Here is a 275,436-nt window from a genome sequence, read left to right on the forward strand (position 1 = left end):
CTCTCTCTCTGTCTCTCTCTCTGTCTCTCCCTCCCTCCCTCCCTCCCTCTGTCTCTCCTTCCCTCTTTTCTTCCTTCTTTCCTTCCTTTTCTTAACATTTTTTTTTTTTTTTGCAACGAGGCTATCCTTTTCTTAACAGCAGAAAGCCCGGGCTGAGTGGGAAGAGTGGTTCTGGCTGTCTCTCCAGTGCTGAGCTCTCATCCGTCACAACTCACCTCCAAACTGCTTTCCTCACGCCCGAAGGCACAGTTATTATTATTATTATTTTTTAATACTAACAGGAAAGTGGTCTTCTTGGAAGTTTGTTTTTCCAGAAAACACTCTGTGGATGGGGAGAGATAATGGAAATATTACTCATAGTTGGGTTTGGCCATAGAAGGTCTACCCATTTTTCCAGGGCCCGAAGATAGGCTACACTTGGACGTAATAAGTCCTGTGTGATTCTGGGGTTATGAAGGACAGCGGGGGTGAGGGGAAGGAGGAGAGATTGGCTAGGAGGAGGCATGCATAAGGACTGGCAGCACAGGAAGGTCTTTTGCTTGTCCACACTGAGAAAGGGCAGCAAAGCAGCTGGGAGTTCAGAAGGCTCGAAACAGAAGCCACCCCTGCCAAGGGCCCTGGATTATAAGCACAAGGACATGTCATCTAGCACTCCTCAGATGCCTAGGGGAACTCGCTCCAGACCTCTCCAGTCCTCATCCAAGACAAGTAACCTTCCCTTTCTCTGTCACTTCTCCTCTCTCCAAGGAAAACAGCCATCCTTTTCTTTCTTCAAAGACTGGCATCATAGGACAATTTTAAAGAATAATAGGTGGATTCATTCTGGGTCTAAGACAAAGAGGATGCTCCCACCAGGTTCTAAGGAGGCTCTCTGGTGGCAGGAGAGTTTCTGGGGACTCAGGGACACAGCTCTGCAGACACTGGGAGTCCCCTAACTAATAGGCCAGAGAGTATGTCCAGGGATCCTGGATTTGTGGCTGGACCCTTTACTTGTTCAGCTCAAGAAGAGTTGGTTCTCTGCAGAAACAAGTGAGCCTGTGGCATGGTACTCCCTGCACAGCTTAGATGTTAGAAGACACACTTGGCTCTTAGCATGCGTTGGGAAGGGAAGAGCTTAATGCACATGGAAAAGCAAATGAGAAGTTTAAACAGGCTTTGTCCTTTGCAAGGTCTTTTATACGAGATTTGAAAATCTCCTCCCCCACCACCACTAAAATGCAAAAGCGCACAAGACAGTTGCACATTTTGTTTTCTGGCAAAGACCCTCGTCTTTGGAAGCCAAGATTTTCCAGCAAACAGAGTACCAGACTTTCCGGGGAAATGTACAAACCAAAAAGTACCAAGCTGTTCCAGGATGGCCAAGGGGACTCACTCTCTGTGTCTAAAGAGAGAGGAGGGCCTGCTGCCACACTGAGCCCAGGAGGAATCATTGAAGTAACAGAACCCAAAACAGTAAGTGCTGGTCCCAGGGTGCACGAGCTCATCCCTGCCTTCCTCTCCCTACAAGCGGAGGAAGCATCTCAGGAACACCTTCTCTGACCGAAGCCAGAAGGCAGAAAGCACCACTTTTCAAATCCTCTGAAGGGAGAGTGCCCTTTCTGCGAGCAGAACGATAATATAGCCCCACACTGAGACAACTCCATCATCCTAGTCTGTTATTGATTTAAAATATTCTTAAATGAGAGTGAATAAGGAATTAGCCCGTGATTCTTTTTTTTTTTCCTACATAGAGCATGGCACCTTGTACCCAGTCAGTGCTCCGTTAGTGCTGAGCAAAGGCATTAAACACAGAGCACACCTGGTAACCATAACACTGTTATCCTTAAAGTGCGCTACCAAACCTTACACTGCTTTATCCTCACAACACCCCTGTGAGGTAGGTAAGCAATATTCTCATGGCACAGAAAGAGAAATTGGCCCCAGAGTGACTTGACTTGGGTACACTGGCAAAAGGGCAGAGTCCTGCAGGTCTCATCACCAAAGACACAATCTGTCCATGAGAAAGCACCATGCTTGTATTTAAACGCTTTCTCTGACCCTTTTGTTAAAACAAGGAAAATGCTTAAAGACGTCACTCTGTAACATCAGTTTCCTGTGTTTGGGAAGAATACACTTAATGCTGTTTCTGCCCTAGGGAACTGGAAGCACTGACCAGCTGGACACAGTTTCCTCCAGTTTGCTTCCAGAATCCTGCCTCTTCCTTATCTCTCGCCTACCATCCACTGAGGCTCTCCGAGGCGCCAAGCATCCATCTTTGAGTTGCTGTTCACAAACGCCGCAGGATCCTTTCATGAGTCAGAATGAGCATGGTGAGCACACAGGCACAGCAGGGGGGTCCTCTGTGTTCCTTCCTTTTGGTCGCCATCTGAAATACCTTGTGGGAATAAGGCCAGCAGGGTTGGCCTTGCTACACACCCAGACAAACTCGAAGGAGCTATTAACTGACTTTCAGAGTGGGGCTGGTTTATCCTCTGCATCGAATATAGCATTAACCTTGCAGACCAGACTCAGAGCAGGTGGGAATGGAGTCAGACCAGGGCTCCATGGTCAGGGGCAGAAGAATTTGGCAGCGGTACCCAAGACCTGCCCTTGAGAACACTCTGTTCCTCTGGGGCCGTCTCAGAAAGTGACTTTTCTTGCTTTTTTGTAATTTTTGGTGAGCATTTCTATAGCAGAGTAGACCCGGCCAGGACCAGGTGGACTGATCCATGGGAATTGGAACTTCTATAGCTTTGTTTTACAAGACAGTTTTGGGAACCAATTTAGAATTAGTTTCATGGCAGCACTCCTGAGTGCTAACATCCTCCATGGCTCCCACCTGCTCCCACTCTGGGTTAGGTCCTAAGAACAGTTAGGTTCTTAGGATGGGTCTGTTTGCTTGTTCCAAGTATATCTTGGTATTTGAAACTATAACAGTCAAACCATAGTAACACAAAACAAAAAAAACCATGGGTGGGGGGACGGGAAAAGAAATTGAACTTAACTTTTTCAATTCCAATTGTGATGGGGAAAAAAAATCCCAATTTAGAAAAAGATAAAGAAAGGCAAAACCAACTGCATGCTCCTCTCCAGCCCCACGTATCCCTCTGAATCTCGGCCTGCAGGCTCCAAGCACAGCGCACCAGGGAGTGGTGAAGACCCACCATGTGCCCAAGCATTTGTAGCTGGCAAGACAGGTGTTGGAAAAGCACAGCTGAGCTTTCCATCCTCTGCAGGGGAGCTGGAGGGGAATGAGTCCATTTGAGAAGGGAAACCCCAAGGCTTTGAGATACTTCCCAAAGAGCTTCCGGCCACCCCCCACACCATCTCCAGACTTGCTCTGCTCATCCCACCTCATGCCTGTCAGGTCCTCAGTGAACATCCATTCCCAGAAGCAGACTCCCCTGTGTCTTCCTTGGTCTTTCAGGAAAAACTAACATCGTGGGAGGTAAGGATTGACAGATGCCTAGCAGGAGTCAGGTGACCGGATGTCCCTGGCCAGCTGCTACTGTACCGAGTTAGCAATGCTGCGATGTAGCTGACTACTCCAGGGCTCTCTTCCTGCTCGCATGTCCATCTTGCTCACCTCCTGGGCTTCTGGGTACCAAGTGTACCTGAAAACCTCCTCTTTTTACATACTTCTAGTCCCCAAGAAGTGGGGTCACCCTTCTTCCTATGAGATGCCTTCATTACAGACAGCACTGACTGAATCTTCAGAGCATCCCTGAGCAGGCGGGAAAGCAGAGGTGGCCTGATCTGCTCTTCATCCACTTTATGATGGAGAAACCAAGGCACCAAGAGGCGAAGTGGCACCCATGACGGCAGTGGAGCCCTGTATCGGCCTGTGGCCCTTCATGGTCTTTCTGGCTTTAGGGAGAGCACCTAGGAAGTGTGAAGCTAAAGCAAGTGTCTAAGCCTGAGGGCCCCAGGGCTACATCGAGGATGGACTGCTCGACTGTATCCGCAGTGACAGATGGCCAAAGGTTACTTAGAGACAGGTGCTCTCACGGTTACCAGCCAGCACTGTACCAAGAGAGAAGTCATAAATATCCTTTCTCCTTTGGCGTGGAGGGTGATGTTCCAGAAGCTAGCCTCCCTGAAAGCTGGAACACTGATGGCTGACTGACTTCAGTGTGAGGAGGGGGTGAGGGATTCCTGCTGGGGACCAGCACAGGACAGCATCTCCTACTTGGGCAGTCACATTTTTCTTCACGCAATGGGCATCCCAGGGCAGGTGTCCCTAGGTCCCACCTGCTCCCGTCCCTGTGGTCTATTCTTAGCCCCTGGCACAGGTGCTGGCCTGGAGAAGGAGCATCCCCTGCGGAGGCAGTCTGTCTGCTGCACTGGAGCCATCATTAATAGCACTCATGACCTTTGGCTCCAGAACATTCCTGCTGTGTCCTGCCAGTCACTGCAAAGAAAGGTACCGAGAGAAAGAAGATGATGCCTGGGAGCTGAACAAGGCAGAAAGAGCTGGGTAAGCAGAGGAGAAAGCCAGGACTAGGTCAAGTCAGTGTCTTCTGGCATTCAGCCAGTAGCAACAGCTACAGCATTTGGAGTATGAACCAGAAACCTTTAGACCATCCAGAGATGGGAAAGGCGAGGCAGACTTTGTCACTACATCTTCCTTTCCCTCAAGGAAAGGCTTAGAGAAAACCCATAAGAAAACGGGCTTGCCTTTGACATTGTCATACATTTCAAAGTCGAGACAGGCACATGTTGACTTAGGATGCGCTGAAGAGCTAATAAGGCTGTAGCTGGATAATCATCACCAATGCCACATTCCAGAGGCTGGGCTGTAGATGAGAAAGGAAAGCTGCTCAAACCGGGACAGAGCTGTTTGAGGAGAGGAGATAGTGGAAGGACATACTTGAACCCGGAGGAGGCTCCCATAATGCCCCCTCATGTCCTTGATGAAAGGAACAAAGGATAAGCCTAGCTTCCTTCCTGCAGGAAGGGATTTTGGGTCTTGAGAAGACCGGAGCCCAGGAATCGGTGGGTGTTTGATATGCAGTGCTTAAAACTGCTCCCTGGGAGACTGGCTGGGCACTGGAAGAGCTTGACTCCTTAGAGTCCTCTCCTTCTCCTCTGTATTGTCTTTCCCAGGATTCCCTGGAGCATGCTTAGATTTCCCTGTCAGTTTTTCAATTGCCACTTGGGCCCTTGGATTTACACCGACCTCTCTTCCCTTTTCATGCCAAATTTGTATCCCATGCCTCAAACCAGACCTGGTGCGGTTATTTTAGTATTTGCCAATTGCTGTGCAAGTAGGTGCAAGATGACCATACACAACCACCTGGATCAAGACTTCTTAGCACCGCCGGGTATTGGTCACACCCTAACCTTATTCTCATCTAGACTCCTCTACATACACCAGGGGCCCAAACCTGCATACGGCAGCCATCTTGCTCTGCTTCAAGGTAGAGAATTTTTCACAGGTCCAGAAGCATCAAGACTTAGGGCTCATGAGAGACCCAGTTAGTGAGGCATGGAATAGACAAGGGGAAATGAAATCACTAATTCTTTTGGGAGAACATGGGGCACTCATGCAAGTGAACTCAGATGCAAGTGAAGAAGGGGCACCCGACCTTCCCAGAGCTGCTCAGAGGGAGACAAACATCTGGCGGTGACAACAGGTCAGGCTGCAGGAGGAATGGAGAAAGGAATATGATTTGGTGCTTTAAAAAAAAAAAACCCGTATGCTTTTCTGAGAATTGGGTTTGTACTGGGTCGGAAGCCAGTAGCATGAAAGGTCACATGACCAGGACAGTTGTCCTTGGGACCAGAGAGGATCCGCCCTCATTTAGTCACCATGGGACCCTAGGAGTCACTGCTGCTGAGAGGCCACAGGGGCGACAAAGAATTGGGTGATTCGGACAGTTGGGAAGACAGAGCCTGCTGTCTTCCAGCTCCCAATCTACTTGGGCCTTGTGGATTCGTCCTGACATCCCTGGTTCCAGTTATGGGACAAGTCTGACCTTAAAGAGCAGAGAAACACTTTATAGAGACCGACTGTGTTTGGGAAATCAGAAATTCTGGGGCGAATGGAGTCAATGGGAGCAGGTTTGATGGGCTTAGATCCTCTTAACTTTCCTCATTATGTCCTTAAGGGACCTGAAGAGTCCCAAGGCAGGGCCATCCAAGCTTGAGGGGTGGAGGGGAGGCTTGCGGAAACAAACCCAGCAAAACCAGTTCTTGTTCCACTGATTGGACCATATTTCTTAGAAATATAAAAAAGACAACTGTTCTGTATGTGCTTAGAGAAATGAAATACGGAGGTCTTTTGGCATAATCTATGTGTGTGGGGGGGTGGGGACAAAATGAAAAGAAAGAACGAGGTACCAACAGGCTTACCTACCAAAGCTAAATACTTGGAATTGGTTGTTTGCCATCAAGAGGTCCAGTGAAAAAAACAGGTGCAGAGATTTCGCTTGCAAGCACTATAGGTTACAGCTGGGGAAAACTTAGATGGATTTGTTAACTCGTGAAAGGGAAAGTTGTCGGGGGGGGGGGAGCAGATACTCTGCTAGGTGCAGTGGTCCTGCTGTGGGGTGCCAAGGTCATCTGGGAGGAAGACACTGAGGATGTGTGAAGTCCACTGGTGACACCTGGGAATCAGCCAGCCACCAATAGCCTCTGAAGGAGAAGGACACTAGAAGATTCCACGGGAAGCAATGCCTAAGAACAAAGGAGACAGGAAATGGGGCTCTGTATGATGATGGGGGCCATGCCGCCAGAGGAACCAGATCGTTCCGTCTTTGCTCCCTTCTGCTTTGCTCTCTGCTTCTTGGCTCACTTTTCACCCCTCTTCTTGTCTCTGTGGTCGTCCAGGCTACTGCCCAAAGATGTACATTTTCTACTGCATTACTGGGAAAGGTAAGGCATGACGGAGGAGTCTAGAGAGAGGGACAGGAATGCTACTAAAGAAGGAAAGGAGTCCAGACTCACCAAGGCTACACCATTGGGCTGGTGAGACATCATGACCTCCTCCTCCCTCACTTCCCCTGGCTAAGGCTTCCCTAGGCTGGAACCTGTTTTCCCGACGTTGGATGCTCCCAGTCAACACCCGCAGTTTCTTAGCTTTGTGTAAACATGGACACGTGTGCTTGTGCATGCGCGCTAGAGATGGAGCAGTCACGCCGAGGGGGCAGGCTAAAGCCAATGGTGGGATCAAAGAGCAAGAGATAGAATGGAAGCATGCCTAAGGCTGGACAAGTAAGGTGGCAGGGGTCCAGAGGGCTCATGCGGCATTGAAGCTATTCCAGTGCCACACAGAGCCCCAAACCTGGGAAGAACAAGAGTCGGGATCAGAGCTGGCCAGAGGATTGCCCAGCCACCCCACAGATGACCTCTTCAGTTCCCCAGTCTGAGCAGAGCATGGGCTGGAGCTTGGGGACAGAGCCCCAGCAGGTGCTGAAGACAGACTGAACAAGTCTTGTGGGAGCTCCCTCTGTTCACTGCTTTCATGCACAGATCCAAGCTGTCCCTCTCTCCCTGGCTTGCTCCCACCTGGCAGAGGCAGCCCAGTTTGTCTTCACCTCAGCCCAAGTGTGCTCGCTTGTATCCTGCTTCCCAGAGCAGGGACCAGGTAGGACCCTCTGAGACCCCATATTAGGGGTCCTGCAAAGTTGCAGTAATGCATGAGATACGGGGGTGGGTGGGACAAAGGAGGGAGCAGTTAGTTTCACAACTAATACATGTTTTAAGGTTTAAGGGAGAAAAAAAAAAAGATTTGAATAAACCATGAAGGAGTAACAAGGAGGGGCTTTTTTGAATAGTTATTTAAAATAAAATATAAAAAATTCATCAAACATAAAAAATTCCTCAGTTTTTGAACTTCTCTTAAGTATAGCTCAGTGTGAGGTCTTGCACCCTGAACAGTTACATCCAGAATTAAAAAAATAATCACAACCACAGACAATAAAGACTAACAGTATGTACTTAAAAATACTGTGCATGTATATATAGATATATATATATTTACACATATATATCTTTTGCAGAGATATTTTTCTTTTTATGATTAATTTTCTTTTTTTCTTTTCTTTCATTTTTCCTAATGTGTGCCCAAGTGAGATAGAATGGTATCAAAATAATACCCTAAAACAGAAATACTCTTTAAAGGAACAGTACCTTCCAAAAACAAATTAAAAATTTTACAAATGGTCAACCATACTTGTGACACCTCCAGAAATTCACCTTGGTATAGTGAGAAAAATAAACAGTTGTCTCAAATCCTCACCAAAGCCACAGGGCCTGGAGGAACAGTTTCTGCTGCTGGGTAGGGACTTGCTCTCCAGGTGGATGGCACACTCAGATGCCACTTTGCCCACCTTTCCATCCAGCCCCTTACATTTCCCTTTCCCAGCTACCACAGTATCTGCCTCATTTCAACTTTGTTATTTCTGGCAAGACCTTACAGCAGGTGTACACACACACACACACTCTCTCTCTCTCTCTCTCTCTCTCTCTCTCACACACACACACAGTCCACTCACCCCAAATGCACCAGGCTGAATGAGTCTCAGCCAACCACATTGACAGAAGCACCAGTCTGTGAAATGGGTTGGTTAATACGATTTGACTTTTTGATATAGAGATCGATAGTCTAGTGTTCCTCTTTATGTTATTTTTCAAAAGCACAAATGAAAAATGAAAAAAGAAAAACTCTTTACGGATCAGTTTAAGGCTCCCTACCAAAAATGGAAAGAGAAGAGGCCTTCCACACTGTCACACGTGACACACACGCGCCCTTCTCAGCCCTAAAACGACGGAAGAGATCATTGTCACCAGTCAGGGACTAAGTATTGTGCCTTTAAATTGAAGTCATCCTTTTTGCTACCATGCTGAGTTGTATCATTAATGATTCTCTTTGATGGTGTTTGTGGACATTTCCTTTGATCTGCTTTTAGAATTTACCAAATTGGGTGTCTGGGGGGTTTCATTCTTGTTTTTGTTTTGCCTTTTTTTTGTTTGTTTTTCTTGTTTTGCACAGGAAAAACAATGCAATTCTTGCTAGGCAAATGTTTAAATGGCACATAGTCAGCCTTCCAGTAGCTTTTCCGGCCAGTGGAGATCCAAGTAGCTTCTAGAAGGCTTTGCAAAATGGGAAAGGGGCAAGAGAAACTGAATAAAGAGAGGGGTTTCTATGCCTTTGCTTTTGGTCAGTTTGTTTGTTGTTTGTTTGTTTGTTTTTCAATACAAATCATCAGATAGGAAGGATCGTTTTTGGTGTGGTATCTGTTTGTTGTTTTAATTTGTTTGTTTTGTTGGTAGATTTTGTTTCGTTTGATTATTTAATTTTTTTTTCTCTCCTGGTGTGAAAGTCACCAGAGAGTTTTGTGTGAGAAAACAAGACAGTACCTAAAGAAACTCAGCACCTAAGGGCATAAGGCAGTTGAAGGTTTCTGTTTGTTTGTTTAGTTTAGTTTTGTTTTGTTCTCTCAATCAGCACCAATCCCATCAATGATCTACACTTGGTGTAAAGTAGAAAACTTTTTTGTTTCTTTTGGAGAGGAGAGAGCTCCTCCTTCTCCACCCTAGGAACTGTAGTGTGGGATTAATTTTTTTTTCAATACTGTTTCTTATGTGTAAAAAACAAAAGAAAGCTTTTCTTTGTTTTTACTTACAAAACATAGAGAATATCTTTGTATACATATAGTGACTGGAAAGAAAGCTTATCTGAAGGGGATGTGACTCATTGATCTGTTTGTAGTGTTGGTGGTGGCGGTGTGGTGGTGGTGGCGGTGGTGGTGGTGGTTCTGTGTATTGGGGGAAGGGAGGGTTATATTTCTTGCAGGCGGCATTGACCGCAACCAGACTTAAGGTCCCCTTCTCAATCTGGGTCAAGGTGTTCTAGAGTGAAGACTCATACTGCAGCAGCTCATAAAGCAGAGGCCCATCTCGGTAGCGAATGCCCACTGCGGTGGGGGTGACGTACTGCAGAATGTTAATAGTCCTCCGCAGCCTCCTGTCTACAAAGTGCGCATCCCAGGCCGGGTACCTCTTTCTTGGCATGTCAATCTTAATCAGGGGCCCTTCTGGGTGGTAAGGACGCCCTGACGGGGTGGAGGGCCCCATGGGTCTCACTTGGAATACAGGCAGGCAAGTATCAGCCGTGAGGTCCTCCTGCTGTTCCGTCACGGCTCTGGTGGGAGTGACCTGGGTCCCCCGGTACCCAGGGGTCTGAGGTGCCATGGGCTCAACATCGGGGGGCAAAGGGATGCCCCAGAGCAGCTCGGCACAACAGGAGCTGGCAAAGACCTTAGCCCGCGGCCCCATGGGATGCAACACGCCATAGTATAAGAGCATGAGCGCGATCCCAGCCACAAAGCTAACGAAGACACAGCACAGTGCTGGCACGGCGTAGGAGTCAGTGTTCTCCGGGTTTCTGTAGAAATACCAAAGGAACGTCAAGGCAGCGTTCTCGGTCAAGACTATCGTATAGTATGCGAACATTCGGTATCGAGTCCGCCCTTCCTTGACGTTAAACCAGCAGAAAATGTACACGATCCCTACCACCATGTTGAAGAGGATCTCCTCCCACTTGGACATGCAGAAGTCTGTCCCTCCATGGATGACCCAGAAGGCCATGGCGCACCAATGCACCACCACGAAGATCCCGAAATACAGCTGGAAGATGGAAGCGAACAGGGCGAAAGAGATAACCCGGGAGGAGATGGTGAAAAGGCGCCAGAAGAGGTGGATGAGGGCCCCTCGGTAACTCATGCTCTTCTTGTCGTCCCTCGAGTCCCGCAGCAGCTTGTGATAGGAGGCTAGCACCCAAGCCAGGGACATCAGGGACGTCACAGAGGAGACACCTGCCAAAAGGACACAAACCCACACAGTTAACACCTCGGATATCTACTGCCGACCCCGTGGAGGATGGAACTCCTGGCTGAGGAGCCGCCCCCACACACAATCTAGAGGAGGAAGGAGAGAGAGGAAAAACAAAATCGGGCACTGGACCAGAGTCCCGGCTGTTTCGCACACCGAGAACTGTGGGTGTCTGAAGTCGGTTTCAGAGACCCCGTTGCCGTTTGAGAGTCTGGAGGCTCAGGAGCAGAGTGAAGGGGCCCTGCCTGGCCTGGCGTTGGGAACTAGGGAGCATCTGCAACGAGTAGGGACCACTCTGCTGTCTACCTTAAGGGTCCTTGTTGCAGAAGTCATCTTGGGTTTGTGGAGGCCCACCCTAGCGAAAGCTCCTCCCTCAATCATTCTTTCCGTGAGAGTGCTGGGCGGCTCGCTCTCGGTCCCAAATACCCTTCTCTGGACCTTTTCCTACTCAGCCTTCCTCCTTAACCAGACATCCAAAGCCGCAGTGGGATGTCCGTCCCCTCGCTGGCATCTGCGGCACTGTCCTGACCTCTACACACACTCTTCCTGCTCACCCAGCAGCCCCCTTGAGGTCTTCCCTCGCCATTGTCCTCTCTCCTCTGGTCTCCCAGGTTAGAATTACTACCCCCTGATTCAGAAGTGCTCCTTTCCCTCGTGGGTTTGGTGATGTTTTCTGGGGGCCTCTGTGGTTCATTCCCCCAGGAAATCCTCCAACGCTCAAGGAGTCTAGGAGCTTGGATGTCTCTGAGCCCTGGAACCACGCCAATTTCTCTAAAGTATTTTTCGTTCTGACTTTGCTTAATTGATGTTTGTGAACAAATCAAGCGAAATGGCAATGATCGCTTCTGGTTATGATCCAATCCACCCATGAACAGGTAGTCATCCACCAAGCATGGCTGCCTAACGCCCTCTCTACCCAGGATTCCCCCATCATCCCTGAATCCTCACGCGTAGCCCAAGTGAGCGTCTAGCGCCCCCTTGTGTAATCCTTCCTAAAATTCAGAACTAAATGCAACTGGAGGCCCGGCTACCATCTCACTGACGGTCTCCTTAACAAACTGTCTATTCTCACAAGCACGGCTCTCTTGTTATGTCACGTCCTCCAGGCCCAAATCAGCTCTGTGCTACCCACTAGTGTTAAAGTCAGATTCAGGTACTCAAGGGACCAAGAAAGATGCCTCAGAGCCTCGCTTGGGTCCCTGCACACTACCTTATAAGGATTCAGATTTCAAGGAGGAAACAAAGTCCTTCTGCTTGCCGCTTCCAGAATTATGATCCTGCCCGGCTCGCGAATCTCCCTCCTCCCCTCCTCTCTGGGTCTCAGACTGTGAAATAGTGTGTCAGGAGCCACAGCACACCCAGCACGTGGGCAGCACACAGAGCATTGAACGTCTAGATGTTTGACTGCCACCAGGAGCATGTGCGCTGCTCATATCAACGAAGACGCAAAACAAACAGGGGCGATGAGGCACAAACCATTTGAAAAAATATCTTTAGAGCAGTGACGGTGGATTTTCATCCAACCTCTCTGGAAAGTTCTATAATGGATACTTGAATACCCTGCCTGCTTGTCCTACACGCAGGGCATCTATCTGGTCTGTTTCTCAGAGACCATACATGGTTTGTGGTACAAATATTAAGAGACAGGTTGTGTTCTAGCTGCTAGGTTGAAGTAGGGATGGCCGGTCCTCATAGGATTCATTTGACTTGGGTGTGGGTTTCCAGAGGGAAGAGAACAGGAAGTCACACCATGGAATCTTGTGTCAGACGTAATCCCTGGGACACTCTCAGGAAATTCCTTTCAAACATTCTTGTGACTCCATTGCCACCTGACTAACCAGTCTTCCTTCCTTCCTTCCTTCCTTCCTTCCTTCCTTCCTTCCTTCCTTCCCTTTTTCCCTTGAATTGGGGTGTTTCTAAGTAGCCTAGGTTGGTCTCAAACTCACTACTGTAGCACAGGTTAGCCTGGAACTCCCAATCATCCTGCCTCAATCTCCAGAATTCTAACAACTGAATTCACTTATTTTTGTTTGTGTGCATGCACAGGTGTGTGTGTGTGTGTATACATGTATTCATGTCTCTCTGTGTATAGGCATGCATAGACATATGCACAAGCATGTAAAGACCAGAAGTCAATGTCGGGTGACATTTCTTAAGAGCTATACACTTTATGTTTTGAGACAGGGCCTCTCATTGGGACCTGAGGTTACTTAGAAGGCTAGGCTGGCTAGCTAGTGACCTTCAGGGATGCCCTTGTCTCTACACCCCAATACCGAGATTACAAGGCTTTTTATGTGATGCTGAGGATCATTGATGTCCTCATGCTTGCATGATAAACACTTGATTGGCTTAACCATCTTCCCAGCTCCAACTCACCCCCCCTCTCTCTTTCTCTCCCTCTCCCTCCCTTCCTTTCTTTTTGTTTGTTTGTTTGTTTTTTCAAGACAAAGTTTCTTTGTGTAACAGTCCTGGCTGTCCTTGAATTTGTTTTTGTTTTGTAGACCAGCTTGGCCTCAGACTCACAGAGATCCACTGTCTCCTAAGTGCTGAGATTAAAGAAATGTGTCACCATGCCCAGCTTTGAACTCATTCATTCTCATTCTCTCTCTCTCTCTCTCTCTCTCTCTCTCTCTCTCTCTCTCTCTCTCTCTCGTTTCTCTGTGTTTCCTAGCTGTCTTGGAACTTGCTCTGTAGACCAGGCTGGCCTCAAACTCACAGAGATCCGCCTGACTCTGCCTCCTGAGTTCTGGGATTAAAGGGGTGTACCACCACCACCAAGCCAGAATTCATTTCTTGGTGCTAATCTTTAAGCACCTACTGGGATTGTCATGACTTGGCTGTCAGAAAGGAGTTTTATGCAAGTGAAATAGGAGGAAGGCTTGATCTGGGATTCCTCCTAACACAATGGGAACGATCACTGCCCTATTATTTTCCACTCGGGAGACCAAGAGTGCTGAGCTTGTACAGCAGGAAATAAACTTGTGGCCCACATGGAATTTGTCCTCACAGACATTCCAGAATAGCCAGTGGCCACTCCCCAGAGACCTACAGCCCACAGGCAGCAAGGAGAAACAAATCATAGGTCCTTGAAGCCATGGAATTGCTTAGGCTTCCAAACCACTACATGGTTAGCCTGCTCCCTCCAGTACAGCTATGGCCCTTAGATGCTGCTATGACTGATGGGCCACATCCCTCCAGTACAGCTGTGGTCCTTAGATGCTGCTGTGACTGATGGGCCACATCCTTCCAGTACAGCTGTGGTCCTTAGATGCTGCTGTGACTGATGGGCCACATCCTTCCAGTACAGCTGTGGTCCTTAGATGGACCTTCAAGGCTCCATTCAATCTAGGCTGTCTCAAGAGTTACACATGCACCTGCCAGCCCCCTGCCTGCACCTCTCAGTGGTCCATCTCCAGAAGGTTCAGATAGAGGTCCTGATGGTAGGGAATCCTCCGTAAGCCCCTCTGTCCTTTCAGGGGTCCACCCATGCCAACCCCTCCAGGATCACTTCACCCCTAGAAATTGTCTCCGCTTGAGGGTCTCCTCGCCAGTATTCACACGTGTGTAGCCAAATATCACGTCACTGAGACCTTTATCAGAGATCAGCTTCTTGGCCCACAATCACCGCATTCAGAACACAACCTTCACTGCCCCCCCCCATGCCTTCCTCTTTTCCCATTTATTCTCTATCCCTCCATACACAGATGCTGAATCTCCTTTGCTGCTTTGTTTTGGGGTAAAGGTTAGCTCCCAAGGGCAGGGCCGAACCTTGAGAGATTTCTCTAGGATTACGAACAAAACCTGTCTGGGTGCTTTTTTACATGCAAGGGTCCCCAGCTAGCTTCAGATTCTGTAGTATATGCCCTGGAAAAGGACTTTTATCCACTCAGCCTTCACAATCTCCTCCTTGTCTTAACTGTGGGAAGGGGTGCTCCCAGGAAGCCCCAACCTGTGTCTTCGTATTTCAGAAAGAACGGCTTGGAAACAGAAGAAAGAGTAAGGGTACCACCGATACTGAAGGCTTCCAGAGCGTCGGGTGCTATGCCAAACCCTGCGTTATTTCACCCATTCTGAACAATAAACCCTAACTGCCTGTTAGTGTCTCCATTTCACAGACTATCGCATGCTCAGAGAGGTAAAGGAACTGCTCATGGTTTCTGGGCTCGGCAGACCTTTGATCTGATGCTTTGACATTTGTGGCCTTGCTGCCCCTGGAGAAGTCAGGGTAATTCCTAGAGAGAGCAGACTTTGCCTATGAGCAATGCTTTCAAATCTCAGCATAAAAGCCCGCCTCTTCCAGGAGCTGCCACCCTCTGGTCCATCTGCCACCTGCTCTTATCACCCCAGGCCAGGGATAAACATCGCCCTCTGGCTAGGGGAACACACATGATTCCTATGGTTCACAGCAGCTATCCCTGAACTGTTCTGCCTGCCTACCTGCCTGCTGTTCCTGTGGAAGCCACAGTAACAACCTTGACAACCTTCTCCCTTCCTGCCTCCCTCAGTCTCTGCCTCCTGTTTGGCACAAGGCTGCCTGTACTACAAGCCCCTGGGTACAATGAGTTTCTCTTTCTGGATCTTGGAATTACAAACCCTTTTGTTGTGAGTATGTGTGTTCAGAAGTGTACATGTGTGTGGGTCCATATGTGTGTGGGTCCTTATGTGTGTGGGACCGTGTGTGGGTCCATGTGGTGGGGGTCCATATGTGTGTGGGTCCATGTGGGGGGTCCATATGTGTATGTGTGTTCATGTGTATGTGTGTTCATGAATGTACATGTGTGTGGGTCCTTATGTGTGGGGGACCATGTGTGTGGGAGTCCATATGCATGGGGGTCCATATGTGTGTGCACACCATAGGCTCCTTTCAGGTGTCTTCCTCAATCGCTTATTTATTGTTGTTGTTGTTTTTTGTTTGTTTGTTTGTTTTTTTTTAAATCTCTCACTCAACCCGGAGCATACCAATTGGTGAGGCTGGCTGACAAGCAAGCCCTGGGGGTCCTCCTATCTGTTTCCCCAGTTCTGGGAGCACAGGCATGAGCCACCATGTGAGACTTTGACCCATGAGTGCCAGGTAAACTCAAGTCCTCAAGCTTGCAGGACAGGCATTTTACCAGCCGAGCCAGCTCCCCAGCCCCAGTAACGGTTTTCAGTTGCCATTCTCTCCTGATGCCATATTTGGATCATAATAAAATAGATCCCTTAAGATCCCTATCAGTCGGTCAGACAGCTAGACTAGTAAGCTATTGGGTAGGAGGATGCAAGTCTGGGACACTTAACTCCCAAGTCCCAGTTGCCTTTGGGCTACAATCCAAAGAACATTCAGTAGTTTTCATCCCCAATGGGCCGGGCTCAGAACTTGGTGAGCCAAGCTGCTCTCTGAGGCAGGAAGGCAGCATGCTTCTGACATGAGCCCCAGAGTCAGCCAAGAGCTGCCTCTACTGTCCAAAGAGATGCTGGGCTCAAGCCCACCCCCTCAACTGTGAGAAGTCCATGGTGACTGACAGCTCTCCTTGAGGGCACTGCTTTAAGAGCGGAAGGAAAACGGCAGTAACAGGGCTGGGCTTAGCAGCCAGCACAGAGAAAAGCTGGATGCCCACGAGTGCATTCAAACAGACACATAAGCTGCATGAATGTGCCATTCTGTCTTGAGGTCTCGCTGCTGCCTCGGCCTAGATAGATTCTTCCCTGCTTTCTCTGCTGGCCCACCTCCTGCTTATTCTCAGAGCTCAGCCCGGGCATTGCTTCCTCCTTGAACACCCTACACATGCCCTGGGATGCACAGTGGGAAATACATCTGGCCTTGCCACAGCACTCCAAACATTTGCTCCTCCATTGCTTCTACTTCAAAACCACTTTCTGCAGACTGTCGGCCCCAGTCCATCCCTGAACTGTGATTTCCCTTCTGAAAGAACTGACTTATGATCTCCATGTGCCTCTGTGTGTGTGTGTGTGTGTGTGTATGGTCATGTGTGCATGTATACATATATGAATACACATGCATGGGTGTATATATGCATGTGGCAGTTTGGAGTTGAAACCTGAGCATCATTTTCAGTCACTTTCCACCTTAGTTTTTAACACAGGATCTGTCATTGAGCCTGAGCTCTTCATTCAGCCAGACCTGCTGGTCAGTGAGCTCCAGGGATCTTCCCATTTCTGCCTCCCCAGTACTGCGGTTTACAGGCAGGTACTACTGTGCCTGGAATTTTTTTTAAATATAGGTTCTAGAGCTCAGATATGACTTGCTGGGCCATCCCACCAACTCCTGACTTTTACATCATCATCATTATGTGCACTGGTGTTTTGCCATGGGTGTCAGGTCCCCTGGAACTGGGGTTACAGACAGTTGTGAGCTGCCATGTGGACGCTGGGAATTGAACCTGGGTCCTCTGGAAGAGTAATCAGTGTTCTTAACCACTGAGCCATCTCCCCAGCCCCTAAATTTTACTCTGGAGTGGAGAAAAGCTGTCTTCTCTACTCCTACAGACTCTGTGTCAGCAGAGTAGTTGCCCAACACGATTCTTGAGCAAATGCCTCACACATGCTGTTCCGTAAGCGATGCCAGAAATGCAAGTTCTGATAACAAAGCCACTGATTCCCTGGCTAAAGCAAGGCTGTGAACGGGCACCTGGAATTCTCCCAGGCCAGTGGGCACAGTTGTCTTAATTGCTCATCTAAATCCACCTTCCCCATGATTTCAGTTTCCTGTGACTGACCGAACAAAGGACCACATGTGCACTGGCGGAAAACAGGCACATTTCTCTCGGCGCAGTTCTGGAGGTCAGGCTCTGATTTCTGAAGCATTGGCAGGGCTGAGAGCCAGCTGGAGGCTCCAGGGAGAATCTGCTTCCTTGCCTCTCAACTTCTGGAGCTGCCCATATCCCTTGGCTGGTGGCTTCTTTTTCTGTCTTCGGTGTCGCCTTCGAGACTTTCATATTTCACAGACACATTACCCTCTGTCCAGTTGGTCTGCCTCCCTCCTATCAGGTACAACCGGGTGGTCAGCTTCATCTTTTCAGTTCAGAGCTCTTCATGGAATCAGCAAAGCCCATATTCTGCATGAAATGTGACAACTCTAGGTTCAAGATTAGGTGGCAGACCCCATGGTACATAATATGCAGCCAGCATTTAGCATCACCCTGTAATAGCCAGTGGGGTGGTTCTGTCCCATACTGTGTGTCAGGTAGTGTCTGGGAGGAGACTTTTGGGTCTTATAACTCAGGATACAGGTAGATGGAGGCTGGGGAGGCTGCCAAACACCTTGCAGTGAAGAAAGCAACCGCGATGAAGAATCGTGTGTTCCTCGATCTAATCACACTGAGGTTCCGCTCCTTTCATGGCTCCTGACACCAGAGATTGGTGTCATCCTGTAAAAGGCCCATGAGTATGGATATAGGAACACCAGGACACTAGACACCGTCTCTTGGTGCTGATAAAGAACGCAGACTCCTCTGAGGGTAATTTGGTTCTGTTTTGGTTTTTGAGACAGGGTTTCTCTATGTAGCTCTGGCTGTCCTGGAACTCATTATGTAGACCAGACTGACTTTGAAATGAGAGATCCACCTGCCTCTGACTCCCCAGTGCTGGGATTAAAGGCATGGACCACCATGCCTAGTGATGTTTCTTTTTCCTTTGATAGTAATATTGGTTACCAACTTGATGGGACTTATAACCAGCACTAAAGCAGGTCACTGTGTGTGTCTGTGAGAGAGTTTCTAGATGCAGCTAATTGAAATGGGAAGGCCTATCCTCAGTAAGCAGCAGCGTGTTATAGGCTGGGGTCCCAGACTGAATGAGAAGGAGAAAATGGGTTGAGCATCAGTATTCCTCTCTCTGAACCTGGCAGCAGATGCAACGACTCAACACCTCTGCCACCCCGCCTTCCCCACCATGATGGACTCTACCCTCACACTGAGAGACAGAGTCATCCCTTCCTTCCTCAAGCCGCCTTCGTCAGGTGTTTTGTCACAGCAAACAGGCCAACAACTAGGAAAGAGCCATTGCCCCGTCTCAGGCATGGACCCTCCATTGCATTTCTCCTATGGCTAAACTAGAGGAGGTGGGAACCCCTATGAAGCTCTTCTGGCCATTGGGGCTCATTGAGTTGCCCCAAAGGCCACTCTGGGAACATGGTGCAGCCCAGGGAGGAAGCAGTTCTCCTCTCAAGGAGCTTGAAGGTCAAATAACAGCATTTGAAGCATCCAGCGGAAGAGCTAGCTGCACCTTATGTTTCCCTGGGCTCTCCCTCCTAAGACATTGTCAGAAATATCAAAATACCGTCTCCACAGCCAGCGGATGAGGGCGAGCCTCCGGGACTCTAGAACAAATGTCAGCTACTCAGCTGCACGGTCAGGGCTTGTGGGAGCCTGGATCTGCTTGGCTGGAACTCAGGAAGTAGGCCCTCTTCTTCTGCCCTCCCTGAGGAGTCTAGCAAACCCCTTCTCACTGGGCAAAGAACAACTAGACCACACCCAGTCCCCTGTGGCTACCAAACATGATGGCTTTTGAATGGAGTCTGAGAGAAGTCCTGGAAGGAACTGGGGTTCTGCCACAAGATATCTAGCGTGGGTATAGCCCATTCCTTGAGTAAAGAAGCAACTAAGACTTAATTTATCTTCTGCGAGCCAGGGGTAAAAATACAGACTTTGAATATGCAATGAGTAATGACTCTTTCCTTTTATATAACTGTGCATATATATACACATACTATTTCTATATACATACACACGCACATGTATATATAGCATGCATAAATATATGAACCAAATATATGTAGAATGCTTATTAAGAGTACAAGCATATGTTGTCTTCATATGTGTATATATATATCTTCCATATGTTCTTGAAGTTATATTCATGTACCTATTTATTTTTGTCTGTATCCAACAAAATGTGAGCCCTTAGAGAGAAGAGACCTCTGCTTTGCCCATCGCAGTACCCTGAGCCCAGTACTGAGAAGTCTTAATTCCCTGGGTGTCCTCTGCAAGTGCCTGCAGAGAACATTACTCCTGATACAGAAAGGCAGGAGCATGACTTAGAAGGAGGCTGCATGCTGAGAACCGTTTTTTGCTCTGGGCCCTAAGTCCTTGACACCAGGGGCCCCGGAAGAACCAGTGTGCCTTTGATGGCGTAGTACCAACATCAGCCATTGCATTGGGTGCTTCTATGGTATCAAGAGTAGAAGTGGGGATAGAAGGGGTTAGCTGTGTTTGCAAAGGACCACTGAGAGGGAGTGACAGAAGGACCCCCTGAGGGACACAGATCCACAAGTACAGGCAAACCAAGGCCAATGCTTGGTGCTCACAGGGACAGCACATTTCCTCTAGGTGATGGTCTCCAGACCACCCAGGGAGCAAGCAGGGAAGCCCTTCCCCAGGGCATGGCAGTGCTTCTGTGGAATCTTCAAAGTGGGATGACTCTGCAGAGGCTCACTGTGCTGCAGTCTCCTGGACTGTGTCACGAGGCTCAGAATTCCTGCTTCTGGTGTGTGCATCTATCTGGCCTCACAGTGAGGAGCACCACAGCCCCCATCTTGAAGACCTTCCCCCCTTCCTCCTCCTCAGCATAAGAGATGGCCAGAGTACAGGGACACTCTGGGAATCCCCACTGCCCTCAATTTCATTTCACGTACTGGAAGCCCCCTTGACCTTGAGCCTCGACCCTGGATCCTTCTAAACTCCTCAACACGTTTTCCCCATGTTTACTGAAGCTCTGTCTCTTGCACTTCTTGGCTGCAAGGTGACCTGGTGACCTCATGGAGCTTCCCTCACCACCCCACTAAGAGCCGCATGAAGTTCTGCTGCCTTTCCTAGCTTTCTTCCTGGCTTTGTTGCTCTCTTTCAGGCTCCTATCACTCCCTAAGAGAAAATAAAGTATTTGCTTTATCACTCATTTACATGACCCTCTGGCTTCATGAAGGAACGGGGGGGGGGCGGCTGAGTTTGTTCTGATTCTTAATGCATCTGTCCCCAGCGCCCACACTATGCCAGGCATACAGTAGGTAGTTAATAACTGCACCCCCAGAGAAAGTCATGAAATTCCAGTTGCAGTTGCCACTCAGGTTTCTGAACTTGCTGCCCTCTACACTTTCTCCCAGAATCCACCTTGGCTCCTGACCTGGATCAGGGAGGTTAGGCCAGTGAGACTCCATCCCAGTATCCAACACAAAAACACACCGAAATGGCCAAAGACCATTTTATCTGTGTGGATCAACAAGATAAATTTAGTTTGCTTTTCTTGTGATCTTTTTCTTTGAGTCTCTCCCCTCTCCTCAGCTGTCAAGAGTAACCAGAGGTAAAAGAGCAACCCCAAGGTGGGGGGGGGCACAGGAGATCTCTGTCAAATGGCTACATGTTCCATCTAACAGCACAGAGACCTGCTTAATTGTGACTTTAGACAACAAGGTGTTTGGAGCTAGAAGGGTGGAGAACTGGAGCTTCAGGGCCAGCAGATCCTATGTGTAGACACCAAACAGAACCTTCATGTCAAGGCCTCAAAAAGAGACTGGGAAGGGAGTTGGAGAGAGGCTATCCAGGGGACACAACAGTGGCCATGTCTGGCTAGAGGCATCCCCTTGCCATGCCCCTCCATCCCAGTGATGCATTAAGAGGTGGCCAGAGGGGCCAACAGAACCTTACATCTCTTTCTTTAGCAGAAGCCAAGACAGGACTCAGTCAGGGCATTAAGATTCTCCATGGAAGACCTGTGTGACACTGTCTATGATCCCACTGTTCCCCAGGAATGGTGGACCAGGGCTAATGAGCTGAGAGGAGGGTTTCCTTCCACTGGAGGTCTGCCCGTCAGCACTAGCACAGGAACAACCATGACTCAGCATGGAGAGTGCCGGTTCACTTGTTGTGTGCAATGAGATGGTTGTTGCAGTAACAGATTTTACTTATTGTTCCCAAGGAGCCAAAGCAGGAAGCTCATAGAGCTGGTCCATAGCATACACCTGTGACCTTCAGCGCCCATGGCCAAGTTATGGTCACTTTCCAGCTTTACTCTATGTTAACCAAGGGGGATGGGCAAATGGTTGAATACAGAAAATTCATATTGGAAAGTTAATCTTCACTTGTATATATTAATAACATTGGGAAGCGGAGCCTTTGGGGTTGGATGAGGTCATGCTGCTGGGGCCCCCACGACAGTAATGAGTGGATTTATAAAGAGGACTATCCTGTGCTGTAATATGATGTCATAAGAAGACCTTCACTAAATAACAAAAGAGATGTCTTGATGGAAGGGGCATTTGGGGGTTACAGAGAAACCTGGTGCTAGGGAAATTCCCAGGAATCCACAAGGGTGACCCCAGCTAAGACTCCTAGCATTAGTAGATAGGGTGCCTGAACTGGCTGTCTCCTATAACCAGATTGGCGACTACCATAATTGTCTTCAGAGAGACTTCCTCCAATGGAACAGAGGTCCACAGCCCAGCACTGGGCCAAGCTCCGGTATCTTGTTGAAGACGAGGAGGAATGATTGCAAGAGCCAGTGGGGTCAAAGCAACCCACAGAAACAACTAACCTGGGTTCATAGGGGCTCACAGACTCTGGACCAACAGTCAGGGAGCCTGCAAGAGATCAGCCTAGGCCTTCGACATATGTGTGACAATTGTGTAGCTTGGCCTATCTGTGGGACTCCTAGCGGTGGGATCAGAATCTGTCCCTAAGGCTTGAGCTGGCTTTTGGGAACCTATTCCTCATCCTGGGTGGCCTTATCCAGCCTTAATACAAAGGGAGGCGCTTATTCCTACCCCAACTTGCTATGCCATGCTTTGTTGACACTCATGGGAGGCCTGGCCCTTTCTGAACAGAAACAGAAAAGGAGTGGATGGGGGTAGGGGAGGTGGTAGGAGGGAATGGGGGAGAGGAGAGAGAAGAAACTTCAGCTGAGATATAAAATAAATGAAAAATTTAATAGATAGATGATAGATACACAGATAGATAGACAGACACATAGATGATAGATAGATGATAGATAGATAGATAGATAGATAGATAGATAGATAGATAGATAGATAGATGTACATAGATAGATGATACATAGATAGATGATAGATAGACAGACAGACAGATAGATGGTAGATAGATAGATGATAGATACACAGATAGATAGACAGACACATAGATGATAGATAGATGATAGATAGATAGATAGATGTACATAGATAGATAGATGATACATAGATAGATAGATGATAGATAGACAGACAGATAGATGGTAGATAGATAGATGATAGATAGATGATAGATGATACATAGATAGATGATAGATAGACAGACAGATAGATGATAGATATAGATAGATAGATAAATGATAGAGATAGATAGATAGATAGATAGATAGATAGATAGATAGATAGATAGATAGATCATGTATTAGCACCATGTTCTGGACACCAAGCCTCCAGAAATAAATCTCTATTGTAAATTTCCAGCCTCGGGTGTTTTGTTATAGCAACACATGTTTTTTTGTCCTGAACCTAAAAAGGATTTGAGCTAGCACCTATATGAACCAGACGAGAAAGAGTCTAGAAGCATCTTCTTCCCGAGGAAGAAAGAACTAGAGGAGGAAGGAACTGAAGTGTTCCATGGGTGTTGCAGCCAAGAGCCAGGCCCCAGCCTTTCTCCCCCTATAGACCAGTACAGGAGCTTCAACCTCTAGGAGGAGAAGTTTGCCTGGGAAGACAGAGAAGGGGAAGCTGAGTTTTCTTGTGTGGCACTCTTTGTCCCCACCAGAGGAAGAAAGGCTCATCTCAGCGGGATGGTGGGAAGGGATGGGCTCTTGCCTTTCTGGGTGGTTCAGATGCTCGCTATATGTTAAGCCAAGGTGAAGCTAAGGTTCAAGTGTCTGCAGTGTGCATTCATATGTGATGTGTGCACACAGAGAGTGGAGGAGGACACTCTGCTGTGTGAACCACCAGAGGATGCTTGGCTTCATCACTGTGCCTCTCATTCACTTGAGACAGTCTCTCATTCCACCCGAAGCTAGGCTGGAGGCCACTAAGCTCAGTGATCCTCTTGTCCCCACCCTGCAGGGCACCGATGTCACCAGCGCATGTGGCATGCCCCAGCTTTTTCTTGAGTGCTAGAGATGGAGTTCAGGTCCTCGTGCCTGCACAGCAAGCCCTGTGACCCACTGTGCCATCTCCCCAGGGCTGGATGTGAGCAGAGCCCACAACTGAGGGAGACTGGAAGAAGAAGCTAGCAGGAAGCTGTGACAGTTGAGATAGAAAGGCATCCAACAACTGTATCTGAGACTAAATGTTTGTTTAAAGGAAAATCAATGCTTCAGCACGTCTCCTACTTCTTAGATTCCTTTATCTTTCTTAACTCATTCTGTCATACATTAGTCTGGAGTTATCCGTGTTTATTTATTTGTGTGGGTTGCAGGGGGCACATGCTTTCCACGGCACACTGATGTAGAACAAAGGACAATGTGTGGAGTCCCTTTAGGTGGGTCTGGAGGATTGAACTCGGGCCACCAGGCTTGCACATCAAGCACCTTCACCTGCTGAACCATCTTCCCTGGCACAAAATGTGGAATTGGGAGGGGAGGGTGGAAACTCCACGGACAAGGCATGGTGTGTGGAGGTCTCTGCGTGCCATGACAGTTATCTCAGGGCAGCAAGAAGAATAAAAGTCCTTTGTGTGCATGCTGGTTGCTGTGACCTTCGGCAGCTTCCTTTCCTGTGCTTCATCTTCCTGTGTGAAAAACAAGGGGACCGGACCCCATGGCTTCTGTGCCTGGCATCTCCCACCCATGTACAGAGTGTAGAGCCCCAGCACTCCTGCTAAGTGCTATAGCATGGCACTTAAGATAGCAAAGTAATGGTGTGGGCTGTCCTTCTGTATATGTGTTGCTTTTATTGGTTAACGAATAAAGCTGTTTCAGCCAGTGGCTCAGCAGAATAGAGCTGGGCGGGAAAACTGAACTGAATGCTGGAAGAAAGAAGGCAGAGTCAGTGAGATGCCATACTGTAGCCTCCAGAGGAGACAGGCACCGGACAGAACTTTAACCAGTAAGCCACAGCCCATGTGGCAAAACACAGATGAATAGAAACGGGTTAATTTGAGACGTAAGAGCTAGCTAAAAATACTCTTAAGTTATTGGCCAAGCAGTATTGCAATGGGTGGACGAGAAATGAACAAGCAGCCTCCTACTACAGTCTACTGGACATGCTGTCATACGCCTGGTGTCCCAGAACTGAGGCAGAGTAGAAACAAGAGAATGGCGACAAGCTCAAGGTCAGACTGAACTAGCTAGTGAGTTTCAGGTCAGCCAGTGCTACAGAGAGAGACCCTGTCTCAACAAAACACAAATAAACAAAATCTGTCTGCCCGAGTCACCTCAGAAGATTCCTGGGAAGACACATGCCTCTGAGGTGCTCCCTGAGCACAGCTGGTCCGTGGTGTTCCATCTAGTTCCATTCTGGGGTCATAGGTCACTCACCCTTCAGGTACCAACTCCATTTCAAGCACCCACTCCATCCAGGGACTTCTATTCTTGCCCACTAACTGACGGACAGAGTGGAGGGCACACAGCTCAGACCCAAGGGATTTGCACCACACTGGACATGGGCAGCAGCCCACTCACCCCTCACTAATTGGTGGGACTCCTAGGACAGGTCCGTCTTCTTCATCTCTGCCTGGAAATGCTCAGCTACGTAACTGCTGCGATTACGGCTTCTAGCCCACAACGTCTGTGAATTTCTGTGGGGCCTACTAGGCTCTTCCTCTGAACGCTGCCTTCCACCCCACCCCCTGCTCCACTGCCAAGTTCTAGCCGTGCTGAATGTTTTCACTTTCAGGTCAGCGCCACCGTGGTCTTCCACAGGGGGAGGCTTTTCCTACCTCAGGGCCTTTGGGCATGCCGTTCCCGAATGACGGAAGGTCATTCGGTGCCTCTCTCTTTGTTGTTGACACCCAGCCTAAAGGAGAGCCCCCCCCCTCACTAAAGGCTTTCTCTGACTCCTGCCTCTAAGAGGCTCCCGCCAGCCCCGCAGCTAGTTCAGGCCTCAGCAATGTGTTTACACGTGACAAATTTCTTCTAGAATCATGCCCAAGTCTCCGATGCTAGGCTGTGTGCTGTGTGTGTGTGTGTGTGTGTGCAACCCAATAGACTTTCACAACGCCCCAAAGCAACTCTTATTTCCATCTTACATATAAAGAAACCCGGCTGGAAAGGAACCTTCCCACATCCTAAGTCTCCATGGCTGAGCTCGAGTTGTATGTGGCTCCCTGCCTTCCCCAGTAGCCCAGGCTGCTTTCCAAGCCCGCCCTAAGCCAGCACCCCTGCCAAGATGGCAGGAACCTGAACCAGCGAGGAGATGGTAGCAGCCTTAGCGTATGCCTAAGTACCCTCAGCATGAATGGCACAGAGAGGGGCGGAGCTATCCCACAGCCAACCAGTCAGGGCTCAGGAGCTCCATCAGCAAAGGGATCTACAGTGGAAACAGCCAAATGCCAAGGCACAGCTTACGGACTGCAGGGTCGGAAGGTATCGCAGCCGTCCAGGAGACCAGAGACCCCCTGGCCAGAGAGAGAAAGAGAGAAGGCAAGTAGGGTGGGCCCTCTTCCCCAGCTGTCCTGCTATCCCAGACCACGGATACTCTTGCAAGCCTCAGCAGTCAGGGCCTCTGGGTCTGGTTCCTTCAGCGGTGTCTCTGCTTTAATACAACTAGCAACACGGCACTTACTACTCTAGAGAGAGTCTTCCCATGGCGGGATGGAAGGTTTCTCATTTCCTACCCACTGAAGGTAGAACAGTTCCCCCAGAGTGTACATTGGCATCTATGGTATTTCTTCTTCCCCATTTCTCCAAACGTTAGGATTCACACATCCCAAGTCCCCCTCTGCTAAACATCCCATTTCTCCCTCCGTGTGCCACCTCGGGTCCCTTCTCAATCTAGAGCCTGTTCTGGCGCATCCCTGACTCCCTGGTATGTGCTCTGCGACACTGTAGGCTAGGCTAGCCATCAGCTATAAATAAGGCCACTGCGGTCTAACCTTGGCATCCCTAACAGCCAAGAGCCTTTCTACCCCAGAGCTTGCATGTCTGGACAACGCTCTGTGGCTTCTGAGGGCCCTATGGAGACGACGTGATGCCACAGTGGGGAGCACAGGGCCCCTTTGTGTGCTCACTGGAGCACCCACCACTTCAGTCTGTTGCTACTAATGAGCTGCGACATCGACATGCGTCGGAAGCAAGATCCTGACGTTTGCAATGTCAAGACCTGCCATGCCTCAGAGTGATTGGCACATGCTGTCATTAGACCTGGTTACCCCATTCCACGGATGTGGAAATACCAGGGCCCAGGGCGAGGCAAAACCAAAGGGGCCCCACACCGGATTACATCACCAGGCCCCTGCTCTGCTCTTCTGAACAAAGTACCTTGGGAACAGGGGTGCTGAGGAAAAGGCCAAGGAGACAAATGAGGCCGTTGCAGCGGGGGTGGGGGGTGGGGGGAGGAGGTAGGGGAGGTGATGGCGGTGGTGCGGGGGAGAGGCCGACGGGCACTCACAGGGCAGCGTCTCTGCGCTATTCTTCTGGATCATAATGCAGAGCTGTAGCACCAGTTGGGGCGCGCTCTCCAGAAAGGTCTCCAGGAGGCGCAGCATGTTGACATCTGCGTATTCGTACATCATAGCCCAGTAGAAGCGTCGCTGGTGTTCCTTCTGCCGCTGGCTCTGAATCCCCAGGTACATGGTGCGGATATACCTGCGGGGAGACATGGGACAGAGCACACGTGTGGGTGGGGCTTGCAGAAGGACAGCGACCCGCCTGTGGTGGCATTTCCCGACTTCCTGCTGAGGTCCCCAGGAGCTCGAGTGGGATTCAGATTCAAAAGGATAAAGAGGTGAGGCGTGGGGTCCAGTCATGGGGGGAGCTGGCCCTACGAGGGACCCCAGGCCAGGCCTCTCCATCCTGCCCTCCACTTACACATACGGGAAATGGAAGCATTGACCAGATGATGCCCCAGGCCCATCAGCTGAGTATTTCAGATGAGCTCAGAGGTAGGTGGGTTTCTTGGGGTACAGGATCAGGGTGGAAGTGGGAAACATTCCACTAGGGTTGGCATTTTTGTTACTCCAGACAGGAAAAGAACTAACTTGTGATGCTCCTAAGAGCCACTCTCTGACTGGCCATACCCACATGTGGAGGAGGTGGGTATAACCCCATAGAGACCAGTTGGACCTCTGAAAGGTTACACCCCCCCCCCCCATACCCCGCATGGTCTCAGTCGGCTGAATGGAGGCTCAAGCAGAAATTGGCCCAAGGTTATTGGCCTCCAAGGCCTGTTGGGAGCCTCCGGGTCTGGACAGTCACAAATCTGTGAGGAGCCACAAAAGCGCTAGGAAGCGGGTCTAGCTGGAGAGCCAGACCCTCCTCTTCAGTGAGGAGGCTTCACAGGGTGGGTAGCGAGCACATGTATGGAGGTCCCCCTTCCTGTGTTAGCCTCACCATCACCAGAATTTTCTGGAGCTTTGTCTCTAAGGATTTGGTGGCTCTACTCAGCCCAGCCCTCAGCCTGGGAGGCCACTCAGCCTATGGGTGAGGGCCAGGGCGGAGGAAGAGCCCAGGATATGGTGGACCTGTCTGGGTGGGGTCCTGTCCAAACACAAGGGTCAAAAAAGTAGAGCTTCCGAATGGTTCAAGAATGGAACCATACACACAGAGACACATTCCTCAGCTGGAACCACACAGACGGCGCACAGGGTTGACAGCCCCCTCAGGCTCCCTGGCCCTCGGGCACGACCCACTTGAGCCTGCTGGATAGCCCTCTCTGTCCTCTCCATGCAGTGACACCGGCACGTGCTGTCCACTCCGGCTCCGTAAGAACCCCTCTTCACGAGGCGCCCAGAGTGCTCTCAGAAGATTCTGGAGTGCAGGCAGGGAGACCCCTCTACCATCTGGTTTCCCAGTGCTCAGAATAACCCCCAGCACTCCTGGGGGCTTAAGGCCTCACCTCACCTCCAACATCTCACCAGCTCTCCTCTCCTGCTCCCTCAGACCTCTCTCTCTCTCTCTTATCTGTCGTTCTTGCCCCCCCCCCCGCCACCCGGAGCGCAGAAGCCCTGCGTGAGTAGGGACTTGCTGATGGCACCCTGGTACATCTCACTGCCTAGAACGGCACCCACGGAAGAAGCAAGTGCATGCTGGGAATGCCTCTTCTCTGGGGCTGGGGACTCCGAGCAGGACCAGAATCTCACAACATCCTCATGGCAGACCCTAAGCCTGCTGGAGAAAGAGGCACGAGAGACAAGAGAAAGGCTGTCCTCACGGCCGCGTAGGGGTGTCACCCGAAGAGTGCGCAGGTGGGAAACCATGCTCAAAGTCCAGACTGGAAAGCACACATTCGCAACACACGTTTAAAACTGAAAGTGCTGCGACCTCTGGTTGCAAAATGGGGGGGGGGGGGGGGGCTTCACTCCAAAACAACAGTTGTGTGCTCAACCCGGAAGGATGGAAGCCCAGTCACCTGTGAGCAGGCCTGATGATCGCCATTTCAAAAGTGGGGAAACTGAGGCTGAGCACCAAACTCTGGCTCTATCGTGAGCTTGCGCTTCCTGCATATTGCTGCTCTGGATACAGAAGTTCTAGGTCCTTCTGTATGCCATCGAGGAACCAGGGAAGGGCTTGAGAAGGGAAGCGCACTGAAATAAGGGAATGAGCTGCGGGTGATGAGACACCACATCTCTTTTCTGAGCCCTTAGAGCTGGTCCAAGCCCTGTGAGGTCGCCCTGCAGCTCATTGGACGGCCTATCGTATATGTGGGCTGCTTCCTCATGTGGCCACACGGTGGCGCCGGATCCTAAGTTTCGCAAAAAGGAGGCGCCACACCGGTGATCTCATACCTTAGGGCTGGCGCCCTCCTATGCGACAGTGCTTGATGCAGGGGCCACCTGCGAGCGGCGGCGCATGTTGGTCAGTATGCACCAGGGTCACAACTAAAGGTATGGTTGGTGCCAAGGTCTCCCCTTCCTCTGAAGGTTCTAGAAAGCTGCCTCGAACAGGAAGGCAGTCTTGGGGAGAACTCACCCACCTTGCTGCTGCTGGATTGACTACCTCATCATCTCCTGTTACATCCTGTCACACTGTCTCTCCTTTAGGAGCACCGGATCTTGCAGTGATCAGTATAAGAGCCAGGAGGTCGCCTGTCGGCTGCACACTGCAGGACCGTGTGACCCCAGGTTGCAGCCTCACCCTAACCCCTCCCCTCATCCATCCCCCGACCCCAGGTTTACCCGCCAGAGAAGGGCAGTCTGAGGCACTCTGGACTCCTGCCAGCATTTTCCATCATCCCCTTTTAAGTGTGTGGCTTCACAGTGTACAAAAGCGCGGCACGCACTTTACACACAGTAATCTGCATTTGAGTGCAAGGCATGGTTCTGAGCAATTGTGTTGAGTTAATGAGCTGAGAGCATTAACTGGCGTAATCCTCACGACCGGTTACAAGGAACCCGCAGCATCACCTCGCTTCACAGATGGCCGACTGAAGCTCTGAGGCAAAGACCTGGTCCTCAGTTTACCTAGCTGCACACAGAGCTAGGCAGAGCATCACCCTTAGGCAGTCTGGCTTTGGTTTATCACAGCAGTACAGATGAGACTGGCGAGCACGTCAAATCCAATCATACGTAGGAAAAAAATGGTGCAACAAAGCCAGATGGGGTTTATCTTGAGCACGGAAGACTGGTTCAAGTTTCCAAATTCAATGACGGCAGACTCCTTCATTAGCAAAACCCACACAGCACATCAACCCAGGCAGGAAATGTCTCTGACAGAATTCAACAACTATCCTTAATGAAAACACTCAACAAGCAAAGCCTAGGACGAAACTCCCCAGAAGCTTATGAAGACGCAGGACACCAGTGAACCCGCACGGTTAACTTCACACGTCACACACACAGGCTGACCGCTTTTGTCTGAAGACCGGGCACAAAGCAACGAGTTCTCCTCTTGCCCTCCTTCAACCTTGTGCCGGAAGGAGCAGCCGGTTCATTGGCTCACAATAAAGAATTGTGTACAGGCGACACAAGCAGGCTGCAGAGGGAGGGAGCCCAGCTCTGTCTGTTAGAGGCTTAGACGGGAAGCGCTAACATGCTTGCGCAAACGCATTCCCGGGACCTACGAGGAACTATCCCACAGAACAAAGGGAGACACAAGCCAACTACTTCTGTAGATTACTTATAGACAGCTGAAATTGAAATTTTAAAACGTTCCATTTAAATATTCCAAAAAGAAATTCTTAGATATAAGTCAAGAAGGCATGAAAGGTGTGTATAATGAAGGTAAATCACGTTAGACGTCAAAGACAGACCATTTTCATGGATATAATTTAGATGGCAACTGCCCACTGAAAGCTTAAAGTAATTTTTAAAGATTTATTTTTTTTTAGTGTGTGTGTGTGTGTGTGTGTGTGTGTCATGGGTAAGTGTACATGGAGGGTAACTATGGAGACCAGAAGATGGTATCAGATCCCCTTGGTACAGGCTGTTGTGAGTGACCCAACTTGGGATTTAAAAGTAGACCTCCACAGGAGTGGCAAGTGCTCTCACCCCTTGCCACCTCTGGAAACTAGGTTGAATGTAATTCTAAGAAAGATCCTGGCAGCTTTCGTCTGTGCAGGTGAGTCTAGATCAGCGTGTTCTAAAGCGTATGTGGAAGACAAAGGAACCAAAATCGCGGAACCAACTTTGGAACCAACTTGAAGCACTCACAATATCTGATTTCTAGGACTGAAAGGTACAATAATTGAGACGGTGTTGGCAAAGAGAAAGACATTGGCCAGAGTCTCAAATCAGACCCACATGAATGAAGCCAGCTGGTTGCCTAGGAAGGCGCACAGAGAATTTAATAGCAAAATGGAATTCTTCCTCGATGATGTGGGGATGACGAGTTGATCACATGGGACAACTGACTTAACAATGTATCACAGGCTGCAATATAAAACCAGAAAACCTTTAGAGAAAAGACAGTCTGCATTAACTGAGGAGTTCAACATGCCCGCAGGAGTCAACCCAGTAAGCTTCAACACTTCAAACTTGTTCTGTGCGAGGCATTAAGGGAATGAAAGGCAAACTAAAGACGGGATAAAACATCCCTGAATCCCATAGCTGACAGAGAAATTGAGCCCATGTTTTCTTCAGTGCTGTAACCACTGGCAAGTTACCCTTGTTCTAGGAACGGACCGCACACCCACACTCACGCAAGCAACGCTATTTCACACACACACACATACACACACACACACACACACACACACACACACACACACACACACCAGCACCAGCACCAAAGCCATGAAAGTGAGATATTCATCAGGAAGAGGTTTAGCCAGTGGTGGTGAAAGAGGGTAACAGAGAGGGTGTCAAATGTCATTTTCTTAAAATGTAACGAAATTCACTTCAAAGTTAAAGAAAATTAAAAAAAAAAGACACACAAATATCTCTTTTAGTAAGATACGGAGCTCTCTGAGTATGTTCCCAGGAGAGGAATGTCTGGGCCATAGGGTAGCACTGCTTTGAACTTTTTGAGGAGTCTCCTAATGGATTTCCATAATGAGTGTGTTAATTTGCACACCCACAGTGTGAAGGGGTTATTTTTTCCCCCCGTAGCCTCTCCATTTGTGTCAGAGTTGGTGATAGCCCTTCTGATGGGGGTCTCAGAGTAATTTCCCAATGACCAGTGATATAGAACACTTTAAAAATAGTTATTGGCCATTTGTGTTTCTTCTTTTGAAAATGGTTCATCTTATTAGCCCATTCATAGCTTAGCAGTTTTTCCCTCGGGGTTTAATTTCTTCGTGAAATTTAGACATTCGACCCATTGGAGGTGTAGCAGGGATATCTTCTCTCACTCTGTGGACTGTCTGTGGACTGTCTGTCTGTGGACTCTGGCCCCCTGTCTGAGGTGTAGCAGTGAAATCTTCTCGCACTCTGTGGACTGTCTGTGGACTCTGCTAATGGCTTCTTTTGCACAAACATCCTTGTTTGTTGCTGCTCCGTATAAGGGAGCAATGAAACGGAACCAACCGAGATGGGCATCAGGAAGTGAATGGATAATGAAAATGTGGTCCACGCCCGAACTGGAATAAAATTCAGCTGTGGGAAAGGAAGCAGAAAACTGCAGGAAAATGAGTGTGCTTGGGAAGCGTAAGACTATGTGAGGTGACCTAAACTCAGGGGAACCCCACAAGTGCTCACTCTCCTTCCCACGCAGACCCTAGACTACAATACAGACACACGTAGATGTAAGCAGGCCTAACCGTGGGCATGGCAAAACGTTTAGAAAGAAGACCAAAAGAGGACAATAGTAGGTCATGGAGAAGGCCGGGATGGAGGCAGAGGGACACACGAGCCCTGGAAAAGGATATAAAACTCTTGTTTAGTTTCACCTCTGCCATAATTTGCCTTCCTTCATGGCGGGCAAGTAAATAAAAGATATGATTGCCGGGCGGTGGTGGCGCACGCCTTTAATCCCAGCACTCGGGAGGCAGAGGCAGGCGGATCTCTGTGAGTTCGAGACCAGCCTGGTCTACAGAGCTAGTTCTAGGACAGGCTCCAAAGCCACAGAGAAACCCTGTCTTGAAAAAAAAAAAAAAAAAGATATGATTGACGGAGAAAGTCTAAAACCCTAAGCAAAGCCCCATGGCCTCGGGGTGGCCATTCTAGCTTCATTGAGGTCAACTGGGATCCATAGGGCTGGAACTGGAGAGATGTTTGAGCGACTTCTGTACACTGCCTTAGGTTTTTATCTGTTGGTTAATCCTGGAAACAGAATGTTGACATGGGCTCCCAAGAAGACCTAGCTACTTGGGAAACTGAGGCAGGATTTCTTAAGCCCAGGAGTCCAGGGTGAACCCAGGCAACACCGAGAGACCATTTCTCAATAAAAATTCAAATTATCAATATAAAATAAACAAGGGTTGTCTGGGAGTGAGGACATAAAGCTCATGTTTTAGTGACAATGCATGGTCTGTCCCCAAGTGCCAGTTAGTTGGAGTCCCACTTTCCCCAGGAGCAAGTCCATAATCCCCTGCCTACCGCACAGACCTAGAGCCTGAGAACTCAGAAGGCCATGCCTATGGACATCAAAGGGCCCGACAGGCAAGGAGATACTAGGAGGGGTCGGGCAAGTGAGATTTACCGCCTCTATCCTGCCCTTGCTCCTCTCACTCTTGAACAAAATCTTTGGGCTTAATCCTGGACACCAGCCTGGAAGATGACTTCACATGGCTTAGAGCAAGATTTCTATGGGTATACTGACACCTCTGGGCCTCTGGGTAGGGACTATTGGGGCATCATGAATTAGCCCAATGACCTCATTCTAAAGTACATGTCCCTTTGGACCAAAGCAGCTCTGGAGAGCTATCTATGTGGACAGTGATGCAAGGTGAGTGGCCTTAGCAACCATTCACCCTCCCATTCACTTAGCAATGGCTTTTCTCAGGAGCCCACCCACCTCTTGGGTCCCATCTGGCTCAGAGGGAGCCTGAGACCCCAGCCTGGTCTTAGTCCTTTAGTCTCCTCTAAGTCCTCAGGGTCCCAATCCAGGTTCCTACTCCAATCCAGGGCTTGGCCAGCTTTCTCTTTCTGGCTCTGGAGACCAGGAAGGCCTTTGGATAACATCTCCTCTTTGCCTGGGGTTGGGGCTCTGCTCTGCCTGCAAGTCATACAGTTGGCCCTCACTGCTTGACGCTTGCTTTTTTTTTTCCTGGACTTTAGGGGCCAAGCAGGGGGGTCCCTGGCTAGGTGCAACCCTACATGTAGCTACACTAAGGAAGATCTGGAACATGTGTGTAATTCCTAGTGAGCTTAACTTACAGCTAGAAGCTCAGGGAAGTGTGCGCTTCCATGTGCATCTTGTTCAGGAGGGCCTGACCCTGGAGGGACCAGAGTCCTGGTGCCTGGCAGACCCTGGTGCCATAGCAGATACACATTACAAAGTAACAATGCTAGTCCATCTGTCTCTGAACACAAAAGTCAAAAAGACGTCGGATATACCTGACCTTGAACTTGCAGCCTAGCGACACAGTGCATTGTGGGAGGTGGGTTGTTTCCTCTGGTGTCTATGGTTGACTGAATGCTGCGGTTCCCTGCCCGCTGCCCAGCATGAAGAGAGTGGGTGGAACTACACTCGGCCAGGTCAGGGAAAAGACCAAACTCAAAGTTCCATCTCCGGTTCTGTGCGTGGAATGATTTTCCACAGCTCTGCTGCAGTGCTAAAGCATTGCGACCTGAGTTGTTGCAACATCACACTGTAGCGGAGAGGAAACGGAGGGGAGGAGAGGAGAAAGGAGAATGGGAGAAGATAGAGCAGGGGTGGGGAGGCTGAGACAGAGACAGGAAGGGAAGAGAAGATGGGAGCACAGGAGAGGGGAGGAGAGAGCTGGAGCCCCCCAGGTTTGCCTCTCTCCTCTGCCAACAAGGGCATGCGTGCCAGTCTCCTGACTGACTCCAACCCCACGGGGTTACCGTGACTTTTCTTCTAGAGACCGCAGGTCAATCAGGGGGCCATGGAGCCCCTGAAAGTCACTGGAAATCTGCTGAACGACTGAGCGGAGACTATGGAAGGCCCTGAATTCCACCTGTGACCCTAAGTGACAGAGTAGGCCACCTGGGTGCAGACTGAGACCCCTTTTCTCCTCAGAGCATCTGCAGACAGCTATTCTGGAAGCAGAGCGGGCACAAAGCCAAATGCTCGTCAAGGAGCTCTAAGGTTTTACCAGACCCTGGGACACCTCTTGCCAACTTGCAGAACCACCTGCCCAGGGCACAGGTGTCTTGCACACAGTGACTGCGACCTTAGATGCCAACCACTTTCCTTTTGCAATAGGCTACTGAGCACTTCGCCGGCAAGCCGCACCATCCCTTGCTGGCTGGTGTCACAGAAACAGGCCGTTGCCCCAACTTCAAGGCAAAAGGAGGGAATCAGAGAATCCACTCCGTGCCACCATTTCTGGCTGTCCTCTTGGGGTCTGGATCACCATGCAATCTACTCCTGAAGGGTGGTGTATCAGAACTGCAGTCAGGTGAGGTGACGATCATGATCCCCCATGCTATATTGGCTGGGCCACACAGACCAGGCCTCTCACACACCAAGAAAGACTTGATGGCTCCTGGAACAGTACTCAGCTTTAGAAGGCAGAGAGTGGACCTCTCCTCTTGCCTCAGGCTATTCTGGGGCTTTCTATGAGAACATCTGCTTTGACTGAAAGTCTGAGATCATCAGGCCAGTAGGCATAGCATGACCTATGACCCACCACCCCTTGCTTGAATCCCGGGAGGTGGTCTTCAAGGCCCAAGGCTACAGTAATGTCTCCACCAGCAACAGCACATATATGAACAACCTGTGGGACAGCGGGCTGACCTTTTCATGGCAAAGAGTTGTTTAGTCTTTTTCTGGAAAGACCTAGCAAGACAACCTCAAAGGCAGAACAGGGCTTTTTCTCTGAAGTTAATAATAAGCAGCCACCTGCAGGACTCCTTGCTGCTTTGAAAATACCTTTGTGCGGTGTTCCACCTGGACACATGCCGCCGTGCCTGTGGGGCTACCCGATGAGGCTCTGCCCTTGTCCCATGTGGGTGCTACAAACATATCATATTCCCTCGCACACATATGCACAGCTGAACCTGCCCACTCCTCACAAGACACACAGCACACGGTGTTCACAATACCGTACACTCCACATATATGCTGCCCTGTTCCAAACGCACATGTCCCCACCTCACACACTACATGGACTGTCCACAGAGTGTGCACATGTGTACACACACCCCAACACATGCCACACAACACACACTTGAGTCCGATTTGCACAGACACTGTAGACACCGTCGCGCCGACACGGCTGTATATCCACAGCCCATCTGGATTGCTGAGCGGGAGATCTGCCTGGCTCTGCTGCCCTGCAAAGAATCTTCTCCTGGTTATTCATTGCCATCATGGCCTTCAGAAGGAAAGGGACAGACTCAGAGAAAAGCCAACCCATGCTGAGCTATGGGGCCCCTCTAAGAAACCAGACCATCTCACAGAGATAAGCACCCCCCCCCTTATTTAGGAGTCAAGTGAGAAAGGAGGAGAAAGGGTCCCCAGATTACATGATACCCTGTCCTCGTTCTTTTTTAGATCAGGCTGGCCTTGAACTCACAGAGCCACCTGCTTCTGCCTCTCAAATGCTGGGATTAAAGACGTGCGCTACCATGCCTGGCCAACATCCACATTCTTGAAGACAGCTGAGCTAATGGTCACCAAACCATTTGAGCTCACTGGGGGCTCAGTTTGCCAGGTCTTGCCTCCAGCCGGCCTCGTCCATGCCACTGTACTTCCTCCCTCCCCCGGACAGGCTGATTTGGGAAGCCTGACCCATCACAGTGACATGGAAGTGTGATGTTCTCAGATCTGCCTCTTCAAAGTGGAAGGGGTGCGGAATCTCCTTCCTGTGTATTCTGTCTGTTTCCGGACACATCTCAAGATCAAAGGACCAGAGTCAGTGGCTTATGTGACAGCTGTGGAATAAAGTACCCAGAGGAGGGGACAGCAGTGCGGAGACAGCGGCTGCCTGGCTTGTGTAGGCCTTTTGTTTATCTAGGGCTCTTCATCACTTCCATTTTACAGAGAAAACAGGCCAGTCTGGATGTCATCACCCAAGTGCCTGTCCCTATGTCTTTAGTAGCTACATCCCATGATTGACACATACCTGCATGCGCCTCTCACCTGATGGCTCTCCACCCATAGGCTCATAATGGTGGTTAGGTTCAGTCATTACCTGGTGTGGGAGGTCTTTCTGTAAATGTGTTGCTTTTACTGGTTAATGAATAAAGAAGCTGCTCTAGGCCAATGGCTTAACAGAACATAGCCAGGCTGGAAGAGATCTATAGAGAGAGAGAGGAGGTGGAGTCAAAGAGATGCCATGTAGCCCCCAGAGGGGAAAGATGTGAACTATCAGCTAAAACCTTGCCGGTTGGCCATAAGCCTTGTGGTAAAATATAAAATAATGGAAATGGGTTAATTCTAGATGTAAGAGCTAGCTAACAATATGCTTAAGCTACTGGCCAAACAGTATTGCAAATAATATAGTTTCTGTGTGATTATTTGGGGAGTCTGGGCAGCCAGGAAACAAACAAGAGGCCTCACACAACAATTACCCTCTGCCCACGATCCTCCCAGGGCAGACTGGGCTCCCTCTAGATGACTAATCCCATGCCAGGGTTATTTCTTGTCCCTTGTCCTCGTGTCTTAATAAGACAGGGGCCTCGAGCGTGGGAGCCTCAATGTGGTAACAGCTTCCTTTCACTGGAGGAAATGAGTCTCCTCCATCTTGAGTGCATGTCCTAATATGCATGCTCTTCTGGATGCTTTAGGATGAAGAAGCCAAGGCAAGAGGACGCAGCAGGATGTACACTGCGGACTGACCTGGATGTCTCTGCCTCTCTGTCCCTCCCTTCCTCATTTACTCCTTTGAACAATGCTATGACTTAGATGACCTATTAGCTCCAAAGTGAAGAGATGTAAGTTCAGAGAGTAGAATGGCCGTGCCATACAGTCAGATCCAAGCCTCTCTCTGCACGATTGTGTGGCATGTCCATGCCCACCACGCAAGTCTCTCTCCACGTGGTCACAGTTCTCCTTCCTTTCATTGCACACTCACCCCGTGCTGGAGTCACCTGTACACACAGATGCTTCTCTTGACACATTTTAACCCTCAAGATGGCATCTAGAAGCTCAGGGCACATGTGCAGTCGGTGTGCCAGGGCGAGCCTTGCGTCTGTTCTGGTGGAAAGCTGCTTCGGCCATCAGATGCCAGCAATCTTGGATTTGAGCACGGGCGGCCCAACGTTTCCAGAGATGGACATCTGGAGTGGGCCCAGAGCTGAGTCAGAGCCAGCAGAGATGGGGGTGAGCACTAGGAAGCACTTAGCAACTGGAGCCAGGAGGGCAGTGTAAGGGAGCGGGAGCGGGAGCGGGTCCAGATCCTTCAGCTCCAAGGGCAGGGCTGCAGCTGCTGACCTCCAGAGCTCTCCCAGCTTTAGTGCTTATCATGTGCTCAGAAGAACCACGCACAAGTCTCATCTCTCAGCCCCCTCAAAACCATGCCAAAGACTGGATGGGTCCAGGTGCTGCCAGGAGGAGTCACCAACACAGACCCATAAAGGCCACAGGACTCAGAGGCCACGGGCTCTCTCCTGAGTATGAGGGTGGATTCTAGAACCTTTAATAGGCAGGCTGGAGTACACCTCTCTCTCTCTCTCTCTCTCTCTCTCTCTCTCTCTCTCTCTCTCTCTCTCTCTCTCTCTCACACACACACACCAGCTGAGAAGCTATTGACATGGAGAGAGGTGGAGGGACCAGCTGCCAGCTCAGCCCCTGTGTGCAATGCATCAAATCAGAGCTATTTTTAGCCCTTTTCTCCCAGTGTCGATATCAGCCGAGCTCTAGTAGGGGGGCTTAGAGAGAACAAACCAGAGAGCAGGCATGAGATGGCGCGGGTGAGGAAGAGCCCCGTGCAACCTCTGGAAACAGGCAACTGCAGTAAACATGCCCATGGTCTCCCGGACTCCAGGAAAGGCCGCATTCCCTGAGTCCTCCGTTTCTCCGTCCCTCATCCGCCAAGAGCACCCACTGCTCAGCAGCCGGGGCAACCTCATCAACACTGTAGAGCCACAAGGGTTGGAGTGGGATCAGCCAACATAGGAGGCTGAGCAAGGGGGTCTAGCTCAACTCAACTGCTCACCTTCCTATGGTGGGAGTCCACTCAATCTGGGTTTGGGAAAAGTCAATTTTGGCATGGAAATCAGAAGTTCAAGGTTATCCTCAACTATAAGAGACCCCGTCTCAAAATAAAGTGAGAAACGAAACGAGAAAATGTGCCCGCTCAGCGATTTCCATTTTCCCCAGTGTTCTCTCCTCTGGTTTCCTGGAACACCTCCACATAGCTGTGTCCTCCCCACCATCCATAGTATTTGACTCTCTCCTACAAAAGGGAAGGAGCGCCCCAGCAGCAGACTGTGGGCTGTAGTCTAGGCTCTTCTCCATGGATCCAGCCACCTGTCTCTACATCCAGGGGGACATAATTGCTCATGGACACTCCCTAAATGGAAAGCAGCCAGGGCCCCCCTATGCCGTGTGTGGAGCCAGGGCTTGCCCAGTCATGAAGGAGTTAAAGTCAGCAGGAGACGCTGGTGATCTTCCAAGAGGATGCCTGTCCTCCATGTAGCACATCCACAGCGGTCCCCGTTTTACAGATGTGAGAAATAGAAGCAAATGGTCTCAGCTCATCCAAGTGCACAGGCCAGAACGCATAGACTGTGCTGTCTGCAAGCAGCAGCTTCCGGGAGTAAGGATGCCAGGAGGAGGTAGAGCCCAGCAGGGGTTCAGACCTCAGCCTTGTCCCTGCCTGAGGCTCCACTGCATCCTCTTCCTGCCTCTTTCCTTAGTACAAAGCAGGACTGGACAGATGGGCGGGGACCAGAGGTGGAATCTCCCCACTGCCCGCCCGCAGACCTCACTTCTAGATTGTCTTAGCCTGGCCAATGGGTCACACAGGGGTTCCCCAGAGCTCTGGATCCACAGGCTGCCCAAAAGTCCCCCTGAAGGTATTGTGGTAGGGCTCCTTTCTTCCAGACCAGGTGCAGGGATCCCCCCTCTCTCCAGGGACCCCGTGCAGATGGCAGCACCCATTCCTTCTGGGAACCAGCAGGAGCTGAGAGCCCCTCCTGAGCCTGCAGCCCCAGGTAGAGGAGTGGGCTATGTGAGGACCATGCACCTGCCTTCTCTGTCATCCCCACCTTGGGCCTCAGTCACCGCTGATGTGAATGGGGACTGTGAGGCTCCAGGATTCACTAGCAGAACTGACTGACACAGTCCTGCCATGGTCAGAGTCTAAACTTTGTGGCAGGCTCAGGACAGAAGGGCCAGGCTCTTCCTCAGACAGAGATATGAATTATTCACCAATTTGCCCTTCAGCACATCGGGAAATAACCCAAGCCAGCAACCACATATGATACTGCTGGCAAGCAGGGAACTCTCTGCTCTCTGGCAAAGCTCCTCCCTCCCAAGGTCACCCAGGAGCACTTCCTGAGGCAGCTGGCTTGCTAGACATTTTACACAATCCATCCTGTCCGACCCCCACATCTGCCCCACCAGGCCGTTTCTCTTGTCTACCCATTCCGCACAGGAGAAAGCAGATGCACAGAGATGGTGAGTCACTTGTCCAGTCACACAGCTGGGTGGGTGTCGGGTGTGTGTGTGTGTGTGTGTGTGTGTGTGTGTGTGTGCTAGGGTTCACTGAATTACACAGAGTCACATCCGCCTTCCTGAGCTAGTCCTGACCCAGCTACCTGAAGTCAAGAGCACACAGCATCCCAGGTCCCCATCCGTGGAAGTCAGCTTCCACCTGGAGCACACAGCAAGCAAAGGAGTAAATAGTGATATGATGTCATGCCAGGATGGGAAAGGGAGGGGAATTGGGGACAGAAGTGACATGGGACACAGAGCCCCTGGAGCGAGTTGCTGCGCTCAGCCCAGGGAACAGCCAGCTCACAGTTCAGAGAAGCAGACGGTTGGAGGGACAGCTAAAGCAACTCTGGGCAGACAGCAGCACGGAAGATTTCTTCTCCAGTAACAGTCACGGCCCCTGGCACGCAGCACCCAGATGCCTTAGCTTTTACTCCCAAGTGTCCCTACTCTCATGTAGGAGTCCCCAACTTCCGAGCCTCAGTGTTCTCCCAGTCAAACAGAAACACTGCTTTACACGGCCTTATGGCCTCGCCCCACATCCCACCTTAATGCTGATGATGGACACGTGGGACCATAACTAATCTGCCCCTTAAGCAGGAGGGGTAATGTTTCCTAGGGTCCCCTGCTCCTCTGCTCACTTGGCCCCACCTCTACGACCCCTTCCTTGCCAGTCGCTAACCAGCACCGGGACCACACAGGGTCCATCCAGAGAACCCCTCACATGGCGTCCCTGGTGGGTTGGAGGAGTAATGTTTTCTTCTTGCCTGGTCTGAGTTGGGCATGGGGATTCTGAGCCTGGTCGGGCTGTTGACATCAGGAAGGAAAGGTATGGCGGGGCAGGGGGCAGGAGATTTATTTCCCTACCCTTCCTTCAAGGAACTAGGGGAAGCTGGCAGCTAAAGGTATTTCTGGGCCAGGTGAGGAGGGCAAGAAGGAAAAGGAGCCTCAGCACAGGTGTCTAGTGCCCTAGGTGCAGTCCAAGTTCTGCCAAATGGCCTCCCCTACACCCCTCTCTTCCCAGAGTCCTCCATGTGTTTCAGCCCACCCCACACAGAAGGGACCTGGACTCATCTGGAGGGCCCATTAAGGACATTCCTCCTTGTAGGGTGGCCGGGGCCTGTATATTTTATAGTCTAGCACACATGGTCATGCACACTATACCCAGCAACGGGAAAGAAATGTCAGAACCTCTTGTTTGGGGCATGCGCCTGCCAGTCTAAGATCACTCCATCATGATGGCTGCGAGGCTCCCATAACCTTGTGCACTTTTGTGTATCTTGTAAAGGGGTGGGGGAAATGCTGGATGGCCTGCCTCGTTCCTCCATCTCTCACACAGCTTCATTCACAGGAGCTCCGGGTGTGCCATGCAGCAGCTTCAGCACGTCCTCAGAGTCCTGCACCGTCACCATAGCCTCCTTCCAAAACCTCAGCACACACCCAAGATCCTGCACCCGTTAGCTCCCTGTTCACCAATGTGTTTTGGTCAGCATATCCGAGACGCATCAACCAAAGGACTCGTGGGAAGCACGGCACAGCCTGGTGTCTGCACGGTCCACTGCTGGGCAGCGGGTATCAGCGCCACACTCCTTTGCATCCCTGAGTCACTTCACACTGTGAGTTTGTGACAGTTAGTACACCAATCCGATGGATGCTGTGAGGAAACACAAACCTACGCATACCATGTGCCATGTACAGACTTCTTTACGGGTGTATGTTTTTGCCTCTCTTGGGTATTTCTCTAACTGGGATTTTTGGGTCATAGGTTAACTCTACGTTTAACTGTCGGAAAAGCTTCTAGGCATCTATAGAGTCGTCCCGTCATTTTACACACCATCAACAATGTGTGCAGATTCCAATTCTCCACATCTTCACCCAAGTTGCTAAGATCGTGTTTTGAGCTCATTTCGGCTCTACTGGCGCTGTTAGGTGATATCTCACCATGGTCTCCACGCATCCTTTTCTAATTCCCAGTGATGCTCAGCTTCTTTTTACTTGCTCACTGTTAGTATGTCTCAGAGGAATATGTATCTGAAGAAAGGTTTATTGGGGTCATTTGTTTACTTGTAAAGTAGACATTTTCTCTGTTATTAAGAGTTTTTGAGGGCTGGAGAAATGGCTCAGCAGTTAAGAGCACTGACTGCTCTGCAGAGGACCTGGGTTCAGTTTCCAGTGTGGCACATACCAATTCCCAGGGAAATCTGATACTCTCTTGTGGTACACACACACACATAGGCAAAACACTCATACATAAAATAAAATAATAAATATATCCTGAAGAGAAGTATTGAGTCCATTCATTTAAAAAACATTCTCTATTCTGTACAGTCATCAAAAGTCCCCCCCCCCAAAAAATCCCAGGGCCAGATGGTTTCAGTGCAGAATTCTATAAGATTCTTACAGAAGAATGAATACCAATACTCCTCAAATTGTTCCACACATTAGAAACAGAAGGAACATTGCCAAACTCTTTTTATGAGGCTACAATTACCCTGATAGCCAAACCACACAAAGACATTACTAAGAAAGAGAATTACAGGCCAGTCTCACTCATGAACATTGATGCAAAAATACTCAATAAAATACTGGCAAACCAAATCCAAGAACACATCAGAAAAAAACATCCCAGAGATGAATAGATGGTTCAACATATAAAAATCTGTCAATGTAATCCACCATATAAACAAACTGAAAAAAAAAAAAACCCACATGATCATCTCATTAGATACTGAAAAAGCCTTCAACAAAATACAACATCCCCATATGATAAAGGTCTTGGAGAGAGCAGGGATACAAGAAACATACCTAAACATAATAAAGGCGATACACAGCAAGCCAACAGCCAACATCAACCTAAATGGAGAGAAACTCAGAGCGATCCCACCGAAATCTGTGTTTGTTGTCATGCCTAAGATTTGCCTGACTTAAGGTCATGAAGATTTTCTCCTACAAGTCTTATACTTTTCACTTTTGCATCTGTGTCTATATCCACTATGAGACAGTGTGTGTGTGTGTGTGTGTGTGTGTGTGTGTGTTGTTGCATTTGGATATCCAGTGGTCTTAGCAACATTCGTTCAAAAAGTGGTTTTGCCCAGTTTAATAGTCTTGGCACCTTTGTCAGACATCTATTACCCAGGCATGCTGCAGAATTTAGCTCTGGGGTGCGAAGAGGGCTCAGCAGATGGGAGTGCTGGCTGTGCAAGGACAAGGGCCTGAGTTTGGGTGGGCCCTGGCACCCATGTAATTAGCTAGGCCTGTAGCCCCAGGCAGTAAAAGGTGGAGACATAAGGATCACTGGGGCTGGTTCAGTGAGCGACTCTGTGTCTGAGTCACTGTTCTGTTGTGCAGGGACACCATGACCAAAGCGACTCTTATAAAAGAAAACATGTAATTGGGGTCTTGCTTACAGTTTCACAGGTTTAGTCCATTATTATCAAGGAGGGGAAACGTGCTGGCACACATGGTTCTGGAGAAGTAGTTGAGAGCTATAGCCCGATGCACAGATAGATGTATGGAAAGACAGACAGATGACAGATAGACAGATAGATGATAAATAGATAGACAGATAGATGATAGATAGATAGATAGATAGATAGATAGATGATAGATAGATAGATAGATAGATAGATAGATAGATAGACAGACAGACAGACAGACAGATTGGGCCTGCATGAGCTTTTGAAACCTCAAAGCCCACCCCCAATGAGCACCTCCTCCAACAAGGCCACCCCCTAATCCTCAAATGGTACTTACTCCCTTGGGGGCCATGATTATTCAACCCAATACTCTGCCTCAGAGTAGTAAGGCAGACAGTACTATACCAAGGAACCTATGTCCTCCTCTAGTTCATGTGCATGCACACAGCACATGAATCACACATAGAACACACTCATACACACACAACACACACGTAAAACATACACTACCACACACAATACAACACACCATTCCATACACACATGCAATACATACCACAACACACACATTCGCACACAACATACTTAGACAACACACAAACATACACATATAAGACATAGACAAAGTTTACCTCTGACTTCTGTTCTGTTGGTGTATGGAAAAGGGACACATAATTTCTTTAGCTTTGGTATTCTTTCCCAAGATTATCTCCTGCTTTTATATTTTTTGGGGGAGACAGTCCACAAATGACCCCAAGGCTGAGTAGGATCAAGCGCATGCTGAGATCCTATGCAGCAACCAGATGGCTTTCCTGGAATGTCCAAGGCCACCCTCTGCCAGGTGGCCTTGTCCCCTGATCCTACCTGCTCCCTGCTCTGCTTCACTCCTTGTTATTGGGGTCATCCAGCTCACAGGGAAGTCACCCCTTAAAATATCTGTCCCGGACTCCATCAGCCTGTCTAATCCTTCATCCTCCATATCAGTACAACAAAGCCCTAAGCAAGAGTCTCAAAAAGTAGCTACATCTTGATACAGAAGGATCTGAATCCTCCCTACCCTTGGGCTTTCAGAGTTTGTGGGAGCCTTGAGGAGTCACTCAGTACATGGTGTCCCTTCCCCACTATGGGAGGCTCCAGGTGGCTGAGGAGGTCCACCTCCCAACCTCTTGCAGCCTTTGTGGACAGACACGCAACTCTAGAATGCGGATGGCTTTGCTCCCACCAGGAAGGAATGTATATGGTTGGCGGGACAGATGGAGAGGACACCTGCTGTGAGGTATGCCACCCTACCTGTCCCCCAGCGGCACAGTTGGCTCCAGTGCTCTTGGCCATCCATTATCACAGTGGGGGAAGCATTTAGTAGGGCTCTGGTGTCCCTCTACTCATAGGTCACACCAGACTAGTGGCCAGGAATGTTCACACGGATTAGAAACACTTATTTATGTCCCAAGAACTTGAGCCAACAAATACATCAAAGCTAAAATGGCCACTTGTGTTATTAAAGTTTTAAAAACCTGAACCAAAGCATTATGAAAAAGAGAACAGTGATTAAACTCTGATATTTACTAAATTAAAGCAAGGAGAAGAAGCGTGTGGAGATTTGGAGTGTGTAGGGGCCTCGCTGTGTGCTGTGTGCTCTGGAGAAGTCGCTTGCTCTCCCTGAGCCTTCGCCTGAGTCAGGCTGAGGCATCCAAAGAGCCTGTGGTGCTGTTTACCTCACCTTCTAGTCTCAAAATAGCCCGAGTCAGGCTCTGCAGGCCATTTCATGAGATGGCAGTCCCATTTGGATGATGCCCAAGCCAAGTCATCTGGAAAAGGAATGTTCTGTCTGAGCCATCTGTGAGCAGCCTTGGGGGGACAGAGGTCTGAAGCCTGGGATTCAGATTTGAATCTGGCCCTCTGGCATAGGCATTAAACTAATAAAATTAGGAGATTAGAAGCGTCCTACTGGTTGCTTGGTGCTGAGTTATCTTTGGTTAAATCAAACAGGAAGATGAACCTCCTGGGGCAGCATTGCCCCCAGGAGACCAGGGCTAGGTTTCTCTGGGCAGGGTCATCTTGAAGCCTGGACATCTACAGCTGAGTACAAATAAATGGCTGGAGGAAGCAGTAACCTGGCAACCATCAAGGTTGTGGTTCAGGCAGTGGGGACTGAATGCTAGTGATGTTCCTTGAACCAGCATCTCCTTTGCTTGGGACAGACTCAGGCTGTTGGCTGGGCCTCAGGGTGGCCACCAGAGTCTACTACAAGTAGTGTTCCAGTGTGCCTATATTTCTCATCTTGGTTCTTCCTGCTTTCCAGCCCAAAGTGGGGATAAACCAGTTCCTTGACAAGAAATGGTATGCAGCCGAGGGCTCTGGAGAATGCAGTTAGGGGGTGCCCTCCCTGGGACGGGGACAAAGATGTAGTAAGGCCAGTAGACAAAGGTCTTCACTTTTGTGCAAAGTCACCCCTACATTTCTGCCTTAAGCTGAGTGCAGAGCCTCGTCCCTCTTATGAACGGAGACCACACTTCAGGCTGCCAGTAACAAGACAGGGTTCTCTACACCCTGCATAGTGTCTCTGCTCATGGATCTCCATGAGCTCCAACTGTTCTGTGGTCCCCAGATAGGAGACTTCACAGAGACGATGACAGTTCATGCAGTTTCCCTGGCTGCGAGGTCCCTCGCTGCCTCTCCTCATTCCACTCAGCAAAGGGAGGAGTCCAGGATTAACAGGCTGGTGCACAGAGGACCTTTGTCCTCTGCGGCCCAAGTGGAGGAGGTAAGAACATTCTAGGGGACCCCTAGATCAGTATGGGTTGCCACCACTAAGTACCATTGTGGCAACAGCTTGAACAAGATATTTGGTTCTCACACTAGGGTAGGAATATCCAAGATTAAAGGTTAGCTCCTGGTGAACACCACTTTCTGCCAGCTGGCAGTCCTATAGGTGGCCATTTCCTGCCTGTAGATGAACACCTTCTTGCTCTGCCCTTATATACAGAGACAGAGAAAAAAATCTCTACATCTTCCACTCTTCTGTAAGGATGCTGATGCCATCAAGGGCTCCATCCTTATGACCTCATCTGAGCCTCACCACCTCCAGCGCAGAGTATCCCATGACTGGGCATCAGCAGGAAGGCAGGAAGACCCATGTGCAGGACAGCCTTGCCTTGGGGCCTTTTCCTCTGCATTTCTGTGTGAAAAAAGAATGGCTCCCATAGGCTAAAATATCTGAATGCTTAGTCATCAGTACTCCTGAGACAGATTAGGGGGTGTGGCCTTGTTGGAGGAAGTGTGTCACTGAGGGTAGGCTTTGTTTTTTTTTCTTTTTTTTTTAATTTTTTAAATTTATTTATTTATTAAAGATTTCTGTCTCTTCCCCACTGCCGCCTCCCATTTCCCTCCCCCTCCCCCAACCAAGTCCCCCTCCCTCGTCAGCCCAAAGAGCAAACAGGGTTCCCTGGCCTGAAGTTTCAAAGGGCCAACCCAGGCCTGTTTCTCTTTCTTCCGGCTGCCTATGGACTTGGATATGGAACTTGCAGCTGTTTCTCCAGCACCCTGCCCGCCTGCACATCACTATGCTCCCTACCCTGATGATAATGGACTAAACCTCTGAAGCTATAAGCCAGCCTCAGTTAAACACTTTCCTCTGTAAGAGTCACCGTGGCCATGGTGTCTCTTCACAGCAACAGAACAGTGACTAAGACAGTTCCCATAGCAGGGATATTCTGAAAGGAATCCAAGAATAAGCAGATGGGGCCATCAATGACTTTCCAAACACAAGTTTCTGTGGTCAGGACTGATAAAGGGATCCAGGGTGCAATATTTAAGGCGGCACTCACTGTCATAGATGGCTGTGTATATACATGTCTAAAAATGAGCATCTTAAAATAGACACGTGGGACCCTTCTTACCTCATCCTATGCCTGACTTGTCCTGACTCTCTTCAGATTGCCCCAATCCCCCACAGGGCCCCCATGGGTCACTCCAGGGGCCACAGGCAGAAGCAGATTTATCTTCAAGGAAACCCTCAAGTCTGCCAACCAACATCTAGTGGGCATCCTGTTGGCTTTCCCCTTGGCAGAGGACTTGCTTAGTGTCTGAGGGCAGCAGGCAGAGGTTCCCACAGATAGGAGAGGGCAGAGAGCAGGGAACTGAGGTAGTGAGCACCAGGCCTTCCCTCTGGTCAAGGAGCCAGCTCGTCTCCACAGAGGATAAAAAGGGAAACCTTTGGAATTCCCACTAGGTGTTGGGCTGGCTGTCACTTTTGTACAACCAACTCGTTTGATCCTGTGCACACTCCACTGAAGGTGGAGGTGTGATCCTCAAGTTACAGATAAGGAGCAAAGATCCCAGGGTGTTAAATGATATGTTCAAGGTCACAGAGAACCTGTTCCTTGTCTAACACCCAAGACCAGTCGTCTCAAATCCAGACATTTCTCTCCTTCCCTTGTCTCCTCAAATGCTCCTTCCTTCAAGGCGAGGGATGCTGGGTCTGGGATAGAATGAGAACTCCAGGCAGAAGCTATGGGTGAGCAGGGACAGCGTATGTCACTGTCTAAAGTCTCAGGGAACGCAGAGTGAGTAGACAGAACACAGCCTAAGAAGTCAGGCTTTTTCTAAGCACAAAGGGAAAGCCACTGATAAGATTTCAACAGTGAAGCAGCAAGAGCCAATTGACCAATTAAGAAGATCACTGTGGCATTGGTGTGCCGACCAGCTGGGAATCTGGTGGCCATGTGGTAGGCAATTGGCCACTGGCAACATTCCAAGCATGGGGTACTGGGAACTTGAATGAGGCAGTATGAGAACCTCGAGCTGGTTTAAAGACTTTAGAACACAAGCTGCCTTCTTCACAGAGCTGGGGTGTGACCAGCAGACCCACTAGCTGTGCTAGTGGAGGAAGCAGGAGTAGCCATGGGCTTGGAAGCCAGAGCTGGATGCAGCCTTAGGATGGGGAGGCAATGCCCAGCAAATACTCAGCGATGGTAAAGACCCCCAAATACAAGGTAATGGTGACCAGGGAGGTGACTCAGTTAAAGTGGACACCACACAAGAATGAAGAGCTGAGTTCAGAACCCCAGAGCCCATACAAAAGCCAGGGGCTGTGCCTTACATCTATCTATAAGCACTAGGAAGAGGCAGAGACAAGAGGATCCCTCAAGCCCATTGGCCAGCCAGCCTAGCAGAATGGCTGCTGAATTCCAGGTTGAGCCAGAGGCCCTGTTCCTAAGGGGAAGGTGATGGATGAATGAGAAACAGACAACTGACAGCAACCTCTGGTGCACATGCACACACATGCACGAATGTCTGCCACCATGCATGCTCGTACAAACCTACACGAACACATTTATGTACCATACGCACAAATACAAAACAATACTAAATGTTTTCAAGACTACCCTCTCAGACCCGTATACACGGAACCTACCCGACAGGCTCAGCAAACCACCAGCCTCCTCTTCGTCAAATTTTGCCTGGGTCTCAAGGGAGTCAGCCACAGCCCAGGGCGTGGAGAAGACAGCACAGGCCCTCTGTTGTGGTCCTTTATAGTTTTTCTCCTAGAGTGCTGGCCTGCATTTACCTGCAACCTCTTTGCTTTTCTCCTGGGCAGCAGCAACCCTTGCTTCCTTGGTTGCTGTCGCCAGCTCAAAGAGAAGCCAGGCAGTGAGGCCGGGGCCTTTAATCACACTGAAGACCCCTGAGAAACATCATTCCCTGACAGCAAAATGGAGCATTCTGTATGCGCTGGGCACAAGGAGTGCCTAATTGCACCTTGTATTTTTCAGCATCAGTGCCGTCCCTGGTTTGAGGGAGGGTGTTTGCATCTTGAGCACTCGGAACGCCCATCCTATCCCATGCAGTTTTCTGGAGCATAATGCAAGACCCTTGGCCTAATCATGGCTTTGGGAGGTGCAGGAGTTAGGAGGAGGCGGCTCCCCTGGAGCACACGGAGGGGCCTGATTTCCCCCTTTTTAGAGAAGCAAATGTAGGCACTAAGCAGGCTTAAAGGCTTTTTTCGGAAGCATAATATTATACAATAGAGAGGTTATTAAGTCACATACTACAAGTTGTTCCATAATCAGCTTTACGCTGCCTTCCCTCCCCCCCCCCCATCTGGGAGGCAGAGTCACTATGTAGGAATAGTAGCTACCATGAATCCCCCAGGAGAGCCCCCCCCACTGGAGATGCCAGTACACTTCCGTACAGCTTGTAGTGCTGGCAATGGGGTTTCACAGGGAAGGAGGCCTCAGGTTCCCTTTGATTTCTCATTCCTTCTTGGCTCTGTTTTCACACAGAGCTTCCAATTCTTCTATTTTGGGAGCTACACAGAATCACAACTTTGGATCTTGCCTGCATTCCCAGGATATGACTGTCCTTTGAACCTGGGCCTTTTACTGGGTCCCCTAAGTCACCCTAGCTTCTTACAATAGGCTGAACACGCTCCTTCCTCCCTTTTCCTCGTGACACCCGCACTTTTACCTGACTCCCACCATTTGAGCAGCCCTGGGACCGTTTCGCTAGCTTTCCCGTCAGCAGACAGTACTGTCCCCAGAGACGCGTGCATGGCTTTCCCCTTCAGGATCCTGTTGAAATGCCACCTTGCCTGGGCACCCTGCTGAGGGCTCCTTGTCCCTGGTCCACCTTCTTTGTGTCTATAGACAGGTTTCCAGCTGTACCTGCAGACTCAGTTAGCTGGGGATTTCAAGGTGTGGTTTGTCAGCCCTTGCTGGTATGGCCACACCATGTGGGATGGGATTTCTTATCTGAATCCAGTGGCTACAATGGAGTGCAGCATTGAGTCCCCCAAGGAATTACTTCCCAAGTGTGTGAAGCACACACGGCATGAACGTTGGGATCCTGGATCTGAAATGAAACTCATGGTCATGCCCCTTGATCTCCATTTCTGTAACATGGGTGTCAAGTCTCCATCAGAGAGTAGAGGCTGAATGTAGGTTGTCAGCACAGAGTCAACAGCCAGCAGACACCAGCATCCTATGTCCTCTCGCTCCAGTCCTGCCCTCTTGTTGCAGCCACACCCTCCAACATTTCTGTAGTTGTGAGGGCTAAGACACCAGAAGGTACCGGAAGTTGATGGGAGTTCTGTCAGTCATGCAGACACAGGAAACTGTGTCTAACCCAGAATCCACAACAAGTGCACCGACTTGGCCTGCTCTTCGCCTCTTCTTCCCTTTCCTGTTTCTTGGAGGGATTACCAAGAGCTACTGACAGGCTGGGGAGCCCAACGAGGATACCCACAGAGCTCTTGGCTGTCCACTCAGGAAGACACATGGTCAAGGCTCTGAGGACCCATTCATTAGCCAGGAAGCTCTACGCCAAGCAGGTGGCAGATCTCTGGATCCTGTGGACAGATGTCCATTGTGATGGCTCTCCGTCAACTTGACACAACCTAGAATTACTCAAGTAGACAATCAGGGATTGTCTACATTGAGTCGATCCATGGGTGTGTCTCTCTGTACGTGTAGGGGCTGTCTTAGGTGACCTGACGCATTAAGACTTAGTGGGTGGCACCATTCCCTGGGCAGTTCTAACCGTGTGACAGTGGAGAGGTCAAGCTGAGGAAAGGAAGTGAACACGCACACATTCATTTCTCTCTGCTCAACTTGGATTGGTGTGACTAGAGGTCTCAAGCCCCTGCTGCCGTGATTCCCCCCCCCTCCCCAGTGATGGAGACAATACCCAGAATTCTGAGCTATAATGGGTCCTTTCTTCCATAAGTTGGTTGTCATCAGAGCATTTTATCACAGCAACAGAGATGAAATCAGAACATCCATTTTAAGCCTCCTTTCTCAGTTCTGGGGAGCCCAGGGGGTTCCCTGTGTTCTGACAAGGGTGCCAGCCTATTGAGTGTGGCTCTAGGTTTTGCATATTGTCAATCCTCCACCTGTGGAGAGGATGGAGCTGTAGAGGTCACAGATTACCCAGCCTGGGGTACAGCCTCGGGGCAGCCATTTCGCTGTGGTCACGGATGCCTATCACAGTGCTGGGCACACACATAGCCATGTTGAACCTCAGACAGGGACCAGGCTGGTTTTGGTCATCCTACACCATAAGTTTGGGCAAGCGAGGCCTATGGAATCAGCTCTCCATCCCTCTTTCCAGGAGGAAAAGGTAGATGACAAACACCTCACTTGAGACTTAGGGAATGGGGCCTGGTGCCTGGAAGCTCAGGTTTCCTTCTTTTGGCAGCTGCAGGGTGTTACCGGGGCAACAGCCGGCTGTCTGACAGCTTTACTCTTAACTCTTCCTCTGCACTGAATGCAAAGGTGAGAACTCCTGAGCAGATGTTCCTGCTTCCATCACCACCAAAAGATGCCGGGGATGCAACTGATCTGTGCTCAGGCAAAGTACTTCCAGCTTCCTCACCGTTTCTGCCTCACACAAGCTTGGGACACCAGGTTCCCCAGGAAACAGACAAAGGTCTCAGCATCCCCAGGTACCAAGCTCCTGTTGGTTCCCAACTCACTCCCAGCCCTCGTTGCGGGGAGTTCTGGGATCTTGTCAAACTTGGGGTACATCTAAGTCACTAAGGTGCAAGAAGGGTTGCAAAAGAGATGGCTAGGCTCCACTCCCAGAGTGTCTGATTCAGTGTGTCTGTGGTGAAGCCCACGGTTTTTGCATTTAAAATGAGCTCCCAAATGATACTCATGGAACCCCTGCTATAGCCTCACCACTCTGTGCACTGTGTTGGTACCAGCTGCATCAGTACCACCTAGAAGATGAATTAGAGATAGCAGTTCTGAGGTTCTATTCTCAGCCCTTCAGGGCCAACTCTGTGGGGTGGGATCAAAGGACGCTGGTTTCTGTGAGCACTCTGGGATATTCTGGTACACACCTCACTAGAGAAAGCCTTAACAGCTCTTGGAGTCCCCTGGGGGAGCGCTCAGGATGCTGAGATAGTCTTCAACCATGGAGACTGAGAACAAAGCTTGGCTCCCCAGGTGCTAAGTATGTGTATGCACACCAGTGGACTCCCGTCCCGACGTCTGGCCTAGCTGCAATGCTTGAGGAAGGCAGGCTCAAGTGAACCAAGCTGAGAAATGTATGCCCACCTTGATCTTCCAGTGACCAGATGAGGCTCCCCCAACCCTGGCCTATGCTGTGGGTTGTGAGGAGGGAAATGTCAGCTTCACTCAGCCCACACATGGACCCGAACTGCTTGTGGGGTGGAACAAGAGGGAAAAACATTTGTCCCAGCAAAACCTGAGGTGAAGGAGGAAGTGAAGCCATTAGCTCTCCTGTGGGAGAATAGGCCACAGGGTGCCGGAATGCCAGAGTTCAATTTCACCGAAGTGCCTTGGTGGCTTCCTTATTTTGAAGCCAGCTCTTGGCCCATTTTCCTACTCTTTGTCTCTCTGTGTGTTCAGACTACGAAGAGGTTTGATTTTGTGTCTCTAAGCTGAAGTAGGACTGGGGTAACAGCTCTGTTGGCAAAGTACAAGCATGAAGATCTAAGCTGGGGGCTCTGCACCCACATCAAAGCTGGGCATTGAGGCGTTCTCTTGTACTCCCGATGCTGGGAAGGTGGAGACAGGCAAATTCAGGGCATGCTTGCCAGCCAGCCTAGCCAAATGGGTGAGTCCCAAGCAGTGAGAGACATAGTCTCAAAAAATAAGGCAGACAACAAATGAAGACACTGAGGTTGTTTCACATATATCCTCACTCAGATGAACATAATACCTGCACATGCCACATACACACATAACAACGATAGCGTTAACTTAAATATTTACTATTATTAAACAATAAACACGTATTTAATAACAATTGATTATTATTTAATAATTAATTTGTTGTTATTAAATAATAAGTACTCAGTATTTAAGAATGGTTTCTTTTAAATGCAACACTCTGACCAAATACCTGAGCAGAACAACTCACAGGCACAGATGCTTCATGTCTGGTGTGAGGACTGCCATTGTTAAGGGTTTGTTGACTTAAATATAATTATAATAAACATACATTATAAGTATGATATATATAACTTTTTACACTTTTTATTATTTAATAATATATTTACTATTATTTAATAATAAATGCTTAAAATTGTTATTATTTCTCCAGAACTGATGTGGTCTGCTTGAGAACGGAAGGCATAGGCCCCCCCATACAGCAGAGGGTTGAGGTGGCCCAAGCGATATGGGTGCAACAGGGGCTCGCTCCACAGAAGTGGCCATTCTGAACCCAATGATTTTATTCAATCACTCTAATGCCCCATAAAAGGTGGCATGGCCACTAATCTTTGTTCCCCAAACGATCAATCATACTCCAGATCAGAGAACTAATGAGGTGTTTCTGACGTCAAAGATGGGCTTTTTCATCCTCAGGAGCTTCCGCCCGGCTCTGACTCTCTACGGAGCAGGCCACAGTTATGCTGCCTAAGCAGGCCACAGTTACTCAGGCGAGCACACCCTTTCACAATCAGAGAACCCAGAAAAGAACTCAGTAGCAACGTCTAGAAGCCATGGCAGCCTTGGGAACCCCAGGACCACTCTGCAATATCGTGGGCAGCTGGAGAACACCTGTGGAGGACAGCCTGGGATTCTCTTAACTCCAAGACAGCCATCCATCCAGGAATGTAACCAGCCTGACAGCAGGCCATGGAGGGGCTGTGTTCTCCATTACTGGACAATCTGGGATGAGATGAAATTACATCCTTGGTGTGATTCAGAATGGGTGACAGCTGACATTGCCCCTGCACCAGCAGATCGGCCGGAAGTCTCCAACAACCTACAGCTGAGCCCTGCGCGGTTGGCTGAGTGGGGTTTTGCCGCCACACTCACTGGGTGTGGGAGTGCCAAAGTTCCTCATTCTCAGGGGCAGTAACTGAGCCAATTCTAATCTGAAGACAGTGTTGGCCATACAGAAGCAAAGCCCATCACATGAGAGAATTACTGAGCTGCAGTGACTGTGGCTAAGAGCTCCTGCCTCCCATAATCAGATGGTTAATTTTGGGTGAATGGCAGGTGTTTTTTTTTTTTTTTTTTTGGCAGCCAGTTGTGGCAATATAGGCAGAGATTGCAGAAAATAGTGTATTGCTCCATCACATGGCTCGCCAACCTTTGAATTTTCACCCTTTGATAGCTATCACAAATCAAAATGGTCTACCTGGTTATCCCCTTTCATCCCATAGCAGGGATGATGACCGGAAAAGGTCTGGCTCTAGCACCTGTGTATCCCTTGAGGTCCTAGTGACACCCAGCAGCAAGCTAGTTCGCCCCCATGACCATTACCTAAACCCTCAATTGCCACCATTCAGAAGAGACTTACAGGAGAGAATGGATTTATTGCCTGATATGCATATTTAATGACTTTCAAAGATAGTTCATAAATATACCATGCAATTTATTGGTGTTTAATGTTATGCCTTAATGAATAATTTTTAAGCCATCCAACACTGGCCAATTTGGAAAACTTAATAGAACATTCAATAACTCTTGTCAAGACTTAATAAATTCCCGTGGATTTCTACATCTTGGAACAAGCACTCCATTTAAAACAAATTGAATAATACATGTGCTATGGGGGAGGGGAATAATTTGTTGAAGCCTGAGTTAATGGGAATAGGTGTATTCTAGGTATAATCTCTTTTTTCAAAGTGTATGGTGTAGTCACATGTGGTATGTAGGCAAGTACATCCATGTTCTAGCATTGGAGCACAGAGAAGAACGTTAGGTCTCCTCCTCCTGTATCCTCCTCATTCCCTCGAGACAGTGTCTCTCACTGAATCTGAAGCTGCCATTTCAGTTGGGTTTCTCCCAAGATCCACCTGTCTGCCTACTCCACAATGTTGGGATTGCGGGCACATGTGGCTGGGCTCATCTTTTATGTGGCTTCAGGGATTCAAACTTGGGTCATCATGCTTGCAAAAAAAAAGCACTCTTACCCAGAGTCACCTCTCCAGCCCCTCACTTGGGCTTCTCAGAGTCTCTGAAGTACTCTCCTCCAAAGGGGGTGGGGGGTGAGGGAGAGAGAGAGAGACAGAGACAGAGACAGAGACACAGAGAGAGCACTCACTCCCATGCTGGCTAAAGACAGCCTTGCTAGGTTTCTTTCTCAATCACCCATCACCTTCTCCCTTCTCAGCCACAGCCAGGCACAATCACATGGGCTTCACAAGTGGCTCACTCCAATGTCACATCCCTAGCTGGCTTCCCATCCCCACTTCCCCGACAGTCCAACTTTTCCTATAAATGTCCTGCTTGACTTAGGGCCCAGCCCCACCTCATCGCCACCTCTTCTGTGCCCTCCTCTGCTCTCCCACTGGAAAAAAAACTCACCTTGCCTATGGGGCTCCTGGGGTCTCCTGCTCCACCCCACTCTCTGCTCCTTGGGCTTGCATTCTTGCAGTGTCTCCTGAAGCTCTATGCATATATGCTAAAAGAATTTGGGCTTCTTTGTCTTGGCTGGCCATCACTGGTGTCTTGCAACACAGATGCAAGTCTCCCCCCCCCCCTCCTGCCAGCCCTGGCCAATCCCAAGAGGCTAAAAGGCATCCCTCCCTCAGCTCAGAGCAATCCCTTTAGCCAGGGACCCTTTGAAACACCACTTCTTGTCATACTGGCAACCAAGAGAGGCAGGGAAGGCATCACCTGTCTGAGACACTTCCTTCTGGGAAAGGGGAACTGAGCACCCCGCCTCCCTCTTTCTCTGTTGCATATATGAAATGCTGCTTGCAGAAGAACTCAGGGGGTTGCCCGGGACTGAGGACTGGGACTTTGAGCCTTTCAGCTAGCTGCTTCAGTCCCTTGCAGGTTGACTTTGAACACGTACCCTGTACCCCTTGAAGGGAGGTGTAGAGCTGGTAGCTCCAGCTGTGGCTCAGACCAAGGACTTTCCAAGGCCTGGAGACCTTATTCCTCTCAGTGTTTCCTTGGAGTTTAGTATGATCACTGCAGTGATATCAGGGGAGCTCTGCTAGGCTCATCCACCCACCTAAGCCTGCTGCTGAGGTCTGCCATCACCCGTCCTGGATCTTCCCGGGTATCAGACAGATGTCTCTGACCCAGGAGACTCCGCACCTGAGACCACTTGCAAGGGGCTTGCAAGGAGAGAAACACAGAGGGAACAGCCTCTGCAGAACTTCTAGAGATGTTTGAGGCGGGTGCTGAGCGCAAGGCCACAGCCCCATTCAGAAGGCTTCTAGGCACAGGAGCGGCCACAGCAATGAGAGTGCAGAGGAGCCTGGGGGAGGGGGAAGGGGCAGAGATGAGGCAGCATAGCATCTGATGGCAGAGGGGACCAGATTCAAGATAAAGATGTCTTCACGGGTGTCAGGGATGACCGAGTGAGCTGTGAGCAGATGTTAACCAGACGGCTTAGCTCTGCTTGACATGTGGGAAAGGTTCCTCGGGCTTGTCAGTTCATGAGGACAGGCAGTCCCACCCTCTGTGTCCATTTCTGTCAACTCAGCACCAGGACAGTGCCTAGCATGTAACAAGTGCTCGGTATGGCGTTAAACAGATGACTGGTGGATTACGTCATCCACTGGTGTATGGCTTGGGATAATGGATTACATGCATCACCTGTCTATCTGTGTCCCAGCAATCAGGCATGACAGATTAACATACCTACCCATGTCATCCGAATTGTGACTTTGGGTGAGGGTACACATCTACGATCCTACGTAGGTTGTAGAGGTCATGAGTAATGACCCAGAGGTTGGAGTGACGAGGGACAACGACTCTATGGCATGTCCGCTGGCTATACGAGAGAGGCTGCGGGTGCAATAGGAAAGAGGGGAACACGGCCACTGTTGTTCCTTCCTAAATGAATAGGGGTAGACTGTTAGGCAAATACAGATGGCCTTCATTTTCAAATTCCTATGCTATTCCGAGTCTTTGTCATCTGCTTTCTCTCACCCACTGTCAGCTGGGTCCGGACGATTTGACAAGGGAAGAAGAGCAAGGGTCAGCCACCCACTTGGAAACTCAGAGGTTGAGAAGTGTGCCGACCCCCACGGGCGTGTGCACACACGGTTGTGGCTGTGAGCATGGCCAGGGAACTGCTAGGTTTTCTGAGAATCAAGCTAGCAAGCAGCAGCACCTACAGCATGGCTAGTATACCTATAGGTCAGGTGGGTTAGGCCTTCCATGTTCCGGGTAAGGCCCATGGCGACCTGAACCAGAAGAACAGAACACAGCAGAGGAAACATTTCCAACATGATGTTGACAGGTGTGGTAGTGACAGACTCGGAGGGCAAAGACGATGAGATGTGGGGGAGGGTTGGGGGGCCTCATTGACAGTGGGATTGGAGGGAAGCAGTTTAAAAAAGCTATCCCCTATCTGTGAATCTCCAAACCACCCAAATCCAAATAATAATAGGAAGAAGAAAAAAGGTCCACAGGACTAGAGTGAACCCTGGAATTTAGCCACTGCGCTTGCCCCGCCATAAAACTAAACAGAATTCCCTCCACGGGTAAGCAAGCAGTGGCGTTCATTTTCCCTGCATAGCTTGTTCTAGTGGCTGACCACACCGTCGCTGCAACTTCTTCCTTGTAACTAAGGTAACTGCACTCTCTGATTTGTAACTTTCTTTGATTTTTATTCTTTCTCCAGTGGAAGTAAGTGTCACTTTGTGTCACTAATGTGTCAACATTAGAGATGTGGTACCACAAATCCACACCATAGATAGAAACACAGCGAACATTTTAAGGCTGCCAGGCATTCCGCAGACTACGGATTCCTAGAGCGAGGCACGTGACATCTTAACAGGGGGCTGAAGCCACTGCTAAACCCCAAGTGGCTTATCCAAAGGGAGGCTACCCTTAGGGCAAGGGCTTCAATCGGAGCATCTCCCCAAGCCACCTCAACCCCTGGATGGGGCTCCTCCCGTGGGTTCTGCTGCGAAGGCCAGTGGCTGGACAGCAAAGAAACACTAAATGGAAGCTCCAGCCAGGCTGCGCCCTGATCCCCCAAGCCGAAAACCATTTCCGAGAAAGCAAAGGAACTGCTTAGTTTCCTAAGAAAGAAGGAAATCTGGGGCAATTTCCCGTGCCCTAATTTTCTCATCTAAGATATAATAATATAAAGCAGCCCACAGTGACAGGCACATTAATTTTGGGGGGCTTTAGGTGTCACCTTTGCAAAAAGGAGAAAGAGCAGCCCTCTTGAAAGCCACTGCCCCCACTCTGTCACACCCCTGCGCTTCTCCCCAAATCCACACGTGGTCCTTAGGTTTAGGATCAGTCTTCCCAAGGCTGAACCGGCACCTTAGTGGCCCTGTTGTGGCTGAGGGAAAATGAACAGACGTCCTGATTATGAAAACTGGTGCAAAAGCCATGGTGTAGGGGACATTTTGCTGGAGCCAGTTTGTTTCATGAGGAAATTATTTGAACTCAAGTCCAGAAGAGGATCAAATACCTAGAATTCGGCCCGGGCACATCTCAGACTTCGCATGTGGTGGTCCAAGTCTGTGGCATCCTTGCTGACACGGCAGCCAAAGGTAGACAGAGGCTAGCATGATGGATCAGACTCAGGGGAGGCCTGGCTGCCAGTCTAGCAGGTTGCACTGGAGTGGGGGTGCTGTTGGTCCCAGGGGAACCCTGTTTCTGCTCTTTCCTGGCTGTGTGGAGTTTATCTATTTCATAGAAGCCTGTCTTAGTTACTTTTCTATTGCTGTGATAAGAGACTATGACCAAAGCAACTTATCAAAGAAAGGATCTAATTTGCCTTACAGTTCAGAGGGTCCATGGCGCAGGGTGAAGTCATGGTGACAGGCAGCTGGAGCAGCTATTGAGAGCTCACATCTCACAGCCAGGAGGACATTGAGAATGACAAAAAATCCTTAGAAACCTCAAGTCTGTCCCCAGTGACATACCTTCCTCAGCAAGGACATGCCTCCTCATCCTTCCCAAACAGTTCTACCAACTGGGGAGCAAGTATTCAAGCATATGGTGGATATTCTTATTCAAAGCCCCACAAGGTCCCTACCACCCAGCCTACACGGTTGCATTTCATGAAAGCTATATGGGAAAATGCCCCCCCCCCCACTGATGGTGGTCCACATGAGCAGGCAGTGTTGGTCAGGGGTAGAAAACCCGTCTAGCATGCATGGGATCAAGCTTGTGAGTCCCCAGAAAAGTGTTCTACCATTGTAAACGCTAGGGTGATTCCAGGAATAAAAATAAAATAGTAAAATAAATGTAGAGAAATCAAAAGGGCAGAAATGATATTAATAAAATTTAACGAGTCAAAAACCTTAAAACAAAGATTTGATCAATAAATTCAAGATTTCTGTTCTTGGGGGAAATAAAATGAATTGTTAGATAAATCCACAAAAAGAAGAAAAAGGCATAATGTGTGCATGCGCGCACACTCACACACACACACACACACAAAAGAAATAGCAGGCCAAGTACAGGGTCACATGCCTGCCTATTATCTCAATATCAGAAAGCAGGCAAGGAGCTCAAGGCCAGCTGGATTGTGCAACAAGACCCTGTGAAAGAGAGGAGGGAAGAAGCAGAGGGAGAGAAACAGAGGAAGAGGAAGAGGGAGAGGGAAGGGAGGGGAAGAAATGCAATGACAGACACAGAAGGCATCACTAAAAGAATCCTGTGAGAGTTATTTGCTTCATTCTATGTGGCTAATTCAGTGACCCTAATTGAACTGAAACATAGAAAATTACGGATTCCCAGAGCCAATCTCTGGAAAGACAGAAGAAGTAAAGAGAACAATTATAGATCGTCTCAGAGCTAACCTTGCTGCAAAAACTGGGTCAGGTTTTAAAAATGATTATTTCTCTGTGTATACATGGTTGCATGTGTACACACATGCATGTGTGAATTTAGAGAATAGTGCAAGGGCCACTTCGCAGGAGTCAGCCACCTAGTTTGTTGAGAGAGGGTGTCTTACGGGCCTTAAGTGCTATGGGACAATGGTCTTCTACCCTGATACTTATATTGTATTATTTTAATAAAATGCTGATTGGCCAGTAGCCAGGAAGGAAGTATAGGTGGGGCGACCCGGCAGGAAGTAGAGGTGGGGCGATGAGAAGAGGAGAATTCTGGGAAGAAGAAAGATTCAGTCTGCAGTCGTGACCCAGCTACAGAGGAAGCAAGATGAGAAGGTATCAAGCCACGTGGCTAATGTAGACCAGAATAATGGGCTAATTTATGATGTAAGAATGAGTTAATAAGAAGCCTGAGCTAATAGACCAACAAGTTTATGATTAATCTAGACCCCTGTGTGTTTCTTTGGGACCGAACAGCTGCAGGACTGGGCGGGACAGAAACCTTGGTCAATACTTAAGTTCACTGATTTGCTAGTCTGACTGGTCAGGGAGCCTGAGGGTCCTTGTCTCTGCCTCCCCAGGGCTGGCATTTTAAGCCTGAGCCATCACACCAGACCTTTCCCCCGTGGTTCTAGAGACCAAACTCAGATCCTCACACTCGTGTGGCAAACACTTGACTAAGTCCTCGCCTCAGCCTGGGCAACTGGTTTAACAGAAAACTTGTAGCTCATCATTAAGCAACAGATGACACAAAATCCACTTGGAATGTTCCAGAGCATGGGGAAGCAAGGAACACTCACAGAGCCCTTCTGTAAAATTAGCATAGCACTGACAGCAAAACCCACAGCCAGGAAACATAAATGAAAGTCAAGGCCAATCTCAGGAATATTATCGCGAAATGCTTAAATGAAACATTAGCCATCAGAACCCAGCAGCACGGTGAGAGAATGACGCAGCTCAGACAATGAGTCATGAGTCCCACAAACACACGGATGCACGAGGAATCATCACCGTAACTTTCCATACTAATGGACCCTCGGAGAGAGAGAGAGATCACAGCATCACTGCCAGACACCGGAAAGGCATCGTGTAAGATGTGACACCCGTTCCCCATCAAGAGAAAACTATTGTTTTCATTTGAAAACCACAGTAAGATTCTCTTTTTCTTCCCCCAAGCCAAGGTTTCTCTATGTAACAGTTTTGGCTATCCTTGAACTCACTCTGTAGACCAGGCTGGCCTGGAGCTCACAGAGATTTGCCTGCCTCTGCCTCCAGAGTGCTGGGATTACAGGCGTGTGCACCACCACTACCTGGGTCATAGTAAGATTCTTAGAGGCAGAATCTCATACACCCACACAAACACCTGCTAACTTGGAAGGCCACAACAACATGTCTATTTGGGAAACACTAGATATATCCCAATATATGTTTTACCAAGACAGACTTTCAGTACAGATCTGATGGTACTAACCAATTCACCAAGGGAAGGTATACAAATTGGAGAGGCAGAGAAACCAGGCAAATTTTCAGTTGGAAACTCCAGAGAATTGGCTAATAGATGTTTACGGCAGAAAAGCCGTGGCTCTCAAGCTTCCTAATGCTGTGACCCTTTAATACAGTTCCTCACGCTGTGCTGACCCCCAACCATAAAACCACGCCATTGCTACTTCATAGCTGTAATTTGCTACTGTTGTGAATTGTAAATACCTGATGCGCAGGATACCTGACATTTCAAATAAAAACAGCCACTAAAACGCAACACAAAGTAAGAGGGGAGAGAGCTCCGTCAGCCAAAAGAGATTTCCCACAAGCCTCAGAGCCTGAATTCAGTCCCCCGTGTTTAAAAAGTGGATGCAGTGACACATGCCTATTATCCTAGCACACAGGAAGTCAGAGACGAGAGCATGCCTGGGGCCTGCTAGCCAGACAGTCTAGATGAATCGGGGTGCTCCAGGTTAGTAAGAGATCATTTCTCAGAAAATTAGGTGGATAACGACTGAGGGAGGTACTCAGTGTCCATCTCTGACCCCCACGTAAACATACACAAACATATGTGTGCACACACATACATATGTGCCCTCACAAAGACACACACAAACACAGACATATAAAGTAACATAAAAAAATCAAATACACAGAAATATACTCAGTCAGCAATGTGTAAGAGAGAAGCATTATAGCTGTAGTCTGAGAGTAACAGATTTAGACAACAGAAACATACCTCATGTTCTTAGCTAAGAAATCCCAGGACTGTAAAGAGATAAACTCTTTCTGATTTAATTCACAAATTTATCATGAACCTCACCAAATAAAAGCTAATGGCGTTTTGTTTAAATACATAGGATGATCCTCAAATCCATGGAGAAAAATAAGAATATTTAGGACGTTTCTAGAATAAATAGGAGTCATAAAGGGAGATTACTATCAGGTGATAAACAGTTACAAGCCTACAGGACGATGAAACAGTGTAGATTTAATGCATAAGGCTTAGGTAGATGTCCTGGCTAGACTGGAAAGGGCAGAATTAGACTGCAAAGCATACCGGAACCTGGTACATGACAAAGGTGGACAGAGCGATGGACGATTTGATTGTGATAATAGCAGAGATCACCTGGCATTAGGAGAAATGAAGAGTAGACGCCTCCTTTGTAATACATGCAAAGTAAATCTCAGATGCATAAAATATTTAAACATGAAATGAAATTAGCCCACCATGAGAAAACCCATGGGGGAATGTTCTCACACTCGTATTATGCCTTTCCTAACACAATGCTATATCTAGAAAGAATGGACCTACAAAGGTGATTTTTATTATGTTTCATTTGTGTGTGTGTGTGTGTGTGTGTAAATGCATGTATGCCAATGGAGGCCAGAAAGGAGCATCAGATCCTTTGGATCTTTAATTGCAGGCATTTATGACTCATCCCATGTGGGTTCCAGGATTCACACCCCTGTCCCCTGCTAAATATATTTAACCACATATTCTCTACAGGCCCTCATATTTTTTGAGGCAGGGTCTCTTGATGGCCTGGGACTTGCCAAGGAGGTTAGGCTAGCCAGCAGTGAAGCACCAAGGTCCCCTGTCTCTGCCTCCTCATTGCTGAAACCCAAGTGCACACAACACTTGGCTTTTGACTTGGATTCTGGAGCTGAATTCAGGTCCTAGTACTTTATTTACTGAGCTGTCTCTTGAGTCCTGTGCTGGGACTGAAGTGGGGTTTGTTTGTTTGTTTGTTTGTTTGTTTGGTTGGTTACTTTGCTTGTTTTTTGCTTTTAAGACAGGGTGGTCCTGACTGGTATAAAACTCATGCTTAGCTGAGTCCAGCAACCTCTAAAGCAATGATATTGTTAATAGATCAATCTACTCAGTCTGTCTGCTTCCTGTTCAGTCAGGATGACAACATTAGCAGTACTATGAATGAGAAACCCATGTTTCTCTCATGCCCAGACCCTAGCTCTCCTTGGCTATCTCAAGCAAAACTTTACACTCAGCCCCCACCAACAATAGCCTCTCACATCTCCAACCTTTCTTCCTGACACAACGCTTTCTTGATTATTCCCCTATCATGATCCTCCTGTACACAGCACTGGGATCTGCTTTGCTTGCAACTGTCTTCTTTCCCTGTCCAACACTGGGCACAAAGCAGGTACTCAATGAATCTTTGTTTTACAAACAAGTACGTGAACAAACTCAGCAGCCCTTCCCAAGATGCCCCATCATTTTGTTTGGTGGAATTCTAGTCTTCTCTATAGCCTTTCTCCTTCTTGTTCTCTGGAAATTCTCAGCAGACATTGTAGTCCTTAGGCACAGACATTGCTGAGAGACCTGGGACATCAGTATAACTGAGGATGAAAACTCATGGTTACACACAGAAACGAGAGCTGTGAGGAGCAAGCCTGTAGATGCTCCATGTTGTTCCATTCACAGATGTGGGCAACCCCAGGCCTGCCTTCCATGTGCTAGCATCCCATAACCAAGGGAGAAAAGTTGTACCACAATTGCATAAATTAACATGAACTTAGGCACGGAAGAATGGAAAGAGAGCAAAGAGAGTTGCTGGTCCCACTCTTCCCTCAGAGCATATCTTCAGAAAATGAAGACCCAGTGACTGGGATTTGTGCTATACTCCCTGCAGAGTGAAGGGACAGATTCATCCTTCTACCAAGTGGCACGTGGAATGTTTCCTGAGAGCCAAAAGGCACAGCCTTCCAGATGGCTCTCAGCAAAAGGCAAAAGACAACACCCTGGCTGGACACACAGAGGACTAGTTAACACAAACTGTGAGACTCAGTCCTGACACTAGTCAGAACTACCCGGAATAGATTTACCTCTCCTCTATGGTGATGGCTGGGTACCAGGAGATGTACAGTGGGGCTGTGTCCTCAGCCAGGTAAGGTGCACTGGAGGTGACAGTGGAAACTGAGTAATGCCTGTAAGGCATGACATCCAGGTGATCTCAGCTACCTGGAATGCCAGTAATGTAACAGGAATGAATTACACATTCATTGCTTGGACTGAGGGAAAAGAGCAATGAGATGCTGCCCAGTGCTGGCAAGTTGTACATGGGCTAACCCTTTCCTAATAATTCCATTGACTGCCTGTAAGCAGGCTTGACTTGTCAGCATTCGGGTGACCAGAGCTCTACAGAGCAGAGCTACACCTTTGTGGTCTGGTCATGTCAGCACCTCAACATGCAACCTACAGGAGGTGACCATGCTTTCCAGACAGCCACATTCCTTGTCAATCTCGGAGATCATGACCCCCACCCCACTACATAAAGAGCTTGCAGAAACAATAAATTTATTATGTTACAACAAACAGAAACATTGTGTGAGTATTTGGACGCCTGGTCGTTATGCTTTTGAGGGGGTCCCCAATGCAGAGGTTGCAAGGAAACACTCCATCCAGCATGAGGGAATTGCAAGGGGCTTGAGAAAGTTTCTGCAGAGTAACTGCTTCCCTAATCTGTTCTGATACCACGCTCTGCCCCACCTCAGGGCCTTGCAAGGTACTAGCCATGGTCCTGAAATTCTGTCCCACTAGCCCCATAGATTCTCTGCAGTGAAGAGGTGCTAACCAGGCTTCTGAAGACCTGCTCTGGTCCACACAGTAGCTTTCTATGGCCTCGTGGACTTGGCTCAGTGTTAAAATCTTTGCTCTGGGTGAGATCACTTCCTCTTTGCCTTTGAAAATCTAGTTAGTACTTCTTTGATCATCTCTCTAATGGACTGGCCTGGCGACCATTACGATTTAAAGGCAATTCAGTGAAGCTGGTGCTGGATCAATGTTGATTTGAATGTCAAGGTCTAAACAAGCTGTGCTTATGTTTTCAGGGTCCTCAGAATTGTCCAGAGTTGAAATTTGTGGTGGAACAACTAAAGTCAGCATAAACACACCACTCCAGGAAACACTCTACCTGAAGAATGGCTCAAGTTCATGCAGGGTTCCTTGTGCACTTGAGTGGGCAGTCAAGAGCACCTCAGACATAAACAAGTCTCGAACCATTATTTCTAATATAAATTTCATTAAAGGTGGAATTGCACAGTCTGCCTTCAGTAATTTGTCTTCATATTCTATTTTGGACTTCCTTTCAGCTATCTTTCCCTATTCTGGGCAAGACAGCATTTTTTTTTTCTTGTTTGATTCTAAGCATGCACCTAGTCTGGAACTGGTTCAAACACTGCTTCTCCAGTTTTGTTTCCAAATATACGAAATTGGTGGCTTAGTGGAAAAAAATAAACTAAGAAAATAGAACTGGACAACTCCCATCTCTACCGAGGCCCTGGATCCGATTTTAATTTCCTGTCTATAAACAGGTGGTTAACAACGGATGTCATAAAATAGCCATGTGACAGGTACAGCAGGAAACGCAGAACTGGGCATGAATCCTACCCACAGGCCTTCACGGTCTAAATATCAAGATCTGCACTCTGCAGGGGATGGAGCTCTATAAATAGCAGAGATGACATCACCCACTTCCAGCCTGTTGCTGTTCAGCTGTCAATTATTTTTAACAGAGGTTATAAAAATTAATAGATGTGGTAAAATCTACAGCACAATTTAACAATAAACTCATATATACTCTATCTTTCTGTCTGTCCATTCCTGTGTGATTCTCTCTCCCTCTCCCCCCCCTCTCTCTCTCACACACACACACACCACAGAGAGAGAGACATAGACACACACACACACACAGAGCGAGCGAGCGAGCGAGAGAGAGAGAGAGAGAGAGAGAGAGAGAGAGAGAGATTTAGTGCCAATAGACAATAGATTTGAGAGGCTAATTGTTAGGATGGAAAAATCCATGGATCTGAAAATCCACCCCCTGACTCAGCCAAGACCCTTATCTTTAGCAAGTCCTTAACATGTTGTCTATGCAGAGACATATGGCTGAATCCCTTGAAATAATACTCAGGGTTTCTGTAAGCAAGATAAAATTGTACCAAGAGAAAATCTGGGTTTGACCTTGAACCAACAACAGCCTGTGGGCTTTAAGTGAACCTGATATGTCAAACGCATTGTAGTACCTCCTGTTCCATCACAGAGAGAGACACGAGTAAACACCTAGAGAATGGATCTGGATCTAGATATCCCCATTTGCCATTAACCTTGAACAAATCTCGTGACCTCCTCCATCCTGCTACCATGAAGCGGCTGTACCGAGCCAGTTCTGTATCTGGAGTGAAAGTCTCCAGGGGAACTAACTCTTGCCACTGTAGCTGTGACACAGGAGATGAGGGAAGGAGATGGTCCTCTAGGTACCCCCAAGACACAGAAGAACATTATCCAATATATCCTCATGATTTTTATTAAGTTTCTGATGGAGCAAACCATCTGCAATGCCAACCTGAGGTAACAAACAACCTTGGAAGGTCGCGGAATGACAGCGTTTTCCAGGGACTAAAGGTTCTCCGCATGTCTTGGGGAAATAAGCGTCTGATCTCTGCTAGGACTAACAAAAAGGAAGGAGAAGCTGGGAAACAGAGGCACTGTTATTTTTCAATGTGCATGTGTATGTCTACATTTATATAAATAGCGATTGAAATGGAATGGGGGATGCTTGCTATTTTAAGGACAAGCTCCAGTAGTAAAGTCATCTCCCGAGTGACGCCGCTTACTGGCCGTGTGCCCTTGCAGCCAGGCAAAGCTGTGCTGCTTTTTATTCAAGTCACATCCAATGCTTCTTACCAATCCATCCGTCTTAATCAGCACCTACCACTTGCAGCAGCAGCCCGGCAACCAGGAAGCCAGGGGATGAGGATGTGAGGGCAGTGGCGAGAGGTGACATCATGGAAGGGAGGAAAGAAAGATGGGGAGGGGGGAGAGCAAGCTGGCAAGGAGGGGAGGGGAAGGCAGAAGGCCAGCCATACTACACTCCTGGGCACCTTCTCTGTCTGCAGGATGCTCAGGATCAGGTGACTGGTTGGCTGGTGAGCTGGCATAGGGTGTACATCTTTAGAGAGATCATAACGACATGCTTCAGGATGCCAACATCAGAGACCTGTACCTAATGCTACTGGTGCAAGGAGCATAGGGTGAGTGTAACAGGGTAAAAAACAGTGGCTGCCTTCTGAGGCCCCTCTCTGCTCTGTTCCTGCTCTCTTGCTTCAGCCCTGTCCCATTCTTGTCATTCAGCAACCCGAGCCCCAAGCAAACTGGACTCCTGACCTATTCATACCACCGTATGCTTGTCCAGAACATTGCTCTATGTGTTTCCATGATCCCACAGCCCAGTTTTCTCAGAGGGGTCTAGGGCTCCTTGCCTCCCTTGGGTGCAGCCTCAGTCAATGACAGTGATTCCCAGAGTGAATTCTGCAGCTGCTGAGCCCACCCCAGCAGTGTCTCAGTCATCCATCTCACAGCTTCTAGAAATGACTCCACATTTCATCCCCCGGGGATCGCTGGAAATCACACCCCCTTGCCTGGGACCTGAACGCCCTGTTGGCCCATGGGTATTTATTTCCAATGCCTCACTCATGTGCACATGCAACACGCCTGCATCAGTGCCCCATGGTCATAGGACAGAGGGTGGGCACTAAGACCCAAACCCCTGGGGAAATCAACTCCAGTTTATATCAATCCTGATTCAGACACTGTCAGTTTGAGTTGGCACATCACCCACAGGGACAGCCCCTGCAGAGCCAGTCCCCAGTCTGCTCTGGCTTCCTCTCCTGCAGAATGACTCAGTTGCTAGTTGTGTCCTCTGCAATCTGACGCTGTCGTATGACTCAGGAGGATTTGGGCTCAAAGTCAGCAGGGTCTGTCCGTTTAAAAAATTCAGAGGTAGTGGGGTAACTGCAAGAAAATGTCTGGCCAGAGCAATGATGGAAGAGGCTCTGTGATCGTGCCTGACCCGCACCAGGTCACATCTGCCCCATGAATGACAACAGGAACTGAATCTATGACCGGGATCGCTGAGTGTCATTCATGCCTCTTTTGCCTGACTATGCTGAGAGTCAGAAGCTGGTGGTCATGAAGTGCCCGGCCTTCACTCATACCTGGAGGGCTCCTCCTGAATGGCCCCAGAAGGGAAACCACCCCATCTACAAATGAGGAGCCTCAATTCACCACATAAACACAAGAATGCAAATAAAGACTTGCTTGATTCCCAAGTTCCTGACTCCTTCTGCTTTTAGCCCAGGAAAGAGTCACGACAGTTGAAACAGAGTATAGATACATAAAAGACATCTCCTAGCTAGTGCTCCTCACACTCAGGATGCATACACTGAGACTAGAGGTCAGCCTCGGCTGACTTTGTTTTTGAGACATGGTCTCTCACTGGAACCCCAGGCTTGCTGGTAACACTAGGCTAGTTGGCTAGTAACCCGCAGGGATCAGTTTATCTCTACCTCCCAAGCACTAAGGTTACAAGTGCACACTACCGCACCCCATCTTTGTTTTGTTTACATGAGTTCTGGGGGCCAGACTCAAGTCTTCATTCTTGTGAGACACGTATTTTACCAATGGAAACATCTCAACCTCCCCAAGTTGCTCATCCCTTGAAGTCCCAGGAAAGAAGCCAAGACTGCAACATCATCTCGGCCCACCCTCCACCTAACATCTACATTCCATGCTTGAATGAGCGGCCCTCTCCTGAGTGGGTCCTAGCCCTCCCCTGGCTTCTGCCTTTGGAGAGTGCTGGTATTCAGGGAGCTGCATGGGAATATCAGTAGTAGCGAAAAGAGACCCAATTCCATCACCGGGACCACATCAAGGAGGGCCAGAAGTACATCCTTTTACACCCTCCTCAAGCCTTATATGGGTCTGAGACGCTCATAAAAATGACTTTTATCCAAGCCTAGGTACTGATAAGTGATTGAGCCAAATGCAACAGGGCAGGCTGGGCACTGGGAGTAGGAAGGATGGCCCAGATGCCTGCTAAACACTAGGAAGAATTACATCTGTAGAATTACCCTCATATGTCCCCTGTTGCAATTGTGGCATGAAGATTATGGGGAGAACCAGTCCCTTTCTGATTGGATCTGAGAGGTCGGATCCACAAGAAGTAATCCATACCTGATATTGTAAACCTAGTTAAAAAAAAAAGAAGATGATGATGACAACATGGCTGGAGAGGTCACAGATCCTAGGGGAGATCCCACTATGACTGTTTTACTAAATGGGTTTATCATCAAATTGTCTTCCAAATATTAATGTTTATATCCTTAAAGCTGTTCTCAACCTTGATCAGTAAAACTTCTTCTATGGTGGGCAACAGTTAATGCAGGGACTTAGCCTGGTCAGAATAATAAGAGTAAGTGACTATTGAGTGCTTGTCTCTACATGGGACGTCTGTGTCAACCTCTCCATGCAAGCCCAGGGGGCATCATGAAAGAGGGGGGTGTAAGAGAGCTATAAGGTGGAGAGGAGCACAGCTGTCCTGGACATGACGTGGTGGCTGCACACGTGAACTCAGGCAGCTTTTGTTATCGGCATGAGATCAAGTCAGCAGGATCAATCAGGCAGTTACAAACAAAACAAAACAAAACAAAATGGAAGAAGTCATAAATGCAGTAGGTTGTGTTATGGATGTCTAGCAGTTGTGTGGGAAAGAAGATGGGGACAGATGTAGCCAATTTATACATGTATAATATTGTCAAAGGATAGATAAAAATCTAAAAATTAAAAATAGATTTTTAAAAAAAGAAGCCGGATGATGGCGGCACACGCCTTTAATCCCACCACACTGGTGGCAGAGGCAGGTGGATCTCTGATTTCGAGGCCAGCCTGGTCTACAGATTGAGTTTCAGGACAGCCAAGGCTACCCAGAGAAACACTGTCTTGAGAAACAAGACAAAATGGATGTGTTCCCTGAAGATCAGCCATTCTCCTGTGCTGCGCTCACCACACCACCTGGTGGCACTGGAATGAGAGCCCTGGACCACTGTAACTCACTCACTAGAATGCCAGTGTGGTCTGAGATTTGACGGAACTTCCTCAGGTTCCAGGTCCACATGCATCACACGTATCCTTTCAAAACTCACATGTGGAACCCTCACCCACAAGATGATAGTATCAGAGATGAATACTCCAGGTAGTAATTGGACCTTAAGAATAGAGCCCTTACAGGTGGGGTTCATGCCCTTGCAGAATACCCCAGGGAGCTCCCTCTGCCCTGTGAGGATGAAACAAAACCATGTCTGTCTCGAAGCCAGGAAGCAGGCCCTCACCAGACACCGCATCTGCCGGCGCCTTGACCTTGCGCGTCTCAGGTTCCAAAATGACGAGAAGGAAATGTCTGGCATTTCTACGCCAGTCTGCCTGTGGTATTTTATTACACACTACTCAGGAATTACTTACAAATCTCACACCTTCTCCTTTCGATGCTTCTGCTGCCAGATTTGGAAACCCTCTGGAAACATCTCTGCTCCAGTGAATGCTGGCTGGCTGGGTTGCAGATGCAGCAAGAGAGATGGAATTCAGTGGTCCTTGTGCTCTCACAGGTCACCTCCTCTAGGGTCTCAGTTAACCCGTGGGCATGGTAAAAGGGGGGCCAAGACATAGCCTCTCTGTTCTATGTTCATTTCTTCCTCTGTGACAAAATACCCTGACAAAAACTGGTTTGAGGGGAGAGAGAATGGGTTCATTTTAGCTCCCATCTCCAGGTTACAGACCATCATAGCAGGGAAGTCAAGGCTGCAGGCACAGCGACTTACATCGCATCCACAGTCAAGAGCAGAGAGAATGTTTTGTATTCGGCTACATTCCCCCACTCTGCACAGTTCAGGGTCCTCTCTGCCTAGGGAATGGTGCCATCCGTGCCCAGGAGGATGGATGTTACCATACCAGCTAATTATGACAACTCCCTGATGTGGGAGTGTCATATATCAATCTGTTGATTTCATTGGTTAACTAATAAAGAAACTGCTTGGCCTGATAGGTTAGAACATAGGTGGGTGGAGTAAACAGAACAGAATGCTGGGAAGAAGGGAAGTGAGCTCAGATGCCATGCCCCCCTCCTCTAGGGCAGATGCAATGAAGCAAGCTGGAAGGTCAGACATGCTGAATCTTTCCCGGTAAAACCAGTGCTACACAGATTACTAAATATGGGTTAGGCAAGATAAGTCACCACCTCGTGGTGCTACACACATTAATAGAAATGGGCTAAGCAGTGTTTATATGAATACAGTTTGTTTGTTGTTATTTCGGAGCATAAGCTAGCCAGGCGGCCAGGAACTGAGTGGTAGGAAGGAACGCAGCCCGCAGCTCCTCTCAACAACTCCCCACAGACAAGTTTACGGACCAACCCAATGGAGACAACCCTTCGTTGATAAACTCTTCTGGAGTGATTCTATGCCATATCAAATCGATAACTAAAGCCAAACCACCACACTTTCCAACCCTCTTTAACAACTAAAGTTCTGGAATTCTATCGGTAGATCTACACAGATGGAGAGAGAGAAATTTAAAGAAAGCAATGACTAGAAAATCGCTTTTCTCCTGGAATCATTTTCCGTTATCATCTTCCCAAATCAATACAGCATCTTTTATGGATATTGACTAAAATATTTCTCTGTGGCTCTCTGTTATTAGTTTCTAATAAGGGGCACTCGTGGGGGAAATGGGCCACTGTCACCCCCAGCTGCCTCTTACCGGTGTCACTGGCCTCGGCGGGCACTTGGCTCCACTGTTAAGTGACAACATTATCTGAGCACCCAGCTAACCTGAGCAGTAGCTCTGAGGTCCTTTCCCACGTTCCCTGCTGTGAACTTTCACCCTTCACATGGAGCTGGAGCTAGGTGAGAAAGAGAGGCAGAATACGAAATGAATTTCCAGTCACAGGGGAAACTTAGCCGAGAGGTTTCTTGGCAAATTTCTTCTGTGAAGAGAAGAGAGAAGCACAGCCCTCCATTCACACTCTCTTAGCTTCCTGTCTCCTGCATCTAGAGACAGTGTAAATTCGAATGTGTGTGTGTGTCTTACTGTGCTGTCATACAAACCCTCTCCTGGTCCACAGAAAAGGACTGGCCCAGAGCTAGGGAAATGGTTCGGTGGGTAGATTTGGTGCTACAGAGTCATAAAGGTCTGGTGTGGATACCCAATGCCCATTTCAAAGCCAGACATGATGGTACACATTAGCGTACCTCATGCTGCTCAGGGAAATTGAGGCAGGGGGATCTTGGGGGGTTGCAGGCCAGCCAGCCTAGTCAAGGACCTCCAGGCTCCATGGGATAGCCCATCTAAAACAAAGAGATAGGAAAAGAAGGCATTGACATAAACTTCTACATCCACAGGTGCACACACGGAGAAGCATACCTGCACACACGTGCATCACACACATATGCATCACACATACATGTGCACACATGCATGTGCGCACACATACACATACACAAAATTTATTTTTAATAAGGGACATTCCTTATGACAAGTAGAAACCATAACCAGAGCCTATTTTTAACTCTACTACTCATTCCCCAATAATGAGACAGACAGACAGACACAGAGACAGAGACAGACAGACAAATACACACCCTACAGCCCTTCTAACTGTATGTGGTTTCTCTCCAGGAACATACTCAGTGTCCTCATATGTCTTTCCTCAGGCCATTCTGCCTGAAGGATGGGCACAGGTAGTGGCCAACTGGTACAAACATCTGTGAGGGCACTGGGAAGCGAGTGGGATGAAGAACACTGGGTAGGGGAACTGGGCAGTGGAAATGAAAAGGTGGGTCTTTCCCGGGGATCATGAAGGAAGGAAGCTAAGCGAAGCATCTTTTCCCCACTAATAAGCAACCACACCGGGAACTTGAGAGGATACCCGGACAGGATTGAGACCGGAAAGGAATGAGGGGATGGGGCTTTAAGGTTACTATAAAACGGCTGCATCAGAGTACCTGGCGTGCTGGACCCACGATGCCTTCCAGAGATGAAGAGGCTCCTACAGAGGCCCTGCTCCCACCCATATTTAGCAGCTGAGAAGGATGGCTAGGTAGCAGTGAGGCCTGTGTGCACAGCAGGGGTGAGGGTCCAGCTCTGACATACTCAGGGCCCCTGTCCCAGGTCCCACTAACACAGCTGGCCCTGCACCTGACATTTCCAGGAAATCGTCCTCGCAATCCAAGGAAAAGGAAGAAGAGGATTGGCCACACACAGGCCCATGCTCGCACACACATGCACACGCAGCCCTGGGTTGTCATTTTGAGCCTAATTGTTTTAGCACCAGCTGTCACGTCTGTGGAATTCTTCTCTGGCACTGGTGACCCGCAAACTCTGGAATAATGAGGATGTGTTTAAAAATAGCCCCAGTTCCTCGAATTCACTCTCCTTCTCACCCGCCCTTCTCCATCTTACTGACAGGCTTGTTAAGAACTCCACTTCAAATTTATGAATATAAAGCCAAAAAATTTGATTCAGACTTATTAGGAGGGTAGAGTGAAGTGGTGGACAAGGATAAGGCCACAGGCAAAAAAAAAAAAAATCTGTCTCCGGGAGGCAGTCTGGGAAGCTGCAAGATGCCCAACCTGAGACTTGGAGGTTCAGGTCTCTGGCTGCATTGCTCATTTCTCTCACGACCCCAGGGCAGGCTCCATCTCCCCAGGCCCTCCGTAGACACACACCTAGAGTCTGACATTCTAGCTTCTTGAAGCATATGAATAGGGGAGAAGCCAACTCCGCAGCTGGACATGGCCTCTGACCGTGCGTACTTATGTTTAAATACTCATAAGCCACTCATTCCTAGTCCATGTTCAGTGGCTCTAGTCTAGGAACACACGAAAAGTGTCCAGGACCAGATGCTTCACACCAGGAGATGGAAGAAACTCTGACACGTGCCCTTCTTTTTCCTCCTTCCAGTGCCCAGTGGCCATGGCCTTTGAATGCCAACAAGCGAGCTGTGATCTCCAGAGAGGCCACTGCCGTCACCAGGGGTCACTGGGCAGGGGAAGAGATTCTTCCACACCACTGCAGAACCAGCGCAGAGTTAATGTAGAACATTAAGGACACAACTGCTATGTTCACCTCTTCTAGGGAAACAGCGTGGCCATTCAGATCTGATCGTATTGACTGACTGAGGGAACAGTCACAATAAGACACGAAGAGAGAATCTTGGAAACGGATTGTGTTTACAATGTGTTCTCATCGATGGGAATGAAAACACTAAGATGAAATTAGATGAAATGTTGACAGATGGTTTGTAGGTAGAGAGCTCACTAGAGAGAATTTTCTATGTATGTATGCATGTATATCTTTTTATTTCTAGAATGAAAAGCGTGAGTGGGGGAAGGGTGTGGCAAACGGGCACGTGTGTGAGTGCGTGTGGGGGGCTTGTATGTAGGTATTGTATATATGTGTGGAGTGTGTACTGTATATATGTGTGGCATGTGTTTGCAGTATGTGTGTGTGTATTGTATACATGTGTGGAGTGTATGTGTACTGTATACATGTGTGGCATGTGTTTGGAGTGTGTGCGTGTGTGTGTGTGTGGAAGCCAGAGGTTAACACCAGGTGCCTTCCTCTATTGTCTTGCCGTTGTTGGTTTTGAGGCAGCGTTTCTACATCTAGAGCTTGTCAAGTGGCTAGGCTTGGCGGCCAGCACACCATTGGGACCTGCTCGTCTCCACTGCCCCCTCCCATGGAGCCGAGGTTAAAGTGCACACCACAACACTTAACTTCTTGCTTGAGTCCTAGGGATCTGAACTCAGGGCCCTGTGCTGGTGCAATCTACAAATTGCTTTTCTCACGGCTCTGATAGAACACGTGACAGGAAGCAATGTAAGGAAGGAAGGGTGTACTCTGGCTTACACAGTCCCAGGGGATACATCCATCGTGGCAGAGCCTTCATGGCTGCAGAAGCTTGAAGAGGCTGGTACACTGTGTAGGCAATCAGGAAGCACAGTGAACAGGAAATGCGACAAATCCTCAAGGCCCAACCCTGGTGGCCTACTCTCTCCCCCAAGGTTTTACCTCCTAAGGGTTCTGAAGCCTTTCCCAGCAACAGTACCAATGAGGGTTTGAACACATGATCTGGGAGCCGCTCCCAGCACATTGGGAGGGCAGTATGAGAGCTGTATAGAGAGGGCAGGTACCCACCCACTGGGTACCTTTCTGCAAGCGTGGGGATGAACAGAGACGCACAATGAGGAAGGAAGATGAGCCAGGAGGGAGGGGTCAGTGATGGATCCCCTCAGTCATGCTCAGGCCCACTGCAGACCCAGAAGAGGAGAATCTGGGATGCAAAAGGCCAGGCCTTGAAGTCCAACAAAACACAAAGGGAAGAGCCCATCCATTTCCCCCGAGCCTAGACCAGTGTTGTAGAAGCAACCCTGACCAGCACTCTAGGCTAACAGACCATAGACCCAGCTTGGACTGGAGAGCACTAGAAAAGGCCACACAACCCCAAGCCCCCTTGGGGTCTCAGCTGCTAGGGGCTCCTGTGCAGATGAACCAATTTCGTCTGGTAAGCTTCTCCATTCTCCTCCTGCCCAAGGCCTCCACTGTGAACTGAGGATAATCACGTCACTCAACTTCAAAGAAAGACTACAGGTTATGAGTGTAGAATGTCCCCGACATCCCCGCACCTGACCGTGTCAATCACCTTTCATGCAGGGTCTGGAGAAGACCCCAGAAGCAGAAACTTTAAGAAATGCAAGTCTCATCTCCCCCGTCTTTCTGCTCCTACTCCAACATATGGCCTCTAACCTGCACCCTTCTATCTCTAACCCACTCCTCCCTGGAGATCACTAACTACCCCAAATGGGTCCATTGCACCCCACTAAGACCACTTTTCCTCAGCATCCATACTACATGCAATTCCAGTGGAACAGCCTTCTTTTGTACGTTTGGGACATCTTCCATCCAATGCTGGTCCCCCAAGGAAGAGGCAGGACAGTGTTCCTGTAGGGCAGATGTGGTCACCCAAGTTCATCAGCAGGCCACCCTGATGCCTCAGTCTGGAGTCAAAATGAGGACCAGAGAGTGAAGTAAATCGTCCAAGGTCACACAGCAATTCAGGCATAAAGATAAAGTGGGAGTCTGGGTTTCCAAGCAAACAGATATGAAGCCTAAGGGCACACACATAATCCTCCTGGCAATCGTAAGAGGCACCACCAGCACCACCTGTGTCTACAGAGAAGGGCACTAAGGCTAGAGAGATAAAAGACTTGCCCATAATCTCCAGCAGAGGTCAGGGAGGCTGACCTTCACAGTCTTGGCATTTATCAGCAGGCTCCATGCAGGAGGCCAAAAAGAGGGGAGGAGAGGGATGCCTTGGCCTCCACTGTTCACAAAGCAGGGTCAAGGACAATGGCCCCCAAAGGCTCCAGAGGCTGTATCAGGAGGGCTGCATGTCGGGAACTGGAACTCTGTGTCCTGGGTGCTCTTGCAGGCTGAGCCAGGGAGGCCCAAGATTGCCTGCCCAGGCTCTTCACAACCTGTTGGCACGATCAGTACTTCAGAAGCTGAATACCTGTTCCCTTGTCTCTAGTGGCAACCTGGTACTCTGACCCAGAGTTTCATTGCTCAGAAGGAACACCCCTCCATCCCCGAGTCTAAGGAGCATCCCTCCATCCCCGAGTCTAAGGAGCATCCCTCCATCCCCGAGTCTAAGGCATCTAGAACTGGAGGGACAGGTGAAGCCAGCACCCTCATATTTCTACCAATTCTCTACCCACACTTTGCAAAATGAGTTGAACAAAATATCAAAACCCTCCTTCAGAAGGCATCTTTAACATGGCCCTCAGGACTCAGCTTGTCTACGGCTCTGCTTCCTAGCCCAAGCTACTTGGAAGGGGCCACTGTGAGGCCACCACCTTCTTTAAATCTCTCCCCTTCTCTGTCAGGCCACTAGCACCACAGACCCCAGGCGCCACGTAAACACTGCTTTGCCCAAGCAAGCCTTTCCTCACCAGCAGACAGGCCTAAGAGGCCAGGAGGGATTTGGTAGTTCTCCAGATCCGTCATGATCACAGTGTTTAAAGGTCCCCAAATGCCCATTAGACAATCCACACCTCTAACAGCCAGTAAATACACCAGACCAGGTCAGCATTTTCAAAGGTCCTTAAATAGCTCATCTACATAATCCATATTTCCAGAGTCCCGAAGCGTTGGCCATTCCCACCAAAGCTCGATGTTCGTTACAGGTGGGAATGGAAAGGCTCTCCATGAACGCAGGGGGGCTTTTGCTTCCCTTCTGGGAAAATCGATTCTAGTTTTTAAAATGGTCATATGTTCAAAAGCAGGCAGGGAACTAACCACAAAAGGCTAATATCACAAAAGGAAAGGTGATAACCCACGTTGGCCTACAAATATTCTTTCCTGGAAGGCTAGAAAATCCCCCCAGAGGCCTCCCAGGGGACACTCATTATAGGAGCAACCTTTCTGCCCACACTGCTACCCAGATGGTGGCCCTCCTCTTGCCTTGCTTTCTCTTCCTGGAGGCCCTGAAGGATGCAAGCAGCTTTACTAGATGTTTAGCCCTGCGTTCTTTTTAAGGTTTGTTCTCGGCTCCATCTTCCCATGAAGAAAAGTAGAGCAAGTTACTAAGCCAAGTGTAGGTGTCAAGATTGGGATTCAAGCAACGTAGGGCTGGAGTAAGCTGCTGTCCAATGAGCAAACACCTGGCCACCAAATGGAAGTTCCCGGACACAGAGAAAGGAATCTAGTAACAAGAAAGACCCTCGCTGTAGGCCTCAGCTGTCATACAAAGAGGAATTCTGTCTTGTTTCGAAGGCAAAATGTGAAACCATCTGCAAACATATGCGGAACTCATGACCCAAACCAATGGAATGCGGAGCCAAAGAGGCCAAGAAAGGGAACAGAATGTGTGCAACTGGAACAGGTGTGTCCACATGTGACATCAGGGCTGGGCTCACCCCAGGGGTGGACACACAAAGCACTGCCATTAGCCAGAATGCACTCAGTCCGGGAAACACTGTGATGTCACAGTGGTTCGCTGGCGGTAATTTATATTCTCTCCTTCCAGCAAACCGTCTCCTGGTATACTCTGACTCCGCCCCCAACACTGGCTGGCTCACCAAAGAGGAAAGGTTGTAGAGAAACTGGTGTGGCGTATGAGGCTAAGGACATGAGTGGAGATGGAGAATCAGAATGGGATGGGGGTGAGGGATGGGCCTGGTCCCACTTCTGCCTCCCTGCGGTAATACCCCAGACACCTGTGCAGGTCAGGGAGGTGGAGCAAGGAAGGCAGCACCGCCTCACGTGCTGCGCCAAGACACGGCAGGCGGGCAGTGGTGCGACACTTCGGAGCCTGAGTGACTCTCTCTGCTCCTTCCGATGGGACTGTAAGACACGGCAAGTGGACTTAGACAAGGCGACTGTCTCTAAAGACCAGCACTGACGGGCACACCCCTGCCCACAACCTGGAGCCCCCATTCTCCTCCGCTGTAGCCACCTTCCTGGGGGATTGCTCCTCTGGGCACAGCAGGCAGCTGCCAGGTGAAGAGCAGCCAACTCCAGACGCCATCCGAGGGCGACCTCCTTCTCTACCTCTGCCCTGTCCTAACGCGGCTAGGCTGTTCCCAGGCCTCGGTGTCCCCTCGCTCGGCAGTCTTTGCTGTGAATGACACCATCCTCCTGGAGGCCCCCTTCCACCCTGCGCCCATGCAGCCTGCATCTGAGCTGTAACACATCCCCAGCCTGCTTAGTCCCTCACTCTGCAGCGCCCCTCTCCAAGCCAGGGTGTCTGTCCCTCCACTACCTCATCTCTGCCAGCACCACTCCTCCCAGGCCTGAGAGCTACAAGGCACCCTGCCCCACTTCTCTCTTTGTCACAGCTACTTCCCAGTTTCCTGACTCTTATTCCCTGGCCACCCAAATTCTGAGCAAGTCGCCTTTCTTTAGGTAGACAGAAAAATACACTTAAATGTAGATAGCAAAGCTATGCAGACAATAATAGATCACAGATGGACAGGCATGATTGAGGAGAGATGGTTGGATACGAAAGATAGATTACTATACTACATTACACATTTACATACATTATAGGTGCATGCAAATGGCTGATATGGATGTAAACATCTGTATTTTAAACAGATAACACACAGACAGCACATAGATGCGTGGACGGACAGAAGGACATGCCTGTACGTCCTAATGGGACAATCCAGGAACTGGTCTGGCCAGGACAGTGAGTGAGTTTTGCTCTCCCCCAAATGCAGTTAAGTGGTACAACCTAGAAAGTGCTCTGAGTCCCTGTGTAACCACAGCAGCAGCTTAGCTTCCAGGCTCAAAGGCCGGGTGTGGATGGCCCAAGCAGAGCTCAAGTGCTCTGAGCTCAGTTGGTAGCAGCACCAGACTCATTCATGGATTCATCCGGTCATACCCTCCCTCAAGGAGTCTGCAGAGCTCCGTACAGATGAACACTTCTGGGACTTCTGGCCCGTCTTACCCAGAGACCAGGTGGGCACATGCCCACCCACTAGTGAATATCCACTCCGTACCAAACTGGATCCACGTGGCAGTCACCCTGGGAGAGGTTATTTATAGAAGATTTTGGTCAGGTGTAGGGGCGCACGCCTATTATCCAAGCACTCAGAAGACTGAGGCAGGATTGCTGTGAATTTAAGCACAGTTTGGGTTGTGGCAAGACCCTGTCTCAAAACATGATAAGATAAAATAAAAAATAAAAAGACAGATGGGAAAGAGGGAAAGGAGAAAAGATTATAAGATTATGAGACACCATGATGGAGAGGTAACTGCCCCTGAGGCTTAAGGATGAAATGGGTGGGGGGGGGGTCCCCAGAAGAAAGACAAATCAGGCTGAGGTACCAATGTGAGTCCAGGTCTCTCCTGAGAAAGGCAGGGATCAGGAACACAAAGAATGCCCTGAGACAATGTAAGGGTTGCTGTGATGGTTTAGTATGAACTCTCAACTTGACAGGATCTGGAATCACAGGAGATGCCGCCTCCAGGCACACCCACGAAAGATTACACAGGTGAGGTTAGCCTCTGGGCATGCCTGTGAGGGGTTACTGTGATTAGGTTAATTGATTCGGGAAGATGCACCTTCACAGTAGATGCCACACTGCCTGGACTGGATAAAATAAGGAAGCCAAACACTAGCATTCGCTGTTCTCTGCTTCACTGACTGTGGATGGCGTATAAGTAGCTGCTTCAAGCTCCCGCTGCTTTGATTTCCCTGTCACAATGGACTGTGCCCTTGAACCATGAACTCAAACCAACCTTCTCCCCTTTAGGTTGCTTTTGTCGGGATATTCTATCAGAGTAACAGAAAAAAGAAACTAAGATAGTCAGCTAAGACCAAGTTGGGAATGGCTTTGACAGTCGGCCTAACATTTTCATTCCGCTCTCTTCTGCTGCCCTTGTTCCCAGGCACCCGCTGCAGGGTGGACGTGGTCCACTGGCAGACCCTTGGTCCTCCACGGACATGTAAGATCTCCACAGGAGCAACTGAGGAGCGCAAAGGTTCACAGTGCAGCAAGCGGTTCTCCCCCTGTCTGCCCTGAGTCCCCTCACCCAGCCTCCTCCTCAGTGTGACTCAGCCCTGCTCCACTCCCAGCTCCTTCCTGCCTCCAGCTGGTTACCATGGTGACCTCGAGAAACCAGGTTCCTACCTACCTTTCCTGATAAGACCTGGCTTTCAGAATCACACCAGGATTGAATACTGTTCTTGGCCTGCAGAGATATTTAGCAGGTGGCACCAAGGTGGGGCTTCCTCATCTGTGAGAGTTTAGAGAGAGAGCAGTCGTGGAGAAGGGAGGCTGGAGGACAGATGCTTCCACCACCAGGCTCCTAGGCCAGTCTTTCTTTCTAAATGTCATGGCTTCATATTGGAGGTGTGCCAGACAGCTTCCTGTTGCTGTAACACGTACCTGCAATAACCAGCTGTTAAAAGGAAGAGATCTTGATTTGGTTGTTTCGGTGAGACATGGCTACCTTGGAACTTGCCATGTAGACCAAGCTGGCCTTGCACTTTTGGTAATGCCCCTGCCTCTGCTCCCCAAGTGTTGTGATTACAGATGTGCTCCACCATGCCCTGCTAAAGAAGAAAGCATTGGCTCTCTGTTTCAGAGGCTCCAGACCACATATTATGGCAGCGTGTGGTAAGCAAGCCTGCTTATATACTTACTTCATGGTTGGCATTGTTTTGAGTCGAACACATCTCCTATAGGTTCATGGTTTGAGAACTTGGTCCCCGGTTCATGGTGTCACTTTAAAGGCTGTTGTGAGATTTCGAAGGTTCCTGGCTCTGACCTGTTTCCTCTGCTTCCTGTTTGCGGCCACAAGAACAAGCCTCTGCCATGAACTCCGCCATGCCTTCCCTACTGCGATGGACCCTTCTTCCCTTAAGCTTTTCCTGTCAGGCAACTTGGTTCCAGCAATGAGAAAAGCAACTGTTCCGGTCAGGAAGTGAAAGGAAGACACGCCCCAGTGACCCAGAGACCTCCCATTGGGTTCCATCTCTTTAAGTCCACACTACCTCCCGTTAGCAGCTACCACAATGCTGGAAACGTCTTCAACACACAGGCTTTGCGGAGACATGCCAGAACTGAACAGTAAGGAGGAAGGGCCAGAAGCTGAGAGCTGCCAGAGGTCCAGAGAGAAACTACAGGTTTCCATCATTCCAGGTCATGCCATGTGTCCCAGTTGAGAATATGCTTGGGAGGGATACATGATCATTTGTCAAAAGCTATTGCTCTCATCAAAGACACACAGACCACCACCACTATGTCCGCTGGCTTTTCATCACTGCAATGAACGCCTACAATGATCAGCTTTTGAGAAAGGAAAGGTTTTATTTTGGCTTGATGTTTTGAAGTATTTTGCCCATGACAGAGGGCCTATGGCAGAAGAATGGATCATACTGAGGACACATGGCAGGAAGAGTTTCACTTATGGCCGGGTACAAAAGAAAGAGGTGGAGAATGCCCCCCATAATCCACTCAAGGAGGAGGCATCCCAAATGACCTAAGACCTCCTACCAGGCCCCACCTCTTAAAGATAATACCGCCTTCAAACAGCACCAAGCTCAGGACTAAACCTTTAACATGCAGGTCTTTGGACAATGTTCCAGACTACAGCAATAACCAAAATAGTCTTCCTGACTATTTATTAGGTAAATTATCTCCTGCCTTGCACCATCAATAGCCCTCCACTGCCAAGAACAACATCAACAAAGCCAAACTCTTTCCATGGCCTTGGCCTTCTTTCTATAGCTCGCTCATGTTCTGCCCAGTGATCTCCAGGCTGCTTCCCAAGAACCCCTCCCCAGCACCGAGACTCCACCAGAGGTGCCATCTCCCAGCACTTGCCCAGAGCTGACCTCCTGCCTGCTCGTGCCCTTGAGCATGACCCACGAAGGCTTGGACACTGTCCTCCAGCTCTCCCATCACTTTCCAATTCCAGGTAAAGCTTAGATCCCCCTGCCTGGTTGCATTTTAGAGAACCCTGTGAGGACAGTCTATGCTAAGTCATAGACTATAGAGTGCCTGGCACCCATGTGGCGTATGGACCTCAAAGGCAAGCACTTGGCCATCTCCATGTTGGTGTTCCTGTAGTTTGAGGGTACCAGCAGCCAAGGTCAGTGTGAAGGGCAGTTTGGCGTGAAGACCTTCACTGAGGGTAAATGAGGAGACAATGAGCCATTCCGCTTCACTCACAGAGCCCCTGGCCCCTGAGATACAGGCAGGGACTGATCCCTTGGCCCCTCCTGGACTCTTCCCCTTCAAGAAGGAAGAACAGTTCCCAGGCAATAGGGCAAAGGAGACAAGATTAAGGATGAGGTTTCCAGAGTCTGGGTGACTCTCCCCCTAGCCATGCTAGAGTTATCCCAGGCCTGTGACTAACCTTTGTGCCTAAAGGGGGAGAAGGAGGTGATGTAGCTAGCAGAAGCTGCAGGGCCCTGATTTGCACAAGGCAGGCAAGGCAGGAGGATGCACAGCTCTCAGAAGCAGAAGCTAACACAGTGAATTGTTTCCAGTTTCCACAAAGAGTGGGGCATTGATTGGACATCCATGGGTGCTCAGATGCCGATCTCTGAGAATGCTTGACTTCCACAATGCATGAGAACCCAGGAAAAGAGAAGTCTGATCTAAGATGATGGCACTGGCTTCCCAGCTGGGCTCAAACAGAGCAGAAATAGGGTTTCTCTGTTGCTTTGGAGCCTGTCCTGGATCTAGCTCTTGTAGCCCAGGTTGGTCCCGAGCTCAGAGATTCGCCTGCCTCTCCTTCCCAAGTTCTGGGTTTAGAGGCATGTGCCACCACTGCCCGGCAGGGAAGGTTATATAAAAGGTGAGTAGCCACTGCAAAAACAACGGAGACCTGGGAGAATGGCCTGCCATGCCAGGCAGATGGGCCATGTCTGTCCATGGAAAGCCGGGCTCATTGGAGCAGATAACAGTTCTTGCACCGGGGCTTTTCTCCCAAACCAAGTCATGCCCACTTCCTTGTCTTTGTAGAACTTGTATTTGCCTTGATATCTGGAAAAGGAAACTAACGGCAAGTACAAGATAAAGGATCCTTAAATCAAGGCTGTAAGAGTCAGGCTTGGGAGGTTGGCAGTGCCTGGGCTGGTGCTCTTAGTGGTACCAGGGCTTGGCCCAAGTTCAAGTAATTCAAAGGCAGGAGGCTGGTGTGTATGGAGAGGGACCAAGAAGACACCAGGCATCAATATATGGCCCCCACATATGTGCACACACATACAGATGTCTACACACAGAAGCATACACACAGTCCAATCCATCTTACTCATGGTAATATAATATGTGTAAGGCAGCAAGGGCTAACACATGATCCAGGAAAAGAAGCCATGGAGTAGTGAGCCTATGAGCACACCTGCGAAAGGGCTATGGGTCACCACCAAGCCTGCTGGGTTAGTATGGCTATCGGCTATCACTAGCAAGAACAGCAGCTTTGAACATGGATGCACAAACTCCTACTCTGTCTGCCAAGAACAAAACTCTGGTCAGGAGCGTGTGTGTGTGTGTGTGTGTGTGTGTGTGTGTGTGTGTGTGTGTGTGATAAAACTAGAAAAGGGGACTAGGACTAGGAATGAGGAGGAGGAGATTCTAAGGAGGGAGAAGAGGAAGGAACTCTACAGGACGTGAAAGCAGGAGGTGGGACTATCTGTACAGAGGAAGCGGCCCAGCAAGAAGGCTGCCCAGGGTATGCGGGAGGGCAGTGAGGGAGGGGAATGAACAAGAACAGGGCATAATGATATATGCATGGAAGTGTCGCAGAGAAGCTAATTACCTTGTATGTGAGTTGAAGAAATTAATTTTAAAAGTGTGGGAGTAGCCGAGTGGCCTCCATGTGTCCAAGGCCTCTAGAGAGTTCATGCATATTTGAATGAGTGTGGGCACCCATATGTGCAGGTGAGTGTGCACATGTGCATGAGAAGGTCAGAGTTTGACACCTGGGTCTCCCTCTGCCACTTTCTACCTTGTTTCCTGGGGTGTAGTCTCTGGCTGAGCCAGGAGCTCCTGGTTTTGAATAGTTAACTAGCCTGTTTGCTCTTGGAATCCCATCTCCCAAACTCCAAGACTTCAGGTAGGCCTCCATGCTTGCCCAACTTTGCATAGAGTTCCAAAATCTGGTCCTAATTCTTGAGAGGCAAGCGCTTTATGCACTGAGCACTCTCCGCCTGTCCTCCATACTTTTCACAGTGCAGAGCCCGAGGCTGAGAAAGGCTCTCTTGCCCAGAGTCCTGCAAGCACTAAGTGGCTATTTCCAAAACACAGGCTTTTTCCAGCTATGCCAGGCAGCCTACACAAGTGGAGAGACCATTTCCACAGGGCTATTTGTCACCAGCAGTTAACGAATCAGCTCTTCCTGGACTTGTGTAACAGCCCCAGTGGGTGTTGGGGCAGAGCTAGGGCTCTAATGCAAAGGGCAGGTCCGGGCTCCTGGGGTGAGGGGTGGAGGGGGCAGCATAATCGGCAGAGGAAGGCGCTTTCCTCCCTGCTCATCCACAGAGACTAGCTGGCAGTGAGCGCTCCCTTACCCGCTGAGACAATTTCAGCTCCAGTTTGCTCAGACTCCTAACCAAGGGCCCAGCCGCTGCCTGTGATGTGCTGAACAAAAAAAAAAAAAAAAAAAAAAAAAAAAAAAAAAAAAAAAAAAAAAAAAAAAAGAAAAAAAAAAAAAGAAAAAAAAAAAAAAAACGGGAGACAGGAACTCTATTACTGGGGTGGCAGTGAGAAGTGTGGGGGTGGGAAGATGACTGAGCCTCTGCGGAGTCCCCAATTCCCAGGAGGTACAGCCCCAGCATCCTGCCTCCCACTCCTGCCCAGAGGGAAGAGCTTGCAGAATGTGTGCTAGAAACCTAAAGCTCCCTAATCCCACACTGCCTTACAACAGACTGGGTGCCTCATGGGCCCTGTGTCATCTGATGCCCGTGATCTGGGACACCATGACTCACTCCGCAGGGGCAGAGGCGGGTCTTAGCTTGAGCAGCTAAGGACCGGCCTGGGTTGAGGATTACTTTTTACCCAAGGACGCGCTTTCCACCTCCATCTGGGAAGCTGCTCAGGTCCGTTTGGGATAAAGGGAGCTGGAGCATAAAGGTTTCCCTGTCCCTTCAAGGGCTGCCTGCTTGGAATTTGCAGCCCCCAAAGGCCTACCCTGCACCCCTGCTGATTATGGTTCTCCATTGCTGAGCCACCTGCAGTTCTGCCAAGGTAGGGCTGGGATCTCAAAGACACTCTGAATGCATACTGTTCAGCCCCTACTTCCCGCAAGCTACTGTTTAGTTTTGCCCACTAGATACTCCACACTCCTCAGAACAGCCACAGTGGACTGATATTTGGCTTCTGGTTTCTAACCTGTCTCCGTAGACACAGTTCTGAGATTCCCTTCCCACAGCCTCCAGGAACCAAAGCTCACAAGAGGAGCGGCAGGCAGCCCTCTTTCCAGGCATGGGGGCCTGAGGGAATGGGGAATGAGCAGTCCCTTTCTACTCGTGATTGGAATACATCACACGGGTTTGGGGCAGAATGAATTTCACCAAAGTTCTGATGGCCGGGACAGATTTCCAGACATCTCACTCCAGCCACACCAGTCTGCCAGCATCCTGTACTCACCTCGCCCAGGCTTGTGTCTGAGTGAATCAAAACTTCAATTCTGTGGTTACCTTTGATGTCCTTTCTGCCTTTCAACACATTTTTACATGCTCTGACTTCAGAGCCTGTTCCGCCCAATGTCTCCTTCCCACTGGGAGCTGGTGCCTTTGGTTCATGGGGTCTATTCAGCAAATACAATTGAAGACCCACCAAGGGCAGCTGAGAACTCAACACATGGATCGTAGGAAGAGATGGCAAGGCAGAGAGGTGATTAGGGGCAAAACCTTCCTTCCCAGAGGTTTTGAGTGGAATATTCACACAACCTAATGCACACCAGGCTTGGTTAAGTATGGGAAGTGAGCTGAACAGAAATCGCTGGTGAAACAAAAGGCTGATTCTCCGGTTAGCATGGACCTGTGATAGCGAGTTTATGAGTTCATGGTTTGAATTTCTGAATTCACACTTTGGTATGTGAAATGATGATGTCCTTGATCTAATCACACACACGATACCAGGTAGTGAGTGACGTGGATGAGTGACAGGTGAAGCTCTGGGGTGTTGTAGTTCCCATGGAAAGTGGGGGAGAGAACGTGTCTGTGTATTTAGACGGTGGTGCTCCCTAGCATGGTAGCTGCTGGCCATGAGTTTTGTAGCAAGCTCACAAATTAAGCTTTCCCCAGCAATGAGTGGACCACAGTGGCCTGGGAAAGCTCATCACATGCTACTGTCGTTTATAAATGTTCCATCTCTGTGCTGAGCCAGCCAGCCATCACAGGAGTCCTGCCCTCAGCACTTGGCAGTTGGGATGTATACCTGTCTCCTTGGTAACAGTTACAGCTTACCACATCTCTAAATAAACGTGGCAGGAACGGGACAAAAGTCTTTCATGTGCTGGCCCCCTTCTCTGCACCATCATCCCAGTGGATGCGAGGAAACAGAGGTTAGCAGGGATGGCTGGTCCAAAGGAACATTCCTTGTGAGTAGCAGAGATGGCCCTGGGCCCTACTACAAATGATCCTTGAACCGCCTCTGAGACAAGTCTCCCACTTTCTTCAGCTGTGAGCTCCATAAGGAATACGAGGCAGCCTCTCTTTTTCCCCTGGAGTCATCCTTGTCCGGCAGCGAGAGGAGCCCAGTGAGGCTGACCAGACCAGTCCTGGGGGATGAACCTGTCCTTTCCTCTCACGTGTGCTATCTCTAGAAATCCCACCAAATCCTCAACCATCCTTTCTATACCCTTCCTTCCAGACCCGGCCATTTACTCAACCACAATTTTCCTTTGGGACTGAGGCCCTTAGAACCCCCGTAGCAAACATTTGGCCTCATGCAGAGACTCCAGCCTTCTGTGTCTCTGGATGCTGTCTGTGCCCACTAATTCCCGAATGTGCTTCTTCAGATCCTAGGTCTCCCACTGCCAGAGGCCTGGACCTCCAACCCCTCTTATACTCAGATTTCCCTTCTCAATGTTCCCTTAAAACTTTCCCCTGGGTTAGCCTTCCTTCACTGATGTCAGCAACACTGGTTCTGGCCACTTTCCACCCACAACAGAACAGTAATAGTCTATATGACCTCCACGCTACCAAGCTCCCTTTCCCAATCCCCCTGCAAGAAACCAGCAGACCGCATGCAGCATTCGACAGTGTACACTGTGGGCATCCACTCTTCATCCTAAGATCAGTGTGCAGAACTCTGGGCTCCAACCATGCCTGCCCCACTTATACTGCATAGAACCGTCTCTGGCTTTCTGTATTGTTTGCCCAAGATGAACTCACTGTCACCTCCAAATAGCTCAGCCTTCTGCCCCAGACCCAGAAAGTATTCACTCCCCTCTTCCATTTCCATGAGTGGCAATAGACTTTCCATAACAGTCCCAATTCAAGTCCTAGGACCTGTCAATCCTCCCAGAATACCCAGAGCCTCCGGTGCTCCTGTCCAGAGCCACTAGCGGGGCAGCTGGTGTCTCTTGCGAACCGACAGCATTTCCTGCCAGAGGATGCATCCTACTGTAATTCCCCTCAATCTCGGCAGCAGGCAATAACCATCCCCTCTCATGCCCTCACTTGAAAGCCCTCAAATGGGGAACAGTGGAGGAACGGCCCTTAGGGCCACCATGGGGCATCCAGGTCACTGTCATTTACTATATGTGTTTTTTTTTTTTTTCATCATCACAATAATCTCAGTGACACAGGCAGTCTGGTTGTCACTCTGTGCTTGATCTTAGCTAAAAAGGCTGAGAAGCGAGTTTTTTTGCTATTTTAAAGCTGTGGGACCTGGGGCTCAGAGAAGAAGGACCGTGAACTGAAGACATGGAGGGCATGGGGGCACCCGAGCATGCTTTCTCAGCCCACAGTGGCCTCTTTCCTGGACTTCTCTCCAGATTCTGAAGGGGTGGGTCCTGATGTCCTCATACGACATGACCCCACCTGCTCATTGACTGCTGTTGAGTGCTCCTGGCAGAAGCCAAGCCAACCAGAGACTTCTCTTTGATTCCTGCCCTCTCATCATAAAAACACCTGACCCAAGACAAGTCCACTGGAATCTGGTATGAAGATGGAAACCACCTACAGAGATAACAAAAGAAAGAAGGGCCTGGGATCTTTGAAGTGCTACCACGTGACCCAGGGGGCCCAAAGGCCCAGTAGCGCTCTCATGAGGCATCTCCTTGAACAACCCTTTCTTGGGCTAGAGCAATGGCATCCTGCAAATCTAGGAGGAGGCTAAGCAGGAAGATCTGATGCAGGCAGGATGACAGTGTGGAACGGCAAAGCAATGATGCTGTCCCTGCTCTGGCTCACTGGGCCCACAGTGCCAAGCAGCAGTGGAGAAGTCCCAGCCATGTGAATGGAACATCAAGACTGGGAGGATCTCAGAAATGAGCCTAGGAAAGCAGACCTATCAGAAGCCGCCGCCAGCTCTGTCTTCCAAGTCACAGAAACGGGTGCACTGGCCCAGCACAGGGAGAGGAGATGAGGGGGAGCAGTAGGCTTCAGTAGTTTCAGATGAGGCGTGTGTCCTAAAAGAGGAAACTTACTAGTCAGCTCAAGCATTACCTCTGTCTCCACCTGCCCCAAACCTCTCTGGCTAAATGAACCTTATCTGCAAACCAGGACTTTGCCCGCATCTCCCCACACTCAGCATGATGCTGATTCCACTGAGCTCCTCCCTGTGCTGGGCTGGGCTAAGGCAGAATCAGGATCTGATTGGGGTTTTGCAACCCCTAACACATCACCCTTCTCCATCCTACTTCATGAAAGTCCTGGAGGAAGTATGCTGAAGAGGGCGATCTGGACCTCAGCAAGTGGCCAGCCCCTACGCCACCAGCGCCTTACAAAGCCAGCGTGTGTCTCCATTCAGCCCCCTCAGTGAGGAGAGCAGTCCCTGTGGGTGGGAGGCTGGCCTTGCAGAGGGGCCCTAAGAGTGCTGAGTTCTGGGGTGCTGTGCCCCTCTGGGAGAATCTTGTCTTCGCTCATTGAAGGTTTCTTCTGCTCCCTTTTACAAGTTGGCACTAGTTGTGAAGCCAAGAGCCAGAATAGCGATGAAAGCTGTCAAAAAATATCTCCCCTCCAGAGAAAGCAAAGGAAAACAACATCTTGGTGGGGTTTTCCAGGGGGAGGAAAAGTGAAGTCGTCTCTCTTGCCTTCTATGTGCTGCCTAAAAATGGCAGTTTTGCAGAGAGAAAACATATTTTTTCCCCCGAGCAAAGGCGTTTGTGGTGTGAACGAGAGAGCATGTGCACTGAGCACAAGGACACAGATCGGCCTGAGGCGTGGCTATGAATGCTATTTTCACGGGAGTTTCGAGTGGGCTGAAAGCGGTTTGGAAAGAAGAAGAAAAATGAAATCTTTGCTTTACGAACATAGAAAAGAAATGTGGTCTGGACCGAATTCAAAGCAGGGCCTGGCAGGAAGCAGGCCTGGTGTAGAAAGCGAAGTAGGAAGGCGGAAGGCAGTGCCCTGCGTGTCCCCTCCCAAAGACGCAGGTTACTCCTGCAGCAGATGGCTCGGCAGTGGTAGGCACTGCAGACTGGAACCCAAGCCTCTAGGAATAAAAAGTCCTTTAGGCAGCTTCTCACTCTACTCCAGACTGGTTTGAAATTTACTATGTAACCCAAATTGCCCTTAAACTCACAGCAATCCTCCTGCCTGGCTTTCCAAGTTATGGGAGCACAGGAGCAAGCCACTATACCCAGCCCCACTTAGACATTAACTCATGACATCCCCCTCCCCGAAAAGACTCGAGGAGACAATGATCCATAAAGATGGGGACACAAGAGATCCCTAGTGAGCACTGAGCAGCGGTGTCCCTGCTGATGGGAGAGATGGCAATGGTGATCAAGTTTATGGCAATGGTGGGGACACTGATGACAGTAATTGTGGTGATGTCAATTGTTCTAATGATGAAGTCATGAGGATAATATTGACATTGATGCTAATCATAAGGTGATGAAGGAGATAACAGACATGGTGAAGGTGATGAATATGATAACAATACAGGTGATGAATAACGTTGAAAAACAACCATAGTGGTAATGATGGTGATCAGGATGGTGACATGGTGGTGATGATAATCCTGCTGGTAGTTCTAATGGTTAAGATGACCTTAGGGGGAGGGTGATGAAGATGATGGTAATTGTGGTGAGGATGATCATGAAGATAAAGATGATAGTGCTGGTGCTGATGGCTTGGGGCAGCACTCAGTGGGAAACGCTACATGGGTGGGGAACTTCAAGTTGAGGAAAATCTCAAAGACCCAAGAAGACAGCCTGAGGAAGCCAGACCAAAGCTAAAACTTAAAATGAGCCTCACGTGGTCAGCCAGTAAGAGGGAAGCGACCCCATCAGAAGGCAGGGCACAAGGCAGGGAGCGCTGGACATTTCCAAGGAACAGGAAGAAGCTGCATTTGTTCGGAGCCTCGGGTGAAATGGGCCCCATGAGGCTCAAATGAGGAGCCAGTGAGTGGTTTCCCCACGATGAGCTGGGGAATTTGTGTTTCCCTTCCAGGCAGCAGTGTTGTGTGGGTGTAGCGGGGGAGGGCTTTCCAGGAAGGGAATGATATGGAGCTTAGGAAGCACAGCTAGATAACAGCCTACAACTGGATGGAAATAGTGACATCTTTGTCGCCAAGATTAAGTCCTAAAAGTACCAGTGCACACGACCACCAGGTCCCCAGTGGGACAGTTGCCAACTTCTCTAAGCTCCCCTTGCCTCTCACCACATGGAGGGGATGGGCAGAAGTGGGGAGTGTGATGCCCACCATGGTTAGGCTTCTCTTGGCTTCATCCCACCCCAGCAAGCCCAAGAATCTCTATGTTCTGCTAGCCCCACCTACTTCCTAGCAACAGTGAATCTATGAATTGTCACTTGAAATGGATCCAATCCTGAGAGGCCACACACGGCGAGTGAAGGCAATGACACTTCCTGTTGTTGCCCCAAAGGCCCTGTGTTTCACATACATAGTATTGGGGTATCTTTGGGCCATCCTGTGATGTTCGTCCACCCCAGGAGTTTTTGTGTTGGACTCCAGGTACTTAGGGTAGCACCTGGGGGAGATGCTGTGGAGTCTTTAAGGGAAGAGGCTTAATACAAGCCCTCAGGTCAACTGGGAATGCACTCTTGAGAGAAATGAAGCTGTTTCTCTGTGGCCTTCTGCTAATTCCCACAAGAGGACCATGGTGAAGCATGAGTTCAACCCCTCCCACAGTCTTCTTACTTCCTGTTTGACAATGTGATCACACCTCTCCCAGCTACCTGCCTTGGGACCTCACCAGAGCCCATGCCATGCTGTCTTGACTGTTAGCCTCCAATGTGATGAGCTAAATATACCCCCTTTTCTCCAGCAGTAGCTCACCTTAGGAATTGTGTTATGGTAAGGGAAGGTTAATACACACCAGCGACTGATTCTCTCTGAGCCGTTGTTTCCTCGTTTGTAACATGGGCACGGCTGATACTTACCTCAACAAGCTGTCATAAGTTCAAGAGACAAGTTATGGCCAACAGCCAACCCAGCACGGGTGCCAGCGATCTGATGGCTGTGCTGATGATGATGATAACGATGACGACGATGACGTAGCAGCCCATTTTCAGCTCGCACCATCGGCATCACCGCCAGCATCAGCAGCATCATGGAGCTTTCCTCTTGCAGTGCATCAGCTTGGCACCCTCAGCAGCCATGCAGAGCCCAAGACCAAAAGCAAAAGGTGGCTCCAGGAAAGACAGGGCCCAAAGGAGATAAGGATGTAAGTGGAGTAACAGGGGCTCAGTGAATCCCCATAAATAGGGAGGAGATTCCTAGGTGGACTGGGCTGGGAGCTATAGGCCAAAGTGACAGTTTCATTCTGTAGCAAACCTTCTAGAAACCAGAACACCTTGAAGCTCCTGCCCAAATGCCCTATCTATCCAGAATTATCTTTTTATCATTTTTAAGCATTTTAAAAATTTATATATTTATTATATATACACTTTCCGGGAGACAGTGCCAGATCTCATTACAGATGGTTGTGAGCCAGCATGCGGTTGCTGGGAATTGAACTCAGGACCTCTGGAAGAGCAGCCAGTGCTCTTAACCTCGGAGCCGTCTCTCCAGTCGCAGAATTACCTTGAGTGATTTCAAGGACACACACCGTCACAGTCCTCATCTAGGATGGTCCAAACCTGAGAGTGCACAAATGGTGATCTCTCCTTACATGTTACAGGCAGTCGGTGAGTCACACGTCGTCTTCAAATCTATCATCTTTGTGGGTATGGTAGGAATTACATGCGTGACTTGAGGCTGCAGACAGGAAACTGGGGACAGGAGCTAAATGGTTTCCCTGAAATGCCACAGCTCCACAAAGACAGAAACAGGTCTCACCCAGACTAGGTCTGACTAGATGAATGTGAGAAACCAGACCAGCAGAGAGGGAAAAACATCTCTAAGCTTTGAGCATCCTGGTTTAAGTTTCTGGAGTCTGGTCTGTCTAACCTTAGAAAAGAGGATGGCAGACCAGAGGGAACCCATGGTCACGTGTGTTTAAAGTAAGGAGGGCCCCAAGAGAGCTCTGGTGAAGAAGTCTTCAAGCTGCTGAACTTGACTCTTGCCAGAAGAACTTCTGGAAGCTTGTCTAAACAGAACTCTCAGGCCTCCCCCCGCCTCAGACCTACTAAGGCCACATCTTTATGGGTGGGATCCAGGCATCTGGGTTTCTACAAACCCTCCTGGAGAAAGCTGGCTGAATTTTGAAATTTTACCACACTACATCTGATGCTAAACCTAAGGAATATTTCTCTCCAGGTTTATGAGGAAGAAAATTCTTTGGAGGGGGTTCAACAGAAGTTTGAGGCAAATTCCACCAGGTCGATATAGCTAAGTTTTCAAACCACAATTTCACCCTCAAAGCTAAGTACATAATTTTGACACCCTTGTGAACATCAAGGGCCAGCAGTGATGGTAGAAGCCGTGTAGCAACTTTTGTGAGGTCAAAGATCAGAGTGGGGCATGCCTGTCTGGCTCCACTCAGTATAAGTGGGCATGGATTTGCTTCTGTTGGAGACGCTGCCACCCAGCAAGCAACGATGCCCTGCAGATCTGCTATTCATTATGACCTCACTCACACAGCGACAAATGTGACTGTCCTGCCCAGCATCTACATCTGTTTTCACCCAAGAGTGAAGAGCTCTCCAATCACGACTTGACCTGTCCGCAAACTGTCACTGTCTACAGTGCACTTGAGTTGGTCAGAGCCATGAAAACACTACGTTCTGTCCATGAAGAAGTGACCACACACCAAGACTGACGAACAAGCAAACTGTTCACCAGAGCCCATGATTCCCAGCGTATGCTGTCAGGTGGGCCCATTTTCCTCACTTAGCAACATGGCAGTGAACATTGTAGATTTTGACTTATAGGCTCCTTTATATGGAATCTGTTGCTTATTTGTTTTGTGTGGAGACTTTCTGTGGCATTCACTTTAGAATGATACTTCTGCTTTTACTGTTTAAATTAAATGTAGTTAGATTACATGTGTGCATATGCGTGTGTCTGTGCACGTGTGTGTGCGTATGTTGGTTAGAGGACAACTTTTACGAGTAGGTTCTCTCCTTCCAAATTTACATGGGTCCTGGAGACTGAGATCCGTTGGCAAACGTGGTGCCCATTGAGCCATCTTGTCAATCCACTTCAGGTTTTTAACTAGTGAGAAGCTGTTATCTCAGGCCAACCCTCTCATTTTAGAGAGAAGATGTGGATGTTTCATGAAGCCACAGACTCAACCAGTATCATGCTAAGCAAGGGGAAAAAGCAGATGCAGAAAGACACAGTACAGTATCATGGACATAAGGAGTGGGGGTCTAGGGTGGTTACCAGGGAGCTGGATGGTGGGTATCAGAGAGGATGGTCAAGAGACACAAAGTTCCATTAAGACAGGAGGAATAAATTCTGGAAATAAGGGGTACAGCAAGATGATGCCAGTTAAGAGCAATGTACTGTAGGCTTGAAATTTGCTAAGGTGTGTGTGTGTATGTGTGTGTGTGTGCGCATGCGTGTATACACATGTGCACAGGCTTGAAATTTGCTAAGGTTTGTGTGTGTGTATACACCTGGGCAGAGGCCAGAAGTCAGTGATCTGGTTTCTTCCTCAAACGCTCTCCCCTTTAGTTTTTGAGATGAAGTCTCTTCCTGAACCTAGAGCTCACCACTTCCGGTAGACTGGCAGCTGGTGAGCGCCAAGGATCCCCCTGTGTTCCTCAGTGGTCAGGTTACAGGCACACCCCACCACACCGAGCTGTGGGTGCTGGGGATCTCAATTTGGCCCCTTAGGTTTGAACGGCAAAGTATTTCATTAGCTGGGCCATCTCCCTAGCCCCATTAAGACATATTTCAAAATGTTCTCATGAGAAAAAAATTAAGCCTGGGAGGTGATAGGGATGCTAATTAGCTTGATTATGGTAATCAGTTCACAATGTATGTTTATATCCAAACACCCCGTTGTACACCTTAAACACACAGTTTTTGTCCATGGCTGGGGGAAGAGGATGCAGAAGACTCCGAGGAGCCTATGGCTACAGGCTTTGGCTTTTGGGTGTTGAGTCATGGATGCATGTGACCTTTTGTGTTTCCTGGAGCAGAGTTTTGATTCTACCAGGAAGAACATTTTTATATTGCCTAAGAGAAAATATAGACTGAAATTTGAAATGCATCATGGCTGGCCAGTTTTCCATTTCAATATACTTTGCATTTATTATTGGTGTGTGGAGAGGGCTTGGACATTTCATGCTTTACCTATGCAAGTCACAAAGTACTTTGTGGAGCTGGGTTCTCTTCCTTCTTACCTTTATGTAGGTCCTAGGATGGAATTTAAGTTGCCAGGCTTGCATGACAAGATCCATTGCCCACAGAGGCATCTCTAGGGCTCACAAATTCCCTTATTTTAAAAATGATAAAGTCCTACTATGTGATCCTGGTTACCCTGGAACTCACTAAGGAGACCAGGCCTTGAGCTCAGAGAGATCCATCTGCCTCTGCCTGTCAAGTCTGAGGATATGTCACCATACCTAGCTAATTTTCCTTTTTTTAAATTAGTATGAAGCCTTGGATGGCTAAACTCATAGCAACTGAAAGGAGAATGGGGGAAAACAGGAGCTCAGATGTCGCATGTCCAGTTTCAGATCTACAAAGCGAAGAAGTTCAGATGGTAATGAGGACTTAACGACATTGAACTGTATGTACACTAAAAATGGCTAAGACAATTCATTTTATGTGTATTTTACCACACTGGTTTGCTAAACAGCCATGGGATCAAACTGTTTTCTAAATATTCGTGCTGGGGGGCTGGAGAGAGGGTCTACAGTTAAAAGCACTTGCTTTTAACTTGCAGAGGATCCAGTTTCAATTCCCAGTACCCACATGGTGGTTCAAGACTGCCTATAACTCCAGTTCCAGGGATCCAGGGTCCTCTTCTGGCCTCTATAGGTACTACACACACATGCACACACACATACATATACACAGACACACATACACATGATTAGAAATAAATCTAAATATTCATGTTTACACCTATATATCAGTGCTGTTCTCAGCCTGGGTCAGAGAAGTTCCTTTTTGAAGAGGACACTGGTTAATGCAGAGACCACATGTTGAGACTAAATGACCACTGAATGATGAGCCTTGAACAGAAGATCTATTATCAACCCATTCAAGGTCCAGATAACACAACAAGAGAGTGGACAGAAAGACTGCAAGGGCTGGGGAATGGGGACGAGTGCCATGCCAGGCAGTCTTCTGGACTTGCCAGGCCCCGTGGGCTCACCAACTTACAGTAGCCACGGCTACCTGCACAAGACTAGGTCCATCAGCATTCCAACACGGATGGGGAGGAAGGTCATGCGGCCCCACTTCTCCCTGAAGAGTCCCATGCAGTTGGTGGCTGCTGGAGGAGGAAGGAAGGCAACGGTAGCCATGGGTAAACTGCGTGTGCTCCAGTGAAGTTGCACACCAATGCACATGCAAGCAACTTGATTAAATACAGCAGCGTGAACACACACACACACACACAGTAAGAAAAGGACTAGTTGGGAAGAATGGGTTCATTGGGATAAGGAGAGGATAGGACAAGATAATAGGGAAATATGACCAAAGTACATTACGTATTTATATATGTATGACGCTGTCCAAGAATAAGTTTTTTTTTAAGCTTAAAGAAACAGCCATAATTGCAGCAACTGTAGGATCACTGGCTCTACCAACACAACCCCAGGGACATACAGGCGGGAACCATTCTTCTCACCTTTAGAGGCTTTCGGGTGATGCCGAAGGACCCAATCTCACAGATGAGAACACTAGGCTTAAAGGTGCCTGCAACCCTGCTGATGAGGCTTTCGAAGGCAGTCCTGTCACACCTCAGAGCTATCCTCCTGCTGGTGCACTGCAAAGGCCACTCTCCGCAACCAGAAAGAGACCACACTACCCTCTGTCGCCCTCATGCCCCACTCAGCGCAGCAGCCCCCAGGCAGTAGCAATGCTGAGTTAGGAAGATTCCAGTGTGGTTGGCTTGGTCCTCTGTGGCCTGTGGGGCTGAGCCCTGTACTTCTCTGCTGGTCATGTTACCTATCGTGCCTTTGGCAAGAGGCAGCCTGCCCTATGTCTTAACTATGTGCCTACAGTGCTAAAGAAATAGGTTGGTTAAGGCACAACACCCTAGAGGGGAAGTTCGATTCTTGTTCCACTCTGCCAAAGCTTTTCCCTCTCCCCTGTCTCATCAGCATCCCTGCATCCCTTTGATGAACTTAAAGATTGACAAAATCGCATGCCGAGGCCTCTTAATATGTACTGCGGTGTTAAAGAGCAAAAGTATTGTCTTAGTTCACGCTCTGTTGTTAGAACAGAGTATCCCGAGGCCGAGTCATTTATAGAGGAGAGAGAGATATTTGGGGAGACGATCTCATTAGCGACGTGAAGCAGAAGAACCACAGGCAGGTATACCAGAGGGGCAGGACGCCAGATCAGCTCCCCTTTTCAAACAAGCCATGCCTGTGGGTAGCCTGTCAGTCCAGGGAGAATGAGGCCAGTACTGCAAGAAAGGCATTGACCTCTCCTAAGGACCTTCTCTCTTTTTAGAGGCCCTGCCTTCCAAACAGTCCACAGTAGTAATCAGACCTCATCCTGCAGCCCAGAAAGGACAAGTCGTTTTCTGACTACAGCAGGTAAAAACTGGGGAGGGAGGGGGTGGTGGGAGCGGCTGAATGACGACTGTTTGTTCCAGATGTAAGTGTGTTCAGACTTAAGGAAGATCTGCATCACCCTGTTAGGAAGTGCTGCTGGTCGGGATGCTCCACGCTCCCAATCACACCTTCTTGCCCTAGCTACAGAAGGGCTAGAGGAGGGGGAAAGGAACAGGGAGGGTCGGAAGCATCTCTGAAAACCTGGTGACTTTCAAAGTGTTCCTGGGAGCCACCTGTATCCCTGTAACTCAGATCCGCAAGCAAGCAGGAAGCAAGCGCGGAGGCAAGCCAGCTGGATTCGGGGTGTCAGACAGACAGCAGGAAGCGTGGCAGACCTGGCTCCACCTCTCAGAACACGCAAATCGCGGTCGTGGGTGGAAGACAACTCACCAATATGGAAGCAGTAAGAAAATTCTGAAGTCGACAACCTCTGTTCTTGAATGAGCACCAGGTGGTGTGACAGCGTGAGAAGAGCCTGAACTTAACTCCCCCCATGTCTCAGTGGTCTGTCCCTTATCCCCTGAAAACTGCTTCAGAGACCTGGGGGACCCAATGCAAAGTGCCCATAAGTTCAGCATGCAGTGCAGTCCCTGGGGGTAGCCACGGAGTCATGTGATCTTCTGGAATGGCTTTTATTCAACTCCTGGGAGACAGTGATGCTCATTGTGGAGGTTCCTCGGGGCTATGTGTAGGCTGCATGGACCCGAAGAAGCATTAGAGATAGGTTGGAGGGGATAGCTACTGAGTGTCTGATGTTCTGGATGTGGGTCACAGGCAATAGCAGGCAAAGGGTCTCGACTTTCTGGGTCATCCTGGACTCTCTACTAGGCCCATAAACTTTTGTATATGGGCTCCATACCCTAGTGGAGTCCCATCTAGTTTGGGTAAGCCCTAGGATGAGATTTTTGACTGTCCATCCTGGGCTAGCCCTGGGACTCTGCTCCATCTCCTCCTGGCCTGCAGCCATTGCCCAGTCCCTCACTGGCCTCCAATATATTCCTTGCCAGTAGAGCAGCTGGCTCAGATGACTGACTATTCTCAGGTGCCTTGTGGTTACAAGCTGCCGCTCACATCAATGAGAACGCAAGGCATCCATTAGGGCAGGATCAAGACAAGTCCTGTGTGTGTCCCCTTGACAAGTGTGTAGAGTCACCAAGCAGGCAGATGTGGTCAGCCTCCGTGGTAGAAACATCTATGAGGGGAAGTCTGGCTCTGTGGCACCCGGGAGGCCTCCCTGTTCCAGGTGCTGTGTCATCAGGATGTCTTATTCTTGGAAAAAGCCCACCTGCAGATTCAGTGGCTGGGAAGACCTGTGGAAGGCCTGGAACCTTCTAGAATCACCCCTCTTTGTTTCTTGGGGATGAGCCTAAACTGATTCAGTGTTGGATCCACGGGAAGTCCTGGACTAGCTGCCTGGTAGAGTCTTTTCATTAACAACTTCTCATGAGCAGAAACTCAAGTCCGAGTACATAGCCCAAGTAGGGGACACGGTACCTTCTGATATGAGTGGCAGTGGCCCCATCCTGAGAAGGGGAAGAGTCAAAAACTTCAATCTTAAGATGCTGAAGAACCCAAGTCTTAAGGGGCTGAAAGGCTGAAGACCCTAAACCTAAAGGGGCTGAAGTGTTGAGGGCCCCAATCTTGCAAAACTGATTCAAATAGACTGACCCATGAAGTCTTTCCTGGAAGTCAGAGACCAAAATAAACAAACAACAAAAACCAACCAACCAAAAAAAAAAAAAAAAAAAGCCCAAAAACCTAACACAACAAAATTAACAATGAAACAGAGTGGCATTTAGTAAAAGCCCTCTGGGGTCAGAAGGTCAAGGTCTGGGACCTCACCCCCTGGGAGGGAAATACTAGTACTGTCAGTGAGCACATGGGTCCGCTAGACCTAAAGGGTGTCTAGAAATGGGTGAGAAACAGAAAAAGCAAAAATGCTACCCAACTAGCCCAGGGTGTGGTGGCGTACACCTTTAATCCCAATACTCGGGAGCAGAGATAGGCAGATCTCTGTGAGTTCGAAACAAGCCTAGTCTGCAGGACAGACCCCAAAGTTACAGAGAAACCCTGTCCCGAAACACCCCCCCCCAAAGTTACTCCATTCTTCAGGCTGACCTCCCTATGTTAGGTTTAAAAGCCCACCTGGAATCAGGAGGCAGACACAGCAGGCACAAGGCCCAGGCACAAGGTCAGTGCCCACGGAGAGTAGCTGAAAGAACATTTGCTTGTTTATGTGCCTCGGTTTACCCTTTTCAGAAATCATACTGCTTTGCCATCAAGGGCATGACCTCTCTGCCGGCTCAAACCTTGGTCTGCTCATGCTGGTTATTGCAGGGTGTCACCTGCAGGATGTCAGTCTTGGTAAAGGAACTTTCCCAGGGGTCTCCAGCCTCCGGGAGAACTAACCTGACATCAGGCAGTCCTAGTTACAATGCACCAAGCAGGTCTGAGTGACTGGGAGCACACCAGATGCAGAGGGAACCAGAACACCTCAACGGAGTTCAAGTACATGGTTCACCGAGGGCCGCCATGTCCCCATCGTGTCACCTGTCCCCGAGGCCAGTTCTCCCCTTCTATGTAAAGTTCTGGGAGGAGCAGGAAGTCTAAGAAACTCTGAGTGGGACAGCCCAGAACTCTGGGAAGAACTGTGAGAAGACAGGCTTGAGCAAACTCCCCCGGCCACACTAGCGCTCACTCGAGGAACTTTCAGGTCTCTCCCTGCGGTCCACACTCAGCCTCAGTAGGAGAGTTTGGTCACAGGACTGAGACGCCCGCTGTGAGAGGACAAACGGCTTCGAGTTGGACAAACAGAGCCATCCACAAGCCAGAATCCAGCATGCCCTTTTCCTACTCTGGCAGGGTCTGTCACTGCCTGGGGGACTGTGCATCTAGGACGCGGTCCTGGCAATGCCATGTTTCTCGTTCTTGTTCTCACATGCCTTGGTCTTATAAAGGGGGGCCAAGGCTGTGGGGAGAGGGTTCATTTTCTTCCCAAAGTCTCCACCATGCAAGAGAAGCCAGCTATCCACTTCATCCTGCCTGGGGTCGCCCACTACTCCGCTGGCAGCTGGGATGAATCCATCAATCACAGCTCAGATCAATCCCGGATCCTCTCACACTAATTAGAAAGAAATCTGCATCCCTTCCTCCTTCCCAGACACGGAAATAAAAGATTCATGGGCAGGAGGGGCGCAGCCTGCCAAGACTCTAGGGAGGCCCAGCTCAGGAGCCTCCTCCCAGTAGGCGCCATCCTTCCTGCCCCGACTCCCTCCCTCTCACCCTCCCCTTCTTCCTCTTTCTTTCCCTTCCCTCCTTGTCTCCCAGAAACAGATGAGCCTGATTGACTGGGCAGGGCTAGATTTATCAATGGCTTGTTCTGTCTGGAAACGACTTTCATTGATCAAATCTGTTTCTAGCCTTCTGGTCCTGAGAATTCCCACAGGGACCAAGATCCACTTACACAGCCCTGTGGATAAAAATAAAAACATTCCCCAGTCCACAAATTTCATTTCCCCCTTTTGTTCCTTCCAGTAAATACCACCCCACACTCACACTGGGGAAATGGAAGCAAGGCAGTCCACTAGGTGGATAGTGTCTGTGTCCGTGTGTGTGTGTGTGTGTGCGTGTGTGTGTGTGTGCGCATGCGCGTGTGTGCGTGTGCGCGCGCGCACACACACACATAAATGCCATAGTGCACATGAAGGTCAGAACTCAACTTGGAGGCAAGGAGTCAGCTTTCTTTTTCTACTGCTATCTGAGTCCTGAGGTTGGAGCTCAGGCCATCGGGCTTGATGGCAAGTTTCTTTTCACAATGAGCCCCTTACCAGCCCATACAGAGCTATTCTCTCTGCTCACTAGAATTCAGTGACCTCAACAGTGCATATACACTGGGTTTTCTAACACACATGGTCATGTGTGTGCATGGACGAGTGTCAGATGATGCAGAGGAAATGCTGGACCTCGGAACCATGAAGCCACAAAATGTGCAGGCTAAGTTGCCTGCTTTTTCTTTGGTAATTCTTTGCAAAGTTGCAACAATACTGCTTCATGACAAGCAAGGCACAGTGAGAATGCCATGCAGGGAGTCAAGGGATCCAACTCTACAGGATGGTGTTAAGAGGGCAGCCCCTAGTTATAGGAAGTCAGCACATAAGAGAAGGTTGCCCCACCCTCCTCTGGCCTTTCCCAAGATGCCCCCGCAAGTCACATCAGGAAGTGGACGGTGAACGGGGCCAGAGTGGGAGACAAACAGCTCAGAGTGACTCGGGCTTCAACTCTCCAATTATAACAGTGAGAAGCCATGAACCCCAATATCTCGGCTTAGCTGACAGCCTCTACTACCCTAAACAAGAAACTGTCTCATGGACCAATGTCCAGGTTGTATACTGCCTTAGTCTGGGCACTGCCCGTCATGGCTAACATTATAGGCATGTACCAACCTCATCTAGAGCATGTGGGTCGGCACAGGGGTTCCAGGCTTCCAGGCCAAGTCCTTCAACTGCAGGAGGTGGTCTCTTGCCCCATGAACCTGTGTGGAACACACCTTAGCATACAGGTGGTCATGCTCTAGAATGGGCCGTCACCAGCTGTCCCCTGCCTGTCCTTCAGGAAGCCTAGTATCTGCCAATACTGCAGGGGACAGTCTCACCACTGCCTTACCTTAAAGGTGGGTGAGAAGAAGGGCAAAAGACACAGGGTGATACAGCATGCTGTCCTTGGTGGGCAGAAGACATATGGAGAGATGTGATGAATCTGGTCGGGTATTGAGGGTGGGGCACTGTTAATGAGATCCCGAGTCCTGAAATCTTGCTAGAAGTGTACTGATGAAGCTAGGCCCTGAAGGTTATGGAGAGGGGTAGCTAGTGCATGTGAGACTCAGCTCTTGTGGGGATGAATGCAGATGGCTTCTCCACCTGACACCCCTATTCCATGTGACACACGATGACCCCATGCCATGCACTAAAGAGCTTTCATTGCCCCCAAAGGGCACCTGCATATCTGCAACCTCTTGGATGCACCGTCCTAGAGACTCAATTCTGCCTTACAGACAGGGGGTGGCATCGTGGCACTGGGAGTCTATGGTTTAGGCAGCGACCAAAGCCTTGAGGGACAAGATGACCTCTGTCCTGCCCAGCCCTGAGGCTATGGATCACACATATGGATCCTGTTAACATGATAATTCTTTCATATGTTTCTCCACGCAGTGTTCCAGCCAAACGCCGGAGAGCAACAACCTCGCCAGGAATTCCCACTACATGCGGCCTGTTCTTATCACCTTCCCCTGCCGGATACCTTCACAGGAGGGCTCTTGGACAGGAGGACAGAGGCCAAATTTAGGAGGCATCCTGCAGTACACATCTAACTTGGGGAGGCAGAGCCAAGCTCAGGCCAATTCCCATCCCCAGGGCATTGCCGTCAGCTTTTTATTTTTATTTACACATTTGCTGGGAAGCACTTGTCTACATCGCTGCAATCACAAGTTCCCCGCTTCCTCCTCTCCATGCTCCACCTGGCTGAACTGCTGGGTCCCCTGATGGCTCAAGAATGCCACATGCTCACAAGCTCTTCTGAGAGCCGCTGGAAACACGTGCTATGCAGTCATGTGGAGTGTGTTGAGAGGGGCCACATGCTTCTCTATACATCTTGTCCCTTGGTTAAAGACACCCAGCCACTCTGAGGTGATGCCCATGGGGAAGGGACTCCCTGGTCCAGTTTCTGGGGAAGGACAGGTGGCTTGAACCCCTGAACTTTAGAGTCTGATGGACCACAAAAAAAAAAAAGAAAAAAAAGAGACTCACGTGTGAACTGATATGACAACACCCTTGGCAAGGACTCAAAACTCCTTGCACTCATTTCTTCTTTTCCTCTACCCACTTCCCATGCCTGCCTTACAGACAGTGGCCCAGGCATGAATTCTCAGTGCCCTTCATTAGTCTCCAGGCAGGAGATGAGGTGAGAGGGTGAGTTTTCTGTGTTCCTCGCCAGGCCCCCTACATGTAGCCCTGGCTAACTTTCTCCCTGTCTAAGGCAGCTCTGGCTCAGAACTCAGGTCTGAGGTCTTGTCTACCCATCTGATCTTCGTGCTCTCCTTCCCTGGCTCCGCCCCTTTCACCCCTGAGATCAGCAGCTACCTTAGCATCCTGAAGCATGACTCACCCGCTCTGACTCCTGGAGCCCTGCTGTTCATGGGAAGCTCTTCCTACTTTCTCTCCACTCTAAACCCAGAGCAGTGATAACCAACTGCTCTCCATGAATCCCACATCTTGCTCGGTCATTGGCGCCTCTCAATCTCTCTCTGCCTCCCCTCACTATCACCTTGTAGTTGTACACGGGAGAGACTTCTGTTCTTTGTCTCTGACTGAGATATTAGCAGGACCTGGGGCATAGTAGGAGCTCAGAAGCCACATGTTCGATAACTGAAGCAATGAATGAATGAGAAGCGGCAATTGTCCAGCCATGCCCGTGTTTGCTCCTCATTACCTGCACCATCCCAACACATCTGCCCGGCTATGGTGTCAGTGACAGGTGCAGAGCTGCTGTTCAACACAGCCAGGGACGATGCAACTTCTCTGCTTTTGTACTAGCCGCCTCCTTTGCCCTCCTACCTCCACCTAGGGGGCTCCTCCCCAGCCTTCAACACCCACTGTGCTGTCCTCTCCTCTACAGAAATCCGGATCTCCCCCCACACTCAGGAAGAGCATCCATTCAGCCCCTACCAATGCCTGCCTCCCTCTGGGGTGTTTTCAGTGGAGGATGTGCTAGAGGTTATTACAAGCAACCCTCCGTTACTTCTCACATATTCTTCCTGTCTTTACAACTGTCCTTCCCAGGCAGGAGCTCTCGCATAGCAGACAGGAAATGTTCTTGAAGCCCAGAACTCTTGCACAGCTGATCATGCAGGGAGGTGCTGCCCCAGCTTGCTAAGTGTCACGCCCAGGTCTGTCCATCTGGCCAGCCCACCTAACCTCCTATCCACACAGTCAGAGGCTGCCTCAGGCTAACACATGCCTGGCATATCTACATTCTTTCCCTCCTGACAGAGACAGCAACTACTTCCCTAGCATGGGCACCCTGGCACAGCCCTACCCAGCTGAACTGCATCACGGTGGAAGGCAATGTTATTCCAGTCCTAAGAAGGGAAAACTCACTGGAATAAAAAAGGAGAGTATTAGGAAGGGAGGAAGGGAGGGAGGAAGGAAGGAGAGAATTAAGGGAGAGAGGGAGGCTAGCAAGCAGGGAGGGAAGAAGACATGGAGGCATGCCCTAGAAGAAAGGAGGGAGGTGTCTCCCTTTCTAGGCCTCCTCGCCTTCTCCCCCGGGCCCCTACTTGGCGCCTCTGCTTCACCACAGAGCCTAGAGCCTGCCTGTCTGTTCTGCTCTCAGGGAGGCTCCACCCAGTGGGCAGCTGCAGAGCCATCTGCTGCGAGGGCGGTGGCAGCGCCAGCTCCAGGGTTTGTTTACAAACTTGGGCTCTGCATGCTGGAGAAACATCACACCTCTTCTAGGCACTGTGCAGTGCCAGGTGGGGAGGGAGATCAGTGGGGACTGTGGTGGGCAGACCAAGAACCAAGACCAGTGGGTAGAGAGGTGACCTTGTCACCTGGTCATTGACTGTTCCATTGCCTGCACCAGCAAAGGCATGTGGGTCCACGGTGGGCCCATATGAAACTCTGGCCAAGGTAACAGTGTCTATATAAGGGCTTGTGAAGAATGAACACTACTGGGACACTACTCTATGTCACTCAGATCCAGTTTCTCCCATAACATAGGACATTCACTTTTTTGACAGTTGCAAGATACGGGTGACATGGTATAGATTAAAATTCACCTGTGAAACAACAACAACAACAAAAACAAAAAACATTTACTAATAGAATAAAAACATCATAGGGGCTGGAAGATGGCTCAGTGGGGTACAGTACTTTCCATGCAAGCATGAGGACCTGATTTCAAGGCCCAGCACCCACAGAAAAAAACTGTGCTAAGCCTGTGCATAAAGGCAGAGATGGGAAGAACCCTGGAGCTCACTGGCAATGAGTCTAGCCTAACCTATGAGCTCTAGTGAGAGACCCTGTCTCAAAAATTAAGGCAGAAAGCAATAGAGAAAGCCTTTTTAATGCAGATCCCAAGTACACTCCTCCTCTACTGCACTGTATCTTGAGGAAAAAGCACAAGTGCAAGCAAGGAGATAGCTAAAAGATAATTCAGGTGCCACAGGGACATGCTAATCCTGATACTCACCATGGCAACAGCTCTGGGTAGTAAATAATATCCTTATTTTAGAAATGATCCAAAAAAAGAGAAACAATGTGTCCCGGGTCACAATGGGACTGGGATCCAGGTCTAAAGTCTCTGATCTTGTTGTGGTGTCTGCACAGGAGATGGATGAAAAATGACTCGCTCCTAGCTCAGGTTGAAACAGCTGGGCTGCAGCAACCCACTGAAATCTGGCCCCTTAGCACAGGGACAGCAGCAATTCTCAGCTGGAGCAACAACTTAGAGTTGTTTTGAATCTTCCAAATTAGTAAAACTGGAAACAGACACTAGGTGATGGTGGCGCATGCCTTTAATCCATGCACCTGGGAGGAAAAGGCAGGCGGATCTTCAAGTTCAAGGCCAGCCTGGTCAACAATGAGTTTCAGGACAGCCAGGGATACACAGAGAAACCCTGTCTTGAAAAAAAAATATAAGCAAACAAACACAAAGAACAGACTGACTAGAAGTCATCACCTAGGCATTCTAGCTTACAGCAGTGCAGACTCATGAAGCTCAACCCACAGGTTGGGTGAGTCTCAGGACAAGTTGGTTTGTTGAGTCAACACTGGAAATTTTTGCTTTCATTGAGAACCAAACATCCTTTTGTCAGGGCTATGAAAACACAGACCCAAGCGACTGGGCCAGAAATCTGAAAACTTAGCCAGAACTTGGCAGCGAGGTGGTGCTGTCCGGGGTACTAAACGCCCGATTTGGAATGGTCTCTGTCCGTGGTTCTGAAGCCATCTTGCAAGCCTCTGTACTGAGCACGGAAGAATTTTAATGGGGTCCTGATGAGGGGCTGAAGCTGTTTCCCTAGAACTCCATCCAAGGTACTGATTATATAGTGGGAGGGTCTTCCAGGGGGCTGAGGTTTCCCTGACCTGGTTCTGAGTAGAGTGTCACAGAAGCCCCAAGTGTTCACGGTTCCAATAAAGAACAGAAGAGGACTGAAAATGAGCAATTCATTTCCATCCTTCTGGAGCAGGGGCCGAGAATCAGACAGGACCATTAAGCCTACTTGGTCCAAATATGGAGAAGGAGGGAGGCCGAGTGTACAGGAGAGAAGGGTATGCAGCTGCCAGCAGCCACAGTGCTAGGTCTGCAGCAGAGGCCCTTCAAGGGGATGTGTGTGTGTGTGTGTGTGTGTGTGTGTGTGTGTGTGTGTGTGTGTGTGTGTGTGTAGGTCAGACCAGGACATCGCAGCAGGAGCTGCTGCTGCTCTTATCTCACAGCCCTCTAAAGAGCAAGCAAGCAAGCAAACATCGTGCAGGGTGAAACCAGGACAGCAGTGGGCTAATACATCCAGGGCAGAATGATCCAGACTCACAGAATTCCGCAGAACAGACAGGCCAAGGAAACTAGACATGACAGCAGAAACCAAGTCAGACCTAGTTCAGAAGCCCAGCAAGGCAGGAGAAATTGCTGTAAACACAGAGCCTGTCCTGATATAGGTTAGCACTGCCCAGGCACTAAGGAAAACAGGCCCCAGACAGCAAAGCGGACTAACACAGCACAGTCGTCTATACAGCCAAAGCTGAGGTCAGGGAAAGCCACTGATTTCTAAAGGAAACCAGGGGCAATACGACTTGGGATCTATGAACCAAGTGTGTACAAATGGCATCCGACTTCCTCCTAGGCTTCTAACCTTATTTACATGGGTCTTCATTTACCCCAACCCTTAGGAAGCCTTTACACAGGAAATATGAAGACCCCAAATCTCGAGCTCCACAGAGTTGGGGGGACTTACTTCAAAACAATCATGCCCAGGCCCAAGAAAAAAAAAGATGGATTTTCAAGTTCAGTACAGTTAAATCATTTTTGCACATCTTTTTTTTTTTTTTTTTTTTTTGGTTTTTGCACATCTTTTAAAGGCATGAAGAATCCAGGAGTAAACATGACCCTCTGAGATGATGTTACACTTGGAGCTTCAGTTATTTCATGAATCAAACTTTATAAAATGCTGTTATTAACCTGTATGTATGCATCTATCTATCTATCTATCTATCTATCTATCTATCTATCTATCTATCTATCTATCTATCCTGTTTCTTTTCCTTGAAAATCAATCCAAAGCCTATTTTTCAGCCTCCTTAGCAATCAGAGCATTTGTGTTAATGAATTAAAGCTGGTGGGAAGTGGGAGTAACCCCACCACAAGGCTTAGCCCTAAAATTCTCCCGTGATCAAGAGTGTGTCTTTTCTATCTTCCTCCCCCTCCCACACTCCCTCTCTGAGACAGGAGTTCACTCTGTCACCCTGGCTGGCTTCAGTTTTCCTACCTTGGCTTCTCAAATACCTGTAATGGCAGCCATGAGTCACCATCCTCTTTTCCTGTGTCCCAGCTGGGAATGAACGCAATAACCCTGGGGATGGAGTGTGGAGCCGTCTAAGCTCTCAGATCCACAGGCAGAACACTGGTGGCACGCCCGTGTGCATGGGAAATACATTTTAATCCATTCCAACACAAAAATAATGGTGTTTACAACCCGACACCCAGCATTAGCCCCACACAAGCACACACTACGTGAACAGTATGTGGTGAGCCAGGATGGGTGCGGCATGTACATACAAAAGTCAATTTGAATGCATAGGAGGAGGGATGGTTTGGGAGACAGCTGTGGAGGCAGGAGTTGTAAGAGCTCCTGGTACAAAGATCTTGGTAAAAATTTTGGTACCTCCCTTTATCTCTATTCCTATCCTTGTCTGCAATTTCGACCTGGCCCCAGATCCTGGAATCAGCGCTTCTCTCTCTCCTCCTGCAGTAGCTATTCTGATGACCATTTGGACATAACTGACGGCCCAAGGATTTTTTTTTTAAGTCAGAAATTGAGTGAACCCGTCTCTTTCTCTTCAAACTCTGTCCTCAAGCTCTGAATTTCCCTTAATCTTCCGAGTTTACTGCTGGGTGTGACATAAGCTTCCCGAATGCTTCATACCCTCTATTTCCTGCAATCTTCTCAGGATCTTTATAGCGCTGTCCACCAATCCATCCCTCTACATTGCACTTTTGGTCCTCCCTCTTTCACGCATCGCTTCCCTACACTGCCTTTTCAAGTCCTCCAGCTCCTCTCTGCTGTGCCCCCACTTCCTATTTCTTTTCCAATAAATGGTTTCCTTCATCTTCCATGCATCTCCTCCTTCCCCAGAGCACCAACCACAGCTCCATTTAACTCTCTGAGGCACGCTCTCTCCCATCAATCACCCAGCCAGGAGAGAGGAAAGCAAGCCTCCCTCTCCATTCTGCCCATCTCCTCTTTAGAGAAGTCAAGCCATGAAAATGGTAAGCATAGACAGAAGTTGTCTGCTGCCATTCACAGAAGAGTACGAGACCCCAGTAGAGTGGCCTATCCTGATTATGGATGTCCTAATCTCTCTCATGCTAAGGGGCAAAGACTGTCCACTATACCCTTTGAGAAAGAAAGCACAGTGGTTAGGTTGCAGACCAGAAAGATGCCTCAGTGGACAAAGGTGCTTGGTGACTTAATTTTAATCCCCAGAACTTACACGCTAGAGAGAACTGACTCCCACATCCATGTGCATACTGGGGCATGTGCACAAATGAGAGGTATATAAATGAATAAATAAAACACGAGTAAAGAATATAAAAGTATAATGCAAGAAATGAAAATTACTTCTTCCAATCTTTTGCTTCTTTAAACATGCCACTTGCCATCATCTCGGTCATAATTTACCTTCTGTTAATTTTCTTTCTTTTAAAGAAGACTTATCTATTTATATTTAATGTGTTTGGTGTTTTGCCTACACATATGTTTGTGCACCATGTCGAGTACAGTGCCTGCAGAGGACATAAAAGGATGGTGGATCCCCTGGACTAGGGTTACAAAAGATTATGAGCCGCCATGTGGGTGCTGGGAATTGAACCCAAGTCCTACAGAAGAGCAGCCACTGCTCTTAACCACCAAGCCATCTCTCCAGGCTCCTGTCAAGTTTCTTGAATGTTTCAAATACTTCCATTTTTTTATTCTTTTATTTATTTTTCCCTCTAGTGTTTATAATACATTTTGTTCTCCCCCAGTGAAAGATTGTGATTGCTAACAACAGAAGAGATATACAAAATAAAACCTGCAACATGGAAAAAAATACAAACCATGCGTATATCCTAGCTGAAGGAAACTTACTGTCACTGAGCAGAAAATTGAGCTTGGAACTGTCAGAGCAGGTAGAACCAAAGACATGGTCTCCATAGTTAATCCTGGAAAGCATGGTGTACATAGCAATAATCTTTGTCACTCATGTAGTAAAGTATTTGAAATGCTTTTAAAAAATACTGTCTGTTTGCTAAAAGATATGACACAGCATCAAACAAGAAAAATCATATAAATACAATGACAGGATGAACAGGGATATGTGGGTAGAGGGAGGGATAGTTAGAGCAGCTTTTTAAAAGGCTGGACTTGAGAGAATGTGTTGCATAAAATTTAGCCCCGAGCTGCCCAGCACCCAAGGCAAAAATGGAAACATGACAGATCCAAGTCTCCCTGGCCACTGTCACAGAAGTGAATGCTTCCCCATTACCAACTAGCTCACTCCCGGATCTTGTCAGCTTCAATTTTCTACCTTAAAAAAAAAGGGGGGGGGGGAAATCTCCTGTATCCTCCTAGCTCTGTCTCCCCCAGTGCTGAGGTCACACTCATGCACACATGGCTTGGTTTCTGTATTCTTCAGAAAGAGCATTCCAAGGACTTGAACATGAATTTATCCTGTCTGGCTGCCCTCTATCTCAGCTCTAGATCCTCTTATCCTTCCCTTTCCTGTCAACGTGACTTTGAACCTGGCCTATCCTCTACACACCCGAAAGCATCCAGGGTGTGCCTAACATACAACACTGTAGCTTTTCACAGACAACAGAAGTTCACGTTCCTAGTGACCAAAACATAGAATATATTTCCAGCAAACACCTTGTGATGAAACCATTTCATTGAGCTTATGGTTTCTTTGGCCATGATGTTTTCTTACAGCAACTGAAAAGTAACTAGACAGAGGCATTTTCTGAATTGATGCTCCCTCTTCTCAGATGCCTCTAGCTATGTCAAGTTGAGAAAAATCTAAGCAGACAGACGACCATGTGGGTGGGCGCTTCCACTTACATTGTAGCCTGGCCTCTGCTGTTTCTGTTTCCCACCACGAGTCACCCCTAAAGGGCTCTTTAGCCATCAGCAGTCATTCAGGGGCCTACACAACCCTCTATCCTTGCTGTTAGCTCATGGAAGCAGGCCTCCGCTGGCATTGCAAGCAGCCTTCTGTCTTTGATCATACTCCAACTGTCCCTAGGATCAGTCTGCCCGACAGACACTGTTTCCAGTCTCCGGTTTCCTCTGCAGGTTACCCATTGCTCTTTTGTCCCTTCCTCTTCAGAAACAGGACTTCACAGCTATACAGTTTCCAAGGGACACCTCTGTGGTCAGGACAAACTTTTATGCCTGCCCGTCTTCTGTCCTCAGTACTCCTCAGGACCAGCTCAGAGCATCCTCCCTGTGCGATCTAACAGCTAAGCAAGCCATGTTGCCATGAAGAACTTTCCTGTAAAGCGTGAACTTGACACTTTATAGTTTATCATTCATTTGCCCATACGGTGCCCTCCAATCCACAAAGAACAACCCAGATGAGGACTCAGAGGTGTTAGCACCTTCCAGACCCCAGAGCCTAGGCTGTCTTGCCATGCTGTGGGACATGAGGAGTTGTTCCCTTCCCCCAGAGATCCAGCTACATGGGTGGCCCAGGATGATGTCATAGGCATGTACAAGAAGAGAACTAGCAGAGTGGGAGGTGTAGGAGGGACTTGCCAGCCCCCTTTAAAGAGATACCACCCACCGCGTGCTCTTTCCCGCAGAAAAAATAAATGCTCCATCTGCGTCAGGTGTAGTCAATAGCTCCGAGTCTTCATGCATGCGAAGGCATGGAATTAGTGCTCAAGGGGAATTCAAGGATCTAAGAGGACACCAACACCTAAAGAGGTCATGCACAGGCCAGGGTCACCGAGGTGGGTACTAGGTGATCTGAGGGAACACACAGAAGGATGAGAGGCCCATCCTTGGGTGAGGGTCCAATGTGAAGCCCCCTGTCATCATGCCAGGCTCTTGCCCTTGTTCCTGTTAGAAGCGTCGGAGCTATCTTCTGTAGAAACAGTGACTCAGACATCAGTCTGCTGATGGCAACTGTCCCCACCTGGAGATGAGCACCTTCAAGCCCCGCTCGTACGTCTCTGGAGTCTCTTCAGTTCCTGACTCAACAGCCGTTTGTTGGTTTGGAAAAAACGTTGCTTTTCCTTGACCATCTGTTCCTCATGGCCCCTGACATACAGCAGCTGACACTCCAGGGTCTGTCCTGTTCTATAACGAAGGGCCCCTCTAGCTCTGCCATTATAGAAGGTCAGAAATAAACAGTCTTGTGGCTTCCTTCAGCCAGAGGCACGGGGCAGGGTGGTTTGGGCTGACCGGATGACCAGTAATCAGCGTTCCTGGCACACAGCATCAGAGCAAACTTCTGTCAGCAGAACAACAGCCCTACAATGAAGGAAGTGCTTGGCCAGGGGTGTACTGCCGTCAGCAATCATGGCGCTGACTCTTCTGTGGGGCTTCCCAGCTGCTCTTGCCTTACTTACCCTGCCGTCTGTTAAAAGCTTTCTTTCTCCTGTCTACATGACACCTCTCCCCCCCCCCCCCGCCAGGATCGGGGACAGGGTGGCTTTCCTTTGCACCAGCCTGAAACGCGGAAATGTTCTTTCTGCCTTTCTCTGAGAGGAAGACTTCATAAAACACTGCCTGTGCCTGGCAGGCAGGTGGCTGGGAGTCCCTTAGGAACATGGGTCCCTGCTGGGGCTGCTGACTCTAGCACAGGTGGCTGCTTTGACAGGGTGTCCACGTGGCCTCCCACTAGCAAACAGTCCATCCCTAGTGAAGGCAGGGCCCGGACCACCTCTCCACCCTCCCTCCAAAACCTCGAGGGATAGCAAGGAACACAGTCACAGCAGATCTCTGGGTGCCCAGCACACTGATAATAATGGATTTCTTCCTTTCAAAGAGGCACCTGCCAGGCAGTTAGCTCCTCACTCTCTTCTGCTTGCCTATCTCCATCCTCCAATCTGTCACCCACGCCAGGCTGCTCCTAGCCAGGGGGACAGTTCTCTTGTCCCATTTTAAACACAAATTCAGAGTCTCTAACCCTGACTGAATCAATAAAACGGTTGCCTGGCCTTCTGTGTTGGTCTCCTCCCCAACCCATCAACTGATGGTAACACGCAGTATGGTCTTTGCCACCAAGTGTGGAACATTAGCAAAGAATAATGGATTTCTGGTCCTTCCTCAGTGGGATAAAGAGTAGAGGCCTTCCTGCCTTTGATATATAGAGGACCAGGTGGAGAACACACGTCAGGCTGGATAGGGGCTGATGGTCCAGTTTGGACAGCTATAGTCAGAATACCTGAATCATGCCAAGAGGCTGCCTGCCAGAATCTCCATTCAGGAGCGTCTCATGCTGCCCCTGGGCTTCTCTGAAGCAGAAGCAGCCTCCAGCCCACCTCCTCCCATCCAGATCCATCTGCAGTCTGTCTCCTCCAAGGTCCTCCCATATCCCTGGGTAGAGCCAACGCCGTCAGTCCTCAGGGTCATGCAGATGCCAGGATGGTGGCTGCACATTCCACCTTCTTTCTCCGTGTCCTCTGGTGACCCTCGGGCTGAGTCTGAGTCGCTAGTGTGCCACACTCGCTACTCAAGCCCACCTTCCCCAACTCGATCTCTGAACACGAAGAATGTCTCAAAGTGATGCCAGCTCGCTAACATTTCGGATCGAGCATCCCAGACAGAATCGATGAGCAAGTGAAATGAAGACGAGCGGATCAAGTTCTGAGATCTGGGGGCAGGGGAGCAGCTTTTATGCTGTCTGGAGCCTTCGATATACACATGTGCACTATGGGTTTCTAAAGGAATGTACCTGCGCTGTCCGCCCCCCTCCTCTGGAAGGCTAGCTAACCTTTGCAACACATACATTCTTATGTCACTTATTTGTGTGCACGTGTGTGCATGTGCCTGTGTCTATGCACCTGTGTGTGCGGGAACCCATGGGTTCTAGAAGGCGGCATCGGATTCCTTGGAGTTACACGCCATCTGGGCTGCCCAATATGGGTGCCGGTAACTGAACTCCAGTCCTCTTCAAAAGCAAGTATTAGTCCTTCTGTCTACCCTCAAAAGAAAATCTTATAGGGAACATAATCCCCATCTGCCTGTGTTCTTATAAGAAGTGATTAGGGCAGGGGCGTCCACACAAAGGCCATGAGAGAGCATGGAAGAAGCCATCCTCTATAAGGCCAACCTGTGCACACCCTGGCCATGGAATGCCAGCCTCCAGAACTAGGAGGAAGTAAGTGAAGGCTGGCAACACCTTTCAGACAGTGGAGTTTGGTAGAGGAGAGTAAGCAAAGTATTACAATTTCCGGTGCCAGGCTGGGCTTTGAACGTGGGGAATGACCCATGTGCATATGGTCATTAACATAACAGAATATCCATGCCACCTCTACCAACACCATGTCCGCTCAATATACACATTATTCCAAGAAAGCAAACTAAATAAAGCATATATTCACCCCCTGTAAAATAAACAAACTTAAATCTAGTAGGAAAGTACGCTAGAAACATGCTGCTTGGTTTTGAAAACCACTCTGTCCATAAAGCAGTTTAAGAGTTAAGTGTTTGAGCCCAAAACATATTTCCCCAGAGGCCACAAGTTCTGTAGTGGCTGCATCTCCAGCTAACCCTCTGACACCCAGGCAAGCGACATCAATGATAATAAACCACCTCGTGGCAGAATTGCTCCCTCATATTCCGCCCTCCTTCTGCTCTAGCGACCCCGGAGACGCAGAAGGCATGCTCTCTCCTCAGCCACACTTCACAAGGGGTCTGGAGGCTACCAAAGAGATTTGGGACTTACCCATAGCCAAGCATCTTGCACTGCAGGAGGCAAGAGTCCCAAGGTCTCACTTTGAGTCTAGTGAGGAAGAAAAACCTATGTGCGAGCCCTTCTCCCCAACTGGGTGAAGAAAACACAGGCCACATCTACCAAGCTAGAACACACATGTCACGATGGGAATATGATAATGGTCAGAAGGTTGGACAGTTGTAGTCAGAATATCTGAATCATGCCAAAAGTACGCCTACCAGAGTTGGTCCCACGTGGTAAAGTACGATCAGCACAGTATATGACACTGGGAAGGACAACTGTCCGTTAGCTGGTGTCCAGGATCATCAAGCCACAGGGCCATGGTATTTATTCCTGTATGTGTGTGTGTGTGGGGGGGGTCTTACCTGGAAGAGTCAGGGCTGCAATAACCTCCAAAGACGCATTAAGCATGATGACTATGGGCCATTTCCATGCTATACATGGGGTTGGCTCTGTGGAAGACATAAACTTATTTTGGAGGCATATACTATCCATGGAGGTCTCGAGTTCCAACCCGAAGAGAGTCTCAGACATGAAGGACTATGGTGAAAGGCAGAGTCGGATGTGCTCTAAGGCTACAACAGTCCCCGGGATGAGCCTCAAACTCACCTGTGATGAGACTCATTGTTTACATGCAATGGTCCAAACCTGGTCTTCCTGTGCCATGCACACCGATCAATACTAGAGATGAATTAAACTGATGGAAATCAATCCCAAAAGGCGCTTGTGCTTCCCAGACCCCAAATTTCTATCAATAATAGAGAACTAAAAGATGCATTAGGTCCTGATACCTGCAATGCATACAGTTCAGTTACAGGTTGAGAGAAAAGATTAAGAAGTCACAAGTCTTGCGAGAAAGCAGCTGGGGAGCTTTTGATGGACTCAGAGGAACCAAGGCAGAATGTAAAGTTCCACGGGGAAGTGTGACAGCCCTGCAAATAGGGTTAGTGGGCAAAGGCTGGTGCCCAGGGCTCTGCTGCCTCTCAAGGGGCTTGGGAACCAGGCAGTAGGTTCCAAAATGTTGCCAGGAGACAAAGAAGGCACATCGCTGTCTGAAAAGACAGATGGGGCAAAAGGTACAGAAAAAACAGGTTTGGGGACGTCACGGAAGGCCAGGAATTGCAAGCTTTCGGGTGTTCATGACTTTTGGGTAGAAAGGTAAGATTCTTTAAAGCAGCAAGCCTTAGGTATTCTTGGGGAAAGGGGAGCTAGGGTATGGTTTCTAATATCCTCTCTCTGAGGCTCATGACCACAGCAAGGAGGCCATGCTCAGCTCCAGAGGACACAGGGAGGAGCCAGGGTGCACAGAGCTTTGCGTGCTCTGCTCAAGCTCTCCTCTGCTTCTCCAACCCCAGTCCTCCCCATCTGGAGTGCTCCCCTGCAGCCCCACACCCATGGAGGTCACTACAGTAACTATTTAGTGAGGATGCTAATGTGTCAGCAGTATCCACTCACAGAACCACCCATCTCCACCCGGAGAGTACAGAGGCTCAGGTTTATCAGTCATTCATTAACTCGTTTATCTAAACAATCATTCCTGGGTTCCTGTCATACACCAGACGCTTTGTCAGATATGGGAAGATGAAATGAAAATGGTGGCTGAGTCATATTCCTGCCCCCAAGAGCATATCTAGCAGGGGAGATCGTCATTCCATCAACAAATATCTTGTGAGAACTTGGTATGTGCCCAAACCACCTTCCCTATTCCAGGAAGCTCCGGGTCCAGGGTGGGGAGCAAACTCATGGCCAAGTGGGTTGGAAGCAGAGCTATGGGATCTGGGCATCAGGAAGAGAGTACAAAGTAGAAGATGCATGCAGGCCGAGTGAGGAGACTGAACAACTGCCAAATGAAGCATATTCCAGAACATCTGGGGCAGCTGTGCCTGGGGCAGAATGAGAAGCTGCAGTGTGGAGGTCCAGGAAGAAGGAGGCAGAGGCAGAGAGCACTGGGGACAACTGTACTGGGGCAACCTAAACCACCCTGGGGTTCCTGGGCAGAGTCTCTAAGGGGTGCACAGGGCCTGGCTGGTGGGACCATTGCTGGACGCTGAGGCGCAGTGGAAGCGGGGAGGGAAACAGAGACCTGTAAGGCCTGGATTTGAAGGCATAGAAGTCCTATTATAGTCTGAACTCGTGAGGAAAGAGTGGGTCACATCTACAAGCCACAGATCCCCTGATTAGAAATTTGAGTTCAATTTATCTTAACTGGTTGTGTTAAGGAAGAAAAGAGGCTGGGTGTTAAGGTTAATCATTTATATCTCAGGTGGACTGAGGGATGCCAGGTAGTTGTACGTTAATCTGGGTTTGTGAAAGAGAATGTTCTGGAAGGGGCTCATATTTAAAGAAGCAGGGTGTGAGAAGATCTGCCCTCACAACACACTTGGACACCCTTACTAGTGTTTTAATTAGTCACCTCTATTTTGTGAAGCTTCATCCAGGGATGGGACTGAGGAAGGCATCCCAAGCTTTCTCCTCTTGGAGAAAGTTGAGTCTTCCCAGTCAAAGCTAATGGCGGAGACACTTGGAATCCTGCCCTCCACAAAGCATCCCCTCTCACTGCCACGTCAATCCTAGAAGGTCGGCCAAGTGGTGTCACTCTCAAGTGATCCATTTTAAAAAGTGATCTGCGAGTCTGGCAGTGGGGGTACATGCCTTTAATCCCAGCACTTGGGAGGCAGAGACAGGTGGATCTCTGTGAGTTCAAGACCAGCCTGGCTGGTCTACTGAGTTAGTTCCAGGACAGGCTCCAAAGCTACAGAGAAACCCTGTCTTGAAAAAAAAAAAGAAAAAAAAAGAAAAAAAGAAAGTGATTTGACCTTGAGCAGAGCAGACATTTACACACCCACACTCACTAATGTATGAGTCACAACAGAACCAAAACACAAAACAACTCAACTGTCCACCAAAGGATGAGTAATCAGAATGAGGTCATCATCGTCATACAGTGGTACATCATCCAGTCTTAAAGAAAGGGGATCGTCTAATATGTGTGCATCCCACCGAGGAACCCTAATGGCATTCTACACTGACTGATCCCACTTGACTGCTATCTCCAGGGCAGTCAAGTCACAGAAAGCAGAACAGGGCTCTCACGGGTAAGGAGAACAAGCAGTTGCAAACATGGATTAACGGGCAGGGTTTCAGGAGATTACCAATTCGGGAGATGGACGGTGGTGATGCCAGCAGAGCATGTATGGATGTAAGACGATTGACTTGTACACTGCAGATATTGCAGATGGCAAACTCTATACTACATGTGTTTTACAATATTTAAATTTTTAATATTTTTTTTTGAGATAGTGTTTCTCTGTAGCTTTGGTGCCTGTTCTGGAACAGCCTTGTAGATCAGGTGGCCTCGAACTCAGAGATCCGCCTGACTCTGCCTCCTGAGCTCTGGGATTAAAGGCATGCACCACCACCACCCTAATTTAAAATTTTAAATTTTTAAGTGACTCGAACCTGTACCTTCTAGTCTACCAGACTGGTGCACCATTCGCTGAGGGGGGTTGAAGCCAGGACTCACTAAAAAGAGACAAGAAACCAGTGAGCAAGAAGTCATGCGATCTTTGCCTCCTGGTTTCAGCCCACTATGCCTAGTTCAGGGGAGACAGACTGGGAAAGCCCAACAGATGCATAAGGAGGGGGTCTAGGGACATCCAGCCAGTACCTAGCACCCTGGTATGGATCACACATCTCTGCATGGCAGGGCAGATGGAAAGACAAGGGTCTTATGACTATTGTAGCCTTGAATACCAATCACCAGGATGAGAGAGCTGAGCATTATCCCAGCACAGGGAGCTGTCCCCAGCTACTGGGAAACACAAGCATGCCTATGGGTGCAGTGTCTTTGGAGTCTTGCTAGGCCTCTTCTTCTGAGAAGCCACTTCATGCTTTTCCTTACTACCCAAGAAGTCCAGGTCCCCTGCTGGGGATTGCCACAGGGGTCAAATGGTGAGTCTTGGACTTGGGGAAGACCTAGTACTGGTGAGTCATCAATAAGTTTTTCTCCCTGACATGTGACCCCCATCCATATGGGGCAATGGATGGTCCTGCATCAACAGTACATCTCCATCTGCGCTGCAGCCAGGAGGAAGGGCGAAGGAGAAGAATCTATGAGGAAGATGGTGACTATGCGTGGGCACAATACTGCGCATGCACCAAGCAGGAGCCCCAGACACAGGCCTTGGATCTCCTGGAGGAGGGGACTTTCAAGATTAGGCCAGGAAAAACCAGGTCAGGGGCCTATGATTCTTTCCCTCCATCCCCCTCTGGAAAGCAAAACCCCCATCTCTCCAGGCAGGAGCCCCATCCTGTCTTCTTCACTCAGAGAACGCATCTGGGCACAGATCCTCGTTCCCATGGCAACCGCTCCAGTCTATGTCAGCATGTGTGCAGGATGCTGCTGCAGCTGTAGGAGGGGGGACCCCCTCACATGCTCCTCAGAACTTGGACCCCAGGAGACATAAAAGAGGGAGGAGAATCTAGGAGCAGCCTCCTCCACCTCCCCACTCCCCAGTCAGTGCTCACCTATGTGGCCTAAATAGGACCTGAGAGCAATGAGGGACCAAGTGGTCAGGTGGGAGGAAATCATGACCCTCCAAGGGAAGAGCCTCAAGTTGACCTTAAGCTTGACCCCAAACCACCTTAGGCCAGTGTGCCGCCAGAGTCTTCTGGGGAACACTGCAATCCTTCATCGTGCCTTATAAGAGGATTTATTGGCTCTCACTGAGTCTATTGGGAAAGCAGACCTACTTTTATTTGGAAGGATAGTGTAGGGAAGGAACTCCAGACGGAAAGGAACACGCACGCATGCATGCACACACACGCGCGCGCGCGTGCACACACACACACACACACACACACACACACACACTGTCTTGCTCTCAGTTCTGAGTCTTCTCTTCATCAATATCACCAGTGACTGTCAGCACATGAGAGACTTAGAAATGACTGAGTGATTGTCACCATTTTACAGATAAGGAAAAGAACCCCAGAGATTTCCAATGACTTGTCGTAGGCCACAGAACTTTTAATCCTGGTTCTGTGGTCCAAACTACCCTGTCCTTTTCCCCCTGATTCCTCACTATCCCAAAATAGAACCAACTCCATCAAAGGGAAGGCTCCATGAGCTACGGCCCTATGAGATCTAAGGTGTGTGTGTGGGGGCAGGGAGGCAGAGGCATGGGATGCTCAACCAGGACACTATGAGGCAGCCTTCACCTGGACCTGGGTGTCCTGACACATTAAAGAGAGGCTGCACAAGACAAGAGCTGTTCGGTCTGCTTGTGCTACCTGGTTGCTGTCTTGTAGAGCTCACATGAAGGGTCCTGACGTGCAGAGAACGTAAGACAGGAAGATGCGATCTCTGCTGGCCAATACATACCTACAGCATCAGACCTAAGAACTCAGAGTAGACAGCCAATCCTCAACAAAACACAGCTTCATGGGGGTACCTGATGCCTTGTTCTGGAGCCCTTCATTCTCACTGGCAGGTGACAGCCCAACACACTATCCGATGGACAAAATCAAAGAGCTTGTAGGATACACCAAGACCTCTGATGGAATTGCCAGTTAGAACTGGAGGCAGGGCTCTGGTAGATGGTGACAGTCTCACCCTTCCTTTAGAAGCAGGGAATGGACAACGGACACCAAGACACAGAACAGTTTCCAGCCACCGCCTCCTCCTAGGCAGAATGGCGAGCAACTAAGAAAGAGAAAAGACCACAGTGAAATGGATGCCAGCAAGCACAGTTCTGCTTGCTTGCACACATGGCTAAAAGGAGTACATTCATTGGATGGAAGAAAGGTACGGCAGCTAAGAAGTATCAACATGACCACAGCTGGGTACATCCAGCTGGCCAAAACATAAATTCCAAAGTTCGGCTTTTAACAATAAGGAAGCAGAGCTCTGCTTCTGAATGAAATCCCCAGTGAGTAAGGCCAGTTGCAGAACTTTACATACATGACAGTCCATCTTCAGGGACATAGAATCGATGTGTAAGGATGAGGTATTCACGTCAAACAGTCTGGAAATCTACCCCGCACCAACTCCTGGCACCTCTGGGCGGAGAGATATAGTTGGATCCAGGAGGAGCAGTGAGTAAGAAAAGGGAGAGCACTGGTTTATGTTGACCACGCCTTGAAATTTTGTTGCAAAGGTAAGGTAGCCTTGCAGTGAGAAAGAAACAAGGGCACTGCAGTGAGTTGGCTGGTGCCTAGCCTACTGTTAACCTCACAGCATGATGGGATGGGGTGGAGTGGCTCCATAGCAGAGCTCTTGCCTAGTAAGCCCAAGGCTCTGTGTTCAGTCCCGATCACTGGAGAAGAAAAGGTGAAGAATAACTAATTACAAAAAGTCCTCCAACCCCTTGAACAAGAAAAACGCATGTTTAAAAGTGGGGATCTGCCGGGCGATGGTGGCGCATGCCTTTAATCCCAGCACTCGGGAGGCAGAGGCAGGCGGATCTCTGTGAGTTCGAGACCAGCCTGGTCTACAGAGCTAGTTCCAGGACAGGCTCCAAAGCCACAGAGAAACCCTGTCTCGAAAAACCAAAAAAAAAGTGGGGATCTTCATGAGTGGACTATACCTCAAACTGTCTGCAGATACTCCTCTCCAGTACAAAGGGGAAAAGTCTATTTAAATTCAGCATTATCTTTTTCCCCATCTTCATGTGTATATTGTATGTGTCTCGTGTGCGCATGTTTGTATGTGTGTGGACATGTATGCACACACATTTGTGTGCCTGTGCATGGGGAGGCCCAAGGTTGATGGTGGGAACAATCCTCAATCACTCTTCTACCTTACGCATGGAGGCAGGGTCTCCTGAGGCCAGACCCGGAGCTCGCTGGCATGGCTATTCTCACTAGCCATCTTGCTCAGGGGATCCCATCTCCTTTTTCTGAGGCTGGAATTGCAGGAAAACCACCACGCTCACCCAGCATTGTATGTGGGTTCTAGGGATCTGATCTCCAGTCCTCATGCTTTAATCACTGAGCCAGCCCCCAAGCCCCCTTGTGAGGACTTTAATCTTATTTTTTATCTTTGCTTGGTTAGAAATCCTGAGCCTCTTCAGTCACTTGTGTTCTCCTGGCTGAGCAGCTGCCATACAACTGCCAGGAGGGAATCTCTTCTTACACTGCTTGTCCCAAATGACAGCATGTGCCAGGCTGGGGCCTGACTCTCTGTAAAAAAAAAAAAAAAAAAAAAAAAGGCCAGATTTTAGGAGAAAAAAAATGATAACATATTAAGGGAGGTCAGATATAATTGTTGGGGTCACTTAAGCAATTTAATTACTCTATCCCTCTCATTCTCTAAACAGCAGAACAGAATCCTCAAAACTTCAGGATGTCAGCTCTTGTCACTGCTTTGAGTCTGTCTCTAGCTTGTTGTCGTGGTAACTCCCAAGCTAGCCATCTGTTTCGCCTGCTTCTGTCCAGTTAGTCTCATAAGCTCCGTCTTTGTGTGGGGAAGTGAATTGGAGGAGGGCTGAAAGTCCCTGCCTGTAGGGAATGGCCCAATCTGGTTAAAAAGAGAGCAAGGAAGACCACGATGACTCGGGACTGCTTGGGTCCCACTGGACTCTTTTCTCCACCCAGGCTTCGCTGGACACAGTTTCCTCATCTGCCTAGCAATTGGTTTGGAAAGGAGAGTAGAACTATAAGCACTCTAGTTTTACACAGAAGGAAACAGAGGACCACAGAATAAGACAGGTATGATAAACAGCACATGTACCAAGCATGCCAAGGGCAAGTGACTGCGAAACCTGGAGTCTGTATCCATCTGGCACAAGACCCTCTGATGCAAAACTCTGGGTGTTATGGTTGCATCAGAAGACCTGGTCCTTGGTCGGTGATGCTGCTTGGGAGGTTGTAGGGCCTGGCTGGCAGGATCAGGTCGTTCAAAATGGGCCCTTGAAGAGTTACAGCCTAGCCCCATGTCTGGTTCCATTATCTCTGCTTCCTGACCTTCAAAATGTGAACAAGGCTGTGCCCAAGCTCTGACTACCAGGAGCAAAGCTGCCCCCACCTGCCATGCCTTCCCCTCCACGAGGGACTGAGACCTCTGAAGATCTGAACAAAACAACTCCCCTTGCTTTGCTTATGTCGGGTATTATGTCAGAGTAGTAAGGAAAGTAGCTAATACACTTAGTAAAGTCAAAACCGTGACCTTCACGCACCAGCAGCATTCTGCCCTTATAAGGGGCTCTGAGAAGCAGCTCCTGGCTCTCTGGGTTACCCAACTCAAAATGGCAGTTTGGATGAAAAGCAATCCATGCTTTGGAGAAAGTATTATGAAAAGAAAAAGCATTAAAAACACAATGAGAAAACTGCTCCTACTGAAACCCAAAAGGTGTTGGAGAAATCCAAAAGGCAGACTTTATCTTCGTCCTGACCTCCAATTCCTCATGTATTAATCAGTCAAATGGAATAAATCTATTCCTGCCAGGGCAGAATTACACATCATCTGTGATCCAGTGTCAAATAGGTTATCCCTTGATTAACGTCTTAGTACGGATAAGACCTTTATTGAAATTATTTCCATTATCTGTACAGTGGTTCATCAGAAATAGATTTGGCCCAGTGTCTTTCAGATATGATTTGATCACACATAAAAATATGAACACTTAAGCCACTTTAATGGAGAAATTAAAGCCTCACTTCCTCTCCTGGGACTGTACCCTTTCAGGAAATTCCCATGCCAGCAAGTTCAGACGAGCCTGTGGTGGGGCCTTTCTTCCGCCAAGATTCTCCTCTGTACCTGTGACTCCCCATCCTGTGTTCTGACATCTGACATTTTCTTTCTTCCTCTCTTCTGCCTACATTGCCCAGGCTGGCCCCAAACTCGCTTTGTATCTGAGAACAAACTTGGATTTCTGATCCTCTGAGAGGGAGAGCATGTGGCAGAGCAGTCCTGGAGAAGAAGGGCTAGAAAGAAGTGCCTGCAAACTCCTCTGACGAGCTATGGAGCTGCAAGAGTGCACCGTGTGTTTGCAGTCATTTGGTGCTGCAGCGGGCAGTGACGGAGCATGAAGGACCCTCTTGGACACAAGGCTGGGAGACGCTGAAGAGGGCTGGTTCTGCATACCACTTGCAGGCATGAGCAAACCCTTCCTTCTCACTGTGGTCTCCAGTGAGCTGCTCTGCCCAATGATTTCCCCCACTTCACGTGAAGGCTTCAGGACTGTAGAAGCTAGAAGCCAGCAGCCTTGGCAGGAAACGCCATGCCTTCTCGGCGGTGTGCATGCGCCCTGTAAATTTACCCTCCCCACTGGGCTATCTATTCCTTGGCCCCAGTCACAAGTTTCCCTACAAACCCCATGACTAGACTGCAAAACTCACACCAGGGCTGTGTTTCCCCTTGGGTCCTGGGGGTGGAGAGGGGTGGGGAGATGATTCTGTGAGAAGGACGAGGGACTGTTCAATAAGAAAAACACAAATGACTGAAGATGTTCACCCCAGCACTGTGTGAAAAAGCCAAAGGTGTGACTCACGGTCCAGGAAGACACAATCACTTAGCAACAATGAGGGCTCTGGCAAACTGTCACAGAAATGATTAGGAGCCAGGGGAAAGGGTCACAACTATTAGCCCCACATCCAGAAAACTGAGACAGGGGATTGCTGAAAATTCATAGCCTGCATGGGAAACAAAGTGAGTTCCAGGTTAGCTTGGGGTATAGAGTGAGACCCTGTCTTAATCAATCAATCAATTAAGCAAAAAACACGTGATTATGAAAACCACACAACCATAAGAAAGTGACCTGGACACAGATTTTATGCCCATTATGGTTACAATAACGAATATTAAATTATTTGTAATAGAATGCAGAAATTATCAACTAAAGTTCTTAATAGCTGGAAATTACAAGTTTGTTTTTAAAAAATTCCTAGCACATTGTCCTATTGTTATAATAAATAATACTTAATGAAAGCCAATAAGGCTGAAGATATAGATCAATAGAGTACAGTGAATGCTTAGTTCAATACTCAGAACTCTGTAAAGTAGCCATAGTCCCAGAACCCAGGAGGTAGAGGCAGGAGGATCAGAAATACAAGTTCATTCCAGGCTCTATAGTGAGTTTGAGGCCACCCTGGACTGTGTAAGAGAAAGAGAAAAAAAGAAAGGGAGGAAGGAAGTGCGGAAGGGAGGGAGAGAGAAAGGGGAGGAGGGAGGAGAAAAGGGAAAAAAAGTCCAGCGAGAACGGCTCCTTGGTGGGGTCTCTCCCAGCTTGTATGTGGCCTCTGCCTCACCTACCACACAGCCTTGGGTATGCCCCCCCCCAGCACACAAACACACTACATTTCAGAGTGACCTCCATCCAGGTGGCTTCCAGATCTGACTTCCTGAAGTCTGTCCAACCACAGTCTGCACTCGTGGACATCACCACACTTCGCTCTCTGTCATCAATGGAGTTGAGATCTGATCTGAGCACCACACGTGAACACCCTCTCAGGAGTGAGAACAGATGTCCCATGGACAGTCTCAACCACGCGTGGCTTTCCTATGCACATGGAAGTCAGTGGCTTATTTTAGGGCGGGATCCCAGAATTCAGCTATAATTTACATTGCCATTTTAAAATAACACTCTCAAAATACAACTCTCCTGTGTCTAAGAATTGCGCTACTTTCCGTAGAGCATATCCTAATTTTGGAAGGGGAGAAAAAAGGCAAATATTTATTCAGAAAGTGCCTCATATTTACATAGCACCTAACGTTAATGAAACATCTTCCCCGTCCTAATGATGAGCTTAAGGTGTATATTTAGAGCTCCGCCCACCAGCCTGCCTGTGCCTCATTCAATCCAAGTTTGAAATCAGCGATCAGGCTTCACTAGTTCCCAGCACTAGCGTGTGGGATCTATTTTACTCCCTGCTAGGAGGAGGCTCTTGCTAGCAACATTCTAGCTTTTCCTGAGGCTGGAAGTAGCTTCTCTGTGTGGGCGCTGGGCCATCTGCCAGCCTGTAGGGACGGGAGACGTTCTGCACATTGGGGGGGGGGGGAACTTGAGTATCCTGTGTCTCCTTCACACATTTGTAGCTGGCCAGCTCCAGACGAGAGCTTCAGAATAGTGGAATCTGTCTGTGGGGTACAGTCAATCCTCCAGGGCTCAGAGCATCCATCGCTGCCTGCCCCGAGTTGTGGCCTGCTCAGTCTCTCGCTCATCACTCTGCTTGGATGGACTGTCCCTGGCCTCCTCTGGCCCCCTAATAACTTCACTATCCCCCTTTCTGTCCCCTTCCTTTTGTCCCAGACAAGTCTACACAAAACTCAAGTGGTGCCAGCATGACACCAGGGTCTACCTAGTAGACAATCAAGAGCTACTAAGGGCAGGGGCCATGATTCTTTTGTTTCTGGTGACAGGCCAGGTTCAGTTTCTCTTTCATCATGTGTGCCTGTTCTATGTGGCAGTTGCCAAGCACCCAGAACCCTCTGCAGGGAGTCCGGCTGCAGAGAGAGAAGCTGTCACTTGTTGGGGATCAAAGGTGCGGAATGGGGAGGCTAATTAGCCCTCACATCAACTCATAAATCTAGGAAGAGCAGGTTTTCCATATTTCATAGATAGGGCTACAGAATCCTTTCAGAGGTAAAGGAAGTAGGTTAGGGACTAGGGAGAGGTAAGTGGGTTGTGGTAGAGATGGGGTTGGCGCAGTAGAAAACCACTGCCCTAAGTCTCAAGGGGAAAAAAAAAAACATGCTTGATAGAGGTTGGGCTCCTAGTAATGTCTCCCTTCTGCCCTTGGCTGGCCCTGGTGACAAGCTGGTGTGTGGGAGACCCTGTATAGCCCACCTTGAAAGTCTTGCCTGTGGACACTCAGGGTGGAAGTGGGGGCAGTGATGATCTCAGCATCACCAGTCTTGCCTCCTGACCATTTTAGTTCTCAGCCATAAGCTTCCAAAACACTGTTTATTGGAGTCTACTCCCCCAGTGCTGCTGCCCAGCTTCCGGCAGAGGACTCCCTGCTGTTCCCCGTGCAGCAGTTCTATGCTTGTCAGAGCCCAGCACTTTCCAGGGTGTTCACAGGTTTGCTGCGTCACACCACTTGGGGACTGGCTAGCATGCACACGCCAATCCCATCTTAAACCTACAGAGTCTGCCTGCCTGCAAGGCTGTCCCAGGAGTCCACGTGTTCACAAACGACAGACCATCCTCATCTCACAGTCAGACGATCACTAAAGTCAATGCCCAGGGTTGTATCATCTAGTGGAAGGGTACATGCCTGCTCTTTGGTAGGCAGCCTGTGCGTCCTGAAGAAGCTGTCTCGCAGCTTTGAAAGCCACCCAGATGCCATGATGTGAAGAATAGAATTAAAAGTCAATACGTGTTTAGATAAGGTTTTTTTTTTTTTAAATTCATCTTCCTGATCTCTCTTGTGAATGTGCTGCCTCAGTGGCCTGTGGCTTGTCACTTATGTGTGACCTGGGGCTTCTCACTTAGGATTGTTTAAGAAAGAAAAATCAGGCTAGGGGCACACAGGTGACCTCAGGTGAGCTGAAGGCAAAATTGAGACCCAGCATGAAGCCCTGGCTGAAGAAGCACCCAGCACATACTAGGTTTCCAAAAACGATAGCTTCATTATCTATTAATAATACCCTGTGGCGGTGGTGGGTTTTAAGTGTGAGTGGCGGGTCCAAACTGTCCCTTGTCGTTGATTATTGCACCATGGCCAGGCACCCCAATGGGGTAGCATTACAGCCTGCTCAGCCTGCATGAGGGTAATTCTGGACCAGCAAGTCTAAAATGTCAGAGAGAACAGAAAGCTTCAAATGACAATAAGTCGAGTCCTGTACACTAGAACGAGACGGCTGAGGTTAAGTGACTTACCTCAGCTACAAAGCCACTCCCCGGTGGAGGCTGGAATCTAATCCCAGATCTCTAGTATCCCACTGATTGTATTTCTTTGCTAGATTCTGCTGGCTCTCTCGTGAAAGGGGAAACTTCAAATAAAAAGGAAGCATAGTCGCTTGCTCTGCTGCTAATGGAGGCAGTGCTGTGCCTGCTGCCAGCATCCTCTGAAGAGACTTAACGCCAGAAACAGCGCTAACAGAAGAGAGGCCCTGGAGGTCACCTGGCTGGTGCTGCCCCACAGGGATCAGTCGCGCCCTTCTTTCGGAGATCTCCAGGGGACGGCTTCACTGCCAGTTCCCTGAAAGTTGGCCTGCCACCTGCACACCTCTGCTTTCTTTCTAAGGGTGGGTGTGGGCAAGCAGAGCCCTCAGATACCCCAATTCCATTTTCATTCATTTTCATTTGTCAGGCCGTCCCTACTCTGCTCGGGGGTCTGATGTTGTATACACTTCCTAGAAGTCTTGTCTTCCTAGAAGCTTGTCTCTCCTCATGCTCTGGCCCATAAACCTCAGTGGACTCTTTAGCATTGAACCCACTCAATCTATCCCTAAAGAGGCACAGTTGACTGTCTCAGTGAAGAGCACTTTGGGGTCTCACACAAGTTCACCGTCCACAGCCACTCCTACCCTGCTTCCTTGTTCAGAGTTCATACCTTGACCTTCTTCCCCTAGGGGAAAGGGAGCGACCAAACTCAGGGTAAACAAACTCTAATTTTCTTCCAACAATCTCAGAGGCCCCATTTCTCTTCCCAGGGGCTCATTCTAAACTCACAATGGGATTGAGTCTAGACAGTCAGACATGGTAGACACCTGCCGGGCAGAGGTTTATGAAGGCTTCCTCCTGAAAGAGGCGGGGACATCCTCCCCTCTGTCATCTCATCGTTGTTCCATCGCAAGAAGGCGCAGGAAGGGAGCCAGTCTGACATTCTGGGGTGCCAGAGCAAAAAGATGGAAGAAGTCTGGGTTTCTGGTGTCAACTTTGAGCTACCAAATTAGCCCATTCTGGAGTCACTTTGGTGACTTCTTGTTGAGTGATATAATCCATTTTATCCGGTGACTAGGAAGTGCATTTTCTGTATTGGTAGTCATAAGCTAACCTAAATGATTGGCAATCTTCCTTCTCGATATAGTCTTAGCATCTAATTAATGAGAGACTATTACTAGAACCAATTTCCAAAACTCACAATAGGTCAGTATATTATACCTGAGCACAATGCTCAGCATTTTACAACTTCTTGGATGAAAGAAAAGTAGATTGAATTCCTTGCCTTCTACATTTAGACCAAAATAATGGTCCCATGGCAAATGGGAAAGGCTTTCACCGCCTCCCTTGAGGACGACAAGGAGGGGGGATTTGGTGTAAGGTAAGGCACAGCCTTTATGTAAAGACGGAACAGACTGGTCACTGAGACTCAAACCCCACCTCTGCCACCTTCCAACTGTGTGTCCTGGTGTCCATTACTGCCAGTGCCTCTGCAACCTTTTGTTTCCCCATCTGTAACCAGGGACAGCAAACACGAGTAACGGTGTATGTGCCACATCCTACAGGACAGGCATCATCCCAGCTCTTTACACAGAAAAACCACGCCAAATTCACAGGGCAGTGTGGGAGGCTCAGCAGAGGGGGCTGTGAAAGGGCCTTGAAATACCTCTTGTTAAAGGAAAATTAGTGAAACTGTTGCTTTCTCAGGAAGTCAGCAGTTCTCCAGGATCTCTGTGATGCAAACTCTAGCTACAAAATTGCCTCCCAGAAAGGAAACTACCTAGGCCCCGAGGTTGTTTCTTTGTCTCGTTCAGGATTCTGTGTCTAGGGGCCCATTTGTTCAGTTACTGTACTTACATTCTGGGAGCCTTCAGTGTTGAGCTGCTTTCCAGGGAGAAAAGGAAGACCCAGGAGAGGTGCAAACGACAGTGCAGAGAGTACTTAGAAAGACGGCTCTAAAAGACCGAGGAGGGGGAAGGGTAGTTGAGACCACAGACAGAGTCCTGGGTGCAAAAGGACCACACTGGCAGGAGACTGGGCAGCAAGGGTCCAAGGCCAGAGTGTTTACTGTGTACAGGGGACTACACCAATGGGCTGAGCAAGAGAGAGTCAGAAGAGGTGGGAGGGAGGGAGAGGGAGACAGAGAAGGAAAGAGAGAGAGAGAGAGAGAGAGAGAGAGAGAGAGAGAGAGAGAGAGAGAGAGAGAGAGAATATGAGAATAATAACACTGGGCATGGGCAACCATAGCTTTGACAGCATCCACACAGTCCAGGGGACCATGGTGATTCTTTGTGAAGACAAACAAATCTGAGCTCCACCCCAGCTGGATATAAGACATGTTTCCATGAGATTTCTCTCTCTCTCTCTGATTCTCTGTCACATCAGCAGACACCTTGCCAATGTAGAGCTCGCTGGATCATGGGCTCTGTAGACACACAATGGGGAATGAGATGGAATTTTGGCTGCTGCTCTTACTGACCAATGGGAGACACTTGCTGATGGTGGTGGAGAAGGAGCAGGTGGTGCCCTGGCTATGGCGTCCAGAAAAGACCTTCCAGAAGAGACCCTTTCTATCTTAAGAACCAGCCAGGGAAAGATGCACAAGGCTGTCCAACCCACCCTAAATGCCAAGAAATGACGGGACATCCACTGTACAAGCAGCTTGATATACAAATATCAATAGTCATCTATACGGCAGATCAGAGTCTATCAAGAGAATCCTGTTTCCGCACATCTTAGGGCAGAGGAGACCCTGGAATGTCAGTGTCCTCTGCCTTCCGCATTCTTCCACATTAGATGAAGGTACCTGGTTATTCCCAGTGTGAACTAAATGTTCTTCAGATCTGAACACAGGGCCTTGAACAAGTGCTCAGGTGTCGATTTCGTGGGTCCCTGAAAGGCCTGCCCTGGACGGAAAGCCAACAGCCCCTCTATGAATTAGCAGAGACTATGCAGTTACACCAACCTGTGGCTCCTCCCTCCTCATAAGGCAGGGCATAAATATGAGGTGACAATGTCTTTGCTATGGCATAAAAGCCTCTTAGTAACTGCATCATTAAGGTATTTCTTGGCATATACTTTGGTTCTCCGCATTCCAGCCTGCATTTTGTACAAGGTGATCATTGCTGGAAAGATCGGGTGTTTTCTTCTTATTGTTGTATTCTTTTTGTCTTGCTTTGAAGCTAGGGCGGTCCCTTATGAAATGAATGCTTTGGTGTGGAGACCTTCATCAGGAACATTGGGCTCATCTGTAAGACTGAGCACTCTAGCTGGTCATCCTCCAAGTCCAGCCACAATCACACTTACAGGCTGGGATAGAGTCTCCAGAGGGGACAAGGGTGGTAAAAGCCACAGCCAGGCTAGCTTGGAGCCTGAATAGAATGGCCAGCCACCTGGGTCTCTAAGCATCTTCTCAACAATTCTAAGCCTCAGCCCCTGGCATCACGGGCAATGTACACAGCTGGCCAGGGAAAGAAAGACACCCAGATGTTGCTATGTACCCATCCTCACAATCCTACGAGGCAGGCAAGGCAATGGGGACTCTAAGGAGTCAGCTTGTCTGGAACGGCACAGACAACAAGTGGCAGAGCAGAATTTCAAAGCCCAGTGTCTTTCTGCAAGGCCAATCTTCCTCCCATAGTGCTGCAGTGAGCAGCCAGAGTGAGACACATGAACTGGGCTATCGCACGACATCCTCCGTTATCCCACAGCATCCTCCGCGTCTCCCAGGAGAAGGAGCCATCAGGCCTACCTCTCAGGAAGGTTGGCTTTGGGGGGTGTACAAAGGTCAGTCCCTCTTTTCCCCCACTCCTAATTAAAGCTGGACAACTAAGGCCAGCATGAGACAGAAAAACTGCTATGTCTGGCAATAGAAACACCCACCCAACCAGAAAACACAAACCAAATTAAACTTATGTTTAAACAATCCGATCCCTAAAAAGCACCTCTAGAAATACAGGCTGCGTCTCTGTCGGCATCCATATGGCAAGCTGGGCAGATATTCTTTTGCCTGGCAAATGGCAAGTACTTCAGGCGCTCCCCCTGCCAGCCAGGCTGGCCTCAGTACCCCTGGAATAGATCACAGTCCAGCTCCCTAGCCCATGGTGGCATGGGTTCTGATTGGCAGGGGTCTTGTCTTCTGGGTCCGTCAGTGGTACATCAGCATGCCTGCCTCTAAGGTCTTTCCAATTACTCCATTCATAGTCTACCATGGGTATTAATTATCCAGCCCACCAGCCCGTACCTTCCCTTGTGGTACCCGTGAAGCCATCACTTCTCCAAAGCTTTTAAGCCTGGTTGTGTTTACACATATGGCCTTTCAAAAACATTGCTGGTGGAAAGAATACCTGTTGCTACTTATGTTCGTGTTCTGTAGACAGACAAGGACAGGCAAATGAACTCTAGAATCTAAGGTGCCACCCTACCCTACCCCGCATGAAGATCCAGCTGTCCCATCAAACTGGTGAACAAATACCTGGGGAAGGGTCCCGAGAAGAAAGGGATGCATACTCAAAGGGTACAGCCATGAGGTGGGCAGATGGAGAAATTGGGGAAGAAATATATCTAGATACTTTGAGAGGGTGAGGTGTGGGCCTGAGGCCTGGGCCAGGAAGGGCCCAGCTGAGGGATAAGATAGTCTTGGCAAAAGTGGCGTCCTGGTTCCAAAGGTTTTGTCATACCGGCCATAAGGCAAAGACACAACATAGACTGTGTCAAGGAGTGGTGAGGCTCATTTCAGTGTTTACACTCCAACCATGTTCTGTGTTCTTTGTGATCCACCCAGGAGAGATGGCTGGATGTGCAGTAAGCGAATGGTCCTGGGAATCTTGTGTCTCAAGCCAGCTCTAGCTTCCTCTTGTCAGGCAGTCACTGGACCGTATTAGCCTGGGCTCTGCTTCCATTACTAACTCACATTTACCTCCCTGGCCCACAAAACCTGCATGCCAGGGCGTGAAGCAGGGAGCAGAAGAATGAAGGGAAAGCGGTCAAATACTCCTTCTTCGGTGAGCAGCGTTGGACCACTGAACACAGACACTGTAGGATTTGTTCAAGCCTGTGATCTCTGTTGCTTTCTTGACTGTCCAGGTGACAGCCACATCTGTTGGGCTCTACCCCATCGTGGAAGTGCTGCCCCCTACAGATATCCCTCTCCTTTGTTCTTTGACCAGGGCAAAACTAAGGGAGGTTCCACCTGGTCCGATTTGAGGTGTTGACTGTGTGGGTACCAGAAAAGCCCTGTCACACCTGGATCTCACAGCTGCTTGTTCCGGCAGAGAGGACTGGACCCCCTTTAATTTACACATGCCTTCCCCATGTTTGCCCCGTACCTTACACTCTTACTTCCTACCCCCTTTCACACAAACGCCAGAATTGAATTCTATTATTCACCACCCAAAAATGCTAAGTAACACATGCTACCTATGATGTTCTTAATCCTGAGGCCAGTGCTCCAGTGACGCCATGGTTCAATAGAAGGTTTGACAAACTCCCCATTGCAAAAGACTGGGATCTATGAGCAGATCCTGAGCCTACTTGGGGGGGGGGGCTGAATTTTCTGAAATCCTATGTGGGTCTTGTATCTGCAGAGAATCCCACTCACCTACTATATTCATACGTACCAAGATGGACTCACCTATGTTCAGACAACCCAAGACATCCAGTCTCTACATAAAGCTCATCATAAATGAGATGAGTATGAGAAATAGTATGCTTCCCATCACCAGAAGTGTTTGAAGGCAGAAGGCAGAGAAAGGACCTCTGTCCTGTAGAGAGGGGAGCCTGCACAAAGACCCCTGCCCAACTTCAAGAGTCTTTGAGCAGCCTGCCTGGATAAGGAAAAACCCAGTAAGTAAAGTAACCTGAGTCAGATGGGTGGAGACATACAGCCAGCCTCTATTGGAGGGAAAACGGTATTACAAGAAAGCACTGCAAAGGCAGCCAGGGAGGCTAGCAGGTCGAAGAATTCACAGACACTTGTTTGAAAGAGCGCAAAGAAAATCCCATTCTGTGTCAGGTCAGAAAGCTATTTGAGGCTCACACCATGTAAAACTGTAGAATCAGAAGATATTTTCAAATCTACACTGTACATGACTTACACTTAATAGCGATGTTGTTAAACATCCACTGAGCTACGGAAGAAAGATTTACAGAAACCCAAGCTGACATAAAATGATAATTCTGACCTAGATCCTCTTGCAAGAGAACGAATCTCTCAAAACTAGTCTCACACAGCCAAGCATAAAACAAGTTGCTTCATTATGGGCCATCTCAGGTCATGACGGCAGCATTATTCATTTGGCCCACACCTCACTCTTCTCTGTCAGGTTGCTAATTTTTCATGGCAGTGCCTTTCCTCCCTGACTAAATGCAAAATCCCTAGAGAGGCAAGATCACCTGATGCATAGTCTGGATTCCCAATCAATATGAGAGCAGACTGACCAAAGACAGATCTAATACCCACCTAGCCCCCCTTTCCTCCCTCCCTCCCCTCCCCTCCCCTCCATCTCTCCCTCCCTCTCTCCTTCCTTTTTTCTCATGATAAATATGAGAGACTGGTATCCATAAGAAGAATGTGCAACAATGAGTTAAAGATCCTAAGAATTCAGAGTCAAGTGATGAGGACAGAGACACCATCTTAACATTGATCTCAGTGTTGCGGAAAGACAACTTGAGACTAATTCATTTCTTCAACTAATATTTAATGAGCTTCTTAAGTATAAGGTCTTAAAAATAAATAGTCCAAGAAGATAGATGCTAATGTGACTAAAATTCATGTTACAGATATGAAGCAAGAGATCTTGCAGTTGGAACGATGACTTGTGCTAGAGAAAATTAAGGTAAGTTGTATATGACTTGCAGACTGAAGGTAAAATCTACCCACTCATCCATCTCTTTGCCCTTCACCAATAGACGGGTGTAGGGCAAAGTGATGGATAGTGGTAGATGGCTGATGGGTGGGTGGATAATTGAATAAATGAATGAAAGGGTAGTTAAGTGAATGGGTGGATGGATGTATGCATGCATGCATAGGTGGATGGGTTGAAGGGCAGATGGATAGTGGGGAGATGGATAACTGGACAGGTGAATGAAAGGGTGGTTGAGTGGATGGGTGGATGAACAGATGCATGGGTGGGTGGATTGGGGGTAGACAGATGGTGGGTGGATAATTGGACAGGTGAAGGAAAGGCTGCTTGAGTACACGGGTGGATGGATGGGATGGGGGTACATGGATTAATGTCTGAGTGGATACGTAACTGAATGGTTGACTGGAATGGTGGGTGATGGGATGAGTGGGTGGGTGGATGGACAAGCTGGATGACTGGGAAGATGGGTGAATGGATGCCTGATGACAGAAGTACATATATGGGTGAATAGGTGGATAATAAATGAGTGGATAAAAGGACTGGGCACAAATGGGTGGATGGTAGATGATGGGTGGAGGATAAGGCAACATTTTAATAGGATTTGAAAGGGAGTCATATGTAAAGTCGCAGAGTAAAGGAGCAAGCAGACTATGGCTAACAAAACTACACAGTCTGTGGCATGGAAGTGGAGACACACAGATATGAGCTGGCACTGAAAGGCCGGATATCGAGTCCACTGAAGAACGTGCTGGTACAAGAGGCTAGAAGTCTGAGAGCTAAGAACATATCTAACCTGGGATTTCAGATGGAGGGAATGAAACCCTACCAGCCAGGTAAATGGAAACCTTCAAAGCTTTCTGAATAAGAGAAAGGAATAGTATTACATACTCACGACTAGGCACTTTCTAGGAATGAACCATTTCGAACACACTCCTAGCTGGTGTGTCAGATGACAGGTGTTTACACAGCTTCAGTGCTTATAAGATATTGCTAATAACACTCTAAAGATGAGTCACTCACCCATACACCAGGAATGTATGCACTCCTGCCTGACACACTTGCCTGTAGTCTGTGCTCTGTGACAGGCATGAGTGACATTCTTTTAGTCCATATTGCTGGAATACAAGGTCAAACACCTTTTAATGTACTTACTGATCTGTTTATTTCCTCTTCAGAAATCCCACTTAAGGGTTCGGGAAGATGGCTCAGCCAGCAAAATGCCTTCCCTTGCAAGAATGAGGACCTGAGTTTGGGTCCCAGACCCACTTTTTAAAGGGAATCAAGTTGACACACACTTGTAAACCCAGCACTTTGGAAGCAGAGACAGGAGGATCCCTGGAACCAAGCAGCCTAGACTCTTTGGTGAATTCCAGACCAATGACAGAGTTGTCTTTAAAAACAAACAAGAGGACAAAACTTAAGGAATGACAGCTGAGCTTGTCCTCTGGCCTCCAAACACATGAGGACACATGTGTACTTGCATACATAAAGACACACACACACACACACACACACACACACATTAAACTGTCTGTTCCTTTCACACACACTTTGAACACTGCTCCCCACCCATCTCACCGATTAACAAGGCTTTGGTGCCTATGTTCCCTGAATATATTTCTGCTTGCTTTGTGTTTTGAAGTGGAATCTAACTGCATGGTTCTGGCTGACCTAGAACTATCTCTTTAGACAAGCTAGCTTCAAACTTGGTGTTATCCTCCTGCGTCCTGACTGCTGAGGTTAAAAGTGTGCACTAGCACACTCAGCTTCCATTTTTATTTGTAACTACAATCCACAAAATACTTATCACCAACTCTACTTTACAGATGGAAAGTTGAATGTGTAAGAGACACAGCTTATGGCCAGGCAGTGGTGGCTCATGCCTTTAATCCCAGCACTTGGGAGGCAGAGGTAGGTGGATCTCTGAGTTTGAGGCCAGCCTGGTCTACAAAGAAAGTTCTAGGACAATCAGAGCTACATAGTGAGACCCTGTCTCAAATACACACCACACACACACACAGAGAGAGAGAGAGAGAGAGAGAGAGAGAGAGAGAGAGAGAGAGAGAGAGAGAGAGAACACACTTATGTCCAGTCCTTCATGACCGACTTTACCCTTCAAGACCACTCTGACTTTCCGGTAGGAGGTGGTACTGAGAAAGAAGTGAAAAGAGACCCAAATAACAGGTAGTACTGGGGTGGCAACAACCAATGACCAGATGACAATACTGAGGACAAGGATGGGGCTATGTGCAGGCGTATGAGGCAGTGGTGCCACCCGGGATACAGGAACACAGGAGAAGTAGGCAAGAGTTTGTTTTTCAGGGCTCTGGGCTGAGGGGATGATGAGTCCCGCAGGGCAGTTGGAACTGTGGGTGGAAAGATCTACAGCCACGAGCAGCCATGAGTCAGCAGAAGCTAACCAAGGTAAAACTGAATCCCCATTCTAGAGCCCAGAGCCACCCTAACTATAGAATGCTCTGAGTCCTGCACACCTCACAGCTGGTCTCCTTCCTTCTGAATCCCACCCTCCAGTTTGTTCACAGGGAGCAGCCATCCTCTGCCTCGGGCTTTCTATGGCCATGATAAAGCACTGTGACCAAAACCATCTTTGGGAGGAAGGGGTTTATTTACTCTTTCATCCAGGGAAATCAGGGCAGGAACTCAAGGAGGAATCTGTGGAGAGGAGCTGAAGTGGAGGCCATGGAGGAATGCTGCTCACTAGCTTGCTCCTCAGGGCTTGCTCAGCCTGTTTTCTTATAGCACCCAGGACCGCCTGCCCAGAGGTGACATTGCCCGCAGTGATCTGGGCACTTCCAATAAAATAATAATAATAATAATAATAATAATAATAATAATAATAATAATAATAATAATCTGGGAACTTACCAATAATAAGAAAAAATACATTACGGACTTATCCACAGACCTATCTGGAGGGTGCATTTTCTCAACTATTTCCTCTTTCCAACTGAGTACAGCTTGTGTCAAATTGACATAAAACTAACCAGCACAACTTCTTACATAATATCTCTTGTGGGTTAGAGTTCTGGGACCCAAAAGTAACCAGGTGTGACATGCCTACCGGAGTGAAAGTGATGATCTGTACCACAGTTGAAAATAAGAATGCTCTCCTTGGCTGTGTATAACCTTAATTACGGGTCTCACAAGACTTTATGCCACACCTAAAAATACTTCCAAGTATCTCTGAAATTTTCCTGTTTACAACTAAGGAGTCAGAAAAAAAATTAATAAAATTTTCACTACATCTCATTGAGCGTGCAATCACACACATGTGCACACAGGTACAAATGGCACACCAAGGAACATTACCTTTAGAATTCTGTTTGTGGCTCACGGCACTGCTATCAGAGTTCACACGACACTTTGACCTGATATCCCTGTGAGTTCTGAGGGGTCAGGTAAGAACTCTGGCTGGAAAAGCGGACTCCTCTAGAGGCCACAGTGTGGGTGAGGCTACTGTGGATCAAGGAAAGGTGTGGCTGCACTAGACTGGCAGGAGCTGTCCGTGGTGCTGCCAGTGGAGTCCAGTGAGGGGCTTGGATGTGCTTCCTCCTGGGTGTGGACCAGGGTCCTCAGCCAGTAAGGAGCTGAGACTCCCTTTTCAACCTCTTTTTACTTTCTGTCCTGCAACAATCAATAAATAGTTCTCATTAGGGTTGAGGGTCCTGAACAAAAAATATTCTAGTCAGCTAGGCCCAGTTATGGTCTGACCGGTCTCCTAAAGGTTGTGTCAAAGGCTTGGTCCCCGGTGCAGTAGGATTCAGACATGAGGCCTCAGGAATGGCTGGGTCATGAGGGTTCTGGCCTCACCTAACCACTGATGGATTCAGTTTAACAGGCTGCTGGGTGGAGAAGGGTTTTGGAGAAGGAGGTAGACAAAGCTGCAGAAAATGGCTGTTGACGGGTGTATCTTGTCTCAGCCTCCCCACCCCGTTCTCTCTCTGCTTCCTGACCACATGCTCCACCACATGCTCCCTGCCAGGATGCTCTGCCTCATTCCAGGCCAAGAAGGCACAGAGCAGAGCGATCATGAACTGAAACCATGAGCCAAAATAAGTCTGACTCCTTTGGTCCACTTGCCCATGTATTCTGCCAGAGATGGAAAATCTACAAAAGCCTCTTACAAGAGGTAATGATGCCCAAGAGGCATCTACCCAATGTGGCCACACTGAATATCTTTTTCCACTTTCCACTATTAATTTGTCTCTTTTATTGGCTTACTGAGAATAGGTGGCTGAACCTGACTTGGGATCCAGGTTGTGACCTGCCATGTTTGATAACAATTCCATGACAGGCCCTGTAAACACTTGCCAGACTGCCCACCACTGGTTTGGGGTCAGCTGACCTTGAGGTATGTTTCCTCACTCCAGCAATCCAGCCCAGCTCTCGGCTCCAGTCAAACCATCTCCCTTGGCTTTCTGCTCTCGCACAAAGATAACTCTTGTAGAAAAGCTGCCAAGGCCAAGTCCTGGGGTCCAAAGCCCTGTTGCTTTCCATCTCCCAGGGAAGTATCTCGCATTATTATATATAATAAAGCAAATTGCATCTCACATAGATGGTGTTCCATCTCCACCACAGACTGGAATCTCAGGAACAGAACAAGGGATTTGGGGCAGGGCACCGAGGTGGCTCAGCAAGTAAGGGTGCTTGCACCAAGCCTCATGACCTGAGTTTGATGCCCCAAGATACACATGATAGAAGGAGAGAAATGATTCCTGAAAACTGTTCTCTGACCCCTGCATACATGTTACATGTGCTCGCACATGTACACATTAAATAATAGAATTTAAAGACATACTGGGAGTGGCATGACCCTTTTCTTCTTAACATGCCCTAACATGTATTTAAATCTGGCTTAAGTGTTTCAAATCCATGATATAAACAGTATAAAAACTGCAGTAACTACTCCAGGTCAAAGTTCTCTCCATTTTTAAATTTCATATATATAATAAGCTAACTAACACAAAATTTATAGCTTCATACTTGAGGGTCTTTATGTTATCTACATATGGCTTGGGTCATATATCATCCATACATGCACACTAACCAGATCACCTCAAACACAGAAAAAACCCTCTCCTTGAGCTCCTCTGCCCTTCCTATGTCTCCCCTCCTCTGCCCCCCCAAATACACGTCATCTGCTGTGGTGCATGGAGCTGGCAATGCTCTCATGGTGCCAACACCTGGAACAGGTTTGCAGCCTCCAAAAATTTCCACAATACTGATCCTCACAAAGGTAGTGACACTGTCATTATCATCACCAACATCAGCACCAACTCCTGAGATAACTCATCCAAAACCGAAGTCTGCCTGTACCTCATCCACTGCAGGCAGATGGGCTGCTTGCCATTCACAGATTACTCCTCACCAGACAGACACACGAGAAGACAAAAACAACTGATTGGCAGGCAAATGCCTTGTACAATCATGAATGAATGACTCTGCAACTCTGGAACAGAAAGAGGAATGTCTCCCAACGCAGGCAGACAAGTGCTTTGTTTTGTCCAGAAGCGAGACTGTGTATTAGTTCACTTTCTTTCCCTAGATATAAATCTGTAAGGTTCTTTTGGGTTCTGGTTTCTGTTTTTTGGGGGGTGGTTTTGAGATAGGGCCTTGCTAAGTAGACCTCAAATTTGTAGGGATCTTACTGCCTCTGCCTTTTGAGTGCTAGAGGACCACCAGCCCGGTGAGGGATCTGTAGTTTTAAAATCCATTTCAATTGTGATTAGATGTAGAGCAAACCACCACGGATCGTGCTCCATACCATTACAAATGTAAAGTATTACTAAATACTTTGCACAGCCCACCTTTAAAAACTACTCGAGAGCTGAGCCACCTAAGGTAGGCAGTAGGACAGCCACGGAACTCAGAAACAGTCAGCTTCACAGGCAATGAAAGCATCCATGCAGTGCTGTGGTGTCTCCTCCCATCTACACAGAATCTAGAAAAGCACTCACCCTTGTTGCTAACTTGGGGTTAGCCATGGCCAAACACATCTACTACCGTGAGACAATCTAATATGTACAACAAAGCCCACAAAAGGGACAAACCAAAATAGCCGCCTACACCTGGCTCAGCTCTTCAGAGGCTGCAGGCAAGTGCAGGGTATTTCACAGAACTGACTCAGTGGCTCAAAGATGCAGTTCAGGCATGGCTACGTTCTAAAAACCAGACTGGTGATTCTGGTGCCCGAATCTGTTTAAGAACTAATAATGACCTAATAAAGAGGAGTATTTGTCTCAAAATATATGCTGCCAACCAGCAATTCCATTGTCTTTCAATTAAGTCTACAATTAAAAATAACTTTCAGGATCATTTTGCTTGGGAAGATAGTTTCTTGAATACTTAAAAGAAAGTCTAAGGGCCAGTGAGACGACTCACTTGGTAAGAGTGGTTGCCACCAAGTCTGATGACCTGAGTTTGATACTTGGAACCCCACACAGTGGAAGAAGCAAATCCAGAAAGTTGTCATGTGACTTTTATGCATGTCTTGCCACCTTTTCTGAGTTTAAACATCCATCTGAGCCTTCTACATCTTCAAGTGTGTTATATCCGTGGATTTTAAACATGGTGACAAACCCTTCGGAGCCCAGGCCCCTTTGGTCAGGTGCCAGAAATTTCCAGAAAGCCTGATTCCACAATTTCGAGCTGCCGATTTCGTTTCTTTCTGTTGCTGTTAAAACACTGAACCAAAGCAACTCAGGGGAGGAAAGGGTTTATTTCAGTGCACAGGCTACCCTGAAGTAAGTCAGAACAGGAACTTGAAGGAGAACCCAAAGTGAAACACCACTTGCTGGCTCACTCTATGCTTATCTAGGTTTCTCCTACAACCCAAGACAACCTGTGCCACCCACAGTGGACTGGACCCTGTTTCGTCAGTTAACAATTCAGACAGCCCCCTGCAGGCCTGCCCACTGGCCAAGCTGATATGGACAAGCTCTCGGTTCTTCAGTTGACTCTAGGGTGTAACAAGTTGAGGATACATAAAGCTAACTAGGGCAGGCTGCACGTTCATGTGTATTTCCATGGTGCTTTTGCTTTCAACTAAAATACTCATTCTTCTAAGGAAGTTCAGAGGTCCTTAGAGCACTCGGCAGCTTATTATTGAAGGGCTCATGTATTATCATGTGAAAACCCTGGGGCATTCTGTTCACTTAAACTTTAGCCTACTCACATTCTTAGAAAAAAAATGAATTTTCTTTGTTGCTGTCTTTTGAATCTCATGGGGGAGGGAGCAAACATACATGTGTGCATGTTTGCACTTGCTACGTAGAAGGCATGGGTATGTACAATAAAATCTGTAGGAGTAGCTTCTGCCTTTCCAAGTGGGCCCTGGGTCTAGAACCCAGACTGCCCAGCTTGGCAGCAAACCCCTCTATCTGCTGAGGCATCTCACTGTTCCTTTGGTGTTTTAAATGTTACATTAATAGATTTTTTTTTAGATCTTGAAAGTTTCTAAAAAATTCTCCACAGATATCACTCTGAACCAAGTCAATAAACATCTAACTTAATAACTTAAAAGAGGACTCACAAGACTCTTATTAATATGGTCTAGAAGGAAGGGAAAGTATCAAGGACTCTTTCCCCGATGCCCACTAGAAGCATCCTGGTTCCTGTTTTCTGCCATGTATCATGGCAACAGCACCACAAAGCCCACCACTTCCCATCAACACCCAGGCCTGTGACTGCTCTCCATCCTCACAGCTGTGTGGATATGCTTTGCCCAGGCTGACCAGGTATCCACTGAGGTCACATGCTCAGACAACTTGCCAAGCACCTTTCAACACTGGCATCCAGCACCAAAGTGGGCACATGGCTGCTTCCCAGTGAGGATCTCAGAATGGCATCAAGCCACTGGAATGCTTTGAAGTGATCATATTTAGTACTCCCCCAAGCCAAGGGTGGGGCTAGAATGGTGCTACTGGGTAGCCAGGCTTAGAAACCCCACTCTAGGGGCTGCTTCCATGTTCCTGACTTCTAAAGGCAGACCAGGCTGGCCTTGGACTCTTGTCTAACACATTGGGGATTGCTTAGATCTTGAGAAAGAAGTCATAAACTGAACAAAGACACTTCCCAGGCTGGGTTTGTATTTATTTGGAGGTTCAAAGTTACAGTTCAGGTCATAGTCACTGTGGTGAAAAAAAAAATTGGGACATAGAACTCTCTAGGGAGGTTGTGTCAGCACAAGCACCTGGAGCAGTGTTACAGACCCCAGTACCTTACCATGACGGAAGACACCATGATGGAAATACCATTCAGACCTTGAAAACCAGTACATAGGCAGAACCACCAGCCAAAACAAAACAAAACAAAAAAACCCACTCTCCCTCGCAAGTCCTTAAATGCTTTTGGCTTCTGTTCTGGCCAACTGCTCTTGCTAGATGAGGTATGTTAAACCTGGATATGTGTTTGTGCTTAAAAGCACTGGAGTCCCAAATACCTACTGTACTTACTGGATAGCTAATAAAGACGCCTACTGGCTTGAACCATGTCTGAATGAACTTCTCTAGTGTATACCTACCTCATAATTCTAGAGGCCCCAGTCAATCCCCAGAAACCAGACCTCAAGACACCAGACGTCTTGGAGCTGCCTCAGAGTTGGGAAAAAGTGCACTGGTCAAGAAAATCCTAAGAGGTGTGCAACCTGTGACGTTCCAGGGCCCGGGACTCCCTGTGACAATCGCTGACTATGACCTAAAAGGAATTCAATGGCTCCATCCCAAAAGGAAACAAATGAAAGCCGCCTTGTCTGTCACCTCTGGAGATGAGCCTGGGAGTCTGGTTAAGGCATCTTCTGTTTAGGACACACAGGAGAGGCCAGAAGTGGCTGCCGATCCAACCCTATGTGAGACCTCAGCACATGCCCCTGGTCATATGTGGTGGTGACCACCAAAATTGTCTTCACAGTATCTCTGTATGTATCTAGATATCAACCTTATTGGTCAGAGAAATGAATCTAAAATTGAAAGGGAAGTCATTATTGAACCACAGCCTCCACTGCTCCCACAATGCGTATCAAATTCTCAAAGGCTTATGGGCCATGCCAGGCCATCCACCAGAGAGACTCTCATACCATTTTTTCAGAGGCACTTGCTGTTGTTGCTATGACGATGCCAGTGGCAGCTCCAAGCAATAATAGCGGCTGACGGCTGCCACAGCCAAAGGGGAATTTTGCAGATGAGAACAGATACAATGTGTTTCTCCCACAAGTCTCTGGACCTTCTGTGCAATGGATTGCCCTTCTTTTGGAGTCGGATAGCCCAGTGATGGTTCAGGCCACCTAGAACTCAGTGGCTGTGAAACCCCTACCACCCAGACTCATACCAATTTCCCTGTATTGACCAGTGGCTATAAAGTTAACGGGTGGAAGACAACACCCAGTCCCCAGGTTAAGACCTGTGTCCTTGAGCCAGCCTCTTACCTTCTGCCCTCTCAAGAGCCAGGTGCACCCTCTATTGAGAAATTCATGAGGCAAAAATGACTAGCCATTCCCTTCTCATGTCCTTACAGACCCTGCAAAAGACCCTGAGGACTACTCTCTAGAATGTTCGAGAGGCTGTGCCCTTGCCTGTGTCTCAGTCTGCCCCCAAGTTCCAGCCTTGGGACCTTATGGGTAAAGAAAATTCCAACCTGGAACCTGGAGCCAACGTAATATGGGGGACTCGGGGATCTGGAGTAATCAGCAGTCATGGCCTACGTCTGGTTGTGAACGGTTACCTGGAAGGTGGGTTGAGTCTCAGTGGATAGATTGGCCACTCCCAACCTTAATAGTCCACCTTTGAGTACTTCCAGCGGAAGGGTGCCTGTTTAATGGCCCCATGATACTCCCTAGACAGTTTCTCCTATACAGAATCCTGCAGCCATACACAGCAGTCTAATTCCAGGAATGGCAACTGAGCCTATTTCCAGGCTCCAGAGTCTACCTGGCTTGCTTACACTAATAGCTTAACCAAGTGTGCATCTTCCAAATTGTTTACACAGGAGGAGACCCCACCACTTGTTGCCCTCATGCATTTTATACCGCAGGTGTTCATCTAGAATAGAAGAGGGCAGGGTCCACCTAAATCTAGATTCTGGGTTTTCCCGTGCATGGTAAGCCATTCCCAGCCTTATTCCCTTACTGGTGGGGACAGGCATTGCGGGTTCTGCTGCAATTGGAACCTCAGACCTAGTTATGAGTTATAAAAATCTTAAGTAACTCGGTGCTCAAGGAGACACAGACCTGGGCCATCTAGAAGATTCTACTTCCACTTCAAGATGGAAGCCCAATTAGATTACTTAGCCAGGGTTGTTCTTCAGAACGACAGAGGACTGGATTCCTCTTTATGAGACAAGGAGGTCTCTCTATGGCACCGGGTGAGACTTGTTGCTTCTACACCCACCAGACAGGGGGTAAAGTTTGGCCAGGGTCAGAAATAACCTTCAGGGGGGAAAAAAAGACATTAACACTAACAACTACTAACACACTTTTTTTCTCCTGGTCACCCTACTTAACTAATGCTCTTTTTTTTTTCTCTCTGACATTGTATTTTTTTAATTTTAATACTTTCATTTCTATTCTATTCTTTTGGTGCAATTCACTTCTGTTCTATCTTTAATTCTCAACATAGCTATGATTATATGTTAAACTCTCCAGTTTATTTTTTTAATGACAATTGCATTTAATTTGTAAATTGCTTTTTTTCACTTTTAAAAATTAATTAATTAATTAATTAATTAAAGATTTCTGTCTCTTCCCCACTGCCACCTCCCCTTTCCCTCCCCCTCCCCCAATAAAGTCCCCCTCCCTCATCAGCCCAAAGAGCAATCAGGGTTCCCTGCCCTGTGGGAAGTCCAAGGACCACCCACCTCCATCCAGGTCTAGTAAGGTGAGCATCCAAACTGCCTAGGCTCCCACAAAACCAATAGGTACAGTAGGATCAAAAACCCATTGCCATTGTTCTTGGGGTCTCAGTAGTCCTCACTGTCCGCTATGTTCAGCGAGACCGGTTTTAACCCAGGCTTTTTCAGACCCAGGCCAGCTGGCCTTGGTGAGTTCCCGATAGAACATCCCCATTGTCTCAGTGTGTGGGTGCACCCCTCGCGGTCCTGAGTTCCTTGCTCGTGCTCTCTCTCCTTGTGCTCCTGATTTGGACCTTGAGATTTAAGTCCGGTGCTCCAATGTGGGTCTCTGTCTCTGTCTCCTTTCATCGCCTGATGAAGGTTAATATTCAGGAGGATGCCTATATGTTTTTCTTTGGGTTCTCCTTCTTATTTAGCTTCTCTAAGAACCCGAATTATAGGCTCAATGTCCTTTATTTATGGCTAGAAACCAAATATGAGTGAGTACATCCCATGTTCCTCTTTTTGGGTCTGGCTTACCTCACTCAGGATAGTGTTTAGAAAGAAATAGAAGAGGACACCAGAAAATGGAAGGATCTCCCCTGCTCTTGGATTGGGAGGATCAACATAATTAACTATTGCTCTTAAGGCCATGCCTTGGCCATTAATCCTTGTGCTCCTAGCACTCACTATAGGGCACTGCTTGCTCAACTGCCTACTTAGCTACTTAAAAACAGATATAAATTCTGCTAAGCTACTAGGGCTAAGAAAATAAAATAAGTTCTTGCCCTCAGATGACTCCACAATTTGATTCATGCCCATAGAACCAGTAGGGAATGTAACAGACCCCCAGATCTTAATGGACCCCAGATCTTAGCATAACAACAGACACCCTGATGAAACTACCATTCAGGGCTCGAAACCCAGCATACGGGCAACAATACCTGCCAACATGAGAACAAAGACCTAATCCATCAAAGCCCATAGTTCTGGGAAAGTCCCTAAATGTACTAACTCTGCTTTTAGGCTTCTGTAATTATTCTTCTGGCTAACTGCTGTTGCTGAAGTGTATTTATGTGTCCACCCAGACTGGAGTTTTCTCTATTTTTCCCCTCCCTCTAACTCCCACCACACACACACACACACACACACACACACACACACACACACACACACACACACTGTCTAAAAGCTCACTGGGAAAGGCTCAGGACTGCACTGGAATCCCAGCTAATAAAGACTGTCTATTGATTTTAACCCATGTCTAAGTGGCCTTCTCTGTTGGATACCTCCCAACAGCAGTACCAAGCTTGCTGAGTTCCTGAGGAGGCATGATGAAGGTGGGGGATGAAAGAGATGGTGTAGAAACAATTCCTAGACAGAGCTCATCCTGACAGAAAATAGAACTAATGATTTCAATAAAGTTCAGTTATATGACCAGGCAGGGGCCCCAAGGCTCCACTCATGGCGTTTAGTGCCCAATGGTTTCATCTAGAGATGTTATGATGTCCTGGGAGGGCAACATGGGAAGATGACCAGCATCGTCAATCCTAGCACAAATCGGCAATTGGGCCACACCCAACAAGGTGCATTCCCTGAAGACAGGGAGGTGGAGTGAACAGACCGCCACCCTGCAAAGACCAGGTGGGGAGATGCATCAGAATGTGCTGTAGATATTCAACTTGTGCAGTAAGAACCCTTCTCTTTGATCTGCTTAATGAGATGACGACGACTTCCAACCAAAGCAGTTTCGCACCAGGCTGGGAAGTTCTGTGGGCCTTAGCGTCAGTGATGCAAAACCTGGCTGGGAACAAACGTCATGAGCAACTGCGACAGGCGGCACAGGCTCACAGTTCCAACGAGAGACATGTCTAGCTTCATTGGTCTAAAAACCGCACACACCACTAAGAGGGACCATCTGGAAGCACTGGATCCTGACATAGTGTACCTCAGATGCAGACACCCCACGTTTCTAAACTTAAGTGTCAATGGCTTATACCAAGGTAATGGAAAAAGTGCAGAAATCGCGTAGAAGAGTGGTCACTGGAACTAAGTTTATAGGAGAGAAAACCTGGAAGGAAGCTGAACTGTGAACTTAGCTTCCAATGGTAGGGACATTATGGTTTGGACATGAAGTGATCTTGGCTCGTGTGTTTGAAGAGCTGAGCCCCTACTAGCAGTACTTTGAGATGTTGGAGAACTTTGGACATGGGGGTGTAGCCAGCTAACCAGGAGATGTAAAAAAAAAAAAAAAAAAGAAAAAGAAAAAAAAGATTTTAGAACAAATTATTTGTATTTTGAAGAAAACAGTCACAGAGATGGAAGAAAAAAAATTGAGTTCCCACCTTCTGCCCCTCACTCATCAGGAACAACCTGTCCCACAGGAGCCAAGGAATCCTCGCTCTGCTTAGCATTAACTAACTTTCACAGGGCAGGCTGCAGAAAACAGCAGAGTACATCTGGGTCCATCCTCCCTGCAGCACAGAACATGGGGTCTGCCACTGCCTAATTCCGATTAGTCCTCTCTCCTGTCTGGCTGCATGACCCAGGTCTGAGCTGTAGACCCCGAAAGAATATGGCTCCCTTCTGGTAGAATCTCTGCATTTGAGTGTCGCAGCAGCCCCCAAATGTCATGGAGCTGGTGCCTAAGCGGAGCCATGGGAAATGGCAAGGCAAGCACAGAAAGACAAGAGGCTGCCCACAGCTGACAGACATGTCTACTGCGGGCCAAGGGATGGGCGGAAGAGCAAAAGGCTTACAAACATTTGTCAAGTCACACTTTCTGGAGGACTACCCGGACACTGCTAGTCATCACCAGGTACTGCCTCAGTCTCCCCACAGAATGCTGAGCACACAGCGCTCTGGGGCCATGGTTTTGTTCCATGTTGCCAGTGGTCAGTCAAGATCTGAAACATGTAACACAAATTCTACCGGAAAACATTTCACAAGTCTGTCCCTTTCCAAACACAAACCTTATGCTCATGACTGATTCCAAAGAGACGAGAACAGTGCTTGAGACCTAGCAAACACTCACAAGGCCAGAATTAAAGGATTTAATAGGCACACCCAGCTGAAAAGAGTCTTCCAACAGTTGTCGGAAGAAAGCTTTTGGTGTAGCTCACTGAAAAAGGGCGGGAAGAAAGGTGATACAAAGCATGAGCCTCTAGTTGACAAGAGACAGTCCTCTTCAGCCATCCAGTGGGTAATGGGGGAGCAGGGACATGCCTAATAACAATGCTCCTGCCTCAGCAGCACTAGTGCTGCCTAAGGAAACCTAAGTTCCCATTAAAGAAGATGATGCAGAACCCAAGAGATGGGGGCAGCTATAGATACCCCAATACTAACCCTGGCTATACCCCAAGGGGTCTCTATCATTCCTGCCTGGCTGCCCATCATCCCCTCCTTCCTCCTGGTGCCCTTAATTTCAAATGCACAGGATGGTCTGCAGCTTCCTCCATAGAGAGCAGTGAGGCAAAAGGAACGCATAGCAGGGTCTATGGAGGAATGGTCCTTACACACACACTTCGCTCCATCAAGTCTGAACGAGCAGGTTGGCTTTCTTCAGATGTCAAGAGTGGTGTACCACAATAAAGAGCGCATCTCCAAACAGGCTTCTACGTCAGCCTTTGATGACAAAATTTTATTTTATTTTTTTTAAAGGAAATGGCAGATACTGAATGAATCTGATTCAATTTCAATTTTAACAAAGAAGTCTAAAAATTAAAATCTGTAACTAACAAACCTACAATTTGCTACAATGGCTTTCTGGAGAGCTGAAACTTTTTTTTTTTTTTTTTTGCTTATGCTTAGCAGACAGGTAAAGCAACACTCCAACATCTGCCTTCAATTTGGTAAAATCAAGAACTTCAACTGCTGAATCAAGTAAAATGGACACGGGGGGGGGGCAGCCCTCTGGCACCCACAAGGGGCACACAGGCCACCCAGCCCGGTAGTTCAGTAACTGCTCATTCCCTTCAGATGGGGAACCATTCTACAATGCCTTCAATATTTCGGTATGCTTTGAAGGTTCCACAAATAGGGTTTTTAAAATGCATGAAACCCTGTTTTTTGAACAGGATTTTGGATTTCTACAGAGGTTATGGGGAAACCCAAGCCTGAGAGGGGGGCAAACAACAACCCACCACTCCAATTTCTAAGGGAAACCTGGGATATCATTTGACCACAAATGCACATGGCTCAGAAGGCAGAGAAACAGTTAAGCCTCCTGCTTGAGACCGCTATCAAAGGTCCAGTCAGAAACTTGTGTTTCCTCTTCAAAGCAAAAATCACAAATCTACCAAGTTCTGGATGTCATATTTTAATTAGTATCCCAATAGGTGTCTTTGCTTCGATTGTGGAATACTAAAAATGGCTCACAACCTGAATGGTAAGTAACACCTTCCATGAAGCCTGATGGCTGTGCAGCCCCGCAGGAAGATACAGTACAACGTGACACACAGTTCAAGACGCCCTACAGCCAAGTTCATTTGTTTGGTAATTTCATTCTTGCTTTTAAGTCCCAATGAATGGAGGAGGCAACTGCCTCACTAATTAGAGCCCAGGGCTTAAGAATTCAACGTTGAAACTCTTCAGGGGAAAAAAAAATTCTAAGAAAAACACAGTAGAACAAATTTCCTCTGGTATGCAACCCAGGGAGAACTGTGCACAGTCCTGGGTGGAGGGAGTTAGGAAGAAACTGTAGAGTGCTATGCTCCAGGTCAGAGGTCATGGAGCCTCCTATGAATGTTGTACCGGGATATCCGCTGGTCGAGGTCCCACCCCACTCTTGAAGAAGACAAGGAATATGCGTCTTCTCCAGAAAACTGGCTCCTAGACACACTTAGCACAATGGTTGGTCCTCAAGTAGATAGTGGATGGAAACTGGCATTACAGGACTAAGTTTTTTTTAGAAAATTCCATTACACTGGGAAGGTGAAGGTTACTGCACCTCTCAAAGGCAACATGGACATATTAGTGTCTTTCCTTCAGTGTATTTTGGTTAAATGCTTTAAAACTTATTAACGAAAGCAATCTAGCTAAAGACAACGACATGCAAAACTCAGCCTTAAAGTTGATAGTATAGATAAGCAGAAATTGATAAATCAGGACCAGAAAGATGGCTTAGTGAGTAAAAGCACTTGCCATACAAACCTGACAACCCATGTCCAATCAGGTAGAAAGAGCCCTGCTTTCTGTAACTATCCCGACCCCCATATTCGAGCTGTAGCATGCATGCACGGGTACACACACACACACACAATCACTCCACGGTGTGATATAAATCATTTCCTGAAAGTTTGTGTTGTCATGAATCTTTGCATCATTTGAGTTTTCAGTTGAATTTTAACATATTGGTAATTTGAGAGATTTCCAGAAAGTTCTTGGCCAAATATTGGCTCAAACAGGATGACACTATCACAAAGTCAGATTTGTTTTAAAAACAAAGATGTCTGCTAAACAGCATGTTAAAGAAACCATCAACCTCCCCCTCCAGACTGTTCTCAGAAACAGTCCCTAGTAAGGGACCTGCAAGTTAAACAAGTCCATTAGGCAGAACTCAGTCAAGCTAATATTAATCTAACTCCAAGAAATGGAGTCTCCCAAGATTTTGACTTCAAAGACCAATAAGAAATTGCGTAACTGCCTTTAAGAGAACTCAACAGCATAAACTTTTAATTTTATGACCCTGACATATGGTAAAGTGGAGTATAAAATTTGTTCTCTGAGAGCTGTTGGCCTTCTAGAAGTCCCTCTATAGTCCTGACTGTCCTTAAAAGAGGGGACTCCTACCGCCTCAGCCTTGGGAGTGCCGGGACTAACACCCAAATTAAAGTCTTTTATGTTTTACTGTCATAAGTACTTGCTTACCATTGCATTCCTTTTCCCTGTATTTTTCTGCAGGCAGAAACCCCGTCAGTCATCAGGAGTTCTAGTAACCATGAGCCCCTCTGACAGGGTTAAGAGCCCCAGCACACAGCTAATCCACTGCTTGTTCCAGACAGAGGGTCTTTCCCTTTCCTCTAACCTCTGAACCATACCCCACTCAGCCTTACCTATTAAAATCTCTTTCAGAGTACAAAGCCACTGTACTTGGACAAACTTCTCCACATACACAGAAAGCCTTAAGATACATTCCCAGTACCCTCAGCACTTAGCGACTACAGCCGAGTGCTTAGGGACTCTGGAGAAAACACATGACCCCTGACCACATCATTTATATGCAGCAGCCACAGAAAATATGCATATATTACAGGAAAAGTAAAACCAGCCATGCACTTACCACCCCCCACAAATAATTTCCAAGTGTTGGGTTTTAAATAATCAAACCATTTAATTTTTATAAAAAAAAGTCAGAAATTTATTACCAGCAGTATAGTCTATCCATAAAACACATCTATATGGTTTTTGAAATGTGTATGCAAAAAACTTGAAATTTTATTTTATTTTTAGTATCAGTGTAACAAGGTTTTTCAAAGATTACATGATGGCTTACAAAGACACACCTAGACAGTCAATGTAGGTTCAATCTGGGTTTATGTGAGCCGAAAAAGCGGGCTTATGGTTTGGACAAATCTTGCTGACACAGACATTTTCTTTCTGTGATCTGGTTGTGTGTGTTTGTGTTGTTTGTTTGTTTTTTAAGTCACCAAAGGAAACACAGGAGTATCCTCCAGCTCTCCTCAGGTTCTAGCAAGTTTCCATGCTCATAACTCAGCTTTGGGTCTTCCCATGCCTGAGGTAGGCAAGGCTTCATAGCATGGCAGTTGGAGTTGCTTTCCTTGGAAACCACAACAGCAGTGACCGGCACAATGAGAATACAGTGCTGTGAGCTTCTTAGAGGCATCCCTTAGACAGCCAAGGTGCCTGTGTCTGGAAGTGCTGCTTCTCTTCAGGATGGAAGATGGAGATACACCAGGAATGGATTGGTAAGGTGACGCAAAGCTCCTGCTCCCAGCAGAATGCAACCGGACGATGGGAAACAAGGTTGGACTGTGTGCTGATGCTTTTATGTGGACTCAGGACTTGGGAGTCAACAGCACCACTTGAAGTGCTAGAAAGAACCATGATGGAATTGCAGAGGAAGAATGAGCAGGACAGATGCAGGAGAACTCCAAAAGACTCTTAAACCCCTTGTATGCTGTTTTTACTATTGCCAAAGAAAGCATGTAGTTGAGGCATGGGTCAACTCAAGCTCTTCTTCCAGGATTCTCTTCCTGTGGATGTGAAACCATGAAAGTACAAAGCAGCAAACTTTCAAAGGAGACACGACAGGCCTCAGAAGCTGAGTAAATGTTATCTTTCAGTCAGATTAACTGACCCGGATCCTTTGCAGAATGGGTCATCAACCCTAGACCACACAGACAGAAACGCCTCAGGTGACAGGCCTTACGTTAACAATACACCTTATGTGATTACTTTACATCTAGACATTCAGTTTTTAAAGAACAGTCAAGTTCAACTCAGTCAACAGCAGGCTACCCAGGATGCTCCCTCTGCTGCTGTCACCCTGACGATTCCCTTCTGACTACTTAGACACAAGGGCAGTGTTTCTTCAAGTCTCTTGACTTCACCTTCAGAGTGAAGCCATGCCATACAAGAAATTCCCAGCAACTGGCAGAACAAGGAGGTGACCCGAGACTGCACCAAGGAGAAAGGTAGGCTGTTCATATGGACTTTCTGACAAATTAGGTTTCGAATGGTGCAAGCCAGAGGCAGTCACTGCGGGGGAACGGAGAGCAGAGGGTATCTCCTCCCAGCTGACAAACTCAGGAAGGAACACACTCCGGAAAAACCGAAAGGGATGCAAACGAGTCAACTGGGAGTGTGGACAGTTTTCCTGAAAATGTGCTTCAGATTTACAAGTCACAACGGAGTCTCAAATCTCTTGTCACTATTACAGAATTTATCTGACACCAAGAACCTAATATCCTGAATAATAAAAGGTCACACTTGAGAAGACCTTTCTAATAATTTAGGGGGCAAGTGTGCTCATGTTAAAGAGCACTGCTATTCAACCTCTTATGAAATAAACATTCATACACAGAGGACACCACCATGCCCTGTGCCTCAGGCTCCACATTCTACTTGTTCTCAGGAGGGAGTGGCCTTTACAGGATCTACTTCCTTGCTCTAGGAGTAGCTTCCATCTTGTGGCCGCAGGTCTCTGTGTGAAGAGGCAATGGAAGCCCTGTCTTTGGAAGCAGAGAACCACTGAGGGGGGAGATCAAGGTCAGAGCGAGTGACGAGGACCCCACATATCAGGGCATCTTCACACATCACTGTCCCTGCCTGTGCACACACTGCACAGCTATGTCCGGCTTTTGTGGCTCTGCTGGTGAAGGCGCCCCAGCTTCCAGCAGATTTCCGCTGGCATTTCTCTACAATGTCCCCACCACAGCAGGCGCTGCTCCACTCACCTTCTCCGGGTCCTGCTGTTAGTTTATGTAACGCTCACAGATCTGTTACTCTTTGGAGTATGATGTACCAAGGCCGTGAAACACGGTCACCCAGGAAGGGACAGACTTCCTATGAGAGACACACTAAAATGCTCTCTAATCAATACTACAAGTAAAACAAAATTGAGTATAGTCTTAAAGTTTTATCCAGAAGTTTCTGGGAGGTGGCCATTATGAACACACCCATGCCCTCAGTTTTTCACTATACATGATACTCTATATTATTTTATAAAGTTATACAACAAAAACAAAAGTTTTATTGAAAATGTATTTTCTCTAATATTTAAAATATTTATTTGAAATTAAATTAAGCATTAAGTCACAAACATATTTAGAACATTCCAGAATAATTCAAACTCACCATTAAGCGATACATCAGTATTTCCAAACACTGGCCTGACTACTCTTAAAATACCATGCAAGCTCATGAAAGCTACCATGACAACAGGAAATGCCTCCTGTCCAAGACATCCCAGCATCCTCTTCCCTGTTGGGATGCACTCTGTTCCCTTGGACCTGCTCTGTGGAGTTCCAAGTGCAGCCCACCCTCACTTTGTACCATCAGAATCCTAAAGTTTTCTCTTTATGTCTCTTTTATTTGAATTCATGGTTTCATTTGAATCTAAGAAGGTCTTTAAAATATTTATTCTGGAGGGAACAAAGTTTTTTCCTGACTGGCCAATTCCTTCTGGGTGTATCAGATACCCAGGCCCAATCAATACTGTGGCTAGAATTGGCTAAAAGGAAACCTCTATTGACAGAAGTACCATGGAAGAAGAGTTTTTTAAAGCCAATTGTAATCAGAAAGTGGCTAAATAGACAACACATGTGGAGACTGGTATGTAACAATTAAAAAAAAAAGTTTACCGAGTGTTTTCAGTGTGCTTTCTACTAAGTAAGTAACATCTGATTCATCCCACTGCAAAGGGAGGAGCAGAATAGCGGGGGGGGGGGGGGCAAGGGGGGAAACGATGTGATTAAATCTTAATTAGAAGGGAGCCAGTGGCAGTAGTACAGTCAGTTCTACTAACTGAAGACCTTCTAACAGAAATCTGAGGGTCAATGTGGCTACAGGCATGTAAGGACTCCAGGAACAACGGACAACTCACCAATAATAGAACTCACCATGATCTCTCCTAAGCTACTACTATTCAGGCTCCCCAGTTTCCTGCATTTTCTTCATCCTTCCAAGTTGTTCTAACTGTGGTCTTTACAGTCACTACCCCCCATTTAGGGTGGAGAGCATTCCTACTGACCACTGAATAACGAAGCTCCAGAGTTAGTTATGAAGTAACTAAGCATCCTCAGGTCTCTGGATTCCAGCAGGTGCAGGGGAGGCAGGCAAAAGACAACCAACCACCAATGACTACAGCCACTGTAATCTGCGCTCGATACCACGCATCCATCTGTCGGTGGTTGAACACCCCCTTGCCCACATTCTACATGACAGCAGCCCATACTTGGAAGGGAGTCAAATCTGTTGTTATTGTAGTTGTTCGGGGAAATTAATCCTTCCAGGAAGTTGAGGCCTTTTCTCGGGGTTTCTCCCTTTACACAGACCACTGACCCCTTCCCACTAGCTCACTCACCTGACGAGAGGGAGAGAGGAAGGAGGTGAAAGTGAACAGCCTTACTCCCTCAGTGTGAGCACCTCCGATCTAAAGTAATGTCTAATTTTAAGAACTGGCAGCATTTGGTCATACATATATTTGTTTAAAAAAAAAAAAAGTCTGCGTATTTCTAATACAGATCTTGTGAGGTGATCTCCAGGTAGAAATTCTGTAATCACTGCATTTAAGATTGCTACATGATGTTTTCTCGTCTCTTCTTAACCCCTGATCAATGATGCCTGTGATCTAAGGAGCGCACATTACAAGGCAGGCAGGAAGGAAACCCAGCTACACTAAAACACGACAGGAGAAAGCCCACTGCCCAGACCACGAGGGGTCCACAGAGAACCTCCGAAGCAGACGGTCTCCAGAGCGTAGCACGCAGGCGACACGCCTGAGACACACCTGTCAGCTTACAAGTACAGAGTTCTTTTACATACATTTATTAAGCTACTGATTCACCTACCAAAACATTAAAATATGAAAACAACATAATTTCCAAGGCTCCTACATATTTCCAATATTCAACTTAGGGATCCAAGATTCTGAACATGCCATCACCAAAAAAAATTGCAAACCTAAAAAACAAAAAAGGAAAAATAAATTAAACAAGGGCAAAAGAAAAGACTTTTCCAGAAAAGGTCAATATTTACTTTTATAAACTTCAAAACATTTCACCATTAGTGCTTCCCTCGTCTTACATTCGCTCTTGGGCTTTACCTCAAAACAAAGCAGCTTCCATACAGTGAAATAAATATCTGACTGTACTCATATGGCACCGGCTTGTTTAGTATTTGCTGGGTCATCACCTTCGCACATTTCTGAGTCTTCAATGGCACTCACTAGTCCTGTCCTTCTCTCTTGGAAGCAGTCGCTATGGCCAAGACATTGAGGAGCACTGAATGAAGCTACAGGCTTTTTCTTGAATAATTCACTTGTTTGGATGCTTTATTTATTTATTTTTTTAAGCTGAGTGACAGCGGCTGGTGTTTGTCCTCCAACGCACTAACTTTTAGCACTTAACATTAAAAATATACCAAGTTCTCCTAACCTCAAAAGGGGCTGGCATAATCCAGTGTGCTTGCTTTGCTTTCTTTTTTCTATTTAAAAAACAAACAAACAAACAAAAAATCTGTTTTAGTTTGGGCAATGAGAAATCAGGGGTGTGTGTGAGGGGGGGGTGGAGGGAGAGGGAGAAGGAGAGAGAGAAAAAAACCCACTATGTAGCCCTAGCCAGTCTAGAATTCTCTATGTAGAGCAGAGATCTGTCTCTGCTCTGGAGTGCTGGGATAACAGGCATGGGCCACGAAGAGCAGCTAGAAATTACAGTGTCTAAACATACAGGCATCAGCAAGGCTAGGAACTGTTTCTCATTAAGGCCCTCTCCCACACCCCACACCTAGGGCAGTCTCACCATGATGCCTCAAAAGTGCTGGGGCTATGACTACAGAAATATACAGCTCTGCCCCTTCTTACTAAGACATTGTTAATACACAAAAATGAACCATCACCCACTCGACTGTGGTTTAGACACAAGGTCACTTAAGGCCAGAGCATCATTCTATAGAAAACCAAGAGCTCAAAGTTCTCCCTTCCAAGAGACGTGTAACCCTGCACACAGGAACAACCCACTGGTTTTGTGTAGAACAGGACAAGGCTGGCCAGTGAGGACAAGCTGAGACACAGACAAGAGTGCAGTTCTCCTGGATGGCCCACTGGGGCCGGAACTCCAAAGGTAGGCTTTATCTTGGTACATGTGACCAACTCTCTCTCGTCACCAAGTGTCACAGATGTGAAGGGAAGTCTTCCCTGAATCTTGCTACTCCCAACATGTAAGATTACAGACTGGGAAAACACTACGAGAAAACAGGAAGCAAGGCACAGGAGTGCCCCATGAAAGGAAACACGAAAAGCAACATGGCGCTGCTCTAAAATAAACCTGTCCACCGGGTAACAAACAGTTTGGAACTTGCCTTCCATGTGACCTGCTAGACTGGGATGAAATTTGCCCCCTCATAGAGCTCAGTGATGAAGCAACTTCACAACTTAGGCTAAAATGCAGCAAGCCTGGGAGTTATTTCAGAAGCTAATGGTACCTGTATCTAGGGCAGGATATGAAATGACACCGGGAACCCCTTCTCTGAGCTAACAACTTCAGACACCTTTTGAATTTGAGCAAAGAATCTTAGTCTCTCTAAGAATCAAGCCTAGTCCTTTCTCTAAGCAGTGTTTATAAAACAAACAACAGATGACACCTTCCCAAGAAAGTTGCATTAATATTAACAAATATGCATATATACACATATATATATACTAGTTATACTCCCTTCCACTATAAACTATTTAAATAAAATTTTGAATATAAACAATTAAAGTAGAGCTGATAGATACATGTAAAATCATTAAATAAAAAAATCACTCATTCTCAAAAGGTGATTTACCTTTTGAAAATAAACCACACGGAGATACATAACATTAAAATTCTTATCTTAGGAGAGAACTCTCTGGCAAGAATTCTTTCTTTTGTATCAAAGATACTAGGGAAGCCTGGATTCCCTTGTGTTTGGGGGCAAATCCTACTAGTTTTCAGTATGCAAATTCCTAGGGGCTCAAGGCTTTTTATATGGCATATATTTTATTGAAACTTAAGCAAAAATAAAAACTGGCTCACACACACCTGAAACATTGGATTTGCCTGTGGTTTTCTGATGTTATTGCTGCTGCTGTTATGCAACATCTGACCCAGTCTAGGGCAGGAACATTGCTAAGTTAAGGATTTCTACATCTTACAAGGGGAGGCACTGGGGTGGGGGTGGGACAGCTGGGGACACGAGGCCCTTCTCCATCCCTTAGATTTTGCCATTACCATTCTGTGTGGAGGACTTTCAGGACCAGGTGACCGCACACATCTAGAAATCGGATGACCTCAAAACCACCTCATTTCAGCTGAGGCTTCATGTCTTTTGCTTAGAGCTAAAAATAAAAATACATGTGAATGAACAAATGATCATGAAATGAAACCTCCAACGTGACACTAAAATACATGACATCAGAAGCAACTTTATGTCCAAGAACTGAAAGCGCACACATTTGTACACAGCATCAGAGCGCCAGGCTCCCTAGAAGGTTCCCCTCTCTATCCTTTTAAAGGCTAGAATAACAATCATTGAACCCCAAGTTTGATCCACAAAGCCAAAATAGAAATATTTCGCTCATTTTCTGAAATTATGATACATTTATTTTTATTCTTAAGTTAATGACATTAATAAAGTTAAACAACAATTTAATTTTGTTACTTATATACACATATATTTATTTGTACATACATACATACCAGGGCAAGAAAGCAAAATACAATGTTGAGCCAGAACAACGGTCTGACAATAAAAAGAGTTCTCAGAACTGGTTTCAACAGCAGTGCTGAAGTATAGGGGAACTGACCGGCTTCTCCAGGGAAAGCAAGCATTGGCTCATCCAACCAATACAGAATATGCCTGAGCCCTAGATGGCAAAGCCAAGTACACAGATGGGGTCCCAGCCAACCCAGGGCAGTAGGGCTGCTGCTTCCACCAGGAAAGACAGCAAAATTCATGAAGTGACAGAAAGAGACCACGGGACTCAAACAAACCCCAAATATTTCTGCTCTGCATCACTAACCCCTAAACTTCAGGACCAAGCATGATTTTCAAAATCCTACATCAGTCTTGAAATTCATTGTTCTCTTGGAACACAGGGGTATTCTGATCCCAAACATGTCTTGGGTTATTTTTGAAAGTCAAAATGACCAAAAGACACTTATGCCGTATTTCAGTTAGCTGGAGCTATGATGTAAGATTCTGAGATCTTGCTGGCAGTTAGTTACATTGGAATCCGCTCTCCCTACGGTATAACTAAGACAAGCAGCTGATGGGTTTTAATTCCATTCATAAATACCAAAGTTAAACACAGCTCCTAAGTTAGCAAGCAGAGTCCGCACCAACATTCCTGTTGGGTGTTTCACATCTGCCTGCTGGGTGTATCAAATGGCATGCTTTAATTCTGTGATACAACTTAAGTTCTACCTTGGTCTTGCAACAGGAGTAGCCAGCACATATTTAAGCCAGCTCATCTTCTAGAACTTTATATGAGGTCCAACTAAATTTAAACTCTAGACAAATGTTAGTAAGTTATATTGGCTTGACTTGACAGTTCACAGACTTGCGCTTTAAAGCAATAAGTTATGATTAAATATTTATAATAACTATTGGCATCATCTAAATTCTGGTCATGGGCAAGTCTGAAGCCATGCTCATGTGGCTCTCTCCGTTGATGCAAACTCCAATCAAGAAAATCTGGCAGCTATTAGTTGCAAGCAGCCCATCAGCCCCCATGTCACAGGGCCCTCTTAGTTATCTGAAGTACATTCAGAACAGGTAAATAACAGGTACGCATTTCTGCTTTAAGCCTTGTTTACCTCAAACTTCCAAACTTGTCCTGAATCAACAGAGAAGATATCATTCAGCCTGCAGCTCTTCCTAACTCATCTTTCTACCAGTCTTTGCAACAGACAGACAGACAGACAGACAGGTAGATTAGTGCAGCTGGGAAGCTCCATTCTCCTCCCCAGAGCCCACACCTCCCCTTAGGTTGGTTATCTATTTTTGTGCCCGTCACAACTGTATGCTGACTCTACCCCATGTGTTTCAATCCTGTAACTTCACTACATGGACTCTGGTTGCAGCCTTTGATGATAGCTATCTTGACACCTGAAGGCACATTTTAGCTTTCTTTGGTTTGGAGGGAAAAGCTGCCCTCAAACTTCACAGACAAGGCTGGCCTTGAACTCCTGGCCTCCCATCCCAGCTTCCATCTCCTGAGTACAAGATGTGTGTACTATTACACCTGGTTTACACTTAGTCTTAAATTACAGTATCATAAAATTCCATTTGCCTCATCAGAATATCACAATGGCTTCCATTAAGATGGGACCAAGGAATTCTAGTGAGTTAGAAAAATTCAACAACTAATAGAATCAAAATTCTAAAAAGGATCCAACCTTCAGATTATGGTCACAGAAGGGAAAAAATTGCATAATAAAGACGTAGAGAATATTTTCAGTAAAAATCAAAGAAGAAAATTTCCTAAACCAATAGAAAGAGATGTCTATCTGGGTAAAACTGGCCTACAGAACTCCAGTAAAAACTACAGGAAGTATATAAACCCATAGAGACTAAAAGCTATGGTATTGGATGATAACTGGTCACTGAAAAAGAAATCAAGAAAAAAATTTAAAAATTACTAAAACAAGTGAAAATGAAAACACAATATACCAAAATCCATGGGGCACAATAAAGATGATTCCTAAGAGGGAGTTTACATTGCTGGCTCTACATCAAAATTTTTGAGAGATCTCAAATTAATGACTGCATTCCTAGGAAAAACAAGAACAAACAGCATCCAGAAAAAGTACATGAGAGGAGATAACTAAAATTGGGGCTGAAATTAATGAAACAGAAATGAAAAAAATACAAAGAATTAATAAAATTTGGTTTTATTATTAGTATTATTTATTAAATGAAAAGTTGGTTCTTTGAAAAGAGACAAACTTTTAGCCAAATTCACAAAGAGAAAGAGATAGAAAATCAAATAGATACAATGAAAGGTTAAAAGGTGACATTACAAGAGACACCGAGGGCAGCTGAAGAACTGCTAAGAATGTACTTTAAAAAGATACATTCTACTAAACTAGAAAATGCAAAAGAAACAGATGATTTCCAGATATATGACCTACTAAAGTTCGACCAAGAGGAAGCAAACACCTTAAACATGACAACCAATGAGACAGAAACAGTAACTAAAATTCTCCCAACCAAAAAAGGCAAGGGCCAGATGGATGGGCCCAGAATTCTATCAGGCCTTGAAGAACTAACATCAACACTCCTCAAGTTAGTCTGTATAAAATAAATTAAATAAATACACCTCACTCAAATTAGTCTGTACTAAATAAGTGAACAGAAAAAGAAGTTAAAGGTCAATCTCCCCAATGAACATAGATGCAAAAATTATCAACCAGCCGGGCAGTGGTGGCACACGCCTTTAATCCCAGCACTTGGGAGGCAGAGGCAGGCAGATCTCTGTGAGTTCGAGGCCAGCCTGGTCTACAAGAGCTAGTTCCAGGACAGGAACCAAAAGCTACGGAGAAACCCTGTCTCGAAACCCCCCCCCCAAAAAAAAAATCAACCACATACTTGCAAACAAAGTTCAGAAACACATCAAAAAGATCGTCCACCATAATCAAGTGGGCTTTATCGCAGACATGCAGGGATAAATTCAACATCAGTAAAGGAATCCACCACGAAAATAGACACAGGGACGCAAAGCACATGACACCTCCTTATATGCAGAAAAAACTGACAAAATTCAACATGCCTTCATGATTAAAAAAAAATCCTGGAGACTATAGGGATAAAAAAACATATTTCAACATAATAACAGCAGTACACAACAAAAACCAATTTATACCCCCACAATCTGAGTTCTAGTAAAAGATCCTTCTGATTTCTTCTCTTCTGTAAGTGAAAATATTTACAGAGACTTTATAAAACAGGTAGACAGTGGCATTACTGTCAATATACAAATGGCCAAAGGAAACAATCATAATGTCCACAAGGAAGTAGGTTTGAAGCTGCCTCTTCTTATGCCACTATAGAGACTTGACCTGGGCACATCAGCAGGTGCACGAATGCTGCTGCCAAAAAGAGACATAAGCCATTTGCTTATCCAAAGCAGGGTGTTAGTAAGGAAAGAAACAAGATGGATGGCTGTCCAAGAAGCTGTCATCCCAGAAGAATAGCTTTTCGCTTACCAATTCATGGTTCTAGAGTATAATTTCTGTATCATGAACAATTATTACTTCTTCTAGCAAAATATTTCCCTGGGTGCTTTACTAAGCATTTCAAAATTCTACAAATTGGGTTTCTGAAAAAGGATAGAATAGGAACTGCTGGCTCTCCGTCAGGTCTACTATGAGCCACTGTGAACATGAAAATTCATGCACAGCTCAGGTATCAAAGAATTGAGGGTGGTAACTGCTAATGTGGCCTGGGCACCATGCTTCTTGAATTTGACCACTTCTTGCTTCCTCCACTATCCTCCAGTCTACACACTCCAGGCAAAGTAAACTTATGCTACAAGCTCCAGTACACACGGGGCATGTTAACATGCCACAGGGCTTGGCTTTTTACTTTCAAGGTCTTGACAAGCTATTCCGTAGCACAGTGTGTGCCACAAAATTAGTGATCTTCCACCCAGACACACAACCCAGGAACCCCATGCAGTTGACAGCCCTCTCAGAGATGGCAGACGCTAACCCAGTACCTCTGCCAGTATGTTCCATCTTGCCTTGTTCTGAGACACCTACCCTTACAAATGGAATACAAGGCTGGAGCTAAAGCTCCCAGTAAAATGTCACTGAAGAAAATCTGTCTCTCAGGGAGGAAGCCAAGAAAAACATGCTGCAGAAAGCCCCTTGTTGACTTCACAGTCCTCATGGCTGCTCTCACATCAGCAGTGAACAGACCTGAGCAGAGGATAGCAGAAGGACAACCGCTCTGGTGAGATCAGAACATTTTTGACCACAAGTACACGCAAGAAGGGGAAAAACCCCACAGGCTCCCGTATTCTGGTGGTCGCCCAGGGCGACAATGTATGTCTATGGCAGCTTGCTACTCAAAGTACTCTCCTTCATCTCAAGTCGAGCCAGCTCTTCTCTCAGGCTTTCTGCACACCTCTCCTGTAGACTTTATCCCATACACTACCCCATCCCTTTCTCCCCTGTCCATCTTCTTTCCACCCCATAAGCACAAGCACACTGCCAGACCCCAGAACAACCCACAATCTCTTCCCCTGTGTATATCAACAACTTGTTACGGACATATTCCAATGGCATCTAATCACTCATTAAGTGTTTATTGGAAAATGACAATACACCAGGGCTTTGTGAGTAAAATGAGATTGCTAGTGATTGCTGCTGTCATTGCACAAACCATCAGGCACACTCTCTGGTTTGAAATGCTACTTTTCACAAAGGAAAAGATTCTAGGATTGAAGGGTACTCCTGAAAGACCTCATTTGGACCCCACTGCCCTTCTGCCCTGCCTCTCTGGGAACAGTCATTCTTATAGGTCCCAGATCACCCACAGTCCTGACTGGGGACTGGGAAGAACTGTGTCTGTGTTGAGATCTAAGGGCTGGATAGGAGGTGGCTAAGCAGAAAGTATGAACAATAGCATTCCAGGGAGGGACCTGGACCTTTGAGACCTGAGACCACAATGTAGTATCTTGGGACATCGAGCTGGATGATGTGGGGACAATTTTGAAGAAAGTCAGTTCTAACCCAAGTAACAACACAGGCAACAGAGAAGGCTTGCACCTCACCTCTTGCTCCTGGTGTCCTTCTATCCTCTAAGGCCAGCTGGGCACTCCCAGACAGAAGAGCTGCTCAGATGTCACAATTCTTGTTTACTCGGGAAATGACTCCTGACCTGAGCCTGAAGCACAGGCTCTTGCTGGCTTTACCCCCCAGCGTCTCTCAATAGTTACACAGGATTCTACATACAAGAAGTGTTCAGGATTTGTACAGTGGATGGACCAGTCTCCGAAGGAAATTATGAACAAGAATGAAACCTTGCTGTGGTGTTTCCCTGGGCTCTGCCAAAGCACACAGGAACTCCAACAAGAAACTCCCTTAAACAAATCCCCATTAACAGCCTGACGCTGTGTCGCTGTCCTTGGTGCTGACCAGTCCCTGCATGTGTGAGTGGTAATGTTCCCTAGTGAACAGGAGCATACCAGCCACACTATTGCTCCTTAGGTCGTTGTCCTTGGTCCTGACCAGTCCCTGCACGTGTCATGCAGTCATGCACCCCAGTGTTAACCACCACTACTAATGTCACTCTGATACTTTCACACCTGTCAGTCACCGACACACCCTTCCCCCTGGGTCATAGGTGAATCATTTTTAAACTTCTTAGAATATTCTCTTCTTTCCATTTTGAAAATTTTAGTACATGCTAAAAGGTACTGGTCAACATCATATATACATTATAACAGGGAAATTATGATTACTACATTCTATAAAGTAAAAAGATGGACCGAGTAATCTCACTTGATTTTGATATGGGGGAGAGGATAGGCTCAAATTTTACTAGAATTATGGGTACAAATTTAAAAAGAAATGCACAAATTATTTATTTTATATTTTTGGTTGTGAGTCTAGCCTTTAATGGCTGAGCCAGCTCTCTAGCCCAGGAGTTACTTATTTTAGAAAAAATATTATCCCACTAACAAACCAAGCTGCTGATATGTTTTTTGCTAGGTTTTAAGGGGTCACTTTATTTTTAATTTAATTATGTGTGTGGGGGGTGTTAATGTGCACTTGAATGCCAACAACCACTTAGGCCAGAAGTATCGGATGCTCATAGAGCTGGAGTAACAGGTGGTTGTGAGCTGCCCAATGTGGGTGGTGGGAACTAACCTCGGCTCCTCTGTAAGAGTAATACTTGTTCTTAACTGCTGAGGTATCTTTCCAGCCTCCTCTTTGCCAATTAAAAACAAAACAAAACACCTTTAGTTAGTATGGGCACACACTTACGCCATGGTGCACGTGTGGAAGCCCCACGTGAGTACCAGAGAGCCAACTCACGTCATCAGGCTTGGCAGCAAGCACCGCTACCCAATGAGCCAAATCACCAGGCCCTGACTTTCTTTTAAAAGTCCACCAGCTCGTCACAGCAGTGCCCAGAATTAGCTCTCACGTTAGTTAAACACAGACATCTTTATATAACTCAAACAAAATTGCCTTCCTCTTGGTCTTCCACTCCTATTCCTTTATAACCAAAGGTAAGAATGCCATAAAATTTAAATACTATTGATAGAGAAAAAAATTTAAAACCTTTTATCTACAATTTTTGTCTTTAAAAAATACCTTAAGAGAGCAGGTTGCACACTGCGGAGCTCAGTATAGGCACACACTGGCCTGTTTCTATCTGCATGTGGCTGCCTCAGTAGTAAAGCTGGAAATGGAGGCGACTTTGATACTCGGGTCCTGATCACAGGAAGATACTGTGCTGACTGCAAGAAACTATTAGACTCTAATAAGGATGAAAGCAAAAACTGCCTGTCTTTGGAGCCACAACAGAGAACCCACCTTTGGGGGGGGGGCAATCAAAACTTTGCTCCATGAAATGCATGCCATTGTATTTTTCCTTTCTTTTAAAAAATATTCATTCACTTTTGAAAACTTACTATTATTTATAATGTATTTGATCACATTCACCCTCCACTGCCCTTTCTTATCCCACCCATATCCCTGATCTCTGACCCCATCTTCCAAACATACTCTCCTACATGTTTTCTTTTTTAAATCTATTCAACCCACTAACTTCTCAGGGTTGCCTGCATGTGCATGGGTGGATGTGGATATTCTCTGGATCATTGATACTTTACTAGTAGCTCCTTGAAGGACAGTCAGTGACTTTCAATTAGTGCAAACAGTTCCTCAGCTAAGGGTAGGATTCTGCCATGGTCTTTCTCATATTAACTTCACTGAGACACTGTGGCTCTCAAAGCGGAGACAAATACAACCCAACTTCGCCCTTCAGGAGAGACTTCTCTAAGAATGTAGAGCTCTGATGCCCATGTATCAGACATTCGGAGGATGCCACGTTCTTTACTTCTCTGCAAGTCACTCAGGCCGTCACAAAATTATCTGCCTACAGCAAAGCTCCTCTCCCTCCAAAGCTGTTCTCCCCTCAGCCTTCTGCACTAAGAGCCCACCGGCTCCATCCCAGACCGGCTCACATCTCTCTCTTGAAGCACCCATTCCTCATGGAAAAAGCAAGTGGTCTTCTTAACTGAATGACAAACAAGAACTGTTCAAATATATACACAATTAGCAAAGCAGCAGAGTGCATCCTGATGGATAACCCTCATCCAGTTTTAATAACTATCCACATGCTGCCACCTGGGTTTCACCTATTTCCCCAGAGATTCCTCAGCTCCCCATGTCATGGTAGTCTGTACCTTCCCCACCCAAAAGCCCAATCTGCAACTAAGCTGCTGCTTGGCTTTCCATGCTCACCATCTCTACAGCACACGGTTCTGAGGTACTGAGTGCATTTGCACTGGTATGTGACCACCTCCAACAAGGTCTCCACCTTGCAAAGCACAAGCCACATCCTCTGGCTACCGTCTCCCATCCATCTGCCCTCTTTTCTGACTTGATGGCTGCCTATTCCAGGTGCCTCGCAAGTAGAAACATGCAGTGTGTGTGTGTGTGTGTGAGAGAGAGAGAGAGAGAGACAGAGACAGAGACAGAGACACAGAGAGACTCCTCAAGGTTCATCCGGGTGTCGTGTGCATGAGAACAGCTTTTCCAAAGCTGGATTATATTCCACTCATTCATCCAGCGGCTCTGCAGCTGCCTGAACCTCCAGGCAACGATGACTAAAGAGCTACTACGAACGCAGTCGCCTGAGTATCTGTTTAAGCATTTGCTTCCCATTCTTCAGTATGTATACCCAGAAGTGAAATTTCTAGATTGTGTGGCAATTCCATTCCTTTGTTTGAGAAGCAACCATACTGTTTCCCACAACAGCCGTACCACTTTCTGTTCCCACCAACGGTGCACAGGATGATAAACAATCGTTTGTGAGGCAGTGAGCACCTGACAAAAGCGCAGTGTCTACAAACAGCTTTTGTGTGTGTTATTCTATTCAGTTCTACAAATGTGTCGACTCACTGAGCGCCCTGCTCTGTTGGTGAGTGCTTGGGACGTTTATTTCTACCTCCCATATGCCTGTGTGAATGTTTTCTCCCAATCAGAAGCTGAAGCTGACTCTGTTATAAAAAAAAAACAACAACAACAACAAATATTAAACACACAGTTAACTACCCACCAGATACACCAATAGGCCAGGACTTTTAGAAGACACACATTGTGGTGGTTTGAATAGGAATGGCCTCCACAGACTGGTGTGTGTGTGAATGCTTGACCAACAGGGACTGCCACTATTAGGAGGCGTGACCTTGATGGAGTAAGTGTGACCTTGAGGGAGGAAATGTCACTGTGGAAGCTGGCTTTGAAGTCTCCTATGCTCAAGCTATGCTCAGTGTGACAGTTTCCTTCTCCTGCCTACAGACCAAGATGCAGAATCTCAGCTCCTTCTGCAGTACTATGTCTGCCTGGCCTGCATGCCATCCTCTATGATGATAATGGAATAAACCTCTGAACTGTAAGGCAGCCCCAATTAAATGTTTTGCTTCTTTAAGCATTACAGTGGTTTGCACAGGCCCAAACTAGGCCCTGTGAATGTGGGTGACAGTTGTGTGACTGGGTCAGTCTGCGGGGCCACTGCCAGTGGGACCAGGATTTATCCCCAGTGCTTGCACTGATTTTTTTGGAACCCATTCTCTTTAGATGGATGCCTTGCTCAGCCTAGACACAGGGGGAGAGCAGAGCCTTGGCCCTGCCTCAAAGTGATGTGCCAGACATTGTTGACTCCCCATGGGAAACCTTACCCTCTCTGAGGAGTGGACGGATGGTAGGGTGAGAGGAAGGTGGGGGGAGCGGGAGAAGTGGATGGAGAGCGAACTGGCATTGGTATGTGAAATGAGAAAAGATTGTTTTAAAAAATAAATTAATAAAAATTTTTTTTAAAAAGTTATGGTGGTCATCGTATCTCTTCAGCAATAAAACCCCTAATGAGACACATGAAAATGTATGTAAAGGGAGATGACAGCTGATGTTCCCAGGAGACTAACCTAGACAGGCAGCATCTCTACTAGCAGGCTTCCCAACACAGCTCTGTCACTAGTAAACAGCTCAGGTCTAAACACACTAAATAGAAACTACCTCCAATAACACAAACAAACAGACAACAGCAGCCAGAATCCAAAATATAAAATGAAATTTTTGGAAAAGCATTTAATACCATCCTATTTTAATGAACTAGAGAGACACAGTCTGCATCAGCAAGCAGCTCCCCAAAGCCCCCCGGAATCACAGGCACCAAGTGTCTGGATCCACATACAGCGCTGATAAGGCTTAGCAGACCAAGGAAGATCAGGCAGGAAAAATAAGCATGCAAGCATGTTTTTAATCTAGCTATAAAATAACCAAACTAACTCAAACTAATTAGGAATTTGCCAGGCGGTGGTGGTACACGCCTTTAATCCCAGCACTCGGGAGGCAGAGGCAGGTGGATCTCTGAGTTAAAAAAAAAAAGGATTTAGGAATTTAAATGTTAGGCCCACATCCTACATTGCCACATCTACACAGACACGGTACTGCAGCATTATTCAAAAATAACCAAGCTATAGAGTCAGCCTAGTACCAGCCAGCAGATAAATGACCAAAAAATACACACACAATGGCATTTTATTCAGCCATAATGAAGAACGGAATTATAAAGGAAAATACATGGAACTATAAATCACTATGTTAAATGAAATAAGCCTGATTCAGAAAAACGGATGTGCATTCTCCTATATGTGGGATCGTAATTCAAAACAAGACTTAAAAATCAAAGGGGAGTGTTTGGGATCAGCAAAGACAAGAAAGGGTAATGGGAGTGATTATGAGCAAAGTACAATACGTGTTATCAAAATAGCATATTTGATAATATTTGATTTTTTTTAAACCTTGGGCTAGCAAGATGGCTCAGTGGGTGAAGGTGCTGCCACCTGCGTTTGATCTTGGAACTCACATGGTAGAAGGAAAGAACGCGCTTTCTGCAAGTTGTCCTCTGACCACCAAATGTATGCCATGGCACATGCATTCAGTTACACAATACATAAGTAAACAAACGAATGAATGTAGTAAAAATTTTAAGTCCATGCTACCTACAATAGCAAAACTATTTCCATCATCCTATTTTGAGCAGAACATGCTAGATACAAGAACCCTTCAGGGCTGGCGGAGGTGAACAGAAGTTAAAAGACAAGACTTACAATCACAGAGGGAGGGGGCATCACTGCAAGGCACAGCGGAAGGAAGCTGGAGTGAAGGGGAAGGACAGAAGGCGATGGCTGAAGCTCACCGCAGGGCGGCTGCATTGCTCCTAGGGCCTGGCACACCATGAAATGCAAGGCACTCTGAGCGACTGTCATCAAGCTCAAGGCAGCAACACCAGCAGGGAGCTAAGTGCACACACAGTGGAGGAGGGTGACCAGCAAGCCGCCCATCTGAGCAGAGGAGGCCTTGGCAGAGGCACGGCAGCAGGGAATCGTTTTCAGGGCCTATCAAGGCCAACTGTGTCTTGGGACATTTCTGGGGATGGTGGTGGTTATGGCGTCTAAATTATGGGGCGGGGGAATGTACCACATAAGATCTCCAAAGCACAATCCCAGGGTTGCATATGAGCATAATCACCGCGGAGCAGATGGTGCTTCTGAGGCAGGAAGCACAGAATTGATAAGCTTCACTGCCGAGTCATAATGACCACACTCTGGAGTCTGTTGCTCCCCAGGAAAGATCAATACGGCTTCCTGAGAACAAGACAAAAGCGCTGTACATAAAAAAGCTGCAATGCTACGTCAAGAATCAGGAAGTGTCAAAGACAAACTGTGCCCGATTCCCCAACTAACTGCTCAGGGTCAGGCATGGTTTAAACACACGCACAGGTAAGAGACGAAGAATAATGATCAGAAAAATGCCCTTGTAACAATCGGTAGGATGGACAACTCACACATCCCCGATAGACACACCTACCTACTTGGTGTTCTTCTCAGCTTCTGAAATTTCTCATTAGACCTTAACATAAGGAGTGTACTACCAATTCAAATCGCACAGAAAGTTCCAAATCAATGCCTACCACTGCTATCACTTTCCAAAGGTGTATCCCCAAAACATTCATTACTAGTAAATGGTCCGGTTTCCGAAAGGAGCAACTCCCACCACGGCTGGTACTCACCAGCTGAGCACATGCCACAACTGTGCCCTGGACCTCACCAATGTGAGTTAAATAAATCTTCTTTAAAATACACAGTCTCAGAGCTGCAGAGATGGTTCAGTGGTTAAGAGAACTTATAGCCTATAGCGATACTCTATTTAGGTTTTAATAAATAAATAAAGCTTGCCTGAAGACGGAGGGTAAAACTAAGACACTAGAGGTCAGGCAGCGGTGTCACACACCTTTAATCTCAGGATTTGGAAGAGGGAGGCAGAGGCAGGTGGATCTCTGTGAGTACAAGGCCACCCTGGGCTACATAAGATCAATGCAGAAATAGATCCAAGTGGTGGTGGCCTACACCTTTAATCTAATATTAGGGAGCCTCATGCCTTTAACCCCAGCAATAAAAAGGGATATAAAACAGGAGGAAACAGAGCTCAGGGTTCAGTCTGCAGTCTCCTAGCCTTGAAGACTTTTCTAGGAGCTTGGCTGTTTTGCTTTTCTGATCTTCAGCTTTAACCCAAGTATCCATCTCTGGGTTTTTATTATTCATGCTATAGCAGGCTTTTCAGAGGACTATAGTTACCCACATCCAGCAATTCACAACCACCTCCAAATGCAGCTCCTTCCAGGGTCCGATACCCTCTTCCGGCCTCTGTGAGTACCCATACACATATAGTTAGGAGCTCTCTCTCTCTCTCTCTCTCTCTCTCTCTCTCTCTCTCTCTCACACACACACACACACACACACACATACATACATATATACACACACACACAGCCACGAGGCATACATAAATACAAAAAAAATCTCTTCTGAATTTTTTAAGTTGAAAAGTAAAATACACAGCCTCTGGTATTTTGTTATAACACAAATGGTCCAAAACCAATGCCTAACCACAGCTGTTTCTGGCCAGGCACTGGCCAGGGCAAGGTTCCAGACTGATTGTCTGAAATGCATTCCCCTCATCTCCTTCCCTGTCACAGACTCCAGCTAGGGGCTGCCTCACTTGAAAGACAAAGGAGTACAGGGAGGACATATCATAAAACCAAGTTTCCACCAGGAAGGAGGTGTCAGATGGACTTAAAGGTTACCCAGTGTTCTCAGTGGGTACATGGAACTGAAGGTTTTGTCTTCCAGTCATTTCCACCTACTGATACTGACTCTGACCTCTTACGCTACAGAGATGTCATGATCCTTGGCTGCACAGTAAGCTGCACATGGAGAGACTGTTGTGTTCCCCTTTCCCATCCACAGCTCCCCTGCACAGGTCTGTGCTTTACCATATGATCCCTCTTTCAGTCATCAATCCATCATCATGATGTCTAGTGTGAGGTCTATCACACTGACAACCTCTGGGGTTCTGAACACAACACTTCTATCTACACGACCTGGCCTGCAACCAACCTGCTGGGAACTGCACCTTTCTGTATGTCCAACAAGTAACAGATAGGCCTGGCCTCCTATAAGCTTTACCTTGACACTAAGACAAAGGAAGGGGAGAGGAGGGAGCGAGAGAAGGGGAGCTTCGGGTATTCTGGCACCTGCCTGTAATCCTAGCACTCAGAAGGCGGATACAGAAGGACTGCCATCAAACCCAGCCTGTGCTACACAGCAAGCGCCATGCCAGAGAGGACCACATAGCTAGGTCTCGTCTCAAAAGGGGAGGGAGGGAGAAAAGGAAATAGAAGTGAAGAAGGGAAGTAGAAGGAAGGGAAGGAATAAAATTCTACTTCATTCATGATTTCATTTTCCATTTTCTTGGTTGTCAAAATAAAAATTCAAGTTGGGGAAACCTCACACACGTTTATTATCAGTCTTGTACAACAGGGCTATGTCTCCTATTTAAAAAAAAAAAAAAAGTGCTTTCTGTCCCACGAGAGGACTGCAGTAGCTTGTTGAAGTTCTAAGAAACTGACACCCTTGTGGGTTTGGTAGAATGGCCCCTTTGAGCTACCTCCAGACCCCATCTTACGGACTCGACCAGAATGCTGGTTTGGCAGTGTTTACTGAGTTATAACATCAGAGGGGACTAAGAAACATCAGAGTCCTGTGAGCAGTCACAACCACTTTCCCCAGCAGACAAACCTTGGAGGCTGGTATATAATCGCAGGAAGTCAGGTAATTGATTCGTTTGCTCAATGCATCCATTCCATGCAAGCAAGCCACAGAGGGAGCCACGCAGTCATCAAGCCCTCCTTTATTGCACACAGAACCCAGAGCAAGCAGCTCCCTAAAATACATTAACAACACAGGGTAAATTAACCTCATGCACCAGTCCCTAAACAGGGTACTCCAGGTGATACTAGGATAAAACGCTTTTAAAATCCCTCAACTCGCTGCCTTCCTGACGGTCCACTGCTGGAGAGATGTCGAGCATGAGAACCTGAGTCCAGATCTCCACTGCCCACATAAAAACCAGATGCTGTGACTCATCTATAATCCCAAGAGCCGGGGGGGGGGGGGGGGGGGGGAGCCAGGACCTTTAGGGCTTACTGCTCAGCTATCCTAGATGATCAATGAGCTCCAGAGCAGAGTGAAGAAGAAACACACTTGGTGCCCATCTACAGCCTCCACACGGGCACACAGTTACCACTGTGCCAATTAGGAAGGTTCAAATTAAGGAAGAAAATTAGAGGAAGTAAAAAGATCTGAAGGCTTATGCTTTTCTTTGAGACAGGAACAGAACAGGCCACCCTACTCTGGACAGAGGGGGAATTTGCGGTTCCCCCTCCAGCCAGGCCTCTGCCCCGCCCCCCTCTGCTGGCTTCTTTTCGGCTACCTGTTTCAGGGGACTAGGCACTCAGGCCAGCTTAGCCCACTCTGTTGGTGCTGAATCTGTCTCGTGGCCTGACTACCATGCTGACATTTCTGGATTTTACATTTCTAGCTCCAATCCGATTCCTAATCTCTGGCAACTCTCTGGGTGGACTCAGACTCCCAGCCTTCCTACACACCTGCCCTTTAGTCTCCTTCACAACCCTGTCTTTCCGGCCAATGTATCCGTGTCCATCAGCCAACCACAGTCACAGCTGTCAACACAGCGAATCGGCTCTACCTTCCGAGTTCGCCAAGAATCACACCACTTCCCACCTACCCCCACGATTGCCACAGGAGCCAAGCTACCGTCGCCTCTCCGGATTTACGTATTGCTAACTAGTTTCCTTCTATTCTTGTTCCCCTAGTTTGGCACAGCAGCTGGAGTTGCTGAAAATTAGGATTCACAGTTTGCTCTATTCTCTCTTGTAAAATGAGCTAAAATTTGCCAACAGTGAAATCAAACATTAGCTCTGGTTTCAACTCAGTGAGTATATACCTCATGTAAACAGGACCCCTTTCAAGACGTAACACTTCCACTGCCAGCGTCTTAGGAATAAAGCTGTTGTAATATAGACATCCTTTTCAGGGAAATAGTCTCATTGGGTAACATCCAAAATAAATCTACTGGGTCACAGGGCAGACCCATGTAGCTGCTTCTAGCAGCAGCAGCCTTGTTCAGGGCAGCCAAAAAAGGTCAAAGTGCCTAAATGCCCGTGACTGGACAACTGGGAACCAAATGTGGTCTCTCGATCTATGCAGTGAACCGTTGTTTAGATGCACACTCACAGGTAGATAAACACTAAAAATATTACACTCCATGACAGAAATCAAATATAAGAGATCATATTTACACAAAATATTTAGAGTGGGTAAACACACATAGACAGTAGGTAAACTGGCATCTGTCCAGAGCTGAAAGGCGGAGAAACAGGATCAACTCTTCATTGCCTGCTCAACACCCCAGAAGCACTGAACATCCCCAAAACAGTTCAACTTAAGGATATCGTTTATTCATTTCTTTGTTCTGTGTGGGGATGGGCAGGCACATACCAGAAAGTGCTGTAGAGATCAGACGGCAACTTGTGGTACCTTCTGCCATGTGGGTCTCAGGCCATCAGGACTGGGGCAAGCTCCTCCACCTACTGAGCCATCTAGATGGCCCGCCCAGAACAGGTCTGTTTAATATGGGTTATTTAGGAATACACCCAATAATCGCCTCACGTGCAAGTGTGTACACACAATAAATAACTAAATAAATGAATAAATAAATATAAATAACAAAGTGGGTCATTTGTGCTGTGCGTTTCATTTCCAAAGATGTTTGACTTCCATGAGATACCACTTGCCGGCGAGGCTAAAGGTTTAGCACCCAGTCACGGTTTCACTGGTCATGCATCCTTTTTAAAACTTCCTGTCAAACACACCTTAAGCGGCTCTCCTATACATCACCAGACAGAGATGAATGGATGGCCAAGCTTGGGTTAATAACTAGTTCTAAACTGAATGAGAACACCCAGGGGTTATGAACAATCACAGTAACCGTACTATGAAGATACTTCTTTTGGACAGTTGGTATGTTATCCTGGGGACTGAACCCAGGACCCCATGTATGCTGGACAAGTGCCTATACTGAGCTACATCTTCCACCCCCACTCTTTTTTTTTTTTTTTTTTTTTTTTTTTTTTTTTTGTGAGGCAAGATGTCACTAAGTTTTCCAGGCAAGCCTTGAACTTGTAAACCTCCTGCCTCAGCTTCCCACATGGCTGGTATTGATTACAGGCCCAACAGCCAGGCCCAGTTAATAAAAGACATGTTGTAAAAGATCACATACACTTAGTGCCAGGTGTTACATAGGCAGATTATAACACCTGCATGACTCTGCATTTTGATTCATCCTAAACCTATGATTGGGGGACTCTGCATCTGTATCTATTTGTTAAGTTAGTGTGAGATGGACGAGAAAACAGGCCACAGGATGGTTTTCATTCCAGCCAAGTCAACTGTCCAAGGCCTTGCCATGTTCTGCCAGTCCAAGTATGAGAACAATTCAACATTTACTCTAAGACAAGATTTCCTTAGTAAACTGGCAGCATGGGGGTAAGGAGGAGGGTAGAGGGAAGAGAAAAGGGGAGCAGGAAGAACATGAGGAATCAGGACGACTGAGTTGGGTAAAGGACAGAGAAGGAGAGCAAGGAAAGAGATACCTTGAAAGAGGGAGCCACTGTGGGGTTAGTGAGACACCAGGGAAACTCCCAGGGAACCACAAGGATGACTCCAGCTAAGAATCTAAGCAATAGCGGAGAGGGTGCCTGAACTACCCTTCCCGTAATCAGATTGATGACTACCTTAATTGTCATCACAGAACTTTCATCCAGTAACTGATGGAAGCAGATGCTGAGATCCACAGCTAAACACTGCAGCAAACTCCTGGAGTCCAGTCATAGGAGGAGAGATATTATGAGCAAAGGCGTGAAGACCATAATGGGGATACCAATAAAAACAGCTGACTCGAGCTAGTGGGTGCTCACTAACCCTGGACTGACAGCTAGGGAACCAACATAAGACCAAACTTGGTCCTCTAAATGTAGATGACAGTTGTGTGGCATGGGCAGTTTGTGGGGCCACTAGCAGTAGAAACAGTATTTTTCGTTAGTACATGATCTGGCTCTTTGGAGCCCATTCTCTATGGAGGGAGACCTTAGATACACCGGGAAGGGTCTTGGTCCTGCCTCAAGTGATGTGGCAGAGCTTGTAGACTTCTCATGGGAGGCCTCACTCTCTCTGAGGAGTGGATGGGGGGGGGGGGGCAACTGGGATTGGTACGCAAAATAGGATTGTTTTAAAAATAAAAAATAAAAAAATAAGAAGAAAGCAGGCTGAGCAAGCCATGGTGGTCAAGCCAGTAAGCATGCCTCCTCCATGTTCCCTGCATGCTTGAGTTCCTTCCTGTACTCATGTCCTTAAATGATGAACGGTTTTATGAAACTGTGTGAAATAAACTATTTCCTCCCTCTACACAAGAAAAAAAAAACCTTCACAGAAGTGACATTTATCAGGAGTAGCAATGTTTGAAGCACAAAGCTACACTCTTGGTCCAAATTCTCAATTCCAGACTGAAGGGGAAATCCTTAGCACACTCTTATATAAACAGTCTGAATTACTAAAATTAACTTTCCAAAGCCAAAGGAAAGTTACCTCGTTATGTAATCAAAATGTACCTTCTAGAAAGCCAAGCAAAGCAAGGGCTTTGGAGTCTAGAACAGCCTTCACAGTTAAGGGACAGTAGACGGGCAGCCAACCTGTTTGTCTGGGGTTTCTGCCATCAGAAATGTGAGTTTAATCTTTCAGTACTTCCAAAATGATACAAATTTTTAGCACAATTCAGTTCCTTTTCACATACAGCCACATCTGAGTCTGCGGTTTTTACATCCCCAAAGTACAAGCATTTCACAAGGTACTGACACACAGAGCAATGCGGGCTTTTAAAGGGAAATCCTGTCTTCCTCATCCCCTCCTCCTAGGACTTGCCCCCCACCCCACTCCACTCCCAGGGGCCTGAAACTGTCAGCATCAGGGCAAGAGGTAGGCATGTGTCAGAGCTGGCACAGGTGTGCTGACATTGCAAAGTCCACAGCCGAGAGCTGTGGTGTCCTTGGGCTTCCTCAGGACAAGGTGGGAGAACTGTTTACTGTGGCAGATGCCTGGCCTTCTGTCTCTGACTTTAATAACAAAACAAGCAACAAACCCCCTCACTGACTGATCTGTAACGGGCTCCTTATTCCCACCCAATGAGATCGGTCAAAGACCACTGCAGACACACTATGGCCTAACTCCGTTCTGGGCTTTCCTTCGGGTGTTACTAAGAAGTGCCCATGAAATACGATCTGTACCAACTGTGGGCCTCCCATGGCCAGCCATAAGATGCCCAATCCAATGAGAAGAGCCATGGAAGACTGGCAGGCAGCTTTTCAAAGCACACACATGGACATATTCACTAAATAAGCCACTGTAACATCAGCGTCTGTCCTTCACATACATTCCACCTGGCTGTAGCAATGCTAACACCCACCACAGGGGTGCCAAGCGTATTCCCACACAGAGCAAGAATTGGTGCCATGGCGTCACCCACAGCATACAAGCCTGGGTACACCACACAGGAAACCTGGGTACATAATTCAGCACCCTCTTTTAGAGACTGTCCCAAGGGAATGCCTTGTCTCGCTGTGGTAATCCCTGCTCATTGCTCTCATCTTGATGAAGAAAACATTCCAGGACCAACACAGCATGGAATTCAGCATTTACACAGCCTGGTTAATCTCAGCAAGTGTCTCACATCTACGGCTCCACGGCTTCCGCCTTTCTCTTTGTTGTACAGATAATTCAACTGCAAGTTCGCCTTTTCAGTCTAGGTGACGTCTCTTTATATTTCTGTGTGTATGGAAGGGGGGAATGAATGAGTAATGTGTTTACTAGAAAAGTGAGAGACACCAGGATGCAAGGTTGTTAAAGTAGAGGACGTAGCAGAAATAGTTCCCTGACTTGTTTTAAATTTATGATGCTGAATGGGAATTTTCCTTAGAAATGTTACATGTTATTATTCCAATATAGCTTATTTTTTAAATGACTTCTGAATGAAGTAACAGCATAAAATCCGGGTGAGAGGACAGAGTGTAATCTTTGCACCCATGTCCGCGGGTCACCAGGTCTCCTCCCCTGCAGGAGCAGAACGGTGTGCACATTATTTTATACATACGGTACACACTGCTCACTTATGTGCACAACATACCAAGACCCCCAATAATGGCTCAAGTGCAAGGTATCAACATATACCATGTTTTCTCTGTATGCACATAGACCTCTGATAAAGTTTAATCAATGAGTTAGGTGCAATAAAAGAATAACAACTAATACTACAATAGGATGATTACGCAAAGGTTTCATGTGTCCTCCCAAAACTTGTGTGTCTAAAAAGGTGTGGTTCCCAACACAGTGCTGAGGTGGGGCTCTTGGGAGTGAGCAGACTTGGTCAACAAATGAATCCGCAGCTGGACTCACGATGTATGGCCATGGCTAGGATGTGCAGAAACTCAGAGGCGGGCCTAGATGGAGGAAGCAGGCTACCAATGGCATGCTTGTTGCTTTGTCCTGCACTTTTAATGACCGAGCGAGCTCTGCCCTGTCACGCACTAATTGCCATGATGTTCTACCTCACTAGGACCTCAAAACAGTGCCAAATGATCATGGACTGAAACTATGAAGCTGTAAAATTTCCTTTCTCAAGTAATTTGTCACAGCAGGGGGTAAAAATGGCCAGCGCAATAGCATTTGATGTGAAATAGGCGGGAGGGCTATCTGAGCAGCAGCTGATCTTCCAGAAGCCCTGGCTCCATTCCCAGTGCCCACATGCTCACCACTCTCAGGGCATCTGACACCCACCCACTTCTGGCCTCCATAGACACTGCATACATGTGGTAATACACACACATGTAGGCAAATACTCCTATATATAAAATTCTAAACAATCTGTATTTTTTTCTTAAACATGATTGGCTGACAGTACAAGGGCATGAGGGTCAAAGACTGTGACTCAAATGCATTATTAAAAGCTTAACTCTATGGCGGCATCAGAACTACAATACTGTCACTGCTCCAGCTGGAATCCCACTCTGGCAGACCTGGAGACACCATAACATGTCACACAGGGCATGGCTTCGAGAGGGGCAAGATTTAGGTGCTCTGAGACAGTACATTATTACTGTCTGCATTGGATCTAACTTGGGCTAAGTATGTGAACACCATCTTTCATCTCCAGGCACAAATTACAAAGACTGCAAAATATTCCTCCTGAATATGCAAGACCTTTCAGAATAGACCCTGAGCAGGAGGGAATGGTACTCCTCTAAAATACACACTCTCCAGGGAGACTGAAAAGGGAAGATTATGTGATAGGGGCTGGGAGGACAGCTCAGTGGGTAGAGTCTGTTTGCAAAGTAAGAGGGCCTGAGTTCAGATTTCCAGCACCCACTTAAAAGCAAGGCCAGATGATGTCTATGACCTCAGCACTGGGGTGAAAGGGTGGAGGTAAGGACAGGTGGGGGTCCCAGGGGCTCACTAGCCAGACAGTCTATCCAAAATGGTGAGCTCCAGATTCAGAAAGACCCTGTCTCAAAAACCCAAGTGGAAAATGACCAAAGAAAACACCCACAAGCAATCACTGGCCTCCACAGACCCTTCATGGACCAGCCCAGCCGTGCACACATAAAACAAGCACAAATACACAAAACAAATGAACGAACGAATGGGAAATGTTAACATGGCATAGGCTAACCAAAGAGCCTGGCATTTAATAAATGATCAGCTCATGGTGGGAAAGCAAGCTGGCAGGGCTAACGCCGTCCTTTAGGAAAAAAAATCTATGCCCCAAACTGCCCCTTGTTCATAATAGCCTGCTTTCTTCTAAGAAATGTAAGGAAGTGTTGGGTTTTACACTCTGTACACCAAACCTAAGTATGCTTACGCATGTCTTCAACTGAACCACTCCTTGACTTAAGCCCAGCAAAGACTGCCCCTGACTTGTGGAGTAAATGTTAAGTCCATGACTTTGCCTGTGAGGCCATTTGTAAATTGGTCTCTTGTTTTTAAATCTGATATTCTATCCCAAAGCCCCGGCTTTAAATCCCTTCCATTTCCTCAGAGGTACCCATGATGCTCACCACCCTGTGCACTGACACACGTTCTGTAAGCATCTTGTGTCACCACTCGCCAGGCTCCTGGTCCATTTGGAGAACTCTTCCTCAGCATTCCCCACAGCCATCGCACTCCTCTGTGATACCCTCCTTGCCCCACTGCCCCGATGTTCTCCTCTGAGTCCCCAATCTCTTTCTCTTTGAGAGTGACCATGCATGCTACTTCTTGTCTATCTGGACCCTCTCCTATCCCAACACCTTAAATGTAAGCATATACTGAACGGGTAGCCTCAGGCATTGCTCAATAACTCAGCATTCACTATGGCCCTGATACTGGCATTTACTCCATAGCCACAATGGGCATTCACTGACTGTTGCACAGCTGTGTGGTATAGAATGTTAGCTGATATTTTCATTTGTATGGTCCTTTTTGATGCAGGTAGGAATGTAAATTCATCTTATTTTCTTTCTCTGTCTCTCAGCTCTCTGTTGGTGTTGACTGGGGATGGGGTTGATGAAGAACAAGGCCAGCACTGGCATGCTAGGCTAGGCTAGGCAGGCACTCTAGCACTGAGCTATATTCCTACCCCTCACACAACCTTTTAGGAAAGCTATCTGAACTCATCCTGCATCTCTTATTCCCCCCACCTCCAAAACAGATAGGCAAGTTATTTACCTAGGGAAATGACCCTGAATATACACTGTTATTAACACAAAGTGTCTACTATGCTTTTATTTATAACAGCAAAACTAGGAAGGGGCTTAAATGACCAATGATAAACCAGCAAATTAAACTATAGTACAAACAATGAAATACTATACACCATAAACTATTGTGATTGAATGTGATTTAATGATATAAAAGTGTTTATTTCTATTACACTGTTAAAAGAAACTATGAACTTTGTGTTAAAAAGAATACATGTAAACATATAACATAAAAAGCACATTTTAACAAATTATTTTATAATAAAAACAGAAAAAGATGAAAACAAGGGAAATTTTAAGTCCCAATACAGACCCATACATACAATGACTGAAAAGTTTTACTAAATCTATATATACTTCTATTCAACACTCTCAAACCAAGGGGGTCTTTCAAGTGGATGCAAACGGAGATTATGATTGGTAATTAAGTTTCTAGTTTCACAGTGTCTAATTTTATTACAAGTAAGTATTCTATATTCTCTAGGCAAAAATATACAAAACAAATAACATATGTTCCAGGGCCAGAAGCACTTTTTATGCTGAAGTATCTGAACCAGTTCATTAACCAATGATAAAAACTGACTGACCTCGAGATGAGATTTTCAATAATGTACTAATACATATTCAGTGTGTGTCACATTCCAGATAACTTTGAGTTACTTGTTAGGGACTAATAAAGCAATTAGTTCTCCAATGCTTAGAAATTTCACAATAAAACAATTAACCTTTAATAATACTAAATGTAAATTGTAAGCCTTTAACAATTTTACTCTCTTGGCCTCATGACAGGGCTATTAATTTTAAATACAGGTACATTCTTATGTCTGTGAAAGAAGCTAAAAATCTTTACTTCTCTGAATAAAAATATTTTTTACCAAATTAAGTACAAAAAGACTAGTTAACAAAACCAACACTCACCCACATCACTTCTGACACACCCAATGACAAGAATCCTGTGGACATCAGCAAATAGGAAGAAATGCCAGCCACAGGCCACACCCTAACACAGGCTGCAGAGGACACTGCAGAGGGAATAGTGGTAAGTCTGCCAGCTCAGAACAGAAGCCCAACAGGACAGGTGCTCACAGGAAACACTGTGAAGGTGCTCAGCCCTCTTCACACAGGCTAGAAGCACAGGCATGCAGGGCTAGACCTCGCAGATCTGGACTGACTCATATAGAGAATCAAAGGTTTCCCTTTCCAGAGCAAGGCACCCAGGGAGGAGACAAGAGGCGATTAAGCTAAGCAAGAATTCAGCTAAGACAAGAGGTAATTAAGCTAATAAGCAAGGGTTCCAAAAGGAGCCTGGGAGATTTCTGTGTTGGGGGCAGCCTGATCTACATAATGGCCACTCAGGGAGGCAGAGTGAAAGCCTAAAAAAATTATTACAACAGGGAGATGGAGTAGAAAAAATGGGTGAGGCAAACACGGAAAGAGAGGAAGATGCCTGTGCCATGGCACTGTTAAGGAACCCTAGAGGGTGAAAAGACTAAACACACAAACACACACACACACACACACACACACACACACACACACAAATCCTTCCCAAGAGAAAAAAACTTCACATAAAAATGAGCATCAAAAAAATTAAGTCAGACCGGGTGGTGATGGCGGCACATGCTTTTAATCCCAGCACTCAGGAGGCAGAGGCAGGAGGGTCTCTGTGAGTTCAAGGCCGGCCTGGTCTACTGGTCTACAAAGAAGGTACCAGGATAGCTAGGGGTTACATAGAAAAACCTTGTCTCAAAATAAAAAAAAAAAAAAACACTAAATCAGATTCCTCAAGTTAAGGAAGAAAAGCCATTACAGAATAAATACCCTCATTAACAAAGTCACCAAAAATACACAAGAAAGAAAGAAAGAAAGAAAGAAAGAAAGAAAGAAAGAAAGAAAGAAAGAAAGAAAAGGAAAGGAAAGGAAGCCAAAGGGAAACTGAAATAAATACTAGACATGAAAGAACTTAAGTCAGATTTAAAAAAAAAAAAAAAAAAAACAGACATAGGGTGATTAAACTAGAAATGAAGATACAATAAAAAGGATGGAAGAGATGTTAGGTCCAGCACAGGCAAATGAAGCCCCTCAGGTAAAAACGAAGCCAGAGAACAGATCAAAAGTCCCAGGAGTGTGCAGGCAGAGGAAAGAACTCAGAAGCACGTGGAGAATCAACAGTTTATACACTCTCCCAGTCCAGATGTTGAGATGCTAATGGTCAATGTGATGGAGTTAGGAGGTGGGGCCTTTGAAAGGTGATGGGACTAACAATGTCACTACAGCAGAGAGCTCTGCCCCTTTCTGTCATCTGTGAACCAGGAAGGCCTTCACCATGCCAGAGACCTGGACCTCAGACTTCCAACCCCCAGAACTTGAGAAACATTTGGGTGGATACCTGTGATGTAGTTATTTAACAGCCAGACCTGACCAAGCCAAAGAGTGATGGATGTATGTGTTGATTCCTGTGACTTTAAGCCTCATGGATATGAATATACAAATACACACACATTCAAAAATGTCAAGTTTTATACTTCACACATGCGGTTTTTAATAGATCAGTCTTCAACAAAACTGCTAAAATTATATATATATATGTACACACTATATATTTAAAACTGTAATAGTCAAAGAGACACTGACATTAAAAAAAAAAGAGTATTTTCATAAATCTCTTAGGCCCTGAAAGATAAGGCAGGCAAAAGCTAGGAGTGAACAGCAGCCAGGACACACACGCACATCACCACACTAACTACAGCACAAAGACAGCTGCGTCTCTATTCAACATTCACAACAGAGAATTTCAACAGACACTAGAGCAATAAAAGCTATTAATGGATTACAAAAGAATTCTAGCATCTTGATCATCATGCAACAAAAGTGGAGATTTGTAACAACAAAATCCCTTAACCTCATAGAATTTAAAACACTTGCTTACAAATGGTGATTAGGCAAAGGAGAGATCCGAGACAGCATTATACATTATCTAGGAATTTTAATTAAAGTGGAAACGTCAAAATATAAAAGCAATTTCTAAATCGGCAACATAAGAAAGTTTAAATGTTTAAATGCCTTTGCTACTAAGTACAAATGAAAATGGATAGATAAGCTTGAAACTGAAGAAGCCAGAAAAGAATAAAATGAAGCTATGTAATACTGGGAATCCACTCATTATGGAACATTTCTACATCAGCCACCTACCTCAATTATGGGCCAGGACAGTCATATCAAAGCAACTGGAAAAGCAAGTGTCACTTTGACCTCTGTAAATTCACCAAATTCAATGCAAAACTCCAGTATATTTATTTTGCAACTTCAAAATGATCTTAAAGTCCACACTGATAAACTCTGCTTGTTCACAGAAGACTGACCATGAAATTCTGAGATTAAAAACTTCAAAACCAAACAGAGGTATGAGAATAAGGCATGAACTATATCCCTGACAGCATAAGTACAATGAAATAAATAATAAGTATCAGCAATGACACAAACTATCTGCTAGGGGAAGTGCATGTGAACACAATTACATTGAAAAAAATACTTGCCAATACCTCCTTAAACTGATTGCAAGACAATACTCAGGAAGGAAAAAAAAAGAAACGAAGCAAATGAAAATAGTAAAGAAAATAAAAGAAGCAGAAGCAGTATAAAGCAAAGGGGATGAAAGAGCTGTCCAGATGGGATGCTGGCAGAGCAGCTCTACTTCTGGGGCACACAGAAGGCAAGTGGCCATGAAGCAGGCTCGGGTGGTCCAGCAGCATTCCTCCACCATGGTCCTCAGCAGCACCACACACACGAAAGAAAGCTTATGGCACAATGTGGCGACAATGACCTAAAGATGTTAAGACACCAAGGGTCTGTAGCATCCTTTTAAAAATGATTTTGCTTTTTAATATTTGCGTGTGTGTGGGTGTGTGCACCTGAGCATAGGTGCCTGCAGAGGATAAACAGAGGTGTGAGATGCCCAAGAGCCAGAGTGACAGACGGCAGTGAGCCACAAGATGTGGGCACTAGGAATCAAATTCAGGTCCTCTGCAAGAGCTGCACATACTCTTAACAGGGAGACAACTCTTCAGCTCCTGTGCAATTCCTTATGATTACATTTACAGATTCACAAGGTAAGATATGTCTGTTTTCACCGAAACACGGAGTGGAAGGTTCATTCTGGTCACTTTCGACCTCGCTGGAATACTGACTGGAAAGGGACTTTTCCCAACACCTTCCAACCTTGAAATCTGCTGTTTTCGCCTTCTATTACACTGCAGTTCAGATAAAAATGCCTTGCTTACTGTACACATTAAATGCAGTTTTATGTTGCTCTGCTCAATTTAAAGGCACCCATGGCACTAGAATTCCTTCAAGGAATAAAGAGACCAAGTTAATTTGTGAGTATTCCTTTAAACAGGCACAGTCCTTAACCTCCCCAGGATATTCTTCCCAATTACCTTTCTTCCTCAATGATGTATTTGTTCATTGCGTATTTGGAAAACAACAACTTTTGCCCCAAAATACTCAAAAGCTAGGAGCAAAAGTGAGAAAAAAAAAAACCCAACACTATTCAATTTCTCTTCTGTAATTTTGTTAAGAGTCGATGATTGAATCCAGCCTTCAACATGAAAGAATTCAGCTTTATTGGCAGCCCATTACTTCCCAATTTAAACCATGTTTATTAAACTCTAACCCACACTAGTATATACTAATAAAAATATAATCACAATGCCATATTTTGACAAGGGTATGTATATATAAAAAGTCACTACATTTCAAAATGTTTACATTTACTTTAGAAATGTATTTCTAAGACGGCACATTAGCTGTGTGAAAGAGAACTTGAACATACTTTTCTGTGGTTTCTTACTGTTTAGTCATGTAAGAGTGGCAATATTTCAAGTTAGCACACAATCATTCAGAGACCAATCTAATTTAATCCCAGCCATGTAAACACACTGTTTCCTAAAAACCCAGGCGACACCAGGATACACTGAGGGCAATGGAGCAGCCAGAGTGAATGCCATCAGACATCCCATTTCAAAGCTGTCCACCTAGAGCTGGGTGATAATCCCTCAGCAAGAAGTTTGTTTTATTTCTATTTTTAAGCTTGCCACACTCCACTTATGTCTTTCTGTTTCACATGTTTCCTCACCTTAAAAAAAATCACAAAATAGCCTTTTAAAGTTTCTGATAGCTCTCATCAGCCAAGAAAAGAATGACTAATAAGGCTGGTTTAACATTACAAGTGTGGCCACAAAGAAGATGGGAAGGCCATGTTCAAACTACACTAAATTGAAGGGTGAATGTAACAGATAATCAAAGGTCAATATTAAAGGGAGAAAACAAGGACACTAGTAATCAAATATATTAACACGTTACTATTAAAACAAAACTATACACACACTCCAACAGGTAGGTCAAACTCAGGGTCTTGTGCAGCCAGGTTCCACCTCCGAGCAATACCCAGCCCTCTTATTTAAGGTGACACCTCACCATGTAGCCCACACTGACCTTGAACTCATTGTCTTCCTGCTTCAGCCTCCTGGGTGGTGGGGAAACAAATGTGTGCTACTACATCCAGCATGCCCTACATTAAGGACTTTACAAAGGTTTGCCAAAGTATACAGAATTCACCTAAGATCTTAAAAATTTCTACCAATATATAATATTGGAATAAATTGGTGCTATCAGCTAAGGGACTTCGGGGAATGTAAGGACAAAGGTCCACCCTGAAACATCCTCAAAGGTCTCTCATCTCTGATTTCAAACAATAACCAGGCATGTTGCTAGTTTACCCATCTATTCAAGGTTATAGCTAAGTAGACACTGTATTTGGGGTGCAGATAGTCCCAGGAGGCTGAGGCATAGTGGGGAATGCACCCAGCGCTCCAGAATGATGAGCTGCTGCCAGGATAAGGATCTCTTCAAGGAAAACTTTCCTCAACTTTGCCCAATGCACATGTCTTCTGAATAAGGCTTCCCGTTCCCATTTTACTTAACTTCAGTAAGGCCTAACTGCTTTCATAGAGCAAGACAAAGAATTAAGTCAGTAACCAGAAGTCAGAAACTGACCAGCTGCTCCTCAACCAGCCTTTGAGCAGCAAATCTGTAGAGGTTACTCCTGTCAACCATGCAATGGACGCATAGTCGCCAGCAACTGGCCAATGATACTTTCCTAAGCAGTCCTAAGCAAACTGGTCTCACTACCATAATTCAACAAAATTACCACTGATCACCGGGGCTTGAACATAACATAAACGTGAGCAGACAGATTTGTCAAAGATGACAAGACAAGGGATGTGCCGCTACAGAACAATGCGTACATAGCTGTAACCTCACTGTGACCAGAAAACTGACACAGTGGGATGCAGTGTGCCATTGAGAAGAATTAAATTTTGAATTGCAGATAGATTATTACACAGTATCCAGAGAATTGTAACTAACTCCCAGCACTTAGTTAAGCAACATGAATGACTGAGCTCAATATTTACGGGTCCCTTAGGTAACTATTCTCAATTGACCCAAATAAACCAATTTACCGGATCAATAGAGACCATGACGAAACAAAGGCAACAGATAGAAATGAAGAAACACAAAGCCACTCAGGCACTGTAGCATGCACAACATGCAGAGCAAGACTGTATAAAGATCTGGCCACTTTCAATGGGTCAAATAACTTTAGATCCAAAAGCGATTATGCAGTATTGGCACTTTAGAAACTTCAAGTATCAGGTTGCGGGGTATTTGTTCATTCGCAGCACTGAGGCAGAGCTCTTACTAAGCTGCCAGCACAGGACTGCTTTTCATGATGGCTTCTCCATGGTGATGAGGATGGAGTCACTTCACTCTTATGATGGACAACTGTTGGTCCTATATCTCAGCATCCTTCAGACAGCCCAAGTAAAAAGCTTAAAGAAGCTTGTACTCCCCTTTCTCTCATGCACACATCTACTCATCCACATACCTTGCCATCCCTTCCCTTCAAAACAGTTTCAGATTCAAGCTAGTTGCATCACCCTTACCAGTCACCATTCCCTCTGAACTTTGGATAACACACCAGTTCCTCTGCTTTCCACCCTTGCGTTCATGATCCATGGGGAAAAAAACAAACTATTCTTAAGGCAATCCTTTCACAGTCTGCACATAGGCAGAAGACAGCCTCATTGAGTGAAAATTTGCTCCTTGCCCTTCATTTCTCAGAGGTAATCAGTAATCTGTATCAGATAGAATAAATGTCCTTGTTAGGAGTAACAAACTGGATCTTAGGGAAGGGTTGGTCATACTACATTATTAGGGTGGAGGCTGGTCATGCCAAAAAAGCCAATCGCGTGGTTTAGGGCAGCAGTTTTTGATCATGAAGTCAAGCTTGTGGATAATCATTCAATTAAGTAAGTCTATGTACCAAAATTCTAGCAAACTTCTGGACGTGGATGCTCAGGAGAGTCCTCCTGGCTGGCAACACTGTGTACTGTCACATCAGTACCAGGAGGTTGGTATGGCCCTACTCCATGGAAAAGAAAACTGAAGATGAAAATGGAACCTTCCCATGCATATCTTCCTTTGCTGACTTTAGCTGGAATCAACATTAACACCAATAAACCATAACGATAAATATAACAACAGTCAATGAAGCAGAATCCTTCCTGCAAATTACCAGCCCCAAAGATGGCTAGGACTCACTCCTTCATGCTACTGTGTAACAGCCATCAGAACTAAGGGCGGTGCTAGAGAACACACCCTCAAAGCTCAGTCTGGCTGGCTCTGGAAAGCTATCAATGAGTGTCTACATAGTTTTCTTCCAAATTAACAAAGAATTTCTACAGTATATGATGGGTCCTTGTCTACTGCTTCTCTGCCTATACATAAGGTCCATGCTCTTCCCTCTGCTTTATTGCTATTCATTCTTATTTCAAAATTCTCAGCACTAAAGTCTATATTTTTATGTTGGAAAATATTAAGGTGTGTTACTTTTGTTTAATGATGTAAAGATGTGTTGCTTTGTTTATGTTGCATTTGTTTAACTCTGTGAAGCTGTGACTCTTTGCCTGTCTAAAAGACCTGATGGTTCAATAAAGAGCTGAATGGCCAATAGCAGGGCAGAAGAAAGGATAGGTGGGGTTGGCAGGCAGAGAATATAAATACAAGGAGAAATCTGGAAGGAAAAGGAGCAAGACATAACAAGCAGAGGAGGACGTCAGGGCCAGCCACTCAGCCAGCACAGAGTAAGAGTAAGATATACAGAAGTAACAGAAAGGAAACATCCTGGCAAACCCTCCACGACACACCTGGCTCTCCTCCCTGCCTGTCTTCCTCTCTGTGTCTTTCCACTCTGCTCCAGGCTGCAGCCCTCACCTTGTCCTAAACATAGGCCATGGCCACAGCCCTGTCTCAGAACCAGCCACTCCTGTCCAGTGCCTGGACCTGACTGTGGGCCTCCTGACTTTCTTCCCTCTCCGCTGTAGTGCTTTGGCAAAGACACGCTGAGTTAAATCCAGAAACAAAACAGGAGCCTCTCCACAGAGCTCAAAGTCCTGTGACTGGTAGAAGTCATGCAATTTAACCAACATTTCTTAGTAAAAATTCATCACAAAAGGGAGACGGTCCTCCGAAGTCAGCTGTTTGTGACACTAGACAGATTTTTTAAAACAATAAAACTTCAACACATAGCTTCTGAGGTTTCTCAAGAAAGAGGTCACAAGGAAAAGAAGAACAGAAACACAAAAGTAATGTCTACCCATTGAGGTTTCATTTTAAATTCATTCCAATCAGTTAATAAAACACACAAAAGACTTTGCAACCATGACCAAAAATCTCCTTTTGTAGGGAGTCAAATTTATGCTCAAAAATCACTAAATTTTAAGTTAGGAATCATTTCCCTCGTAAAGGTTTTCAGTTCATTTACAAATAGCATTCATGGGATTAAAAAGTAGCAGCACCATTGCCTAAGTTAAAAGGAAAGAAGTCACCTTAAAAGCCACTCCTCTTTACAGACCACAGATAAGGAAAAAGGAAGAGCAAGTGAGGAGGCGCCAACCTTCCGTGGCTCACTTCTAAAGGAAGAGCTACTTAGGAAGAGGAAATCGCAGACCTCAGCTTTATTTCCCAGCAGCATGGAGATGGTGGGTGCTCTGGCCAGAGCCTGCAGCCCACAGCAGAGAAAGAGTATGACTTCTCATGTTACATGTATTTTTATCCTTTCTATAGCTGTTCCTTAATTACCTCAACGAATTCATCAGGAGCCTGAACCCTGATGCTTCTATCACCAGAACCTAGCAAAGTCCTCAATGGCGGGAATAAAAAGCATAGTTACTGCACTAACAGGAAGATCAAGCGAGGCCACATTTAAAATATAGGTTTTAGATGTCTGGTTGTTCTAGACGCTACTGTCATGGTTTGAATGACAAACATTCCCTTAAGCATGTGCATTTGAAGACTTGGTCCCCAGGTGACAGCACTGTCTAGGAAGGCTGAAGAACTTTTAGGAGGTGGAGCCTAGCTAGAGGAAGTAGGCCACCCTGAGATTTTACAGCATGCCCCCACTTCCTGTTGACTACCTTCCCCATCATGATGGGCCATATTCAGTTTAGAATAAGATCTTATCCCCCACTACCCCCCCTAAACTGTTTCTTGCTGGGTCCATGGTGGGAGAAACAGGGACAGTGACAGGACACATGCATCCAAGAACCACGAGTGAGACACAGCCCCCATGCTGTCCTCAGGCAGTGAGAGTCCATCTTGGGCTGTAGCAGCTAGCTCTCGGCATCTTGAGATTCTGATTGCCCTCACCTGCCTCATTTCTCTGCTGGCTCCCTGGTCTCAGTCAACACATCACTCTCCCACTTCTACATAAAGCAAAAGTCTCTGGATCCCCAAGATAACATGGAGCTCTCCCACCAAGGCCCTTCCCAGCCACACCTACTCACAATGCAGCCTGCATATCTTTCTGCCTACTCAACTCATCACGCACTGTAAACCACCAAACCACGGGACTAAAGAAATTACTTGAGTACAGAATTAAAAGGCATTGAAACATTCTAAAATTCATAAACTGAGAAATTTCTACACCTTTTCCTCCCTCTCCAGCGTTACATCCAGCCCACCTCTACAACTGTGACAAGATCACAACCCTCAGTCATCATAAAACACACTGCGTATTTGCTGGTTTGAGACCTTCTATTTAATTACTATGTTTTTCAGACCTTTTTATTAAGAAGACTTAGAAACACTTTATTTTTAATTGTGGCCATGTGGCTGTGTATGGGTATATAGACATGAGCATAAATGTCCCAGAGGCCAAAGACAATTGATTCCTTGGAGCTGGAGTTACAGACAATTGTGAGACAGCCACTTGACTCAGGTGCTGGGGACCAAACTGATTTTAGGTGCCCCATGTAAATGCCAGGAAGCTATGGTGGCTACCTGTAATTCTACAGATTGGGAGCCGGGGCAATTTCCCAGGACAAGCTGGCTAACAGACCAGCCAGATCAACCAGCTCTCGGTTCAAGTGAGACTCCACCTTAATGCATAATGTAGAGAGTGACTTAGAAAGACACTCAAGGTAAACCTCTGGCCCTCCACATGCATGTACATACACATGCACACACATACCCACACACTGCAAATGTGCACCACACATATTACACACACAAGAAAAAGTAAAACCTAATGAGGTAGTATATGCTGGTAATCTCAGCACTCAGGAGATGGAGGCAGGAAGATTAGAAGTTTAAGGTCTTCCTTGGCTGCATAATGAGTTCAAGCCCAGCGTGGACCATAGAGGTAAGACAAAGAACGGCCTCTCTTTCTTCTCCAGTCTCTATGCACTTACACACTGATGATTTGATGCTTAGAATTTCAGCCACCCTTTGTGCAGGAGGATGAGCCAAGACACATCTGTCACAGGGTCTTGACATAATCAAGCCAGTAAAATAACTCAGCATGGATCCACCCTGCACACAAGAACTTCTGAGATCTGAAATCTCTCTTCACTAAATAAAAGACTTATCAATGGTACAATGGAATATTTATTTTATAAACCATCAATGGAAAAAATGTTGTTGCCCTAATTAAACATACATAAAGTGTACCATGTATTTCGACTATAGGAGTTTCCAAATATGAAGAAATATACATCTCAAAAAAAATCAAAAAAAATTTTCTTATTGTTTAAGCCAGATGAATAGATTCTGTGGTTTTGCTGTTAAAATAGTAATTGATTTTTAAAAGAATAATTGATTTTTAAGGTTATTCTGTTTAATTTTGGGTATTCATTAAGATGCAGAATATTCAAAGCATGGGAAAGAATAACAGTGGTAGATCCAGCAATATCAAGAAAACATGAAAACTGAAGACACAGAAAGGAATACAGCTCAGAAAGAGGCACTTAGACTGAGCCACTGAACTTGCTCTAGGTAGAACTAGGAAGGCCGGTCAACAACCCAAAGAGCTATCTATAAATAAATGGCTTTTACAGGATGAGCAAATAATTCAGTTGGCAGAGTGCTTCAGGCATATGGCCCTGGGTTCCAATCCTTAGTATCCTGTTTCTGTTCTCAAAAAGGCTTACATATTGAATGAAAAACCATGGTGAAAGCAAGGGTGTTATTCCTGTAGTGTAGGGAAAACAGAGTCGAATCCCACCAGAACATAACTTCACAGACATCACTACATGCTTATCACATACCATGGACCACAAAGAAGTATGTAAGGAAAAAGAAAACAGCTCCTCTTTAAGAGAAAACAAGATACTTTACCAATCTGTTCACTTTGCTCATGAAAACAGAGAAACCTGAACCTTTTGCTAAACGTAATTCTACACTAAAACCAGTGGTCATAACCCAGAATTATTTTCTACAGGACTCAGAACCATTTAAAATGGTGATAAATCAACAAATTTAATATGAAAATTGTCCGAAAGCATGAAGCCGTTCTCATGAGGGATGCTCCTACTAACCACCATTCTTTCAAACTTGGAAAGGCTCTTTGTAAAGCATAAGCACTGAGCAACCCAAATGTCCATGACAACATCTTACCATGAGTGTTTTCAACCTTTGCTCTCCAAGCTACACACTTACCAAATGGGCTTCTTTCTAGAACGATGCTGCAGGAAAAATACAACTGGCCCACGAAAGTGTGTCTGATCACTACTGTCAAGCCCCAGGTACTAATCTAGGGTTAAAAGGCTCAGAAAATCTACCCAAATCGGCCTCCCCTGTGTCTGTCTTTAATACATAAATATTTCTTGAGATCTGCTGGAGAGAAATGCCCATGCAATAGAATTAAGTCCTACAATAAAATGTAAGGGCAAAATAATAAAAATTAATAATACAAAAACACATACTGGATTTGCTAGGGGCCCTTAGATAAAACAGAACCCATATTTGCTGTGTGCATGCTGTCACTCCTTTGTTTGGTTTCTAACAACATTTATATATTACTTCGTTTATGCTAAGCACCAAACACATACTCATTTTGCCTTTGGGGGTGAATATGTCAAAATTATCTCCCTTAACAGCTGAGAAACTGAGGGTGAGACAGCTCAGCAATTTACCTAAGCGCACAGAACTGAATGGCATTTTTCTGGTCCCTGCCCTAGCTCTAACCAAAAATACAGACAGAACAAAATTATACAGAAATCTCAAAGGGACAGCCTTCACTAACAGCCCCACTACCTTAGTAAGTTCACTCACAGGCTAATGTGGAAGAAAGTGTGTGCCTGCAATGCTCCTGTCTACAACTGGAAAAGCAAGAGCAGCCAGGCCAGCACTACTCCTGCCTGACTCCCCACTGGGTCTGCTATTCAGGGGCAGAAAGTCAAGTCATCCCACAGGCTTCAGCTTCAATGCTGGGAAAGCAGTGAGGTTTGAAAGTGCCTCAAGCAGAGCCCACAGTTCTCTGATCCTTTTCAGTCTCAAACTCTGCAACTGAGTACCATCCAGCCATGCTAGGAATGAGGTCAATTACGAGAGTACCTGCTAGACTTTCTCTCCTCCTCTCTGCCCCTGGGGTTCAGACTCTCTTCCCAGTACTCAGTCAGAGCTGTCATTAGCCCTTTCCTCTCCATGAAACAGGCCCTACAGTTAAGCTATTCTGAGTCTTCTCTCCTATGAATTCCTGCGGGGCAAACAAAAGATACAAAAAGGTGGTGGAGGGCGGGGAAATAATGAAGCCAAAATTCAGAGGTTCTTGTTTTAAGTTACTATTTTAAAAGGCATGGTGAACTGGCTAGGGTTTGACCCAGGAAAAAGTGCTGGCCTACCAAACACAAGGCCCTAGAATCAAATCCTGGCATCACAGAAAATAAAATATACAACGTATGGCCAAAATACAAAGGAAGACACACGAACAGACATGTATTCTGCGGTGCCTTAGATCATAAGATGGCATTTCTTTCCATCCACAATTGTCTACCACATTTGCCTCTCTGTCACACACTTGTCAGATGTGGCACAGCAGACTGGCAGCCGCTTTGGACACTTGAGACCTACCCCATACAAACATCACCACTTCCTCACGGTACAAGGCACTGAAGCTTACAGGTAAACACCACCTGCCTACACTCCCACTTCACCTCAGTAGTGGGAGGCTCCATGGAGATGCTGTGTCTTAGGATGTCAAACTACTTGAGGTACCAACAGGTTAAGATAGTTTTGGATACAAGCAACCCCTTAGAGAAACATGCCAGTACTAAGGACTTATCCTGGGACTATCTTCAGCAGGAAAGCCAGGTCAACTACCACCTGTAGTTTTAGGAAGAATTTTGCCAAATTATAGCTCAGCTTACATCTACCTAGACAAGTGAGACAGGGTCAAAGGATAGCTGAGAAGGGTATTCACTCCTGGCTAATAGCTACTAAGGTCACAATTTATTAGCAACCCATTTTCTTCCCTCTCCCCAACTCAGTCTTCAATGTAAATATATGTTAATTCACACACTATGCTTCTGGAAATTAACGGTGAATCCCAATGCAGTACATGAAATGCTTCATCAAGGACAAAAGTAGCCACGAGACACCAGGAAGACAATATATACTATCTTTCATCCAAAGACCTTAAATTTTCATTAAGATGGTCTATTTTAGTCTATTTCTATTGCTATAACAGACTAATACCAGAGACTGGGAAGTTTATAAATAATAGAAAATGATATGGCTCGTAGTACTGAAAGCTGAGAAGTCCGAGGCTATGGCTGTGGCATCTGGCAAGAAATTGCTGCTGTACCCCATGGCAGCCAGAAAGGCACAGAAGACAGAGACTAAGAAAAGGGTCATTGCTTTCACAACGAGCCCACTCAAAGCAACTGCCCATTCCCACAGTGGCCCTAGTACATTCACATGGGCTTCTAACAAGTCTCACATCCTTGGATGGTTAATTGCCCAGCTTGTTCATGGAAATCTGACTGGGGCCTTGAAAGCATAAAGAAAGCACACACACACACACACACACACACACACGGAAAAGCTGGGATCAGATGGATGTTCTAGATCTGATGGAGACATATCAACATCATACAACCCTGAAACCTCAGCACATTTATGCTGTTAGCTAGTCTTAGTATGAGGTCTCTACAGAGAAGCATTTCAAGTTATAGTCAACCCATAGGGAGGAGGCTGTGGTTGCTAGTTTTTTTATATACACTGTCAATATTCAAATTTGGACCAAAGGAAGTAAGAAAGCTTTGCATCCCTCTGAGCCTCACCCAGAGGAAGGCTTTGCAAACTGCCATAAGTCTGAGGCACTGGTGTCTGACACGGATACCACCATGCAAACAATGTGCATTCACTCAAGGCTTCCCCTGCTGACCCACAGTGAATCCTGACTATCAACTTGATTATCCAAAATGATACAAACCTCTGGTGAGGTTCCTAGAGAGATGAACTAAGGAGGAAAACCCACTCTGAATGTAGGTGGCCCTATCCCATGGGCTCAGGTCTCCAAAATGAAAAAGAGAGAAAGTAAGCAGACTACCAGAACTCACCTCTCTCTGTTTCCTGACTGTGGGCACAATGTGGCCAGCTGACTCACATGCCTGCAGACATTTTTCCCACCATGATGATTTGTATCCTTAAACTATGGGCCCCATAAACCCGTCCTCTTTAGGTTGCCTTTGTAGGTTATTGTATCAAAACCATGAGAAAACAAACTAAACACTTTCCAATCACATCACACTGGCAATTAAACTTTAACATGAGTCATTTGGGACACTGAAACTATGGCATGGTAATTTCTCACATGAAATATCACACTGTCTTTCATCAATAAAAAGCTTCACACTGTCTCACGATTGGAACAGTAAGTCCTCAGAAGCTTGCACACAGTAGTGACTAGCGCTGTCCAACAGCCCTAACATTCCCAATCTGCAAAGTAATTACAAATACCAACCACCAGACAAAATACTTTAAGCTGCATATAAGTTTTACCATAAAAGCATAACTATAAAGTTGTACACAATGAAACTGGACCTGTCCTTGGGTCAGGAAACGTATTTTCACAGTAGAGAAAACTCCACAAAACTCGGGCACTGGCTGTGGTCTGGATATCTACATCTCATCAAAATTCCCAAGCAGCAATTCAAGGCTATGGCCTTAAGGGGTGGGGTTTTCAAGAAGCAGAACCCTCATAAATGGGATCAGTGTCCTTAGAAAAAGAGTCCCAAAGAACCTAAGATGTCCTTCCCACCACATGATGATGACACCAAATGTCCATCAAAATTCTGCACCAAGAACAAAGGAGCCAAGAAACACTAGAAGGACAGTATGCACTGTTTCTTCATCCAAGGATCTCCGACTCCTGATGATCTTCATCTGTTTCTGAAACCGAGTAATTAGTAAAAACCAAGAGTAGATCCTCACAGATACCAACCAAGTCCGACAATACCTTCACCTGGACTACTCAAGTCTCTGGAACCATAAGCAACCTCTAATATAGTATTTTGTTACAGTACCCTGAATGAACTAAGAATCAAAGCTTCTTTATCCTAGTATTTCTATATTTAAGACAGGAAATATCAACACTAGCATTCAGGTAAAAAGTATAATGAAAAACAGTAATGGGTGATTCCCACAGTCACAAGAAAGGGTCTGAGAGGGCAATGGGACATCCCTGTCTATGAAGCAAATGCTTCTGTGCTTTCTGGAAAGGATTCCTGTGGAGTCTGACAGAGTGAGGCAGGGAGATGGCGGAGGAGGAAGCAGCTCCAAGCGCACAGCATCCCTATGTGAAACATGAGGAAGGAAGGAGCCAGTTGTCTATCAGAGCTCTGCAAATCAGTCAAAAGCTAAGCAACCAATGGAACCTGGAATCAAGGAAATGTCAACTAAAAATAGCAAGCAAGTTTACAGCATTCTTATCTATCTTTCCTGCCTGGTGCAGCAGCCCACATTCCCAGACTGGGACTCATCCTAGGCTCCAATAGGAGTAGAGGGGACCGTCTTGTCCCATTATACAGTAACTGCTCTAGTCTGTCACAAAAACCTGCTGCATACCCAGTCCAAAACCCACCCAAGCTGGAGGAAGGTTGGCAGTGTTCAAGATTACCTGTGATAAAAGTACCACAACTGAGACATAAGATAGACCTGGGAGACCTCACAGGAGGAGACAAAGGTGTCCTTGGGAATTAGAGCAATCAAAAGCATCCTACACATGGGAGGATTTCAGAAACCACACACATGCTCAGAGGATAGAGACTCAAAAGCAGCAAGAGGAGATCCTAAGGGGTTTCACCTTAGGTTGAACTTGTACTAGACATCAGTCTGACTAACTGGTCAAAGTGGAGCCAGCAAAGAGTCAACTGACAAAGACTTAGAGGGGGTCTAGCTTGTTACCTACTTGGTTTTGTTTTTTTCTGATGACTCAGGATGATGAAACAAAAGAGCCACACGTTCAAAGCCAGCCTAAGCTAAAGAGCAAGCAAGTATAGGTACTTTAGAGAGACCCTAAAATAAAAAGCATTTTTAAAAATTGGAGGAATAGCCCAATAGTACAGCACTTGCTTATCACGATCAAGACTCTAGGTTCAATCCCTATCTTAGTTAGATTTCTACTGCTGTAACAAAACACCATGCCAAAAAGCAAGTTGGGAGGACAGGGATTATTCAGCTTATATTCCCACATTGCTGTTCATCACTGAAGGAAGTTAAGGACAAGAGCTCAAATAGGGCAGGATCCTGGAGACAGGAGCTGATGCAAAGGCCATAGAGGGGAGCTGTTTACTGGCTTGCTTCACATGGCTTGTTCAGCAAACCTTCTCAGAGAACCCCAGACCAACAGCCCAGGGATAGCAGGACCCTCCCCATTGATCACTGAATGAGAAAATGCCTTACAGCTAGATCTCATCGAGGCATTTTCTCAACTGAGGCTCCTTCCTCTCTAATGGCTCTAGCTTGTGTCAAGTTGACACACAAAATCAGCCAGTACAACAGACCCCTTGTCAACTTAACACACAAATACACCACTATTATGCCATAACCCTTCCTTTCTTATTCAACCCAAGATCTCATATTAAAATTATAAATAATTTTAAAAGTCCCACAGTCTTTACAAATTCAAACACATTAAAAATGCAGTCTCTTTATCCAATCCGCTTTAAAAGTTCAAGTCTATCTCCTGTAAAAATCAAAATTAAATACCTTCTTCAAGAGGCAAGAACCAGAGCACTGTCACACCTAAATCAAACAAAATCAAACTTCAACAGTATAAATAACTCAATGTCCAAATTCTGGGACTCAGAAGATTACATTCATGATCTTCTGGACTCCTCCAACTCAGGGTATTTCCTGGCTCTGCCTTCCTCAGCACACAAAGCTCATCTTCTAGGCTCCAGCTGGCCCCATCCACTGCTGCTGCTGTTCTTGGTGGTCACCCCATAGTGCTGGCATCTCCAAAATGCTGGGTCTTCTGCTACAACTGGGCTGCACTTTCACCAATAGCCTCTCCTAGGCCCTCCTCACAGTGCCAAGCCTCAACTTCTCTGCATGACCCCTTTAGTCCTGGGCCTTCAACTGCCACTGAGGCTGCATCATCACCAGTGGCTCTTCTGGTCTCTCACAGTGCCAGGCCTCAGCTGCTCTCCATGACCCATTCCTGCCTCCAAAACCTGGGTGATGCTACACATTACCAAGTCCAACTATGAGCAGAAGGTACAACCTTAGCCACTTCTGAAAAGCAGTTTCTCTGCTCTCAGGAAATAAATCCCAGAAGGTTTCACCTCAGTGACGCTGGTTTCTTCTTACCAGCCAGTACAATCCCTGACACTGAAATTCAAAACAACGCAACAATAACACTACAAACTTCCAAACCACCACATAGGATAAGGAACTTCATCCCTACAAAAACACTTTAAAACAAGGGGTAAGGGAAAGGTGATAGACCTCAATAACAAAAACCAAAAAAAACAAGCAAACCCTGGAGAAAAAGGGTGAGGGAATCAGATTTACAGAAAGAGCATAATCCTCACATATCTGTGCTTTCAACAACAAAACAAACACCAGCAGACACAAGCATAAGGAGTACAAGGCACAGGAAGTTTGAAGTTCATTCCGAAATACCAAAAAGTACCTAAAAAGGCCACTGTCTTTACTATGTGAAAACGTTAAAGCAACTTCTAAAATCTAAGTTCAGTATCAATATGCTATAGAAGGTGAAATGGAGAGCATTACCAATCAATGAGAGTCCGTTCATCAAAGATACAATACATGAAAAATAAGAAAGAAAATAAGTAGCACCTGACCAGAACAAGGATTAACAAAGCTCAAGGAAAGATATGAAGTTCCAGAAGCCATGTTCCAGAGTGGATGGACCTTCAGTGAAGACCAATAATGAACAAGAGCCTTGTATGGCACATAAACCAACTAGATCCAGCAGCCATAGCAGACACTACCCCAAACACAAGGGTAGATGCTCTGGTTAAAGGTACTTGAACACAGCACAGGAAAAGTGCACCCTGTCCACAGAGCAGGTCTCTTGTCAATTGTCAATTCAGAATGACCGAGATGGGACAAAGCACCTCCACATTTCTGAAGAGAAGCTTCTCACAAAGTCATCAAGCTGTCACAGTGGTTCTGGGCACTCTCCACCAACACATGCCTGCCTCCAAATAAAATCAGTTTGGTCTAGTGTTAACACAGAGGTGATGTAGACGACGTGGGGGTTTTGTTGATGTTTGCTGCTTCCTGTTGCTTTTTCTTAACCACAAAAAAGTGCCCTCATAAATCCATTTTGAACTGTGAAGATCTTCTATTCCTCTATATGGCTGTCTCTGGTTTGTAGCAGGAGCAATGTCAGAAAGCACACAAACCCCAAAGAAAGTCCTCAGGAATATAGTCCTACACATGACTTATGAGGAAACATTTACTATAACCAAGCCGCTCCCAAAGAGGGTTGAATCTAGAAACTGCCCAGAGCCAGTGCAGCTGCTTCAGACTTTCATCAGTCTATAAAATCTTTTCGTAATAGTTAAGTCACTAGGCCTATCAACAGCTTACCTGGGGATGGGGTAACACCGGCATTAAGCACTTTATGCCCTACACAGGAAGACCTTAAATTTAAAGCTGTAAGCCCAATTACATATGGACTGTGAACCTTCTATGCCTTTCTTCTCAACTCACTCTACCAGTTCCTTGCTTCCATTACTTCTGTTAACTCCAATTCCAGGGATGCAACACCCTCATCTGGTCTCTACAAGCCATGAGGCATGCACATTGTACACGCGTGTACACGCAGGCAACCAGCCAGACACGTAAAGTAAAAATGAAAATACCAAGTGTGGGCGAGCACTAGGAAAGTCAGTCACTTGAAAGTTAAGACACCACTGGTGAGAACAGCGCAATGCCCCTTCGAGAAACTCTCCTGCCCATGTAGCCCGATTGTTAAGCGTCTGATGAAGCAAAATGACAACAGCTGTCAGCTACTCTCCCACGAGAGAAAGATGACAGGGGATGGCCACGGCACCAGAACAGTGTGCCATCTCCAGCACCAGCACTCTAGCGAGTCCAGCACTCCCTCTTCTCTCTTCCAGATGGTGAGCGGCACTCCACCCATTCACAACAAGTGTAGGAGCCTGTACTGCACATCCCTTCCCAAAACAGACTCTCTCAGGAGCACACTTCTGCAGCAGTAAGGAAACCAAAGTGTGTGCCCAACTAACTCTTCCTGCAGCAGGACACAATACTGCACTAGAGCTGCCAGCTGCTGCCTAAACACTATTTTCCAACATCTTCTGAAGGCTAGTACTTACTCAAATAGATTTTTAAAAGAAAATGAATGCAAAATATTGTAATTATTAGAAGATTATTATAATTAGGTATTCTGTTCTTTTCTTTGATACAAGGAACAAAGTGCCTGCAACTTGCAAGGAACACAAAGTGTCTTCCTTTAGTTGCTTTTTAATCGTCTTGGAGGTTACACTGATCCACAAGGCAGACATCCTGGCCTGAGTGTGCTTCCAATTATAGATGTCCCCTCAAGACTCCAGCAAAGTTCATCAGGTCTTCCCATGATCCTACTCCCCAGACGCCAGTCAAGCAGAGGAGAAAAGAAAACAGACAGCCATGGGGTACTATCACCTTCTCGAACACCTCATATCCATCTTGTGGAGAGCAGAGTGGTCTCATACATCCAAGGGGATTTAACCTCTCCTTTCTCTAAGACAAGGAAAAAGGACACAAATTTGTCCAAAATATATACACATCAGATTTGGTTGAGTGCACAAAACCTTTTTAAAATTCTGATGATCTACTACTTCACCCTGGAAGTAATGCATGGCTCCTTGGCCCCACGCACTATACTTTCTTCACCTACCAGATCAATGGGCCTTCAGCACACCCTTCCAATCCCTTCCAAATCACATCATCCTTCCCTGTGCCAGCGGCAGCCATGTAAATGCACGGTCCTTCTTATGATCCATCCTTCTTTTATGGCACAGTGTATAAAACAGGATATGAATACAAGCCTGCAGCTTATCTTCCACCTTAATTTGCATTTAAAGCATGAAAATGGGTGTCAACTTCTGACCCCTAGGAATGAGATGCTCTGCTCTGCACTGCACACGCCAAGAACGTCACACCAAGACCTTGTAAGATGCTTTTACAAGGATCCCGATTCCTGTAATGAATGTTTCCAACCTGGCAGACTACCACAATCTGCCAAGTTCTCATAGATATTTGTTACCCTCGTTATATAATTTGCAGTTGACTCTCACGTCTGAGATCTTATTACCCACATAGGTCACAAATTGACTTCTTAAAAGAAACAAGAATTTCATCTAGAGCTCTGCATGGGCTCATTGGTGCTATATTACATAAAGGAACCTTAATTATTAAATAGCTGCTAAATAAATATATAGTTATTATTTTCATGTGTCAGTGACCCAGTTTTAAAGGCCATTTAAGAATCACAGAAAATGTAACCTATTATTAGTAGAGAATTAGTAGAGAGCGTGCTTTTAAACAGCAGTTAAGAACTTCCTTTCTGGAATGGTAGGTGCCACCTATTGTTAAAGTATCTTTTGGACTTGACTATAAACATCAAGAACATAGTGACCTGTCTCAAGAGCACACGAGGTTTAGTTTCATACTTAAATCACACTTAGATTAGTAACACCTTTGTAAAGAATTTTCAGATAATTTTAATTCATCCCCAAGAGTTACTTACACAAAAATCAAATACTAATCCAGTATATTTTGGTACATAAAAAGTTCCAAATTTAAATATAAAACTTTGTAAGATTTTCTAGGTAAATTATTTGGTGGTCTATAAAATTAGCAGATAGAAATAAAGTCATTTTGGAAAGCCTGGGTTCAATAAAAGTCCCACGAAGGAAGAGAATTTCTTTAAAGGGACATTAGCTGTGGTTAAAAATCAAAACCTAGCCTTGTCTAAATCAAATAAACTATGTTTTAAAATTTGAAACACTGACAAGTTTAGGTATGGGGCCACGATACCTTGTTAAAGACATTTTTCAATAAAAAATCACCAGGGAAGACAGCCTAGTCAGCTAAGTGTACAACAGGCATGGGAACCTGAGTTGGATTTCCAGAGCCCCCATGAGAACAGCCAAGTGCAGTGGCGCACACTTGTAATCCCAGCAGGGCAGAAACAGAAATAGAAGTCTGCCTACTTGGTGAGTTCCAGGCACTACATGCATACATACATACATACATGTCAAGATGAAGAGGGCCTGAGGAACAGAACCCAGGGGTGCCCCTGCACATTTTAACTTAGGTATACTTAGTATGACTCGGCCTTTAAGTCATTAAACTTTGCTCTTAGTTTTGAAGATTAAATAATGAACTATTTTCTAGACCCTACAGGCAAAGGCGGTTATACATTTTTAAAGGGAACTGTACAATGGATGCCCCACAGGACCCCCAAGTTCTGAAATATCTCTTTTTAGAGAAGCTTTGCTGATCAAAATTAAATTAAAGCAAGAATCAAAATTTTCAAAGGAAATTGTGGAGCCAAGTATGGTGGGGTATGACTATTTCAGAGCATTGGGGGGGGGGGGAAACAGAAGCAAGAAATCACCCACAAATCTGAAGCCAGCCTGACCTATGCAGTGAGTTCCAGGCCTGTTGGGTTGCCCAGAAGACTTTGTCTCAGAAAACAGTGCAGATAGTTGAGATGGCTCAGCAGATAACAGTGCCTGCCAGGTAAGCCTGAGGGCCTGAGGTCAATCCCAGCATCCCATGAGGAAAGAGAAAACCTACTCCCGGAAGTTGTTCTTTGACCTCTACAGGCACATCATGATGCATGAGCATCCACACAGGCAGAAACCAACAAGAAACTTAAAAATAACCACAATAGGCAATTTCTTCTTATACTCTACAACCATTAGCATGATATATGTGTCTCACCATACATGCATTTGCCACTGTAACCTGAATAGTAGATGGTTTACTTCTTTCTTGGTTTCATTTCACCAAAATGTAAACTCCTTCTGGCAGAAGCGGTAGCCATTCTTGACCTAGGCATGGCCACTAGGTTCATCCCTAACCCTGGCATCTAAATGGAACTGGTACATGTCACTCAAGTGAGAGCCTGAAGAAACATGCCCACCCTCTCCTCTCTATGGCTGGATGTTCTGCAGGTTGAGGAATCCAAGTGCCAGAGAAATGTGAGGGGCACCACCAGTCAATACCACCTGCAGGCAGGACACAGCAACAGGCCATGCGTTCCTACTGAGTCATGCAGCTGAGGTTGTTTGCGTTAGTGCAAAAACTAACACTGATTAATGTACAGGCAGATCTGCGGCTTCCCACTCAAGCAACTTCTTGATTTGGAAGTTCTACTCAGCCTTCAAAAAAAAAAGGAAAGGGAAAAAAAAAAACTATGAAAACAGATTGTTTATATTGCAGAAAGCAGTCTGTTTATTCTACCCATCAGTCTTTTCCCTGACAACTGGCTACTGTTGCTCTTTTTGTTTACTGTGTGCTCAGAAGAATTTTAATATAAACCCTTGCTATAACCACATAACAAATGAAGCAAATTCCCAAACCACTCAGTCTCCAGGCACACTATTCAAGAGGATCACTTCTCATCCAGTGGCAAGGTCACAGAAGTAGACACTTAAAAGGGGGTTAAAACTGCCCCTCTTTGCTTCTTCGCTATAAGCAAGGACCACCTAAGCGTGAAAAGAGCAATCATTTTCACTTGACCTTGGAGCAGTCTCACCCAAGCTAGACTTCCAGTACAGCAGAACCGTGACATTTCAATGGCTGCATCTCGACATCTCTCAACTCAAAACACGTCTCAGTACATACTTGTATACCACGGGCTTCTCCATATGCAACCGTCAAGTGGGAACAGAAGCATGTGGGGAAGTGGCATTAGTTTGAAGCCCATTCTTCTTAGCATGTTCTGCAGCTACTGATGTTCTCACGAATGATGAGAAAATGGCAAAGACTGTTGCTCCAAAATAATGCTAAGAATCATATCAAATACCTTCCTCTAGGGCCAGGAAGATGGCTACCAAGCCTTGTGACCTGTATTCAATCCCCGGAATTCAAATGATGGAGAAAGAAAACCAACTCCACAATTTGTCCTCTGATCTCCACGCATGTGCATGTGTGCACACACAATACCGTTTTTAAAAAAGGAGTCTACACATGAGACTCAAGGAAGATGCAGAATCACCCAGACACACGGCTGAATGAAATGTCTTTGCAAAGTGAGCCTTGCTTGCTATTATCTGTATCTGAGCTTCATGATTTTTTTTTTATTACTGGTTTGCTTACAAAGTTACGATTTTAGGTAATCTGTCTTTGCTCTTTTCCCCACAGCCCTGATATTTTTGTTTTGTTGTTTTCCAGAATGAGAATCATCATAGTGTTCAAATAATGACCCTTATTTCAAAACTCAAAAAAAAAACTTCTGAGCCAACAGAGTATTTCATTGCAATTTAGTGTCAAATGTTTCCACAACACCACTCAGAATTTTAAGCACACTATAGGGCAACACCAATTATTTTATTACTATATAATCTACATTTTCATCAACTCCATTCCAGATTTTAAAAAAACCTAAGCCAACTATTGTTTAAATACCTAAGTTCTATTAAAATCACCTACAGAAGCTGGAGCACAGACTGCTCTTGCTGAGGACCTGAGGTTCAATTCCCAGCACTACATGGTGAATTACAACCATCCATAAACTCCTGTTTCAGGGGACCTGGCACCCTCTTCTGGTCTCTGCAGAAGCAAACAGTACATATGCATACATGTAGGGAAAACATTCACACATGAGAAATATAAATAAATAAATCTTTGTAAAATATGCTAAAACCATCCAGAGACCCTTCATCATTCTTACCTCACTAAACCTAATCTGGATAGAGATTAAGTTTACAAAACAACCCCAAGCAATCTAGAATGTATCCTTTCTCCTTAGAAGTACTCCTGTAAATACCGTATTAATTCAAGATGATGCAACTGTGTTCTCACCGCTCCCCTCTACAACAGCTGGGGAACTTACAGGAAGCCCACACTTTCAGAATTCTTAGGTTCTTTTCTTTTAAGATTTCCGTTTTGTTTGTTTGTTTTGTTTCTGCCAAGCATGGTGACACATGCTTTTAATCAATCACTTAGAAAGCAGAGTGAGATGGTTCTCCATTGAGTTTGAGACCAGCCTGGTCTACAGTGAGTTCCAGGCCAGCCAAGGTTACATAGTAAGACCTGTCTCAGAAGAGAAGAGAAGAGAAGAGAAGAGAAGAGAAGAGAAGAGAAGAGAAGAGAAGAGAAGAGAAGAGAAGAGAAGAGAAGAGAAGAGAAGAGAAGAGAAGAGAAGAGAAGAGAAGAGAAGAGAAGAGAAGAGAAGAGAAGAGAAGAGAAGAGAAAATCAAATCACTCTATATGTATGGGGTGTAGGTGTTTTGTTTGCATGTATGTTACAAGAGGTTGGGAGCCACCAGACATGGGTTCTGGAAACTGAACTCCAGAACTGAACTTGCTCTTGAAAAGCAGAAAGTACTTTGAAGAGCTGGGTCATCTCTCCAGTCCCTAATATTTAAGATTCTTGGAGTCATTCCAATGCCAGAACTCATGAACCAAAATCTCTCATGATGGATCTCAATATCTGACTTTGAGGTGAGTGTGAGCCAGATACATTTGTAACCCTGAGGCATTTCCAGCAGATCAACATAGAACAATAAATAGAGACAGCTTGTAGATGTAACTACAGGTATGAATGGTGGCCCAGAGGGGTCAACCCGGACATATCCTCTGGGCATTGTGGATTTTTAGGGCTGCAAGCCATCTACTCTGAGAAAAAGAGTTGGATTGCTTGCTGAAAACGCTCTCAAGTCAAGCTCACTGGTGGTCCTCAGCTGTGCCACATCTGATGTCATCATCAGCTACAAGACTTAAGACTCTGCCCCAATGCCAAAAGGGGTTTAATGCATTAGACTACAGAGCAAGGTGTCAGAGAACCTCCGCTCATCAACAAGTGTCCCAGACTCCAGGGGTACCACAGTTTGATTCTGACTAATCAGAAGAGCAGACTCTCAGAGGGAAGCAAAGTCGCTGAGGTCACCACACCAACTGCCATGGCCTTCATTCAGGGAAAAGAATCCCATTAGGGAGAAAAAGTGGGAACAGTTTTGCCATCATTGAGAGACTGTCAAAACTTCCCTCCACCAGTGACCAGTGGCAAAGGTTATAAAACCCCTGACCCTACTCCATCTGTAGAATGGGTGCAAAATGTAAACTAGTTGATTCATGTATAAAACAGAACTTGATGCATTTCCCATAGTCCTTAGTGATTTCTCAATTCTCTTTCACTCTCTTTGCCATTTCATAGTATCAAGAGTTACTTCTAGTAAGTGTCACCCCAGCTGACAGCAAGTACTCCACACACACCCTCTCCAACCCTAACCAGGAAATGGGGCAGGGCAAGGCATTCTTTATCTACCTTTACTTGCCCCTCCAAAATTAAAACAAAGCCTAAACTTTTATTTTTATGACAACCCTCACTGGGCACCTTCCAAAGGTGTAGCCAAATGCTACCAGCCAAATGACCAGCATGGCCACAGACATGCAAACTCAGTCACACAATTCTGTTCCAGAGCCACCTAGAAAGTGGTCTCACTTTCTAATAATGGCTCACTGTACAGAAGTGCAGTGAATTGTCACTATGGTTGATACACACAACCCATTATCCCCGGGAAAAGCACCTGAAAAATGGTGCACACGCTACACAGTAAGCAACATGTTCACTAATTAGTGCCAGGAAAGCTTGCACTAAACAGCCCTCAGTCACACTCTGATGCTCCACAGAAGCAGGCTCACCAAACCAAATCACTACAGACATAGTGTTTGCTGGCTAGTTTTAGGTTAACGACATAAGCTATAGTTGTGTGAGAGAAGGGAACCTCAAATAAGAAAACGCCTCCCTAACTGAGGCTAAGGGCAAGCCTGCGGGGCACTTCCCTATTTAATGATGTGGTAAGGCCCAGACAGTGGTGGGTGGTGTCTTCCCTGTGCTGTGTTCCGGGATGCTGTAAGAAAGCAGGCTGAGCAAGCCAGTACTCAGCACTCTTCCATGGCTTCTTCATTCGCTCCTGCCTCCAGGTTCCCATCCAGTTTGAGCTTCTGGCAAGGCTTCCCCTTCAATGATCATCATTCAGGCTTTGTCAGCCTTTCCTCCCCAAGTTTATTTTGGTCATGACGTTTCATCCCAGCAATGCTAACCCTAAGACACAGCTACTTTTCCTTGCTCCAAGTTGGGCTTGGCATGACAAAGATGTCAGGCATGTGCCACCTTGTCCCGAGAGACAAGAAGAACGTTCCTCAAGATCAGGGGGAGCAAGTGCTTAAAGAGGCATCATATTCTCTCCAAGAAGACTCCTGAAATTTTACATTTTAAAACATGTTTAAAAAAGTATTCAGTCAGTGTTTAATGGAATTGATTTTGACAATGTGCAACTTAACAGATAACTTTTCTTAGAAACATGGCCCAAATCAAATGATAAATTTCCTAACCAGGATCCCATGTAACCACATGAAATAGCACAATTTGGGTCACAAATGTGATAAAGGAAACAAATAGAACCCCAAAGACCTGCAGTAAAGGACTGAGTCAACGGGTGCTTATATATGTTGACAAGCAACCATTTGCCAAGAGGTAGAAACAAGAAAAGAGCGAAAACCTTTCTCACAAGCTCTTCCGCATGAATGATTTCAATGCAAACAACATGCCTAGCAGGTATTAATGAGCAGACCTTGTTCTTGGAGCATTTCAAGCAAAATCAGTCCAAAAATAAAAAATGAAAATCCTTCCCCAGTAAATACTGCTTTAGAAATGGAGCAACAGAGATGAAACAGCTTAGCTGAATTATCCTGTCTTTTAATATTGTAACTCTATGAGCTATGTAAAGATAAAATCCAATCTGAAAGTTTGACATACTAAAAGCACAGGCATCTTCCATAATTTCTTTCCAGTGAAGACTTTGAAAAGTTATATGAAGATGGGGGAGCAAATACAGCACCCCATTTAAATTCTAAAAGCTAAATCTAAAACTTTTCGGTTTGTCCCACAATCTATACTTCAACTTTGCACAGACACAATTAAGTTTGGCTAAAAGAGGCATGGGCAGGGGAGATTATCCTGACAAAAAATACTGACACTGAACTCTAATTTCATTGGTCCCAAAAGTTTACTTCCAAATAATGGAATAGAACACATTAGAATTAATTTTCCCAGAAAAATTAACGTGACACTACACGAGACCAGGAGACAGTAATTTCAGTTTGTTCAAACAGAAGCCTAGTTATTAAATACATGCTATAAAATCCCTACTAACAGTTCAAGATAGCTCTCAGACCCATACTTTTTGATCCCCACTGTTCATACCAGTCTCCAACAGGCTGAACAACTATATCCCCAATGCCAAGCACACTTTGATTCAGCATCAATTATTTAGGGAAGGGGTTAAAATTTTAAAGTTAAGATTTATTTTGAAAATGTTATTTGACCAGCTATGCTCATAACAAAAAATTTTAATCTCCTGTTTGTAAATTTTTATCAGCAGGAAACAAATTATCTGCAGACGAATGCAGCTAGGGAAATAGTCACTGGGATTAACCTGGAAAACCAAGATGAGTCTCATGAAAGTGAGCTTTTCCATGAGTCAGAACGTCAACTCCGCAGGACAAGGCTTTAATTCTGTCTCATGCTTTCTGAGATGTTCTGATGAGTCAGAAGAGATCAGAAGAAAACATTCAAAACACAAACTTTCTTTCATCTAACCCGAGTACAGTTTCATCAGCTGAGGTACTGAGGTCTGGTATCTACTTGGCATAGAAGTCTAGACCAGTCTCCTCAGAGGAAATGTAGCAAAAGGATTCATCCTTGTATAGGCTTTACTAGAAAAACTGTTCCCCTTGCAAATGCTGTCACTGACAAAGTCATTGGTTCCAGAACACACTGAAGCTGATATAAGTTGGAGGGCGCAGGGTGACTAAGGTTTCAATGGTTTCCTGATGTAGCCAGTGAGGTAAACACTGACAGCAGACGGTCAGTAAGGTAGACAGCGACAGTAGTCAGTCAGTGAGGTAAATGGTGAAAGGAATCAGCCAGGCAGCGAGGCAGACAGCAAGGCAGTCGGTAGACAGTGAGATAATCAGCAGACAGACGGGGAGATGGTCAGGGAGAAGAGCAATGGCAGCCAGTGAGGTGGGTAGGTAGACAGTGAGCTAGTCAGCAGACAGTGAAGGTAATGGTGTACTAAGGCAGTCATAGTGAGGGATTCAGTAGGCAGACAGACTCTGAGACAGTCAGCAGACAGTGAGCCGGTGAGGCAAACAATGCCATAGTCAGGTAAGCAGTGAAGGTAATCAATGAGGAAAACAATGAGGTAGACAGTGAGGCAGGCAATGAAGACAGCGAGGTAAACAGAGACGGTAGTGAGAGAATGATGCAACCAGCAAAGCAATCAGTTAGTGAAGTGGTTAGAGAGACAGTGAAGAAATCTAGCTGGTTGGGCTAGTGAGGTAGACAGGCAGTGGAAAAGGTAGATAGTAGGGTAGCCAGTGATGTAGCCTGTCAGTGGATGAGGCAAGGAGGGTAGCCAGTGCAGTAGCCAGTGAGGTAGCCTGCCAAAGAGTAGCCTGTCAGTGAGGTAACCTGCCAGTGAGGTAGCCCGTCAGTGAGGTGGTAGCCTGCCAGTGAGGTAGCCCGTCAGTGAGGTAGCCTGCCAGTGAGGTAGCCTGCCAGTGAGGTCGTCAGAGAATAAGATAGTGAGATCATCAGTGAGGCAGACCATAAGGGTAGTCAATGAGGCAGTGATGTAAACAGTGAGGGAGTCAGGCACTGGGGCAGTCAGTGAGGGTAGACAGTGAGGAGGCGAGCAGACAATGAAGGTAGTCAGCGAGGTAAAGAGTTAAAGTAGTCAGCGAGGCAGTGATGTAAACAGTGAAGCCATCAGTCAGAGAGGTGGACGGTAAGGTAGACAGTTAATGAGGCAGTCGGTGGGGTAGCCAGTCGGTGAGGTACACAGTTAAGGTTCCTTGACAAGTGGTTTCGAGAGATGCACCTGACGCACCAGGACTTTACAGAAGGGAGGAAAGGGGCCTTGAGGCCAAGCTTGCATCTTGGATGTAAACAGAAAACGCACATAAGCCTGGCCATTAAAAACAGAATAGGTGCCCAAGTGGCTCAGTGATTTTCCAGAGGTGAGAGTTAACATCAAATGTTTGCTGCCATTAGATAGCATCTCATTTTTCCCCGTCACTGCAAAAAGGGCATATCTAAAGTCATTTTTCCTTCAAGGAGGGCAGAGGTGTGGAGCCGTTAGCAGGGGCTGGGGCTGCAGGAGGAGGAGGGGCGTGAAAGGAAGGAGTGCTTTAAGGAGAGGCCCGACACCGGCCACTGCAGAGAGAAAACGGGAGGTGGGGGAGAAAGGAAATGTCTCTCGGGGAAGGGGAGGTGGGGGGGGGGAGCAAGGCCGAGGGCAACCGGCTGGAGAAAGCCAGGTTCCCTCCAGGATGCGAGCTGGGCTGCAGAGAGCGAGCGCCGGTTACCTTGGGACACGGGGGCGTTAAGGGGCAACCGGGATGGAGGTCTGCAGAGAAGAGGGAGGGCAGAGGCAGGGTCCCCTCCAAGTGCTACCCGGGGAAGGAGATGGGCAAACAGGGGCCTCCCCTGGGCCAAAAGGCGTGGCCAGCAGGCATCCTATTGACCGTCGCGAGATGCTAGGACAGCGCGCCGCTACCCCGCTCAACCCAGCCCGGCCCGGCAGGGTCCGAGGGGCCCGCGCGCGGCCGCAGCCCCCCCCCCTCCTTCCACCCCGCAGTGCTCTTACCTCCACACCTGCCCCATCTGCAGCAGGTGGATGACCGACTGCCAGATCCACACGGAGAGGCGGCACAGACGCTGCGCCCCAGGGGTGGCCGAGCCCCCCGCACCCGGGGCGCCGCGGGCCGCGCCGTGGCCGTAGCCGGCCCCCATCATTGGGGGTCCCCGGCTGCTGAGCCCCTCCACGGCGCCCAGTCCGCCGCCCGTGTAGTCCTGCACGAACCAGCGGAAGCTCAGGCTCTGCACCAGCAGCGACGGCACCAGCACGAAGAACAGGGTCAGCCCGAAAAAGCCGTAGTCCCCCTTGCGGTAGTAGTCGAGGGCCAGCCACAGGTCGGTACCCACGTCCCCGAAGAACACCAGCAGCGCCAGCACGATCCACAGGCAGTCGAGCCACGGCCGCTCCACCTGCGGCGACGCGGGCTGCGGTCGGCCGGCCGAGGGCGTCGGGGGGTGGCGGCCGGCGGCCCCGGGCGGCTGCAGAGGCTGGTCCCCCCCGTCGGCGGCGGCGGCGCTGCGGCGCGGCTTCTTGCCCAGCAGCGAGCGCAGGCAGGCGGAGCGGCAGCCCCAGTAGCACGAGGAGGTGTTGCAGCAGTGGCAGATGTGCAGCGAGCTGCTCTCGCCGGGCTCGCTGCCGTCGCCGCCGCCGCAGCCGCCTCCCCCGGGCTCCCCGTCCTCCTCGCCGCTGCCCACCGCCTCGTCCAGGTTGTGCAGCTGGGCGAAGCCCACCCCCACGCCACCGCCATCGGATTTCGCCGCCATCTTGACTCTCTTCCCAGCTCCGGAGGTTGGGGGGGGAGGGACGGGTGGGGGGGAGAAGGCAGGGACCGGGGAGGGGGGGAACGAATGGAGAGGAAGGGGGGCGGGGAGGAAGCGGGGGAGCAGACGAACGGGGGGGAGTGGGCCAGGGAACCCCCTCCGCTTCCGGGCGGGTGGCGTCACTTCCGGGCGAGCCCCCCAATCGCACGGCGCCCGCAGCCTCCTGGCCCTACCCTGCCGGCCAAGATGGCCGCCCTCCTGTGCCTCAGCTGCTGGGCGGGGGACCGGGGGGTTCTCCCCGCCAGGGCTCCCCTTCCCCTCTTCCGTTGACCCCGAAACCCATCAGGTTGACCCCTCGGCGTTTCAGAATCCCGCTGGGCTGAGTGAGGCGGTCCAAAGTGTTCCCTGGAGGAGGCAGTGCCAGACGTTTTGGGGTCCCCTTCCTCTGCGTTGCAGCTCTCAGCTTTGCTCTAGAAGAAACGCCCCCTAACACCCGGCCGCCTTCTGGCGGAGGGGCGGGACCTCTGAGGGAAGGGGCGGAGCTAGTGCAAAGCAGGTGATTACTTGTCACTTCCGGGAGATAGGATGACCTCATTGTGTAGTTAGACACCCCCCCCCCCATCAAAATGACTGTCTCACCTCTTGGGCTGTTTTTCTTTTTTTTTTTTTTCTCTTACATCCGTGTTGTTTTCTTATCTTGAGGGGCTTTAAAAAATTACATAAGTCAGTATAGTTTCCACAAACTTACTGATTTTCACTTATATTTAGGCACCTCTAAGCTCTATTGACCTGATTTTCCTGTCACTTGATAAGTTTCCCATCTTTTGTAACAAAGTTTCCAATGTTCCCTCAAGAAAATTCAAAAAAGAGAGAAAGAAAAAAAAAACTCTAGAAATCAGCCTGGTTACCTCTTTCATGTTATAGCAAAAATTGGATGGGCATCTTATGACCTTGAGTGTTTTCTGCACAATCAAACATACTTCTACCAATCTTTTTTTTTAAACATAATTCTAAAACTCTGCAAAGACCTTGATTTGAAAAAGAGCTTAATGCTGTACATATCAATTACTTGTTCAGACAATTTGAATGTGTGAAACTGGTCTTTGAGGCTTTTTTTGGGAGGTGCTAAGGCTCTGTTAGTAAACATGGCTTTAAGTGAGTGGAAATGTTGTTAATGTGCTATATCATTAAAATAGGTGCAGAGAACACTATGAAATCTTGGCTAACAAATTGCACAAGTGAGGCAGCACTGAATGGATTTGAATTACAATGCTCCTTCAGTAGAAGACACAGCAAACTACTTGATTGTTACTGATGAGTTAAAACAAGCATTTTGAAGAGAAAAGGGTGAAGAGAAAGCACTTTTCTCATCAACCTCTGTAGATTTTTTTAACCACTTTCCTTTAATAATAATGGAAATATTGCCTAATAATGGCAATAGCTTTTTCAGGAATGCTAAGAAGACAAATAGATAATATGTTTATAACATTGAGGTTCTGTAGGAAGAGTTACTTTGACAGCTTTAGTAGTCATTCTGGTGCATATGACGTTTAACACTGTAAGAACTACTCAACTTTAGAGAGTCTCCTTGAAAGATGAGAATACCCCATTGTAGGACATGAGTTTTCATGAGTATATATACCAAAATAAACCCTATAACGGTTGAAAGACTAATTGAAGAGGATATTACACACACATTAGAGAAAGTGATTCTAAAATCTACATTTTTAAAGAAACCACATAACTATATCTCTTGCTTCTTACTAGCTTAATCCTTTTACTTGCTAGGGTAATAAAACAGAGCTAACAGGTAAAAGAAATTGTTTTTGCATATAGATGATAGATTATTTCTTTACTGGATTTGAAACAACTTAAATGCATATGTTGAATTCTAGTTCCATTAAACTGGTAACATGAATAAACAAGATAATCTCTTAAACCTCAGTTTTCAACTTTATATAATGGGAATAATAATACTTCCTTCTTTTAAAATGTGCTCAGTAATAATCTATAATAGTAATAATCTATTTCAAAGCTCTCAACATGATACCATGTAGGCACTAATCAATAAATAAATGGTAACTGCCTTGTTATTGTTGCCATTATTGTTACTGTTACGTCTGCATCATGCCAACATATATCTACATAAACTCCATGAAATAGATTTGGTGGCTCTAATAAAAGAAATCATGTTGAAATACTTCCAGAAAATGAGTGCAATTAATTTGTACTTTTAAATATATTTTCTATTTTTTAAACTGTGAGGCTATGAAATTAGATACAAAAGCAGGCAGTAATAGCACATTTATGATTCTTATTTCTCTGTGCCCTGAAAGAACAGAATCTACTAGTGAAATTAGCTAAGTAAATTACACTCGCTACGGCTGACAAAAGAGACTATGAGTCAAAGTGTCGCAATTGAAATTTCAAATAGAAATGTAAGATTCTGTCTTTTCAAGGGATTTCAACTTTGTAATTGCTGACTCAACAATTTTATATTCTGTCTGTTTTGGAAGGGGTGAATGAATTCTCCATTCTAGAGGGTTCTAAAATTAAAGTCAGTTACAATGATAATAAACCTACCACAGAGACTTACTGAAAAATTAATATGAATTTAGCTCATTCTATGAATGGTACTTTTAACATATAATTTTAAGTCACTTAAGTGTTTTTGTGTATGTTTAGCAGTTCTCAGTAAAATAGATGAAAGAATGGATGACCAATTTTATGGGTAACTAAGATTTAAAATTGAGGGTCAAAATTATATTTTATATTTGATGATGTAAATCTTCATAAAATCATTGATGTGTTACATAGACATCTCAACCATTTAAATTGTAGAGAGAAGGGTAAGTAAAAGTACCTCAGTGGCCTACTTTCTTCATACAGGGAGATAGGTAACCTTTTAATCTGAGGTCTATTATTTTTCTATTTTGATACTGAGAATTAAACTCAAGGCCTCATACATGCTAAGCACATGCTTTACCACCCACTTATATCTGGTAAATCCTTTCTCTTCTATTAACCTTTTCTTGACAGCTTGACTTGAGGTGACATTGTGCAAGGTGGCCACTCAGGCCTACTAAGCGCCTTTGTTGTAGTGCTAATGTGCCTTTTTCCTGGTCTTTTAACCTTTGCTTTCTGTAATTCAATCAGTTAATGATTTGACCCTATGTTTCTACTACTATGTAGAATGAAAAGCTAAACAACACAGCATTTTTTCAATTACATGTAAATGAATTCTAAGTACATCTTAAGAGCTTTTATAAGTATAGTAAGGTAGTTTTACTGTATAGAAGTTGTGACATAAATCCTGTTTGGAAGTCCTTGCTTGGGGTTTCCTTCTTAATTCTTTGATATTTTCAGAAAGGCAAAGAAGAAAGTTGGTGTTGAAGCCTATTATATATTAAATATTCTTCTAAATATTGTTCCTTTTAAACCTTACGGAAGTCCCAAAAGGCTCAGGAGTTCCTTCTCCATCACAGTCAATTCTGCTAACTGATGTCTCCCTAGTCAGACCCTTTGCCATCTGCCCTACCACTGTTCTGGTCCAGCCTGCCAGTGCTACCCACAAAGGACATCACAGCACTCACTGTATTAGTTATAGGAAGGACCCTGTGGCGTTGCAGTGATGACACACATCTAGGAGACAGAATACTTGAATTCTGATATGGGGATAAAGCTCAACAAAACCTCTTCAATGGGCTCCTGCATGCACTCTTCACATTTTGAGCCTATGTAAGCTTCTCAACAGTAAGTGCACACCCCATTATCATTTCTGTGCCTTCTATTTTAGTGGCTTCTATAGAAATAGAGCTTCTTTCTTTTAGGGGCCCATAGTAAAGTCATAGAGCCCGTTATTTTGATATTACGAATTGGAGTTTAAGCTGGAGAGACAACTCCATGGCTAAGAGCACTTTCTCTTGCAGAAGACCCAAGTTTGGTTCCCAGCACCCATACCAGGTAGGTCACAACCATCTGTAAGTCTTGTTCCATGAGGTCTGGTACCCTCTTCTGGCGACTATGGGCACTTGCACCCGTGTGACATAGACTCACATATGCACATACACGTGCACACATGGAGAGAGAAAGAGAACTGAAGCATCGTTGCTGGTGGTATAAAATAGAACAAACTCTACAGAAGAGAATTAGACACTACCTGCCTAAATTTGCAATCACCCTGTAAGAAAATAACTTTTTTAATGGAAGTTATCCTATAGATAAATATGCACATGTCCTTATGTATAAATGGGGCTGGAGACATGACTCAGCAGTTAAGAGCACTGGGTGCTCTTCTAGACAACTTGAGTTCAATTCCCAGCACCCTGGTGGTTCACAACTGCCTCTAAGCTCAGTTCCAGGAGGTCTGATGACCTCTAAGGTCATGAGGCTCATACATGTTATGCAGATATACATGCAGACAAAACATTCATGTATATAAAATATTTTTAATTTTTTATTTTTAAAGTTTTTTCATAGAATATATTTTTATCATTCTTTCCCTTCTCCCAAGTCCTCCTAGATCCTTCTCCTTTTTCTACCCACCAAATTAATTTTCTTTCTCTCATTATGAAAATAAAAACAAAAAAGAAACTACCAAACCATAACCAAACATGCACACATAACCTATCTAGTTTCAGATTCTTGGCTTTATTAACATTGTCAAATGTGGATTCCATCTCATGAAGTGGTTGGTTAGTCCCATAACATTTATGCCACTGTTGCAGTAATATATCACAGATATACACGCAGACAAAACTTACCCATGCACATAAAATAAACTTCTAAAGCAGAAAAGTATATGTATATTCATATAAGTCAGTTCTACATATAGCATGTTTATAATCATATGAAAATATGAATGGGGTAAAAGACTCAAATGTCAATCCAAGGGGGCAACTTTTAGATACATCATGGTGTATCTATGTGACAGAATATGATGCAGTGATGTTGAAAATGTCAGTTACTCCTTTTGGTTATGCAGAATGAGTTTTATGATGTTGTGCTGAACAAAGTGCAATATAGTAGAACATGCTCCATTTACTATAAGACTGTAGAACATGCTCCATTTTCTGCAATACAGTAGAGCATGCTCCATTTTCTGCAAGACTATAGAAGAGGTGCACTTATTATCTGTTACTGTTTGCTTGTTTCTATATAAAGAAATTTGTGGGAAATTGCTTAAGAAATAATTAAAACAATTAATTACACAGAGTCATGTTTTAGGTGTGGCAAAATTGTGTATGTGAAAATGGCTAATAGATTGTTCCTTCCACAAGCTCACTGTAAGATCAGTAAGGGTACACAGTATGTGCTAAGTAGGCGTTGGTCCTCTTTCCCTAGTTACTTCCCTGTTTGTTCCCTGAATCTGCTACACAGACTGCCACAAGCTAAATTGCTTACAGTCCCCAAAACATATTGTTTTACCCTTCCCAAGATCAAACTACAAAAAGCATTTCACTGAGTTAAACTTTGGGGTTAGCAGGCTGCGTTCCTCCTGTGGAATGTGAGAGAGGATGTGTTTCCATGCCTTTCCTGAATTCTTGATTCTGTCAACGTGCCTTGGCCATTTCCCTTTTCCATCCTCAAAGCCATCACTTCACTCCTACCTCTAAATATTCTCCTTTCTCGCTCTGTCACCCTCCCTCCCTCTTTATCTGAGGGCGGGATTTTGCCTTGGTGAAGAAAGAATTTATATAATCCACCAATTCAGGCATTCATTTCTTCCAAAAAACATCTTCACCAAACAACCAGAAATAGTGTTTCCTCAGATAGCTTGGCATCCCTTAGTCCAGTCAAGCTATTACATAAATAAGCCACAATGGATGTTAACTAAGCAGATAGGTTTAGATTTCAATGCCAACATTTTCTAGATAAATGTAATTTGTTGGTTATAAGACTTAGATTAATTCAGATTGAGTCTCTGAATGTTAAAAATATTACCTTCTGTCCCTCCTACACACACACACACACACACACACTAAAAGTCACGTGGTAAGAAACTTTCTGGTAGACTTACTGGATGATTTCTAAATCATAAAGAAATACAATAACATAAAAAACTTTTTATCCAAGTTGAGGCCTTCTAGCTAATCTCTCCCATTTATATTTTGTTTCTCCAGCAGCCTATTTACCGTCACCAGATAAGATGTAATGAATCACTGCTACCTGCCTTACCAAATACAAATGGCATGCTTAGTTTTCAGATCATCCATTGCCTCATTCCATCTTACAGTTATGAATTTCCACCATTAGCCAGTGCCCACCCCAGGCAAGGGACTGCCCTCTTGTGAACATGTATTCTATGTCTCCCCATGCTAGAACTTTTGATCTTGCCTTTTATTCATTTGCAATGTCTTCTCCTTCCACCTTACCTACTATTTTCATTCAAACCAGTACTTTCAATGAAGGGGAGGTAAAGAGACAGCTCAGTAGATAAAGCTATTGCCACTAAAGAACCCTATGTAAATACTGGGTGAATGTGGTACCACCCTGGAATTCCACGCAGGCAGAAACTAGATCCCTAGGAAAGCTGGCTAACTGATATTGGTGAGCTCTGGGTTCAAGTGAGAGACCCTGTCTCATATATAAAGTGAGAAACAATTGAGGAGGCTACCCAACATCAACCTTGGGCTTACACACACTCATGTATACCCATATACACACATGTGCCCATGTACATGCATATACATACATACATGCATACGTGCACACACAAGAAAAGAAATTTTTAATGAAAGCCTACTGTAAAAAAAATGTCATGCTAGCATAGGCTCAAATTCCTTCTCATCTTTCAATATGTATTTTAAATTCCACCTCCTTTAGCAAGAACACCTGTTTTAGTCTAGTATGATGCCATTTTCCTCTACGCATTAATTTACTCGTGTTCATTCTTACGTTCTTAACTCTTAATTCATGTAATGATTTTTTTGTTAAATCACAACCATAAGAAAGCCATCATCCCAGTGGCCTCTTGCCCTTTCAGCTAAGGTTGAGTATAGGAACTAGGTCCTCCAATTCTTTGAATAAGTGGATTCTGAGGTATGCCCCTAAGCAATATTTATTAATTACATACTGTGTTTTTGCCCTGTGACAACTCCAGTGGTGAATCAAGCCAGGTGTTGTCCTCGAGGTCTACAAGCGAAGTCTCTAGACACACAGTAAAGACATATACCAAGAAGAGGGCGTAATGTGTACAGAGCAAGAACATGAAAGAGCAGCGGACCATGAAACTGTGCAGATGGTTTGTAGTATTGAGCATGTAAAGGAGAGGAAGACGGTAAGTGAACACATGTGCTAAGTTCATAAAGGTTTTTAGATATCAGTATGAGACTGATATCTTATATCAGTCTTTTATCAAAAGCCTTTTATCAAAAAAGAGACAAATTAATTTTTTAAAAAAATGTATGTGTGTGACTTTTTGCCTGAATGCACTACATACATGTCTGGTACCTATGGAGGCCAGAAGAGACCATCAGATCCCTTTGGGTCCAGAGTTATAGACAGTTGTGGTCAATCATATGAGTGCTGGGAGCTGAACCTGGTCCTCTGTAAGAGCATCAGGTACTCTTAACCACTGGTACCCCACTCCCATCTTTCTCCAGCTCCTCAAATTTGTGTTTCAGACAAACTATTCTGATGGAAGTGTGGACATGAGAGCAAAGGCTCACAGTAAGTGCCTTGGACTGGCTAATTAGCTAGTGTCACTATAAACCAGCATTGGGTTTGATGTTCATTTAGTAGAAATGGAGAAATACATCTGAGTTTAGTAAAAATCCTACTCAGGTTAGTTTTTCCTAATTGTCATTCAGTTGTCATTTTTAAAAACAGCAGGATACGTGCTGAGGAGATACAAAAGTATCTGAGTGTGAAGACTGTGCTGGATCCCCAGAACCCATGTGAGAAAGCTGCACACAGTGGTGCACACTTGCAATCCCAGTGCTGCGAAGACAGACAGGTGGAGCCCTGGATCTCCTTGACCAACCAGCCTAATCTCATCAGTGAGCCCCAGGCAATGAGAGACCTTGCTTCACAGAACAAAATAAATGGCTCTTGAGGAACAGATCCCCATGGCTGACCTCTGACTTTTCTGTTTGCATTCATGGATGTGCATACACACACACACACACACACACACACACACACCACAACACACAAGTGCACACTTGTGCACATATGCACATGCATAAATAATAAAGCTTAAAACTTTCGAACAGTTTCTGCTTTCCTATCGTTCCTTATTTCTCATCAATTCTATCTCACGATTTTTCTAAACTAAACCCCTTTACAGGAGCATATTAAAGAGTTTGAAAGCTAGCTAATGCAATAAGCCACTCCTTCCAAACAGTCAGCATTATACCATGCACCATTTGGTTCTGAAATGCCAGCAGAATGCCAAGTTTCCACTAACGTAGTCACACGTGATCTTTGTAAAGAAATGCCAACAAAATATGTCTTCCGAACAGTTTTTTTTTCTTGTTGTTGTTTTCCTATACCAAGGCCTTGTCTTCTTAGGCACAGGCAATGAGACGGTAATGAGGCCACCCCAATACCTCCTCTGCTGGTGTTCATGCCTTCCCCTTGAGGGCAGCCAGGACCTGTGCCTTGACTCTAGCCAAGAGACCATGGCAAAGATGATGGGTTATCAATCTGTAATTGATAATGCACAAGTCTGATGAAACTGAAGGCTTTCCTGGGAGCTTGAGGTAGTAAGTAGCTTAGGGAGAAGGCCCTAAGGAGAAGGTCCCTACTGGAGAATAACCTCAGTCAGCAGACAACGAAATCCTAGGACCTGCAGTAACAGAGTCACAAGGAAATGGCTTCTGCCACAGCAGTGAAGTCTTCTCCAATAAAGCCTATACAAGCCTGGCAGCACTTTTATCATAGCCACGAGAGTCACTAGGCAGAGGTCCCAGCCACACTCTGCCTGAGCTGTCTCCCAGAAACTAGAATAATAGGTGCATTCTATTCACCTTCTTGATTTGCAGTAATCTGTTAGGGAACAGCTGTAAATACTTTCAAATCAGGGACTGCAGAGATGGTTCAGCAGTTAAGAGCACTTGCTGATCTTCCAGAGGACCAGGGTTCAGTTTCCAGACCCACACCAGAAGGCTCACAGCTGTCTGTAGCTTCATCTATAACTCCAGCTGCGGGGGATCTGATACCTCTGGCCTCTCCAGGTACCTGCACTCATGTGCACATGTCCACGTGTGCTCCTTCCTATTTGCACGTGCACTAATGCACACATGTGCACACATACACACACACACACTCACACACAAAATTTAAATACAAATAAATCCTTTAGAAAATGTCACTAAGTCAGAAATGTTTTGTGTCTTGCTCTAAATGTTTTGGATTTTGGAGCATTTCAGATTTGGGACCTTGTTCCTTTGGTTTGGTTTGCTTTGATTTTTTGACACAGGGTTTGTACGTCCCAGGCTGACCTTGAATTCGCTACATCCCTGAGGATAATCTTGAGCTCCTGCTGCCTCACCTCTAACTCCTGAGTGCTGGGGTCGTGGATGTGTGCCACCACACTCTGATTATTCTGATTTTATATTTTCAGATGAAGGATGTTTAACTAGGAAAGCTTGTGAAAACTGTTAAAAAATAAAACCCCTAAGCTCCAAATCCAAACATTTCTGGCCCCAAGTATTTTGGGTAAGATTCCTCAGCTCATGTACAGTGTGTGTAAAGGATGGGTATGAAGGGGCCTGTCTCAGGTAGCTGCTCCTCTTCTGTTAGGTGCATTGGTGCCACACAATAGCTGCACTATTCACACCATGTTTCTAGCTGATTTAAGCATTTTCTTGCCTCTTTTGCTGCTCTAGCTGCCAACCTCTTCCAACTGCTAGGTGAGAAAGGAGATAGAAAAATCAAGGGGCCATTGTTATGTTGAGGTGTGCTTCTTGGGGAGGCGGTTCTGTGCAAAAGCCGGAAGCAGAACAGGCAGGTGGCAGACACAAGAAGCAACACAGAGGCTTGTTTCTTATTCTTACAGATGCATCACTTTGTATACCCCCAGCATCGCACAGTCTCAATGGATGTCCATGTTGATGTTCCTAGAGCAGGATTTACAAGCCTGACCAATAGGCAGGCATTTTAACAGTATTTCCAGTGCTCTTGCTTCTGAGACATGGGTTCACAGATGCTTACTGTAGTATGTTATATAATTTCTATATATGTAAATATTATATAGATACTCTTGTATAGATCTAATGATACAGAATGCAGCTTTAAAAAATTTCCGTGTGTGTGTTTGCATGTGGATGTGTGGATGTGGGTGTGGGTGTGTGGCATTGCTGGGATACCCATGAAAGTCAGATGAGAATATCTGATCCCCTGGAGCTGGAGTTACAGGCAGTTGTGAGCTGCCTGATGAGGGTGCTGGGAACTGAACTGGGGTCATGTGCAAGAGCAGTGTGCGTTTTGTATGTTTTTAGACTGCTGAGCCTTCTCTTCGACCCTTGTTTGGTTGGTTAGTTTTTAAGTGCTTATTAAGTATTTGTGTATTCTAAGACTATTACCTACCAGAGAAAGTTACCATTTGAAGGAGTAGACCTGGTCCCACTATACCCAAACGTTTTACCAGGAGAGCTCACCACCACCCCACATGGCCCTCGAAGACCCTATAAGCAAATACAGTTGGCTCTTGCTCTGATCATTCTTCCAATATTTCTTTTTGCTAAAGAGTCACTAACAACACTGCCAGGTAGCCCCCAAACACACTCGCAAATTAGCAGGCTTTAACTCCGGTTTTCTGTGGCCCTCTTTGTTAACACCGCTTGCCTTTGTTTCCAGAGCCTGAGTCTAGATTGATAGTTTTGATGCTTTTTTAGGAATAATCCCTAAATCTTCTTCTTGATCTGTGTGCTAGAGGATTATCTGCTGCCCAGACACATCACAGGCCTGGCCTCCTTGCTCTGCAATTAATTCTTAGTTTGTCTACAATAAATTACACTTGCCATCTGCTGATAAAATCGCACACATCCAAAAAAGCCTTTTCCATGGCTTTCACTGTGTATCTGTGGTCTGTTCTACCTCCTCTCTGCTCAATCAGTTACAAAATACGAGGTTTGGTTTCTAATTCCTCCCCTCAGTTTGCTCTGTAATGGAGTTTATTACGTGAAAGTTTCCTACAGAATATGTTATGGAACTTCACAAAGGAACTTTGAAGGTGCAAGACAATGTCTAGATAGTCAAGCTTCCATGAAAGAATAAGCGGTTCCAGGCCAACCAGGGCTACATAGCTAGACCATGTATCAAAAACGCCAAAATATATCAAGGTCATCCTGGCTTACATAGTGAGTTTCAGGTCAGTCAGAGCAACATAGTAAGACCCTGTCTCAAAAATGGAGATGGAGCTGGGCGGTGGTGGCGCACACCTTTAATCCCAGAATTGGGGAGGCAGAGGCAGGAGGATCTCTGTGAGTTCGAGGCCAGCCTGGTCTACAAGAGCTAGTTCCAGGACAGGCTTCAAAGCTACAGAGAAACCCTCTCTTGAAAAAAAAAATGGGGATGGGGATAATGATAATAGTAATAATAATAATAGGAATAAGTGAGAAATGCATTGGGTGATTTTTAAACAACTCCACAGTAAGTTATAAAATAATTAGTTTTAAAAGTGATGCACTTTAAAAAAAAAAAAGGAAAGAAAGGGTAATATTAATTAGAACAGATCCTTAGAAATCTACTAGGTATTAGACCATTGAGACGTCTCATCTGGTAAAGTCACTTGCCACCAAGCTAAGTGAAAAGACTTTGATCACCAGAACCTACATGGTGAGGAATTAAATACTATAGACTTGGGGAGTAGCAACAGAAATTCCTTACCCCCTGTTCTGGAGGCTGAAAGTTCAAGATCAAGGTTATGGCAGAGTTACTTTCTCATGTGGATTTTTTCTTCAACTTGTGGGCTCATATGGTTTTCCTTCTGTTTTGTCTTTTTGCTTTTGTTTTGTTTTTGGGGGGTGTGGTCTTGGTTTGGTTTGGTATTTTGAGATAAGGTCTCATTATGTATTTCTTGCTCGCTAAGAACTCAGAGAAATCCACATGCCTCTGCCTCCCAAAGGCTGAGATTAAAATTGTGTGCTAAAGAACCCGTCCCACGTTCTTCCCTCTGTATGAGTCTATCTTACAGGAACACCATTCATATTGGATTAGGACCCCTACCCTAATGATCCCACTTAACCTTAATTAGCTCTTCAATAATCCCATCTCCAGTCAGAGTCACCAGAAATGCTGAGAAGTACGCCTGACACTCAGGAATCTGGGAGGCGTTAATTCAGCCCAGAACAATATTATTTTTACTTACTTACTTATTTGTTTGTTTCTTTTTTTTTATTTAAGACAATGTTTGATCTAACTCAAGCTAGTCTAGAATTCAATATATAACTAAAGCTGGTCTTGAACTTTTGATCTTCTGCCAGGATTGGGGTAAGAACTAGAATGGAATCCCCAGAGCTACTGTGGATAGCCTTCGACTTTGAAAATAGAAAGTAGTAAGCTAATGAATTATTCTTTAGCTACCTTGATAGGTTTAAGAAAATTGGGGCTGGGAAGATAACTTTACCAGTGAAGGACTTGTCAAACAAGCGTGATTGCTAAAGCTTGATCCCCAGCCCCGATGGAAAACTTGGTCATAGCTATACGTGCCTATAATCTCAGAGCTGAGCAGGTGAGACAGGAGGATCCCTGGAGCCTGCTGAACCACCAGCCTTAGCGAATGGATGAGTTAGAGGTTGAGCAAGAGATGCTGTATCAAAAATGGAGGTGGAGAATGACTGAGGAAGACCCCAGTGTCAACCTCTGGTCGCCACACATGTGTATATGCTCACACACACACACACACACACACACACACACAACATTACAGGAGTCACACGCTTATCAGGAAGAGGAAGACAATGTGTAGATGAAGAAAGCAGAAAACACAGAAACCAGTAAAACCCGTCTATTCCATTTTTGCTAGGAGTTTTGCTGTTAACCCCACACCTCTACTTCTGTGACTGTTAAGCACGAATTCACATACAGACACCCCAGACACTCTCAGGATATGTAGAGAATTCTTAAAAGGTATAAAACACTGCTTTCAGTGTCTTGTAATCTCAGGTCCTAGTGTTGTACTATTTTATATTTTCAAGGCGCTTCAAAATTTTAAGATTGCAAAAACCACCATCAGGGTTATGCATGTTCACACTGAAAACCTTATGAGCTTAAATCTTATGGAATTTAGCACTCTGTGGCTCCGTTAACACTTTTTAAGAGACTGTGATTATTAAGACTCCTTAAAAAGAAGTGTTTTGTTTAAAAATGTATCCGTGTTTTATTAAACATTCAGTCTTCTCTAGCAGAGATCAGAGAAGGAGGCAATAGCTGATTCCCCGCATTTACACACCCACTTTAACAGGTTTTATTGTTTCTTCCAACTTAACAGCTCAAAACAACTGTACATAATGGATATTTCTATTATTTTAATGTGAATTACCAGTTTCCTCAGTGTGTTATTGAAGTACCTCACACTAAGATTTGATTTGAGCTATCAAAGTGTGGCTGGATCTTTTTGGATTTACTCTTGGCCTTGGTACAAATAAGGAAAAGAGTCCTGGGCTGGTGAGAACTGACTCCTGAAGGTTGTATTATATTTGTATTGCATTTATTGTTTATTTAGAGGGGATATGGCGGAGGCCAGAGGACAACTTGCAGGACTCATTCCTCCCCTTCCACCTTGTGGGTCCTGGGGATTGAACTCAGGTTGTGAGCCTTAGGGATACGGGCTTTAGCCCACTGAGCCATCCCTAAAGCCCTACTATTCTTATGGCATCCACTTCTTTTCCTTTCCCAACAGGCTTTAACTTACTTGCAAATTCTTCAAGTGTTCGCTATCAGATAAGCTCAGAAGTGAGCAGTGGGGCACACGGAGCCACGACAAGGGGCCACATGTTGACCAGGAGCTTGCAAGAACAAGAATCCAGAAATACCGTTCTGATCTTGGGTCCTTTCTCAGCAGACGTTTTGCTTCAGAGGCAACTGGGAGCCCCAGAAGAAAAACACCGCAGGCAACAGCCAGCCTCCCACCCCCATGGTTTCTCCAGCCCTGCCTAACAGTCACAGTAATGTTTGCGATTAGCGAGGCAGCCTCTTGGCGGAGAGCGCAGAGCGCGCGCACGGTGTGTTCCCTCATTAATGCAAGCCGACTCCTGTGGAGGAGGTGGGTGGCAGGCAATTTCAAATCCTTTTCTTCTCCACCTACCGAAGAGATTTAGCTCTCAATAGCTCACACGAATGAGTGAACCATTTCGGTTATAAGATTATGATTCGCTCATCACCCCCCATTAACACCATTAAAGCAACCTTTGTCCTTCTTAAAATCTGTGCAGTCAAGTGCGCACAGCTAGAGAAAAGGAGCATAAAGACTGCCCAGGACAGTCTGCGGGTGAGACCGGGGGTTAGACAGGAGTTCCTTTGTCTGGCCTTGGAAAACTCCCATAGGACAAATAGGATTAAAAGGGACACTTTCTCTTCTCTGCAGCCTTATAAATCTCACCCCATTTCACAACCTTCTTGCCCTGCCACACAACCCTCCAGACCTCTGCCCTGGTGTCACAGCAGATGTCCACAGATCCCTGTGTCTCTGTGTCTTCTACCCCAAAAGGGCATAGATTGATTATAACCATTGTTATAATTGTTAGAGAGTGGATGAACAGACCAGAAGCCAAAGCCACAGGGCTGGCTTGTAGCTCAGCTATGAGCGCTTGCTTAGTGTGAGTGAGACCCTGGGGGCCATCCCTTGTGAGATGCACACACACACAAACACACACACACACACACACACACACACACATATATATATATATAAAATCAAGTTAACAAATTAGGAGTGTAACTGGGGTGTCTATGGCAGAAGCCTAGGCTCCAGGAATCCTGAATTACTAGGCTTGGTCACTGGTGCCCAGAATGCTGATCACAGTGAAAAGTGGTGGCGAAAGCAGAGAGGAAAGCTACTTAAAGCAGCCACCCTGGAGAGAAGAACAAAGAAGTCCAGTGACCCCCCAGGTCTGACTTGGGTTACCGGTATGGGGTTTAGCTTCAGACAGAGGGAAAACTGGGCCAGGGCTTGAGGTGTTGAGGTGTACATAACTAGCAGTCCTGGCCAAGTGGTGGTGGCTCTAATCGACATTGTCTCAGTTCTGGTTCTCCAAGAAGGTCTATTCCTGTCATCATGGGAGGGGATAAATCTGGCTCTCAGGAGACAGTCACCCCAGGGGGCAGCCTCACCACTATGGATGACGGACCAAATCTTTCCCGAGAGGTTCTGCTATCCCCATGGACTGTAGCTTTAGCCCCATGACTTAGCTCTGTGTCTTTAGACTTGAAGAGGGGTGAAATGGGTTAAACAGACACAGCTCGTGCGCAGAGATAAGCAGATACCCCCCCAAAGTAAAAGAAACACACACAAAATGAAGTCAGAGGTGTCCATATTTCCTCCTAGTTTTAGTTACCTACTGGCTTTCTTTTTAGCAAAAGCAGCTTCTAAGTGCCCATTGCAGGAGCGTACCCAGCTCCCCCGTCTCTGTGTCCATGCTGGTCTTTTGGAGTCACTGCCACAGCAGCCCACTAGAGCCACCCTTAGAGCAGCATCACCGGTTTGTTGGTCTGCTTTGAATTCTCTATCATTCTGGGGCTCCTCTCTGTAGTATAACTTGCTGATGGACAATGGAAGTTCATCACTGGGAACATAGAAAGGAAGACAGGAACCAGCATTTATAAAGCACCTGCTATGTGCTGGGTGCCCTGCCCTGCCCTGCCCTGCCCTGCCCTGCCCTGCCCTGCCCTGCCCTGCCCTGCCCTGCTAGGCACCACACATGAGCACTGATACTCATTTGATTGGCATCGTGACTTAGAAAGGAGATGCTAACATCCACACTTGGTGTTGCCCTCACTCAAGCCCCAGGAACTCAACACAGGGATGTTCCATTGTCCCCTTTACATCATGCCTCTTCTCCACAGTGCCACTAAGGCTTCTAGATGGTCTTATGTAGCTGCATTGCTTGGACCCCTGCCTGGCTCCGTCAAGACAGAAAGGAAGCCCTAGGTTATCAGCAGGCTCAATGGATTCTGTCTTAGCAGAATTGCTGGTGCTAAAATCCTACTGGCTACTGGACTCAAACAGCCCCACACACTCTCACTGCAGGACAGAGAAATTTATGAAAGCAGATGAACACTTTAGTGGGTAGCTGTGGCCTTGCCAGGGTAGTAGAAGTGTGCAGGTTGAAAGCTAAGCCATTTTTTGCTTTGGCTTTGATGTTTTGACTTTTCAAGATGGGGTCTCATGCAGCCAAGGATGGCTAAGAGCTCACTATATGGCCAAACACGGTTTTAAACTCATGGTCTTCCTATCCCTACCTCCTGAGTGTTGGGATTACAGGGGTGTACACGGTCACACCCTGCTAAGCAGTTCTTTCTGTCTTTGAGAGCTGAAGGCCATCTCTTTAATGATGTCACAAAACCACACTTTAGAACATGTCACACCTGACTCACGTTGGCTTTCTGTGTTGGACACTTAAATGACTTCTCGTCAACTATTTTTTCCCCCACACACTTTTGTATAGTGCTCAGAGTCCTGAAGCAGGGAGGCAAAGAGTGTGGTTCCAGGTTCTAAGGAGAACTCAGCGATGAACATAAATAAATGTCATTTAATAAAAGGTGGATTTTGATGAACAGAACAAGAAAGCTAGCAAGTGTTTGGGGGTTGCAAGGGAAATGGCCATTTCCTGCCAAGGAGCTACAAAGAGACTAAAAGGGGATTTATGTTTCAACGGGGCCTTCTGAATTGATTTTTATTTCCCAGTAGGTTGAGAAGGAACAGGCTGGAGTCTCAGGCAGTAAAGGCTCAGGGAGGGGAACATACAGCACACGGGCTGATGTGTAAGATAAAGGGCCGAGGGAAAAGACCAGGAAAATCTATGGGATTTTAACAGCATGGGAGGGTTTTGGGTGGTATGCCTGGAACCGTAGACATTCCTTGGATCTCCTGGAGTCCCTCATGCAGGGTCTCAGTACAGGCTGCCATGGCAGGTTGGGTAGCCCCCAGTATCCCTCCCTATGGACAGCAGTTACCACTGGATTATCTGAGGACGTTTCCCTCCCCCCCTCCTCCCTTTGGAAATCTCTCATCTGCATGAACATATTTATTTTCCCTTTATCCTGGGGTTTGTAATCAAACATGAATTTAATCTGCCTAAGCACATATATCAGAGAAGCAAAGTTTCTATTTTATCCGAAGAAGCTAGGCAGAAGTCAGGCATTCACACTCCCTCAGCTGCCGGGGTGTTCTTTTTTCCTGCTGGAAACAAATGTTCTGGCTAATTACTGAAACTTCAGGACAAAGATCAGGGCACAGAGCCCAGCTCCACACTGTAGCTCCGATCCGTCATGTTGAGTTTGACTATGCTGCCATTACACCGCCCCTGCCGTGATTAAAGCCTAGCTTGCCTCCTACTTGCTGGGTGCTTTAGCCAAGTTATTTAGCCTCTCTGTTCTCAAAATTGTTCATGAAGTAGGAAACAGAATATTTTTATATGTTCCTTCCTTGGGCCAATATTGATCAAGACACTTCTGAGAATCAGAAACTGTACCAGTCATGACCTCAGTAAACACGGCTTATCCACTTACAAAGACAAGAGGCGGGTCCCTCCCTGCCGTCTAGTTCTAATGGGCACTTCTGCTGGGGGAGAAGGGACAGCAATAGCTTTACCCAGCATGCTGCGATGCCAACATGCCAGGCAAAATCTGCCTACTGGTAGAGTAATGGCATAAATGTTCTGGGGATAACCAACCACTTTCTACTTGGATCTGAAACCTATTTCACAAGAGGAAATTTGTGCCTGGCAATGTGAACCTGGTCAAAAACTCATAACGGGGAGGTCACAGGCTCTATCGAGGAATAGTCATAATATCAAACTGCCTTCTAAATATCTTTTTCTAGCTATAGAGTGATGGTGTTTTCAACCTTGGTCAGAGAAGTTTATTTTTGCAGGGGACATAGTTAATATAGAAATTCATTTCTGGTCAAAGTGCTGAAAACTGAGATTGTGTGAGTGTGTGAGCTCATCCCTAAATGCGACATCTATATCACACACACACATACACACGCACGCACGCACGCACACATACACACACATTCAGGAAACATTACAGAAGAGGCAGAAAAATATATGAGACAGAAGACGAGGGGATGATGCGAAGTCTGTCTTCTGGGCATGATCGGCTGTTGCACTCGAGAACTCGTATCAGATATGGTTACCTGCTCAAAACTCCAGCACAGATGGAGATGGAATTCATGAGGCCCCACCCCAACAGAGGCCATTGGCAGTTGATGGCTACTGAGAGAGGGTCATTTTTCCTTGAGTGTGTATGGCCACTGGTAGATTGTCACTGGCTTCAGGGTGGTGCCATATCTATGCACATATGGCTGTGCACATTAGACTTACTGGAAGAGGAGGAGAAGTGATAGGAAGTATTGGGAAGGACATGATGAAAAGGAGTCCAAAGGGAGCTGGAGGGAGAGGTGGGACAGATAAGATCAGAACACACAAATTCAAATAGTTTTTTTTTTTTTCAAGTAAAAAGACAGGGAAAGAAATGAAAGACCAGAAATTGCATCCCCACTGTGTGTGTGTGGAGATGTCTTCTGGGACTTTACATATGTTTGTGGATATAAGTATGACTCCTGCCAGGCAGGGATTTGCCACATTCTGCAGTAAAGAAGCCAAGGAACACCCACAGTAACTTGATGGTGGCATTCAGCTATTGAATGGCAGAACCATGCTGAGAGCTGTTCAGATGGTGGGATCCCAGGGCTCATGTATTTCTGCACCACTGTGGCATAGGCACTGGGAACAGAAGCCTCCTATTGTTCGATCTATCTATCTATCCATCCATCCATCCATCCATCCATCCATCCATCCATCCATCCCAGATTGGCCTTGCCTGAGATCTTCCTGCTTCAGTCTCTTGACTAAGATTAGAGTCACACACCATCAAAACTTTCACTGGACTTCTTGATGGGTAAGAAGCCATTTCTTGGCCATCCTGTTGTACTTTTTCTGCTTCCCATTCAGCTTGGAAGGATGAATGCCTACAGTCTCAGCCCCCACAGCCTTCAGAGGCTCCTTGCCCACCCTGCAGGTTCCCTGCTTCTGTTGATATCTCTGGAGACTTCCTGCGAATCACCATTTGGTCACTCCCTCTTAATTATTCACAATTACCCAAGTTCCCAGTCCTGTAATAAGCAGAAAGAAGGGTAGCATTTTCTAAGACATGTGTGTTTAGTGTTGCTGGCAGATTGGTAAACTTATTAGTGCCTCTGCACACCATATAATTAAGACCAAATTATCAGAGAGTTTAAAATAGTGCCTGCTGCAATTGTGCTGCTGAAAAGACTAAGGGAAATTTTGCCTTCTCAACTTATACCGTTTACCGTCGCCCTTTGGCTAAGATTTCCATTCTTAGTGCACTGAGAGCTAAGCAGAATGCTGCTCATAGCTCGGTGCAAAGGCACTTGCTTTCAGAAAGATTACTTCTGTGCCAGGCATGGTTGCATATACCTGTAATCCCAGCACTCAGGAGGCTGTGGCAGGAGGATCGGGAATCTGAGGCCAGTCTGGGCTACTTAGCAAATTCCAGGGTAGTCTTGGCTACACAGTGAGACCCTATATCAAAATAATAGGAGATGGGAACTGGAGTGATGGTTTAGCACTGAAGAACAGATACTTCTCTTCCAGAGCACCTGAGTTAGGTTCCCAGTACCCACATTAGGTAACTCACAGATGTCTGTAACTCTAGGTTCAGGGGGATCCAGTGCCTCCAGACACCTCAGGTATCTGCAATTGCAATCACACCCTACACACGCTACACACACACACACACACACACACACACACACACACACATTAAAATAATAAAAATAAGTCATAGGACCTAGAGAAATCAGTCAGTAAGGAGTTTGCTGTATACACACGAAGACCTGAATTCAGATTCCCCAGCACCCACAGAATACGCCAGGCACTGTGGCAAATAACTGTAATCCCAGAGCTTGGGAGGTAACAACAGAACTTGTTTGGCAGGCTGGCCACCCTATCTGAACTGGTGACTTTCCTGCTCAGTGAGAGACCCTGTCTCAGAAAATAAGGTGGAAAGTGACTGAGGAAAATACCATTAATGACCGCCAGCCCCCCACATACAAATGCACACATGTGCATGTTCACCTGAATGCACAGGAACATGTACACACATATACACTGTACACAGGAAGGGGAGAGGCATGGGGAGTGTGTTAGGAACATCAGAAGTCAGGGGACATATTCTTGGTCATCTACTGTTGCACCCCTAGAAGGGTCCTGCAGGCGAGTCAGCAGATGCAAGTCTGGACAGAGACTAAGGTAGACACTGAGATATGGCTGGTTCTTGGTGAGGTTATCCCAAAAGCGGCCAGAGTAGGTTCTTCAGAAAGGGACTTACAGGTGTATGTTATTGACACCCGGAACCATGACCAAACAAATGAAGGCAAGAATGCCTGCTCTGGGGACCTGGGGAGAACTAGCTGTACAACAGGAAAGGAGAGCCCAGGCAGATACACAAACTGAGCACAGCAAGGCGAGACTCTTCTGGGCCCTGAGTTTAACAACATAGTCTCTTTTCCTAGGGATTTAGTCAAGGGGAAAGAAGACAAAGAGGCTAAACCAAGTTGAGAGTGATGAGTGCTTAAGTCTGGGGTGCTGGGCTAAACAGAAATGTGGTAACTTTTCTGGTGGTCAGGTGTAGAGAGGAAGTTCTGGGGATGGGAACACAAACAGATTAAAAAGCCCGAGGTTATACAGGAGAGAAACAGGACAAGATAAAGTTCCAGGGATCCTCCTGCCTTCCTGTTTCCTCCGCCCCTGCCACACTCAGCCCTGGCGTCTATGAAGCTATCACCATGGGTTTTAGGAAGACATATGTCCACGTGGCTGAGAGCATGAGCTCAGTGTTCTGAGTTCATATCCTTGCTCTGCCGCCTACTGGCACCTAGAATAGTGCCAAGCATACGGTGGAACATAAATGAGGGAGTGAGTCAATGGCAGAGTACTGGCTGTGAAACCCAGCAAACGGATCGTGCTGAGTTGCAGTGTCCTCCCTGTAAAACGGAGACGATGGGGACTCACAGGACTGCTGAGAGGATGGACAACAATGTGAAGTCCTTATATCAACTGGTGCCTCGATGGATTGGAGATGCGCCCCTGCCCCAGAGGGAGAGAACCAGACAGTGGCATTCCCCCGACCCACGGCAACATCACTTCTCAGCACAGCATGAGAACCACTTTCTTCCAACCATCTGGAGCAGAGGCTGAACATGTAAAGGCATCCAAGAAGACAATTTGACCTCACTGAAAGCCAACTTAAAGGATCGTTAGAGAGAGACCTGTAGGACCCCTACTTGCTACTGGTTCCTCAAGGGGCAGCCGACCCATGCTAGTAGTTGGGAGGACTGCATCATGATTTAGTTTATGAACCAAAATGTAGTCAACACGTGATGAGAGCCAAGGACATCAGGGAGAGGCTTCATGGTGGAGGGGAACACTTTGCAGCTGAATATATGACTCAATGACTCGGGAAAAGCTAAAGTCCTTTGATGGGGCAATAAACAGACTTCTGACACTGGGCACCAGAATTCCTCTAGGAGCCAAACTGTTTTGCATGAGTCTCTTGGTGCTAGAGAATGATATTGGAGAAGCCTTGCAATGGTAACACTTAATGTGAATAAGGGATAAAGTAGAAGGGAGAGGAAGAGAAATGGATGGTAAGGTTGGGCAAGAAAGGAATGGGAAGGCAAGATGTGAGCTTTATCCAGGAGATGCATTCCTTGCCCTCCCTGCGGATGCGTTCACAGCCCTCGCCGTCGCCTCCTTGCTTGGACTCTCACTGGGGTGTATCACTAAGTCTGCTCTCTCAGCTCAGCGATGCTGGTCAAATCCACATCTTCTCTCCGCCACTGTTGCTCTATTTTAGCAACCCACCGCCGAGTGCTCCCTGACGAGTGTCTGTCTATATTTCTCCCACCAGAGTCACGAACCAGCCTACAGAACATCACCAAAATGAACACTCCCATGAAGCGTGCTAGTGAGAAGCAGCAGACTGTAAGGACAAGAAGAATATAGAGGCTGCAAGGCGAGGCTTCCTGGTGTCCAGTCTGAGTCACCCTGCGATGAGCTGTCTGTGAGCCGGGCAAGTGCCTTAATCTCTGTTTGCCTTGCATGTTTCTCCTGTGAAATGGGAGTGATGATAAGAGTGCCCCGAACAGGTGCAAAGTATGTGTGTGAACCACCTCTGGAATTAGGGATAGAAATCATAATTGTATTGACAGATATATGGTAGTCAAAGCCAAAAATGGTGAAGAGGGTTCTTTTTTTTCTGGAGATTTTGCTAGAAGAGCTACATTATCACATCGGGAAAAGGAAACCATGATCCCCACCTCACGGCGAACAAGGCTGTCACACCAGATGGACTGCACTCCTAGTATGAAAAGCAATACAACAAAGACAGCAGAGAAAAAAACAGTATAGTTTTATGACCTTAAATAGAGAAAAATAATTTTTCGAATATTAAAACAACAGCATTCACAAAACAATTGTGCAGAATGCACAAGAAATTGACACATTTTAGATACATTGCATTCAATATAATCAATGTTGGACATAATACACTAAAATTAAAAATGTCTATTCATCAAACGGCATTATTGAAAGAATAAAAAATTGGGGTGATGAAGATAGCTCAGCAATTAGGAGCACTGGCTGCTCTTGTAGAGGACCCAGGTTCAGTTCTTAGCACCCATGATGTGGGTCACAGCCATCCATGATTCCAATTCCAAGGGATCCACCACCCTCTTCTGACCTCCACAGGCACCAGGCACACACATGGTGCACAGACATACATGCAGGCAAAAACAATCATATACATAAAATAAGCAAATCTAAAATTTTTGAAAGAATCCTGTATGACCCGTAGAATGAGAGACGTGATTTGGAAAATGAATATCCCAGAAGTCTTTCATCAAGAATACATGAATAATTCCTACAAGCCTATGCTTTCAAAAGACATTTGTTCAATAGGGAAACAAACAAAAGACTGTGTCGTCTCCTTAAAGGGACATTCCACAGAAAACAAGCCCGTGGGAAGGTGGTGAAATCCCTTGGTCAGCAGGGAAATGCCAGTGAAAGCCGAAATGGGGTCTAGCCTCATGCCAATCATGATGGCTAAAATTACAAAGGAAATATTAAGAACTGAGACCTAGAATTCTCATACATGGGTCTAAGAATGTGTGTAGCCGTGACGCTGTGCTACACTACTGTCCAGTACTTCCACGCTGCACGTGTAGTCCACATTCAAAATAGACACAGTCACCGAGAGCTGTTCGTAAGAATGTCTGTAGCTGCACCGTCCGCAAGAGCCAGAAGAAGATACACAGGGAAACGTACTTCCAGGAGCTGCTAGAGCAATGGTTCTCAACCTGTGGGTCACGACTCCTTTGGGGCTGCAGATCAGATATCCTGCATGTCAGATATTTACATTTCGATTCATAACAGTAGCTAAATTATGGTTATGAAGTGGCAATGAGCTTATTTTGTGGTTGGGGTCACCACAACATGAGGAACTGTGTCCAAGTGTCACAGTGTTGGAAAGGCTGAGAACCGCTGTACCATGGAGCAATGAAAATGAGCGGATATACCCATGCATAGCAACATGGATAATTTTCATGTGCATAATGCTGCAGGTCAAGAGGCTGGACTTGCATGAGCACATGCTTTGTGATTATGTTCTTCTCAAGCAAGGAGGACAGCAGGTCTGAGAGTCACTTGAAGCACATGTCAGGGAGGAGAGTGAGCCTTGGACAAGGAGACCGCTTCAGTGAGGGAGGGACTGGGGTGGTGCCAACATAAGCAATGCTTCAGTCGCATCTCAAGGAGAGGCTGGGACTTGGCCACACAGAGAAGGGAGAGTGATGCTTGTGATTGAGGAGTGAGCAATGGGCTCAAAGGCCCTGAGGTTGCTAGGCAGCTTGGAGACGGTGTTGTTGTCATGATGGTCCAGGTGGGAGAGGGGAGGGGCAGAGTGAGGCAAACAGTGAGAAGGGCAGGCAGGCACAAGTATGAGCTGGATGCTCTTGTAGATCAAGAATAATTTAGTGAGCCGGGCAATGGTGGTGCACACCTTTAATCCCAGCACTCAGGAGGCAGAGGCAGGCAGATCTCTGTGAGTTAGAGGCCAGCCTGGTCTACAAGAGCTAGTTCCAGGACAGGCTCCAAAGCTACAGAGAAACCCTGTCTCGAAAAGCAAAGGAAAAAAAAAAGAATATTTTAGCAACGGGATCTGAAGCAGCCCAGATGAAGGGAGGGCATTACATGGACACTGTGCAGATAAAGTTCGCTTTTGCAATTTTCCCCCCTTGGAGAAAAAAAAGATGTAGAAAGTGAAAAGAAAAAGGAGAAAAAATAAGAAAAAGAGAGACCAGGAGTGGAGTGTGGGCTTCAAACATGGCACATATGTTAATGTTACTTGGGTACTGAAACCAGTCTACACCTCCATCCTTTAGGTAAAAATTCATTTCCAACTGAAGAGAACAATTTAAAAACACAGGTGTGAAACAATGAGCACATGAATCTGTTGTCTAAAAGGCCCCAACAGAATGTTTGCCTCGGTGAGCAGCCTTCTGGGGAGCTCAGCCAGCAGATCCCAGCTCCAGCAAGGAGCTGTACTGTTCTAACGACGTGATTTGCAATGAGGAAAAAAAAAATCCTTGCTTATCTAATGCATGCTTCTGAAGCTGCTTGGTTGGCAGGTGCTTAAGAGCATTGAACAGATGTCCGTCTGATGCACCAAAATTCCTGCATGTGCTCTGAAAGCACATATGCACTTGGTCTCTGCTAGAATGGTGGAGAAAATTCCCAGGAAGACACTTTTGCCTTGCTGGTGTCTTTCTTCAAGTGTGAAGCCCGTGTTGGTGATTGCCCGGGGACCAGCACTGGGGGCTTGCTGACAATATCTACTTTGTCTCCTCCAAGCAAGACTAGGGTCAAGACAAACACTATCTCTCTCTCTAACTAACTCACTCTCTCACTCACTCAATCACTATCTCTCTCTCTACCTTCCTCACTCCCTCCTACCACCTACCTAAACACTCACACCCACCATCCCTCCCTCCCATACTCTTTCTCTCTCTCTCCCCTCATGGGGTGTATGGACACGTGAGTGTGGGTTCCCTCACCCACTCACCCCCTTGCAGTGTATGGATGTTTGGGTGTAGGTGTCCTTACCCGTACTGACAGGTTTGGAGGTCAAAGGCTAAAATCACTGTCTCATCTCATTTATCTCTGCACCTTTCTTTTTTTTAGCAAGATCTCTCAATGAACCCCAAGCTCATCATTTTGGCTAGATTAACCATGTACCAACCCCCAGGATTTTTCTGCTCTTTCTACCCAGAGAACATGATGGAAACAGAGAGGAAGCACATGGACACCCCACAGTTGGGGCAGTGGGACTGGCCAATGTATCTTTCTCCCCATACCTCACCCCAGCAAGTTTCTGGATAACTTTTAAAAGCCCTGAGATGAGATGTTTTATGGAATCTCATCATTGGAAACCTGTTTCTGCAATACAAGATGCTGGCTTCCTTCTCTTACTCTCCCATCTATGAACCTTCAAGAAAACTTTCTAAGCACACCCTCCTGTTGCTCATGAGTTTCATCATTTGAATTCATGAGGTAAGAACCCAGAGGCTACTGACTCCGGAAGATGTTAAGTGCATCTGTGCAGCCCACATCCTAACTCCTGAGTTAGGTTCAGCAGGAGACAAAAGAGAACACTTCTGTTGAATTTAAAGACACTCCACTCTTCACAGATTCCTATCATTTGCATATAGTTTGTTTCCAAAATCTATGTATCAGAGGTCTGCACCCTGTGTCAGAGTGTTGGGAGGTGGTAAAACCTTCAAAACGCAATTAAACTACAGCGCTTCACTCCCAGAGAGGGATTAGTGCAGCGCCATAAGGAGTAGGTTAGCTACCTGGAGAACAGGTAAAACCTGGGCAAACCTGGCACCCTCTCTCACTTCATTCCTCTGTGTGAAGGTGACTTCTTGTGAACATTTTCCTCCTGGCTCCTCTGCTCTCCTGCATTACGGGGGTGGGAGAAGGACAGAAGGAAGGAAAGACTGTCTCATGAACTATCCAGCCTCCAGTGTTTGATTATGACAACAGAAAATGGCCTAAGGCATGCCTGAAGACACAGTATCACTCTGGACTTGTGGTATGTAACGTAGGAAAGAAAAATTTGCTTCATGGAACTTTTGTCTCCATCAGAGATGTATTCCCAAGATTGGCCCAGCAACACTGATGGTCTACTGGAGGCCTTCCATCTGGGCTGCAGAGAGGGTTCTTGGTGACACTGGTTGAAACACATGTGTGGCTGAGCTCCTTGGAGATCATATGAGTGCTTCTGTAGCTCGGACAGGCTACAGGATTTCCCTTCCATTATTAATCCCCACATCCGTGGAATTGGGGTAGAGAGCTTTCCGTTCATTTGCTTTCTTGTTTGCTTGTCTGTAGAAAGGTTCTCCCCACACCACCCAGGCTGATCTTGAGCTCCCAACCTGCTCCCTCAGCTTCCCGATGCTGGGATCACAGACCTGTGCCACCACCCCCAACTCAGAGATAACACCAATCATTTCTTACCTGGGGCTGAGGGCCAAGATGACTTGAGACACAGAGGCAGATCCAGGGAAAATGGGACACATAATTATGCAGATACAGATTTTGTATCTTAGGTGAGATTCCTGGTTGTTTAAATCGTGTCTCAGCAAAATGTCTCAAGTTGGGTTTCTGGCACCTCCTGCGATCATCTTATGAGATATAAAAGCACACAGAAAGAAGATTCTAACATCTAAGATTAGCTTAGATTGTGTCCCCATCTGCTGTGGTCCTGTAATTGTGTGAGAAGGGACGGTCCTTGGAATGGGTCTGAAGTGTGAAAACACATCACGATGGTGCTGCTTTGGAGACCTGTAGTCTGCCAGTTTGGCTGTTTGTTATTGTTGTGTGGCCTGCTCCTAGAAAGTCCAATCCTGGGGCTCTGCTTTGAAAGGTTAGATGAGGAGAGGGTGGGCTGGGAAGGGCTGGATGTGGTGTTTTTCTGAGGCTACCCTATGGTGGTAAGACTGACTTGCAACCCCCTAGGGTTACAGTTTAGGATGTTTTATCTTCTCCAAATTGAATGATAAAATTTAACCCCATTAAGATCCAGGAAAAGGGGAGAACCTTTAAAGAGATGAATGGGTGGGCCATGCTCGCCCCAGAGCAGCCTTTTTGATTTGTTTTGTTTTGTTTTTCGAGATAGGGTTTCTCTGTAGTTTTGGAGCCTGTCCTGGAACTAGCTCTTGTAGATCAGGCTGGCCTCACCCAGAGTAGCTTTTAATGCTGTAAAATTATAAACTTCAAATGATTTTTAGGGGTTTTGATGTTTGCTTGTTGTTTTTTGTGACTGTTTGATGTAGGTGGATCTTCTTTCTACCTGTTGTTTTCATTGATTAATTAATAAAGAAAACTGCATGGCCTGATAGGTCAGAACATAGGTAGGTGGAGTAGACAGAACAGAATGCTGGGAAGAAGGGAAGTTAGGCAGACCATATAGCTCTCCTATCCAAAATGGACGCAGGTTAAGATCCTTCCCGGTAAGCCACCACCTCGTGGTGCTACACATATTATTAGAAATGGGTTAATCAAGATGTGAGAATTAGCCAGTAAGAGGCTAGAGCTAATGGGCCAAGCAATGTTTAAAAGAATACAGTTTCCATGTAATTATTTCAGGTGTAAAGCTAGCCGGGTGGCAGGACACAGCCCGCCGCTCTTTCTACAACTATTGAGTAATTTGGAGGCTTGGACTTTGTAGATGACAACATTGGGTTGTAATGTCAAAGGTCAGACATGTCTGGGCCCCATCAGATTGACGGATATCTCAAAGTAAAGCCACTTAGGCCAGTCTCTGGTGCAGGTTTCGGGTCTAATCACATGATGACCCGCCCCACCCCAGGACTCTGGTCTGTCATTGGATGGAACTCCTCCTCTGTGAAGCATAGCCCTACGCTAAAGTAACCCCACCTTTTTATCTATAACTGTCCCAGGCTGAGGCATTGGGCTTATTAACAACAGAAAACAGAAGGAGATGATCACTTCTATCTCAGAGTCCCATTCAGCATCTCCCAGGGGCTTGCTGGAAGCTCCAAGTCTGATTTTCCAGAGGCCACAGGGTAGTGTCCCACCCATGGAGGCTTGAGAAGCACCCCCATCGGGGTGACTGCAGGCACTGGAAAAATCCTGGAGACAAAAAGATGATCTTGCTGTTGGGTAGAGCTTTATGGAGAAGGTGGGATCTTAGAAGATGTGGAAGTATAGAGAGAAGCCATCTGCCCTTCACAAAGAAGCTGAGGAGGATAGAGCAACTCAGGGGTGCATGGGAGTGGAATAACCATATTCTGCATCCCTATTTTCCTGAAAGATGGAACACACATTTGCCTGTCGGTGTGTTGTTGCTTTCACACGTGGGCATCTGCCTGGGCAGTCACTGACGGACACTTTGGTTCACACTACTCAAGTTTCTACTCAACCAAGGAAACAGGCTACCTGGTGCCAGAGAAAGTCTGGAGGTACCTGTTGGTTGGGCCTGGATCCAGCCATGAATGCAATCCTTTTGCTACCCTGAACTATGTGGCTCTGGGAAGGTCAGGGGGAGTCAGTGGGCTTTTGTTTGCCTGTTCTGTGAAACATCAGTGACTTTTGTCTCACCAGCTGCTATGTGTCCCTCTGGAACAGACATTTGCAAACCCTCTCACTTCACTAGTCTAGAAAGAAAACCACCAAGGAATAGTTTTAAAATACCTACCTCTTTGGCCAGAAGACAGCTCTAGGGAGAGTGAGGCAAAAGGTTTGCCTAGAGTTCAAGGTCAGCTTGGGCTGCAGGGTGAATTCCAAGACCATCTAGACTGCAGAGTAGGACCCTGTTTCAAAATAATAGCAGCAACAACACCAGACCACTCTAATGCCTGACCTGTGACTTAATGGAAAATTGGAATGATAGTAGACTGTAATGAAATCATATGCATTTGAATATGTCAACACTTGAGAAGTTTGCTCACCCTGTCTTCTGCTTCCAGTGAGTTAGCACTTTGACAACTGGGGACCTCCTGACCCTGGAGGAACACCCTTCACTGACTCGGTCAATTTCTGGCATAGTAAGCCAGTTACCGAGGAACCAAGCTAACTTTTCATTTACAAACTACCCACACTCCCACCACCCTTAGGCCACTGTGCATTTGTCCTGACCATCCAAGACCAGGGACCATTCAATTGGTGGAAAACCCCAAGCCTCAGAGCCTGTTGACAGTATCCACACTAGCAGACTCTGAACAAGCATCTCGCTTTCCCAATTTCTCCCCATAGAAACCATAGTGAAAGCCTTGGCCCCAAGTCCCCCCCCCCCCCCCCCCCCCCCCCCCCGGTCTCGTACACTACCCCAGTGACATTGTGCCAAGCCTCCTCCTGTAGATTGCAATAACAAAGGTTCTTTCAAGGACAGTCACTGATCTGGTAGCCTCACTATAATCTCCAATTTTCTAGTATGTTTTTACATGTTCATTTATTTATTTGCATGGTGTGTGTGTGTGTGTGTGTGTGTGTGTGTCATGAAGGCAGAAAATGACTGACATCAGTTGTCCCCTCAATTGCTTGTCCTCTTATATCTTTGAGACAGGGTCTCTTTCTGGTTAGCCAGAAAAACCCAGGGATCTTCTTATCTCTATCTTTCCAGTGCTGGCATTAGAGGTGTCCCTCTCTGTGCCCACTCCCTGAAACCCAGCTTTTCTGTGGGTTCTGGGGATCGAACTCAGGTCCTCACGCTTGTGTGTTGAGCACTTTACTGACTATGCACTCTTTTGAGCTCTAAGTATAGTTTGCTTTTAATTTGTTGTTTGTTTTTATACAGGGTCACACAATATAGTCCTGGCTGGCCTGGGACTCACTATGTTGGCCAGGTTAGTCTTGAATGCATAGACATCTGCCTGCCTTTGTTTCTGAAGTTCTTGGTTAAAGGCATGCACCTCTGCCCATGGTCATGTAGCAGATATGTTTTTTAAACAGCCAGAATTAAATCATAGACTATAAGGAGATAGTTCTTGAGCCCATTTATAATTAATAACACTGAACAAAAGAATTCAGGAAATCAGGGGCCATTTTCTTGAGAGACTGTGATACTATTCTTGATTATCAACTTGGCTACATCTAGAATTAAAAGCTCCAAAATGGCTGGGCACATCAGTGAGGAAGTTTTGCTTAACTGAATCATTTGAAGTGGGAAGATCCACTTCTAATCCAAATCTTTGAGGTGGGAAGACTTACCTTTAATCTAGAGCAGTGGTTCTCAACCTTCCTGATTCTGTGACCTTTTAATACAGGTCCTTGTGTTGTGGTGACCCGCAGCCATAAAATTATTTTTGTTACTACTTCATAACTATAATTTTACTACTGTTATGAATCATAATGTAAACACTTTTGGAGATAGAGGTTTGCCATGGGGTCAAGACCCACAGGTTGAGAAACACCAGTCTACATCTTTCAAGGGAAAACCCACCTCTAATTTAATCACTCCTTCTGCTGGCAACCATAAAATTAGGAAGCTTTTGCTTGTTGCCTGCTTGCCCTCGCCTTGTTAACACATCTATTTCTTTGCACCTTAGAGCCTATGTCTTCGGGAATACCAAAGACCAGCTGAGACATTCAGCCTTGTGGATTGAGCAGCTACTGGATTCTTGGATCTTCTATTCATTTCTATAAATTCTGTTCCTCTAGAGACCCCTGTCTAAAACAGAGACCAACACTAAAGAAGCAGAGGAACAGTTGAGCAAAGGGATAAAACCTAGTGTTTACTAAGAGAACCCAATGATTTACATAACAGGGAAAAGAGGAAACTCCTTGAACCTGAGGAGAGGTAAGATACTAACGTAAAATATTGATTGTAGGAAAATAAGCAAGCTGGGTGTTCTTGCAGGCCATCCAGGCCTTAAGTCAGCCTAATGTCAAAACAGGTTTCTGGTTGTGGCACAGTAAGCAACCGAAGCAGCATCTCTGAAGCCAGAATCCCATCACAGCTGGTCTCAGAGCGTCCCGCAGAATGTTGGAAAGCCTTCAGAACCTGGGTCAGTCCCGTGTGTGTGATCTGTTCTGGTGTCCTCCAGCTCTCATATCTACCAACATGTCTACTGAAGACTGTCAAGATGTCCCTGTAAATAAAACACTAACCCAGATAATCTGGTTCTGAACATCTGGGTTGCCCTGATGAAGTCTTACCAGTGTTCCTCAAATGGACTACTATGGCTGGTCCTGAAGATCGTTGCCATGTCCTGGCTGGGACGTGTTAGACACAAAAGAAATGCAAGCGTAATATGTCCCTGCTGAGAGTGGCTTGCTATAGTGGTCTGAGTGAGAAATGTCCCCCATAGTCTAGGGTATTTGAATACTTGGTTCCCATTTGGTGGTCATGTTGGACAGGCTTGGGTAGTACAGTCTTCCTGGAGGAAGTTCAATACTGTGCAGGCATTGAGATTAAAAGCCCTATGCCTTTCTAGTTAGTCCCCTGTCTCCTGCTTGTCATGTAATGAGAGCTTGTATGAGCTCTCCGTTTCCTGTGCCAGCAACCAGTCCTGCTGCTTCTGCTGCTGACTGTCATGATTCCTAACCATGGGTTCTTTTTGGTTAATTTCAATTTATCTATTTAAATGTGTATGGGTGTTTTATTTGCATGTATGTCTGGTGCTCTTGGAGGCCAGAAGAGAGTGTTGGATCCCTTAGGACTGGAATTACAAAGAGTTTTAAGCTACCAGGTGGGTGCTGGGAATTCAACCTAGGCTTTGTGGAAGCGCCACAAGTGTTCGTGACTCCTGAGCCAGCGCTCTGATGCCTTGCCCGTAGTTTAAATGGGAAATATGAGAAAGTATATTAAAACAAGTAATCTGTAGTTGAATATGTAAATTATTGGACAGTATGTTAATTATGTCTCCTCCTTTCCATAGTGTGAGCTTTGACAGTTGGGGACCTACTGACTCTGGAAGGACTGACCTTCATAGAGTCGGTTAATTCCTAGAGACAGTAAACCAGCGAGGGTGGGGGGGTGGGGGGGCGAGTCCCTCAGACCCCTAGGGTCCGACCTGGTGAGTGGAAGGGGAAAACCCAACGGGACGAGAACATCTCTCAGTCTTCGTCACTTGCCAGCTGTGTAGCTACGGTCTATTTTCTCTCTGTGCTAGTTCTGTGATCTGTAACTTTGGAACCCAACATCTAGCTATCAGGTGTTTATAAAGAAGACAAAATGCCACACAAAGGTCTTATTTAGTTCAATGCCTGGTATTTAGTAAATAATGTAATAAATCATTACTAATTTACACAGTTATCTGAGCTGTGTATGTCAAACTTCCCACCAGAAGGCGCCAAACACCAGCCTGGAACGTGAGCTTTCTAGAAATCACAGTTTGTAAAACACAAGCTCAAAATCCTAAAGCACACTTTTGTGCGTGGAGGACCTGGCTGACTTCCATCTTGGGCTTCTTCACCCTTATCCTACACCACAACAAACGAGCAAGCCAACTTCAAGGCTGATCATTTCAATTAACGTAATCCTGGGATTGGAGAGAAGGCTCTGTGTTTTAAGAGTGCGTACTGCTCTTCCAGAGAACCAGAGTTCTGTTCCCAGAAGCTCACAATCGCCTGTAACCCCAGCTCTAGGGCATCCTATGCCTACTTCTGCCCTTCATGGGCATCTGCACACAGACAACAGCACACACAGACACACATGTGTGCAAATGAAAAAGAAATTTTAAAATACTAGCAGAATTCTTACTGGTGTGTGTGCAGCCTGCATACATTTGTGCCGTTGGCCATTGCTTTAAAGCAGAGGGAAGAGAAGGATGGGGCAGAGCTACAGGTTCTGCCCCTTACACAACAGGCAGCCAAGTGTGCTGAACACGGTATTCAGCTGGCGGAGGCCGCTTTTCTCTAACATTTCTCTAACACATGTGAGCTCTTCTATATAATGCCAGTAAACTCGTGCTCGTGAAAAATCTTCTGATCTTGAAAGTTCCTAATAATTTCTGCATTTTAGACTTGCGCTTAGCAGATCTATACACTTCAACTTGGAACTTTTTTATGTGTTAATAATTGTGTTCTCTCAGGAAATGTTTCAGGAATTCCTGGTTGCTGAGAAGAGGATCCAACTCCATGAACTCAGGGCCGCCTGTTTTCTTTCTAGCCCATGTTCAGGAATGCTTTACACTTGGGGTTTTTCTCCCTCAGCAAACTGATTCTAACTTTTGTATTTAAATAGTAGGTTAGAAATAAGCTGTTGTAACATGCTGAAGGTAAAGATGAGGAGAGTTTGACGAGATGGCTGGGTCATGAAGAGAACTTCCTACTTATTTCTGTTTACAAATGTTGTGATATTCTATATAGGAAACCCTAACAACCTAACAACGGCAACAACAAAAGCAGTGTGTTAGAACCAATAAGTCACCAAAGTTACAGGATATAAGATCAACACCCCAAACTTTAGATTATTGTATTGAAAGATCTGCAAAGGAGATAAAAATCAAGTGTCATTCAGAACAGAATCACAAAGAATAAAGTAAGAGAGAAGCTAACCAATGAGGCACAAACTTGCTCCCTGAAAACTAAGAAGCATTCTTTTCTTTTTCTTTTTTAAATTGATTTTTACTGAGCTCTACATTTTTCTCTGCTCCCCTCCTCTTCAACCCTCTCTCAAGGTCCCCATGCTCCCAATTTACTCAGGAGATCTTGTCTTTTTCTACTTCCCATGTAGATTAGATCTATGTATGTCTCTCTTAGGGTCCTCATTGTGTGCTAAGATGTATTCTTGAAAGAAATACAGAAGATGTACATGGGTGAAACGATGCCTGTTTCTATGGGGCTGAAGCCTATTGGTAAGATGTCAACACTGCTCATAGAAACCTAAAGACTAAATTAGATCTCTACAAAAAAATCTAATAATGTATGTTTCAGAAATTAAAAAAAAAACCACCCCCAAATCCATAGAGAACCTCAGGGACCCAAATAGACGAGCAATCGTATAACCAAGTTGAAGATTTCACTTTGCCTGATATCAACTGTCACTGGAAAGACAGTTATCAAAACAATGTGGATACAAAAGAGGATGGGGCTCCCAGAAAGAAATATCTCTTTCTTTGGTGATTTCACAAATGTCCCAAGACCATTCAATGAAAAAAAAAAAAAAAAAAAAGAAAAAGACTTCGTCTTCAGCCAATGGGCAGGATACTTGGATATCCACATGTGAAGAATGAAACTGGACGGATCCACACCCTCAATTTAATCCAGAGTGACTCAGGGACCTGAATATATCATCTAAGACTATAGAACTCTTACAAGAAAACAACATGCACATGGCAAAGAAGTGATTTATTGATTATCACACAAAAAACAGCCAACAAATAAGCAGACAGATAAAAAGTTAGATGGTATAAAAATGCAAAAGTAATATTCATCAACAGAGTACAGTAGCAACCCACAAGGAGAAAATATTTTCAAACTGTACATCTTAGTTAGTATCCAGGTTGTATAAATAATTGCAAGCCAGTAATAGTCATCAGGCGGGGTCAGGTGGCAAACATTTGTAATCTGAGCTCTTAGGACCCAGATGCAGAGAATTGAAAATTTGGAAATAGTCTGGGCCACTTAGAGAAACCCTGTTCCCTTTGGTTTGGTTTTGCTTGGTTTTGAGACAGAGTCTCACTGTGTAGTCCTAGTGGTCCTGAAACTCACTCTGTAGACCAGGCTAGCCTTGATCACAGAGATCTGCCAGCCTCTGCCTCTGAAGTACTGGAATTAAAGGTGTGAGCTACCACACATAACAAATCCTGTTTCAAGACAAAACCAAAAGCAAGCTTGTACAAAGCCCTGGGTTTAATCCCTAGCACTACTTGACGCTGGGCCTGTGATTCCAGCACGTGGGACTTGGAGACAGGAGATCGAGTTCAGGGCCATTCTTGGCTACCCATGCCAGCCTAGACTGCAAATATTTCAAACTCCGTTTGTGGTACCAAAGCAAGACCTTGTCTCACAAACCAAAGATTGGTGATATAGGTCAGTGGTAAAGTGCTTGCTTACCATATAAAGCCATGGGTTTATATGTGTGGGTTTAAACACCACACACACATACACACACACACACACAAAGAGAGAGTTAAGATCACATGAAAGTATATAATGTTATAGACCTTCATATTAAGTAAGATTTTCAAGTCTTTTTATTTGAGGTTCTCCTTCTCCAAGGAGAAAATGAACAGATATTTTAGTGTATAGAAGACTCAGTTCCATAAGTATTTAAAATATCAGTGCAGAGGCTGAGAGTATAGCCGGGCCATGCTTAATATGCACAAGGCTCTGGGTTTGTTCCCCACCATCCCAACACAAATTAAAATTCCCAGATATCATGCTATTACAATTCGCAATTTGGCTCATTCAGACAAATTCTCCCTTTTATTTCTCTCAGCTGGGGAGTTTTTCGTAAGGCGGTGCCGACCACTTAGCGAATTCTGTTTTGGCATATATCTCTTAAGTCTTCTCTGTACTTGTGGTGTCTTTGGAATTCTTTGTCTTATTCATTAATGTTCATTGTGACTTCGAGAAACCATCAAATCAGGAGCTGCGCTGAATTTGAAAGACTCTCCGGCTGTGTTTGCTAATTCCCTGGGGAGACTGGATCGCCTGTCTGTTCTCTGAGCCTTTCTGGACCATTGCCTCAGCTCTGCCAGGGCTGTAATTAGTCTCCACATCTGCTATTACACGGGTTGGCTTGTGGTTAGAGGTTTCACAAATTAACACAAACTTTTTTTTTAAGTTGAAGGGTTCTTAATTAGTTTAAAAATAGCTCTCGACACTCCTCATGACCAGCGGTTTATGGATTGCACAATGTGTTCTCTACTAAGGGTGGGCTTCAGATGGGAACACGAGCTTGTCAAGAGGCCACCTGCAGGAGAGCGACTCGAGAAAGGGCATGGTTGGGTCCATATCTCTTTCTGTCTCTATTGGTAACTATGTGTGGGGTGGGGGTGGGGGTTCCATCCTCACAGCTTGGGGTGGGGGTAGGAGTGGTAAAGTGGGGGTGGGGTAATTGTAGGTGAAGCAGAAGTTCCACGTGCAGTGTCGAGCAATCAGAGGACACATTGTGTTGATGGAACTAGAAAAGATCAGGGAAGTAACCCAGACCCAGAAAGACAAACAGTGTATGTTCTCACTTATAAGTGGACATTAGCTGTTATGTAAAGGACAATCACGCTGCAATCCACAGGCTCAGAGAGGCCAAGTAACAAGGAGGGCTCAAGCTGTAATATCCTCTCGGCGAAAGGTTCACTGTGAAGAGGAACCTTTTCACAGCATAAATTGAGTGCCTTTTTTCACCATTAAAGGATCCTACAGTTTGATTGCAGTCAACTGAGATGCTCTGCCAGCAACTCTTGGCAAAGCAAGGTCTTCCAGAAACACACATCTTGCTTTGAATACTTTGAATCAGGACTCAGATAGCCATGTGTTGAAAGCTGTCATTAATACTACAAATGTAAGGCCCAGTCTGTCCAGAGACCGTTAAGCAAAGTACTGCTCACTGCATACTTCAGGGTATCAAGTTGGAAAATCCACATCGGAAGAGCCTCAAACTCATAATTCAACTAATTGAAAGATAAATTGTCTCCTTCTGTGCAAATTCCATATAACTTGTAAAATTAAACATTTATTTTGTCTGTTCAAAAACAACAACAACAACAACCCAGATTCAAGAGCCTTCCAGGACAGACTCCAAAGCTACAGAGAAACCCTGTCTCAAAAAACAAACAAACAAACAAAAGTATCATTTTGATTGGATTAAATGTGCCCATAAAGGCCACAAAAAAGCAAGCTCAGATAGACCACACGTTAATTCCATATTTCCTGTTGTTTTAAGCATCGTTTCTGTGTATAAAAGTCTTGAGTTTCTTCGGTGAGAATGTTTCCATCAGACCAGAACAGGAGATGGGTGCTATCAGTTGGCACACTATTTGCTGAACTTGCATGGAATCCTGGGTTTGATATCCAGAAATTGAGTGTGTTAGCATTATAGTAATACTGGCATAAAAGAGCTGAAAATCAGCCCAGTCCCTTCTATTTTTTGAAGTAGTTTGTGAAGATTTGGCATTAATCCTTTCTAAAAATGTTTGCTATAATTGAGAAGAATTTACCTGACCCGTAATGATTAAGTAAGTCAGTAGTAAGAATTACTAATTTAATCTCTTGTTGCACGTCTATCCAGACTGTCTTGGGCCATCTTTGGTAATTTATGTCTTTCTAAGAATTTGGTCTTGCCATCTAACTTGCCTAATTTACCAGCAGAGAGCTATAATGAGACATTGTAGGAGTTGCGGGGGGGGGGGCAGAGATAAGCCCTTCGGGTACACATGTGAGGTGATTAGGTGATATTCATGACAAGTTGATTCTTTCTCTATTCCTCATCCGACTGCTACAGAAAAGAAATATTCAGTGACACCCTTAAGGTAGAATATGGAAAACATTGCTTGGGACCATGGTAATAAGAAATTGGTCCATTTGCGGTAGGGGAGAGAAAGGAGTTCAAGTTCAAAAACAGTCTGAGTAAGAATTTATAGGCAAAGAAAAGGGTGGGAACCAGAGGATGGGAAAGAAAAGGGAACATCAGCTGTGATAGGATTCTAGCTGAACCAGCCAATAGATTCTTGCTGAGGATGGGTGGTGTTGTCCAATATGACCAGAGGATGGTGGGGAGTGAGAAACTCAGTTGGGTCTCAGGAGCAGGCAGATGCCCATGGTGGTTGGGAGATTTGTGCTAAATTTACTTAGCTAGTGTCTTAGTTGAAGTTCCTATTGCTGTGACAAAACACCATAACTGAAAGCAACTTGGGAAGAAAAGGGTTTGTTTCACCATACAGATTACAAGTTCACCGCTAAGGGAGGCCAGGACAGGAACCTGGAGGCAGGAGCTGGAGCAGAAGCTATGGAGGGGTTCTGCTTACTGGTTGCTCCCCATTATTTGCTCAGCCTGTTTTCTTATAGCATCCAGCACCACCAGCCCAGGGGTGGCACCACCCACAGTGGCTATTGCCAAATCCAACCATCCATGAAAGGTTGGGCAGTTGTGCCTTCCTAGGTCAAGACCCCATCAAATTGGATCTACCAGCCTGCTCCAGATCACGTGTGATGTGGAGTCAAACTTTCCATGTTTGTTATTGAATGACTAACCAACAAATGCCACAGCTTTCATCGGCGCTTCTGGTCTCACTATGTAACACAGGCTGACCTTGAACTCACAGCCTTCTGGGTGCTAGGATAGTGTGTACTATCATTCCTGGCTGCATGCTAATTTTGATGCATCTGTCTCCTTTAAACTTAAAATACAAATTCTGGAAAACTTTCTTATCACATAAGAGTTGAAAAGGAGTACAACAAACATTTAAAGCCCTTTACTTAGAGTAAACAATTGCCAATAATTTTTCTTTGCTCTCTCCTTTACCATGTAATTGTTTTTACATACATACATACATTATAAAATATTTGCAAATATATTTTAAGAAAGAACTAGAAGAAAACAACAGACCCTGAGATGGCTCATCTTTAACTTTTCCAGCATGCACCTCTGGAAAAAAGGGACAGTATTTTGTGTAACCACATTGTATTTAATCTAAGAAAATCAAGATTAACTCAATAATATCAGTTGGTGTGCAATCCGTGGTCATACTTCCCCAAAATGTCTCTTCTATGACTCTATCTATCTATCTATCTATCTATCTATCTATCTATCTATCTATCACCTATATATCTATCTACAAGGTCTTATGTAGCCCACACTGGCCTCAAACTGCTCCTCCTGCCTCCACCTCCCAAGTACTGGGGTTATAGATATGCAACGTGTCTTCACTAGGGTTTCTATTGCTATGATAAAACACCATGACCAGCAACACCTTAGGGAGGAAAGGGTTTATTGAACTTATACTTCTCTATCACAGTCCATCATTGAAGGAAATCAGTACAGAGAATCAAGGCAGGAATCTGGAGGCAGGAACTGAATCTGGAGGCAAAAGCCATGTAGGAATGCTGCTTCCTGGCTTGTTCTTCCTGGCTTGCTCAGTTTGCTTTCTTTTGTGGAGGGGAGGGTCGAGGTTTTGAAACAGGGTTTCTCTGTTTAACACTCATGGCTATCCTGGAACTAGCTCTCATAGACCAGGCTGGCCTCAAACTCACAGAGATCTGCCTGTCTGCCTCCCGAGTGCTGGGATTAAAGTCATGTGCCACTACCACCTGGCTTCAGTTTGTTTTCTTATCTACCCCAGGACCACTCATCCAGAGATGGCACTGCCTATGGTGGGCTACTTCCTTCTACGTCAATCATGAATCATGAAAATGCCCCCGCATTCTTGCCTACATGCCAATCTTATGAAACATTTTTCTTGATTGAAGTTCTTTTTTCTCAGATGATTCTAGCCTATGTTAAGTTGACCAGAAAAAAAAGTCAAGCTATGCCACCTCATCTTTTGCAGAATGTCAAATCAAGTTATATGTATTTAATTCACTTACTTTTAGACGGTGTCTTTCTGTGTTGCCCAGACTAGCCTCAAGAAATACCCCTGCCTCAGCTTCCCAGGTTCTGGCTCTACAGATGTGAACCATAACAAAGCTTATGACCTTTGCTTTTACTTTTGTTTTCCGTGCTATTGAATGTTCAGAGAGTCTAAGCTGACTGTTGGAGAATACTCCACTTCATGGATGTACCCAAAGGGGTCCTCACACTTAGATTCTGGTTCAGCACAACCCGGGTGGAAAGGGTTTGCCCCTGTGTCACATCAGGAGCCCAGAAATTCTGGTCATCATCCTGTTATCACTTGGCTGTAGAGAGGATCATCAGGTATCCCCACTTGAAGTTTCCTTTCCCTTTAGAATATCTTAGTCATCCGTGGAAACCATTTATGGACACATCAGAGAAAAAGAAGAGGGCAGAGAAAGGAAAGGACGATGAAGGGATAGAAAAGCAGGCAAAGGAAAGTTGACTGCAAGGGGTGTCACGTATGTTGAACCTTTCTTAAACAGTGTGAGGGAAGAAGGCAGATGGAGTATGGAGGCTTGTGCCAGAGCCAAGAACAGACCGATGTGGCTTCACTAAGGACTGAACACTGACCCTGATTCAAGTTCAATTGTGGAATTAGTGTTGTTGACATCCCCACCTAGTCAATTTTCTTACTTTTTAATTAGGCTTGTATTTTAGATGTGTCTCTTTATTTTAATTATAGCCAATTATATGTAATTACATATTCTTAATTCATTTCATCATGGCCACAAGCAGAAAAACACTTCACCAACATGGTGTTTCAACCCTCCTGATGTTTCCCTCACTCTCCTATTCAGATACCAATCCACACTTACGACATGTTTCCCACTTATAACAGGCCCCTGCAGTGCATGTTCTTAGTCACTCTTCCTTTGGACAGGAAGGCATCATAACATAGGGTAGACTTTTGTGACTGTATAAAGCATGGGGGGATATTATGTGGTGTCTGAATTATGTCATAAAAGACACAGGTTGTCCAGTTTGCTCAGGAAATGCTCACTTAATACCTTTATCTTCCCTGAGTTCATTCCAGAGGCTGCTAACACCAGAATGACAGGGATATCAACCAGCTTCCAAAGAGAGCACCGGCGAGGCAGGGGAGGGGAGAAAAGAGGAGAAGGAGAGGAAGAGGGAAGATAGGAGAGAAAAAGAGCATTGAAGAAGGGAAGGGGAAGTAAGAAAGGGAATGGAAGCCCTGAGTCAGTCTGCCAACCCCATCAACTCCATTCACTAACTGATGCGGACCGTGGTTTAGACAATCACGTTTTCAGTACTTTTGAGGCATATTCTCGCGATGATGGTCATATTGGCCTTGACTTCAGCAGCTGCCCGACCTCGGCCTCCTTAGTGCTGAGATTAGAGACGTGTGCCACCACACTCACCTTGGGATGATTTGCCATCCAGCAGCACCAGTGACCCCATTCCTCCCACTTCACCACTTTCCTCTCAGGCTTCAGCATCCTGTTGGGTTTGGTCCCCCAAACTAAGTAGCCTAGTACCTAGGACACAGGAACCAGATACAGGAATATGGCTAGGAGAATGTGACATAAGAAACACAGACCCATCCGTCCTCTCATTGTCCCCAGAATTTTCTTCTGTTGCTGGGGGCAGTGAGCCCTCAAGGCTTAGTTAGGCCAGGCTGTCTCCTTCTGATATTTTCACTCAGTGTATCAACAGATAAAGGGCTGTGCAAAATAAATCTAATTGACACCCAGTGGGATGGTAAGGGCTTGGGCTTGGACTCAAGTGCTCAGGGTACCACATTGCTGGGATTTGCTTTGGGAAGGGCAGCACCATCCTCCAAGCTTCACTAGCTGGAAACAATGCCTTCTTTCTCCAGGCCAGTAAGAGTCATGTGTGAGAGAGTACATATGAAGACATGCACTCTGCAACCCAGAGAGTGACTGCAGGAGCTTATGAGAGTCACTGTCATTAAGTTACCAATATGTTCTAGCTTGCTCACCAGCGAGGGGGAGTGGAACAATCCCACCTATCCCTCCCCTCTTCAAAGCACTGCTAACGTCGTCTGCAGTGACATTGAAAGTCACTCAGAGGGGGAGAAGAGAGCAGGGTGGGCCAGGATAAGTGTCTCAGTTAGGTCTTCTGCTGCTGTGAAAAGGCACCACGGCTGCAGTCACTCTTATGAAGGAAAACATTTAGTTGAGATGGCGGCTTACAGTTTCAGAGGTTTAGTCCATTACCATCATGACAGGGAGCATGGCGTCTGGGAGTATGGCAATGCGTAGGCAGGCATGGTACTGGCGAATTCTACATCTTAATCCAAAAGCAACAGGAAGTGAATGGAGTCAATGGGAGTGGCTTGAACTTATATGAGACCTCAAAGTCCACCTCCACAGTGACAGCTTTTTCCAACTAGGTGGTACCTCCTTCAACAAAGCTACACCTCCTAATAGTATCAACTCCCTTTGTGGGCCATTTTCTTTCAACTTACTATAATAAGTAAGAATAGGAACTCTATTTAACAATTCCATCTTGACTGCCTGATACAGGCACTAGGCTAGGTACTGCACATACTGCGATCCAGAAATAGTCCTTTCACTCCAAGAACTTGCTGTCCTGTGGGAAGCGATGGACACATGGCAGTTCCGTTTCTGTAAGGTTTGGTAAGGTAGCAAAATCAGAGAGTAGCTAGAGGGAGCCTAGCACCCATAGGGTGGCAATGGAGCATGCAGATCATTGAATCTTTATTTGATTATTTGTGTCTGAATTTGGACAGCTTGTTGGAAAGCTGCTAAGAGCTAAATACCAGTTTCCTTGCTTGAAAAGATGAAAACAGCCAGCTATAGTCCTGTGGCTACTCGGGCTTCCATGAAGAATTGTCAAGAAACAGATGGCCTAAACAACAAAAATTATTTTTTTTCACAGTTTTAGAGGCCAGAAGTCCAAGATGGGGAATCAATAGAATTTTTCTCTGAGGTCTTTCTTTAGCGTATAGATGACCATTTGATTCTTGTCTTTACATAGTGTTCCTGCTGTGTAGCTCTTCGTCACAGTCTTGTCTTATTAGGTGTTGTGCTGGCTCAAAGCATGTCAACTTGATAAACTATAGAGGAGAGAGCCTCAACTGAGAAAATGCCTCTATAAGATCAGGTCAGTCTGTAGGTGTTTTCTTAATTGGCAATTGAGATACAGCCCATTCGGGTGAGGCCACCCCTGGACTGGTATTCCTGGGTTGTATAACAAAGCAGGCTGAGCAAGCCAGTAAGCGCCACTCCTCTATGGTCTCTGCATCAGTTCTGGTCTCCAGATCTGTGCTCTGTGTGAGTTCCTGCCCTCACTGCTTTTGGTGATGAACTGCTATAGGGAACTAAGTGAAATAAACCCTTTCTTCCCCAAGTTGCTTTTGCTTGTAGTGTTTAATCACAGCAATAGTAACCCTAACTAAAACATGTATCATGCATGCACTATGCCAGAAACATAGACAATACTTTTGTATCTTTCCACTATGTCAGAATTCATTGGCTAGCAACAAACTCATAAGGTATAAGTGGTTTCAATGAAAGCAATTTGTTATATAATCCCATCTACCTTGGTGATTTACCTTGCATTTGCAAGGTAAATCCAATCTTAATTATTAATATTAGCTCTCATCTCATCCAGCACATGGAAAACATTTATTTATCTATATGCATATATAGGCTACAGGATAAATATAAGTTTAAGAGGGGGCAGCAGAGTTCCAGACGTGGGCTGAAGGAGATTATTCATAAGACATTGAACCAGAGCAGTGCCCGGACGGAGCTGCTGCTGGAGCTGCCACAGTCAGGGTTTGAGATGAAGCTGCAGGGTTCAGCCATAAAGTAAAAGACAAATAAGCCAGGGGCTGCAAACAGGTCAGGTCCTGATGAGTAGCCATGTGGATTGGCAGGCAGTGGAGTAGACCACATCAATAGCAGGGGATGCAGCAGAACCAAAGCTTCAGAGACAGTCTTGGAGCCCACTGCTGGCTAATCTTTGACCCACGCCAAGGATCTGATGACAGGTCACTGATGTGGGGTCATTGGTGTGAAGTCATTGTATCAGACTGTTATGTCTCCATCACCTTATGGGATCCAGGTGAGGGAGTTTTATACCCTTTCCTTGGTCTAGTGTATCTGCTAAGTTCTTGGGCCTTGTTTCTGTAGTATAATTTTAAAAAGTTTATGTGCCCTTAAAGTCCCAATTTATCCCCAGTAAACTTATAGCATGTCTGCCTTTTTATTTCCAGGAACAGGTCATTTGCCAGTCTGTGCCAATGGGTGGAGCCCAGCAGATGTGCAGGTGCTGAGCCTACCCCGCTGCTGCAGTCAGCCTTCTCCAAATGGAATCAAAAGTAACGTGTAAAATAAAGTCACCTAGCACAAAGCACAGCATGGAAAAACACTGGAAACCCCCATGCAGAGTACCTTAGAGTAGGGGATAACCTGATATCAGCATAGGGACGGGAGTCTTGTTTTAGTTGATTACTTCTTAAAGATCGTTATACCCGATAGAACATCCCCATCGTCTCAGTGTGTGGATGCACCCCTCGCAGTCCTGAGTTCCTTGCTCGTGCTCGCTCTCCTTCTGCTCCTGATTTGGACCTTGAGATTTCAGTCCGGTGCTCCAATGTGGGTCTCTGTCTCTTTCTCCTTTCATCGCCTGATGAAGGTTAATATTCAGGAGGATGCCTATATGTTTTTCTTTGGGTTCACCTTCTTATTTAGCTTCTCTAGGATCACGAATTATAGGCTCAATGTCCTTTATGCCTAGAAACCAAATATGAGTGAGTACATCCCATGTTCCTCTTTTTGGGTCTGGCTTACCTCACTCAGGATAATGTTTTCTATCTCCGTCCATTTGCTGGCCTAGGTCTGAAAAAGCATGGGATAAAACCGGACTCGCTGAACATAGCAGACGAAAACTACTGAGAACTCAAGAACAATGGCAATGGGTTTTTGATCCTACTGCACGTACTGGCTTTGTGGGAGTCTAGGCAGTTTGGATGCTCACCTTCCTAGACCTGGATGGAGGTGGGTGGTCCTTGGACTTCCCACAGGGCAGGGAACCTTGATTGCTCTTCGGGCTGAAGAGGGAGGGGGACTTGGTTGGGGGAGAGGGAGGGAAATGGGAGGCGGTGGCGGGGAGGAGGCAGAAATCTTTAATAGATAAATAAATAAATATCGTTATACCCAAATGTAATCACATTTAGAGGTATAGAAGTTATGGCAGCAGCATATGAATGGGGAGGTATAAAATTCAGTTCTTAACACCAGCCTTGTGAGGTAGCAATACAGGTAAAGCATCATGTAAAGCATGATGTCGGGAACACAGTGACATCAATAATGTGAAGCTTTTATTATCCCATGGTGCTGTAGAGTTCACAAATGTGGCACCCTTAGTCCCAGGAGGAATTTGGAGACAGTGACATTTGAGACAGGATCTGAAGGGTGACAGAACTAAGAAGTCAAAAGGAAAAGACGGGCTGAAAAGGTGGTTCAGTGTTTAAGAACACTCTCTGTTCTTGCAGAGGACCTGGGCTCTGCACCCACATGGTAGCTTACACTGTTACTCCAGTTCCAGGAAATTCAGTGCCCTCTTCTGAATTCCCCAGGAACTACGCACACATAGTGCACAAGCATGTTTTCAGGCAAAACTCCAATACACATACATAGAGGACAAGATATTGGGAGAAAGATGAGGATACACTTGACAGAAAGAATACATAGAGTCATTAAGACACTCCCAAGTTATCCAGGGAGGTTGTTGACTTGCAAATTTTGATTCAGTAGCTTTGGGTCATCTAGTAAGGTTTCCAGGGAATGTTGGTGCTGCTGGTTCCTGTTTTTAACATTTAGTAGCAAAGTTCTAGCTAGTGCCAAAACCTCAGGGGGAAACTCCAAGCTTTTTAAAAGCATAAAATTGAAGGTCAGTAGGGAAGGAGGACTTCTTGAAAGGTAATGAGTAGGAGAGAGGAGATGTGATATTCTGATGGATGCCTAAAGAGTTATCCCAGAGGAACATGGGTTAAGTACAGAAAAAGATTAATAATAAAACTCTCCAGGCTATAAAAATCCAGGCCCTGATTGATTGACTGATGAATTTTATCAGAACTTTAAGGAGCCAATGCCAGTGCTTTTCAAACTGTTGCATGAAAAATAAAAGTGAAGAACAAAACCAGCATTAGCTGGGCAGTGGTGACGCACACCTTTAATCCCAGTGCTTGGGAGGCAGAGGCAGGCAGATCTTGGTGAGTTTGAGACCAGCCTGTCTATGAAGCAAGTTTCCAGGACAGCCAGGACTGTTACAGAGAGAAACCCCATCTAGAAAAACCACAAAAGAATCCACCACCACCACCAAGATTCAGTATTACCCTGATATCAAAACCAGTCAAAGACACACACAAAAAGAAAATTATACACCAACCTCCTTAATGAACCTGGATATAAAAAGTTTCAGTAAATTACTGGTTAACTAAATCAACCTCATATAAAAGAAATCATCCATCGTGATCAAGTGGGCTTCATTCTAGGTATGTAAGGGTGGTTCAACACAATCAAATTAATAAATTAAGCTCATAAACAGATTCAGGGACAAAGATAATGATAATATCAACAGGTCTCTGAAAAGTTCTCTGATAAAATCCGCCGTTCCTTCGAGATAAAAACTCTGAGGAAACTAGGGCTACAAGAAATATACTTCAAAAAATAAAGGCTACATAGCTAACATTATAATAAAAATCAAGCATTTCCCCTAAAATAAATAAGTAATGATGACTAATTTCTCCACACTTACTCAACATAGTGCTTGAAGTCTTAGCTGGAGCAACAAGAGAAAGAAACCAATGGAATATAAGTAGGATATAGCTCGCAAAATGAACCCTATTTACAGATGATATGATCCTATGTGTAAGACATCCTATAGAATCCACCAGAAAACCATAGAACTGATATATGCTTTCAGCTAAATAGCAGCAATAGAAGTCCAAGTATAAACCCCAGTCGCCCTCCTATATACCTGTGGTGAACCTGCCAAAAAAGGAACCAGGAAAACAGTCTCATGCACAACCGCTTCATAAAAATACATGTAGCCAAAGAAATAAAAGTCTCTGTTAAAGTTTGGAAATATGGAAGAATCCAAAGAAGAGCCTAGAAGAGGGAAAGATCTCCTACACTCATGGATGTCTTCCTGGAGAAAAATGAAATCAGGAAAAGGTGGGGGGAAGTTTGAAGATGATAAGTATCGGCAGGTCTGACTGGAATGGACTCCAATAACAAAAAAGTAATCTGAAGAACTGATGTATATTGTGTGGATCTAAAAAGCTTCTTTTCAGGAAAGGAACATCAGCAGCACAGTGAAGGGACAGCTTGCTGAAGGCAGAGAAATCTTTGCCAGTATATATCTGGTAGAGGACTAATATCTAGAATACAGAACTCAAGAGACAAACTACCAAGCGCCCAAGCAATTCAGCTAATAAATGGGCTAATAAAATGACGAAGAACAAATGGTCAATAAACATATGCAGATGTGTTCAACATCCTCAGCCATCAGGGAAATGCAAATTAAATAAACATCGAGATTCCAACTCATTGCAGTCAGAATGGCTATCATTAAGAAAACAATAAATGCAGGCTTGGGAGACAGCTCAGTCAATAAAGTGCTCACCATGAAAGTATGAGGACCTGAGTTTGATCCCCTAGAACACATATAAGAAAGCTGGGTGTGGAGGAGGTGAGAAAGCTTAGCCAGTGAAGGTGCTTGCCACCAAGCTTGACCATCTGAGTTAGGGCCCCAGAACCCATCCAAATAAGAGTATAAACTCCTACAAGCTGGTCTCTGATCTCTACATGCATCGTCCATGCACACACACACACACACACACAATAAAACCACCCTGGGTACAGTACCACATACCTGTAATCCCACTGTTGGGAAGGTGGAGACAGGAGAATCTTGGGGCTTGTTGAACAGCCAATTGAGCCGAGTCAATGATCTCCAAGGTGTGCCAGACACCCTGTCTCAAAAAAAGGTGGAGATTGATTGAGGAAGCCACTCAGTGTTGACCTCTGGCCTCCACATGCACATGCACAAACATGCACCTCCATGAACACACACATACACACACACACACACACACCTGCTCTCTCACCAAATGCTTTTGAGGATGGAGAAGACGAGCTCTCATATTTCTAGTGGGGATGTAAATTAGTCCAAGCACAATGAAAAACAGTATGAGGGAGCTCCTCAAAACGCAAACAATAAGATCACCAATAGGTTCAATAGCTAAGGATGCTTGCTGACAAAGCCTGACGACTTGAGTTCAATACCCAGAGCCCTCAATGTGAAAGGAGGAAACTGCTTCCTGTAAGTTGTATGGGTTGTCTTCTGACCTTCATGCATGTGTCATGGCCCACAAGACATCTAAAGTAAAATTAACTGAAAAAGAACCAAATGATAGAATTATCACATGATGTAGCCATACCAACCCTGGCTATTATCCAAAGAGTGTTCAATCAACATAACATAGACATGTTATAAGAGGTCCTTGCACATCAATGCTTATTAAAACACTGTTTACAATAGCTGAAATACGGATCAGCCATATCTGTATGGATAAAGAAAAACATGACACACATAATGCAGTTTTATTCACATGTACAGAAGATACTCATGTTTTCAGCATAGTTGGACTTTTGATTACGTTAGAAATAAATCAGACTCAGAAACACAAATATTATGTTTGGTTTTTGTGGTTCCTAGGATAACATTTTGCTGATTATACACCCATACCATTTTAATCTTAAGAACAGAGATGGTAATGATAGCAGCACCTGTACTACAATGAAAAAAATCCTTTGAAATTTTTAACTTTATTTTTTTTAAAAAATCTACTTTATGTGTATGAGTATTTTACCTGAATGTATGTAGTGCACTTTGTACTTCCCTGTTGCCTTCAGAGGTTGGAAGAGGGCACCAGATTTCCTGGAACTGGAGTTAAGGATGGTTGTGAGCTACCATGTGGGTGCTTGGAACTGAACCTGGGTCCTCTGGAAGAACAGTGACTACTCTTAATCTCTGGGGCATCTCTCCGGTGCCCCTTAACATTTTATTTTTATGGTGTGTGTGTGTGCGCGCACACGCGTGCGCGCGCACGCGCAGGTGTGTTTGACTGTGTGGGCCTGTGCATTTCTTGATTTCCCTCCACTTTATTTTTGAGACAGTGTCTCTAATTGGTTGGTCCAGAATTTCCTGTTTTTGCTACACTGGTCAGCCTGTGAGACCTCAGGAAACTCTTGTCTCTGCCCTCCTTACCCCAGCACTGAGATTTTAGACTTAGCTATTTGCTTTTGTGTGTGTTCTGGCTAGCTGAATTCAGGTCTTCACACTTGCTCTTTGCGCATTGTGATGATTTGAGTAAGAATGGCCCCATAGTTTCGTATATTTGAATGCTTAGGGAGTAGCACTATTTGAAAGGATCAGAAGGTATGGTCTTGGTGGAAGTGTGTCACTGGGTATGGATTTTGGGGTTTTAAATGCTCAAGCCAGACTAGTGATTCTTCCTGCTGTCTGCAGATCCAGATGTAGAATTCTCAATTCTTTCTCCAACATCATGTCTGGCTGAATGCCATTATCTTCCCGCCATGTTGATAATGGACTAAACCAATGAAACTGCAAGCAAGAACCAATTAAATGTTTCCTTATTTATAAGTGTTCCTGTGATAATGGTGTCTCTTCACAGCAATAAAATACTGACAAAGACACCTATTGAACTATCTTTATAGTCCTTCGGTAAGTTCTTTGTATACATTATAAATTCCATCAGCTTCTTGGCTTATCAGAATCCTCCAAGACCGTTATTTCTTGGCTGTTTGGACTGTAGTAATAATTGACTACATTACTGAACCACTTTAATAGAAGCAGATCCCATTGTCTTTGCATTCTACTGCCACCTACTGCTCATGTAGCGAAGTGCTCTTCTCTGTTTGCTCAAGCTTTATTCCTAACTACTGAATTTTGGTTGTCTCAGCGCTCATAAACTTTTTATTCTTTGAGCTTCAAATCACAGTTGATGTAATTTTCTAATAGTTTCTGGTATTTCATTATAACATCCAAGAAGATGCTGATTTTCCCCCTTGGGGGGCAGTTTATGACTTTATAGAACACGGAACATTTTTATAACTAGATACAACACTTGCATAATTCATTGTCAAGAGAGCCAGAAGGATCATAGACTCCCTGGGGAATTACTATCTTTTAGTGTACACTAAATTGGACATTACGTTTTTCCTTGGACATCTTACCCTTCAAAGTTCTACTTTCATGCTTTCTCTTGTAAAACTTTCCACTATTGTCTAGATTGGAAGTAAATTCTTCATCCCACAATTGGTAGTTATTATGATGAGCCACACAAGGAAGGAAAATAATTCAGTTCGAAAAATGGCTTTACAATACTTTCCCTCATCTTCCCTTAGCCTTCATCCTTCCCTCATCCTTCCCTTGGGCTGTTTTTCTTTTGCAGATAAACTGGAATCTCAGGGGGTGCTTTACGACGGTTTTAAGGAAGACAAGAAGAAAAGCAACCTGGTCAGGCTCACTTTGCATACTCTGAAATTGGCTAGCTCGCAGTTCTTAGATACTGCCTGGCAAGAATTTTCAAAGCTAATAACTCAAACGTAATTCTTTTTCTGAAATAAAATGTCAGTTTAAAGAAGAGAGACGGGAAGCAAGAAGGAGGAAATTACATGAGTAAAACTGTCATTGCAGCGTTTGTGAGCAGTTCAGCTAGACTGTACTTAGCTGGGACGCTGTGAGGTGGTGATCAATACATGAATGTCTTGGAATTCACAGAGAGGTCTAGGCTTTGCTACAGATTAGCTGAGGTCACTAGAGTTTTTATCACAGGACGACAGTTAATCAGTTCCTCTCTGCATTCTTCTTTTAGGTGTTTATATACTTTTCTTGTTTAACGTCATAGCATTCTCAGAGTCTGAGGCTTAGGGCCGTGTCCCTTTCAGACACCCCGAGCCTTCTTCTAAATCACAATCACTGCTTCAATCCCAAACTTGACATCTCTTCGTGGATCACTCCATAAGAATAGCCACCAGTTTAGCAAACGGCCAGAAGAGCCGTCAGGAGGGCGGCAGGTCAGCTACGTCTTCTATTTCTGCTTTCTCCGATAAGAAATGTTTTTGAGAGCAAAGACTGTGTGGGCAGAAGGTGGAAGTTTTTCCCTTGTAGGAACAGAAAGTCATTGTTTCTGGCTGTGTTCCACCGGATTTAATAACGGACCAACTTCCGGTCCGTTCCCTATGTCTTCCGAGTCTTGAGTCTTCCTCTACTTCTGCCCGGAGTTACTGTCCGGTGCTGCAGGCAGTAGCTACTTCCGCCAGAAGTCCCTAGCGGCTCGGGTTCGGATGCTGCATCCCGGCCGTCAGAGGCCGGTGGCAGCGGCTCCTACAGGGCCTGCCGCGAGGCCTCCCCTGCGGCCGAGCCCCGGCCAGTGGTGGGGAAGAGACAACGCCAGGGAGCGGGTCCAGGGTGGTGCGTACCCCGCAGGCCTTGCCGCATACGCCCAACCGGGGCGGGGCTCGACCTCCCGGACCCGCCCATTAGGGTAGCCTAATTCGGGGAGGATTAGCCGCATCTCACATGCGGGAGTCGTCATCCCCCAGGCTGAGGCCACCCGGGGACCATGGAGTTCGCGGAGCTGATTAAGACCCCACGGGTGGACAATGTGGTGTTGCACCGGCCTTTCTACCCCGCCGTGGAAGGGACCCTGTGTCTGACGGGCCACCACCTGATCCTGTCCTCCCGGCAGGACAACACGGAGGAGCTCTGGCTCCTCCATTCAAATATCGACGCCATTGACAAACGGTGAGCGCCCACCACACCCAGGTCCATAAGGAGCTGGAACAGATGCTTCCCTTTTTTTTTTTTTCCTTTTTTTTTTTTTTTTTCTGGCATCCTCGCCCAGCCAGCTAAATGAACTTTCTGAGGCCTACATCTGAAAGCCATCTGCACTGGCTACCTGGCTTTTGCTATACCCGGGCTAAGGTCTCAGGGGTATCATCTCTGTGGGCGTTTTGAACACCACTTGGGCCTATTTTCAGTGTTCTCTTTAATTTTTACCCCCATCACATACCTTGAATTTTCCTTGCCATTTTCTCGAAACATTGGTTGTCAATATCACGTCACAAAGTTGTGCATGAATATAATTTAAAGCCCCCCCACACCAAAAAAAAAAAAGTAGACAGGCCCGCCTTTTGCAGCCTAGGCCTGTCTTGAGCCCCCGACTTTCCAACCTTAGTCTCACAAGTAAGTGCTGGAATTACAGTTTTGTGTGTGTGCACCACCATGCCTTGCCGCAGCTGAGTACATTGTCTTTTATTTTCTATTTTGTTACCTCAAAAAAATATTTAAAGTTCAGTAAGGTGGCACACACCAGTAATAGCACTGGGAAGGCCGAGGCAGGTGGATGACAAACTTGACAGCCACCTCACGTATGTATGGATGAGCCTCTCAATAACAACAAAGGTTCAGTTTGGTCATATTTCTTATTTATTTTCTGGATTGTTGCTTATCTACTACTGAAGGTAATAATCAGCCCTCAATATTGTTCAGTTTTACTTCTGAGAAGAAAAGGGCTGACCCTTAAGGAAAGTATGTAATTCATGTGTATTTTCCCACTTCATACTTTTTTACTTATGTGTATATGTGTGTTTGGGTATGTACATGTGAGCGAAGGTGCCCCAGGAGGCAAGAAGGTGTTGAATCTCATGGAACTAGAGTTACAGGCAGTTGTGAGCCACCCTGTGTGAGTTCTGGTGACAGAGCGTGGATCTGGAAGAACGCAAAGTGCTCTTCACTGCTGAGCTGTCTCCAGTTCCCTGTTCCATACTTCTCATCTGTGCAAGAGAGTGTCTCAGAGTCAAATATTTCTATATACTTTCACCTGCACTTAAATTCTCTCTTTGCTGGGCAGTTGTGGTGCACGCCCTTAATCCTACCACTGGGGAGGCAGAGACAGAAAGATCTCTGTGAGTTCGAGGCCAACCTGGCCTACAGAGCAAGTTCCAGGAAGACTCCAAAACTACAGAGAAACCTTGCCTCAAAAAACCAAAAAAAAGGGGGGCTGGAGAGATGGCTCAGTGGTTAAGAGCATTGCCTGCTCTTCCAAAGTTCCTGAGTTCAATTCCCAGCAACCACATGGTGGCTCACAACCATCTGTAAAGAGGTCTGGCGCCCTCCTCTGGCATGTGGGCATACATGGAGGCAGAATGTTATAAATATTTTTTTTTAAAGAAAAAAACTAAAAAAAAAAATCTGCTTTCTCAGTTTCCCTGTGAGTTCTGTGTACTTCAGGTGGGAGAAGGCAAATTGATTAACCAGCTCGCTATGAAGTGTGTGTGAGTGACAACATGCTTTGTATTGCTCCACTGCATATTTTGGATGTTAAGGTTTCTACAGGCATTGTGCCTTAATGTAGTCTGGTGGGAACGTTACCAGCAGTTTGGGTTATCCATCCATACGAGCAGCAGGCTACTAGACTCCTCCGTTCATCTTTAGTGCATAAACTTACTCAGTGCTCTCTCATGCTGCATGATAAAGGCTAAATTCCTGACCCTCTGTGATCTGCTTCTAACCTGTTATCCTCTCTGGTTTCCTTACCATTCTTGCAGGTTCGTGGGCTCTCTGGGTACCATCATCATAAAATGTAAAGATTTCCGAATTATTCAGTTGGATATTCCTGGGATGGAGGAATGTTTAAATATAGCCAGTTCCATTGAGGTAAGTATTTTGCAGGCAAAGATCTGATGGAAAAAAAGGCTGTGTTCTGATTTCATGCAGCCTTCTGTTTCTTCAGTCAGGTGTTTGATCATGACCCCATGTCTGCTGATGTAGGAAAAGCCCTACCTGATTGGTGTCCCACAAAAACAATGGGGCCTCTTGTGTTTCCTGCACTTTTAGTGTTACTTTCTACGGAATTCCTAATCCCATCAGTTGCTTAGAAGTTTGTGGAATTTCATGATAGAATTTCCATGAGTTCATATTGATCAGATAATAAATAGAAGCTATTTCATCTGAGTATGTATGACTTCTTTAAAACAACAACAACAACCCAGGAATCATGTTTACTCTACAAATCTTGATGCTTTCTGCGGTGAAGACAGTTTGTGAACTGTTGTTCTGTTTCAGTGGATGTCTTGAAGGAACAACCTATAAGGAGTTTTAAACCAAGGAAACAAGTACGGTTAGTTGGATTGTGGACACGTACAGTGAGCGGGTGTGATCTTCTTGAGTGTAGTGTGTCTTTGAAATAGAGAAAACCCTTGAACTCTGAGCAGCGCTCTTAATACTGCAATTGTTGTAATAGCGTCGTTCCTCTGTTAGCATGCGGTGCGGCCATGGGTGAAGTGCTTATCGCTTGCAGTTAGTCTCTTATTATACGATAAGTATATCATTACCTGTCTTTCAGGGATGTTATATGATTACATTTGTGGGTATATGTGAAGTCTTAGTACTTGATAAATGGTAGCTGCCATTGGAGGGCCCTTCTTTGAGAACAGTTTGATGCTGAGACGTTGTGGTAGAAATAGCCACATCACATAAAGTTGACTGTCTTCACCATTTCTCAGCTTACCATTCAGCTGTGTGTCAGGAGTATATTCACAGTGTTGTGTAACAGACTAAAGCAAGTGCCTCTCGCTAACAGTTGTCACCTGTGACTTACATATGAAGGTATGTATTTGCTTTCATCAGCTCATTTAAGATGTGTTTGGTTTTGCTTATAAGAAAGTTTTGAACATTGGTTCTGGCCACACTTGAGAAAATTTGCTTGGATAGTTTAAGCTCTCAATTGAAGATTTCACCCTCCGTTTCCACCTTCTGACTGTTTCGGTATACACCCCAATTTTAAATCACCACCACTAAATTATACCAACTGACTCTGTGTTTAATTTCTAGGTAATTACAGAGTCTAGCTGACTTTTTTTCCTTCCGCAGTTACTCTGTGTAACTGAGTTATTTGGCTTTATGTCTTTTTTAAAAAGCGGGTTTAGCTATTAAAAAGGAGAGGAAAAGTCCTAAATCTATGATCACAATTTTGTTTGTTTTTTAACAAGAAGTAGAGGATCAGGTGATGTGTTGCTAAGGGAATGGCACACAAACCTTTCTGCTTTTGGAAATTCTACTTGAGGAAAAGAGAGAGTGGATTGAATAGTCTGCCATGTATAGTTTTCACTTGGAAATGTGGTCTTGACTTGGCTGTACTCCCCACCGTGAATAAGAAAACAAACTGAAATAATGTTTTACCGTTTAGACAAAGGAATGTCTTAGGCTCCCGTTGGTTGGGTGTGCCCTATGTAGCATAAGGAAAGGACAATGACTAGCCAACTGGCAGATCCTTTTAGGAAGGAGGAAGTGAGTGTAGATGTGGCTTCTGCATATGTATGCCTTGTAAGAACTCAGGGTTTTTTTGTTTTTTGTTTTGTTTTTTTTTAATGTGTCACGCTGTTGTTGGCCTTATCTCCATGAAGACTCCTAATAAGCCTGTGAAATTTCCTCCATTGCATAAGGCTTAGGGAGGCTATGTGACTTAACCACTGTATTGCTGGGGTTGGAGCTTGAGGCTTTTCTGATACTTGGCAGCTGGCAGAGTTGAGTATTCCTTTTTTATAGTGACAAGCAGGCATAGATTTCAAATGACTTACAGTGTCTAGTTAGCTACTGACTATTTAGCTCAGACTGTAGTAACTAACCCAAGGCTTTTTGTTCTCCGGTGTCCAGAAATTCTTGGACATTTTTATTGAGCTTTGAACATTCTTAAATTGTGTCATCAGGAATGATTTCATTAGACACAGACTGTTCTGTTGCTTGTTTCATTCACTCAATACTTGTTGAGTGTGGTTGTGTGTCAGGTGTCTTAGATGCTGCAGTGGGGATGTTAGCTCAATCAGACTGTAGCTCCACATAGAGATATGGCATTGAAGACCTGTATTGGGTCCCATCATTACCAGGTCCTATTACTAACTGCTGCTTCATTAGAATTATTTCAGTTGTGGAATCTTTATCTTTCTGTCCTCTAGGCATTGTCCACTCTGGACTCGGTCACCCTGATGTACCCCTTCTTCTACAGACCTATGTTTGAGGTGATTGAAGATGGCTGGCATTCCTTCCTTCCTGAACAAGAGTTTGAGCTCTATTCCTCTGCTGTAAGTTAAGATTTGGACATTGTGGGCGCTAAGAATTAACCCAACACCTTATTTTACTTGAGAAAGGGATTCTTTCCCTTTGAAGGCTAGTGAGGTGGGGTTGGGTTATTCATGCCTAACTTTAGAGTATGCACTAGCTATTGGTTTAGCCTTTTTCATTCTGGGCTGAACATTTTGCCCATGTGTTGGTATAATTGCTATAGCTGCAATACTTTTCCTTCCAATTGATTAACATAGTCCAGATATTTTTAAAATTACCTGTATAAATATTGCTTAAAAATAAAAGTAAAACATTGTTTTGCTTAAAACCAGTCCTGGCATACTATGAGTTAATTTGAGTTAATTGGTAGATGTAACAACTTAATGTGTACTAGGTTTTGAACCACCTAAAGACTGGAGTGAGTGTGAGTTAGATGTCCAAATTTCCTGCTGAATAGCTTCCCTGGAAATCATCTCCAAAGCCTTTAAAACTTAGATGCTTTATGACACTGAGCTGCTTGCTTAGGTTTGAAGTACTGTGTGTTTTCCAGACCAGTGAATGGAGACTGAGTTATGTCAATAAGGAATTTGCTGTCTGTCCTTCCTACCCGCCAATTGTCATTGTGCCCAAGTCCGTCGATGATGAAGCTCTTCGGAAGGTGGCAGCCTTTCGACATGGGGGGCGCTTCCCAGTACTGAGCTATTACCATAAAAAGAACGGCATGGTGAGTATAGGGAGCGCTGCTCCGCTGGCAGGCGTGGCCTGGGTGGGTAGGTCCTTTACTTGGGAGTATTCCCTTTTCTGTGCGCCTTTTGGCTAAAATCATTGGCCAGATCATTCCCACTAGTGCATCCCTCATGCGAACTGCAGGCCTCCGGGAGTGGGATGCTTTCCTGAGGAGACTGAATTCTTTCAGTACTGCTCAGCTCCAGGAAGGCTGGCTTTATCTTCAGAGCACAGTGTGAAGGAAACTATGTTTATTTAATGTTTCTGCAATGTTCATAAGACACAAGAGTGACATTTCCTAGAATCCTGTTTTGTTTTGGTGCTTATTACAATTATTCCTACCAAATTTCCATCTGAACAGTGAGTTGAGCAGACATTGACTCACAAGAGAAAGAAGAATGACGCATGCCATTTACTCAGGCCCTAGTGACTGGGAAATTAGGGATTGCAGAGACCCTGAGCTCTGACTGGGACAGCCAAGGTGAAGAAAGAATAGATGCACATGTAGAAAATCTGCACTGGGTAGGTGTGTGTAGTCTGATGGAGTATCACCACCTGTGCTACAGCTGGAGCCTCAGCATGTGGGGCAGCTAGGTTGGGGGAGAGGTCTCCGTCAGCCAGCAGTCTCAGGCTGTACGCGTCCAGGAGAAGGAAGCTGCACTTGGAGTTTTGTATACTCTGGCAACATTTACACTTGGGCTAGAGGACGGTTGTGCATCTCTCTGGCCTGACCTGGAGGCACGGCTTTGTCACTTCCCCATGGGGCTGTGGCATTGGTCTTTGACACATGCCTGCTCACATTAACAAGACACTTCTGTCAGGGCTTCCTCATGGGGATGTAGCAGTCTAGAGCTTGCTGTGTGTGCTTTCTGAATTACTTTCTGCTCTCCTCCACCCCTTTATTTTTTTTTGAGACAGGGTCTCACTAGTCTGTCATGTAGTTCTGGCTGTCCTGGAACTCTCTGTAGGCCAGGCTGACCTCAAACTCACAGAGCTCCACCTGCATCTGCCTCCCAAGTGCTAGATTAAAGGCGTGCGCCACCATGTCTGGCACTTTCTCTCCTCTTGGTTTTCAGTAAACTTTGCTTCTCATATGCAGCCCATATTAAACTAGATAGTTAGAGCCATCTTCCATTGTCCTTTTCCACAGGAATAAAGAGGCCATCAGTGTGTCAGAGTTTTAAAATTTTGCAATGTTGTCAGCAGGCCACCTGTCCTGCCAGCAGTGGGATTGCTCTTTCAGTGTTTGTAGTACAGTGTTTTAACAACTGGTACAAATGTAGTGTTGAGTCCCCTGGTGGCGTCACTATAAAATTATTACTGAGCCGAACAGTAGTGTCTGCCCAGGGTGACAGGATTCATGAACTCCTACAGTTCTAAACAAAAGAAAAGGCTCAAGTAATGAATGTAATGCATCTGTGGGAGTCTCAGGTACACAGGTGCAACAAAGCAGGAAAAGCTCTTTTGTGGTTCCAGATGTTACAGCTTCAGCTTTAGGGCTTATGGATCAGAGACTGGCTAAGCCTAATGGAGCATTCTGCAAGGTTTTAGTAGTCACTAGGAATTTGGCTCAGATAGAGAAATGGACAGGTATGAGAAACAACTTAGAAAGAAGGAAGAATGTGTTCTGGCTTGCAGAGTTCTGTGTTTCAGTCCTCATTCTGTTGGCCCCACTGCTTTGGGCTTGAGATGAGGTAGAACCTGTGGTGGTGGGAACGTGGGGAATAGGGGCAATTGACCTCAGCAGAGAGAGACAGGAAGGAGGGGCCAGGGGCAAGGAATGTCCCCTAAACACATCCCCAGTGACCTGTGCACTCCAGACAGGTCTCACTTCTGAGAATTTCCTTCACTTCCCAAAACTTAACCACAGACTGGCCACAGGTCATGTTGAGCTATTTCAGAGTAATAAGAGTGTGTAATGATGGTTTCCTGAAACAGCGCCGAACTATTGCCCAGGGAGAGATTGGTTTAATAGGACTGGGTTCTTGAGAAAAGCTCCGAAAGCAAACCTTTCTAAATGTGTAGATGGATGGTAGTCTTTGGAGACAGGCAGTCTCAGAATACTGAAAAGGATGGCAGAGGGGCAATGGAGGATAAATAATTAGGCAGCTTTCAGAACATTGGAAATGATTCCCCCAACAAGGGTGTATATAAACTTTCTAGTTTGTGTTTCTCTGTAATTCTTGCCAGAGCCAGCCCCGGGGATATGGAGTTGATGTCTACTCTTTCCTCCAAGACTCAGTAGTGATAAAGATACAAAGGGGGAGGAGCACGTGGATTTTATCCTGTGTGAAGACATGAGACGAAGAACTGAAAGGCAGAATCAGAAAATCAGAAAGAGAGGGGTGGGCTTTTGGGTTGCGTGTAAAGAAGGAAGTGGGCAGTTGGTTGGGTAAAGAAGAATGCATACAGTCAGCCAGGCTGGTTGTCATACAGACGAAGTCTCCCTGCTGACAGCCTGTGTGGTCCTTTGCATGTGTCAGACCCCAGTGTTTTCCTCCAGGCTGAACGGGCAGAGGGAACATCAGACAGAAAATCTCTGCCTGCTTCCTCTGTTGCTAATGACATATGGATGCTTCTTTTTGTAGGGAGGCTTTTCAGAGCCATTCCTGGGTCTGCAGAGGTCTGCAGTTTATTTGAGGTGTGGGATATTTTATTCTCCCACAAAGACTCAGTTTACTGGCTTAGGCTGTTATCGTCTTTGTTATGGGGCCAGATCTACTGCAAGTCAGTTCATGCTTCGTTAGAGGTGATGAGTTCATTATGTTTGCGATAGCAGAAAAATAATTATATTAAAATGCAAGGCCTGTCTGTGTTTTACAGCTGTTAAGGCATGTAGTGCATTTGAGTATGTCCTGCTCATCAGCGTTCTTGGCAGAGTACCACAGATTGTTTGCCAGAGAACCCTGATCCAGTTCCTTCTCGGAAACTTCAGTAACCGCTATTGAGTTGTTGCCATGTGTGCTTCCAGGTGATTATGCGAAGCGGTCAGCCTCTGACTGGCACAAACGGGCGAAGGTGCAAGGAAGATGAGAAGCTGATAAATGCCACCCTCAGGGCAGGAAAGCGTGGTTACATCATTGACACACGATCACTAAATGTGGCCCAGCAAGCTAGAGCCAAAGGAGGGGGCTTTGAACAGGAAGCCCACTATCCCCAGTGGAGGCGGATTCACAAGTCCATTGAGAGGTAAAGAGGCCAGCGTGGTGGGGACTCTCTGTGCTGATTGCAGAAGGGGATCCTGTACTTGTTCAAAACAGAGATCAGGGCTACTCCACACAATCAAGGGTCTGGAATAGGCTGGACAACCTGCTCTGGGCTTCCCTGCCCCATCTGCTTTACTAAAGTTTAGTGAATGAAAATGTATGTGTTTGTCAATGCAGAACAGCTCTCACCTCAAAGGGAAGAAGAGTGAGTTTATTCTTGAGCCAAATGTAGTGACCCTGACCCAGAAACATAGATTCGGGTTGCCCCAAACAACTTGTTCTGGTGTGGAAGCGGCTTCAGGAAGTTTTTATAGTCACAGGGTAAAAGACATAAAGTAAGGCATTTTCCAGGTACAGTGGTAGGAACATCAGATAGATAGGGTACAGCAAGGTGGGGATCTCTGCTAACAGGTCTTAGGTGCTGTCTGACAACATAACATTCTTAGCTTGCTGCTAGTGGACGGTCCTGCGCTCCAAAGTTTTGCCAGTGGTTGAAAGGCTAGGTCAGACAGCTGGACAGCTACTAAAGGAACAGAGAGAGTTGAACATGCAGACTGAATCTGCAGCATTCCAACTCCACAATCTCGAAGTTCATATCAGTCAGCCTTGTGTTCTTCAACATAGGTGTGGCTACTTTCTGCAAACTAGTTCACACTGTTTTGTCTGATGTGTGATTTTGATTCAGCTGCAGATTAAGAAATGATGAGGTGACATATCCGTCATCTTGCCTTCTTGTCTGTGGCAGAAATACTCGTGTCTCCTCTTGTCAGCAGTTCTCAGTGGTCCTGGAGCTGTTGCACCTGTGCTCTGTGGAACTAGCCTCCTGGTTTCATGACTTGGAATCCTGAAAGAATAAGCCAGGAGGCCAAATATTGCTGAATAAAAATGTTTTTGTAAACCAGGAGAGAAAGAAAGGAAGGTTCCTAATGGATTGTAGCACAGCTGCGGCAGTATTGGGACTTTCCGGAAATCACGAGACAAAAGCCAGAGATCCATGGATTTAGTTCTCGGTTTGTTACGTGCCTTCCTGGGAGGAGGGTGGCTGGACTGCCTCTGTTCTTGGCACATGAGTTTTAGCACTGTCTTTTCTTCTATTGCTAACAGCAGTGTGCCAATAGATTTTGTAAGGGAGATACAGAGTCTGCAGATTAATTTGTATAGGAGGATACTCTAACCATTTTCCCAGCCATGAGCATGAGATCTCTTTCCACTGATTTGTGTCCACATTAATTTCTTGAACATTTTTTAGCTTTTAGTGTACAAATCTTTTACAGTCTTGAGTAAATTCACTAAAGTAAAAGTATTTTATTTTTTATGTTGTTTCCATGAATGAGATTTTTCTTTCTGTCTGTCTTTCTGTCTGTCTGTCTGACAGAATTTCTCTGTGTAGCCCTGGATGTCCTGGAACTTCTGTAGACCAGGCTGGCCTCGAACTCACAGAGATCCACTTGCCTCTGCCTCCCGAGTGCTATCACTAAATAGCTTTGATATTAGAGTTGGGCTAGTAGGTAACACAGTGCTCTCTTCAGGCTTTTGGAAGACGGGACAGGACTAGTATTTAGTTCTTTTAAGTGTTTGTAGCTTGGGAGGCCTTCAGGACCTGAGCTTTTCTTTGATGGTAGATTTTTGTTTTTTTGTTACTGGTTTGTTGTTTTTTGGGGGTTTTTTTTTTTTTTTTTGGTTTTTGGTTTGTTTGTTT

The 275,436-nt window shown here is 46.3% G+C and overlaps 2 protein-coding genes across 2 annotated transcripts in view; one reads left to right on the plus strand and one right to left on the minus strand.

Annotated features, from left to right (window-relative positions):
• Positions 1–8,149: 8,149 nt before the first annotated feature.
• Positions 8,150–213,995, minus strand: Xkr6 (XK related 6). Its single transcript, XM_050152294.1, has 3 exons — positions 213,110–213,995; positions 27,338–27,534; positions 8,150–10,799 (listed from the first exon to the last, which is right to left on the minus strand). The coding sequence occupies exons 1-3, from the start codon at positions 213,862–213,864 to the stop codon at positions 9,835–9,837; spliced, it is 1,917 nt and encodes a 638-aa protein (XP_050008251.1). The 5' UTR covers positions 213,865–213,995; the 3' UTR covers positions 8,150–9,834.
• Positions 213,996–264,940: 50,945 nt separating this feature from the next.
• Positions 264,941–275,436, plus strand: part of Mtmr9 (myotubularin related protein 9) — a 24,218-nt gene continuing 13,722 nt past the window's right edge. The window contains exons 1-5 of the mRNA XM_050152158.1: positions 264,941–265,488; positions 267,294–267,402; positions 269,700–269,825; positions 270,356–270,529; positions 273,503–273,721. Of these exons, the coding sequence (XP_050008115.1) occupies positions 265,307–265,488; positions 267,294–267,402; positions 269,700–269,825; positions 270,356–270,529; positions 273,503–273,721 (810 nt within the window). The 5' untranslated portion in view covers positions 264,941–265,306. The remainder of the gene's footprint in view (positions 265,489–267,293; positions 267,403–269,699; positions 269,826–270,355; positions 270,530–273,502; positions 273,722–275,436) is intronic.

The sequence above is a fragment of the Alexandromys fortis genome, unplaced genomic scaffold, assembly GCF_014885135.2.
Source record: "Alexandromys fortis isolate MF-2015 unplaced genomic scaffold, M_Fortis_MF-2015_v1.1 scaffold_75, whole genome shotgun sequence".
Taxonomy (NCBI): domain Eukaryota; kingdom Metazoa; phylum Chordata; class Mammalia; order Rodentia; family Cricetidae; genus Alexandromys; species Alexandromys fortis.

Coding starts and splice junctions, on each gene's coding strand:
- Xkr6 (XM_050152294.1), bottom strand. CDS start 213,864: ATGGCGGCGAAATCCGATGGCGGTGGCGTGGGGGTGGGCTTCGCCCAG. Junction 27,535..213,109: donor CAGATGGGGCAGGTGTGGAG/GTAAGAGCACTG, acceptor GTCTCCCCGCAG/GTATATCCGCACCATGTACC. Junction 10,800..27,337: donor TAGCGCAGAGACGCTGCCCT/GTGAGTGCCCGT, acceptor TCCTTTTGGCAG/GTGTCTCCTCTGTGACGTCC.